This window comes from Megalops cyprinoides, chromosome 11, assembly GCF_013368585.1.
Source record: "Megalops cyprinoides isolate fMegCyp1 chromosome 11, fMegCyp1.pri, whole genome shotgun sequence".
NCBI classification, from domain to species: domain Eukaryota; kingdom Metazoa; phylum Chordata; class Actinopteri; order Elopiformes; family Megalopidae; genus Megalops; species Megalops cyprinoides.
Window position 1 is genome coordinate 1,385,563 of NC_050593.1, and position 231,265 is coordinate 1,616,827.

The 231,265-nt window shown below is 42.0% G+C and overlaps 6 protein-coding genes across 8 annotated transcripts; all 6 read right to left on the minus strand.

Annotated features, from left to right (window-relative positions):
• Positions 1-16,245: 16,245 nt before the first annotated feature.
• On the minus strand, positions 16,246-18,026 carry tmsb4x (thymosin beta 4 X-linked). Its single transcript, XM_036540995.1, has 3 exons — positions 17,921-18,026; positions 16,855-16,967; positions 16,246-16,632 (listed from the first exon to the last, which is right to left on the minus strand). The coding sequence occupies exons 2-3, from the start codon at positions 16,952-16,954 to the stop codon at positions 16,598-16,600; spliced, it is 135 nt and encodes a 44-aa protein (XP_036396888.1). The 5' UTR covers positions 16,955-16,967; positions 17,921-18,026; the 3' UTR covers positions 16,246-16,597.
• A 15,005-nt stretch (positions 18,027-33,031) lies between these two features.
• LOC118785977 (toll-like receptor 8) lies at positions 33,032-39,426 on the minus strand. The gene is made up of 2 exons (XM_036540953.1): positions 39,294-39,426; positions 33,032-36,115 (listed from the first exon to the last, which is right to left on the minus strand). Exons 1-2 carry the CDS (start codon positions 39,303-39,305, stop codon positions 33,035-33,037), a joined length of 3,093 nt encoding a protein of 1,030 aa, XP_036396846.1. The 5' UTR covers positions 39,306-39,426; the 3' UTR covers positions 33,032-33,034.
• Positions 39,427-42,565: 3,139 nt separating this feature from the next.
• tlr7 (toll-like receptor 7) lies at positions 42,566-47,325 on the minus strand. Its single transcript, XM_036540719.1, has 2 exons — positions 47,320-47,325; positions 42,566-45,730 (listed from the first exon to the last, which is right to left on the minus strand). The coding sequence occupies exons 1-2, from the start codon at positions 47,323-47,325 to the stop codon at positions 42,566-42,568; spliced, it is 3,171 nt and encodes a 1,056-aa protein (XP_036396612.1).
• A 7,171-nt stretch (positions 47,326-54,496) lies between these two features.
• On the minus strand, positions 54,497-73,860 carry LOC118786006 (ribose-phosphate pyrophosphokinase 2). 2 transcript variants are annotated; one of them, XM_036541000.1, is made up of 8 exons: positions 73,593-73,633; positions 70,079-70,139; positions 62,718-62,901; positions 59,253-59,351; positions 58,300-58,424; positions 56,530-56,703; positions 56,055-56,214; positions 54,497-55,602 (listed from the first exon to the last, which is right to left on the minus strand). In XM_036541000.1, the coding sequence occupies exons 3-8, from the start codon at positions 62,820-62,822 to the stop codon at positions 55,510-55,512; spliced, it is 756 nt and encodes a 251-aa protein (XP_036396893.1). In that variant the 5' UTR covers positions 62,823-62,901; positions 70,079-70,139; positions 73,593-73,633; the 3' UTR covers positions 54,497-55,509. The 2 variants fall into 2 exon arrangements, with proteins under 2 accessions (XP_036396893.1, XP_036396892.1); XM_036540999.1 differs by lacking the exon at positions 70,079-70,139 and having other exon boundaries at positions 73,593-73,860.
• A 10,741-nt stretch (positions 73,861-84,601) lies between these two features.
• LOC118786060 (FERM and PDZ domain-containing protein 4-like) lies at positions 84,602-166,573 on the minus strand. The gene is made up of 15 exons (XM_036541091.1): positions 166,522-166,573; positions 112,648-112,764; positions 101,876-102,036; positions 101,104-101,206; positions 97,914-97,959; positions 94,627-94,731; positions 94,195-94,302; positions 93,450-93,581; positions 93,098-93,217; positions 91,746-91,882; positions 90,581-90,707; positions 87,818-87,907; positions 87,393-87,575; positions 86,806-86,944; positions 84,602-85,635 (listed from the first exon to the last, which is right to left on the minus strand). The coding sequence occupies exons 1-15, from the start codon at positions 166,563-166,565 to the stop codon at positions 84,614-84,616; spliced, it is 2,634 nt and encodes an 877-aa protein (XP_036396984.1). The 5' UTR covers positions 166,566-166,573; the 3' UTR covers positions 84,602-84,613.
• A 28,691-nt stretch (positions 166,574-195,264) lies between these two features.
• Positions 195,265-216,726, minus strand: LOC118786309 (male-specific lethal 3 homolog). 2 transcript variants are annotated; one of them, XM_036541446.1, is made up of 13 exons: positions 216,461-216,726; positions 215,535-215,617; positions 212,773-212,868; positions 212,112-212,209; positions 208,349-208,437; positions 207,536-207,658; positions 207,035-207,195; positions 205,251-205,409; positions 204,215-204,477; positions 203,695-203,804; positions 203,269-203,368; positions 203,058-203,142; positions 195,265-195,956 (listed from the first exon to the last, which is right to left on the minus strand). In XM_036541446.1, exons 1-13 carry the CDS (start codon positions 216,557-216,559, stop codon positions 195,857-195,859), a joined length of 1,566 nt encoding a protein of 521 aa, XP_036397339.1. In that variant the 5' UTR covers positions 216,560-216,726; the 3' UTR covers positions 195,265-195,856. The 2 variants fall into 2 exon arrangements, with proteins under 2 accessions (XP_036397339.1, XP_036397338.1); XM_036541445.1 differs by having other exon boundaries at positions 204,215-204,480; positions 216,461-216,723.
• Positions 216,727-231,265: the final 14,539 nt, after the last annotated feature.

Sequence of the window (231,265 nt, forward strand, 5' to 3'; positions counted from 1 at the left end):
GCTTTTGTGAGATCAAGTTTAATGGACGCCTTTCCATGGTTCATGAATTTGAGTGCTGTAACTGCCCATTTCACATTACAATTTTAAAGTGTTCTGTATTGACAACATCTTACATGAAGACTAATTTAGAATGTATGTCTAACTTCAACTTGTCATACCTCATGCTATTGTGAATTTTTCATGATAAATGCATAATAAAATCTCTGAATAGGTGAATTCCACCCTCACCTATTTCCTGCAATTGTTTTGCAATTGTTCAAAACACCATAAGATGATTGTTTACTGCAAACAGGATCTAATTATAGTCTCACCAGCATCAGTGCTGAAACTGCTGGCAACATTTGCCTTCCCTTGTGTAGAACAATTCAGTGCTCACAGTGCATTGTAGTATATACTAGGATACTCTGCATTGATGCATTATACTTTGGGAAGCAATCATGATTTTCCTAGGATAAGATGTGGTCCAGAACAACAAATGAAATTGTACTGGGACACTTGGGAACTGTCAGAACTCAGGCAGGGACTCAGGTGCAGACAGGGAAGACTGGTACATGAAAGGCTTATTAAATCCAAAGCGTAATTCAAAAACGTGGTCAAAACAGGCAAAGTCCAAAACCAGAAAAGCTCAACTATCAAAACCAAAAAGCAGATCTGAGAAACGAAGTTGAGGTAAACAGGCAAGGCAACAGTACTGGCAGGCAGAAACCAAACAAACAGCAAGTAGCGTAACAGAAGACAAACTGGCAATGAGACAAGCAACAAGCAGGGATGATATAGAGCTAGGCTGATGAGGAGATGGGATGCAGGTGCACAGGCAGGCAGGTGGAGACAATCAGGTAATCAGGTGGGCGGAGACAGGGTGGAGAGCAGGGCAGGGCTGGAACACAGGGAAATGGTAAACAAGAGCACATGGACGGGGAAAACAAAAACAAACCGGCTTAAGATGCCGCAGTCCTGACAGGAACTTTCATTATCAATGTTATTGATTGAATCAATTCTTAAAAGTGTGTTACACATGGACACACATGTTGCAATCAACATTTATAGCTGGAGTCCTGCTCCAGCTTCAACAAAGAATGCAGGAATGCAATGTTTTGGAAAGAAGAACTTTTGTTTGGGCTGTCATTTTCAATTTAATTAACTGCTACTCTCTTTCATATTTCTACTGGGTCTAGGATACTGATTTGGCCATAAGTATTAACCCCACCCCACCTCTGTTTGTATTAAAAGAATATTTGAGAAAATAGTGATCCAGAACGTTTCATGTAATGTTTAATTAAATTCTTTCACCATTCGTTTGCCATAGTGGCAAAGAAATTATTATTATTTATTATAGAAATTATTGCATTGGTGCAGGCTTCTTTTTTCTCCAATTTATTGTTAGTTCAGACAAAACATCTTCAAAACCACATATAAGACAGCCTGCCATGGTCTTTAGCACTGTGGGTTAACACTGCAACTCTGCATCAAGTCAATCAAACCCTTGAGATGTCATACATGTTCTCTGTTTACAGCCATCAAAGTCTGCTCAATACTCCCATAATGCCTAGCTCAACATAAACCAGTCCACAGTGTGTCCTGCTTTGTGCGTCTTCCTAGATTTACAAATTTATGTTGTGCAAGTTGTTGAGAAATACATGGTCAGACCAGCATGTCTGTGTAGAATGTGCCCAGCACTGAAAGTTAATCAGTTTGACTAGCTATTCACAGCTGATCATGCCCTCACCAGCGTTACCCCTCATTGAAACTCAGGCAAAGGAAATTGTTTTGAGAACAGGAGAGTGGAATCAGGGTGCTGGCAGGCTGCCAAGAATGTCACACAAACAGGAAGTGTAATCAGTATAAAGAGACAGCTTCCTGAAATTGAAACGATCCAAGTTACGTGGCTCACACAGCAAACATGTCCCTACATGGTTTTCACAACAAGGCAGTGGATTTCTGTATTCACATAGATCTTCTGTAGATACCATATACCTTAAACCTGCTAATGAGATCACAATTACAGAATAAGAGCCACATGACCGTATATCATACTCCCAGACAACACAGGGAAGCAACATGACAATCATATTGCGTTTTTGCTGTCGACTGCATAACTCTATTGGCATTTATGCTCGGTATTTAATGTGGAATTCTCTGTGCATTCAATTTTCATCTCATACCCTACATCTTCCTTCAGTCTCTTTCAGTTCAACCACCCTACAAACCCATCTTATACACCAGCAAAACAAAATAACTTTAACAGCTCATCTTTGCTGATCTGTAATCTTGATAAATATACATGACACATGATGTCCTTCTAGCCTTGGCAGTGCTTAGTAATGCAAACACACACACGTGGTTCAGTATGAATGAAATGTACTTCCTAATTGTCATGCGCTTCCATATTAACATATCTATTTGAGTTTGTTAATGTTTATCAGTTGGATATAGCCTACTTCTTTTTATGATACAAAGGTCTCAATTATTTTCTTTGATATTTAGAGTAATGCATTCTGTGATAGGTTTTGTGAAAAGCCATAACTGAGTAGTGAGTTTAAGATACAATACCCACTAATTACTCTTTACTAAGACTCTTCAGCTGAAATGTTCTACAGGAGAAAAGGGGAGGACCCTTAATAGGACAGAGGAGGAGACCTACAGGGGGGAAGGGCCATAGAGGACACAGGATCCAGTGAATGTGGAGCTCTGGAACAGTAGTGTGCCTGATGGCAGAGCTCTTCTGCTGCCAAATAAACAGAGGGAGTCGGCTGGACCAAGCATGGGTCTCAAAGACAGCATAGATGGGTAATAGAGGCAGACCACTGCACCATTTATACAGAGATCAGCTGCTCTAGTTGGCCTGGTGGCTTCCTCCTTCCACTCAGATGAGAGTAACATCTTAGTGAAGTCCAACCTAGCCCCTTTTAACCCTTTTCTCTCCTCAGGGACATGAGATGACAAGCATGTCAGGAGCTCATCATATTGCTTGCCCCTGTGAGAAATACCCACTGTAGCGACACTGTCACTCAGTCACTGTGGAGACATGGAATCCATGGCAATACCTAATAAAACAATGCACAGGTCCTTTATGACTCAAAGTCACATTCATACCAACACAAATGCACCTAAAGAGGTAGTGAAAGTGCTCTTCTGCATTTCAGAGAACAGAGCAAGAATACAAACACAAGCACCAAAGCTGCCTCAAAGAGGCAAACAGCATTAGCCAACAGCCATAGCACTTTGCAAACATCCTTTGTAACCTGCAGAGTCACAACTTCCCTGAGCTCTGATGGGAACACTGTACTGTTGGAAGTCCTTCAGATGCAATGTCAAAGTGATCATTAATAAAGCAGTAAAAATGAAAATTTGTTGTCACACTAATGCATTGTAAAACGTGTGGTATTTTTCAATTAACCACTGTGGAATCCTGAATTGTTTACTAAAATATATACCCTTTCCAAAACAACACCACTCTGAACCCTAAAAATATTCTCTGATCAGGAGTACACAGTAGAAAACCCATTACAAATGTTATTCTTTGCATATGAAATTTCAGTATATGGATTAAGAGCTTCCTCTGTGTTACAAGACCAGATATTTTCATCTAGCAATTTATTTGTTTGTCTTGCACAATATGTGCTAAATATGCAGCTTTAAAACTAAATAAAGATAAAGCATGTAGATAAAGCATAGTTTTTGCCTTGTATGTGTTTCAGGGCACAAAGATCATAAATGTACATCTAAATTTCATTCACTCCACAGTATGATCAATTCTCTGGTATTTACCCCAAAACGCTGCTCCTACACACTACCCCAAAGAACCCACACTGATAACCCAACACACCATCCCAAAATACCCCTCACTGTGTAATCCCATACGTCGCCACTTTACTACACACTCCATGCAGATGAATTGATAGAATTACGCTTAAAAGAAGCATATCAAAACACAGGCATGTCTCACAGTATGCCCAAAAATAATTTAGAGAATTCATTAAAAATTCTTGCAGTTGGACAAACAAAGGATTAGCCAATACTGTAGGTGACTCAGGGTGCACATTGGTAACAGTTAAAGTTGTTCTCTGGAGCAGAGATTTTCAACCTTTTTGGGGCTAAGGTACATCAAAGGTCAAACCAGAACGTCAAGGCACACCAACTTGGTTATCAATTATGAAGAATGTCACACACATTATGATAATGATAATTTATTAAAAATGCATTGAAGTGCATCGGAGCAAGAACTTGTCCGACATAATGCGGCATCATGAACAGCAACATGCTAAAATAAAATAAAAAACAGAACATTACTCCATTAACCCTTTCGCACGTATGGTCACACTGGTGTGATTTGCTGTTTAGAGCGTATGCTAAAAACCGGTGGGATTAGAACACTAGATTGGAAAATTCTAGCTAATTTTAGCTTTGAGGAAACAGCGATCCAATGCTAACCGAAAACTATGAGAAGCTATAATAATAACGCTAATGAAAACATAACGAATCATGTAACGTAACACGCACGCTACATAGCATAAAAACAAGTTATGTGGGTTAATAGCATAATACAAAACATCAGTCTTTTCACAGAGTACAAGTGCACACACACACACACACCTGTTTAAAAACGCATCGGGTTCCTCAATATACCACGGCACACTTCACTTTGCCTCACGGCACACCAGTGTGTCGAGGCACACCGGTTGAGAACCACTGCTCTGGAGGACTGAAATGATTCTTGCATAGAATGACGACCTCACATCAGACAGCACTAACCCGCAGCATCTGTCTGCATGAATGCAAAGATTCATGCCATTTCGGTTGCTCCAGATAAAACTCCCTTTGTTTTAATTCCCTCAGATGCTGAGAAACCAGTAAAAAGGAACTCATGCCTGCAGAAAGACAGACAAAGTGACATAGCTGTAGAGTGTGTGTGTGTGTAGTCAGCAGGATGACTGCCAATGAAAACCTCAATGTTCAGATAAGCCTTCACTAAATTAATGTTGTCTTGAGTTTTGAGCCCTCACTAAATTAATGTAGGCCTGAGTGTTGAATTATCATGATACTAATGTAAACCTGAGTGCTGAGTCTTCAGTCACTTAATGCGAGTGCTGAATATTCGCTAAATTAATGTAAGCTTAAGAGCTGAGCCCTCACTAAATTAATGTAAGCCTCAGTGTTAAGTCCACACTGAATTAATGCCCTGTGGAATAAACAAAATGGTGAAATCACACACTCCCTGTGTGCAGTTTACTTGCACACCAACTGCTTCAGCAGGTTCAGTATAGAGTGAACGTTGCTCAAATTCCTGATGCCATTACAATGTCATAATGTCAAGTCATTATCATGACACCTTCCTTTTAAGACATATATCAAAATTAATTACATAATTGCATGTTTACATCCACATCACTAATGAGATATTACAAAAACATGTCTGTTCCTCCACCAGTACTCTGCTTAAAGAAATTGGATCTTTTCTTCTGCTTTGTGTCAGGCTATCTACCTATGAGGAAATGCCTTATTGTGGCTGGTTCTCACAGGGTTTCTACGAGTGATTCCTGTCCTAGCCAGCAGTAAGCTTGAAGCGCTTACTGGATGAGGCCATTTGTTTACTATATTGCATCTGTGTGACCTCTTACTCAACTTTTAATTGTTGCCCAAATGCCTTTTGGCAAAATTCAGCATTCTTCCTTTAACCTCTAATACAGTACTTTGTCTGGATTGTCAATGTCAAAACGGGCTGCACTTCAACTATGTTAAAATTCATCAGAAGCTGCTTTGGATTTGCGTGACACATTCCATTTCTTTGCAGCATTGATTTCCTGACTCCATATTAGTTTCATATCAGGAAGTACCGTCAGTCTTGATCAAAGTCAATGAAAGTTTACTGATCTCAGGTCAGGTAGTGCAAATGCTGGGAGGTAAAGGCTGTTGTGAACAATGATCTTAGGTCAGGTTTCGCCAACAACATAACTGTTCTTAGAAGTGCATAGACTGGAGGTAGACCTGTTATATACATGTGTTATGTCTTATAATAAATTGTACTTTATGAGATTCTTTGCCATGGAAACGTTTGCAGTATCCATCTAACACCTTCAAAGGGATGACTGGATTTGGATGCCAGTTAGATCTGATGGTATACTTTTGCTGAAAGGCCTTGAAATACACCTCCCTTGTAACAGTTATGCAAGAGAAACTGTATTAGGCATGGCCATTTTATCTGTTCAGCTCTTAGAACTGTATTTTGATGGTTATGGGTAGATTCACAAACATGGACTTGGTGACGCATACAAATTGAATGTTCGCTCAAAAGACCTGTAATCTCAGGCCAACAAAGCTATGAAAACATATGACCTCTGATGGGCTTCTGCCTTGATCCAAAGAAGATAAATCAATGAATAGAACAATAAATCAATAAACCTTAAATCTTGTCATCCATTATGCTTCTTTTTAAACCAAACAGATTTTTATTTAGTCCCACTGAGTGATGTCATAGTTCACTGTTGGTTCACAAATGCAGACATGTATTAACAAAATTAAAATGCTAGATGCACCCCAGGAAACAGTAACCTTTACAGATCAGATTTTTTTGAGTAAAATGGCATTGTACACACTAACGGTTAACGTGGAACAAAATAAGCCATTATGACCACGCTGTTTAATACTTTCACTGAGCAGTAGTATTTTAATGTGAGCTGGATACAAGGGATAGTATGGACAGAGCTGTTTCAAGGAGGAGAATGTCTGAAAAAGTGTGTTCAATCCACCTGTTCAGGTATGTTTCCCTATACAGAATGCACTTCTCCACAGTAATGGGTTTTTCTGACCATTAATAACTAACTAAACACAAAACCCCCTGCTGCCTGTTGCCTGCAGTTTGAGAATGTCTATACATTAAACTAGTGTTTCCCAAAGATTGGGTCGCAGGAGATTTTATTTGGGTCGCCAAATAAAGTTGTAGAATTTCTTCCATGGCCCACCCATCACACCCTTTCGTGTGTATGATCGCACTGGTGTGATTAGCCATTGAGCGCGCATGCTAAAACCGGTGCGATTAGAAAACTAGACTGAAATTTTAGCTTTGAGGAAACAGCAATTTAACATTAAAAAATATAGCAAATGCGGCGGTAAAAACTATATCCCCGTTTACACTTGGTTTTAAAATGCGTCTTGGGCGATCAGATCACAAGTGGACAGTGCTAAATACAAGTGTAAACGACCACCAAGATGCATTGTGGTCCGATCACTCATACACTTGCCGAGTGGTCTGGGACGCATTTGACCACATATCTTTTGTAATGTAAACGCTAATGCATCCTGATGCGTCCCCGACAAGTACGTAACAGGAGAATACGTCATCAATGCAGGACGTGGTGGTTGTTTTGGGGACAGCGTGCCAACGCTCGAAAAAATGCTTTTCTAACATTCTTCCTTTTTCGTCTTGTCCTTTGCTCTTTAGCAAGTCGCAAATAACTTTGTCCTGCCAATCTCAACAGTTGGAATGGCCCGTACATGTATATTAGTTCTTGAAACACTTTTGTTTTCTTAGCTAGCCTGTGCTAAAAAAAATCTGGCGCTTGTTTGGCGACAGAGACAGGCGTCAGCGAGCAGACGTAGGCAGTAACGAAATCTGAGCACAAGTGGTCAGCTGGACACCTTGGAGATGCGTGTTAGACACAAGTGTAAACGGCAATGTGTCTCGGCTGTGTCTCACTTGTGATCTGGACACCTTGGAGACGCATTTTAAAAGCAAGTGTAAACAGGCCTATGAGAAGCTTAATAACGCTAATGAAAAATAACAAACCATGTAACATAACACGCGCGCTACACAGCATAAAATAAGTTACATGCGAAAGGGTTAGCCATAATGTGCCTAATGAGATTTGACATGGAATAGACCTGATGTCGTTAACGAATTGATTGTTGACTGTTCGAATTGATTGATTGACTGATAACAATAGCTGCACTTAAATGCAAGCCTACTTGTTCTGATAATAGGCATGAGCATTTCAAAAAAATTTCAAAAACAAGAAGCATGTTTTTGAATGTTCGTTTTGTTCTGATAATTGTACTTATAACATTGAATCTAGTATGAAACGCTAGCGTACATTCTGTTTCTTTTACTGATGAGAGGAAATAAAAACAATGAGATAGCCTGTTAACTCCGCGTAAATATATTTATTTGGTCTCATTTATAAAGTATTTAAAATGTGTATATGTTTTCAATAATACGTGCATAAAACGAAGTTGTGATTTATCATGTCTTCGAAATGGCTGGTTTACCTATTCAAGATAATATAAGGTGATGCGGAAATGGCGGGAAAATGGTCAGGAATGTTCATTTATGCACAAATCTGCTCTTCTCACGATTTATAGATAAGGCCTATTGTGAATTGGGTTGCGATGGTTTGTCATTTTTAAAAAGTGGGTCCTCAGAAAAAAAGTTTGGGAAACACTGCATTAAACCACCTATGGCTTGCCACTACCTGTCACCATCCATTACGACTTTGAGGGACAACTGTACTCCTGCCACCCTACATTAGTCACTTATCCCTCAACACAGTGGTATTAGCACTTCCACATCAGCCACACTGCCAGGTGGAATTACCTGTGTGCCCTTTACCTGGATACAAGAGCAGCATACAATCTACATCAACTTGCTTGGTTCATTTATTAACTTACATGGTTTCTCCTATCACTGCTATGCCGATGACACACAACTAATCTTCTCTTTTCCTCCCTCCACCCCCCAGGTCAATGAAAAGATCTCCGCATGCCTGGCCGATATCTCCAAATGGATGGCCTCCAACCACCTAAAGCTAAACCTGGATAAGACTGATCTATTGTTTATTCCGGCCAAGCTCTCTCCTCTTCAAGAGTTCTCAGTTATTGTTGACGGCACCACAGTAACTTCCTCTACATCTGCTCCTGTCAATTCCTTCTCTTCAACATCAGGAGGATTCGCCCTTTTCTGACCACCTACTCCACCCAGCTGCTTGTCCAGGCCACCGTGCCTCCCAGCCCGCACTATTCAGCCGCTGCAGCTCATCCAAAATACAGGTTATGCTAGGCTGATCTACAACCTCCCAATGCTCTCCCGCGTCACCCCTTTACTGAGATTCCTCCACTGGCTCCCGGTCACAGCCAGGATCCTCATCCTACCCTACACACCTGCTAGACAACTTCTGGATCTGCTACATCTGGATGCCTCGCTGAACTCTCCACCCCCCTGAGAACAACTCCTTCACTCCAACCTTTCAGATGTGGGCTGAAGACACACTTTTCAGACCCTACCTGGACTGACACCCTTGCCATCTGACCTTTTAAATCTAAGATTCTTGGCTCGTACTTGTAGCATTATCTCTTACGTTGTATTTGTAGCACATTTTTGTCTAGGTAGTATAGCAGCACTTTATTGTCCCAGTGACTGTATTTGATATATGTAACCTTAGATCAGATTCGTTCTGTCTCACTAGACTGACCTTATGCTCAGCTTCAGCACTATCTGCATTGTTTGACCTGTACACATCTTGCCCTTGTGCCTGTTGTTTGCCCACGATATGCATTTTTGTATGTTGCTTTGGATAAAAGCGTCTGCTAAATGAATAAATGTAAATGTAAATGGATGAAGGAGTGCCACTTGTTTAAGATGAAGCTCCTCATCATTCCAGCCAGCCCGTCGATTCAGCATGACATCACCGTACAGCTTGGCCCAATAATGCTAATTCCATTAAGGTCTGCAAGGAACCTGGGGGTAGTGTTTGATGACTAGCTAAACTTTACCAACCACATCGCGATGACTGCCAGGTCATGCAGATTTGTGCTGTCCAACATCAGGAAAATCAGGCCCTACCTGAGTATGCTGCACAGGTCCTTGTACAGGCTCTCATCATCTCAAGACTGGAATACTGCAAAGCTCCCTTGGCTGGCCTGCCTGCCTGCACTATTAAGCCTCTGCAGTTGATACAGAATGTGGCTGCACATGTGGTTTTCAACCAACAAAATGGGACCCACATTACAGCTCCCTTTGTCTTGCTCCACTGGCTCCCTGTAGCTGCCCACATCAAGTTCAAGGTCTTGATGCTTGCATTTAGAACAACCAAAAAAACTGCACCTACCTACCTGCACACACTACTACAAGCCTACCAACTACTACGCTCTGCTACAGAACAGCATCTGGTGATCCCGTCACATCGCAGCACAAAATTGCTATATACTTTCCTCGCCATTGTCCCCTGATGGTGGAATGAACTTCCACACTTCATCCATTCTGCTGAGTCCCTCGCTATCTTCAAGAAACATCTGAAGACACAGCTCTTCTGTGCTCACCTGAAACACTATCACCGAAATCAATTTCTTATGTCTTAAAGTTTGTTTTGCTTAAAAAAATCTAATGGTAAGACTTTGCTTGTTAATTTGCTTAGAGTAGCTGTGCGTTCTGTTTACTCTGTTGTTTGGTTAGGGTTCATTGTCAATTTATAACCTTGTGTCTTGTTTGGTAGTGTTGCTAGTTTATGTTAATTGGTAGTCTTAGTTACTGTTGCATTAGCTGTTGAGTTGCTAATTTGCATTTGTTTGTTGGTTTGGTAGTTTTTTGCCACGGCCGATTTCCGGTTTGTTCTGGTTCCTGAGGGGGTGGGACTGTAGCCAGCCCGTAAGTTGCGAGTGTGCCAGTGTGCGAGCCATTAGGCTTTTTAGTTGTGTTTCCACTAAGCGGCAGCTGGAGTGGTCTCGTCTTCCTTGTCTCGTCGTACGAAGACTCGGTCAGACTAAGACAAGGGAGTCTACCTGCGGGAGTCCACTGAGGAAGGACGACGAGGGGCACTACTACGGGCTGCTCGCTAGCTACCCTGTGGTTGGTTTTTCTCTCAGTCTTCATACTCTAGTTGTTGTGTTGCTGTTCTGGTTCATTCATCCATTTTGTTTGTCTCCTGAGTTTGTGCTACTAACACCTGTTGTTCTGCATTGTCTTGTCCCTCTCCCACACATACACTAATCATGTGCCATCCTGTCCGAATCTCCCCTGCCAATCTTCGCAGACGGCAACATCGCAGTCATAACCTGTCTAACCTTATTCATCCACCTCTACTGCTATTACTGTTGTCATTTCCGGTGGCCTCTGGAACTGCTATTCGGCAGTACAGAAGGCCAACTTCATCTCTGCTCAGGCTTCACTTCCTAGCCCTCACTAAGACGTGGATCACTTCGGGAACCTGGCAGCTGTTCCACTCTACCACGACTTTTTTCTGCACCCAAGCAGAACTGCAGAATCACTCACCATCTCCCGCAGGAGCCTGAAAACCCACCTTTTCAGAATCCACCTGTCCCCTATTGTGTAACCTTTCCTGTTAGGTTTCTATTAAAAATGTTGCAGGTTTTGTTTGCAGATTTCTGTTGTATTGGTGCAGGATACAGGAGCATGGTACTGTAAATAATTAATTTGCATTCCTACTGCAATCTTTTGCCTATGAGGAAGTCAAACCTGATTGATGCACTAATTTTAAGTCGCTTTGGTTTAAAAGCATCTGCGAAATGCCAAATTGTAAATTGTAAATTGTAAATGTAGATGCTCATTAACTGCATTCTCCCTACAAAAATATCCGCCCAGTGAACCAGCACAGAAAAGTCATCTCTAGTGGATCATTTCGATGTAGTGACACACCCAGTTCTTTCTGTCACCCAGCCTCAGCCTTGGGCCCATCCCCACAGTATCGGCTTACTTGCCTCACCTCATCTCCTCTCAAGTCCTTGCCTTGTTCCCAAAAAAAACACATTTGCAGGTGAGCAGAAATAGGGCCAAGCGTTCACTGCATGTACTCTGATATTTCCTGGAGTTGTCGTGGAACCCTTTAGCCAGTGCGCTATGATACATATCCAATACATCAGAAAAGCAGCACTACATATGTGATGCTTGGATGTCACTATTTATGTGGAAAGCTGAGGCAGATTTAGATGGTATTTGTAGCAAAGGGCAAGAGCAGTCACCCCACCTGGCTTTGAACCCAGGTCTACGGGGTACCAACCATGCGACTTTGACTGCGACGCCAAAGAGCCAGGCTCGTTAGTATGGCAGTCAGAGCGCATACCCAACCGTAGTGACGGCACTCCGTCACAGTATTGTTTTAAGATTTTCACTGTGGTTATGCCAAGCAAGCCAAGAAGAGATATAACAGCTGAAATCCTAAAAGATTTATTCCAAGCCCAAGTTCTCTGTAACTTTGCAGTGTACTAATATAAAACAAGATGTCATTAAAAGGCACATTATGATGTGGTGAATGGATTTTATCTTGCTTGTCGGAGGTGATCAGCTATGTCTGTAGCCCAGCAGGATATTGAGTGATGTATGTGTTGAGTGATGATAATACCATTAAGCTCTGTAGGGCAACAGTGTAGTGTAGTGGGTAAGGAGCAGGGCTCATAACCGAAAAGTTGCTGGTTCAGTTCCCTGTTGGGGCACTGCCGTTGCATCCTTGCACAAGTTACTTCACCCACAATAGCCTCAGTACATACCCAGCTATATAAATGGATAATATGTCAAAAAATATGTCAAAAAAAGAAATTGTAACCCATGTAAGTCACTCTGGATAAATGACAATAATGTAATGTAATTAAATCTTGGAAATCCTTAGAAAATCCTTGTCTTAGAAATCTAAGGCCCTGTTCACACCTGGTATTAACACGCGTATTGGGTGATCCGATCAAGTGGACAGCGCTAAGTAGAGGTGTGAACGCACCAAAGACGCATTTAGGACACATTGAGATCTGAGATCTCTCAGACCACATTCGGAGGTGATCTGGGCTGCATATAGCCACATTCTTTTAGCAGTATGAACGCAAATGCGTCCTGGGCCACATTGAAGGACTGCCTACTCAACTGACGTCTTCTGCTTAAGCGGAAGAAAGTAGTACATACTCATTCGCGCGCCAAGCATCGGCATCATGAACAGCAACATACTAAAATAAAATAAAAAACAGAACATTACTCCATTAACCCTTTCGCACGTACGGTCACACTGGTGTCATTAACTGTTTAGCGTGTAACTAAAACCACTGCGATTAGAAGACGAGATTGGAAAAATTCTAGCCAATTTTAGCTTTGAGGTAACAGCGATTTAACGTTAAAAAATAGCAAATGCTAACTGAAAACTATGAGAAGCTAAATAACGCTAATGAAAACATAACGAACCATGTGCGCTACATAGCATGAAAAATAAGTTATGTGCGAAAGGGTTTTAAAGTACGATAACAGGCAACAACAACAACTACAGTTCGCAAGCTACCTCAAATGCTTCCAAGCCCCAAAGGTGTAATGCAATATATTACATGAAAAATGGTAATGGTATAATGAATAATACGTGAAGTGTTGTAGTTCTACAAATAAATGTTAGATTATTGTGGGAGTCAAGATTTACAATATCATGAATATCAAGGGGACATTTCTAAAACGCTTAACGTGGCTTAATGTTCAAAAACTGTGATCAATGATCACCAAATTTCTCTCGGACATCTCTTGTCAGAAACACTTCCTCCTGTCAAAAATCAAAACCGAAATCCTAGGGAGTATGGTCGTTATCTCACTACGTTTTCCTCTCCATTGACACCCATTATGAGGAAAAGGCTTAACGTGGCTTAGTGTCACAAAACAGCGTCAATGATCACCAAATTTGTCTGACATCTCACATGTCATAAACACTATCTCCTATCAAAAAGCGTCCATATTTCAATTTTGATTTTTGACAGGTGGAAGTGTTTATTGACAGGAGATGTCCCAGAGAAATTTGGTGATCATTGTTCGCTGTTTTGGAACATTATGCCACGTTAAGCCCTTTCACGTTAAGCGTTTTAGAATGTCCTTTCTTCCATAACGAGCACTTCGGCTTTAGAAAAGTAATTCATAGATGTATTCACAATACTAGCAAACCAGCAAACACTGATACTAAACTACATTATGAAACATTTTCATTGCAGTGAATAACATAAGAAACTTTGGAAACATAACATCTTGCTTAGCCTATTTAATTTAACCATACTGGCAAGATGCCAGCCAAATATGGTGAAGCTGAAAATGTTCTAATCTAGCATTTATGCTTTTTCCAACGATAAACAGAATTTAACAAAAGATCAGCTGCGGCTGAGTTAAGGGTATTTAACTTCAGTGATGAACGGAATCTAGCTTGCTAGTCAACTAGGTTTGCATTTACAGATACAACACGCATTATTTCATAGTGACAGTCATAAGATTCGTTCAAACAGACCTGATGATGCGTAAACTTACATTTGCTAACGGAAATGATGTACGTGTTTTTTGCATATAGAGCAGGGAGATCCGATCACAAGTGGTCACTCGAGACGCATGTGGGGACGCATTTTAATGCCAGGTGTGAACAGATGTACACTATATGGACAAAAGTATTTGGCCACACCTGTTTTTCAGGGTTTGGGCTAGGCCCCTTATCTCCAGTGAAAGGCAATCTTAATGCTTCAGCATACCAAGACATTTTGGACAATGCTATGCTTCCAACTTTGTGGCAACAGTTTGGGGAAGGCCCTTTTCTATTCCAATATGACTGTGACCAAGTATACAAAGCAAGGACTATAAAGACATGATTTGATGAGTTTGGTGTGGAAGAACTTGACTGGCCCGCACAGAGCCCTGACCTCAACCCCATCGAGCACCTTTGGGATGAGCTGGAACGGAGATTGCGAGCCAGGTCTTCTCGTCAATCATCAGTGCCTGACCTCATAAATGCTCTACAGAATGAACAGGCACAAATTCCCACAGAAACACTCCAAAATCTTGTGGAAGCTGTTATAGCTGCAAAAGGGGGACCAACTCCATATTAAAGTATATGTATTTGAATACAATGTCATTACAATGTAATGGTCAGGCGTCCGAATACTTTTGTCCATATAGTGTATTTAGAGCTGTCCATTTGTGACCGGATCTCCCAAGACACATGTTAATACCAGGTGTGAACAAGGCTTAATTGTGTGTAACAATATAAAAAAAACATTGTAAATGGAGTAGATGGAATAGATAGCCTTCCATAAACAAATTGTAAAATCCTTTTGGCTTCAAAGGCCTCCAACATGAACACTGGAAAACCAGTCATTCCTGATCATGCCTGAAACACCTAATATAAAACATGCACTCACAGCTAGAGCTAGGACTTTACAAATGGCCTTAGCTTCCTTATTAACACCCACAGCAGAGTTTCTGGGAACTTCCTAGATCATGCTTGCTTGTATCACCATCAATCCCACTGCAAATGCCTGCATTGTCTGCAGAAATTCCCTAAGCCTTCAAAGTGCAACCCTCCATCTGTGGTTTTCTAGGTCAGCTGGAAAGGCATGCATGTAGCTGTACGAGGTGCAATCTGCAAGCGTGATTAGATCTCATGCACTACCACCCGGTCTGCTGAACCCATATTTTAAGGTGACAGCAGACAAGCAGCATTGCTGTCTCTTTCAGAACCATCAGCATTCTTAATACATATTCCCCCATTATGTCACAGTGCAACAGTGCTCCTTAACTGCTTCTTACACTTTGTAGTTTTTTTTTTTAAACATGACATATGTTAATTGTTTTTTTTTTAGTTTTTATAATGTTTGATAAAATCAGTTAGAGTAGATTCTTAAGTCATCATTCCAGTACTTTCTCCCTTTCATGACTTATTCTCTAAAGTTATCATGAAGGACCACTTCAATGCTGATACAGAAGGATATAGGAAAAGACACACATTTAAATTATAAATTGGCATATGCAAATCCTTATGATCTACACACACTGTATGGAAGTCAGTAGCCTCTAAGGTTAGTGAGCGTTAAAGATAAGATTACACAGCTGCAAACAACAAAATATTTTATTATAATATTTTTGGTTTCCACTTTTCTTGATAGGGTATACCAGAATAGTACAACAGTTGACTCTTAACTCACACTTAAGTCTGTAAAACTACCTGGTAGTATCCAGTAATGCCTTGCTACACCCAGGCAATTCTAAGCAGTTGGCTCCAGCACAAAGGCTATCCCAAACCCAGCATGATGGAAAAAAAACAAAACAGTTAAAACAGTTTAAAAGCCTTACAGGTTCCTTTAGATATCCATGCTGCTCCTGGGATTTTTTTTGGAGTAAGTAAAAAAGAATTACGTTCACAGAACCACAAATAACAGTTTAACATTTTATTTGTGTATCAAAATAAAATATTGTGCAAGGTCTGAAATAATAAAAAAATGCTGCTTGATCTGAAAGCATCTTTTTTGGGGGGGGGGGGGGGGGGGGGGTGTCACAGGAAGCCACGCTAGGGTTGGCTGATCCCTGGGCCTGTGGGCCACACCCTTGCTCTCCCCCCACTGTTGCCATGCAGAGTTGTACAGAGATGAGGCAGAATGGGTGAATGGGTGGACGAGTGATGGGCTCTCTGCACAGACCACCACTCAGTCTTCTTTCATCACTGCAGTAAAAAGGGGTTCGGGGAAAGGAGGGGGGGGGGATTCACAGTCATCTGCTTCCATCCAATCACAATACAAATTAGGTTTTGATGTTCAAAGTTATAGAGCTAAAAGTGAAAAAGGCAATGCTTGTGGAATGTACAGTGCATGATGGAGGACCCCATCTTCATGACGACCCTGCTTGCTTCTCCTGTTCAATGGCTGCAAGGAAAGGAAGACTGTCTCAGACTCACAGATTTAACCCTTCAGTGCTGTTTAATCACTCATGCTGTTTAAATGTTGAAAATGAATGCATTATCACAAATCATTATCTGCAGTGACAACATCACCGCAACAACAGCAAAGTGTGGCTATGTCAATGAGAAAAACGTGCTAGATATTGATTATGCCTATCGGCAATTTGCATGGGTATTCTCATCTTACTTTCTTTTGATGGCAGGGGATTTTTCTCCTGAGTCAACGTCTTCTTCAGCTTGCTCTTGTCGAAGCTGGTGACCTCATCCAGGTTTGGCTTGTCAGACATGTTTGTGGGTTTTCTAGTCAAAAATCAAAACAGTAATAATTAATAAGTATACAATAAATTACTAGACATGTTTCAGTGCACATTTCGCCCGCCCTTGCGGTCCGAAACGCTACTCTTTAAATTCCCATTCGTTCAGATGGAGCTCTGTTTGAACAATGTTCATCATTCGCACTTATAAATTTGCAGACCGCAAACAAAATGGCTCCCCTTGCTGAGGAGTTATTTTTTGCAGTAAGAATGTCAGAATTCACAAAAGAAGTTTACATTTGGAAAAACATGCGGGGGGGGGGGGGTGACTGCATGAAAATCCATTCTAATCAACATAAAGCAAAAAATATATATGATGGAAAATGGCAACATATCGACGAAACCTACAATATGTGGGTATATCTTTTTTTCCTACAATAGGTCTAGTACTATTCGACGTGCAAGTGTTGTGAGACTGACAAAGTCTGACTTCTGAAGTCGCGTATTGTTCCGTTATCACAAAAACAACCGTCTGCGGTCTCTGGAACCACCGCCCTTCTCATCTCAGACAGCACGTTTCCAACGGGACTTCCACCACACCCCTTTCATGTCTGAAAACCTCCATAGGATGGTTTATACAGTTCTTATTGAATCATGTAATCATATATACTACTGATATTGATTAGAATAATGCATGATTGAACTTAAAATACGACCTTCACAAAAAAAAAATAAATAAATAAAAAAAAATGCAAAAGCTACGCATTCGACGCATCCTCTCTAATCAGATATAGGACATGTATAATTTAATTTTTTCCATAAATGCATAAATCATGATTTATCATTTTCTGTACAACCAGCAGCATCTTTTGTCCTTGGTGTTTCAAAGAAAATACTGATAGGTTTTAATAGGCACAATACAATTCAGTAAAATTCATTCTAGGACACGACAGTATTTTAAAAAGTCCAAAAATACCAAAAAAGCATTTTACCACTCACCCGAGTTCGACCGCTTTGAGATTTCCGCGTCTTTGCAGTGGCGCAACCCTTGATTAGAAGCCGAAACGGTCAGGCGGAGAAAATATATATCCTGAAATATGCAAATCACAGTTCATGACGTAACACCACATTCCTCACTAAGAAGACTCATTGAAACAGCTTTAGTGTATTGATTTGGGGGAAAGTAGGCGGGAGCGTTGTTTGAACTCTTTCCCCCCAAACACCATTTGTTAAAATACATATTTACAGATAATTACTGAATACAAACTGTTTTTAGTCGATCGATAATGGTGGCGGACCAAACATGAAATTTTAGACCATCTCAAAGATGACACCTTGTGGTTAGTTATAGCAAAGCAATTAAAACTTCTCACTCCCAAAGCTTTTACAAAAATGTTAAATTGCTCACATGTATAAATAATGTATCCTCCAACTTAGGTTTTGATTTTCAAAGTTATAGAGCTAAAAGTGAAAAAGAAGGCAATGCTCGTGGAATGTACACTGCATGGTGGAGGACCCCATCTTCATGACGACCCTGCTTGCTTCTCCTGTTCAATAGCTGCAAGGAAAGGAAGACTGTCTCAGACTCACAGATTTAACCCTTCAGTGCTGTTTAATCACTCATGCTGTATAAATGTTGAAAATGAATGCATTATCACAAATCATTATCTGCAGTGACAACGTTGGCCACTGCAACAACAGCAACATGTGGCTATATCAATGAGAAAAAACGTGCTAAATATTGATTATGGTTATTAGCAGTTTGCATCCTTATCCTCATCTTACTTTCTTTTGATTACTCAGCATATTCATTTTTGTGAGAATACAGTACTTTTGCCACTCAAACTGGCAAATTACAACTTGGGCCACCTCCCATAAAATAAATAGTCATAATTCCAGATGCATGCCTACTGAATCCTCAATGATTTCCAGTGATTTTATCATTCTTTCCTGTCACTTGGCATCTTTGTTTTCATCTCACCATGTGAAGATAGAGTAGCCATTAATTAGAGGCCAAGCACCTTCGGTGCTAGGCACCTATTGTAATTGTTAGAATTCTTCACTATTATTAGGGGCCAAGCACCAAAGGTGCTGGAACCCTGTTGTTTTTGTTAGTTTTCTTATTAGGGGCCAAGCACCAAAGGTGCTAGGCATCTATTGTAATTGTTAGAATTTTTCGCTATTATTATGAGGGGTCAAGCACCAAAGGTGCTAGGCAACTATTGTAATTGTTAGAATTTTTAACTATTATTATTATTATGAGGGGCCAAGCACCAAAGTTGCTAGGCACCTATTGTAATTGTTAGAATTTTTCACTATTATTATACTTTCCACAAAGGGAGTCTATGGCAGCCCATAGAACCCCTTGGTAGATTTTTATGAAATTTGGCACATTGATAGAGGACAGTCCAAAGTATGGAGGCCTCAAATTTGGGGTCAATCCACCCATCTCTGTAGTGCCACTACCAGGCCAAATTTCAAGGTACATTTTTGCTTATAACTTTTGAACTGTTTGTCCTAGGGTTGTGATCTTTGTTTGCCCTGAATCCTTGAATTATTCCAGTTTGAATGCACCCATTGGTGTTAAAGTCTTCCATATTGGATTTACTGCCATTTTGAATTTTTCGAAAAACCTACTTTTGCGAACTAGTCCTAGACCGTTGATCCTATCACCACCAAATTTGGTAAGTATCATCTACAGGGTTCTGACCAAAAGTTATTCAAAGAATTTTGCTAGGGCAAACGGTATGGCTGCTGTCGTCCACCGAAAATCCACGGCAAAGACACCAAAACAAGAAGAGAGCCATATGTCAGAAATGCTTGGTTGGAGTCATGCCAAAGTTGGTACACTTTATTGCCAGGGGGAATATTCAGTACCCACCAAGCTTCATAAAATATGGCCACATGGGGGGCATTCCAGAAAAACAGAGAAAAAAATTGAAATGCTTATCACTTTGGAACCAAAGCAGATGTTTCAACCGAACTTCTTGTGCATCACCACAGTAAAGGATCGTAGCTGGGAAATTATGTACCCTCTGTGTTAGCCATTTTGTTTTTTTGGTATTTGGTATTATCTTGGTATTATCACTTTTTCAATGTTTTTCAATGGCAGGCCATAGAAGCCCTAGGTGGATGTTTGTGGAATCTGGCACCCTCATAGAGCACAGTCCAAGGTATCCAGGCACCAAATTTGGAGTCAATCCATCAATCCCTGTAGTGCCACCAACAGGCCATTTTTCAGAGTACATTTTTGCTTATAACTTTTGAACTGTTTGTCCTAGAGTTGTGAGCCTTATTTCCCCTGAATCCTTGGGTCACGATGGATGGAATTAGACCACTGTATTGGATTTTTGAAAAAAAAAATCATTTGAATTTTTCAAAAAACCTACTTTTGCAAACTAGTCCTAGAACGATGATCCCATCACCACCAAATTTGGTACGTATCATCTACAGAGGAGTCTGACCAAAAGTTATTCAAAGAATTTTGCTAGGGCAAACGATGCAGCTGCTGTTGTCCAATGATATTCCATGGTGAAGACACCAAAACAGGAAGTGAGTCATATCTCAGCAATGCTTTGTTGGAGTGATGCCAAACTTGGTACACTTGGTTAATACTTGGTATTAACAACACTGGGTATGCACCAGTTTCATGAAATTTGGCCACTTGTGGCCCTATACCATTAAAAATCATTAGAATACCCATTACTCTGGCAGAAAAACAGATATCAACTAAATTTCTTGTGCTTCTTCAAAGTTAAGGATCCTATCTGGGAACTTATGAAACCTCCGTGTCCACCATTTTGTGTTTTATCCATCTTTGATTTTGTCAAAAACACATTTAAGCACCTCCTCCTAGAGTTATGGCACAATGAGGTTTTGGGTATTACCTCTTTGGACCATTGTCTTTAACAGTTGTTAAAGGATAGTTGCCAGGTTGAACAATGTGGCCGCAGTGTACCCACAAATTTGCCCGTGAAGTTGCCATAAAGGAAGAGTGGCCATATCTCTGCAATCCTTTTGTTCATTGGCATAAAAGTCGATACACATGCTTATAATTAGGCCTGGGTGCCACACAGCAAGTTTAGTGAAATTTGGCCACTTTGGGGTGGTATACTGAAAAACAGGTTTAAACACCCATGTGTCCATGTTCTTAGATTTTAATGACATTTTGCCCTAATGGACATCACAAGGCACAGACCACACAAAGAAAAGCAGATATTGCCAACAGTTTTTTGTAGGTCATTACATCATGACATATCAGGTCCTAACTGGAAAAAGAACACATAGTTCGATGTTCAAATGCCATGGCTGCTAAGATACAGTTTGTAGCACTTAAAATAGGCACATCTCCTGCACCTTTTGACCTATTGCCACAACTAATACACTAAATTCTCTTGAAGAAACACTTGGACTTTCCATATTGGCCTGAATGTCAGACAGCATTTTTTTTTTCTACTTCAGAAATTACATCTGAAAAGTGGAGTTGTCTTACAAGGGAGGACTAGACTTTTTAATGTCATTATACATTAAGAACAGCCGATGGCGCCATTTATCTGAAATTGTTGAGTGGCATTAGAAATCCCAGTAGACTAGTTTATTTTAATTTTTATTTAAATGTGGTAATTTCATCTAAGAGATGTAGAAAATATATCAGAGTACCTTGTTTTATTGTTGTGTGTTTTATTAAATTGATTTCAGATTGAGAGTTCCTTTATTGTAATTTTATCATGCACTTGCGTACAATCAAGAATGCGGTTTCTCCTATATGAACAGTGTATATAAATTACAAAGGGAATTAAAACAACATACATCCATAAACAATACACTCAGTTTTGTAAACATTTGGAGGGGAATAGCAGCATGACTCTATGGCGGCATGTCTTTATGGTATAGTTGGAGGGGAATAGCATCATGTACTGTCAATAAATGATCTTTTTTTGTCTATACAAAAAGTGCCAGGTGCAGCATGAAATGGATTACACTAGTGCAAAATAGTGTCTGTCTGGTCCTATGGGGGATTAATTAATTTTTCCCACGATTTTGGATTTTTTCAAATACCCAAAAATTGCACTCCTCCAACAGCGTTGGCACTTCTCATTGCAATGTCCCAAGAAGGCACACTACATTTTATGGCACTGTTTATGTTTAAGCTTGACATATATGTAGCAGGGGGCAGTGTGGTGGTGCAAATGGGTAGCAGTACTGCCTAACATTATGGAGGTTTCAAGTTTGGGGTGCGTCTGCATTCAGTTTGTACCTTGTCCCTGTGTTCATGTGGGTTTCTTCTGGGTATTCTGCTCTTCTACCACAGTCCAAACACATTCAGTTAATGTCAATTGGACATGCTATATTGCCCATAGGTGTGAATGTAAGAGTGGGTGTCAATGTGTCTGTTCACCCTGTGATCGACTGGTGTCTTGTTCAGGGGTTGTTCTGATCAGTTGTCTACCTGGTGGCTCTGTGGTGCTTGGCCCCTTCATTGCTGCTTGCAGCTATATATATTTTTTTGTTTTGCATGAAAGTATCAATTCCGTAAAGTGTCAGCAGGCAGTGTGTGTGTGTGTGCATGTGATTCTGCATAGCTACACTGATGCAGGCCATTTATATTCATGCAAAACATTGTGTACATGTGGCAGAGAACATTTTTTTATCACACCATGCCTGACTATCCATCTCTATCCTCCACTGTAGCAGATTTGACTGTGTCATCTTTGTAGTCTCCATCTTCTGGTCTGTCAAATTTCACTTATTCTAGCAAACCAAATGTACCAACATGCATTTTCAAAAATGGCTATTGACAAAGGTTATGAGGGGTAAAATAAGAAGAGGAAAATGAGTATTAAAACTAATTTTGTTTCAGTTATACTAGCAGCAACTGCATCCCTGTAGAACAGTCATTTCTGTGTTTATAACACTGATGTCTTTGATTTAATGTTTGCTCCTTGGGAGATGATGGTGTATATCACATGTACTGTCTATAGCAATCATGCACTACATAGCTTCTCCATATATATGTCCTCATATGAGTGTTGTTTTTAATTTATCTGTTACAATAGAGGAGCTTCAAAGGTTGCTGTGTTGATTTCAAAGAAATTAATAGCTAGCAGAAACATTCTTGGTGGATTGTTACATGAATTTCATACCATATCATAAAACCCTGAATTATCTATCCATTAGTCATATTTCACTCCCATATGTTATTAATATGGTAATTGTTCAAAGTAAACAAAATTATTTGTATTTCACAGAAGAGTTTTTATAAAAATGGATGGAACAACCTGGGTATTCATACTAAATCTCATCAATAGGAGTTCTCACTGTTTTATGCTATTGGTCAACATTACATGTTGAAGCGCAAGGCATAATCGGTGCATGAGTATTGTGATCCAGTTGAAAGGTGTGAGCTTTAAAAAAATCATTACCATTCTGGCAAAGTGGTGTATGTCTCTTGAATAACATTGACATATACACTGCGACCACACATAAAATATACGCTTTCTATTACATCCTTGCTGCTTGAAAATATTTTCTTCAATGACATCTAACACATACTAGCAACAACAAATAAAGCAACCCACTCTCTTACACCTGTTTGAATCAACATCCTCTTCACTCTGGTGATCTTCATTGTATGAGAGGACAAGTATTTTCTGCAGAATTTGTTATTGAAGTGAGGTACCTAGACCACGCTGGATTGTCTTTAAATTGATGTCACACTCCCACCTCAAAATATACTTTACTGATAGTTCATAAGCCAGACCCTCCATTTGCAAGATACAGAATACAGGACCAAATAACAGGGACAGGATACCCTACTCAGTGTCTTACAGTTTTTTACAATCATTTTCACACGTGTCTCAATACCATGTCCACTTTTTCAAAACACTTAACACATCCACCATATCAGTAGACTATGTGAACTAAACTGTGTATACTTTTGCATTGCTTTGACACAAAATGCATTCAATCACCACTTCTTCCGAAATTCATGAATACCTTTCTCAGTCAATGTTCACCACCAGTAAAATTCTGTACAACTACAGCAAATTTTGCAGACATTAAGATACTCTGTTCAAAACAGTTAACTTTCAGTTCAAAACCTAATGAAATTTAGATCACTGTAGATGGAAATATGCTGCATTTTGACAGACAAATGAAACTATATGCTTGAAATAAGACAGATTATTCTGATTTTATCAGAAAGTTTATTCAGTTTTTTTGTTCGCAGCCTTGTTACCACTTTTGTAAGTGGTCATATTTGCATTGAAATTTGCATGTATATAGGCAAAATATAGATGTAGTTGTCGCTGAAGAGATTTTTCCACTATTACTGCTGTATATGTAAGTCATGGGCTATCAGTGAGAGAAAGTGACCCAAGAATGCAACTACAGTAAATTTACCACACTCAATAGTGTATCTAAAGTATTGTGACAGGCAAAACAACAGATCAAAAAGTGCTGTTGGTGTCATGATAGCTGCTTGGCTTCAAATATTTATGGGGTGTGGGGGATTGTAGGGGTGAATAAGATATGCTAAAGATTTTTTTCTAAAGGTTCAAGGCAAGGGAGAATGTTGCAGTAAATGTGAAAATCATAAAAATTTGACCCAAAATACAGAGTACACCATGGATCAGCATTAGGTCTACAGCAGACTTCTAGTGGTAGTATCATGTGTTGTTTCACTTACTGTACTAGAAATGAAAAGCATCTGTAGACTTTTTGTTGTACTATAGTATCCTCAGAAATTGTAGCGTAGAGCTGCCATGAGGCATATTGCAGCATTTCAGATTTGTTTGGTATTACAATATGTACTGTAAACTTTACTTTACTTTTTTGCAACGCAGCACTAATCTATTCAAAAACAGAGGATACGGCAACACATAATATATGCATTTTGCAATGCTTCAAGTTGTTTCTGTTTTTGAGTCCATTGTACTTTGAGTGACAAAGTAGTCTGCTGGTAGAGAGCATTTGCTATAGTTATGGCAACATGAGTCACTTTTGGGTGAATTTTGAAGTGTTTTGGTGGTTATAGTGCATTTTGCACAAAAGATTAACTGATGTGCTCATATGCATGGTGTTAAGCACACAGTGTTAAGAGTTTTGAAAAAGTGGCCATGGTATTGACCTAAGTGTGAAAACAGTTGTAAAAAACTGTAAGTAAAAGGCTACCACACTTAATAAATAGGCACAACACAGCAAAACCACTGCAAAGTCACAGCCAATATAAGGCACTCCTTCAAATTACAGCCCACCCCACACAACATAACCGCCCGTCTAGATGCACCTCCCCCCCCACCAATAATATCCAGCCACAGAGAATAGTCTGGGGAAAGTTACACAACAAGCACTGACAAAGACAATACAAAACATTTAAGGAATAGTTAAAAAGGGAACTCCCCTATACCCGTTCAGACCATCCCTCGGGTCGTGGCGTTTATGGATTGCACCTCAGAGACGGGAGCTTTGTCAGGTGTATGAACAGGGGGAGAGAACGCTAAACTTATACCACAGCAAGCCGAAGCGGGGCGAGTAATCACTTAGCAGTGCGGCGCTCCTATCCCGATCCCACTACCTAAACTACGCTCACATTTACTGTCCCTACTCTAACTAACTAACTATCTTCATCAGCAGTGGCTCTAGCAACCGCGACCGACTTAGAAACAACTCCAAAACCCCTCCAGCGCCACACACTCATCCTGACACACCTGCCGTTCCCTTACCTCTCCCCCCTTAAAACCACCTCTCAGGTATGCCTCCTTACTCTGATTGCTCCCCTGCCACTGCTCAGCACTCCCCATACCACGCCCACAATCAGTCGGCTTGTTCACAGTTCATCACAATATTTTCGCTGCCATATGAAATATCAGTCCACACAGATACTGAACTTGACTCTGGCCGTTTATGTTTAGTATAAACAAAAACGAAGGTATAGCATAAATGTGCTTTGTATCCATAAATGCGCATATGATCCCAGCCTTCATTACTATCCTACTGTCCTCCATTAGACAACTCGGTGTCCTGCTGCTACAACTTAACATCATTCTATCTAGTATATAATATATGTTGATAATTGTGATACCATTTATCAATGTAAATGAAACCAACATGTGAACAGGATTTACTTACACAGGCACAGATGCATTGATAGCATTGATTGTTCATACAAAATTGTTATTTTTAAAGGCATGCAATTTGTCAGGGTTAAATTCTTTATTTCTACAGTAACATCTCATTTTAATGTGGAAGGGGTGGCCTGGCTGACAATTTTCTACACCCAGTCTCTACAAGAACATGCTGTTGATACAGAGTCATACCCACATTACGACTCACACATACACAGTAATGCAGTCAGAGTCATGCACACAATGACTTGTGATCATTTTAGATAACATGGCACTGAATGAAAGAATAGGCATTTCCTGGGCCAGGTTATTTGGCTTGCGGGCTAAATAAAGGTTAAATAATGATAAATAATGGTTAAATGACTCTTGACTGCTGTTGCAATTACTGGCTGCTTTGGTACTGTGTTTATTATTATCACAGAGCAATACTATCTGCAGTTTTGAACCAAATGCAGTTGACATAGCTCTATAGTTATTCTTATGTTTTATTTTAATTGTCACACTATCCTGACATATTTTCTGCAAATGGAATGGCATGTGAAGTAAATTATAGAGATCTGTATGCAGTTCTTACAACTCCCTGATCCAGGGTTTGGTCTTGAATATTTGTTGGCACTGCATTAAAACTGAAAATATATTGTGTTTCAAGAAAGGAGCTACAGCACGGAATCATTGGAAAATGTGGAATGCTCCCAGGGTGAGTGTAATGTGAGTGTAAAGCTCAGCATCAGTATCAATGTTAAGAGTGAAAATCAGATCATTCAAGCATAAAAATCAGGATTATTATGAGACTTTGGTGCTCGCATTTAACCAATTCAGTGTCAGAGGTTTGTATGTTCTTTAATGATATTCATAATTTAACATACTGTCTAAAGAGTTTTGGTAGTGTTAATTCAGAACATACTTCCAAAAACATTGTATTTTTAAATTTCAAAACAAAATAAATTCTTAAATACCACAATCATAGTTATCAGTTCCTTAGAAAATTGTATTAATGGTAATAATCATAATCCTAACCTTTGGAAAAAATACTTTGTATTGTTTTGTAAATTAAACAAAGCACTATGAAGTGCTGCTCATAAGACAATTATCTGGAAAATACTGGTATACATATGATAGAGGATATATATAGACAATAAATGATATTCCACTTTCTTTCTTAATAGAATGAACATGAAGGACCTTCAGAGAAAATGTGGAAAGTATTTTCAAGTATACATTCAGAATATAAATCCTGAGTTTTACTACAAGCAGTGTAAAACAATTACACTTCTAATATAAAAAATACTGATTAATTACTTTGACTTAACTGACATCTGCTGGCAATGTTTATGAACTACATATGGAATATACGATTTATAATACATTTCCAGCACATTTCCCCCTTTGTGAATTATAAGTCACATCAGCCAACTATCCCTGTCGTCTGTTGTCAGACTCCGTCTAGCCAGGCAGCAAGACACACGGTGTGGAAAACATCCCCTTCCTGCTTTGCAGGAAGTGGGTAAAAGCCACCCCATACTCCTGTCACTATACACATCAGCACCATTAGTACAGGCTGAATCATGGAGAATTAATAAAGGGATGAAACATAGTCAGTCAGCCCCTATGGACTCACCGATGGTTATAAATGGACTTTCTGCCACTTACATATGCCACCAGTTAACAGATTTTCCCAACCGTCATCATCCAGGATTTCTCCTCAGTATCGTGGCCAGGTGCGAGCTCCATCACAGACCGCCACCAGGGCACACCCCCCAGAGTCTGCAAGACATATGATGTGCTATGCCATGTGGCCCCCTTCCACATGAATGTAGGCTGTAGTTATAGTGGTCTGTAATCCCTTTTCACCCGCCAGCTGGGCCTTGGCTGCCTTTCACCAGAGGTTCCCGGAACAACGTCAACTGGGCAAATCATGACCATCAGCTTCACTCAACGAGGCTCGATGTGGGTTGCCTTCTGATTCTTCTTACATACTGTAAGTACAGCAGTTAAAATTTGCCTGCTAAACATGGTTACATTGATAATGACACCAGCCACGGTATAATCAACGTCATTATGGATTCACACAAGCAATTAAGCAGATTAATGTCTTCTCATCTTCCAAGGTCTTGAGCCGGAGTTGTTGGACCAGTGGACAGAGGAGAGGTTGCTAGCACTTCACTCAGCTGTTGCTGGTCATAATTGCAGAGGTGTAGGAGATAATTATGTGTGAGTGTTTAACTTTCTGCCCTGGGTTAGAGAGGGTTTGGCGCCTTTGAATGTACACTATATGGACAAAAGTATTCGGACGCCTGACCATTACACCAACAGGGACTGTAATGACATTGTATTCAAATACATATACTTTAATATGGAGTTGGTCCCCCCTTTGCAGCTATAACAGCTTCCACTCTTCTTCTAAGGCTTTCCACAAGATTCTGGAGTGTTTCTGTGGGAATTTGTGCCCATTCATTCTGTAGAGCATTTATGAGGTCAGGCACTGATGTTGGACAAGAAGGCCTGGCTCGCAATCTCCGTTCCAGTTCATCCCAAAGGTGCAAGATTCTTAAAACAGCTGCTACCTGAAATTGGCACTCCGTTATTAAATCTTATCAATGTCTTCCTTACGTTTGGACATGTACCTTAGTCCTTCAAATTAGCAGTCATCAAGCCTATTTTGAAGAAGCCCACTCTAGACCTGAATGACCTGTCGAACTACATCTCAACTCTCTCATTCCTTAGAAAATCTTAGAAAAAGTTGTAACAGAGCAACTTTGCTCATTTTTACAGTCCAATAATATTCTGGAAGTCTTTCAGTCTGGATTTAGACCACATCACAGCACAGAAACCGCTCTCCTAAAAGTACTTAATGACCTACTTCTATCCTCTGATAATGGCTGTATCTCCCTATTTGTGCTCATAGACCTAAGTGCAGGCTTCAATACCATCGATCATCTTATTCTATTAGACCGAATTGAGAACCTGATTGGCATTAGTGAAAAGGCTCTATCCTGGTTCAGGTCTTATCTTTCAGAGTGGCATCACTTTGTCTTCATTAACAATAAGTCTTCCAAACTCTCCAGAGTAAGACATGGAAAACCACAAGGATCCGTGCTTGGACCTTTGCTCTTCCATCAATACACAATGCTGAAAAGCTAATCCATGCTTTCGTTACATCCAGATTAGACCACTGTAATGCCCTCTTGTCAGGATGTGCATATGCCTCCCTAAAGCCCCTTCAGTTGGTTCAAAATGCAGCTGCTCGTATTCTAACCAGAACAAAGCGCTTTGAGCACATCACCCCAGTATTAGCCTCCCTCCACTGGCTACCTATCAAATACCACATTGACTTCAAAATACTTCTCCTTACATTTAACGCTTTAAATGGGCTTGTTCCTCCCTACTCTTTGCCCATATTCTCCAAAACGAACTCTATGTTCCCAAAGTGTGGGACTTCTCATTGTTCCAAGAGTGGGCAAAAGTACTATAGGCGGTAGAACCTTTTCGTACCGAGCCCCTCTTTTGTGGAACAATTTACCCACGAAAGTTCGGGGAGCAGACTCTTTCTCTGCCTGTAAATCTAGGCTAAAAACTTTGAAAACTTGAAATCTTTATTTCAAATCTTTTAGTTGAGAGACACAGCACGGTGCTGACATTGATCGTAGAGTCTCTGGTGGACTAAGTGGTCATTGCTGTCACTACACCATCGCCTGGTTTCTCTGTTTTCAGCTGATCTGGCTGTGGTCTGGCTTCCTTGAGCCTCTCCTGACTGGCTCGCCAATTCAATGTGATGGCTGCTCCCATTTTTATGGATTATTGTATATGATTCAAAAGACATACAGTAAACCGGGCTGGTCTGCGCAACTCTGAAGCACCTTCTGAATGCACTCTCTATTTATACTTTCCTCTGGCTCCTTCTGTTGTGGAGCTTAAACTCAGACTCCTCCTTCAGTTTCATACCACATTCCCCTGTACACCATTGTTTCTCATTCTGGCATTGTTCCCACTCCATATCCTGCCTTTGGTTTACACCATTATTTCCACAGTTCACACACTTAAAAAATATAAAAAATACTGATAACCTACTTTGACTTAACTGACATCTACTGGCAATGTTGATATGAACTACATGTGGAATATATGATATGATATATTGTAATACTTCTCCACCACACTGTCTTGACCTGCATTCATCTTTTTGTTGTTCACTCATCCCTCCATCCTGCCATTCACCACATTTCATTTTTAAGGTCTTACCGCTCGGTCACCTTTGGCTCGACAGCGACCGTACCACGTACGCTGCCTCAGGTCAAATCACCCAACGCTCATTGAAAGCCATACTGATCCACACTCGTCTTTTGCTTGTTCACTCATCCCTCCATCCTCCCATTGACTTCATTTCATTTTTAAGGTCTTAGTGCTAGGTTACCTTTCGGCTTAGGGTCATAGTACCTCATATGCTGCCTCAGGTCAAATCATCTGACACTCATTGATACTCATACTGACCCGCACTTGTCTTTTTGTTGTTTATTCATCCCACTTAACAACACTTTGGCAACCATCCAACAACACCCTGGCAGCCACCTAACAACCACTTAGCAACTTCCTGGCAACCACCCAACAATGCACTAGCAACCAACTATTAACCACTTAACAACACCCTGGCAACCACCTAACAACGCCCAAGCAACCACGTCATATAACTTAGTAACCACCTAGCAACCACCTAGCAACACCCTGGCAACCACCTAGCAACACCCTGGCAACCACCTTATATACCTTAGCAACCACCTAGCAACATTCTAGCAACCATCTAGTAACGCCCTGGCAACCACCTTGCAACAGCCTAGCAATCACATTGTACAATCCAACTGTAATCCATCTGGTCTGACTCTGATCGGTGTGCTTGTATACAGCTAAGCTGTACCCGCACTCGTCTTTTGCTTGTTATTCATCCCTCCATCCTCCCATTCACTTCAATTCATTTTTCAAAGTCTTACCACTCGGTCACCTTTTAGCCTACGGTCACAGTACCTCATATGCTGGCTCAGGTCATGCCACCCAACACTCATTGAAACCCATACTGACCCGCACTCATCTTCTATTAATTGATTCATCCCTCCATCCTCCCATTCACTTCAGTTCAGTTTTGAAAGTCTTACCACTCAGTCATTGTTTGACCAATAGCCACGGGATCTGATGTGCTGCTCTGGGTCATGTGACCCAACACTCACCAAAGGTGGGTGTGTCCATAGCAATCATATTGTTTACCCTAGCAACTGCTTAGCAACCACTTAGTAACACCAAAGCAACTCCCTAGCAACCACTTAGCATCACTTTTGCAACCACCGAGCAATGCCCGAGCAACACCCAGCGACCATATTGTTTACCCTAGCAACCACTTAGCAACACCCTGGCAACCACCCAGCAACACCCTGGCAATGCCCCAGCGACCACCTAGCAACACCCTAGCAACCACCTAGCAACACCCTAGCAACCACTTAGCCACATCCTAGTGATCGTCTCATATAGTTTAGCACGTTTTCGCTGCCGGGTCATAATCACACTCTGCATTTTCTTCAGAAAAATTTTGAGGGGGTGGTGTAATAGTGGGTCAAGTGCAATACTGAATTGTGGTGCATTATTCTTGCTTGTGTGTAGCTGTTAATTGTACTTGCATATGAGTGGTTACTAGCTAACCTTCAGGGGTGATAGTGCAATAGTGGCCAGTGCAATATTCTACTGCAGTGCAATTGGTGTGGCTATTGGTAAAATATAGTGTTGTGGAAACTGACCATTTCTACTGTTTTCATTCCTACGGGTTAAGCGCAATATAACAGGTGGAGGGCAATTAAGTACCTTAGAGGGTGTACTAGTTGGATCCATTCCTATCGGGCAAGTCGCACACTGCCCCCCCTTGCGCTGACATCTAGAGTGGCATTGTATGCTTTTTTTTTTTGTTTTTTTTGTTTTAATCTTTTGAATTTGTGTTGTGTTGTTGTTTGTTTGGGAAAGTGTGCCACAAACTAGTGTGTAATTGTGTGAAGGGGGAGTGCAACGTGTGTGTCCATTGTGGGGTTTTTTTGAAAGGGGGGATTCTTCTAGATATACTCCTGCATACTTGTTCTGCCTCTTATACCTGGACTTTGACTGTGTTTTATATGCCCTGATCTGTGACCACGTTAGTATCTGCACTCTGTGTTGCTTTTTATGAACTTTCCTATCTTCTGTTTGCATTCAGTTTTTTTTTAACTTCCATAATAAAATGCATACTTTGTACATCAGTCTGAGTACTCTGTCCAATTCTGTACTGGTGAGCTTGCGCAGGGAAGGTTTCAAACCTGGGCAGGGCAGGGTTCTCCCACCCATCGACGGGAGTGGCATAGTCCATTATATCTAGACAGCATTAACAGTACTCTTTGGTGACGTATTAGAGGCTACATATATTTAATCAAAGCAGCATGTTATGCTCCACTGCATTTCTTTACATACAAAATGTGAAGTTTGGATGCAAAACAAATAGCTATATAATTGTCACAATCAAAATACATAATCTGATACAGCTTCATTGTATTTGCGCATTAGCTGAAGCACATTCATACCTTTGATATCTTCATAAGGCTGTGGTTGGGCTCTGACTCTGATCATTTAGATTGGTGATGCAGGGTTAAGTTTAGGGGTAGTGAACTCTGTAAAGATTACTGTTGGATTTAAATGGAGAAATCTGCAGTCAGGTGTTGAGAACGGCATCACAAGAATGTCACAGGCAAAACGAGTTGACAAGTTTCTCTGTTTTGAAGGTGTTGACTTTACCCTGGAGGACACCAGCCTGTGACGGAGGCCATTTCTGGGATCCTGCCATTCACCCATGTTTGTGAAGGTCTAGTGAGAGTCAGTATCACTAATGGCTGCAGGGGTCTACTTGATGGTATAGTAGCTGCAATAGACCTTGCTGTACATAGTCTGGCTCTTCATGCTGATGGTTACAGCCGTAGATGTTGTGCTTTCACTTTGCGGTGAAGTATCTGGAGTAGAGTTTGCTGTACATGGTCTGGTTGTCCACCCTGATGGCATTCCGCAGGCACTGCCAGAACCACTGCTCGGCAGAGGGGTTCTTGGGCCACTCTAGGATGCTGCGCCCGCACATCCACCTGCGCAGACGCAGGAAGTGGGAGTGGCGCAGCACAGGCTCCAGCAGCAGCAGCACGATCACGTCAGCATTGTCATCCAGCAGCCGCTGGTGAGCCAGGTACACAGCCATCTTGAAGGTCCCGCTCTGGACATACCTCTCAGTCAGCACAAAGACGGTCTTGCGGCTCTGCCTGATGCTCTGTGAGAGGTTGTCAATCATGGGAATCCCCGGCGCCCAGTCACGCTCCTCCAGACAGATGGGCGACAGCTTGTCCCCACCTTCCTCCAGCTCCACACGCAGATGGTTCAGAACCCAGTCCGACACCAGTGGGTCTTTGGTGTCATATGTAATAAACGCATCGTAGATGCTGTCTGCAGAGTTCAGATAATGATACCCCTTCATCCTGGCCCACCAGTAGTGCATAATGTAGGAGGCGTCCCAGTAGAATAGGTGCATTGTGATGGCTGTGGCCATGGTGCAAATGATAGAAAGCATGGACAAGAAGTAGACAAGGAATGCCACATTATCATTTATACATTCTCCAATGTCAAAGAGTATCACCCCTTTGCCTTTCCTCTCAGTGGGAATGTCACATGTTACTCCTGTGGCCAGCTGAGGGATCCTCACATCATTGTGGTTGATCCACAGGATGAACTCTAATATGTCACATGTACAGTGGAATGGGTTCCCCTCCAGGGACAGCATCTGGAGAGAATTTTCTCTCCCAGACTCAAATGTGGACTGGTTGATTAGGTTCAGCTTGTTGTGACTTAGATCGAGAACCTGCAGGCTCTCAGTTCCCCGGAGAAATCCTTTGCACAGCTGTGTGATTCGGTTGTGACTGAGATCGAGCCACTCCAGCGTTTTGGTGAAGTCTGACAGGTTTACAGACAACACTGATATGAAATTGTGTCTTAGATCCAAAACCTGAAGGTCCTGGAACCTTTTAAGCTTCTCCCACTGAAAACTCGTTATTGAATTGTGGCTCAAACGTAGCTTACGTATGTTCTGCGGTAAATTGTCGTAGACTTTACATGGGATCTTTCCGATGTTGTTGTGAGAAATATCTAGGTATATCAAATTCACCAGGTTCTTGAAAAGCTCGTTGTAGGAGCTGTCCCTCTCCTTCCATAGCCTGCCCAGCTGGTTGTATTGGAACTGCAGCTCTCTGAGGGAGCTGCTGTTCATCTCCTTACTGGTTAAAGTGAAAATCTCGTTGCAGCTCAGGTTCAGCACTTTTAAAGCAGGGAGGTTTTTCAAAAAATTTAAATTGTGCGTCACTCCAGCCACTCTGAAATAATGGGGGTTGTAGCTTAGGTCCAATACTTCCAGTCTTTGTAATTCTTTGAAGGCGTTATCATAGGCTAAGTCTATCTTGTTATAGGACAGGTCTAAGTACTTCAAGTCTGGCAATGAAGCAAATTCAGTTCCATTCAAAGCGGCTGCAAAGCCATTTTTGGAAAGGTTCAGACAGGAGATATTCCCAAAGCCCTCAAATTGCTCTGGGGAAATGAAGAAGAGGTTATTAGAACTGAGATCCAGAACTCGACCGGTGATAAAGCACTCGTGCTGCACAAGAACATGTGTCATTTCATACAAAATGTCTTTCTTATTTAAGTCATATCCTGTCAGAGGGGATGTGTAGGAAATATTATTGAGAAATTGGTTTCCTGTGATACCATATGCATTTACGGACTTGGGATAAAGCCTGTTTTCTGACAGATATATGAGTTTCACATTGGAAAACTTTGCAAACTCTGAGTGATCTGCACTTACAATGAAATTTGTCCCCAGGTTCAACACAGAGAGATTTTTCAGACCTGAGAGAGGCATTAAAGTATTGCTGCAAATTTGTCTAAAAACGTAACCCTCTATATGCAATGTCTCAAGGGACTTAAGTTTTGAAAAGTGTGTGGACAGGTTAAGTGTCAGAGGGTAGGACTTCAATTCGTAGTTAAAGGACAAGTCAATTTTCTGCAGATTTGGTAAATACCTCAAAAAGCTGCCCTCAGCAATAGCACTGACTAAAAAGTTATAAGACAAGAAAAGGACTTTTAGATTTGACAGAGTTTCAAACCAAGAGCTCTTTATGGTGTTGAGGCTATTCCCTGCAAGGTGCAGCATCTCTAAATTGGTGAGACTGCAGAAGGCCAGAGGGTGTATCTGAAGGGATACATTTGGGCAGGGGATGCACGGGTATGGAGCATTGTGGCATCGGGGACAGTTTCCCTGCAGCTTGAGAACTTTCAGGTTGGTCAGCTCTCTGAAATCCTCCTCCCTGAACTGCTGTATTTTGTTGGAGCCTAACTCCAGTGTTTCCAAAGACTGTGGGAGTCCTTTTGGAACATGAGTTAAGTTATTGTAGGACAATGTCAAAATGCGCAAATGAGTCAAGTGTGAGAAGCTCCTATTTCCAGCATCAAAGAATTTATTGCAAGGGTTCTGGTAATAGCAGTTGTTGGACAGGTAGAGTTCAGTGATGTTTCGCACCTCAGAGAAGCTTTTTGGGCTGAGGGATGTAATTTTGTTGTTTTCCAGCATTAGTATTTTCAGTCCACTTGGGAGTTTTTCCGGAACCTCCAGAAGAGCATTACCACACAGCTTCAATTCCTTAAGGTTTGTCAGATTGTAGAAGGTCCCTCTGGAGATTTGCACCTCATGGTTTTTGTTGGCCCAGTTGAGGTCTAGGTCTGTCAGGTTCCACAGACTATGGAAAGCGTTGACAGAAATGTTTTTAATTTTGTTTTCTGAGAGTGTAAGCACAGTGGCGTTCCCCGTGATTCCGGCAGGCACCTCTTTCAGTCCACGGCGCTCACAATTGAACACAATGGCATTGGTGTCATTGTCCACAGTGACGTCACATGGTAGTGTCCGGGAGACCCATCTGCATGCAGCATGCCTGAGCAGAGAGCACAGTAGAAGGATGTGCACATTAGTCCAGCAGCGCATGAGTACCTGCAAAGACAGCAGTGTGTCACTTGCATACCAGAACACAGCTTTGTGTCCAAGGTCTAAATATGCTGGGGTGATATTAACACATACTAAAATGGAATCACTGTGGAGGCACAATTCTGTGCACACCCAGCACCCAGTTTTGGTTATATGTACATTTTATACACATTATTCATTATTATATGTTATTAATATTAATATAACATTAAGCTGGGTCCCATAAACTGACTTTGCTCTGCCAGCGTCAAAGATGGGAAGGTTGTTCTTGTCTTGTCCCTTACAAGTACCTGGCAATTTATCAGGTGCCTGTGAGTTGTTTAGATGAAGTCAGTGGAGTAACACCTATCCTCCAATGAGCACCCACTCAACTGTAGTGTATTGTGTGACTTGTGAAAAATAGCTGTTGGCTGCATGCAAGTGTGATGGAGGATTATGTTCATCTTACCACTGCTATCCTGTGCAAGCGCTGAAGTTGTCTTGGTGAAAATCTACCAATATTGAAATACTGACTTTGAATAGGAAAGTCACCCTGGGCTCAGCCTTAAATCTGCTATCACATGTAACACGTTATTTACCTCTTTCACTTTATTCAACTCTTTAGAAAGGACAGATCAAACTAATCAGCAGCAGGAGTAGCCCTGCACCTTGAAGAAAGGATGAAGTATTTCTGTAAATCCCAGCAAGAAAATTTTGATTGGAAAACAAGAAAGTGATCATTGGATCCAATGAAGACTACAACACTAAAAAGAATTAAACTATAAAGAAAGCTTATATTGAAAGGGGGATATTGTTACGAGCCCAAAAACCCCACAGGCACAGTGAACGCCTGGTCTACCCCCCTGTCTAGCTATACCGCAAACCTAGACCTGGGGAAAAAATGAAGCTAAACCATTTATCTGATGGTTTGGGCCCTAACCTAGTGTGTGTTGTGGGTGCATGTTAGGTGCGGGTCTAACCCGAACAAGGAGCAAGAAAAGAAAACAAAACACGGCACATCTGTCAAGTCTGCCCTCCCTCTTATCAGTTGAGAGGAAGATGACCGATGACGGGTGGTTCAGTTCTGCTTCCAGGTCTCCTGCCTGGCACCTTTGCTCCATCTTCTTTGTTCAATTATTTTATAAAGGTTGGAAAACACAAAAAAAAGGAAAGCAAAAAAACCCACACACACTGCCATGTGATGAGGCAAAATAAACGTGATGCATCCACAGGTAGAAGGGCAGGTGTTCCTTCAAAAGCCTCTTTATGCACCCAAAAATATGGTATATAATCTCGCAGCTATATACTTAGCTAGGCTGCGGGAAGCGACCCCATTCAAAAAGTGCCGAACGACACCAAAAACACAACCCATCTGCAGGAAAGCTTTTTCCCAATGAAAGAACACAAGTGCCCTCAAACAGCCCCTGCCAAACCAACTTCTACCACTTCTTCTTCTTTTCCTGCCACCTGCTATCACCTCTCTTTCTTGTCAAGTGGTCTTTAAAATTTACTGCCCTGGAAGGGAAGGGAAGGTACTGCCCTGCTGCGCTTTGGTAACGACGCAGTGCGTGCCAAATCAAAGGAATAAAATATAACAACCTGTGTCAGTGTTTGGAGTGAGCCAAACCTAACAATATGAATAAGGGCCACTTAAACTATCCCTCAAAAAAGAAACCAGATTTAAACTGTGAATATATATCCAGAAATGTAAAACTGAACCACTGAAGTTGTCAATGTTTCAATGGAGTTTTTCTGTTTGCTTTCAGGAGGGAATGAGTGTCTCACTGCGGTTGTTTTGTATTGTTTTGATACATTCACATTTCCAAGCTGTTAAAGTACATCAGTTCTGACAAGGCTGTCATCTCACATTCAGTAAAAACAGGATGTGGAGAAATACAGCAAAATATATAGATTATTAGTCAAAACATGTTGCGCTAAAATTACAGTATAGATAGTCTGCAGGAGAGTATTGTGTTCAGTTCTCTGGGGCGCCAAATGACCTTTTTTCGTGGACAGAATGCCTTCTGTGCTACGAAACGCATAAATTCATGACGAAACCATATAACACCGTAACGACTTTTTTCCACGAAAAGCACAAACGCGTTAGCATTGTGTCCACGAAATACTGAAGCTGCTTTAACTTTCGTAGACATCAGTATTTCATGGACACAATGCTAACGCGTTTGTGTTTTTCGTGGACAAAAGGCGTTACGGTGTTATATGGTTTCGTCATGAATTTATGCGTTTCGTAGCACAGAAGGCATTCTGTCCACGAAAAAAGGTCTGTTACATTTGGCGCCCCATACAGTTCTGGTCACCACACAGTATAGTGGACATGGAAGCTCTCGGAAAAGCACAGAGAAAAGCTACAAGATTAGGTAAAAGTCTTGTAGATGAAAAAATGACTTACTTTCATGAACCTCAATTAAAAGAGGCTCAACGTAGTTTATGTGATTAAACATGTAAAAGGGATTCATAAGGTGTAACACTAGGGATATATCAAGCAAAGTTCCATTGAACCAGAAGATGGGCACAGTTAGAAATGAGCTAAAGTACATTTCTGTCCAACCAGTGCAGCAGTGTAGCCTAGTGGTAAAGAGCAGGACTCGTAACTGAAAGTTTGCTGGTTCAGTTCTCTCCTAGGCACTGCTGTTGTACCCTTGTTACTTAACCCAAAATTGACTCTGTAAATATCCAGCTGTGTAAATGGGTAACATGTAAAAAATTGTAACCTATGGCAGTTGCTCTGCTAAATGGCAATAATGTAATGTAACCAAACCAAATCCAGCACAATGATATTTTCACTGATATCTGCTGTTGTGTCTAGTTTTTGTGTTTTGTTTGGTTATTACAGTTATTTAAATATTTATTTCAGTTGTATTTATTTTATTTTTACAACTGTATTTGATGCTCTCATTTTTGATGCAGGACCAGAGACACAGAAAAAAAGGCTGCCATCATAATTACAATAATTACGACCCAATCCAAGCCTTTCCTGTCATTATAACGTTCTTATGTTCCTTATTCTTGTCTTAATATATATATATATATATTTTGCATGAGGACACATTCTTCAGTTAATGAAACAAATGCCCTTGTTCAGACTTCACTGTGTTTCAGCTGATATCCTCAATACTGAAGGTTAAGCACAGCAAAATTCTATTGACTGTGGGATGTGATAATGTACAAAATATTGCAAACTTACCATTTTATACATTTTCTTTAGTCAGTCCCTGGAGACCCTGTCCAGCAAGCACATCTAAGAGAATGAAATAGAAACTTTCTGAAAATGCTGTCTGTGGTTCTCATAGCGTATTACTGAAAAAGAGGAAGTTGTATTAAGAGTGCTGGGGGGGTAGTTCTGCATTAAGCAGTGCCCATGCTGCTGTGCGGAGACATGCTCTGTCTGTCTACTCTAAAGCTTTGTGCAGATCTTCATGTACTGGTATTAACAAAGCATTAAGCTTAAGCTTCCTTCCATATTTAATCAACTGTATGTAGGAGCCACACGAGGAGGAGCCAACAGGGGGAACTGAAACCAAGAGGACTTTACCAGTCCTGCTAACAGCAGAGCTCCTCTTCTGGTTCAGGCAGGGACCAGCATTATTATTGTCTGTGCTCATGTACTTACAGGTAGAATTTCAGGGCACAGTAACTTTATGGGGAAGTTCTGCTGATTCACTTCCCATATTCTCAGGGAAGGGGTTTTGTTCTGTGTGCCCTGTACAGTATAATTAGTAGTCTTTGGACCAGAGCCTTGGTTTCTAATCTGCAAACAATGCAGATGTAAGTCTGACAGACAGATTTAGACAGACCGATCTTAACTGTTTGTACAATGTATTTAGCTGCATAGCCGTTACATAGCATAACATTCATATCAAACCAAACTTCCTCATTTCTATCAGCGTCAGTTGAAACAAAGTCCATTTTTACACTTAAATTCCACATGTTGCAATATGCTTTTATACCAATGAAAATCCTCTCTTTTTAAATTTCTATTTTTATAGCACTATTAATTCTGTGGTTGAGTTTTCTAAAACAATAAATAGGCCTACTATAAATGCATGGTGTAGTGACATTTGTGAAAATAAACTATGTTTAATGTTACCTTTGCACACATGTGTGCGTAGTCTGAGGCAGGTAGAAGGGATTCTTTCAGTATTCAAGACAACAAACACAGTTTTTGTGGGTGTGCATGGTCACTGAGAATAAACATGTGTCCTGCATGTAAAGCCTGAAGATGAAGTACTTCACAGAGACTTTCTGTACACATGTTCACTCATTTCATTCTATTATCTGTCCCAAAAATACAATAGAATGTATTCCTGTCCAAAGAGCAAATCAGGAAGTAGCTGTTTGGGTTCTTACGCAATGCGAGAAGCTCACTGTTTGAAGGAAATCTTAACTCTAGCAGTAAAAAAAATTGGCCTCTTTTGGACTCTTTGAGTCAAGGCACCAACCTGTCTATTATAGGAATCCATGACTTGCATAGTAATACTGAGTTTAACCCTTCAAGTTAGATGCAATGTGTCCTACACATGTTCATATATATAAGTGCCATGGGAATACGCCACAATAGGCATTTCTATATCCCCCACAACATCGAAAAGTTAAAGTTTATAAACTGGAAAAAAAGGGATCAACCTGCACTTCATTGAAGACTCAAAATGTCTAAAGACCACCATCTATAGTTTGACAGCCATACAACATTTGTTACCTCTTAAAGAAATGGAGCACTATTACATGCAGTGTTGTTTTTTCCAAGGTTGTTTGTTTTTCTTGTTTTTTTGCTGTACCTTTGGGCAAAGTACCTAACCTAGCCTAAGTAACTATCCAGCTGTATAAATGGATGCAAAAAAACATGCAAAACTGCAGCCTGTGTAAGTCACTCTGGGTAAGAGTGTCTGTTAAATGATAATAATGTAATGTAATGTAAGGAACATTGTGTTCAGATGGTTTTACATGAGAAATTTTAGTAATAGTTACATTAATGTTGCTGTATTTCCCATGTATAGAAAAAATGTGCTAAAGCTAAGTTGAGAAAATTTAACTCCAAAATAATAATTTAAAACAGTTTACGAAACAACTGGGTCATACAATGCTTGTGCAGACGTCTTAGAAGCCTGAACATCATATAAATGTGGCATCAAAGCTGGCAGGTATTGAATTTGGACTTTTCAAATGAATATCAAAAGCCAATGCACCTTTTCATGTAATGTTTTAAAATATGAAATACACTTGTTCTGTCATTAAACCTTCTCTTTAAAGAGAGTTTCTGTGAGAAAAATAACCTGATTGCTACATCATTATGTCCTTTGATGAAGATGGACACGGTAATGATATGCCAGAGCAAGTGTTAACTCCAGTCACAGTTCCCCATAAAGACTGTACTTTTTTATCATCTTTAACACATGGTCAGTTATATAATCATAGACATTATATTTGAATAATCTGATTCATATCATTTTAATAATCTCATTCTCAAGATGATATCTACAGTACTCCTTCACTATAATGTCCTTTGATGACCTGGGTTTTTTCATGCTTTGATCAATACATTTGAAAGATGTGGGTAGATAGTTTTCACTAGCTGCAAAATTTTGCACAATGATGATAATTGATAAATAAAGTGTTTTACTTTACAAAATTACAAAAAATCATGAAAATCTTTCTTCATTAATGAAAATGTTATATTTGATAGCATAAGTGTGAAAATATGCAACAAAAGGATTGAAAACACTGAAATTTATTTCAAGAAATTCCCGTGCTTATTTTTTCTCAAGAAAGTAAAACAATGTAACAACATTTAGGAATTGGAAAAAGGCAATCTGGAAATTATTAAAAAGAAAAGTATGGAACATGCCATAGTGATGTATGGAAACACCATGTATCACACAGAGCCCTGTATTTCCACTTGGACCTGGGCATGCTGTTCTGGATTAATATAGTGGGTTTTAACCATAAAACCACACAGCCGTAGATTTAAGCCCACAATAATCAACGAATAAGTTCTGTATATGTAAGTTAATCAGAATATAAACTTAAAAATGAACCATTTTTATATTTTCGCCATGTATCCCCCTTACATTTCAGAGTATTAATTGCAGTACAGACTTTCTCATAACTCATTATCAAAATTAGGTTATTTAGAATAAAATCCAGGAGTATTAGAACCTGCAAACATGTATTTCAACACTAGACAGATTAATAAAATATAAACATGATCCATAGGGGCCATCCATCAGCATTTCAAAATGATACCTATGCTAAAGGCAAATGTCTTATACTTCTGTTTTTAAGACAAAATACAAACTTAGGATGCCCCATTTTTCCCCACCTGTAGAGGCTGTTGGACAAGCTAAGCAATAGCCCATAAATAGATACAAGTTCCATCCGATGTGATCCGTCTTCACATATTACAATGACATGTTCTGTAAATGGGAATCAGGTTTCATTACTATACAATGGGGAGGGGTGCTAAAGAGTCTCTTGGAAGAGTTTACTGTATTGCCTATGGCTGTCCATGGCCATTGCATTCCTGAGACTGAACCAGAAATATGGTTGTGCTTGGGGATTTGTTGGCCATTCTAATACAGACCTCCTGTACAGCCTCTTCCGCAGCCGGAGGTACTTAGAGCTTCGAGGAAGCTTCTCCAGGAAGATCAGAAGAATGACATCTGCCTTCTCATCCATGAGGCGCTGGTGGGCCAGGTAAAATGCTGTCTTGAAGTTCCCACTCTGGATGTACTTGTTGGTGAGAATGAATATGGTCTTCTTGCTCTGTTGAATGCTCTGGGAGAGGTTGTCGATCAGTGGCCATCCTGGAATCCAGTCTCTCTCCTCCAGGCATAACTGCAGCGGAGGATCTCCTTTCTCCTCCAGATAGACCTGCAGTTCCTGCAGCACCCATTCTGACACTGCCGGGTCTTTCGTATCATAAGCTATAAAAGCATCGTACATGGTGGTCTGTGAGGAAAGGCGGCTGTAGCCTTTGATCTTAGCCCAGCAGAAGTGGTAGATGTACCATACATCCCAGAGGAAGAGATGGGTGGAGATCGAGAGAGTGAGAAACCCTAGGGTCAGTGAGGTTAGGAAGACGTACAGGATGATGGAGAGTGAACTGTGCTGGCATGTCTGGAGGTCCAGGAAGATGACTTTTTTGCCTGCCTGTGCACCGGGGTCTGCACAAGTGACATCAGTTGCCAATCTTGGAATATTCACCATTGTATGGTTGAGCCAGATGGCAAACCACATGGCATTGCAGGTGCACATAAACTTGTTGCCATGTAGAAGCAGGATATCTAGGCCATTGACAACATTTTCTGGGAAGCTGGACTGCTCGATGTACTGGATTTCATTGAAACTGAGGTCCAGGTATTTCAGACTAAAAGCATCCCTCAAAAAATTCTGGGTAAGTTTTGTTAACAGATTTTTCTGTAAGATTAGCTTTCTAAGTGTTTTTGTGCAGTTGGAAAGCTCTGGGGGAACTGTCTTTAATAGGTTGCCACTGAGGTCTAAAACCTGTAACTCTGAGAGAGACTCCAGCTTCTCCCAACTGAAGGATTTCAACTTGTTGTTATTTAAGTAGAGCTCTGACAGATTTTCAGGAAGGCCATCGAACACCTGCAGAGGAATGAAATTAAGGTTGTTTTCAGAAATATCAAGCACCTTCAGGTGGATTATTCCTTTAAAGTAGTTTACATATCTTAAATCTCCATCTCTCCATAGCATGTCAAGACGGTTACCTTTAAATTCTAATGTCTGAAGAGAGAGACTCTCCATCTCTGCATTTGTCGAGGTGGAGATTTCATTATAGTTCATTAGCAATACTTCAAGTTTTGGTAAGTTCTTTGTAAAGTTCAACATGTGAGTCAGACCTTCAGATGTAAAGTAATGATTATTATTGCTAATATCTAGAACAGTTAGATTGATCAGCTCCTGGAATGCAGTGGAATACAGCAAATCCAGACGATTAAATGAAAAGTCAAGATACTGTAACTCGGTCAGATGAATAAATTCCGTGCCATTTAAACTTTGGCTCATAGCATTTCCTGAGAGATTGAGGCATTTGAGCTCAACGAGATTTAAGAATTTGGGATCAAGGAAGAATATATTATTCCTGCTGAGATCCAGTGTTTTCCCAAATTCACTACATTGTTTATTAATGACTGGGTTCCAAGGGCCAGCCTCCTTCCTCTTGTATTTGCAGCTACGTGCATATTCATCATACCTAAAGTAGTGAATCTCTTCCCCAGTATAAAACTGGCCAGCACTGGCCATGGGTGAAGTAAGTAAAGGCTCTTGCTTATTGCCGCATTCAGCTGGATGTTTGCTATCAGAGGGAGAGGATATTTTGTTGTCTGAAAGGTTTATTATGTGAAAACTTTTCAGCTCAGTCAGAATGCTAAGATTGGCCATTTTAATAAAGTTAGTCCCAAGATCAATGATTTCTAGCTGTCTGAGATGGGTTAATGGGCTGATGTCGCTGCTTTTCAGTTGCTGGAAAACAAAGCCTCTGATTCGAATCACGCGGAGGGACGTTAAAGAGGAGAAGTGCGGGCTCAGACTGAGAGAATCTGGGTACCGCTGCAGCTCATAATTAAAAGAAAGGTCCAGCTCAACCAGTTTAGGCAAATACTTTGGAAAGGATGTGACCGTTATGTCTCTCGCCAAAAAATTACTTGAGAGGTCAAGCACCTGCAGCTCCTCTAAATCTTGAAACCATTCTGATTTGACTATCCTGAGAGAATTGCTGTGAAGGCGTAGTATTTTCAATCTTTTCAGGTTCTGAAAGGTGTTAGTGTCAATCTGGAAGGGAGCATAGTTAGCACAAGGAGTACAGGGAAATGGTGCATTGTAGCAACGTGGGCAATTCCCACTCAGATCCAGTATCTCCAGATTAGTTAGATTCTGGAAATCACCTTTAGTTACTCCTTCAATGTTGTTATTATAAAGAATCAACTCTTTGAGGCCTGGTGGTAATTTGAGGGGGACATATGATAGGTTGTTGGACTTTAAAGATAGCAAAGAGAGCTTTTTCAACTGAAAGAATGCACCCTCCTGTATTTCATAGGAGACATTGCATGGATTGCGGTAGTAGCAGTTTTGGCCGAAATAGAGGGACTCTATGTTGCCCAGGTGGGAGACGTTCTCCTTCAGGATGGTGTGGATATTGTTTACCTCCAAGCTGAGGAGAGTCAGACTGGGTGGAAGGCCTGTGGGAATGCTGGAGAGCTGGTTCCCATCCAGGTACAGAGACTTGAGGTTCCTCAGGTGCCTGAAGCTGCCATCCTCAATAGTCACGCTCTTGGAGCACATGCGGTCTTTGGGACCAATTTTAATGGGCACACAGTTGCAGCGTAGGTCGATCTCAATGAGGCTGTCCAGCCCCTGGAAGCTGCTCTGCTTTATCTCAGGGATGTGGTTGATGGTGAGCGTCACGTTGGTAGCGTTGGCTGGGATACCACTTGGCACACTTGTCAGTCCTCGCTCGGTGCAGTCCACGTTGACCACATTCTCATTCTCATTCTCCTTCTGTGTGACATCACAGGGCAGGGTCTTGGGGTACCAAGCAGCTGCTTCCACGGTGGAGAGAGAGAGGACAAGGATGACAAGGACCTCACAGATTTGTGGATCCCCTATCTGTAAGTGGAGAAAAAGCCTTGTGTTATGACTTCAGTCATGTGTTTCTAATCATTAATTGTTCATGACTAATCTTTAAGCACTGACCTATAATCAATATTCTCCAATCTTTAATCACTCAGCTGTATTAATCTCTGTCCTATTCTTTAATCTCTATTCACTATTTTTCATATTGCTAATCTTTAATAATTAACACACATCCGTACACAAGTATTTCTCAATGTCAATTTACTTTTGTTGGGATTTTTATCCTGTTCTTTTAGTTGTGTATTAGGATGCAATTCAACCATTTGGCAATAATGTGAAAAGCTGGATATATTCTTTTAAGAAAATTAGGCAAATGAATCATTACAATCTCTATATTATATATCACTGTAATATTAAACCTCATTACATCTAATTTTACAACAGAACATTATCAAGCTATAAATGTGCAAATGAAAGGACAGTCCCTTGAAAAAACATATGTTTCTTACCTTAGGAACAGTTAGTGTAAATAATTTCAAGTGACAAATCCAGTACCGCAGACCAGAACCAAAGTACTTCACCCTGGTTCCTTACTATGGTAAGGGAAACTTTATGGGCCTCAAGGTATAGAAGATGGGGAGATAGTTGCAACAAATAATGCATTGTTCTGGCTTGGTAACCACAAACCGTTTTACTCACTAATAACTGTGAGAGCTAGCCAGGTAGTTAGGTGATGGATTGAAACTATTTAGTAGCCAGACAGCTAGCTACCTAGACATTAAATTCAGTAATATTACATTCAATAATATTTCTTCAGTTATGGGCCATATAGAATTGGATTTGTAACTTGCATCAACTAAAACAACACATACATTTTGAATTTTTGGGTGCAATTCCCCTTAAAGAGAAACAAAAGAGAAACAGTTCAAGGTGCACTTGAAAGTTCTACTGTGTGGCAATAGAAACAGAAAAACAGGTGGTTGTCAACCAATGGTGCTTGACTAACAGAAAAGACCAAGAGAAAAGCAGTCAGGATGTGAAAAGAAAGACAGAAAAAAAGGTGGTTCTCCTCTAAGGGGTTCAAGGTGTTCTTGAAAGGAGACAGTTGGTATTTTAAAGCCTTTCAAATGTTGACAAATCCTATAAGGAAACTGAAACAAAGCAAAACAACACTATGATCTACCACAATTCCATATCTCATATAGCACCTGTTACACCTATGAACTAATTAGGATAATTCATTACTGGTTGGTGAGCACTGTTTTTTTTTTCCAAAATAGATCATGACTATCATAGCTACTTTTCCATTTGCTCTCTACATGTCAAATGTTATTTTTGCCTTTTTAACAATGGACCTGTCCAACCTCTGTGCTACTGCTTTTTAGATAGGCAAGTTGGTGCTTATTTAAAGTAATCAGTAGTTCCGTAAACTCTCCTTTACTGTGAACTCACTTTAAACGGAGTTCTGTTTCTCCCAGAGAAGATACAAGAGAATAAAACAAATAGATAATTGGAATAAACCCTACTTTTCAGTAATCCAGGTGTCTGTCAGTATTCAGCTTCTACCATAGCAAAAATAAAAAAATAAAAAACTATCAAGTAAATGTGGAAGTGATACTCACCAACATCTCTGATAAAAAATACAAAAGTAGTAAGATAAGATGCTGTCCAAATTTGTTTAGATTATTTTCTCAATGTGGTGTTATTCACCGAACAGGCTTCAGGACTAATGGATATACCTTTGAGTGACACACATATCATGTATCTGAGAATTAGTCATGTGCGAGGGCTGGACCATGGAATGAGTGAAAGATAGTCTTAGTCTATAAATAGTCTTCTTACTTCCTCATTGCCAAGCACCTTTCAGATATGCAAAACCACCATGTAGATCTTATATTTTATTATGAAATCATATCAATATAAGAAATATACATATTAATATATAGACATATCCCACAAACTCTTGGTGGTGTTTAAGTACAGTATAGATATGTCTGTCATCACAATATTCAACATTAGTGAATATTATCAGATATACTTTGACAATTTAAAAAAAAATAAATAAAAAAAAAATAACTTGAATTTTGTCTGCAAGTGAGAGCACCTTTCATAGAATGACAGTGACATTGAAAGTATGGTACTGGTTGTAAAAATATACCACAGAAATTCAGTATGTTAGTGTCCAGTATGCGGTATTACAGAAGCAACAGTCTGGCATATTTGGGATTTTTAAATGTGAAAATCATAAAATGGGGATGGTTGGGGGTGGGACTTGAAACTCTGTGTGAGACTCACCTGCACTTCTGATAAATATTAAGAATCATAAGCAGAACCCTGCTGACACATAACCATTTTTTTTCATAAAAGTCTCTTCTCTGTGTCAAGGCATCTGTGTCAAGTTGTATTTGGTTTTCTAAAGTTCACTCTGACTAACTCGTTTAAATTATCACACGCTGTAAACTGAGAATTAAGCTCCCCTTCATGAAAGTAGGGGTTTTGCTTATGGCTTCCCCGTAAACGAAAGTGAACACTGAAGCTATGGCCCTGTGGCTCAGTTGTTTCCACCTGCTCAATCATGCAGTAATTACCACACTTTGAGTTAAACTAGGCCATTCAGCATCTTAATATCCCCTCACACCAGTGCTGTTTGAACTGTACATTCTTAAGAGTTGACCACTGCAAACACATTTTCAGAAGTGGGTTGTTCCTGTAGGTTAAAGTGTTCAGAAACACCTTGTGACCATTTTTCGCATATTGTTCAACAGTCTCAAAGTCAAATTACTATATCATATAACTACTACAGGATGTTTTCAGAGCACACGCAATGCACTTTTTATACATTCCAGTTACATTTTAATACCTGCCTACCTTCAAATGTAGCCTTAAATACATATTTTAAAATACCTTTAAATATTAACATACACCTAAGTGTTAAATAATCTGATTTAACTTTAAATACTGATACTGAACATGACCAAGGTGATAACATGAACCAGTGATCACATTACCTCAGCCATTATGAAAAATTTTTGGGCAATTCACTGACCCTAAACTGAACCTTGACTGGTCAGGTCAAACTATAAACACAGTCTTACATGATATCCCAGCAGGTAACACTATAAACTGCCTCCTACTAATATGAATTCCACCACAGGTACGTAGGAAGCTACATTGAGGCCTAGAGCATGTGAACTGACTGGTGGCTTGCTGGGCCTGTGTTACGACCATGGTCGTTACTGTGTGTGTTTGTGTGTGTTCGTTTTCCCCGATGTATGTGTTTTGCTCCGGCTGCGTGCGTGCGTCGTTTTACATTTTCCCCAGGTCCGTCTCATCCCTTCCCCGAGGTGTGTCCTTCGCTGGGTGTCTCCTCCCCTCGCCCGTGATTGGAGCCTTCCCTCATTTCCTGGCCGGCCCGCTCCCTTCAAAGAGGCTCAGTCCGTGCAAGGGAAGAGACCACTTGTTTCTGCATTGTGTTATTATTGATTGTTCATCGTTGTGCGTATGTTTAGGTTCTCGTCCTTATGTTTCTGTGAGTATTGTTTTTGGTCTTCGTAACACTGTGGTTGGGTCTGGGAAGTAGGGAGTCGATGCCATTTTCTTTTCCATCTCTTTTTCACGTTGGTTTCGTTAGGAAGGGAGATAGGGAAGTTTTACTGTATCTTTTGTTTTGAGATTTATTTTGTTAGGTCAGTTAGTTTCCCTCTCTCGTTAGTTAGTTAGTTGTTTTGTTTGTTATTTTGGCTTGTCGACTCCTGAGTTTGTGTTCCCGGTTACCCACTTGATTTATGTTATATGTTTTATTTGTCTTTAAATGTTAAGTGTAATAAATTCTGTTACACTTTCCCCAGTGTTCGTGACCGTGGTCTCCCCTCTTTTTCCCTGTTACGGTCTGACCCTAGACCGGGCCGTAACAGATTTGGGGGCTCGTCCGCTTTTTTTTTCTTTTCCCGCGCTTGTTCTTGCGGTGGGGGGGGTGTAGGTGCTTGTATTTGTTGGACTGTGGCTTACAGTTGGCTTGTGGTGATGGCCTCAAGATTTAACTTTGAGCAGTTTGTTCTTTGCCCTTCCCTGGAACAATTCGAGCTGTGCCGAAAAGAGGATTTGCTCCTAGTAGCGGACTTCTTTGATGTTTCGGTGCCTCGTACTGCGAGGAAGCAGGAGATTAAGGCCGCGTTGTACGTGGAGCTGGTGTTGCAGCAGATCCTCCCTGAGGGAGATGAGGTCTCGGGTGTTGCTTCTCAGGCCCGGACACTACAGGCTGCGGCAACAGCTGAAGCCGAAGCGCGCGCCCGCATAGATCCCGATGATCCGCACTCGCCTCGGGGTGATCAAATGCTTGCGCTGCGCATGAAGGAACTCGAATTGGAGTTGTGTAGGCAGGAGTACCAGAACCGACTTCTGCAACTTCGGGCATTTGAGCTTGAAACTGACCGGGAAATCAAGCTTAAAGAGCTAGAGTTAGCGATCGAGGACAGACCTCATCCCGCTCCTACTCCTTTCCCGCGATGGTCAAAGACCGGCACATCTCCATCGGCGGCTGGCTCTGCAGTGTCTGCACCTTCTCCGATACCTGCCTCTCCCGCTGCACCTGTGCCCATCCGCGCCTCTTCTCCTGTGCCTGTGTCCGGTGGTGCTTCTATTGACTCCCCTGATTTTGACGTGACTAAACACATTCGACTGGTACCCCTGTTCCGGGAAAGTGAGGTGGATACCTACTTCTCGGTGTTTGAACGAATCGCCGCAACTTTACGTTGGCCATAGGATGTATGGTCTTTACTCCTTCAGAGTAAACTCACTGGGAAAGCGCAGGAAGTGTGCTCCGCTTTGTCTCTGGAGCAAAGCTTAGAGTACAATGTTGTGAAAGCTACTGTATTACGAGCTTACGAACTAGTTCCAGAAGCGTATCGGCAAAAATTTAGGAACACTTCTAAGGCTGCTAATCAAACATTTGTTGAATTTGCTCGTGTGAAAACTACCTTGTTTGATAAGTGGTGCTCTGCCAGCAAAGTGTCAAATTTCGAGCAGTTGAAAGAATTATTGTTGTTAGAAGAGTTTAAAAGTTGCCTTCCCGAAAAGATCGTCCTCTACCTAAATGAGCAAAAGGTCTCTTCGCTATCTGAAGCAGCTGTAATGGCGGATGAGTTTGTGCTCACGCATAAGGGTACGTTCTCGTCTCTGAGGCGAGAGGCTACGGAACGTAATATCAGTTCAAAATCATCACCTAGTGTACCCAAGTCTTCCAAGCCCCCTGATCCCTCTGGGGAAACCCGTGAATGTTTTTATTGCCATGAAGTTGGACATCTCATTGCTGTTTGCCCAGCTTTGAAACGTAAAACTCAGCTACGGAAAGCACAAGGCCCTGCGAAGAGTGTAGGTGTTATTCACACTCCGTCTCTCCCTGTCGACAGCAGGTTAGTTATGTCATCTGTTGACCCCTCATTTGAACCGTTTCTTTTAGATGGGGTTGTTTCGCTTTCCGATACAGACACTGTACGTTGCCCTGTGCGCATCCTTAGAGATACTGGAGCAGCCCAGTCCCTCATTTTGGCAAGTGCTTTGCCATTTTCGGAGAGATCGTCCTGTGGATCGGACGTGCTCGTGCAAGGCATCAAGCTAGGGATTGTGAGGATCCCTTTGCACACTGTTTACCTACAGTCAGATGTCGTATCTGGGTTCGTGAAGGTCGCCGTGTGTCTAAAGTTGCCGGTTAAAGGAGTCGCCTTCATCCTTGGTAACGACTTAGCGGGAGGGAAGGTGTTTTCTTTGCCCGAAGTCACTGGCGACCCTGAAGTGAACGTCCGCACCGATGAGTTGGGGCGTGAGTTTCCCTCTGTGTTTACAGCGTGCGTGGTCACGCGCGCTCAAGCTCGTAAATTCGAGGATGTGGTGGATCTCTCTGACACTTTTCTGTTTGACGAGGACTCGAAACATGGGTCTAAATGTACTGTGGATCCTCCTGTAACTAACGGTGTGTCTGAGATGGAGTCACCTGTTACAGATGACACTGAACCTCTTCCGCCTTTGGGAAGAGCGCAACTCGCTGCTGCCCAGCGAGCTGACGCGTCTCTGTCCCACTGTTTCGCTGCAGTCGTAAGCAAGGCGGACTTGTCACTACATCCTGTAGCTTATTTCTTTGATGGTGAGGTACTCATGCGAAAATGGACACTGCCTGGGTCCGCACATGAGTGGACTTCTGTGTTTCAGGTAGTCGTTCCAAGGTCCTCCAGAAGTCACGTTCTGGCGGTAGCTCACGACCACGAGTCTGGACACCTTGGAGCGAAGAAAACATATCATCGTATTTTGAAACATTTCTTTTGGCCAGCTCTGAAATCTGACGTTACTAAATATTGCCGTTCCTGCCACTCCTGTCAAATTTCGGGAAAGCCCAACCAGGTCATTCCCCCTGCTCCGCTAAGGCCAATTCCTGTGATGGGTGAACCGTTCGAGAGGATCATTATTGATTGTGTTGGACCGCTGCCCAGGACTAGGGCAGGAAATGTGTATCTTTTAACTTTGATGTGCGCGGCCACCAGGTACCCTGAGGCCATACCTCTGCGCACCCTTAAAGCAAAAACTGTGATTAAAGCCCTAGTGAAATTCTGTTCGACATTTGGATTACCAAAATTTATTCAGACAGATCAGGGATCAAATTTCACTTCCAAACTCTTCGCCAATGTGATTAAACAATTACACATTAAACACCAGGTTTCTAGTGCTTACCACCCAGAATCCCAGGGCGCCTTGGAAAGGTTCCATCAAACCTTGAAGACAATGCTGCGTACATGCTGCCTCGCTGAGGGAAAAGAATGGGATGAAGCAGTTCCCCTTCTTCTGTTTGCCATTCGCGACACAGTGCAAGAATCCCTTGGATTTAGTCCAGCTGAATTAGTGTTCGGTCACACGGTTCGTGGTCCACTGAAGGTTCTGCAAGAGCAGTGGTTATCCTCCGATCAGGTGCAGTCTGGTCCTAGAAATGTGCTGGATTACGTATCCACCTTCCGTGAGCGGTTACACACAATGTGCGACTTAGCCAGACGCTCTCTAGCTTCCTCTCAGTTTCGTATGAAAACTCGCTTCGACCGAAAGTCGGTTCAGCGCTCATTCCAAGTTGGAGATGAGGTGTTGGTGTTGCTGCCCATACCAGGTTCTGCTCTCCAAGCAAAGTTTTCTGGCCCCTACATAGTCGTGTCAAAAATCAGTGACACTGACTACGTGATTAAGACGCCCGACCGAAAGAAAAAGACTCGTGTGTGCCATGTAAACATGCTCAAGCATTATGTGTCTCGTTCCAGGCTTGAGGTTCCTACCTCGCCCGCGCCTATTGTTACAGTTGCTGCTTCAACGGAGGTAGTGTCCCCATCAGAATATTCGCCCGAGATTGACGAACTCCTTCAAGGTAGCGCCAGCGTCCCGTGTGCAAGATTGCCAAACTCCGAAACCCTCCAAGCGCTTCCCTCGAAGATATCCCATTTGTCAGAGTCTGCGTAGGTGGATATCAGGCAGCTTGTTGAGAAGTACCCATCGTTGTTCTCTGATACCCCTTCTCGAACCAATGTCCTGAAGCATGACATTGATGTTTGTGGTCATAGCCCTGTAAAGCAAAATGCATATCGCATTAATCCGGCTAAGCGGGCAATTATGAAGAGTGAAGCCGCTTACCTGCTTGACAACGGGTTGGCTGTCCCGACCTCGAGTCCTTGGTGTTCCCCCTGTATACTTGTCCCTAAACCCGATGGAACGCACCGGTTTTGCACGGATTACCGAAAGGTAAATGCGTTAACCAAGCCAGACTCATTTCCTCTTCCGAGAATGGAAGACTGTATAGACCGCATAGGACATGCAAAATTTGTTACCAAGCTCGACCTATTGAAAGGCTACTGGCAAGTGCCTCTCACTGATCGTGCCTCCGAGATCTCAGCCTTTACCACCCCAGACCATTTTCTGCAATATAAGGTCATGGCGTTCGGGTTGCGAAACGCACCTGCTACATTCCAGCGGCTAATGACCAAAGTTCTCGCCAATCTCGAAAACTGCGAAGCGTATCTCGATGACGTGGTTGTGTATTCCCCTGACTGGGATAGTCACCTCCACACCTTAGACCATGTGTTTTCCCGCCTCCAAGATGCTTCGCTTACCTTAAACTTGGCTAAATGCGACTTTGGGCATGCAACTGTTACGTATTTGGGTAAGCAGTTTGGCCAAGGTACAGTTTGCCCCTTGGATGCAAAAATCCAAGCTATTAGTTCCTTCCCAACCCCCAAGTGTAAACGGGAGCTCAGACGCTTTCTGGGGATGACCGGCTACTACCAGAGTTTCTGTAGGAATTTCTCCGATGTAGTCTCACCCCTGACAAACCTGCTTCGAGACTCTCAGAGTTTTGTCTGGACCCCTAAGTGTCAGTGTGCTTTTGAGGCTGTAAAAAGTCTTCTGTGTAGTGCCCCAGTGTTGTCAGCCCCTAACTTTGTGAAGCCGTTCAAATTGGAAATCGATGCTAGCGCTATTGGAGCTGGTGCTGTGTTGCTCCAGGAGGATGAGCATGGTATCGATCATCCTATCTGCTTCTTTTCAAAAAAATTCAACAAGCACCAACTCAACTATAGCATAATTGAAAAGGAAACTCTCGCGCTGTTGCTGGCACTACAGCACTTTGAGGTGTACATCGGGTCCTCTTCCAACTAAAGACATGACCACCCCTCTCCCCCAATTAACACACTGAAAGAAATGAACTTCAGTCATTCTCAAAACTTTACTGCAAAAGAAAAACACTGGAAACATGCTGAAAAACCCTCCTCTTGGGAGATAAGGGGTCCGCCATCCTCTGATAAACAGAATGATCTCTAACAAGTAGAAACAGTATAGAAACCTTTACTGTTGAACCTTAACTATAATGCCCCCCATACATATACTTCAAGGGACATCAAACAATTCAAATATGACCTTTTAACAAAGACTGTGCATATATCGTGCTCTATTTGTATCTGACATATAATTTTGAAATGGACTGGGAATCTCAATTGGTTTTTAAAGCTTAGAAAAACACTTCAGAAAGTTTGTTACAAGATCAAATGTTTAAAGCAGAAGAGCATCCACACATATAGAGCTACTCTGGAGAAGAAAACACTGCAGCACTCCTTAATGTGTTAAATTGTTCAAGACCTTTTAATCACATAACAGAGCCTGAGGTTAATTTACTACATTAGTACTGTGCTCATGTGCACTATGGTGCATCCTGTGGTTTCTTTCCTGGCTCTCAGACTGCTTTTAACATAGGGTACATTGTTTCTGAGCCTCTGTTTCCCAAAGAGAACCAAAGACAATGATACAGACCCTGCACAACATCCAAAAGTAACACCCCTCAGCCAAAACCTTGTTTTGAACTTTTAATTTCACTATTATTATTAAAATGACAAACACTTTTGGAGCTGATGTAGTGTGCAGGTACTATGTCATCTCTGCAGACACGCCCAAACGCAGAGAGACAACCAAAGCTTATCAAAACTATGTATCATCAGCACTTTCAAAAAACAATCATTTCATCACGGAATTCATCATTTATAGTAACTTCAATCCAATATGGTACAGTACAAATAATTGATTAAAACCCTTGATTAGGGCCACTTTCGAAAATGTATGGGTCTCTGAACTAATCAGCACATTTCTAAGAAGCGAAAAAAAGCCTGGATATAAATACAACATGGTAGTCTGCCAGGGAAAATTGCCAGTGGAAACAATCAGTCACATGGGATGGTCCCACCAAAGGGCTTGCAGTCATCCAAGAGGTATGAAAATGTGCACCGCCCACATTCCCTCCTTCACAATGGCACATGACTGAAGAGATAGGACACCGACTCTCCATTGTGAGTTCTTCTGATAGCTTCAGCCAGGATCATGGATATATCAATGACCTAGAGGGCAACCAAACATACCAGGATATCAACAATGGCAATCTATTCCACAGACTGAGTGAAAGGCCATTTTTGATTCTTTAGGACATACAAAGCCATCAAAGAAAAGCTTTCCATTTGTATGTGACACAGATATTGAAGACTCCAGAACACTGACCATCTCAACTCTTTTCCTTGTCTGCTGGGAAAAACCAAGTACTGAATTTAGGCTCCCTGCTTTCATGTGGATATCACAGAGATTGGGAGGGGGCACTTGACTATACCCCAGTGGCACATTCAGTCCAATGTGTGGTGTCAAGTATATCTTGGAAGTGCCTGTTGGCTAAATGTTTGCAGCACTCCTGAAACCCCCTTTGCCTTCCCAATCCTTGCTGGAGCACAACTGCACCATTGGGTAATGAGGCTGCTGGCTCTCTCCATGATCTGAATCCTCCCACACTTGGAGCCCCTACCTGGATCTTTGGACACTGCTTCATCTTATCCTCCTGGGGGATGGTGTTGGTGACAACCACAGCCTCAAAGGGGGCATTGTTGATGCGGGAGATTGCAGGGCCGGAGAATATGCCGTGGGTGAGGATGGCATAGACTTTAGTGGCTCCAGCAGAAATGAGTCTGCACAGACAAACAGAGATCCCTGAAAATCTGGCTCTTGTATGCCTACAGATGCCATCACTGGTATCAGGTTTGACAAGATGATTGTTGCTGTTTATACAATACCATGTTATCTGCATGTAAAGACTAAAAATTTGCCAAGGTGGCAGATTGTGGGTGGAATTCTAATGGGTTACCGGTGGGGTTCCAGCAGATTGACAGCAGTGCTCTTGTCAGAGGTGGGCCTCTTGTGTTGTGGGTGGGGACATTACGGGTAATGGATAGGGCCCTACAGACCATGAGAACGATTTTAGCAGGTCATGAATGGGCTCTTACTTGTCAGCAGCATGGCAGATGGTTCCACAAGTATCGGCCATGTCATCAACCAAGATTGCAACACGGTCCTTCACATCACCGACCAGTACCATGCGATCCACCTCATTTGCCTTCTTCCTCTCTTTGTGGATCAGGGCGAACTCTACATTTAGACGGTCAGCGATTGATGTCACACTGGGAAACACAGGAGAAGACAAAACAAAAATCTACAGACAGCCTATTGGACGGCAGCATATTAACAGAGTAGGTCAGTAAGCACTATATTTATTAAACTGATTCATCCAATTCTCAGGTACCATGTGTTCCCTGTAGTGACAAATACAACCAATGCAAGAGGATGCTTATACAGCAAATCAAATGCTATGCTCTGAATTAAGTAAAATATGTACTCTGTGCTCTTACTGAGTCAAATGAACTACTCTGTGCAGAGCTGGATTCACAATAACATGACATGGATTTTTTTCACACACACAAACAACCTCATCAGCACTGAGGGGATTTATGTCAGTCAAGACACTAGCAATGATCAATCAGCCCATGTAAAACATGCAGACTCAAAAGAGTGCAACACTGAGTAACCAGTTACTGACCCCTTGTGGATGAATACTGGCATGGCCATGAAACTGTAGGGATGGACTAAAATCTACAATCTCATGTTCAAGCTGAGAGATACTGTCATATGCCACAGATTAAGCAGGAAGTATCAACTTTAACTGTTGCACTACTGATAAACTCCACTCTGTACAAATAATTAGATCGCTTGAATTTCAGCCTCACTTTATTTCATACTCGCATGTAAGTCCAACCCTTGAGGCAATTAAAGGGGAGACATCTATAAGGTACATTAAAATAGAAGTGTTTTAGAACTGGATCTAACAGCAGAAAGGAAATTCGGAAATTCTGAAAGGAATTATTATTCTTCAGACAAAATCAGTTAATTATTTGAAATTTGTGTGGAGAATGATTAGGGACTTGGAAGTGGAATTATAACTGACCTTTTACAGGAAATGTAGTTCACCAGTGTCAGTTCCACCCGTATTTAGCTTCAAATATTTCAATGAATTAAAGAAAAAAGAGCACCACTGTAGAGCTCAACTGGATGTGTGTCATTTCATAATATAATATTTGACATCAAATATTTTGTTGTAATGTACAATGTAATTTTGGTAATGTAAAGTAAGATGTAATGTAAAGCGCAATATAATGTTTCAGAGAAAGAGTATTATCACTAGTTGAGACATCTGCATGTACCAAATAAAATCACCAGAAGCCACATATACTAAAGATTTCAGTTTGTATTGAGACAGTCTCTTATCACTTTTATCACTTCCACAAAACTATATTACCCACAAGCCTGCATGGGTTATCAAGGTATGAGGTTTTTTCCCCAAATTTTTTCACTGACTGAAAATGGAATGGTCCAAATTTACCTGAAGGGAAGCTAGAATTGGAATGTTTCAAATAAATGAGGGGAGCTGGGATGGAATGAGTCAGATCAACTGAGCAGGAACTGGAATAGACGGCATTAACTCGAAGCAGAAATGGGGAGGGGAATAAACAATATCAAGTTGTCAAGGGCAGCCAGGATTGTAACTGATTAATGGAACTGAGACCAGCTCTGAAGGCAACAAAGCAAAAGAGTAAAATGTCAACCTATAGACATGGGTAAGTTTCAGTACCTGCAACTCCCGAACTCAACTTTTTCAGTAATGTTGAGGTTATTAGCTCCTCACGCCAAGATTCCCATAATTCTAAGAGCCCCTGACATACCGCTTGGCTCCGCCTGCATCTGGTGACACGATGATGCAGTTCTTCCATTCTGGAATCTTCTCTCTGATCCACTGCAAAACTGCTGGCTCAGCATACAGGTTGTCCACAGCAATGTCAAAAAAACCCTGGGGACATAAAGACAGCCCAAAGCCTCACTGTTCAGCCTAAACGTGGCTCAAGGGTAAAATCAAGTCAGGCTCTATGGATTACATGACCATTCATAATCCCTCAATCTCCATTTTTTTAAATAAGTGTATTGATTTTACTGTTGTATTTCATTCACATACAGAAACACCCAGTTAGCCATCGAGAGAGGTTTGGGAGAAAGTTGAGACTTCAGGAAACTTTGTCCAAGACAATTTTTACTACAATTAGAGCAGCTATCACAGGGACAAACCAGGCACCATTTCACCTTTTGACTCTGTTTCTTCGGTGTTCTAAAGGTGCATGTTTAAAAGGCATGGCTGGTCCTACTGCAAAAATAACCAGCCTTTCTCAGGATTATATATTATCTGAATTATATACTAATGAATCAAATATCAAACCTGTCATATAATCATATCATTTCAAAGTGTTTTAAATATGTGGCGAGATTGCAGTAGAAGGAGTTGAAGGAGATGAACCAGATTCAGAATATAATGTAATTTAGTTTGTGTTATGCAATGTGTGTGATATTTAGTGTGTGAGCCACAGTGATACTTCTATAAAAAGAGTCAATAACTGATATAAATCTATCACATCTTGCATAATTCTACGCCATGACATAATTTTTCTCTCCATGTAATTTCACTGGATGGAAGAGAACTAAGGGAAAATGAACCGAGGACGGGGAATAATGCACTGCACATTTATACCGATTTGAAAACCAGCACTGACAACACCACTGTGTACTCTGGGGTGGCCCACATGTGCATACCAGTGGAAACAGATGCCACTTCTGTGGATGAGCTTACCTGGATTTGGGAGGCATGAAGGTCCATGGTGATGATGTGATCAGCTCCTGCCACAGATAGCATATTGGCCACCAGCTTGGCTGAGATGGGAGCACGACTCTGGAACAACAAACAGCTCCGTGAGGATCAGCACTGGCCTATAAGCATGACTGTGCCAACACTGTCTTTTACTTATTCCTGTAGTCAGTGTGGTGTAGTCCACACTGTTTCTGGTCAAGTATGGTGAGGGCTAAAAAGCTTCTGTAGTCAATCATGGCCTTGTGTAGATTGACAGGAAGTGAATTCTAATTTTCTGTTTGCTCCCTGATTTCCATGCTCTGCTATATTGCCAACGCAACATTATTTTTAACATCCCACTGTTGATACAGCAAAAAATTACATTTTAACTGCACTTTTTTAAAGCAGCAAACTTTTGTGAAAGATTAAAAGAATAATCATTGGTTCCACCCATAAGTAACCTGCCTTTGATAATTTATATGTTATTAATATAAATAGCAATGTTAATAAAATAAAGGGAGACAGGGAAAAAAAAGAAACATGGTTGCACTGCACCATCAATGCAAAATACTGTGCCTTTGTGCAGAGCTACAGAGACACATCACTACACCATTACATCACTGTAAACACAACTCTGTTGAGAAGTGGCACACAATGCAGTATAACTGTTTTGAACACACAAGAGTCCAGGCAGCTGCTGCAGACCAGGAAGAGGCTTCTGCACTTTATTCCTTCTTAATACTTGTACCATTACATCCTGTAATTCTAAGGATGTGAAAATGTGATGTGACATATTTTGAAGTAACTGTAACACAGGTGCAATAAGCAATGGATGTAACACACTGGCTGCCCTGACAGTGGTCTTTAACCTGGTTTTGAATTCTGCTCTAAAGGTGTGTATGTTTAAGGACATCTTTTGTAATACTGTAAACAGAGAGCTGTGCAGATAAGTGTTGCCACAATCAAGAGTAACTGCCCAGGTAAGGACTGACGTAATTTAAACTCTGTAACCCTCAAAATACACTGTGGGACTTTGACCAAGCACATAGTTGCGAAACAGTTAGTAGTTGACATTGTACATGTTGCACAATTCAGCAGGGTAACATTCTCATGAATGGCAGAGACAATGCTACAGAAATAACACCTCACCTTTCCGTTTTAAATTCTGACTTGGAAAAAGCCTAAAAAAAAGAAAAGTCTATCCGAAGACATATAAAGAACAAGGTCATGAATGTTACGGGAGTTAGAATGTGAAGCTTTTGAAAGGGTACATACGTGCAAGGGTAACAGGCTGTCTGTCGCCAATGAAAAAATACATCTGAATCACTTGGGGGGGTTTGGAAATTCTGAGGTCAGAAATCATATCCATGTTTTCTTCCCACCATTTCCCTTTAAATACTGACCTTGACTTGGCAAAAAAAAAAAAAAAAACAACAACTCTGGGCTCAATTTTAACTACCTCTGTTGCCCCTTTTCCACCAAGGTTTGAGGGCCGGTTCGGAGCCAGTGCCTAATCTCAAACCTGTTCTTGGCATTTCAACAGCCAAAGAACCGGCTCTCGGCCAGGAAAACTGGTTTGAGAATGGCACCAACTCTTTGCTGGTCTAGAACAAAGAACCGATACGGCAGAGGCTGGGGGTGGGATTAACGTATCCAACTAAAACATTGTGACCGCCATTTTTTTAAAAAACCAGAGCTAGTGTACCATCTAGTCTGCCTAAAAAGAAGAATAACCAGTTTTATTTTTCAAATGTTTCACCTTTCAGCCAGCTATGTATTTCTTAGCTGTTTAGCGAGCTACTAATTCCTCACATCAATGTTACGAACGTAACATTGATGGCTAGCTAGCTAGCTGTTGGTCAGCTAACATTAACCAAGCAAGTATAGCCACTAATTTCTCACATCAATGTTACGTTTGACGTTCATATCATTGATGTGAGAAATTAGTAGCTACGCTTGCTCGGGGAATGTTAGCTGACCAACAGCTAGCTAGCCAGCTACCGTAACCTTGGTAACAGTAGCTAACATTAGCATGCTACTTTCGAACATTGCCATTAACTCACCTACCAATGTCACTTAACATTTGGCTTCACAAAAAGCTAACATTGTATAAAGTGTAGTGGACAAGTTTTTTTTTTTAAAGCACTGTTCTTTTGTTTTTATTGTTGTTTATTCCCGCTAGCTTGCAGTGGCGGCTGTAAGATAGCGAAACATTATGGTCACGAAACATGACAGATCTGAAATTTGTGTGCTATTGCGAAAGCTACAGCATGAGATTGTTTAATTAACAAGGATGGCAATTTGAATAATTAAGTGGCAAGTAATCCCAAAGCTTTCTCTTAAATGTGTCACATTATAGCTTTCTTGTGTTACAAAATTAAAATTACAGAATGGAGCTAAATTTAGTTAAATAAATTTAAATTACTGAGAATAAACTTTTAGGTTAGGTTGAGTGCAATGAACAATAATGTTTAGAACACAGACCTCACAAAAGCTGCGATGTATCATGAGCATTTAACGTAATTTAAATCGATAAATGCCATCCTTGTTAATTAATTTCACGTTCATCATCATTTACTCTATTTACGTGATTGGCGTCGACTATTCTGTGAATTATTTGTTTTATTCTTAATCAAGGAGGATAAAGGGGAACAGGTTGAAAGTAATAATAGATTTAAAGGTAGTTTTTGGGCTTCCCCTGTTTCCAGCTCGCCAGCTACCACTGCTAGCTTGGTTGGTGCTAGCGGGAAAGTGGAGACGTATACAGATGTATACAGTGACGTAATGATGTGGCTCTCTAACCCGTGGAAAAGCAAACCCGTTCTTAGAAGGTTTGCAAGTTGAAACAACTCCAAACTGGCACTAGTACCAGCCCAGAACTAGCACGTAGTTCACGTTGGTGGAAAAGGGGTATGTGTGTTGCACCTCAATTAACTTGTAATGGCTCTTGCTCTCCAGAAAAAAAATACAATCTGGAATTCTTTGTTGACTTTAAGAGCTTCTAAGGCAGCAGTTCAACTGTTAATTTTACTCCAACCTCAGCTCTAACCTTTACCGTGCTGGGGGTTTATGTGGAAGTCTTACTGAACCAAACACTTGAAACATGAAATTGTACATTTTTACCAAAATTTTGTCAAATTTGAAACTCAAAATATCACTTACTTGTTTCTGTAACAATTCATGCCGAAAACACCACTTTTGGAACAGCTAAATAAGCGTGGCTTGGAAGAAACAACTGGATTGGCTACACAATTAAGAGTTTTATTATTCCATACTTCACTTATTTGAAGCTGTTACTGCTGCATTTTACTACAATTCAAGCAAAACGTCCGGTTTCAGATCATGTTTTCTGGTGGCCGGCCTGAGTAATGATATTCATAAGTGGTTCTGTTTTGCCATCTAGATTTGTTTGTGGAAATATAAGGAGCTGACATTCTACAGTGCTGCACATTGGCAAAGGAGTGGTACCTTGTCCTTCTTATCCTGGCGTGCGTAGGGAAAGCAGGGAATGACAGCGGTGACGCGAGATGCCGAGGCGATTTTACAGGCATTTATCATAATCAGCAGCTCCATCAGGTTATCGTTGATCTCGCCACAACCGCTCTGTACGATGTAGACATCCTCCCCACGAACACTCTCTCCAATCTCTACACTGAGAGAGGATGGAAACATAGACCGTCATCATGACTGCATGTCACAACCATTGTTCACATCATAATTGTCTCATATCACTAATATCACACACATCATTACCACACATATAAGCACCACTACACACCTCATTACCACATCATCATTATCACATACATCACTACCATTGCACACATGATCACCACTGCCACAAATATCACCCCCCTAAGGCTAGGCTATGTAGCCGTTGTGATATATCAAATAGTTATTTTTATCACAACAACAGCTATCCCCGGTATGCCGCGTTGTGTTTTTTTTCCCTTTAGTCATACGTGATGCAGGAGCTCACCTCCAGTTTTCCTAGGCCATGTGAAATGCTTCCGGGGGAAAAAAACGCTACTTGTATCTATTCAATGCTGATATCACAGCAACAGCACTATGCTGCTTCCATGTGGTAGACAGAAACACATGGCTACAAAGATTAAGAGTGAAAACTACCCTGTAAACAATTTGCGTTGGCCCAACATTGGCCCACTGTCATTTTCCAACGTTGGGCAACCATTGTTTTCGCTCATGGGTTCGACATTGGCCCAACCATGATGGCCCAACGTCGCACTCTTTTGTTCTTACAATAGTGGCCCAACGATTTTTCTGCACGGATGGCCCAACGTCGGCAGCCAAAAATAATGCATGATATTCTGCACAGAGCAATATTTGGTTCTAGAACGTTACGCTAACACCGGTGGTCCAAAGTCACCAGCCAACTGATTAGCCTATAGGCTACCATTTGGTTTCAATTTCATTTTTTTTTTCTACAGCAAAGAGGCATTTGTCAGCAGACATGGTACTAGGATAAATACAATGTTTTGGTCTTCTGAAGTCGGCAGAAACAATTATGTGCCTTTTATATCCAACATGTCACATTTGCAGAAATATACTGCACTACACAGAGAAGAAATTTACATTCAGAATTTAAGGTTGGAGAAGTGTTTATCTGTATCACACGTAATTGGAGATATCAAAGAGAGGAAGTAGCCTATAACCAATTTGCCAAAGTTAAGATGAAGAAATGACAAAAAAAATAATTACTAAAACTGATTTATTAACAACATTTTAATAAAATATTACAAGGATTTTAAAATGGAATAAATATCTAAAATCAAACTTAAAAAGAAATGTATTTGGAACAATTTAACAGGCTAAACCATGACAAAATACAAACACAAAAAACACAAATGACAGAACATGTTACATTTTTTAAAATTATTTAGAATACGATTGCATTTAACAGTAGGCTACTTTTAGAAACTTAATTAAAACTTGCGTTCCTCGCCTTCCTCTTTCCATCACAGTCTTTAGCATACCGCAGCCAATTTTCACTGATGTACAGATGTCGGCATCTGTGGCATCTTTGACGTCTGCCGGCACAGCTCCTTAAAGACAAAAACAAAACAATGACTCAATAATGTTCTGTGTCAGTTAACCGCGCAACCCTGCTTAAGGGTTTCTAAATGCCATTTTAACAGTGAAGGTGGATCAAGTTATCCGTCGTTAAAGTGGACATGAAATAGCCTAATTTTGACGTCGACCAAGGAAGACAGCAGTTGCAGCGGTGCTACGTAGAATTTCAAGAGAAACCTGCTTGTTGTTCGAGAGAAAAGTAAAAAAAAAAAAAATCAATAAAATCATTTTTAAATCAATATTTTGTGTCAAATTATTGATTTCTTTAGTAAGTAGCCGTGTAATAAGCAGATAATGTATAGCTTCGCGTCAGGGTCCTGCATCACCCCGTCGGAGTTTATTTCGCAATTATGACCGGCTCGCTGTACATTATCCTATCTTACATATTATCTAATTATTATCTGGTACACTAGACGCCTGTGCTTTGACGAGAAAAGATGTGACATAACCCATGACGTCGCATTTACGCTAAAACAAGATGGCGCTACACTTGTTTGAAAAATGTAACTTAGATTACTTATTTTTAATCCAGTTTCACTGACAGTGTTAAACCTATATGGATTTTTAGAGTGGGAATCCATCTTGTAAATTATGCTAACTACAGCTAGTGTTTCATGTCCACTTCAACCCTAAAACAGGCACAATGTAAAAACAAAAATAATATTTTCTTTAAAAAAATATTACAATAGTATTATTGTATTTTAAAGTTTGTCTGGCCTAAAATAAATCATTACAACTTTCACCCACATCCAGTCTCTTGTTTTTATCCAGCGCTGCAATCTACTGGCTAAATAGGCTATTGTACCGGTGGTTAATGTGTGTGTGTGTGTTTAACTGCAGTTGCTCTTTCTTTGCTAGTTAGCTAGATAGGTCAAGTAGCCACATTAAGAGTAATGAATGCAGCTATGTTTATTGTGTGAGTTTTCTATAGTGTTTTCTGTTACCTTTATGTTAAAATGATGTATGAACGTGCCCGTCTTTCACTTGCACCACTGTGGGAGGCTACCTCAAGGTAACCGTGAAGTGTGGCTACGGTTGATGTCTGGATTGAAACAGTCATGGGTGGTAACAAAACTCAAAATTAAAGTTATAGCCTATCATCCGTTTGTATGAAATAAAAAATGTAGCCTTAGCTAACCAAGCAGTGTGGGATTAGCTAAAATATCTAAATACGTAGCTACCTACGCTAGGTAATTTACCTCAGAAACAGGTAACGTTATGTAAATCCATCTCACTAAAATTGGCTAGAACTACCAACATACGACAAATAAATATATAAATACCATAGCCCTATATTAAAGCAACCATTCCAATTCAAACTGTACATAATTAGACATGATATATTTGGTAAAATAAATAAAAGTAAGACAATTGTTATAAGGTACCTACCCAGATGCGGCTTTACTTCTCTCTTCAGAGTGAGACTGAGAGGCTCTCTCACACACTTTCAGTTGAACTTCAAAAATGTCCTCGCGATCGTCCTGAGCTACTGTCCGAACTGGCACAGAAACCAATTAAGAACATTAATTGCAAAAATGCGATGGTTGGGTAAAAGTCACAATGCCAACAGAGTGCCAACGTTGGTTCATGACGGTTATGCGATGGTTGGGGTAGAGTGGTAATCCAACGTTGTACCAATATTAGCTCATGATGATTACGTGACCGTTGGGCTAAAGTGGCATCCCAAGTGTGCCAACGTTGGCAGCAGACGGTGACTGTCACCAAGCATAATGACCATGAGCCAATGTTAGCCCAACCAACACATGTTTACTGGGTAGGGATGCACGGATTGTAAAATTCTGGGCCGATACCTATGTTTAAAGAAAGACCTGGCGCACTTAGCTAACTATAATGTTAATTTGGTAGCTGGCTAGCTAACAGTACTAAAGTTGTCAGAACTGGTTGCTTGCAGTGTCTGTCGTAAAATTAACTATTTGGTCAGAAGAGACGTGATGAGGCTTTATTAGTTTGATAACTAGCAAGCTCTTAATGTGACAAGCTCTGTAATATGACAGCTGAGCAAAGTGCGTGAAAGCCAAATTACCTAGCAAACTATCTATCTTTCTATGTTGTTTTTATTGCAGCTAGCTAGCTATGTGTTTGTTTGAAAGGTGATATTTGTATTTGTCAGCGGAATGTGATAGTAACTAGCTAGATTTGTCTTTGTAAGGTGGTATTTGTACTTTTCAGCTTATTTCGGCCGATCTGTGTTCCGGAAGTTTACGCTCCATGCACACAAGCTGCATTGGAATCATTTCCCAAAATGTCATTTGTGTGGAAATATTACAAAGTCTGTAAACAGGACATTAAGATTGCAATCTGTAATGTCTGAAAAGGAAAAGCTAATCACGGAGGAACTACAGCGAAGACGTTCGGCACGTCAATTTTGATCCGACATTTGAAGGTGCATCACCCGAAAGAACACGATGAGTATCTTAAATGCTTTGATGATGCTAAACAGGCAAAAGCTTCACCCCTCACTCAACCATCGGTACAGGCGATGTTTCAGAAAACCCTGAGCTACGGCCAAGATAGTCTAATAGTACCAGCCATTACAAAGAAAGAAATGGAATTTATTGCATTAGATGACCAGCCATTTTCCGTCAAGAGTCGCTTTCCTGTGCTTGCTGAAGTTGCGCGAGCTTTCCCGTCTGCACCCTGCACGAGTGTAGATAGTGAACGTTTGTTCAGCTCAGCTTCTCATGTGGCGTACTTGAAAAGAAACCGACTAGGTTGTGACAAAGCTGAAATGCTTCTTTTTGTAAAGAACTTACACACACTGTTGAAAGAGAAACCACAAATAAAGTAATGACCTGTGCCAATAAATGCAATATAGTTCTGTGTAGGATTGTCATTTTATCTTAAAATTACATTTACATAATTTAATAATAAAAAAAAAAACAACTGCTGTAGCATCTTTATGTTTTACTCGTTGCACTAAACTTGATTTGATGTAATATTTTGAAATGTTTTAAATTATTTTATTTATTTTGCTTTTATGTAATTTCACAAGGCTGAAGGTTTTTTTTTTTTTTTTTTTTGCTTTAAATCTTGAAATTACACAATGTAATTTAAAACAATAACTGCTGATGCTACATGTATGTAGCATCTTTGTTTTGCTTGTTGTGCTTAATATGCAGTTGTTGCCTCCAATTTCACATGGCTACAGATATTTTTTCCGTTTAAGGCCAGTTCAGCCTGTTAAAGAGAAAATAAACATTCTATTCATGTATTCTCTCTCTTTCTTTCTTATCTGTTGCTTAAAAAAAGAAAAAAATCGGCAATCGGTAACGGAATTGGCCCATTTGCTTGTAAAAAAAAACCGGCAATCAGAATCTGCCATGAAAAATCAGGATTGGTGCATCCCTACATGGAACTTTTGCCCATGGTCTTAAATGAAAACAACAGTCAAGATGTCAAGATGACAACATTCAATGTTTAAATAAAATCTTAAAATAAAATATTCAATACTCAATTGTTCAATTAAAGTGCAATATGAGCACTTGTTCTGCTGTTCTTCGGCTGTGTCCGAAATCGCGCCCTATTGACTATATAGTGCATATATATACATTTTACACTTGATCGTTGGACTTAACTGCCAGCTAGCTAGCTAATGTTAGTTTCAACTAATTTGAACAGATGAAACTGGGGGCTAGTTCTTTCATTAAGTTATCTAGTGATAGCTAGATAGATAGTGGTATTATCTAGATAGCAGGTTAATGTCAGTTTCAACTAGCTAGTCAATTAGCTAGCTAGCTAGCACAGTTAGACACAAAGATGTTCACACAAATGTTCGAATAAACTTGCAAACATAAATCTATATCCACAATATTATTAATTTATTGTATGACTGTGAATAGTGAGTGAGTGAATGAGTGAGCGATTTCAGATGCAGCCTTCGTCTTCGCAACGCTTCTGCTAAGTAAGGTTGCTGTTTTTTTTAAATGGTACTTGTATCTTTTCACTGCAGCTCTGCGTCGAGAGTTAGGGAAATATTACTTTAAAAAGTAACAGCAGCAGTAAAACTGTATTTCACACTCACAGGGGGGATCCGTACGGATCACGGATCAACTAAGGTCCATACCACCACTAGTATTGACTTCTGGTCTTAAGCACCATTTGCTTGCTAGCTAGCAACTTAACGTTAGTTAGCTAACTAGCTGGTGTTAAGTGCGCCAGGTCATTCATTCATTAGTGGATATAACTTTAAATCCAGCAACTGTATCTCTTTTGAATTCTTTTAGGGATCTTTGCTGACCCATCTGGCCATTTTTGTTTTATTTCTTCAAAAGGTAGATGCAGACAAATGTCAAACTTTTGGTCCACTATGCCATAGATGCTGACTGAAGAGTTACCCTGCTCCCACCCTGAGCGTGACATAAGAGCAAACTTGCCACCATGTGAATAAGGCTAATTATAGTACCACCTATTGGATCTTCTCTGAAAATGCAGCTGGGTAGGCTACTGTTGTCCGAGTCAGACCGCAAATAACCAACACAACATTTAGCCAGCGCAACATTGATGCGACACAACAGATAAACATCGGCCACTGCCATCGATGAATGTCATCTTATTTGCCGATAGGCCGATGGCAGTCAACAAGGCGATATATCAGTGCATCCCTAGTGAAAACATATGCTATCTGTTTTTCAAAGCTAATGGGTACGTTAACCAACATAGATACAAGTGATATTTTTTCTGCCCCAGAAGAATTTCACTGAACTTTGGAGGTGTGCTTCCGCATCAGGAAAAAACATACAGGAAGAAACCTAACGCCGCATACCGGGGATAGCTGTTATTGAGCTAAAAATAGCTATTCGATATATCCTAACGGCTATATCGCCCAGCCCTATCACCACCATAACACAACTCACCATGATTACCAAATATATCACCATTACACACATCTTTACCAAATATATGATAGTACTCAATCATCATACCCTCTGGTCCTACTGTACCACCATGGCAGAATCACCAGTGAAATTACAAACAGAATTCCTGTTTCTGAATGGAATTTGGATACTCAAATTGTAATCACTTCTAAAAATGAAATCACACAATTGCATACACACACAGCAACTGGTGTAGTATGTCTCATACAAAAAAAAACCCTAATCGTTTTTTACCCAGAAAATAAGGAGGGTGGGGTTCTCTGTATTTGGTTGGTCTAACCTATCCTTCACAAAGTGAGCACTGAGAGTTTTATGTATGCAAATCTATGGTAATGTAGTTGTCTCACTGGTAATACTGCATAATAAGTAGCATTAAGTTTTTATAATAAAGTCATTTCAATTTAACCATTTATTAGAGCATGTATATCTCTTGTTTCATATAGTTTCAAAAAACGTTTGTTTAGAAACACTTAAACAAATGGGGGCTGTGAGGGGGGGGGGGGGGGGGGTATTAGTGAGCAATAGAAAACAGCAAAAATTATGAAAAGAAAAAATATGGCAAACCAGAATCTGCCCTCTTTAAAAGCAGTAATGGCTCTGATGCACGTTTAAGCCCAAAATTCCTTCTGCTGGTGATAAAGAATTCTTGCGTTTCAAAACACTCTGGACTGAGGCACATACCTAGAAAATCCAACTGATTAAGGGACTGATTCATATTGTGACAAATGAAAACCTGTGTTCCACTCTTCAGTATACAGATAAGGCCACTTGTCATACCATCACAATCTTCAAATATTATATATTTAAGAGTATTTAAATAGATTCACAGAAAGCTTGGTTTACCTTGACAAAATAAGCTGGTGTCCATGTAAACACCCTGTCACAGTTCACTCCAGTATCATTCCTGAACAATTCAATACAGAAGGAAACCACAGTTTGGTTAGAAATATTGCTGCATTTTGATTGCACCATGAGCAATGCTTTAATGTGTTAATGTGTTAAATTCAACCTCTTCATTATATTAAAAAATGGAGACACCCCTAATGCTTTTATGTGACTCTTAAAGCTAGTTAAAAGAAAAGATTTACTGCCCAATTTGGGGACCGGAGCTAAAAGCAAGCTGAGCAATAGAAACTGGGCTGGTGCTAAATGACATCAATTATTGAATACAAAAGACTATGTAGCAAGCTTATTCAAACCACTGCTACCTATACAAATAGCATGCAGCTCCTGTTTCTGAAACTGTTTTTTGCAATGTTATGACTTCGTACAGATGGATATTTACTGAGGCAATTGTGAGTTAAGTACCTTGCCCAAGGGTATAGCAGCAGTGCTGCTGTACGAACTGGCAGCCTTTCGGTTATGAGTCCTGCTAGGGCTGTTGCGAACTGCAATATTGCAATACCGTGGTATTGACAAGCCAACCACAGAGGATGGCAAGCAACTGCACAACCACACCTGTGCACGAGAACCTATTTCGGTTGAGCAAAAAAAAAAAAAAAAGAATTTAAATAATTTTTCGTGCGCATGAGAAACTACTTTTTTTTGCTCATGTCCCTTTAGGGGCTCCGTAGATTTGCACTTAAGATTTAGCCTAAGTAGCCTAAACAATTTGCTTTATTTATTTTCGTTTGACAGTTTATATCTAGCCTAGGCTTTAGGTTAGGCTTAATCCTTTTTTTCCCCATAAAGGAGAAAAGGCATGTAGCCTACCTTGCGTTCTTATTGTGCCTCATTACCCTTCTGTGTTCTGCATTTAACAATAAACAAGTACTGTAAAACTTCCAATAATAGCATAGTCTCCAATAAACGCAGGCTGCGTAAAACTGCAGGTATGCACGACCCTTTCCATGAAATAAACGCCTGCCTCAAATAAATGCCGGGGAAATTATATTTATTTTTCGTGACTATAAAACAATAGAGCAGTGGGTTAAAATGCTTACAGCAGTCCTATTTATTTTTTGTGGCTAAAAAACAAAATATATATATATATATATATATATTTTACATTAGGCTAAATGAGGTTGTTTTAGTGAATTCAATTTGCCTTATGCCTGTTCATCTGATCACGAATTAGATTAACATAATCAAAGCCGCCTTTCGGATCATGGCAGCCTTAATTCACAGTGATACTGCTATTCTTACAGACTGTGCTCTCCCATCATAGGTTGCAATGACAATGTCTACCAAAGAGCGCTGTATAATGTTTATTAAGTAAGCTACTTGAGGGGAAAAAACATGGTGAATTTCCTGGTCAGTTCAGCTACCAATAAAAGCAATATTTACTCACTCACATTCAGGGACTGATAGAGGGGAAAAAAAACAATGTTTCCCATATTTTTTAATGGAGTAAGCAAGTAAAGTATGTCAAAATTACATTTTTCTCCAAATACTGTTGATTGAGAAGTGTTATGTGTGGTGCCGAGGTGACAAACGCTGTGCCATCACCGACATTCTGCAGCATGGGTGACAAGTAAATGACAATAATGCAAATGCTTTAAAGTAGATCTATATCAAATTTGAATGCAAAAATAACAATGCAAGGACACTGGCTAAATAACAGTTTGATAGATTCCAACTACCTGGAGCAGAAAGCCATTACAAAACTACAGGAAAAACCATACCCAAAATGCCTTCTTTTCCTGCTTAAAGCAGCATTGTGTGAGCCTTTTAATACACCTGGATGAGTTTAAGTTCATTTAAATTCCAGTCCCAAGATGCATTGCTATTTTAGAAGAAGATGTTTCAGAAGAATCAGAAATTACTTAACATTAATAAAAACTTGATACATTGTTATGTCTTCAATTATTTCATCAGATTTAGTCTGACAAGCTATGAACGACATCTGAACTTCGCCATGGATATCCCCTTGTCTAATGTTCATATGGACTTACATGGAAAATGACAACCGATGATTTAACCGTGAAGCGGTGTTTATTATTTTTTGTGAGTTTTTCATGATCACTATGATTTTTCACCATCATTACTGAAATCTTAATTCCCCCATCACCTTTCTTGTCATACTGGACAGAAAATATGTCCTAACAATACGAGTTTTCTGTGTTCTGTCTATGCAATGCGTTGCTGATTTATGTGTAAACTGACCTGACGCACAGCAGTCGGAGCCTCATGGTATGTGTGTAAAAACTGCAGGTATTGCAGCTGAATACTGGTAATAGGGAAATCCTCACCTTTTCGCCCTTTCGACTTCATTGTCGAAATATTATTTCGCCTTCTGTATATGTGAGAATGCGCGAGGTTTTCAGATGTGTGTGCGAGCGTTCATACGAATGTGCAAGGCTTTCGCTACTGTGTGAACATTTCATATGAATGTGCGAAGGTTTCATGACTGTGTGCGGACATTTCATGTAAATGTGCGAGGATTTCATATGCGTGTGCGTGCGAGTCTTTCATACGAGTGAGTGCAACGTAAAGTTTGCATTATGCACCAGAGCGCTTCATTATGTTTCATATCCAGTTTAGCCTCGTACAGCGTATTAACGAGTGCGCTCAAAAGCGCCAAGTAAACGACATCCGATTTGACGTCGCTCACTTCGCAGTAAGATCAGCTGAAACAAATCAGCATGGCCGGACTCGACATCAGCTAGCGATTCTGTTTGTAATTACTGCTCAAAGTCGCGGTGACTGACGTCCCCTAAACAGGTCTGACTTTCCTATAACATGAATATACATGGCACGACCAAATGCTGCCCGCTGTTGGTTCCAAATTGAGCAACAAAAAAAAAAAAAATCTTGACAACACGAACTGGTTCCACCCCCGGTCGAGATCCTGCCGGCCCGCTCACGGCTACAGCTACACAGGCGACTCAAAAGCGACGCAAAAAATATGGATACCCTTAATATGGTTGCTCCGTACACCAGACCTTGGCGTTGGCATGTCGAAAATACAATGGACAACGAAGTTCCTTAAAATCATTTAAAATGATTAACATACCGATTCATGAAGTTAGCCAGCTAGCTAGCTAGCGTTAGGTCAGGATTCAGATCACGTGCTTTCCCAAGGCTTTTACCTCTAGTTAAGATAAAACGGACAGTGGTGAGACATACATGCAGCAGTGCAGCTAGCCTGCTAGCTTGCGTTTTGTAGCAAACCTGATAGCAAACCATACCATTTAAAATTACGAGCAAATTGTAAAACCAAAAGACTGATGACCCATCTTTAATACCGAACGTCCAGCTAACGTTAACGACAGTGTTTTAAGCCGTTTATGCATTCGCGTGCATGTGTGCATTCATGCTACGGCTAGCTACACAACATTACGACAACAGGGTACTTTGGCCTGCTATGTATCTGAATTGCATACTGTCACATATGCATCGTATATCAGCTACTTACCATGTTTCTTGGTTGCTGAATTTCTTCGTAATCACTTTTCCTAATTCCAGACCAAGTCTGTCAGCCACTTTCTGTGACAGATCATGGTGAGAACTTCCACTGAACAGAACAATATTTGGCATGACCACGGTAACTGTTTTACTGAAATATCTCCGTTGCAAGTGGGTTTGAAATACTTCTTAGTTGAAACGTTATGTACGCAAGCACGCGCTGCTGCTTTCTCATACTCGTTTCCGAAGAAAGAGGTGAGGTGCTCTAAAGGAAATGATGCTGCGGACCTGCCCAGTCCCCTCCCCTTGACGTTGCAAGTGTGTCGTATGAGTGAAAGCCGCTTCAGATTAAATCTACCGTGCAGGACCTGCGCATGGGTTCATGAAGTGTTGGTAATGGAAAGCTGTAGCACCTTGAGCACGCCTGAGTTTGTGTGTGAGACATGCTTATATCATAAACTGTTGTGTATGATAATCCTGAGAGGACCTGTAAAAGTAACACGAGTTCAGCTATTTGCTGGAAGAAAGAACGTGCCCATTTTATACATTTCTTCTGAATTTAGCATCAGAAAACTGAACAACGTTATTTAGCAACATAATTGTACATAATAATTGTACAACAGATAATGACAAAGTAACTGATTTGATTTGTGTTTTTTGCAGTTTTCTCTTCTGCACATGCATCTCAAGTCCAGGAGCTCTAGGGTCCAGGGTGAAAGGTCACAATTATATAATTGTTGAGGGGTAATAATTTCACTGATATCAGGCATGAAGTATGCAGTACTGTATGCTGTTACACATGGGAGAAAATGCGGCACATGCTCCACAATGTTACCCATAATTATATATTATATATAATTATAATATAATTATAATTGTATATATTTCTGCTAAAGACAGCTCCCACACCATTGCCATTTACAGACTTGGGGCTTTGCTGTCTGTGTAGAAATTGTAGAAGAAGGCAAAGATGAATTTGAAAAAAATAAAAGGTGTGTTTCAAGGACTGGCCTTATGATGATGCCTCATTTGGCTCCTTTATTTGTGAACCAATGCTCATGCAAGGCTGCTATCCTCCTTTGAAATATGGAAAAAAAACATATAACTAAATTTCCTCAGTCTGCAGTCAGCTGAGGTCTTGTGCTTCACATAATCTAGTAGACTGTGGGGCCTTTGTGAGGACAGCAGAACATGCTTTAGTCACTGCTGCAATTTCACTGGCATTACTTGAAAAATGCCATTATTGTTGGTATTGACTGTTTGGCTTGTTCGATTAAATGTCCCCTTCATGGAGGCTGATAATCATGAGAGACCATTGAAATCTAGCTAAGTTGATGAGAGAAACACATTGTTATGCCATTAGCACTGCATCTATTTTATGCATATTCTTTTTCCTCAGTGTTGTGTCTATGATAACCAAAGCGAAATAAAACATACAAACAAACAAACAAACAAAAATTAATTGCAGAAAATGAAATCGAGCCTATCAGAAACTGAGGGTTAAATAATTGGACTGTTGGATGCTGAGCCACGGGGGCAGTTAGTTGTATCATCTATCAGTATAATATAACCATTTGTTCAACTCCAGGTCACAGAAGTAATTTGTTTATTCATCTCAAATGAATAAACAAATCTCTCATGGACAGATAAATCTATTAAATACATATCGCTTTTTTAAAAGCACCTATTACGAATGTTCCAGAGATGTGAAGTTCTATTGCATCATCACGCACCATCTCATAATCCACAAAGTGGGACAGAGTGTCAGGTCAGGTTGGATCCTGAAATAAGACAAAGTATTAGAACTCGCTAATGTCATATTTGTATTACCGATTAAATACGATTTATCAGTGCATTAATGCAGGGATTTAAAAAAGGGTGATGTTCTTTAACACTACATGAAAACAGGTGGTTTCAGCATGACTGTGTAGAGTCAGACAACTGTAGTGTCTGTGTACAATGTAGTGCTATCCATTTTTATCTATCTATCTATCTATCTATCTATCTACCTATATATATATATATATATATATATATATGTACACACTATATGGACAAAAGTATTTGGCCACACCTGTTTTTCAGGGTTTGGGCTAGGCCCTTTATCTCCAGTGAAGGGCAATCTTAATGCTTCAGCATACCAAGACATTTTGGACAATGCTATGCTTCCAACTTTGTGGCAACAGTTTGGGGAAGGCCCTTTTCTATTCCAACATGACTGTGCCCCAGTGCACAAAGCAAGGACTATAAAGACATGGTTTGATAAGTTTGGTGTGGAAGAACTTGACTGGCCCACACAGAGCCCTGACCTCAACCCCATCAAACACCTTTGGGATGAACTGGAACGAAGATTGCGAGCCAGGCCTTTTCGTCCAACATCAGTGCCTGACCTCATAAATGCTCTACAGAAACACTCCAAAATCTTGTGGAAAGCCTTCCAAGAAGAGTGGAAGCTGTTATAGCTGCATAAGGGGGTATATATACTTTATATACATTAAAGTATATGTATTTGAATACATATGTCATTACAATGTAATGGTCAGGCATCTGAATACTTTTGGCCATATAGTGTGTGTGTGTATATATATATATATATATATACATAGATGGGGAGCGAAAGATGGACAGGTGAGGCTGTTCTGAAAGAGTGATGAAGAGGATGACAGAAAGAAGTGAAGGGGGAAGACATAGAGGAGAAACAAAAAACATGTTACTGAGTTTCTGTACTGATGGACCAGACATTAAAATGTGGGTGACATTAATACAGGAACAGAATTATGGATTAGATGTGCACACTCTTAAGTATTTTGCATTTGCAGATGAAAGGGGAGAAGATAAATGCTATCTAATAATACAGATAAAGATCTATAATATGCTAGTTTGTGTGAAATTTTAAGCTTGAGTGGACTGAGCCTCTGAATATGCTTGGTCAATATCACCTAATCTTTTAATGCCCTCAGATGACTTCCTCAATTGCAATTAAACTTGGACAGATGAGCCTTAAAACAGCATGGGTTACATAACAGTTATTTCCGACAACCATTTAATCATTGGGCTTTATCTTTTCATCTTACATTGTACAAGATGAAACCTAGAATGGACATACTTGTCTATATTTGCACAGAAAATGTCAGAAATACATGTTACACAGTAAATTGATTCAGACTACCAAACTGCGAACTAGAACACAACAATGAATAGCCACAGGAGGAGGGTAGCATTGCAGTAGATGCATTTTGTCTGTTGATCAGTTGATCAGTTGAACTGCTGATCAGTTTGTGGAAGCAATGGTCACAAGTAAATGAGGTTGTTGTAGCAAAGCCTTGTATCAAAGCTTTAGTTTGTAAACAAAGATCACATTTGTAAGTGGCTGTCTGGCATACACTTCTGTCAAAAGAGGCATGCATGGGTAGTATTATTAAATTAATTAGCATTAATGAACATAAAAGAATAAGCCAAAGCTGTAAGCCTAAGAATTTGTCAATGAGACATCCAGCAACAGTAACTCAAACTTGTGTGTATGTCAGAGTTCTTAGTCATATTCAGAAAGTTGTTGTTTTTAGTATACACACGTCAATATGCATATTTTATAACCCCATGGTCTTGCATATTACCTGTTACAGAGCTTTTACTGAAAGATAGATATAGATATAGTCCATTTGTAAACGTACAACAATTTCAGAGTAGAGTTGAGACAATTTTGGAATTAGAAATGGAAAGAAATGAGGATCAAACATACTTCGATAAAGTATTACAGCTGATGGTGTAAGGACTCAGGCAGGGACTCAGTCGCAGACCAAGAGAGCTTCAGGTTGCAGGCGGGTTTATAATGACCGCAGGAAAGTAGCGAAACCAAAAGCAGGCAGGGTCGAAAACCGGAAGGCAGTCCGTGGACAAAAACAGGGTCAGTAACAGAAGCAGGCAGGATCAGGAACCGGGCAGGCAAACAATCAGGCAAAGGGACAAAACGGCAGGCAGGAAACGAAGACGAAGGGGAGGCAGAGTCAGGCACGGAGAATACAGAAATCCAAAAAACTGCGGGAACGAAACAGGTACGAAAACACTGAGACGAACTGGCAAACAAGACAGGAACAAGCAGGGTAGAAATAGGGCTGGGCTGATGAGGAGATGAGATGCAGGTGAGCAGGCAGGCAGGTGAAGGTAATGGGGCAATCAGGTGGGCGGGGCCCAGGCGGGGAGCGGGGCGGGGCTGGAACACAAGGAAAAACAAAAGCACATGGACAGGGAAAAACAAAAACACCACAGTTAGGAGGGCGGAGCCCTGACAGTACCCCCCCCCCTACGGACGCCCCCAGGCGTCACAGCGGGTTCGCCAGGGTGCCGGCAGTGGAAGTCCCGGATGAGGTCGGGGTCCAAGATGTCCCTGGCAGGGACCCAGCACCTCTCTTCAGGACCGTAGCCCTCCCAATCAACCAGGTACTGGAGTCCGCGCCCCAGTCGTCGAACTTTAAGCAGGCGGCGCACGGTGTACGCCTCCGATCCGTCGATCAGGCGGGGTGGCGGGGGCGCCCGGGGTGCAGGACAGAGCGGGCTGCGGAAGACGGGCTTGATCCTCGAGACGTGGAAGGTGGGATGTATGCGGCGGAGCGAGAGCGGCAGCTTCAACCGGACCGCTGCGGGACTGATCACCTTAGCAATGGGGAACGGCCCGATGAAGCGGGGGGCGAGCTTGCGGGAGTCTGTTCTGAGGGGAAGGTCTCTGGTGGAGAGCCACACTCGCTGGCCCTGGCGATAACGAGGGGCTTAGGAGCGGTGGCGGTCGGCGAAACGCTTAGCCTGGGCTGAGGCTCGCAGCAGGGCGAGCCGTGCACGCCTCCAGGTGCGGCGACATCGCCGGATGAATGCAGCTGCCGAGGGGACGCCGACTTCCTCCTCCTGGGCAGGAAACAGTGGGGGCTGGTAGCCCAGGCAACAATGGAAAGGGGACAGCCCCGACGACGAAGATGGCAGGGAATTTACGGCGTACTCCACCCAGGGCAGGTGCTGGCTCCACGCCGACGGCTCCTGGGACGTAAGACATCGCAGCACCGTCTCCAGTTGTTGGTTCGCCCGCTCGGTCTGGCCGTTGGACTGGGGGTGGAACCCCGACGACAAGCTGACTGATGCGCCCAGCAATCTGCAAAATGCCCTCCAGAAGTGGGAGGTGAACTGGGGACCCCGGTCAGACACCACGTCAGAGGGCAGGCCGTGCAGCCGGAAAACGTGAAGAATAAGCAGCTGCGCTGTTTCTTTGGCGGAGGGAAGTTTGGGCAACGGAATGAAGTGGACAGACTTGGAAAAACGGTCGACAACGGTGAGAATGGTGGTGTTACCATCTGACGAGGGCAAGCCAGTGACGAAGTCCAATGCGATGTGGGACCAGGGTCGTCGGGGAACTGGCAGGGGTTGCAGCAGACCGGCAGGTGGCTGGTTGGACGTCTTATCCCGGGCGCAGACCGAGCAGGCGGAAACGAAGTGGGGAATGTCCTCCCTCATGGTGGGCCACCAGAACCGCTGACCGATGAACGCCGCAGTACGTCGGGCGCCAGGGTGGCAGGCAAGTCTAGACGAGTGCCCCCATTGCAGGACCTGGGATCGGACAGACTGAGGGACAAAGAGGCAGTTAAGGGGGCAGGAGCTAGGACCCGGCTCGGTCCGGAGGGCAGCGCGGACGGTGGTCTCGATGTCCCACTGTGCTGCCGCAACCACGCACCGGGTAGGCAGGATGGTGCTGGGTTCTGGGGTCTCGCCTGCTGACGCGAACTGGCGAGAGAGAGCGTCAGGTTTCCCGTTCATGGTACCCGGTCGGTAGGACAGGGCGAAGTCGAACCGGGAAAAGAACAGGGACCAGCGGGCCTGTCGGGGGTTCAGACGTTTAGTCGACCTGATATATTCCAGATTTTTATGGTCGGTCCACACCAGGAACGGCGTCTTTGCCCCCTCCAGCCAATGCCTCCACTCCTCTAGTGCGAGCTTCACCGCCAGCAGCTCCCGGTCGCCGATGTCGTAATTGCGCTCGGTGGGCGTGAGGCGGTGGGAGAAGAACGCACAGGGATGGAGTTTGTTGTCTGCAGCCAAACGCTGAGACAGGACGGCCCCCACTCCTATGTCCGAAGCGTCCACTTCCACAATGAACTGACGGGCAGGATCAGGCTGTGTCAGGATGGGCGCAGAAGTGAAGCGGCCTTTTAGGTTGCGAAATGCTGCCTCGGCTGCCGGGGTCCAGGAGAATGCCCTGTTGGTAGATGTCAGGGCCGTGAGGGGAGCTGCTACAGTGCCGTAGTCCCGGATGAAGCGGCGGTAAAAATTGGCAAACCCAAGGAAGCGCTGCAGCTCCCGACGGGAGGTGGGGCGGGGCCACTCCTCCACTGCACGGACCTTCCGCCGGTCCATTTGTATGCTACCCGCTGTGATAACAAAACCCAGGAAGGAGATGGTGTCTCGGTGGAACTCGCTCTTCTCAGCCTTGACGTAGAGGTGATTCTCCAGCAGGCGCTGGAGAACGCAACGGACATGCCAGACGTGTTCGGACAGGGAGCGAGAAAAAATGAGGATGTCGTCGAGGTAGACGAAAACAAACCGGTTCAGCATATCCCGCAGGACATCGTTCACCAGTGACTGAAACACAGCAGGGGCATTAGTTAACCCGAATGGCATAACCAAATATTCATAGTGACCGGTGGAGGTGTTGAAGGCTGTCTTCCACTCATCTCCCTCCCGGATACGGACTAGGTGGTAGGCGTTGCGGAGGTCGAGTTTGGTGAAGATGGTGGCCCCCTGCAGCGACTCAAAAGCAGAGGACAGGAGCGGAAGGGGGTAGCGGTTTTTCACAGTAATGGCATTGAGACCCCGGTAATCAATGCACGGACGAAGAGAGCCGTCCTTCTTCCCAACAAAGAAGAAGCCAGCCCCGGCAGGTGAGGAAGACGGGCGAATAATTCCAGCTGCTAGGGACTCCTGGATGTAGCGATTCATGGCCTCAGTCTCCGGCGGGGATAGGGAGTACAGACGCCCCCTAGGTGGTGAGGAGCCGGGCAGGAGGTCGATCGCACAATCATAAGGACGATGAGGGGGAAGCGAGGCTGCACGGGACTTACTGAACACAGGCTTCAGGTCCAGATACTCCGGCGGCACTGCCGAGAGGTCCGGAAACTCCTCTGGTGCGCAAGCGACAGCTGACACAGGAGCTAGGGCCTCATGCAGACAGTGGGAGTGGCAGAACGGACTCCAGCCCAGGATCTTGTTGCCCTGCCAGTCGATGTGGGGGTTATGTCGCGCCAGCCAGGGATGACCCAGGACTATGGAAGCTTGCGGGGTATCAATGACGTGCAGTACTATCTCCTCGCGATGGTTGCCGGAGATGAGGAAGCCCACGGGGGGAGTGGCGTGGGTGATGCGGAACCAGCGGGGCCCCGGTGATGGCATGGGCCTCCAGAGGCGAGTGCAGCGGGACCCGGGGCAGTTGCAGCTGGGCCGCCAGGTTGGCATCGATGAAGCTCCCATTGGCCCCCGAGTCAATCAGGACGGAGACCGGGTGAGGCTGATCCTCGACGAGCAACGTGGCAGAAAACAGAGGGCGGACTTCAGAGGACTGGCTTAAGGGGGTGATGCTCACCTGTAGTCCCCTTGCTACAGGTGACCGCTGGCTTTTTGCTGGGCAGGTTGCCACGAAATGCCCAGGTTGACCACAGTACAGGCACGCCCCGGCGCTGATCCTCCTCTGACGCTCAGCCGGGGACAGGCGAGTCAGGCGAGTGCGGTCGACTTGCATCAGCTCCAGGAAAACAGGCGGCGGTGTAGCAGGGTTGTGCGTTGCTGGAGTGGGTAGGGGCTCACGGGAGGGGCTCCGCGGTTCACTGGCTCCTCTCTCCTGCTGCCGCTGTGACAGGCGCTGGTCAACGCGGATAGCCAGATCCACCAAGGCGTCAAAGCTGACCGGCAACTCCCGGGTGGTCAGCTCGTCCTTGATGGTCTCCGAAAGGCCGTGGAGAAAGGTGTCATACTGTGCCTCCGTGTTCCACCCACTGGAGGCAGCGAGGGTGCGGAAATCGATCGCGTAGCCAGACACCGACTGGCGCCCCTGGCGGATCAGGAGCATCTCCCTCGCGGCTTCACGACCGTGTTTGGAGCGGTCGAAGACCTTCCTCATCTCCTCGGCGAAGGTGGCGAAGGAGTGGCAGAAAGGGGCGTCGGCATCCCAGACCGCAGTGCCCCACTCCCTGGCACGTCCCGTCAACAGGGTAATCACGTAGGTGATCCTCGCCCGGTCCGTGGGAAACGTGGAGGGTTGGAGTTCGAAAACCAGGGAGCACTGGGAGAGGAACGACCGACAGGTTCCGGGATTCCCCGCGTAACATTCGGGAGGTGGCAATCAGGGCTCCCGGCACGGGAGAGCTGGCGGGGCAGACGGGGGAGCTGCCACAGGCGGTGCGGGGCAGTTCTCCTGGCTCAGCTGCTGCAGTTGCAGCAGCTGGGACGCGACGCCGGCAAGGTTGGTGGCGAAACTCTCCAAGGACCGGCCTATGGCTTCCAGCTGGCTTTGATGGTCCCCCAGTAATGCGCCTTGCAGCTCCAGCGCAGTCCTCAGCTGGGGCAGGTCTGCTGAGTCCATCGTGGCCAGTTCGTACTGTAAGGACTCAGGCAGGGACTCAGTCGCAGACCAAGAGAGCTTCAGGTTGCAGGCGGGTTTATAATGACCGCAGGAAAGTAGCGAAACCAAAAGCAGGCAGGGTCGAAAACCGGAAGGCAGTCCGTGGACAAAAACAGGGTCAGTAACAGAAGCAGGCAGGATCAGGAACCGGGCAGGCAAACAATCAGGCAAAGGGACAAAACGGCAGGCAGGAAACGAAGACGAAGGGCAGGCAGAGTCAGGCACGGAGAATACAGAAATCCAAAAAACTGCGGGAACGAAACAGGTACGAAAACACTGAGACGAACTGGCAAACAAGACAGGAACAAGCAGGGTAGAAATAGGGCTGGGCTGATGAGGAGATGAGATGCAGGTGAGCAGGCAGGCAGGTGAAGGTAATGGGGCAATCAGGTGGGCGGGGCCCAGGCGGGGAGCGGGGCGGGGCTGGAACACAAGGAAAAACAAAAGCACATGGACAGGGAAAAACAAAAACACCACAGTTAGGAGGGCGGAGCCCTGACAGATGGGTTCTTCAAGGTGCCTGGTGGTATTTTTAAAAAGGACAACATGAACTTTTCATTGGAGTCCTTTGTATATTTTAATGTGTGAAAAAGCAAAAATGATTTCAGAAACTTGGGACTTTACTGTAGCTTTTGGATCAGGTGCAAGATAATCACAATAAATGTGGAATTTAGTTAAATGCAGTTTACTTTAGTCTTAGGTAATGTATACAAAACAAAAATTATTTGTCTTTTTAGATTTAGCTGGGATTTTTTTTAATTAATGCTGAAAAAAATAATTTTTAACTATCTATATTTTCTAAATTAAGCTTCAGTTCCATATGCGTACATGTGTATGTATATATTTATATATTCATATTAAGTTTCCTTAAAAAGCCATGATTTATTATTATTTTTAATCATTGTAAAATTTACAGCACAGAGCAGAGTCATTAGAGTCATGTAGAATTCTGTAGGATTATCTGTTCAATAATCTACAGTAGTTCTGGCTTGTTTTTTCTACACTACATTAGCTAATAGTTTTGTGATGAGGCAATATACAGTACAAGGGCAGCTTATTTAGTTTTTTTACTGCTGATCCTCCTCTCTAGAGGAAGAGAAAATCTTTTTAAATACTGTTGTGCTGTGTAGAATTCATTCCTTATTTATAAAACAAAACATTTTACAGCAGAGGTAAGGTAACCCCACACACAATATCAGTATTTCCAAAGCTTTGATTTGGAAAGAGCAGTGTTTACTTCCTGAGAAATGTTGTGAGTGAGTGAGTGAGTCAATGAGTTCACAATGGGGCTCATGCCGGTGGAGCGCCATTCCAGTGCTTTAACGCTGTGGTCACTGGGGGCAGGGGCAGATGCCGCCTTTGCTGTCTTCAGCAAGTACATGTAGTTCATGACAACCTCGTCCACTTTGCCTATGACCTCACATCTCCGGCTGGCTGTGGCCATGCCCCACACCAGGCACAGGCACAGCACCTGAAAGCTGCAGGTAAGGGCCAGGAGCATCTCCTATGGGTTCTTGTGAGCCTGGGCCATCCTCCTGCAGGTGCTGCCCAGCTCCCAGGATTGGACGGAGAGCAGCCGCTCGCACTGGCTGAGGTCCTCCTCGGAGGCCTGTGCGTGGTTGTGGTTGTGGCTGGAGCGCACCAGGGCGATCAGCTCGCCAGCATCACACTTTGCAGCTGAGAAGCAGGCAGGGAGGGTGTATGCCCTGTCCTTCAGCACGTCAATGCGGGCCAGCCTGGCACCAAAACCTCTGGTGTTCAGGCTGATGTCCATGTAGTGCTGGCTGCAGTCCAGGTTGGAGGGGTGATCGTCTGGAGGAGCCAACCTCTTCACCTCCCTGCCAAACCTGCTGTGGGGGAATGACTGTGTTGCCCTCCGCAGCCCAGAGGGTGAGCCTGACACCTGCCGGGGCGAGCCCCTGCCCTCTTCCACTTCCTCCTCCTATGCCCCTGCCCTATTCCACTTCCTCCTCCTGCTATGCTATAGCAGCGTCAGGCACTGGTATCCGCTTTGGGCAGCACTCTCAGTTGCAAATAACTCATTAATAAACCCATCTGCATTCATATACACACAAACACACACCTAAGGCACGCTGCACACACACATCTTTTTAAAATAATACACATTTTATTAATAAAAAAATAATGAGACTATGAATTGAAATGCATAATTTGTACATGAAAAAACAATCAAACAAAAACAAACATATGAAGAAGTGATCCACAGATTAAAAACATTTTCTAGCAAAACGTTAAAAAAGTGAGTTACAAGTTATGTTAATAACAGAAAAATGCACACAGAACAAAAAATGGAACACAGAACAACAGCGGCTTTCTGTTGCAAACTAAATGAATGACGATGGGTGGAGCGCTGCGCAGTGCTAATGGATAAATGTTACGATGGTGTAAGAACCTGAACTATTGTCTGACTGCAGATGGGGCTGATCTCGGTCTTCAGATGCTGCTAGAGCCTCCAAAGCCTGCAGGGTGGAAACCACTGCATGGTCCAGGGCTGTGTCACCACCACCATCCCCCTGTGTGGGGATGGTGTCAATCAGAGACACGGGGATGTCATTGTGCATGCCAGGGCCTTTCCCCTCTGAGCCCCGTGAGCTGTGCTGCTCCTCCTCATCAGAGCTGTCCCTAAACCCGGGAGGGGGAGCTGCAATGGCCATGTTGAGGGAGTGCAGGAGGACATCATTGTCCTCCTCGTCATCACCCTCTGGTGGTGGGAGCGACGTCAGGTCAATGATGTCATCACTGGAGCTGGACAATGCGAGGGAGGTGGCCTTGTCCACCTCACCGACCATACTGTCCTCGTCGCAGCTACCCTCGTCATCATCCTCAGCCTCATCCGTCGTCTCCGCATAGCATATGTCGTGTAGCAGGGGCTCCTCAATACCCTCAGCGTTCCCAAAGATTTTCATGTCACCAATGTTGCTGTAGACGGGGTGGGAATTGTAATGAAACACTTCCCCATCTACAGAGGAATCGAAAGTCTTAAAGTCCTCTAAAATATCTGGGCTCTCATCCATTAACCTTTCATACCCTAGGTTCTGGGGGTTGACGGTATCTAAAGGTGGGTCTCCAAAGATGAATGACACCTTGGCGCTTCTGGGAGAGTCCTGGGACTTGTGTCTTGGTACAGTCAGAAAAGAGTGTGTGTTTTTGTTCCCTCTATCCGTCCTCTCTCCCACTTGCAGGGCATGCTGGGGCTGCTGAGGTGCGTGCTGGTACTGCTGTACCTCTGTGATACAAATAGGGGTGACTTCATTCTTGCCTCTCATGTGCTCCTTGTAGGGTTCTATCCTGCTTGTTTGAATATCATCTCCACTCCAGCTAAAGGAGGTACCGTATGTCCACTCAATTGCTTGGACGTTACATTTGTCAGGAGGATCCTGGCCTAAGACAGTAAAATTAAAAAAGAGATTAAGATAGTCCATACACAGAAAACATTAAGACAAGATGCAGTAAACTGTACTCCATGTAAACGAATAAAGACTGAGATAGAGACAGAATGTTATTTAATTTGGTTCTTAAGTATCAGAAGGCATCCTAAGCCATCTACTACATGAATCATCTACTACATCCATAAATCTGCTGCTGTAAAAACTATACACCACACACATTAGATTACATTACATTTATTTAGCAGATGCTCTTTTCTAGAGTGACTTCCAGCACAACAGAACATAAGTGTGTCCATTCAAGTTGAATGAGCAAGTGTCAGACCAGGCTAGCAACACTCCCAGATTAGTGTGTGTGAGCATAACGCCATTCAAGCCCTACCACAAATTAACTTGTGCAATCTGACAAGGTAACAGAAGCCAAGTATGCTACGATACATCAGTCACTATATCACAGATCCCAAAACACATCACAATACTACACAAAATAAACAGCAAGTACTACAAGTAGCAGGTGTTAGTAGGCAGGGATTGAGGTGGAACTGAGATGCAGTCTGAAGAGGTGGGTCTTCAGTGTGTGTCAGAAAATGGCCAGTTCTTCTGCTGTCCTAACCTCTGTGGGGAGTTCATTCCACCACTGAGGGACCAGAACAGACTGGAACAGAAGGATCGTGTCTGAGAGGAGCGACTCTTTGGGATGGGACAGTCAGTTACCCCCTAGTTGCAGAGTGTAGTGATCTTGACAGAACATATGGTTTGAAGACCAATCATAGGTATGAGGGGGCTGTCCCACTGTCCTGTACGCCAGCACCGAGGTTTTGAACTTGATGTGAGTGATAACTGTTGACTATATTTGGGGAGATTGTGTACAAGTTGTGCAGCTGCATTCTGGAGTAGTTGTAGAAGTTGGTGGCACAGACAGGAAGACAGACAAAGAGCGAGCTACAGTAGTCCAGGCGTAAGAGGGTCAGGGCATGAACTAGGAGTTGCATAGAATACATAGTGAGGTAGGGACGAATCCTTCGTATTGTACAAAAAGAATCTACACGGCTTACCTCTGAAATCTGAGAGGAGAAGGACAGTTGGCTATCAAGCATTACACACACAAACATGTGCACACACACTCTATCTCTGTCATATCTCTGCATCTGAGAGCTCATTCTCACCTGTGTCCACACTGCCTGTGTTGGTGCTATTGGACATGTTGAATATGGAGCGGTGTGAATCCACCAGCAGCCTGTAGTAACCTGCTGTCAGGCAGGCCAGATTCATGGCATCACAGGACTCCATCAGGAGGGTGATGGGCTACAAGTATAAATACAGTGTCAGTCATCTAGTCATTTCCCAGTTTAACTGGCTACATATCAACATGACAATAGATTAATGAGTGCATGGGGAGGGGAGCGTGGAGTAATGAGTGTGTAGTGATTAGCAAGAATGTGTAGCAATGGGTATGTTGTCACCAGAAGGCGGGTGGTATAATGAGTGTGTATTGATTAGCAAGAGAGTGTAGTAATGACTATAGTGTTATCATTAGGAGGGTGGTGTAATGATGGTGTAGTCATTAGCAGCAGTGTGTAGTAATGAGTATGTTGTTAACAGGAGTAGGGTGGAGTAATAAGGGTGTATCGATTAGCAAGAATGTGGAGTAATGGGTACGTTGTCACCAGGAGGGTGGTATAATGAGTATGTAGTGATTAGCAGGAGTGTGTAGTAATGACTAAATGACTGTTACTAGAAGGGGTCCGCTCACCTTGACATCAAAGATGTGCAGCTCCACCCGGACATTTTTCTCATCCTCTGTGAACATCTCGATGCGATTGACATGGCTGAAGTCAGCCAGTAGGGCCACCAGGTTGGTTTTGGTGTTGATGACATGACTGATGCCATATCGGGGCCCCACAAGCATCGTCACCTCTGTGTGCTTTTCTCCCTGCTGTGACAAACAGAGATATACCATCATTTCTCTCTGTTGGGACAGAGAAGCAGAGAGAAACACCATCATCTCCCTCTTCTGGGATAGACGGACAGAGAGAAACATTAGAGCCCCCATCAGATACTCTATCATTTATACAACACCTGGATTTCATTTGAAGTTTGAGAGTAGCGCAAGCCTAAATATTTCAAACGTTATAGGTTAAATGGTGTTGTTTGTGATTAAAAACCAGAGACATTTACCAGCAGTGTTGATTTGAACACTCTTCCACCATATAACCGCAAATCACTGAGGTACTTCAGGTAGTGCACCTTGGCTTGTAAAGCAGACAACTGAAAGAGAATGGACAATCAGAAATGTGAGTATTGGCAGTACATGTCACTGATGCCAACCATCACTACTGCATGATACATCCATGATATATCCAGTGACCTTTTGAAATATACATTCAGCTTTTAAATACATGAATCAAATCTCAGTTTAACAGGGTTTATTAAAGACACAGACATTTTAAGTGATTGTGATATTAAGGGAGATTTGTGGGATTTACACTGTTTTTTCAGTGCATTTTGGCTGTGCTCACACATGAAGATGGTTCTATGCGTTGTTGTGCCCCTGGCCATGAGAGAAATAGCACCTTTACTGCAGCTTTCACCCAATAGCTAACAGGCTCTTAATTTTCTCCTTTCTTATCCAGTCCTGTAGCTAAGGTATAGCAATGAAGCTGCAAAAGCATGTGGCAGGGGGAGCTCAGGGAATAAAGGGACTCCTCTGGAATCAGTAATTTAGGCTTGTGGTTCACACCACTATAGGCAGAGAGTGCTGTATCTGCTTGTCTCTACATGCATGTGTTCTAATAAATTGTTGACTGTTAAGTCTGTCTCTGGCTGTATTCCTGACTCTCATAATTTGCCAAAGCTCTTAGGGTGAAGTTTTCCCCAGCACTCTCTCTCCTCAGTCACTCTTGCCATGCGACAAACATGGGCATACACACACCCACCAGCAATGGGATTTCCAAAATTCTATGCCTACTTCAGACACACGGTCACTTCTACTAGGGACATGCCAAGTCTGCTCTGGGATTTTAGCACTGAAGCTAAAAAGAGGCCCAGAAAGGAAACAAGTTGACATAATTTCAAGCAAAAACAGGACCAGCTGAATGGATCAAAGAAATCTGAATAAATCAGAGATCTGGAGAGCCACAAGGCAATTTATGAGAAACTTAAGCATTGCATTCACATTTTTGCACCAGTGACTAATCCTCCAATGGCTTTAACAATTCCTAAACTAAGAAGCAGAAAAATCTTAAAAATACAGGATCCTAAAATGACCTGCAGCTTCAATCAACAATATGAGCAATGAAGCAGAGATGTTGCTCTGCTGTTCATAGCAGCAGAGATCCTGGCTCATGTTATGTCAAGTCCCCTGGAGAGGCAGCATACGCCAGTGTAGCCTGCACCAGGCACAAGCTTTCTCTGCCAGCCTACCACAGGCTTTATCTCTCCCCTTCCCACTTTCTCCATTCAAGTCTGCAAACAAGTGGCTGCCAGAACATCCAAAGCCAGTCAGTCACTGAGATGCTGAGACTGCATGTAAAACAAATGCACTTGTCATGCTGTCGGCTGTGATGATTGTGCAGAATGCAACTGTCCTCATGGTCTTTTGTATGAATGCCAAACATGGACAGCAAAGAAGACTCACATCAAGAAGTTGGAGTGGGTCTTCTCACATCCTATCAGATCTATCATGAGCACAGCAAAATAAACCCACAAACCATGTCTTTGAAAAAGAAACTTGCATGTTTTCCCAGTCTTTGAACTATTGAAACTGTGTTCATCACTGGTAAGCAAAAAAATTCTCATTGAATTGGCATAGTATGACATATTGTGAATGAATTTAAAATGAATTTAAAAACATTTTGTAACTAACTTTCTTTTTTAAAACTTTCCATTGCACAACCCCCACTGCCAATCCGGGAGAGCATGGACAAGCACGTGCCTTCCACCAAGACACACGATGTCAGCCGCTGCTTCTTTTCTCACTGCAGTCCACAAGCTAAGTTAGCACAGAGATGAGTTGGAGGAAGACATTTCATATGCAGCTTTGGCACGTGGACCACAGGTGCCCGATCGACCAGTAGGGGTCACTGTTGCTAATGGGACCGAAGCCCCTGCCGACGTGGCCACCCCTATGCCAATGTGCTCCGCCTGTGAGCTCCCGGTCACTGTCGGCTAGTGACATGACTGGGATCAAACCCGGGCTGTAGCGTTCAGTCTACACTCGGAACGAGTGCTTTTACCGACTGAGCCACTCGGGAGCCCTGTAACTAACTGATGCACCAAACCTCTTCTTTAACTTTTCGTTCTCTACAACAATATTGAAAAAGTGCTGACAGTTACTTCATGCTTCCTCAGAAAGGTCCTTCTGAAAGGGTTTTTGGATATCCTGATTTCTTTAACTCTCACTCATATTTTACAATGTGGTATTATTGCACTCTCTGGAATATCTTTTTTATACACACCATAGAGTTGTTTTTTCAGTTCTTCTTCAGCTTCATCTGTGTTTTGAGCACTGTGTAGACTGAGTATTGAACTTATTTTCTGGTCAAGGCATACTCTCATTATGATAAAAAAATTGATTCCAGCAATGTGCAATTCAATCCTAAATGACAAATATTACATGTGATATGGTAAATATATGATATTTGGATGAAATATGTGAAAGAGGTGCATCTTTTGACTGGAGAAAAGAGGATCCCCTTGGCGGATGTGTCACTGTTGGTATCAGATACGCAAAAACACAGTTCCCTCTGCATGACATGTTCAATATTTTAATTCATGTTGAAAATACCAACATAATGCAAAACATTTTGAGGCTGAAAATATTTAAATGTACTCATACTGAGTATGAAGCACATTTGAACATATCTAACATATAGATGATGAGCGAGGAGGACACATGTTTTAATTTGTAAGCACACAGATCTGAGAGGAGACAGTGTGTACCTTCTTGCCTGAGGGCATGAGGTTCTGGTTAGTTTTCAGAATATGGTTGAGGGCTTTCTTAATATTCTTCTCTTTCATGCTGGACAGCACAGATGGGGGTAGGAAAAGTGCCAAACCCCATTCTTTCCTGTGGACAGAGCCCCACCCCCTCTGTTACTCAACAATGCTCATCCAAAGTCAGCCTTTATATAGACAAATATATGTATGGCTGTAGACAGTTACTGTGCATTTGTGACTGTATCAGAACAGGTGTCAAATTACAGGTCACACCCTCCAATTTACTACTGAATGATTGGTATTTGCCACTGGATGGAAGAAAATCTATATACTATTTATTTCACAGTAAGTTATTACAATGAAATAATGGATTTACATACATTGGATGCACTTGAACAATACATCACATTAACAAGAGATTATGTATGATTGTAATGGTCAGCAAAGGCCCCCATAACTCTGGGCTTGAAGATGATGGCTGGAAGAAAAATGGTGCTGGAGAAAGGACACATCATTGGCAAATGGCACATCTGCAAACCCTCACCAGGAGCTCCACCCCACCTGTCTGGGAGTGTCACTTTTCCAAAAATTGCCCCAACTTAACAAAAACATGCACATTGCATTACAATAGTGACTTGTTTCTGGGCAGAAACAGTAATATTCGTGCCTCCATGGTGATAGTATATAGTAAGAAGCCAGTTGGCCATTTGGTCTTTTTTTTTCCTTTTCCAAAGGGAGCATTGTTGAGAGTTTGGCTTTTATTTAGGCTGTGGAATGCCAGATGATTTCACCTTGGTTTGCGATTTTGAAAGCAGGCTGGCAGCCCGGCTCTATGGCAGTTTCCCAATAGGTTTAGGATTCACATCATTGTACCTTGTTCAGTAAAAACCTCATGTCATTTCATGTCATTCTATTGCATTGTCTCTAATTATCCTGCAAAACTCTCCTCCTGATAATGGGCCAGCCATGGCCTGTTTTTATTACACAGCAGTAACCACGACCAAGACAAAACTTGAGCATCTAACAATGTTAGATGATACTCTGAGTGGAAGGATTGTAAACTGTGCTAGTGTAGAGCAACATATGTTACTCCTCTAGGCTTTGAGATTAGCTGATGACAATACTTTGGTCCAATGAGTGGGCAGGACAAAGAGGAGGAAGGACTTACTCAATGTACTTGAGTGACACCTTCTGTGTCTGCTTGGTAGTGACCATCAGCACGTACATCTGCAGAGCCGCAAGGCGCAGAGCTGTGTCATACTTCAGTTCTGACCCAAACCGTTCCAGAACCACATCATTACAGCTCTAGGGGGTGAAAAAAGGGGATGAATAATGGCTGGGGGGACCCCAGTGGAGTCATCCTGTCAGTACTCCGGCCCCCTAGCTGTTGTGTTTATGTTCTCCCCATCTGTCATTTTGGTCCATGTGCTTTTGTTTGTTTTTCCTTGTGTTTCAGCCCTGCCCCGCTTTCCGCCCTGTCTCCACCCACCTGATCACCGAGATCGTGTTCACCTGCCTGCCTGCACACCTGTTTCCCATCTCCTCGTCAGCCCTGCCCTATATCTTCCCTGCTTGTCTGTCTTGTTTGCCAGTTCGTTGCAGTGTCTTGTGCCTGTTTTGTTCCCGCTGTGGTTTCTGCCTGTGAGTACTACCGGTTATGATCCTGCCTGTACCTTGACCTGGTTCCTGCTTGCTGCCCTGCCCTGATTGCCTGGTTCCTGACCCTGCCTGTTCCTGTTTTCGACCCTGGTTTTGGCCTCAGACTGCCTGCCTGTTACCGACACTGCCTGTTCTGGTTTTTGCTATTTCGCCTGACACTATCAATAAAGCCCCTCGGAACCTGAAGCTCTCGTGTCTGCATTTGAGTCCTTGCCTGAGGCCCGACACATCCACTGTGGTGCAGGTGTCAGTACTTCAGCCCCCTAGCTGATTTTGTGATTCTCCCTGTCTGTCAGTACCGTCCATGTGCTTTTGTTTACAGTTCCCATGTGTTCCAGCCCTGCCCCGCTCTCTGCCCTGTCCATGCCGACCTCATCGTCTCCGCCTGCCTACCCACCTACATCCCATCTCCTCGCCAGCCTAGCCCTTTATATACCCTGCTTGTATGTCTTGTTGCCAGGTCGTCTCAGTTTTTCTCTGTTGTGTACCTGCCTGTTTACTCGTGTTGATCCCATGCTGACTTCTGCCTGAGTTTTGACTTTGTCCATGCCCGCCAGCCTGCCTTGGTTGCCTGATCTGCCTGCCTGCCTGTTTTTTGACCCTGCCTGTTCTGCCACCACGAACTTGCCCTGGAATTCTAATAAAGCCGTCTGTGCCTGTCCCCTGAGAGCAGGGTAGATATGTTGCTGTGAAGAATGGGCCTGTTGCTATCTGTGTTCCAGTGAAAGCTGCCATTTTAGTACAAGTTGTTATTGTGTCTTGTTTCATTGTTTATAATCAATTTATTCATTAAAAAACACAATTATTTAGACTCTTTTGCAACATCACTGGCTACCTACAGCTTCCTGTTGACAGACATACCTGAACATACAGGTACTCGAAAGCCACAGCATCTCTCTTGAGCAGGTCCACGGGATCCTTTGGGACAAAGCTGATTCGGAAAAAACACTTCATTTTGTGCGCTCCAGGCATCTGAGTCACCTGCTCCAGACACATCCCACACAGCACAACATTTTAGTGAAGGATATGTTCTTAAATATCATAGCATTTTAACGAGACCTACATTCCTAAATATTTCACAGCATTTTAATAAGATGGGTGTGTGGTGGGTGTGTAACTTGGTATTAGCAGTTTCAGTCAGGATTTTTAGGGTTTTATTTTGGTAAAGATTATGGGTTTGGATTATGGAAGGGACTGGCTCAGACAGGCTCACCTGAGACAGCATCTCCTGCTCGTGGAGGAGCTGCAGCTTGCTGGAAGAGCCCTCAGTGTACTGCTCCAGCAGCAGGGAGAAGTGCTCTATGCTTTTGATGGACAGTTTCTCTTGCAGGGTCAAGATCACGTCCTGTCAGAGACAGAGCATCCTGTCAGACATTTCATTAGCACAACATGCATGGCAGTATGGGAATCAGTCTGCATGGCCTCTGCACAAGTGCTTGGCTAACTGATGCTGGTTTAACATACATACAATACATAAACCCCCCTTTAAGACCACATATAACCACATCCATAGATAAGTCAATATAACACCCATTCCATCAGTGTACACCAGCCATCATCTGACCCATGCAGATGGTAGTTTCTAGTAAAGTGTTCTCACCCCATTTGTATATTTCTGCATAACTGAATGATTGCCCCTCTTCAGATTTACATGATTTTAAACACACAACACTTCCCAAGAGGGGGGAGCTGTGCATTTTGTGAGTAAATATTTTCATAACGACATAAGCATAATTTCATAATATTTTCATCCCTGAGGTTTGGCCAGGCTTGTTACTCCCCACAGCCTAATTAAACTTTAGCTGGGTCACGGTGCCAAGCAGTGTGGCACACACTTCATTATACTGCTAATTAATTCAAACATCAAAGGAACCAAGTCCTCTGTGTGGAAGATGCAATCAATACCAGCAATGCCTCCATTTCCCTTCTGACGACTTCAGCCAAAAAGTCACACCCACCTTGATGGAGGTGTTGCTGTCAAAACGAAAAGACTTTGTTTGCCCGTTTTCCAGATACACCTTCAGTACGTTTGGCATGAAAAGAAGGGAATTATCCTTTATGGTTTCCTGTGAGAGGGAAAGAATAACAGCTTTGAAGCACTGATAGTCTATTTTACATGCTTAATTCCTGGGAAAATATTTTTAACTGTTTACAATTCTGAACAGGTGCTGAAATACACTGCGAATCACTTTTCAAGTAGCAATTCAATTCCCTGTATGAGCTCCTTGCATTGAATTCAAATACTCAAAACACTGCGTTACATAAGTTATGCTGCAGGGACCTCACAGATGTAATGGCAGTATGTGTTCCTGATCTTCTGAGAACACAAAAGACTTTCTTTATAAACATTTCCACACATGCTATCAGATGTATTATAACTTGCTACTTACTGGGACCTGACCATTTACAATGACCTCTTCGGCAAAGCGCACTTTCACTGGATTGGACTTTAACTTGGCCTTTTTTGCAGCGCTGATGAATGCAGATTTAGGAGACTGAAAAGAACACAGAGAAAAGTGAGTCTGAATCTGCTCTGTAACATAAAAGAGGCCATGCCTTTTTCTGTGCTTCCCTGCAAAAGGAGTCACAGATGGCTTGCACTAAAAGGGATGCATATTACACTAACCAGGCTCAGCTCTGCATTAAAAAGGGTGCTTTCAGTCCTGACACATGGCACGTAGACGCTGTATACCTGTATACCATATTGAGCAATCATTACCATTTCAAGTCTCAAATGATGCTCTACAGTTTTAAAATAAGAATCCAAATGTCAAATCAACCATTCTCTAAACATACACACACATGAATATATCTGTGACATTGGCAGGGACAATTGCACTTGCAGTTAAAGTTCTGTTCACAGAAGGAGCCAGCCTTGTCTCAGACAAGACAGTGACAAGACAATTTTCATTCAGAAAATCTGAAAAAAAAACTACACTGCTCCAAGACATCACTTTGTGGGATTCCAAATGCCCAAAATCTAACAGCAATGTTAAAAAAAAACATCCTGGCCAGCCAGCATAATTTTAAAGCAAGGCAATGAAAAATGTTCTTGTTAGTTCTGCTTCATTTACCTCATACAACAGAAATATCTACACTATAAAGCCAAAAATATGTGGACACCCCTCCTAATTATTGAGTTCAGGTGTTTCAGCCACACCGATTGTTAACAGGTGCATAAAATCGAGCACATATCCATGCAATCTCCATAGACAAACCTTGGAAATAGAATGGGTCGTACTGGAGAGCTCAGTGACTTTAAACGTAGCACTGCCATAGGATGCCATCTTTGCCACAAGTCAGTTCATGAAATTTCTGCCCTGATAAATCTGCCCAGGTCAACTGTAAGTGCTATTACTGTCAAGTGAAAGCGTCTAGGAGCAACGAAACAGTAGACTACACAAACTTCGCTGAGTGCTGAAGCGCATTGCATATAAAAACCGCCTATCCTCTGTTGAATCACTACAGAGTTCCAAACTGTCTCTGGCTGCAACATCAGCACAAGAACTGTGCATCGGGAGCTTCATGAAATGGGTTTCCATGGCTGAGCAGTTGCACACAAGCCCAACATCACTATTCGCAATGCCAGCTGTGACAGCTGGAGTGGTGCAAAGCACGCTGTCACTGGACTCTGGAGCAGTGGAAATGTGTTCTCTGGAGTGATGAATCACGCTTCACTATCTGTCAGTCTGATGGATGAATCTGGCTTTGGCAGATGCCAGGAGAGCGCTACCTATCAGAATGCACAGTGCCTACTGTAAAGTTTGGCTGAGGAAGGATAATGGTCTGGGGCTGTTTGGGTTAGGTGCCTTAGTTCCAGTGAAGGGTAACGTTAATGCTACAGCATACAAAGACATTTTAGACAATTCTATGCTTCCAACTTTGTGGGAACGGTTTGGGGAAGGCCCTTTCCTGTTCCAGCATGACTGTGCCCCTGTGCACAAAGCAACGTCCATAAAGACATGGTTTGACAAGTTTGGTGTGGAGGAACTCCAGTGGCCTGTAAAGAGCCCTGACCTCAACCCCATTGAACACCTTTGGGATGAATTAGAATGCTGATTGCGAGCCAGGCCTTCTCGTCCAACATCAGTGCCTTACTTCACAAATGCTCTTTTGGCTGAATGGTCACAAATTCCCACAGACACTCCAAAATCTTGTGGAAAGCCTTCCCAGAAGCGTGGAGGCTGTTACAGCTGCAAAGGTGTGTGTGTGTGTGTGTGTGTGTGGGGGGGGGGGGGGGCAACTCCATATTTATGCCCATGGTTTTGGAATAAGCTCATATAGGTGTGATGGTGTCCACATACTTTTGGCCATATAGTGTATGTCATTTTCTCCATTACCAGTTGGAGTTTCAAAGACTTCTCACTGGCATGTTTTAAATGCAGGCAATACTGTGCAGCAGAAGAACAGGACTCGGTTACAAATACTGGTGAAATCACACCTGTCTTAAAGAGTCCATATTTAAAATATACTGTGAAAGTCTTTATGTGTGTGGATGGGTTCCTGCCTCCAAAATGATTTGATTTTAGGTTCCTAATGATAGGTTTGAACCAGTTGCATTGTATTTAAATTGCATTTTGTTTGCATTACATTTTGTATTTGCGTTCCCACACATACACTCTGCAATAGCCCTCTGACTGTTCGAGACAGCCAACCACATGTAGGGTTCAAAGGGATGTCCCCGGTAGCTGACCCAGTGGGTGTCCCCAGGACATCCAGGTGTGATATGCACTTCCCGATGGGAATGTTCACACCTGCCATTTGGTATACTGCGGACAAGGTACTTAAACCCTCACTTGGGGCCACTATGTTGAAGATCTCGATTGGAATGCATGTCGCTGCTCCCATGCAAGTCTCTGTTTGTGCATCAAAATAGATCTTTTCAATAGAAAAGTGGTGTGTTATTTCGCCGGTCCCGACTTGGTTCCACAAAGGAAGAAAATTCCTAACATTCTGATTGCACCGCATTTATCAGAATCTCCTTTTTGTGGATCTGTAGTTGATTTGACTACAGACCAATATGCACCAGAGAGAGGAAACACCCACTGGTATGATTAACAGTCAAACGTATTGAGTCAGCACTGGCTACATCTCATGAATTGGGCTGATCAGAGCCCATTACTGTCTTTTAGGGAAGGCTTCTGAGGCTGTGTTTATCTGCAAGATGCCTATTCTCTGATTTGCATTCTTCATTTCCGGAGAACTTGCAGGATCAGAATAATTCCACCCACCTGATACTCCCAGGATAGTGGAAAAATTACAGCAATTGGATGCTGCTAAAAGATGCTAATGTGTATCTACAATAAGGGCTATGAAGAATTAATTTAGAATGCAGGCTAGTTTTTGCATGGTATTTTAATTTTTGCACGGTATTTGTGCTTCGTGCACAGAGAAAGCTTACTGTTATATGTCATAAATTGAAATCACAATTCAATGCAATACAGAACTCAAATGCTACACCTGAAATGCAACTGAAAAAAAACCACAGTATTCAGCTACTCCTTAGATACTCCTCAAATAATATCTATATTTCTCAATTGTTTTTCTTTCTGTCTTTATTATTTATTTATTTATATTGATGAACAACCTCGGCCCATGGTGCTGAAGAGGACAGTTTCTGGCCCATAGTTTTTTTACTGAAGTCTTTGTGTGAAAGCTTGAAGAAAGGCATACTTACCGGGTACGGCTTAACAACAGTCAACACAATGGATTCCTTGCAACTTCTACAGGGAAAAAATGAAGAAAAAAAAAAACGACACAGTTTGACTATACATGAAATTAATAAATCATATATGAGTGTTTACCCATCCAAACATTCTTGTGAATTGCAAGAAACAAGAAATCCCAGAACCAACAGGGAAAAAGTAATTTATTCCCTCAGATGAACTAGTATTACATTATTGTTATTTAACAGACACTCTTATCCAGAGAGACTTTACATAAATTTCTGTTCTTGCATATTCTGTTTATACAGCTGGATATTTACTGAGGCAATTGTGGGGTAACAGTGGAATAAAACTACACAAAAGCAACAGTAAAAGAGATGAAACGTGGAAACCAACATTAAATAAAAACAACAGTAAAAATAGCAGTGATGCAGACCACAGTAAGACAAAAAAGCCATTTATGTCTGGCCACTGAAGGCTACATGATAGGCCAGTTAAATGTATTACATGCAATTCCAACAATTTGTCAGTACTCCAGCCCCCTAGCTGTTGTTGTTGTGTTCACCCTGTCTGTTAATGTGGTCCATGTGCTTTTGTTTTCCCTTGTGTTCCAGCCCTGCCCCGCTCTTCACCCTGTCCCCGCCCACCTGATTTCCAGATCGCCTCCACCTGCCTGCCTGCTCACCTGCATCCCATTGCCTCATCAGCCCAGCCCTATTTATATCCTGCTTGTCTCTGTCTTGTTGTTAGTTCGTTCCAGTGTTTTTCCACTGTTTCATACCCCTTTTTTGTGCTGATTTATCCTGTTTTGACTCCTGCCCGACCTTGTACATTGTCTCTGCCTGCCGCTCCTGCTTTGATCACCTGACCTGACTGACCACCCGGTTCCAACCCTGCCTGTTCCCGTTCCCGATCCCCGCTCCCAGGTTGTGTTGGACTGTCTGTCCGGTTTTGACCCTGCCTGTACTGCTACCTCGAGCCTGCCCAGTGATTTCATTAAAGCCTGTGAAACCTGTACTTGCCTGGTCTGCGTCTGGAGGAGTTGAATTTTTAAAATGTCGGTTGTTAAAAAAAATCAGCACGAGGGATGCTTCCAAATAAAGAAAGCACAAACACATGCATACACATTACATTTAGAATAAAGCAATTACTTCCAGGTTGGACACACAGTCAGTGAGAGTGTGTCAGCACTTAAGTAAAATCATTGTGCATCCATCACCAATATTTTGTGAATCTTGGAGAAAATAATAATAATAAATATATAACAATAAATAAATACCACGCAGTGAAGCAGTTGTATGTAATATCTTTATCTGTGCTTCACTATTTCCCTCTCTGTACCACTGCGCTCAAATGAAAGGTCACACTTGTGATGGAAGACTCCAAGTGAGACTGTGACAACCTCTGTCCAGCAGTCCAGTTCTAGTTTTAGTAGGAAATTAAGTTAGAGAGACTTGTAAGGAACCATCGCTCAAGTAGAGGATCTCATAGCTAATTCAGACTCAGAGCATTGCCTCTTAGTCTAGCCAAAAAGACCACAAACATCAATAGGAGAAAAACCTGGCCCCCTCCTCAATAAATGGACAAAGGTCAAGGGATCCAGCTATATCCTGCTCTAGCCCACACAGAAGAGCCAAGCCAGATATCCAGCTCTACCCAGCGTGCAGAGACGGCAAGCAATATATATAGCTTCTTGCTGTGCCTAGCCGAGGAAGAAGCCTGACAAAGATTGAGTATAACAAGCTAATCTGAAACTCCGTTAACTCCTTCTCTCTGATCTTTAAGAATGCATATTCATCACACTACCATTTACATTATATTTCTTAAATATTGTGTTTGCTAATAAATGTTGTTTGTGTTTATGAAATGTGTTGTCTCATTACTTAGTAAATTGACTCTACAAATGTAAAATCCTTTCTTTTCAGATTAATTCCTCATTTAAATAAATTCTTTCAATGCTTAAGTGAAATTTCTAAGATGTTGCCCTGATAATTTATAATTAACAATTTATATTTATAAAAGGAAAACTATATTTATATTTAATCTGTGCCCCACATGAGGACAGTAATATGCACTATGTGAAATGGTGTCCCATATGAAGGTAGCCATATCCACTATAGTCACATGTTGGCAGATAGAAATCACTTAAAGGCACATTGAAGACATGGGGAGAGCACAGGGAAACCAACACTCATCATATACTTGATTAAAACTACAACTGCACTACTACTGCAGACAAATTTAATGAAAAGAATTGAAGTAATATTACATTATTGGCATTTAGGGTGTAGTGTAGCATAGTGGTTAAGGAGCAGGACTCGTAACCAAAAGGTTGCCGCTTTGATCCCCGCTGGGACACTGCAGCTGTACCCTTGGGCAAGGTACTTAACCCACAATTGCCTCAGTAAATATCCAGCTATATAAATGGATAACATTGTAAAGAACCGTAACCTATGTAAGTCGCTTTGGATAAAAGTGTCTGCCAAATGAATACATGTAAATTTAGCAGAGGATCCTATCCCGAGCAACTTACATAGGTTACAGTTTTTTTTTTGTTTTTTTTTTTTAAACATGGTATACATTTACTGAGGTAAGCATGGGTTAAGTATCTTTCCCAAGGGTACAGCAGCAGTGCCCCAGTGGGGAATTGAACCAGCAACTTTTAGGTTACAAGCCCAGCTCCTTAACCACTATACTACACTGCTGTCTCATGCTGCTAATGTAAGTAGCAAACACTTCTGAAAATGACAGATACTGATAATTTGAATTGTTTTGAGCACTGTTTTGTGTGATATCAGACAAATCACAAATCCTCCAAGATGTTGTGGGAAATTATTTGGTTAGAATTTACATCATCACTGACAATCCTTTATAAGCATTCAGTTAAAAATAGTCAAAGTCAAAAAATTACTAAAACAATTTCAAAGAGAGATGTTGTACAAGAGATGTTTTATTGCAGGGCAGATTAATCTAATTTAGACACTGCTCAAGACTAACCAGATTGTTTAGGACAGGTTTCCATTCTGTCAGCCTATCCACAAAATCAAAGTGTCACTGGTACTGAACAGAAACACAGGTGAGAAACCTGACCAGGTGGGCACACAGGTGAGTTATCTGACCAGGTGGGCAAGCAGGCAAATTACCTGGCCAAGTGGACACACAAGTGAGTTACGTGATCAGGTAGGCACCCAGGTGAGTTACCTGACAAGGTCGATGACCCGCTCTCGCGATGCAGAATTGACTGGTTCATCGTTGATCATGATTATCTGGTCCCCTGGGATGAGCATGCCCTCTGAAGGACCCCCTGCACACATGCACAATCATAGTTTTAGACACATTGAGTACAGACTGACATACACACACATCACATCATATACCTTGGTCTCTGGCTTCTTCCCTTGCCATGTTCATCAGCTTACGTCAGCCTAGCTAGTTATCTACTAATTGAAATAATATAGCTATATTATTTTGAGTTAGCCCAGCTGCCTACCTAGCTAATATCATTGCAAAGAAGAACAAGTGGTACTTATATATATCAGTATGAAAGAAGAGGAAAAGAGAGTTGTCTTTCTTCCTCCAGTGTGTGAATGTCTTTATTCTTCTCTCTTATGACTCATGCCAGTATTGACTTATTTAATTATTTCTCTTGTGGTTTAAGATTAGAAAAGAAAAGAAAATTAAGCTTCCTGCCTTAACATCAGCTTTAGAAAATAATGGTGCAAATGATATCTGACATAAACGTTCAGCTGTAGCATGCATTAATATTATGAATTAGGTTGTCCAACAATTATACAGATTGATCCTCAATTTAATCCCTCAGTTTAGTTGCATAAATGAATTGCTCCATATCCATCCTTCCTGATGTGTGATGTATGCTGTTGCGTGTCACCTAGATGAGGCTCTGAGGCCGAGTTGAGTAAACCCTGATCCCCCAACACTGTAAGGTGACTATGTTCAGTGACAGAAAGGTTACCTGGTGTGACAGAGCGGACAACCACTGGTTTTTCGCTGCCCGCTACAAAGCCAAACCCCAAGACAGGGTCCCGTCTCATGTCCACCTTTCGAGGCGTGGGTGGAGCAACTTGACCCCCATCCACTCCCACCTCCTCCAGCGAGTTGCTCTGGGCCACGTGACTGGCAGAGGGAAACAAAAACATGGCATCAGAGAGGTGCGACTAAAAAATGCACCTGTGTAAGAAACATCTGTGATGCCCACCAGGAAAACTCAGATGAACAACTTTTTTGTTTGACTCACATAACTTCATTTGCACGTCCAGCTCCTCATTTCCTCAGTTATTGATATTTGGAAACAAATAACAGAGACTTGCATTGGCTTTGGAAAGTATACAGATCCCTTCTCTTTTTTGCACACTATTGTGTCACAGGCTTAATCTAAGAAGCATTAAATGTATTATTTTGGCAGTCATCTATACACAAAAACCCATAATGACAAAGCAACAACATTTTATAAAATTTTGCGAACTTATTAAAAATCAAAAACTGAAATCTCTCATTTACAGTGGATATAAAAAGTTTACACACCCTTATGAAATTGCAGGTTTTTGAAATGTAAAGACAGAAACAACAATGTAAACGTCAGACTTTTTCCATCTGTAATGTGATCTTCCAACAAACAAAAATCCAGAGAAAGAAAGAAGAGATAATTATTAGGAACAACAAGTAAAAAAAAAAAAAAAAACACCCTGATGTCTGCACACCCCACCCAACTAATACTTTGTAGAAGCACCTTTTGCATTTATTACAGCAGCAAATCTTTGTGAATAAGTCTCTATTAACTTTGTACATCTAGACTTTTATCCCACTCTTCTTTGCAAAAAAGTTCAAGTTCCTTCAAATTGCGAGGGAATCTCCTATGTACAGCTCTCTTTAGGTCATTCCACAGGTTTTCAATGGGATTGAGGTCTGGGCTCTGACTGGGCCATTCCAAGACTTTGATTTTCCTTTTCTGAAGCCGAGTCTTGGTCAACTTGGATGTGTGCTTTGGGTCATTGTCATGTTGGAATGTGAAATTCCTCATCTTCAGCTTTCTGACAGAGGCCAGCAGGTTTTTTGCCAAAATATCTTGATATTTGGAGCTATTCATTATCCCATCTATCTTGACAAGAGCCCCTGACCCAGCTGAAGAGAAGCAGCCCCAAAGCATGATGCTACCACCACCATGCTTCAAAGTCAGTATGTTGTTCCTTGGATAATGGGCTTTATTGGCTTTGTGCCAAACATATGTTTTACAATTCAAGTCGAAAAGTTTACCCTTTGTCTCGTCATACCCTTTCCCCAGCACATTTTCCCACATGGTTTGGGGTGACTGAATGAATCTTTTGGCATAATTTAGATGGGCTTGGATGGTACTTTTTGTGAGAAAGAGTTTCCGTCCTGCCACCCTACCCCATAGCCCAGACATGTGCAGAATACGAGAGATGGTGGTCACATGCAAGAAGTGGGCGGTACCTGCCAGAAATTCCTGTAGCTCCTTCAGTGTTGCTGTTGGCCTCTTGGTAGCCTCCCTGATAAGTTTTCCCCTTGACCTCTCATCAACTTTAGAGGGTCGTCCTGATCTTTGCAGTGTCTCTGTGGTGCCACATTTTCTCCACTTATTGATGATGGTTTTGACAGTGCTCCATGGTACATCCAGTGCCTTCAATATTCTTTTATATCCCTCTCCTGATTTATACTTTTCAACAATTAGCTCTCACATTTTCTTTGGCAGCTCTTTGCGGACCATGGCTCTCCCAGTAGTATGCAACCCCAAACATTCAAGCAAATCCTACAGCAACAGCTGACTTTAATCTAGGTTTAATTAGAACCACTTTCATTGATGGCCGGTGTATGCTATTTACCTACAGGCATGATTTTGAATGTGATTGGTTAACTTTGAACACAGCTAGAGCCCCCATTATGAAAGGGTGTGTAGACTTATGCAATCAGAGTGTTGTAGTTTTTTTTAATTTAAAATGTTCCTAATAAGTAACTATTTGTTTTTTCTCTGGATTTTTGTTTGTTGGAAGATCACATTACAGATGGAAAAAGTCTGACATTTACATTGTTGTTATTTCTGTCTTTACATTTCAAAAACCTGCAATTTCATAAGGGTGTGTAGACTTTTTATATCCACTGTATATGGGTATTCAGACCAGGGTTTCTGTTAGGCGGTAATTGCCGGTTTTTGCCTGGCAAAATTTATAAAAAACCGATAAATTAAAAACTTGTCTGTCAAAATGTCTGGTAATAATGCTCATACAAACATAGCTATAACAAAGGCTATCCCTAAACAGAACATTTGTGTTTTGACAGCAAAACAGCCTATTAACAGCCTACCCCCATAAGGGTGTGCTTTTTTATTGCACGATACTTGCTACTAGGCCCACTACTATTCAACTTTGAAATGCTGTCGTCTGGAGGAGGAGAGAGTAACGCAGTTTATACGGATTACAAGCTGCAAAGACACATTGGACACGTTTGATTTCAAGTCGGCAGCAGAGGAATTTGCTGCAATGAAGAAAAGGAGAAAATAAAATGTTACCTGGTAGCCTATAGGCTACATTTGATGCCATGTAGGCCTAGCCTTTATTTTAAACAGGCTACAGACGTTTCGTAATAGCCTACATTTTAGCGGCTAATGTTAAGGTTTTGCTGAATCGTTACTGTTTGTTTTGTTTAATTGTTACTGTTCATTAAATAGTTGAACTGATTTGAGGTCGTTGTCATTCTTTCATCAACCTAGGTGTACATTATATTTGCGTTTGTAACATAGACTGTTATTGAAATGTGACCAGTAAGTTTCAAATTTGTCCGGTAAAATGAATTCTTTCCGGACACCGGACCGGCAAGAAAAAATCCTAGTGGAAACCCTGGTTCAGACCCTTTATTCAGTACTTTGTAGAAACACCTTTGGCAGCAATCACAGCTTCGAGCCTTCTTGGGTAAATACTGTATCTACAAGCTTTGTGCAGCTGGATTTGGGCAACTCCCCAAGTCTGGACTTTGCCTGAGCCACTCAAAAACATTCATTTTCCTGATGCCACTCCAGAGTTGTCTTACCTGTAAGATGAGCTGAAAGGTGAACCTTTGCCCCAGTCTGAGGTTGTGTGTGCTCTGGAGCAGATTTTGTTTAAGGATGTCTCTGTATTTATTAGAATTGAACCTTCTCTCAATTTTGACCAGTCTCCTTCTGCTGAGAAGGAGCAGCCCAATGCTTCACCAATGGATGGATTAGCCAGGTGATGAGCAGTATCTGGTTTTCACCAGACACAGCACCTGGAGTTCAATTTTTGTATCATCAGACCAGAGAATCGTTTTCCTCATGCCCTCAGAGTCGTTTAAGTGCCATTTGGAAAACTCCAGGAGGGCTATCATCCACCTTTCAGTCAGGAGTGGCATCCGTCTAGCCCAGGGGTCTCCAACCTTTTTTCATCTGAGAGTTACTTTGTAACTGAGAGCTACTCATGTCTTATATTACTCACACTTCACGTAACATATCAAAACACTCACATTAACCAGCTGAAGTAGGCTACTGTTTGTATATACATGTATCAAATGTCAATATCTAAAGCTCACATTTTGGATCAAAAACATCAAATTCACATCAATAGCATGTCAAATGTATGTTCTGTATCCATATGTTTCAAATTTCAATGTGTCAAGCTCACATAATATATCGAAACATTTTAAATTCACATCAAAGTCATAGAAAACATAGAAAACATTACTATGTGTTTATGACATGAGATGTCAGACACATTTGGTGATTGTTGGACGCTATTTTGGAACAGTAAGCTACGTTAAGCCTTTTCCTTATAATGGGCGTCAATGGAGAGGAAAACTCCATTAATGTAAGATAACGACCATACTTATAGGATTTCGGTTTTGATTTTTTGACAGGTGGAAGTGTTTATGACAAGACATGTCCAAGAGAGATTTGGTGATCATTGATTGCTGTTTTGGAACATTAAGCCACGTTAAGCCTTTTCATGTTAAGAGTTTCAGAATGTCCCTGAAGTGGCGCTGAACGTTGCATCTTTTACCAACTGAAACACTGGTACCGCAGATGAGGCACACTTGTCCTTCACATTCGTGGGAAAAAAAAAAACTCGCGTTCTCATTCCTCATGGAAATAGTATGTTTTCTGCTTTTTTCCTAACTCATCCTAACTCTGGCTATTTTATAAGCTAAACTAGCTTGCTAACACCACGAACTTCTTGCTTTAGCTCAGTAGCTACCTCAGTAACTAGCCTACAGCGTAACTGATGTGACGACGTGTTGACAAACTTGACAGTAGCGTAACTTATTAGATTGACAGCTGATATCATTTTGTGTTGGAGGTGGTGAGACATCTGGGTATTTGATTGGATTGAAATGAGAAGAGGTTTCCAGGGTGCATTTATTTGTTGTCAGATTTTTTTGTACATAATAATACCTTTTTGGCGAGCCTCTCAGAAACAGGCAGAGGTAGCTCACGAGCGACGTGTTGGAGACCCCTGGTCTAGCCACTCTACCATAAAGGCTGGATTGACGGAGTGCTTCTGAGATGGCTGTTTTTCCAGCAGGTTCTAGGAAGAGTCCTTCTTCCCTTTCAGAATGGAGCCCACAGTGCTCCATACAAGTTCTACTTATGTAAATGAGATATTTCAGTTTTGTAATAAAAAATAAATAAATAATGAAAAAAAAAACATCTTGCCATTTTCCTTATACTTCTCCACACTGGTCTTTTCACCTTTTCTCCACTGGGCAACCTATCTGGCCATGCTGTTGGTTAATTAGCTATGCTGGTAGTGCAGGCAGTGGTGGCAGTGAAGGAAGTGCTTAACTGCCCATCACTCCTGGCACACATCTCACAAGAAAAGCTGTAATTAGCCCCTGGAGTCCCAGTGAGTGAGTGTTGGGCTCTGGGTCTGTACATTTTTATTATTAAAAACAGCACGTTTCAGCTAAAATGCTTCATCGGGACAATCTATATCAGACAACAACGCAGCTTACAGGACAGAGGTGTTACAGAGGTGTTTTTCTCCACACACTGTTCTCCTAAGAGTTCAGAGGTGAGGAGATTAATAAATGAAACAATGACCTTGTGCGGTGCTCCCAATCACAGAGTGATGCAGTAACCAGTACTGTCCAAATGCATGCTGGTGCTGGCCTTTCAATATAGTTAGACAGGGCAGCAGGGCGAAGCTAATACAAATCCAATGGGGCACCTCTGAGAGCACTGCCAATGGCCCCTTGCTTCCATTTAGGCTCTAACTGGATTTACAAATTAACAAATAACTTAACAAATTGTAGGGAGTGAGAATCATAAGGGCATCCATGTGGACCACCCAGGGGGTCTCCTGTGCATGGCACCTGCTATGAATGGCTAATGGACCATGCTTAATGACTCCAAACTGTAGCATTAGCTATTAACTGCTCTTAAAAACACGATTAGTTATTGATGGAACCCAGTAAAAGAGCACCATTAGCTATTAATGGGTCCCCGTTTTGAACAGGTGGCCCAATTACCCGTCTCAGCTAAAGGCCAACATCCCCAGCCCAGGGAAGTAATCAAACTCTCTTGGCCAGCTCTAGGGGGCGATGTTACTCAATGCTGATGTGACAACATACTACATAACTCCACTTCGCTAACCCAAAAAGCGATTTTTTAACCTGACAAATAGCAAACCCTGCTGGGAAGCATTTGAAAAACACCTTCCTTTGAGCTGCACCACATAATGAGGGCTAAGCAAACAGATCTATCTGCCCTACTGGACTCCCGTCATCATGGCTACTGCTGCGCTGTGCATCTGATCCTTATGCAAGCCTGACCATGCCTGCAGCAATAGAACTCCCAGTTTGAAATCTGCTAACTAGGTCAGACAGCAACCTAAACCCTCTTATCCAGGACCACTTGCAAAATATTTAATAATGACAGTATATTCAATACCAAGCACAAAAAATCACAAATAAGTCATTTGACCACATCAAGAACAAATTACAGGTTAAATGTTAAACACCATTTGTAGGGAAGGTGCAGAAAACTTGAACAATACATATGATAAGAAATTTCATCTTCTTAATTAAGTATGAGAAGAGGAAACCTTGGAGAATAACACAGTGGTTTAAGAAGCTGTGTGTTTAGCAGATATTAAGTGTCTGTGCAGTCCTAATGTTGGCACGCAGTTCACTCCACCAACAGAGAGACAGAGAAGAGAAAGGAAGAAGCAAACTGAGAGGTATGAGGACCAGGAGAAGGAGCATATGAACAGGAGTGAGTTGAAGAAACTTTTATTCTGAAAAAATCTCAGGAACTGCAAGAGAGTATCAACAATCTGTCCTAAGTAGCTTTGGGAAAAAACAATAATAACAATAAGTGAACACTAAAATGATTATGGCTGCATGAAATTGTACGTTGAAACGTTTTTTTTTTTTTTCATTTTGAAATGCCAACACCTTCCTACAATAAACACAGCAAATCCATTATGCAACTGTTCAGTTTTGCAAAAAATAACATTTATATTACATGTGCTGAAAACAGAATTGTCTGGCATTCATTTTAAGACTTTTCCTCAGGGCTGCAAATGGCTACTTTTGAGAGTAAACAACACAAGAATAGGCAGACTGATCGAGGAGTGCATTCTGTCACGTGAATTCTCTCACATGCACTCTCACGTGTACTCTTGCATCTTTCCCTCCATCTAGTAACAGGTCATTTCATTCCAGGTGCTTTTGTTTATATGTTAAGCAAATGAACACCCAAACTGCATTTTGCAGATGTGCAGATTATTTGGCTAAGGGCTGCTTATGTGTGAGAAACATAAAGCAGAGCTGTGGTCCAGAAGAGCTGTGTTACTTTTGTATGACTGGTCATGCATTGCTCTTGCAGCTTTGATAAATATACCTGGGAGTCACACTGCATGTTGGTCTCTGCCCCTCTGCATTCTTGTAGCCTATATACCGCCTTCTACATCTTTATTCCCTCATAGTCAGAGCGTCATTACTTTAGTTCTGCTATGGTGCAATATGGAGAGCCAAAACTGCCTTTCTCCTGGTACTGTTTCCCAGAGTATACAGCTCAAAAACCCTTACAGCCTGCCTATCTTCTGGTACTATTTTACAGAGTCTTTAGCTTTAAACCCTTACTTGCTGCCTTTCTCCTGGTGTTATTTTACAGAGTCTTTGGTTCTAAAGCCCTTACATGCCTTTTATTCCATGGTGCTATTTAGCTCATACTGCATCATTTCATTCTTGTATCCTTCAAAGGGAGATTGACAACAGCATCCCTCTAAAATCTCAGTATATGATATACACTATATGGACAAAAGTATTTGGCCACACCTGTTTTTCAGGGTTTGGGCTAGGCCCCTTATCTCCAGTGAAGGGCAATCTTAATGCTTCAGCACACCAAGACATTTTGGACAATTGTATGCTTCCAACTTTGTGGCAACAGTTTGGGGAAGGCCCTTTCTATTCCAACATGACTGTGCCCCAGTGCACAAAGCAAGGACTATAAAGACATGGTTTGATGAATTCGGTGTGGAAGAACTTGACTGGCCCGCACAGAGCCCTGACCTCAATTCCATCCAGCAACTTTGGAATGAACTGGAACGGAGATTGCGAGCCAGGCCTTCTCATCCAACATCAGTGCCTGACCTTGTAAATGCTCAACAGAATGAATGGGCGCAAATTCCCCACAAACACTCCAAAATCTTGTGGATCTTGTGGAAAGCCTTCCAAGAAGAGTGGAAGCTATTATAGTTGCAAAAGGGGGACCAACTCCATTTTAAAGTATATGTATTTGAATACAATGTGATTACAGTCCCTGTTGGTAATGGTCAGGCGTCCGAATACTTTTGTCCATATAGTGTACATATTTTCACAATTACATGTAAAACACCATTCTTTCACACAGTTACCCTGTTGAGTTCGGAAGGATGTTCCTATAAAAAAGAGCAGGTTATTTTAGGGCTGTTGCTTTTGCAGTCAGCCTGTGGTTTTAATCACATGGCTGACAAATTCTGATCACTTTTACTGTAGTTTACTTTGTAGATGTAAATACAACTCCTTCAAACAGAAGCAAAAACATGTACCTTGTATCTACTTCCTCTGTCATCAATAATTAATCCTTTGAACTCGGCTGATGTCCAAAAGACATCTGTGATCCACTTACTTCTGTTCTGTTCCTGTAAACATTTGTACATTTTGCAGAGCAAACATTTATGGGTATAATATAAATTTCATAGCTCCCTCTGTTGACTAACAGATATGGACAGACTTACAACAGGTGATGTCACTGTCTATTCAATTACTTTGAATAGTTAGATCTCTCAGGACAACATGAAAAAATAAAAGAGAAAATACAAGAAAATGAAAAATTAAAACCTAAACACTATAATCACGATGGTGATGGGAAAACAGATGGTATTTGGAACTCAGAACTACAAACCAAAAGCTGGCAGGACTCCCATTATTATTGATCAAACTGCATTTCCTTTAACTGAGTCATTCCTAGCCACTCATGCCCACCACTAGAATCTGCCAGTCAGGGAAGACTGAAAAGTATCTTTATAAACGTGGTGGAAAATCACCTGCTAGCCAGACAAAATGTCTGCTTTTACTAAGAGAATGAAATATCCAGCCTAAGAGTAGCCAGTTAAATTATATGCTTACTGCTTTCTAGAATAGTTAAACAGTCGTAGCTCCATTTGTCATTACTTAAATGAGCTTTGGGATAAGCATTTTTGCCTTTCTGGCCAAACTGAACACTGGCTAAGCAGCTGTAGTTTCTGGTAAGCTGGCACTTACTGTGTTTTGCAAGAAATGACAAAAGTGCTTAGTCACCAGTCAGGCAACTGAAGACAGTTTAAACACTGGCATTGGGAAGGCTAACTTTGGAATCTATAGCAAGCATTAACAAACTCTTGAACAAATGCCACTTGTAAGATTATAGCAAGCTATGTGAAAATATTTAAATTTATTTAGATGAGAACCCAAGGAGCTGGTCTTCAGTACTTTATCCCTTTAACTGTATCTCCATGTGCTTGATAGAGCATGCTTTAACAGCTGAAGAAAAGGGAAAGTTTTAAAAACTTTTTTTCAGCTATGATTAATCAATCCTTCAAAGATGTCTGTTAAAGTTTGAGGGCACTAAAGTTTGATATATTTGAGGGTGAAACTTTCTCATATTACAGACACAGTTTTTTTTTCATTTCATTTCCTCCCCAACTTGGAATGGCCAATTCCCCGAATTTTTGGAATGCGATGTTCGGTCCCATTGCACAACCCCCACTGTCAATCCGGGAGAGTGTGGACAAGCACGTGCCCTCCTCCGAAATAAGTGAAGTCAGCCGCTGCTTCTTTTCACACTGCGGTCCACAAGCCAAGCTAGCACAGAGATGAGTCAGAGGAAGACATTTCATATGCCACTTTGGCACAACCAGCAGGGGTCGCTGTTGCTAATGGGACCGAAGCCCCTGGCGACGTACCCACCCCTATCCCCAGCGGAACAAAGCCAATGTGTTCCGCCTGTGAGCTCCCGGTCACTGTCGCTAGTGACACGGCCAGGATCCAAAGTGTTCAGTCGGAAGCGTTCAGTTGGAACGAGTGCTTTTACTGACTGAGCCACTCGGGAGCCCATACAGAAACAGTTTTTGTCAGGCACAGAATATTTAAGGGTATATTGTAGCATCATTCCCATTGTAGATTTATAAAAGAGTATGGAAATGTTAACAAATAGTAAAAATGTAGAGAAAAAATATGCTCATCTGGATGGTATGTAGGTCAGTCATGGGGAGTGCACAAGAAGGAGCACTACTACTTTAGCTAGCATATGTAGTGAAATTGTGAATTACTAAATACAATGAATTTGTAAAGTAGCAATGCTGAATTCTTCATCTGGTAAATGAATGAGATAAATAAATAAATAAATAAATATATTTTTTATGGGGAATGAACCGAAAGCCCCAACTGTAGTGCCTGACAGTGTAGCAAATTCTGAAACACAGGATTTGAGTAACAATGAAGACCATGATCCTGATTCTGTACCCAGCCCAGCAGATGTATTTTTTTAATATTGTGAGGCAGCGGGTACACCCTCAAGCCAACACCCCCCCCCCCCCCCCCCCCCTTAAATCACAATTAATTCATGGTATATGAAGTGTGCAGTTTGCAATTTTGTACCTCATACTGACATCTCAGCTGGCTGGTAAAGGTCTGTAATTTTAAGAGTAAAGTTTAAGTTGGAAAAAATGTCAGTCATTTTTATTTCACATTTCATTCAACAATGTCATTGAATGCCAGTTGAAGAGCTGAAATTTATCCAAAAACAGCAGACATTCAAAACTGCACATATCAGACATTTTATATCTGACTGGTGGGATTACCAACACGTTTTCAAAGAAATGTGATGCCTCTTACTCTCACCTGATAAGCTGCTGTTGATAGCAGGCTGGATTGCTCCAACTACAACCCCATTCTACGTCTGCACAGTGCCGCCTACAAATGTGCATCCAATTTCAGCTAGCCCAAAGCAGACCTTATGCCTGTGCCATCTCCAGCTGTGGCTGCAGTCTAGAGCAGAACTAGGTGTGTGCTTATGGAGATGTGTCTGCTCCCAGCAGCAGAGGCAAAGAGAATCAGTATTCTGTCAGCATACATTAGGACGGTGGATAGAGTGGTGTTGTGTCTGGAATAATTGTACTTGGAGGTGGCAGGAAACCTTGAAAGACTGTCCACGAGACTGTCTGTAACACACGCACTTACTCAGTAAAGCCCTCTCTGCTCTCCCTATTGCCAGCCATGTCCCAGCTGTAGGGGAGTCCCTGTGACGTGCCCCAGGTCCCAGCAGGGGGTGTCAAGCCTGACGATTTGGTCCTGTGGCTGTGGAGAGATTAGGGTTTTGGGGGGGTTGGGTGGTAGGGAGAGAGAGGGAGAGAAAGAGAAGTATTAAGAAACTGTTCCTACAAAGCTGCTGAAGCTTCCCATTACCCCCACCCCCCATGCGCTCCCCCACCCGCGCTCCTCAACCGCACCCCTCACCCCTCCATGAAAAAGTAATATTTGAAGTATTTATGTGCTTCCACTGGAAATGCTTAAATTGTTGGATTATGTGGAAAGTGCTTCCCATGTGTGCGTACTAGATGAGTGCTGGGATTTACAGCACTCAGTATAGAAGAAGGAAATAATTTAAAACTTTCTGCATTGCCCTTATGCCTCATTTAACTTGGATAACTTGGAAAACATGGATACACATGCACATTTACATGGATGCATGCTGTTATTAAGCAATTTAACTGGGTAAAATGAATAAAAAACATTTATTTGATTAATACATATACTTAATCACTGCCAGTTGTCTTGATTTTGTGGTCAGCTGTCTTTACTGCTCCATTCATTGAAGAAGATGATGGTTTTTAATTTACTCAAGAACACTGGAAAGTTGTAGTAAGTAATAAAACTGTTACATGGTCTAGTGCTGTCCAAAATTAAAGCCTTAAAGCTTAATGTCTAGGCCATAAACCAGGCTCCGAGCCATGGCTTAATCACTGGATGTAAATGAAATGAATGATGTAATCTTGAGCACCAAGGACGCAAACTCTTCCCTCCAGTAATATCAGACCCATGAAATTAGATTTGTACTCAGCTGTCACAATGTTTTTTAGAAAGCTGACTGTCCTAAGGGATGATTTGAATAAAACAATGTCAAGAAGAGTTTGTAACACAATGAAGACATGCCTGTGAAACAGAAAAGTAACAGTGATTAATGTACTTTTTATTATGAATGCTTGTGGCCACTGTTCTGCCTCTTTAGAAGAGAATTGGATATTTAATCAAATGGTGCTCCACACCATTATCCATACATTGAGAGGTTGACCATAATATTTAAACTACTTGCAAACTGAGAGGAAAATGAGTTTTATTAAAGTATATCATGGATCATCTCCAGAGTAAGACATGGAAAACCACAAGCATCCGTGCTTGACCTTTGCTCTTTTTGTTATACATGGTCCCTCTTGGAAATATCAGCCCAAAGTCTATCAAGAGGAAACTCACCAATATTACATTAGACATTACAAGAGCTCTATTCAAACATCCGACTGAGTAAAACTCTCCGGGAGGGGGAGAGTAGTGTGTAAAAGATATCTGAGTTTTCTAGTGAGAGAACTAGCACTGGTGTGACAACAGCCTGAGATTAATCATGATGGCTGACGCTCAGGGAAAGTCTGAGCCCGGTGCTGACAAAGCGGGGCAGATTCCTACCACTGAGAAGGGTGGGAGAGCTGCGCCCAATGTTGATTTTGAAACAATGGTGGCGATGAGTACGGCGTATTTGCGGTTCACTTTTAGTATGGGATTGAGCTTGAACATGGTGGCGTGTGGCCAATTGATGATGTTAAAAAGGCTTGGGGTAAATCACAACGTGTGCCTGAAAAAGAGAGAGTGCCATTAATTTTGATGGTGTTGGGTCAATTGCGGAAAAGACTCGAAAAGCAAGTAAATTCGGAGTCCGAGAGGCAATTGAATCACGAGAAAGAGAATGTCAGGGCGTTGGCTGAGGAGATAAGAGATAAGAATGTGAAATGCAAGAGGCTAGAAGAGGAGCTGTCGGAGCTCAGAGGCAAACTGAGAGAAAATGGGAAGGAACAGGAGCCCTACTGGAGGGGCGGAGCTACAGTTGAAAGGGGAGCTCACTCCTATCCCACCGCTCTTCCCTACAGTGTCTACCCGCATAAGGAAATGGAGGAAGCAGCTCAGTTTGAAAGACGGCATGCGTTCAGAACAATGGCGATGGGCGCCTCTAGCGAAGATGATGAGGAAAGCACAACTGTTGCAGATGAAACTGAGCCCAACAGTGAAATGCGCTTAAGGCCCTTGGTAGTGAGAAGGCATGGGGATCAGATGATATATGCTCACAAGGCATGTAAACCAGAAGAAATTGATAAGTGGTCCAAAGGCCTGCAGCATCCATGCAAGACAGGGATGGAGACTTGGACAACAATTGAGTGTTTGTGTCACATCTATCACTTGCATCCTAATGATGGCCTTCAGTTACTGTGTACAGTGCTTAACACTGCTGAAATTAACAGAGTTACCCATGAAGTTGAAGCAGCACTGGGAGATGAGAGACAGAATTTGGGTAATGCTTGGGACGCAATTCGTTTGTGGATCCAACGAGCTACAAGAGCAACAACAGATTGGGGAAAGATTTCTGCCTGCATCCAGAAAGCAGGAGAAGCAATTGATGATTACTCAGACTGATTCACCAAGCTCTTCCTGAGACATTCTGGATTGGAAGGTCTCAATGAACGGAACATCGGAGGGAATGCGAATGGCCCACTGAAGGTGACATTTATGCAAGGCCTGTTACCTGAAGTGCGGAAGGCGGTCAAGCTTAGCACGCCTGGTTGGAAGGATAACCGCACAACATTTGAGGACCTGGTGACAGCAGCAAGAAGAGTAGAAACAGATCTCAAATGCAAGATTCGTAATGTGGCTGCACAGAAACAAGAGGCTGAATTCAAAAAGTATAGACATTAGGCTAATGATTGCCGTATGGAAATTGGAAGGAATGACTACAGTCCGCGATGTGACAGTGCTGAAGAAGACTTGGTTCGGGAATTCAAGAACCTGAGTGAAGAGAGGCAGAAGGAACTCCTGGAGTTGTTTCTGGGACATGAGTAGTCCCTTCCATGCAACCCCTCGCAGCAGCAATTGAACAACGGAACGACAGACTTTATGTGTGTGCGACAATGAATTGGAAAATTGGAATCGACTTTTTTGGATACTGCACTGAATTGGCTGAAGCAGTTCGAACAGCTGCCCAGCAGGTGGTGGAGGCGTGGAGACAGCCACCTGACGGGAGACATTCTTTAGTACCTGGTCAATGGGTCATGATTCACAAGCCCCAAAGGTTGGCGTTGGAGGCGAAATGGGAGGGACCCTATCAGGTGTTATTGGTTACAGATGCTGCAGTCAAGGTGCAGGGAAAGCAGAAATGGATTCATGCGAGTCATTGTAAATTAGCTGAGCCCCCAAGAGAATAGGGAGAGCAAACAGCAGCGCTATGGGAAGAGTCGGAGGGTTGAACTGGAGGCAGTAGGTTCCAGGGGTTATCCAAAGACGAAGAAAACATGAAATGACATGTTTCATGCTGTTTCATGTTAACAGTTCTCATTGTGTTATGACCCTGCTGGAGGGCCAGACGGGGGAAAATTAATGGAATTACTGGAATTGACAATTAGCTAGGACACTTAAAAAGCCATTATAGCTATGATGTGTTGTTCGTTTTCCTGTGTGTTTGTGTGTTTGTGTATCTTTCAGGGTTCCGAGTCCTGAGCATCCAGAGGTTACAGGAGCTGGCCTGGATCAACCTGTGGATCGAGTGAGCCTCCTTCTGCACTGCAACATCGCCTCGTCTGTCATCGCGAGTGCCTGAGGGACGATGACAGAATCCCTGGGAACATCATTCAAGATCATCTATGAACTGATATATTGACATTCTGTGTGATAATATCCATGATGAATATGTGGTTTGTTTTGGTGTTTGTGATGCCTTTGAGAGTTCAAGCACATTATGACAGTCATCATGATGCACACAGAGATAACACATTTCTAGCCATGGCACACAGCTATGCTAGGGCAAAAGGTCAAGATTCATGTTGGGTGCGTGGGTTATTGCCAACATCTTCTAACACATATCCATACGTATCAGTTCCATTTACATTAGCAGATTATGCTACAGCATATAACGACACAAACAGCCCCTTCTTTGAGGAAAACGTGACTTTCTATACACGACCAATTCCATCAAGCCCCCCAGATCAAGTGAAATTGAGTTATGCGCCTAAGGGTATGTTATGTTGGGAAAACAATGGTACAGGTATGTTTTTGGGACGTAGTTCATGTAACTATAGTCTTTCTACTTTAAGACCATGGGAAGCGATGCATTGGCAAGGACATTTTGCTGTAATATCTTTGTTTGTTTTAATGCCAAAATTTAGGAGTTGTAGTTGTAGAGCCGCTCCAAATGGGACAATGTATGTTTGCGGGAAACACGCTTATTCATATTTACCTGCTGAATGGTCAGGATCTTGTTATACAGCATATATAGTACCAGCTATGCGTGTGGGTAACATCAAACATAGAGGTAAGAGGGACTTGTTTCACAGCACAGAAACTGTTGCTACTCCAACTCAATGTTTCTTTGCTTCATTAGTTCCAACTTACGGTAACACTGTCGTGTTAGATGAGATTAGACAGATGGCTTTTGCCTTAGACAAAATTGCTAATGATACAGCAGGAGCATTGACACTGATAAATCAGGAATTACATTCAGTGCGTTAAATGACGCTGCAAAACCGCATAGCCTTAGACATTATTCTGGCAGATAAAGGCGGGACGTGCAGTTTTGAAACAAGAATGTTGCACGTATGTACCAGATGCATTTGTTAATGTCACCGCATATGTACAAGACATACAACGTACGAGCAAGTGGCCCACTTAAAGGAATCTCAGAAGCGGAGCTGGGAGTCATGGTTAGGATCTTGGACAGGAGAATTGTTACCCCAGATTATTCAAATTGTGACACCTTTTATTGTTTTGATTTTGGGCATGTGTTTGCTTTAAGGGTGTAGCCTGTGTGGTCAGCAGAGCTATGACACCTGCACGTGTGGCCCAGATAACAGCGATGTTGAACCTAACTGAGACTTCGTTTTTCTATTAATGCTAGTACGCAAGATGCCTATGCTCTTGAGAGTATAAGATTTGCTTGCTCATACATATATATCCACATATATATATATATATATATATATATATATATATATATATATATATTAACCTGTGTATCTAATCATTTGTGTTACACTTGTATATATCACACATAATCACTTTCCTTTATTGTGATCATTGATGAGTTTGGGAATGATCAGACAGGGGACTGAAGAATAGTGGTGATTATTTAGTGATCATTATATCAATAGACTGATTAGTTTGGTAGAATTAGTATGCACAGTGTATAATGTGACTGTGTCTGCGTAGTTTTGGGCTGATCACAGAGTTGTGACCTGTGGCCTACATTCCAAGAGATGCTGCTATGTTGAACTAATCATGCACACAGGCATACTGAAAGTGTGTACGTGGCACAAGGCCGTCCCAACGGAGAGGCCTATGATTTCGAGCACTCATATAGCTGTAGTTCAGTACTAGGTCAGTTACTTCATATTTAACCATTTGGGATGATCAGATATATCAATGCATATATCACAACCAAGATATCTTAGATCTTTGAGGCTTCTTATATTAAAGGTTTTATTCTTGGGTGATATAGTGATTCTCTACCCGACTGAACTTTCTCCCACTCTACCTCCCTTGTCAATGTTTGTGACAAAGAGGAGTTGGGTCAGTGTGTACTCCTTTATCAATCCAAAGATACCTTTTAAAGCAATGTTTTTCCAATTAGGCGCCAGACTCTAGGCGATGTTATAATTAAATATTCTGGACAGTTTAGGGATGGTATAAGATGTTCTTTGTGCAGGAGAGTTTCAGTGCAAGTGCGAGGGCAAGTGTGAGAGTCACCCACCTGCAGCAGAGACAGACTGGATTGTGAGAGGTTGATGAGTGTGTAAGGCGTGAGACTCTAAGTGAGACTTAGTGCGTGTGTGATGGGATGTAGAGTTAGTATTATTTTCCCCGTCCCCTTTTTAAGTTCTGCTTAGTTGTTGATTCAGAACTGGTTTTTAGGACCCTGAAGGAGCCTTTTGCTGCCTTCCCCCTTTTCCTTCCTGTTGCTACCCACGTAATATTGAGTGAGCGGAAGAGGAAGCAGCATAAGAGAAGCAGCGTTGAATTGTTGGTTTGCCATTGTTGTACGCTAGCCTCAAGTGAAAGGTGGATGTTTCCTAATTATTTGCTGCATGTTAAGCACACGATTTAATTAAAGCAGACGCTGAGAATATTTGTTGCTACGCGAAGTAGGTGAGTTTAAGTCAAAATGCCGCTAGCGGTACATTGTAGTTTATTATCTTGTTGCCAAAGTGTGCTTGATTATATTGCCAAATGGCCAAATTTAAAGGTCATGTTGCATCCCAAACAGTGTCAGCGTGCTACATTTGCAGCCGGGGTACAACGGGATAGATGACCATGGATTAGAGTGGGAAATTTTATACGAAGGTAGCCATATACTGATTAATTATAATAAGATGTGTTCTGGGTATTTGTATGTAATTGTTTTATTCTGTTTGTTGGCTCGTATGTCCAAATCTGGGGGTCCCATAGGCCTATGAAGGAGGGCATGTGTGCAATATGGGGTTGGTTATTTATGCACTTGTACTGTGTGCTTTTAAAAGTATTTTATATTGCATGTTTGCACTATTTTGTCACATGGGGGAGTGAAAAAGGGAACCATTGTACATATGGGCCTATGCCGGCCTGTGCTTATGGTACTCTTTTGTTTGGTTACAGGATTCAGGTGCCCCCAAGTGTAATTGCCGTTTTTCCCCACTGTCAATTATTGTGTGCCTCTACCGCAGGTGTAAACGTAGTGTTTTTATTTTTTTTTTTTTTTGTGTTTTCTTTGTTTTGTGTTTGGTCTGTTTAAAGGTCTGGGCAATGTGGAATTCCTTGGCATAGCCAACTAGCCTTTAGCACCTCAACCTGGCATGGGCATTCCCTTATTTATTTATCTATTTATTGGCGTGGTTTGCTGTGCTAACAACTATCATACTTAGTTGACAGTACATATATAGAGTGGTGTCTTATTTTGAGTGCTTGCCTATGGTTGTTCCTTTTTATGGGATTTTTTTTGGCCCTGTACCAGGAGGCCCTGCCACTTGATAGCTGCTGCGCTAGTTGACTGTAGACTTATTGCCAGCTTTAAGTAGCTATATTTTTAATCCCCTTTTTGAATCATGACACAATAAAGTATATATTCTTATATCTTTGTAGCATCAGCCTCTTGTCTGGGTCATTGGAGACAGCTACTGCAGGGAGCCTAGCCGTCACAATGGGTCCCTCGCCCCGTTAATGCGAGGGTGGCGTGGTCTAATCTATGTGTAGTTGGCATTATACTACACGTGTAACATCTGAGCCAACCATCGTGTGTGAAGCCTTGCTGTATTGAAGACCATCAATAAACCTGTTTCTACCTCTCCTTCAACCACGGTCCAGACTGAAGTTCTTTGTGTAACAGTTTATTAGTTAGCCTGCGAGTGCATCAATTTCACCAAAAGCCAACACCTTGCTGTACTTCTCCCATCCCAGGGTGCCCCACTCACTAGTGCTTCACCCATCTCTGGGGTCTCTCACATGGCGTCAACCAAACCTGGAGGTCCCTCATACAGCTCACACACTGGGCACGCCTCTGATGGCCTCGCAGCCAGCCATCCCACTTCTCACACCATTTGTAGCAAAGGGCAAGAGCAGACACCCCACCCCAGCCTCAAACCCAGGTCTAGGGGGTACCAACGATGCAACTTTGACTGCGACGCCAAAGAGTCAGGCTTGTTGGTATGGCAGTCAGAACACATACTCAGCTGTAGTGACAGCACTCCATCACAGTATCCAACCTCTCCAACACCCCAACAAGTCCTCCCTCTCCATATATCTCTGTGCTGTCTACCAGTTACATACATCAAATCTGAGACGTCTGTGCTCGACTAAAGCTCTTCCAGTCCATCATCTGGCTCCGCACACTGACATGAGCTTTGCACTTCCAACGGCCTCAAAGTTTCTACCTATTGAAGTTCTGCATCCCAAACTAGCCTCATTTTCTGACTGCCTTCCCACACGCCCTGAGGTGTGGAAAGAGCTACATGCATCCATGTGACCTGCAGAATCATTCACAATCTTGTGCTGCTGCTCAGAAATACCGTACCTTTTTTTCTCCAGGAGACTAGGAAAAATATTCCCTAAGGTTTAAACACAGCATACAGAATACAGTATCCTTATATACAGTATAATTAGCTGTATGCATATCTTGTCACAGTTTTTAGCTTGATGTTCTTACAATACATACTATGTGCTTCTTCCATGGACACCTTCATAAAATCAGTTTGGATGACAACGTTCGATAAATAATTAACAAGCATCTCAAAAGGTTGGATTAGCAACCACAAACAAATCAGAGTGTAAACATAATGTAACAGATCTCTCTTATTGCTAACCACATATGGGAATGAACCCCACAGCATCAAAGCTTCCTGGAAGATGTGTGGAAATGTGATCCTGCACGCAGATACATGTGAACACATCTGACGCTGCTCTCCGCTTGACTGCATACTTAAGGACCAAGCATTTACAAAGCCCCCTCTGTATGGCTGCATTGTCAGTGTGATGCTGCTGCTCTGTAAATACATGTCTGAATGGACAGGGCCAAGTGTGAGCAGTAAGCCTGGGCTGGCAAGTGCCTTTTGAAGTACAATTGGTTATGCTGGTCTCTGTGCTTGTGACAATGGGATCATTGTGTTGTGACTCTTTAAAGGTCCATCAATCTACTTATGAGGCTAATTCTGTCCATTATTCAATTCTCTCCATCTTTTAACAAATACAGGAGGCCATAGTTATCTGCATGGTTATGGTGTGTGGGTGCGTGTCTGCATGTGAGTGTGTGTGATCTATTCTTTAGCATTGAATTACCTGGTTTTAAGGTCAGCATACTGACAAACAAAACAGCATACACACAACATGCATGCGCAGAATGGGCTGGTAGTATTGGGACTCCTAAAAACATCATCCGAGAAATATTCCTCTGTCACTTGGACTCAGGGAGACATAAGAAAAGATAGTGACTGCAAAACCTTAGCACAAAATTACCCTTGATACCCTGAGAAGCAAGTGCGGGTGGAGTTTAGTAGTGTGTGGGGCAGGGCTGAGCAACCAGTGAGGGGTTAGGGCTGGCTGTAGGAGCACAGAACCCATCAATCTATTAATTATCAATATGATGAAAATAAAATTCATTCAAAAATGTGTTTACACATATCACCCAACAATGAATACCCAATACTGTTTGTAATGGATACAGCATGTAATTCATGCAGCACATATCCTAAGATTATTTCCCTGGAACAGTTTTCATCAGAGTCCACTTCATTTCTTTATTCACACCCCACATCAGAATATTGACTACAATAAGCCTGATCTGGGTTTCCTTAGTAGTTTCCTCAAAAAAGTCTAGGTGACTTGTTAAACATGAGCTTCCCCTGTGAAAACCATGATGACTATCCATAATGACACTATCATTTTCCAGCAGCAATGTGGCATAGTAGTTAAGGAGCAGGACTTGTAACTGAAATGTTGCTGGTTCGATTCCCCATGGGCTTACTGCTGCTGTACCCTTGGGCAAGGTACTTAACCCACAATTGCCTCAGTAAATATCCAGCTGTGTACATGAATAACATTGTAAAATCGATGTAAATTGCTCTGGATAAGAGCATCTCCTGAATGTCAATAATGAAATGTAATGTAACCTGCCTGCTGACCTGTCCCTTAGCATTAATCTTGTGAATAAAATTACTGACAAAAATGTTAATTGACATATGACCATATTGAAATATGATGAGACAAAACACTACCAGATATCATCAACATATTAACTATGTTTTTAGAAGAAGAGGAAAAATCAACAAAGACTGTGGTTGATTCAAATAATCCAATTACAGTAACGTCTAAAAATTAGTTAATAATTCAGTATACTTGTTATAAGGCTATTATTTCAAGTATGAGCAACAGGAATTATGTCTCATGTCATTACGGGGTGCTCAAGGCTATCACCTACAGGCTGCATAGTATGCTATTAGTTCACAATGGCATCACACAGGCATGAAAACATTGCATCAGGTCCCAACAACAATACATGATGACTTCTCCTCTCTCTGTAACACAATATAACCCTACAGCAAAGGATCAGTGTGCAAGAGAAGAAGCCCAGGCATGTGCTTCTGTCACTACAACAAACTGGACATCCCCACAGGGGTGAGTCCATCAAGGCATGTGTCAACCGCTGCCTTGCTGAGTGGACGATCCCAAAAAAATAAGTTCTGACAGTTATAAATGTCAATGGAAGCAATATGGTTGCAGCTTTAAAAAGACAAGTGGAAAGGGAACACCAGAGTACCTCATCAAGTGATGCTGAAAGTGAACTGGATTCAGAAATAGAAACAATTTAGGTAGAAGAAGAGGACGCCGGCATTGCTTTCTGTAGCGATGTGTTTCCAATCCTCAGGCCCTTTGCGCTAGACATATTCTCAGTGCTAGCATCTACAAGCTTTTGTAGACAGAGTGTTCAATATTACAGGAGACCTCACCAGAGGGAAGTGGAACCAAGCCAGGACTTGCCTTGAACTAAATGCCTTCATGAAAATGAATAAATAAGACAATTACCCAGTTATCTTCCAGTCAATCCATTTTTATTTGTATAATGACCTTAGGGTTTCCCACACAGCAGAGACAATCTCTGCTCCATAAAGTTGATATGGCTGGGCACTCAGGCTGCCTCCTAGTCTCCTGATGGCTGCTTGAATCTTGTTTTACTTTTTTTTGATCCATCAATCAGGCATTATATGTAGAAGTCTTGTGTTGTGAATGAATAGCTTGTTAAGGTGGGCTCCATTGGCTGTGTATTGTGAAAAACCTTAAGAAGAAAAGGAATTATTTTTTCAACAGTATTTTGTTTATTGGAAATGTCTACTAATGTTTGATTTACTCTTATCTAAGGACAATGCCAGACACACTGTGTGCACTTTATTAGTGATATTGGTGTAATGTTACCGTAGCATCAGTTTTGAGGTGTGTGTGTTTTATCGTTTTTAAACTTAAGGCTGCGCACTAGCATCAACACCCCAAAGTCCTTTTAAGTCTGTGAGATGAGCTCCATGAACTATTTTCTGTTCTTGTCTCTCACCAGTTCTCAGCAGAGTCATAAATAACAGCACACAATATGTCTGCCAATTGACATAATTCTGCTGTATGGCATTCTGCTATTGAGGTTGTTGGATGGCTGGGGACTCAAGCTGGGCAGGATTTCTTTTGACATTTTACAAATGGTCAGTTTTCCCGTTTCCTATTTACCTTAAAAAGAGAAGGAAAATACTGTTTGCAAGTATTTTGTTTATATGCTGATAAATGTTTTAAGTAAGAAATATTGATATGTTTTTGAAAATGGTTGGTTACAGTTTGGTATGTCACAGTTTGACATGCACATTTTCGTTGACTAAAATTGTATGCCATTTTAAATGAATTCACATGACATGACAAAAGATTGACTAAATTTAAAGGACATTTTTGTCAAAAGACAAAAACTATGACTAAAATAAAAGACTGTAAAAATAAACACTGCTGTCACTAATAATAACTAATGCTAGTTTCTTCGATGAGGTAAAGTTTAATTAACTGCCCAGTAACTTACCAGATTAGTGTGATTCACTTTCTTAAACTTTGGTATTATGCTGCCCTATTTCCAGTCATGAAGATTTCTCTATTAATTCAATTTCTTCATTTGCGACCCCTTCTCTAGTCACATTCTCAACACAACAATGCTTTGAGGATATCAGTAATGTATTTGTTATCATAAAGATAAAAAATCTGATATTTATCTTTGATACAAAATAGAAAGCATAACTCAAGGTTACTTTTCATATTTCATGCTTTTTTGGACATCTTTGTTTTCTTTGTTATCACCTATTCATATTTTATAGTGTCCTGATGTAACACCCTCCGAGCTGATGTGTTTTGTACATCTGTTGTACTCCATGTTGTTTAACATCATCAACTAATTATACGTTATATATGTTGCCTCTTGGCAATATCATCCGTAAACATGGCATTAGCTTCCACTGTCATGCAGATGGCACTCAGTTATACATATCAGTCAAACCTGATGTCCCTCTGAATATATCAAACATGGAGGCCTACCTAACAGATGTAAACAATTGGCCCGAAATTTTCTCCTCCTTAACAATTTTCTCCTCCTTGACCAAAATATTGGTTGTTGGCCAAAATTCAATCAGAAGCAAATTCACTCATTTTACACTAGACCTTGATGGCGTCTCCCTTGCCTCAAGTGCAGCTATCAAATACCTTGGTGTCGTTATTGATCCTGAGCTCTTGTTTGAAACTCATATATCTAACACCTTTAGGACAGCCTTCTTTCATTTGAGAAACATCATAAGAAATTATTGCTTGCAGTGGAAGAACTGCCAGCAGGCAACATGGGACTGATTTTAATCAGCTGAATTAAAACTGTGTGCAAAGCGCAACCACCACTATGTGCAAAATAAATAATCTTCTCCAAGAAGGAAAAAAGAAAAAATGTGGGTGCACCTCTGGATTTTGCATAACCAGTTGATAAACTGGCGGCAATCATTTATTGTTAATTGGCTTCTTCACAAGCACTTCACAAGAACTAAAATCCTTTTGCTTCATCTCTTGACCCTGATCATTAAGGAGGAAACAAATTGGAGGATGAGAGGATTTGCAAACAGAACACCTAAAAATGAGGGTTGGATGGATTTTTGTGTCATCATTCTGTGAAAGGAGGTAGAGTTCTCTCTCAGCTCCTGCTGCACCACAGAGACCTGCTCTCATAAAGGTCTTTAGCAAAGAGAATATAAAATGATTTTTTTTTTTTCATTGACATAACAGTCTTGTTAAAGGTCTGTGCTCCATTAATCATCCAGAAATCAATATATGCTTATTATTATTATTATTATTGTCAATAGAGTACACTTACAATAGCATCAGTGCTTTAAAAAGGGCAAAAGAATTCTCACAGCACTGTGATGATAATTAGATATATTATAAAAAAAGAAAGTCACTGAAATTATTATTCATTATATATACATTTCTGTCATTGTTTTGTGATGCTGATATTGTTATTGAGGTTTCCAGCTGTTGTGTGTTGGATTTCCTTGAAGATGAAATACTAAATTATGTCTTTTTGGACTTGTAATCAAGTGAGTCTTTGTGCTCTAGTTGGGCAAAACAAAACGGTAATCTTACTATAATTCACTAATTCTACTCAACTGTGCTGCACATATGGTATGTGCTACAGATCTTGTGATGCTAATGACTGTAGTTATTGGCTTCAGTATGGATGACTTAGTATTATACAGTTAAACAAAAAGTTAATTCACCTCACCCAGTTTTACAGTAATCCAGGACACAAAGTTCTCCAGCTGGAATGCATCAGTGGCCGCTTTATCAGTAATTGTGGCTCATGGCTCATTGTGTGCTGCTCCATGCAGCAGTTAAAGTAGCTGAAATCAGCCATTGATTTTGCTGTCTATTTTCTATACCCAGCAGTCAAAGACAGATTGAGGTTAATACTCACATGCTTGGGTGGTTGGCTTTCAAAACCCCAGTCTGAATTGACAAACTGTGGAAAATCCATTTTCTTTCTCTTGGTGGGCAGCTATTTTTCAGTGCTTTTGGCTGGTTTTCCAGTGACTCTCCAGGGCATCCTGCCTGGCCCAGGAGGTTTGTCCCAGGATAAGAGTGAGAGAAATTCAGCCCTCTCTTGGACATTGAAATCTAACCTCTCCAGCAGGCATTAATAAGTGATGACAGCACAGTCATCCGAAGATCTAAATAATGGAGACCCAGACAAGACTGAACAATTCATGAGCAGGGCACTGTAGTGTGAGAGGGTTTGTGAGGGCATATCAGTGTTTGCTTTCTTCTATTTCAAATAGTCTCTCTTTGAATGTGAATCATTTTGAATGTGGATCAGTTTAAACGTGAATTTTTCTGAACACAGATAAAGATTGAAAGTGTATACTTTTGAACCTGGACCACACTGGATGCAAATCTTAATGAACTAGCATTAGGCTGAAACTCCAACTTATGAAATGAGGATAAAGGAGGATGTGAATCCCAATGAATGTAGACTAGTCAAAGCTGGACATGAATCCTACTGAACCTAGGCCAGCCTGGAACAGGAAGCATTGGAAAGAATGTACACAGGACAAAATACACTGTAACAGTGAAGTCTTACATATTGAAATGTAAGTGAGGCATAAAATTTTTACTGGGATGTTTGCCACTGGCTTTGGCATTCGCTGTCAGTGACAATAACCCTGACAAAAAACACACTATTCCTGAGTTACATGTCATTTAAAGTTATGTATAAAAGGACATCACTGACATACTGCTGTTACATTGTAAAACCCAATTACCAACAGTAGCACACCACTCTCATATCAAAGTAAAATTCATACAGTCTAATTGCATTTGCAAAATTATTATAGAGGCATCTTAATACAGTAGTCTGAAATTAGTGACTTAAATTTTAAAAACATACACAATTATAGCCAGTATTTATTTTCTGCAGTCGAGTGTCATGATTCATTGCTATGGTAGCTGTCAAAGCCGGCAGTCACAGTGTCTTACACACAGACACATTTCTCACCCGTAACACCTTCTGCTTCCCCAAGCACTTCACTACGCCCACAAGGATCAAGCAGAGGAAAATGATCTTTCTATAGCAGGTCTTCAATATGTGGTTAACACAAGTTCAGAAGTTATCAAGGTGGAGGGTTTAGATGGCCATGAGTATAAAGACACTGAAGCAGCAAATACAAACACAGATAGGTTTGAGAGTATGCATGAGATGCGCTGCATGATTGGCTGATTTTAGTGTGTGTTGCCCTTTGTAATGGCATCTTCAGATCAGAGATGTGTTATATGAATAACAGTATTGCAGCTGGCCTTTATGTATTATTCTTAGGGATGCCCCCCACCAGCATACACACATGAGGCCACAGTGTGCAAATGCTGGAGTGATGCAGTTCTTTGCATCCAGAGAAGCTACAAGGGCGGGCTTATGTCCACAGAGATGCCAGCACTTTGTGGTTGTACCATCACGTCCAGGCCTGCTAGAACCTTTTGAAGAAGTAATTTTCAGAGAGGGCTTGGGGCCCACTAATGTCTGTCTCAGGGGATGGCTGTGCACAACTGGACAGGGCACTACTGATGCAAAACACTACTGAAGGTTCTACCCCAATGCCTTCAGTCAGCCAGTGGAAATTCAATAGCAAGTCTGCTGTCTCTGAAATGCTCTATTGTCCCTTGGAAATGTCAGCGTATGTTTGTCTCAGCTGTATTTGACAGTCTTTTTATGCTTTTCCCCCCTTTTACATGCTAACTGCATGTTGGACTCCTCTCACCATGACAACTGCATTTGCACAGCAGCACTAGGGAACGGCTCATGATAACTGATATACATATTCTCTTGCAGCAACTATTTTTCACACTCTGAGTCCCAGACTGCACCACAATGATGCAAACACTGACTGGAAGATCTCCACTTATGCCATCTGAATAGCTCATAGGTGCCTGATGGGTTGCAGGGTGCCTGAGAGAGGTGAGATGATGAAGCCCTGTCAATAAACCTGACAATAAAATGATGATGAAGCCCTGTCAATAAAAACTTTTTGCAAAAAACCCATTGCGAAAAAAGCCAACTTGTTGTGAGCTGCCAGTCATTGTCGGCTAATGGCACAGATGGGATTGAACTGGAATTGTAGGGCTTTGAACGAGCCCCTTGGCTGACTGAGCCACTCAAGAGCCTGCACTCAGGAGCCTTAATACCAGAGAAGTCTTTTATTTCTGCCTTGTTCTTCCTGTGAGCAAACGAACAGGCTCTCTAGACAGAGGCTCACATTACCCTTAAACATGATCCAAGTTCCATCACCACTAATAAGCATCCTTCATTCCAACTACTAATGCCTCCATGATGGACAGACAGATGAATGCAAACCAGTCCAACACATTAAGTGCCAAATATTTACTGTTTCTGAGGTTGCCCCTGATTTTAAATTGTTTTAGAAAAGCACAGTCAGACAAAAAACCTGAACTTGAAATTCAAGTCTCTCAGGGCACTGCTGCTGTACCCTTGGGCAAGGTTATTAATCCACAATTGCCTCTGTAAATATCAGGCTGCATAAATGGATAAAATTGTAAAAACCTGTAACTGATGTAAGTTGCTCTGGATAAGAGCATCTGCTAAATGCCAATATTGTAATGTAATAATATAAAAATGATAATAACTATAAATATGCCAAAACATCTGAAACCTGAAAAGTGCCTCTCCATGCCCCAACCCAATATGTAAAGGTTAATACTGTTTGCTACACCTTCCATGCAGTCCAGTAAAAATGGTACTTGAATGCGTGAGAGTGAGATTGAGAGACTTATTGAGAAAAAGTATTAGACAGAGAGAGACAGAAAGTGTTAGACAGTGGCAGAAAGAAAGAAAGTGTTAGAAAGCAACAAAGGGAGACAAATAGAGACAGAGAATGATATGCTGGGAGATATTAAAGAGCAGCATTTTTTCCCTCTGGTCCAGTATTGAACATTCTCTCCTGCTTCTTAAGAACACAACAGCATTTATTGGATTTCCTAATTAGCATGGCAGTGTTCTAATGAAATGGAAATAAGCAATGACTGCTTGAACACAAAAATATCCACAATGTCAAGGTGAAATCCTTCTCCAATGATTTATATGACATGCGAATGTAACACTATGTAATGCTAATGTAATGCTATGGAGTATTGGATTAGGCTAAACAAAACAATGGATGTTGCAGAAGAATGCTTGAAAAGACAAGGTCGTAGCATTGAAGACCCAGGCCATGAGGTCAGCACGATGTTTATTAAACACTGTCCAGACCAGTCACTTGCAGGTGTGTTCAAGTTTAAGTCTGCAGAGAAATGGCTGGCCTGTGAAATCCAGGAGCAGTTTGACGAGCACATGCAAGAGAAGAGGACCCAAGCTGCAGTTAAGTCACATAAGCCAAGCACAGTGACGTGCAAAGCCTATTCACAGTGCCATGTGCCTATTGTTGATAGCGTGCTGACAATGACTACATTAGGAGCTTAGTGAGCTTGTTAGACAGGCTAGTGTCACAGCAGGCTCAAGTGCCAGTTAACCTTAGTACCCAAGCTGTAGCATCTCCGTCTTTCCGCAAGGCGTGCACGGTGTGCGGCGCATTTGATCATTCCACAGTATCACACTGCCGACGGAAGAACAGATGTTTGAATTGCTTATCTCCTGATAATTGGAAGAAGCATTGCCCTCAGCGCTTTAGCCAGCACCACTCTCAGCCTGGGAGCAGCACGGAAGGACAGAACCAACAGTTAAACTAGCAAGCCCACACCTGAAGAGGGCCGGTGTGGGTAATGTGTTTGAATCCCTCTCTGAAGATTGTGACTTAGTTCATTTGTTTGCGAAGAGCTGCACCAATGCAACTAGGGGGTCAAGGGTAGTTATTCAAGCCAGTCACAACATCAAAGCTTACAGTGAGCTTTTCTATGCCCCTGTCATCATCAACCAGCAGGTACAGCTTAAAGGCATGTTAGACTCTGGCTCCATGGTGTGCACCATCAATGAACATGCAGTAGAGAAACTCAGGTATGCTGGTGTCTTACCTGAAAAGCAGCACCCTGAAGAAGACATTGTCAATTGGTTGCAGGGGTCGGTGGACTCAAAAGCCAGAGGGCTTTTATGAATTGGAGATTCAGCTCTATGGCGTATGCTGTGTAGTACCCACCTTAGTTGTCCCTGGTCAGCCAGACAATCTCATATTAGGTTCAAATGGCATCAAACATCTAATGCACGATTTGAAGAGTAGCAGCAGCTACTGGGACATGGCATCCAGATATGAACATCAGTCTAACCCCACAGTTGATTGTTTCCTGTCGATGTTCACCAGCGTTGAGCGATGGAAGGGGAGTGAGGTTCCTGATAAGATTGGCACTGTTAAGCTCACCCAAGCAGTCACACTCCTACCCAGGCATGAACATCTAGTCTGGGGCAGACTCCCTCCCAATGGGCCTATGTCACCTGGCAGCACCGTTATGGTGGGGCCAACCGCTTCCAAAGTTCAGCCACGGGGTGTTCTTGTAAGCTGTCTTGTCACGCCTCTCTGGGGTGATAGGCGGGTGCCCGTGACAGTTGTAAACCCCTCAGAAACGCCTGTCACGCTGAAAAGGAATTGTAAGATGCCTGACGTGTTTCCATGTCTGGCAATATAAGATTTTAATGTCTTTCAGGGCCTACATGTTGCTTCAGGGACGCGACAACCCAGTGCCTCTTCCAGCACCTGCCCTGGTGCCCAGCCAGCTGGAAGCCTGTCAGAGCTCGGCTTAGCTGACATCAAGATTGATTCTTCTCTTATTAGCGAAGCTTGTAAGATTGAGCTTACCCAGCTGCTTACTGAATTTCAAGACATCTTTTCTAAACACCCATTGGACTGTGGTGAAGCCAAGGGGTACACCCACCGCATTTGTCTTACTGATGACCGGCCATTCTGTTTACTGTATAGGAGGGTTCCTCCCACGCATTATCAAAAGCTGAGGCAAGTGCTCACCGACATGGAGGAAAGAGGTATTATTCAGAAGTCCACAAGCGAGTACGCATCACCTTTGGTAATGGTGTGGAAGAAGGATGGTGGATTACGGACCTGTGTCGATTTCAGATGGCTAAATGCGTGAACTTTAAAAGACGCCCATCCTTTGTCACACCAGTCCGACTGCTTGGCTGCTCTTGGTGGCAACTGCCTCTTCGGTACAATGGATCTCACTTCAGGCTTTTATAATATCCTGATGCATGAAGATGACAAGAAGTACACAGCTTTCACAACGCTCCTTGGACACGAATACAATCGGATGCCACAGGGGTTGTATAATAGCCCAGAGTCCTTTATGAGGATGATAATGGGAATCTTTGGGGACATGAACTTCACCATGCTCCTATGTTATCTTCTTGTTTTTGCACCATCAGAGAGTGAGACCCTGTCCAGACTGCATACTGTATTTCAGAGGTTAAGGGAAAACAATTTGAAATTAGCCCCCAAGAAGTGCCATCTGCTACAAAAGGAAGTTAGGTTCCATGTCATTAATGGTGGGGGTGTGTCTGTAGATCCAGCAAAGGTGGAAGTGATCACTAACATGAAGGTGCAGCACCTTACGGAAGATGATAAGTGTACACCCTCCATCCAGAAAATTAAGTGCTTCCTAGGCATGGTATTTTATTATCAACATTTCATCCCCAACTGTTCGTCCATAGCAAAGCCCATGTTTGCACTCACCGATGGGCAAAAGAGAAGAGGCAGATTAGCTAAGGACAGAAAGACTGAGGATGTTTATCGAACTTACCCCTGCAGATTGGACAGAGGAATGTGGCAAAGCTTTTGACCAGCTGAAGGCGATGTTGCTCGAATGTGTCATCCTTGCCCATCCAGACTTCGAGCAGCCGTTTATCCTGTCAATTGACGCCTCATTGGATGGACTTGGTGCTGTCCTTTCCCAAGTGCCCCAGGGAGAATGCAAGGCCAGACCAATTGCTTTTGCAACAGTGCATCACAGCAGAAATATCCAGTTCATAGACTGGAGTTCATGGCTCTGAAATGGAGTATATGTGAAAAGTTTAGTCATCGGCTGAGGAGCCATAGCTTTACTGTCTGGACGGATAATAATCCACTCACTTACCCTCTGATAAAACCGAGGCTGGACGCATGTGAGCTCTGTTGGGTGTCTAAACTTGCATCTTACTCCTTTAACCTGAAACACCTACCAGGTAAAAGAAATGAGGTGGCAGATGCACTGAGCCGAGATGTTTTTGCCAAGCCCATTAGCCAAAGGTTGCTGAAGGAGCCATATGCGACTCTCATTCAGGAAGCTAATGGGGTGGAAGAGGATTCTGTGCAGGATGTTTTTAGGGTCAGCTGCCAGTCTCAAACCTTCAGATCAGTTAACCATCCCCTGTCTAAAACTGTATGTGATGCATCCAAATTCAGAGCTCTTTGTCAGGCCCACTGTGACTGGATTGACGCAGCAGAGTCTTGAGCAATGTGCTTAACACAACACATCCAACAGCTTTCAAGCAGTCAGGATACATTGCCTATGTTCTCTGCTCAGGAGCGCCAAATAAGACAGGAGCAAGACCCCAGCATCTCTAAGGTGTTGCCCTCTGTTACTGCTAGGAGGCACCCAGGTCGGCGAGAAAAGCATGGTGCTCATACAAAAGCCCTCAGGTTGTTCAAGCAGTGGGACAAGCTGGAAGTCCGTGACGGTGATTTATACAGGGTATCAAGAGATCCTGTGTCCAAGCAGAAGAGGTTCCAATATGTGTTACTGAGAGTCTTAAGGATAGGGCATTAACAGGCCTCCATGATCTTGCAGGTCACCAGGGACAGGACCGTACTCTGTCACTCGCAAGACAGCGGTTTTATTGGCTGAATATGGAGAGCGACATTAGGGAATGTCAAATGCTGTCAGAGATGTGTCTTGATGTCTGTGGTGGATGTCCTTGTAGTCACCGACCACTTCACTAAGCTTGCTCACACTTTTCCCTGTGCTAACCAGTCAGCAAAACAGGTTGGCAAGAAGCTCTGGGACCACGTGTTTTGTGTTTATGGTTTCCCAGAAAGGATACATTCTGACCAGGGCACAAATTTTGAGAGCAATTTGATAGCAGAGCTCCTCCACTTGGCCGGGGTTGCAAAGTCCCACACAACAGCCTACCACCCAATGGGAAATGGCACCACTGAGCAATTTAATTGTACCTTGGGTAACATGCTCTGTGCCATCCCTCATCAATGGCCACAGCAAATTCAGACCCGCACATTTGCTTACAATGCCACTGTCCATGAGACTACAGGCTATGCACCCTTCTTTCTTATGTTTGGGCGTGTCCCTAGACTGCCAGTAGACATCATGTTCAAACAGGTCTTCAATGACCCTGGAGTTGCTGACTATGATTCCTATGCAAAGTCCCTGCTCTCTTGACTGAGAAGTGCTATGGAGATTGCTCAGAAGCATTCTTCTGCTGAGCAGCAGCACCAGGCTCAGCAATATAACAAGCGTGTTAAAGGCACTTACCTGTGTGTGGGAGATTGTGTTCTTGTGGCAAATAAGGGAGAGAGAGGGAAAAGGAAATTGGCTGACAAGTGGAAGGATAGAGTATACACAGTCATTGGAGCAAATCCTAGCCTTCATGTCTATAAGATACAGGATGCAGCGGGACGCACAAGAGTCATGCACAGAAATCTGTTACTGGAGGTCAACCTTTTGCCTCTCTGGGATGTGTCTGGACGAGGATGCCCATGAACATGATCAGTCACTTGTCAGTAATAAGGCCCAATCCCATTTCTATTTTATACCCCTTCGCCTACCCCTACCCCTACCCCTTGTCCCTCCAAACGGAGTGGTAAGGGGTAGGGGTGAAAATATTCCCTTAAGAAATGAGATACTCTATACCGGTAGACGTCATCATACATTGTCACTCTAGCTGCTACGCAAACAGATGCGACGAGTATTTCCGTCAGCCTTGATCATTTCAATTGCCTGGTTTATAGGCATATTTTTTGCATTTGTCTGCAGCAAGGTGCAGAAATCAAAGGATGCATCTTCGATAACCAGGACTTCTGGTGGACCAATATACAGTATGTATAATTGACTGCAAAGATGTTTTTTTGTATTTAACGTTGACCGAGCTAACTCGACACCAAAGCTAAGCTGAGGTGAGTTTCCCAAAAGCATAGTTGCTAACTACGTTACCTACCAACTACACAGGTCCAATCACAGTAGTTGCTAACATAGTTGCTAACATAGTTAGCAACTATGCTTTTATGAAACCCACCCCTGGACATGTATAACTTCTGTGGACTTGTATTCTGTTAGAACTGTATGAACCCATTTGAGGTACAGAACTATTTTTGTACTTATTTGTGTATTGAGTGTGTGATCTGTTTTCAGGATTTATATTACTGAGTGAACACGTTGCTTGTGTGATATTTATGTGTTTGCACCATAGCCTGTGTGCTTTGGGGGAAGGTGAGACATCCACAGGTTTAGGTTGTTTTTTTTTTGCACTTTATTGAAGTAAAAACTTAGAACAATCTTCAAATATCTAGCACTCAGGGTAAACAACAATACTTACATGTCTGTAAAATGTTACAAATAACCATGAAAAATAAAATATACAAAATAAAAAGGTATATTTAACAACAGTTGTGCAATGCAACCTGTAAACAAGGAGAAGAACTTGTAAACAAAGAAGTTGAAATGACCAAAAACACCTACAACTTCTCAATCAATTTTTCAAAGAGCCCCAAGAACCTCTCTGTCATATATCAACCAATATGAACAGTAATGAAGTTAATATAGGTTATGTAACAAAAGCAAGCACAAGAACAGGGACATTTTAACAATGGACTCACTCCCAAAGTTGTTTCGCCGAATATTTCGACTTAAGGAAATGCTCTTCGTTTTCTGCTTGGAACCGTATGAGCCTTCAGGTTTCCTCTGGCGTCCCTGGTTACAAGACATGAGACAGGGGAATCATGTTGCACTAAGCACGAAAATGAAAAGCACAGTTCGTTTACAACATCAACTAACATATCAATAGATGTCACCGAAAGAAAACAGAGATAGTGGGATTTTTCATTCATATCAGACGAGCGGGAAAAAGTTCAGCAAATGCGTGAGACTGTGTACTGAGGTAACGTTAACGTTAGGCTGCTAACAGTGATTTTTCAAAAACTTTTCTATGAAGAAAAGACCAGTGAATTTATGAGCACAAGATGAAAGTAACATAAAACAATGACATCATTTTAAAATCTTTATTAATGCCGAAAATACTTACATTTATGGATGTGTTTGGTAGCTTGCGTAGTCATGTTGCCGGTGAACACGGTGTATTTGGGGAAATTTCTTTTACCCCTTCGTTTGAAGTGTGGTCCTGGAAAATCTTTGCTGGAAGGGGTGTGTAGCCCTTCCCCTTACCCCTTCCCCTCGATCCAAAGGTGAATCGGGATACCCCACCCCTCACGTGAATGTGCAAAATGGAGGGGTAGGGGAAAGGGGAAGGGGAAAGGGGTAGAAATGGGATTGGGCCTAAGTCTGATCAGGAAGACTGTGACATTGGCAAGGAGACAGCTTCAATACCTGGGGCAAAAACTGAGGATGACAACACACGGGATCTGTTATTGGAACCTTCTGTTTTACCATTCGGAGACTCAACTGTATCCAAGTTGATTGATTCAGAAGCACTGCTTGAATCTAGTTCATCTTTCAGTCCTGCCAAAGTTATTGCTAAATATTCATCCACATCAGCTGTTCCACCTGCAGATACACTACACGCATTACACACTGACACCACACATTACCCTGATCCACCACACACATCTACTGAGGCTGATGGCCATGTTAGGACACGTACAGGGAGAATGTTTATACGATGGGTACTTAAGGCCAAGTGTGTGGTGTAACAGGCGTCACATTTATCTAGGGGAATTTTGAGACCTGATCAACCTCTTTCTTCCCTTAACCTTGTATGTGAGGTAACTTTTTAAGTTAATTATGTGGACTAGGTCTACTTTTCTCTTGTGCCAGATTTTGTCAATGTTGGACATTTTTTCCAGACCTTCCCAGGGAGTAATCCTAGCATCAGGATGTTAGTGAATTTCAGGAGGGGTGTATGTAACCAGGTTTAAAAATGCACCGTTATTTTTTTATTGTATGAAACTTCACTTTATGTTTAACACAATTAATATTAACAATGAGGGGTTAAATCCTGTACTGTTTCTTTAAGAGGCCGCGGTTTGTTGTCGTAATCACTGCGTCACTCAGTCTGCAGTTGCTGAAATGAGGAGAGGCTGGCGGTGCTCAGACTGTGTGGAAGCTGCGTGCCACGGTTTTTCATTTTATGTCAATTTGTACAGGTATGTTGTGCTCAGTGTTTGTCCAGTGTTATGTAGTGTTTATTCTGGTTGCATCTTCAGCCGTAATAAATTTTATGTATTTAATTTCGTTTAGACCTAGCGTGTGCTAGGCCACGTGCAGGTTAGGCATCACTCACAGTCTGCAGTTGCTGAAATGCGGAGAGGCTACCGATGCTCAGACTGTGTGGAAGCTGCGTGCCAGACTTTTTCATTTTATGTCAATTTGTACAGGCAGCATCGCTTCACTACCCCTGAATAAAGAAAGAAAGAGCAATCGGAACCATCAGTGTGGTCATCATTCCTCAGAGTGAAGCAGACACGAACACAACGCATCGTACAAAGGCTAACGGAGGCGCAGCTAGCAGCTAGCACAATGTACCTGTTACACGAACAAACGTAATATTCTATAGTCGCAACAATAGCACACCCACGTCTGCAGCCACTTCGACATGCAATGAATGCAACATTGCAAAAATATCATTGCAGAAAGAACATGATGATTCGGGCATGCAGACTCTGACCCTCTGCTAATGAGCCTATGAGTGGTTTTAGGGAGGGTCTTGGGATGGAGAGTTACATAAGCGTCTCGGCTCTGTCCCCCATCGGATTGCAGTCATCTCTTGCCTTAGTGCACATGACAAGCATTAAATGCACTCTGCTGTGATAGTGCCATGCAGCCTCTGGGCATTCAGACAAACACTCCTGCATCTCAATATACTAAGGCACTTTCGAGAAAGAGCTTAAGAGGAGGACAAGAAATGCACTAGTTTCAGATCCCTCACTTTCTTTTCTTTCTTCCCTTCCAATGACCACCTGGGTCCCCCGAAAAAGCCTTGTTTCATCTTCACAATGGAAGTCCCTGGCTGACCTGTCCCTTTGGGAGCACAATGTTAAAAACATCACAGATTTTAGTTTTTTTATTTAGCAGAGAAGGTACAACCTTGTTTGTAGAGCCAGTCTTTAAAACCTTTTTATTGAACATCGTTAATTTGCTTCATGCCCTCTCTTTCAGGACAACTTCACGGTCGGTTTTTATACATCCTGAAACACAATTAATCATCAAGGCTTTCACTGGAGTCACTGAGGACCCCTTTAATTACTACAGTCATATAAACATCCTCTGAGCATCAGACAGAAGGGCTCTAGAGACTCACACATCAGTGTGGCTGCTAACCAGATCTATTATAAATCAAATCGGACACGCTGTTTTCAGCTGGAGCTGCAGCCACTTTCATAATGCTAAACTGCAGGCCTGCTATGCCATTAGCCACCTCCAGTCCAGGCAGAAGGGAATTATGACTTAAATATGTTATTCTCCATTTAACCATACATATGTTATTCTCCACTTTAAACCTCTTCTTCAGAGTGTTGCTTTTTATATTCAGCTTTCAAAGACAAAGTGCTTTTAACTGTTTGGGTGCTCCCAAATATTGAGGGTGTTCAGAGTTACATAATCTAAGACTTCAGTATATGTCACAGACAGGGAGCAGACAGAGTAATAAAACATGGAAGTATATGTACACTACAGTTTTGTCTACGAATCTTGTTTCACACCGAGAGTGGCCCAGGTACAGTATTTTGAGCAGAAGATCTCAGCTTGATTATAATGTGTACCAAAACAAACAGTATCCAATTGCTTGAAATTCTGGATAAAATAATAAAATGTGAGCTCTTACAGAAGTAGGTTTGCTTGCCACAATGGAAATAAGTTGCTGATATGCAGTAAGTTGCTGATAAGTTCTTGCATTTTTAGAAATACTCAAGCTTACCAAGTGCATTTGGAAATGTTTCTTTTGTTTGTGTTCCATGTCCACTTTTGCATTTGCACTTGCACAGCTTGTTCTCTTTGAGTTTGTGATGCCACGATCGCTTTCACCAGCTTAGTTGACAACCCCACAAGCGAATAATTACAAACATAGAAACAGGGACGGCAGACAGGCGAGTGTTTGTGAAGAAGGACTTCAAATAACACTGCTGAATGAGTGTATCATTCTTTTAATGCACAGTACTTTTCATATTTGTAGAAGAATTTAAATGTAATCATGTTGGCACAGATGACAACATGTTGCAGAGTCTACAGTGTAGTGCAGTCTACTGGAAAAACAAAACCACAGCTACATAGTTGCTGTAGCTGCCCCACTGTTGTTTACAAATACAACAGGGAATCACAAGTTACAAAGGAGATCACTAAAAAGTGTACAATCAAAGCTAGCCTCTTCATGTACAGTTGTAAAGATATGTTTCAAATTGCATGCACAAATGCAGCCTCCAACAGATTTGATATCAGCTGCATAGAAGCAGAGCCTAGTGCTGATTTTGAGAATCTTCTGGACATGACTTCATGGGCATATTTCACTAGCAGTTTGTTTATTCATTGTGTTTAATTGTTTATCCACATACTAATTAGATTCATGTAGTAGTTTTTAGAGGTAAAAGTATGCATTTGAATCCCAGTATATCTTGCTGCCACACAGTGGTAGAAACGGTAATAATTATTCTGGTGTTCAATTCCTGCTTTATTCCATCGTCTTGTGATACAGTATAAGCTTGCCTTAGGGTGCTGAGCCATAGTGTAAGAAATCATTCTCTCCAGGGTACAGAGCCAGATGAGACCTTTAAAACTCAACAGACAGCTGTAAGCTACTGAGCAGCACACTGGAGGTGAGTTTCCTTGTGGAAAGACACAAGCATTGAAACATTTCGTTTCTTATCTAGGGAGCTTCTTGCAACTTTTTTCTGCCATGTTCAAACTAAGAAATTGTATTCTTCACAGGGCAGGTTTTTGTTTTTCATAGCATAGTTTTTCAGAACTTTTACACTTGCATGCACAAACACCCAGGGCTATGCAAATTACACATTCTGAATACCATTAAATTACCCCCACCCCCCACATACCCACATTGAAAATTACACAGGCCACACTTTCACAGAGATGTGAAAGTGAAAGGCTGTATGTAAAACTGCAAAATTGAGGCTTTGATTTTGGTTGATATATTTGTCTATATTTCTCTGTAATCCTCTCTGTGAATCAATCTATGATAAGACATTTGCTACAAGTGATATGTTTAAACATGTTCAAAAATATTAATGTTAAAAACATAAAAATATATATATTTATATTTTATTTTCTTATCTTTTATTATCTTGGTCACACATCTGTCACTTGTATTTTGAGTGATGGCATCTCCATGATCGCAGCGAGTTTTGAATTTTCCAAAGTGACACTAGGGAGATTATTTAAGGATGAAGTTTCAGTTTTAATCCTATTTGTGTCCCTGTGTGTAGCCCTATGGTTGTCCCTGTATATAGCTGTATGTATGGCCCAGTATATGGCCGTATGTGTAGTCCTATGTGCATCCATGTGTAGCCTTGTAGATGGCCAGTATATAGCTCTATGTGTGGCCCTGTGTATACCTCTGTGCACACCATGTGATCTCCTCATCTTAATATGGCATGGGCATATGACACCAGATTCAGTATAAATATTACTGTTGCTCACTTGCTTGAGGTGTGTTGTTCATTCTGATTTTATCATAATAGGTCAAAGTAGGTGCTCATTTAGTACCTAAATGTATATACATTAAATAACACTGTGAAAATACAAATAAAACAAATGCTTCATCCCCAGAACTGGGCTTGGTGTGAGTCACTTCTTAAAAACTAATTACAAAACTTCTACTAACATATGAGGCTGGGTGGGGTAACTGCTCTCGCCCTTCACTACATACGTATAAATATATATAAGAGGTAGTGGTTGAGTGGATTTAATCTGACTATATTTAGTCCCACCCAAACAACTTGTTTAATTCATATAGATCAGTCTCACAACATCTGTTTATCTGTGGCATCTGTGTTTATTTGCAGTTTTGTGTTCATTCACAATTTCTGTAGATAGATTTGTAATGTCTGTGTTTATTTACAGAGTTTGTGTTTATTTACAATAACCTTTGATTTGCAGTGTCTGTGTTTATTCACAGGCTGAAGAGTGCACAGTCCTCCCAAAACTGACTCGCATACGCTTACATACAAGAGTTACCTTCTACACAGAGGTTTTTTTTTTATGAGATGTGTTTGAATAGGGGAAAAATGAAATTTTTCATATGTCATTTTCATTGGAAGTTTTTCTAAAAGAAAAGTCACAAAAATAGATTTCAGCAATGAGAGACAAGCAGATAGGGACAGAGCTTTAACACAACTAAATGTGTTGAAAGAATCCATGTGAAGACAGCTTATTTGCCTACACTGAGTGGGGTAAAGAGTTTTTTTTCTGATATTCAGGTTTATTCTGTGAAATAAGATTGAGAATATAAGTTAAGAGAAGCATTTTGTATCAAATGATCTTAATATCTTCTGAAAAGTAATAAATCCATACAGAAGTTGTACTTAAGCACATCATTTTAAGTAATCTAGTGAAGATTTAGGTTATAAACATTTGTTAAAAATGTAACATTGAATCTTTTTCAGCCAGTCATTGAACAATATGATTCTTTTACAAAACATAATCTGTACTGACAGTAATTGAAAATCTGTAATTCGCACTCTCTTTTTTTCTAATTGTTATTTGGAATTTCTATTTAGAATTTTCTAATTTTAGAGAGTGTCTACTAAATGGTGTAATGTAATGTGATGCAAATTAGTTTTCCAGGTTCACATGTAATCTAATTTCAAGGACCACAGCTAACTTTTTGTAAAATGAAATTAGACAGATTTAGCAGTTCCCCATCAATTTGACTACCCCTTTCCAAAAACAGCTCTTAATTGTAAATATTTTCTACTCTCTTGAGTAGAAATGACAGAACCAGAATGTTCTTGTGCTCCTGTTCTTTATGAGAGAAAATCATCCCTGTTTCAGAAGATTGAGTGACATGCAGAGAACAGCCAACAGAGAGGGGAATGTGCTATCTATCACAACATCAAAAGTGATAAAGTAATTGAGATACATCACAAGTGACAGTATTAACCAGGAGCCAGTGTGCACAAATCTGGTGCCCAGCAGGAGTCACATCAGTGAAGGTAATCAAACTTTTCTATGAGTATTCTCAGAAAGGTTTCCACTGCTTTCCTAAACATATTGATATCCTGTATGCACTGCCCAGGGTAACTGATTTTGTGTCAGACAAAAGGAAATTGAACACATATACACATATGCACACAGAGTAATATGCTAACATAGACATATAGTTACACACACACAGACCTTACACATTAACCTGGTAATGTCAAACATTTTGTCTCACGTGTGCACACACACACGCACACACACACAAACACCAACATATTACTGCATATAGTGCAACTCTTCCATTAAAGATTTAGAATGAATTTAAATTGGCTACTGTTTTAATTTAGAAGGATTGGTCAGATTGGCCTACTACTGGTCCTAACTGCCAATGTAATGTTCTGGGCCAATTTATTCACCAGTGTCATATGTCTATGTTACAGGTGTGTGGCAAGTGTTTGGTAAAAGGAGATACGTCTTACTCACTGTTTCTCCAGACATGGGTTCCAAACAGGTAATGAGGCCTGCTGTCTGTGATTCGTCAAGCAACACAAACTCAAAACAGAACTGACAATTCAAAATTGACTTATCAAGTTGACTTATCAAACCTAGCTATCAGGTTAAATTCTGGAACAACCTGCAGGAACTACTGTACTTAAGCAGGAAATAGGTAAACATCCTTCTCAGTAAAGAAGAAAGGCAACATTTTCTCAGTGCAATGCATGAGATGCTGATGTAAATTTACTGTATATGAATCTACCTTTCATGTTTTTACACTCCCTGTAGAGGAGATTTCATTGTTGGTGACATGTAGAAAAGAGCCAGTTGTCAATTTTTTATTTGTTTTTCAAGATGGGCTGTTTGAGTGAGTCAGATGACTGACTCCACTTTGCTGTTCCATGCATTTATAACTCTACAGACAGTTAGCGACCCATAAGAGGGAACCCTGTTTTTTAAAGTATGCTGCACATAACAAATGTTCATTCATTCACCAAAACACTGTGACATGCAATGGAAGCACCTGTCAGCCTACAGAATTCTGCCCTAGTGAAATCCTAGAATGACTAACAGATAATCATCAAACAGTGCCCTACACTAGTACATTGAATCATCATGTCACACACTAAATTTTAAATTGGATACAACGTCAAAGCTAGAGCCACAAACTGCTGCAGGCTCTTGTCTCATTGCTCTGCTATAGTCTCACTTCTCTCTCTCTCGCTACATACTACACACATGCTACATACAAATACATTATGAGTCTGTCACACTCTCAGAATCACAAAAATAGACTTTACAACTCATAAGCATTCCCAAATCCCTGCACACCACACACACTTCTTAATCCCTCTGGCTGCTGAAATATCCCCAGGTTCTAAGGCTGCTCCATCAGTTCTGTATTCTGCCTTCTCCACAGTGTGCAGAACACTTACCCTGAAAGCTTTGCCATTTCCACTAGGCTGAACATGTCCATGCATGCAGAAGACTGTGGCCAGAGAAGGGCAGCAGAGGCAAGACTGGCTACTGATGCTCCATAATGCTGATCAACTCTGCAAGTGCACTCACAGTGAAACCACTCAGAATAAAAAAAACACGGTGTCCAGAGGTCAGGTGAGAGGTCACAACAGCGACTCTGCTTGGCTCAGCAGGCACCATGTCTGTACCTTGACAGATCCTGCAACAGAAGCTCCTCTGACTGCATCGACAGTCTCTGTCGGCTGCATCCAACCACCACTCAGCTCATTTCTATAATAGTGCACTGGTGTACTGAGGCCATACAGGAACAACAGCTTTGAAAGAGAGAGAGTGAGACAGAGAGAGAGAGACAGAGAGAGAGGGAGGAGGAGTAGGAGGGGAGGGACTGAGGAAGGGAGGGACTGGGGAAGGGAGGGAGGAGGGGAGATGCCAGTCATTGCAGATGGATTCTTCCCACTCCTATATTTTCTCCTGCTCTGAAGCACCGGACAAAATGATCAGTTTCTAGGCTGTGGATTCAGCTTTCCTACAGCGGGGAGGGAGCCCTAGGCAGGTTTTAGAGAGGGAGGAGGCAAAGAGATGCAATGCACAGAATGGATGGTGGTGTGAAGCTGCAGTCTGGAAGCAGAAAGACCTGGTCATTGCTTTTAACTGTTTGTCATAAAAAGCTAAGACTCTCTCTCTCTCTCTCTCTCTCACACACACACACACACACACACACACACACACACCTGCAGATAAGCAATGTGTCAGACCTGATGAACACATGATGATGCCAAAGCTAGCGAAGAGAAAATGGTTGGAGGAAGCGGGGTTGGCCTATGTCATACAAAGCTGAACTGTACAGACTGCAATTAATTGTGAACATTCTGTTCTTCAGCTGAGCAGGAGATACTTAATATGTTCAAATAAAGGAGCCTGACTGGTGGTGCTAGACAACAGTTCAGACATGAGTGTAGGGGATGTTGGACTTCCTCACATGGACCACCAATTATGTAGGACACATGCCTATCCCCACAGTGGCACCAGCCATTTGGCAAGGATAGTTAACATTCCTCAACGAACATAATAATTAATAAAATGAGTTGTTTTAAACCTGTTAGAGCCCGTGTTGTCAATACAAACTACAGAAGAGGTGACGATGCAATTAATTCATTAACAACACAGACAAAAACTGACAAAAACGAAATGACATAAACTAGAATATATGAACAAACAGATGACGAACAGAAAATGAATTAATGACTGAATCAGGAAAACTGTTTTTTTTTTTTTTTCAAAGAACATAAGAACATATGATGACGAGAACAGGCCATTCGGCCCAACTAAGCTCGCCATTTCTTAATTAAAGAGTATCCAAAACTGCATCAAGTCTAGACTTGAACACAGCAAGGGTCTCTGCCTCAACTACATGACCTGGAAACCTATTCCATGTATTGATAACTCTTTGTGTAAAATAATATTTCCTTACATCAGTGCGGAACTTACTCTTAACTAGTTTCCATTTATGTCCTCTTGTTTTACAGACTGAACTCACCCTAAAGAATCTATTATAGTTAACCTTATTGATTCCTTTTATAAATTTAAATACCTCAATTAAATCACCCCTAAGCCTCCTCTCGCTTAATCTAAATAGGTTAAGTAACTTGAGTCTTTCCTCATAGCATTTATATTTCATGCCAGGAACCAATTTAGTTGTCCTTCTTTGAACCTTTTCTAAAGCTTCGGTATCTTTTTTATAGTGCGGTGCCCAGAACTGCACACAGTATTCCATGTGTGGTCTGACTAAGGCATTGTATAATTTCAATATAACCTCTTTAGATTTATACTCAATACTTTTGGCTATATATCCCAGCATCCTGTTGGCCTTTTTTACTGCTACAGCACACTGCCTAGATCCTGTTAAGCTTGGGTCAACCATTACTCCCAAGTCCTTTTCAAATTGAGCACATTCTAGTTTTTTTCCACGCATGAAGTAGTCTTGTCTAAGGTTCTTATTTCCTACATGCAAGATTTTACATTTATCTAAATTGAAAGTCATCTGCCAGGTATCTGCCCACTTTTGGATGCTGTTTAGGTCTTCCTGTATTACCTTAGTTGATTCTATACTGTTGGCTAGACCCCCTAGTTTTGTGTCATCTGCAAATTTTACTATTTTGCTTCTAACCTCTGCATCAAGATCATTTATGTATATAAGAAATAGCAAAGGGCCCCAACACCGATCCCTGCGGGACTCCACTTCGTACAGGACCCTGCTCTGATACAATTCCTCCCACAGTTACAGTCTGCTTTCTATTAGACAGCCAACTTCGAACCCACTCGGTGATAGCTCCTGTAATTCCCGCAGATGTCATTTTCAATATGAGTCTCTCGTGCGGAACTTTGTCAAATGCCTTTTGAAAGTCCAAATAGACAATATCATAAGCCTGGTTTGAGTCCAGACATGCTGTAGCTTCCTCAAAGAAGTCCAGGAGGTTTGTTAAGCACGACCTCCCTCTGCGAAAACCGTGTTGGCTATCATTTAGAACACCATTTCGTTCCAGGAATAATTCCAAATTATCCCTAATGATAGATTCCAGTATTTTGCATGTGATACAAGTTAAGATGACAGGCCTATAATTTCCTGGTTCAGTCCGGTCTCCTTTCTTGTAGATAGGTACTACACTGCCATGTTTCCAGTCATCTGGTATTTCTCCAGTTTTAAGGGATTGCTTAAAAATAACTGTCAGAGGCTTGTAAACCACCTCTGCCAGTTCTCTGAGAACTCTTGGATATATTCCATCAGGGCCTGCTGCCTTATTTGTTTTAAGTTTTTGAAGTTTATCTAGTACTTCTGCATCATTTAAATCAATTTCCTCTATAAGTTTCTGAGAACTGACTGCACCTGAAGGCATATGCAAAAACACTTCACTAGTGAAACTCTCCACAAAGTAACTGTTTAGTGTATCAGCAATAGCTTTGTTATCGTAAACCATAACCCCATCCTTATTTTTTATACCTCTTATTTCATTTTATTATATATATTTAACTATCCTTTTTTGACCATAATATTGAAAAAAACGTTTAGAGTTGCTCTTTGCATCTAGTGCAATTTGTCTTTCATAACACCTTTTGGCTTCCCTTATTTTTTTCTTAACTTGAGCTCGCATATTACTGTATTCAATCTTATTACTCTCTGAACTCTCCAACTTGTATTTTCTAAATAATTTCCTTTTTTGTTTCAAACTGTTCCGCAGTGACTTATTCATCCACTGTGGATGCTTCTTTTTCAGTTTTCCTTTTCTCACTTGCGGAATGAATTTACGCTGTACATCCAGAATAATCGTTTTAAATATGCACCACATTTCTTTGACAGTTTTACCACCTAAAAGAGGTACCCAGTTTATATTCCTTGTATAATCACGCATCTTAATAAAGTCAGCTTGCCTAAAGTTGAATACTCTAGCATTGGAGAATGCAGACTTAACTTGCCAAAAAACTTCAAATGTAATTGAACTACGGTCACTTGTACTGAGTGGTTCCCCTACCTCAATACTGCCGATTCTATCAGGATTATTACACAGAACCAGATCTAGGATTGTGTTCTCTCTCGTGGGTTGAGTAACAGACTGTATCAAAATGCAGTCATTTACAACATCCAAAAACTCTTCCTCACATTTACCTTGACCTGACACAGCTTCCCAATTAATTGAAGGGTAACTGAAGTCCCCCATTACTATTGTCTCACCCTCCTGACATGCTAGTTTAATGTTATCAAAGAGCATACTACTGACATTTACATTTACATTTACTGACATTGCTATCTGAGGCTGGTGGCCTATAACATACTCCAACATTCAGGCCTTTTTCATTTTCCCCCAATATCTTAATCCACATGTCTTCACTAACACCAAGGGGCTCCATTCCTGGTATTTCCTGAGTATTAAGATTATCCTTTACATAGAGCGCTACGCCTCCTCCTCTTCTATTGATTCTATCTTTTCTTAGCAGCTTGTATCCCTCTACGTTGTACTCATCCCCATCCCCTGGACCAAGCCACGTCTCTGTAATCCCAACAACATCAAAGTTACTATTACTCATAACGGTTTCCAGATCGAGAATTTTATTTTTTATGCTTCTAGCATTTAAACAGAAATTTCAGGGTACCACGTGTGCCTCTCCACCCCCGCCCCCAACTGCCCAGAACCACCTCTATTACAGTGCTGCTCTGACTGATTTACAAGCATCGTTTCCTCTCTACTAATAAGATATTTAGCCATGGTGTGTTCTATTCCGGCAGTCTGTCTATCCCTACCCATCTCACTGTATAAACTCCCTGCCCCCCCAGACCCTAGTTTAAATAACCCTCTGCTACCCTAAGCATACGCTGGCCCAGTGCAGCTGTACCCCTCCGGTTCAGGTGCAACCCGTCCCGCTTGTACAGGTCACCCCTGTTCCAAAAGGAGTCCCAGTGCCCCATAAACCTGTACACCACTTTCCTACACCAGGTTTGTAACCACGTGTTAAACCTCCATATAAAGGCTTGCTTCCCTTTGCTTGCACGTGGTACTGGTAGAATTCCAGAGAAGACTACCGTGGAGGTTCTGCTCCTAATCTTCCCCGCTAGCTCAATAAATTTTTCTTGCAGAAACCCGAACCTACCCTTTCCTATGTCATTGGTTCCAACATGGACCATGACCACCGGATCCTCCCCCGCTCTGGCCAGGAGCTTGTCCGCGCTCTCCAGGAGGTCTCCAACCTGGGCACCAGGCAGGCAACAGACCATGCGAGACTCCTTGTCGCGCGAACACACTATGCCAGCGTTTCCCAACCCTGCTCCTGAAGGCACACCGTCCTGCATATCTTCTATCTATCCCTGCTCTACCTACCTGACTGAACTCATCAGTGGCACTTTTGATTAGCTGAGCACACCTGATTTAGTCAAGCAGGAAGGATACATAGAAGATATGCAGGACAGTGTGCCTCCAGGAGCAGGGTTGGGAAACACGGCACTATGCTATCTACCCCTCTAATGACTGAATCCCCCACTATCACCAACTCCCTTTTCTTGGAGGATGAGGCCACCTGGGTGCCCTGGGGCTCTTCAGTCCTCCCACTCTCAGGATCGTGGGTCAACTCGTCCTGCAGTGGCGCGAAACGGTTGGTCACCACAATCTCTGGAGATACTGCCCCTCTTGGAATTTTGTGCCCCTTTCTACGTTTATGCCCTACTGTAACCCAGCTCTCTCGCCCCATCTGATCTGTATCTTCCCCCCTACCCGGCTTGGGTGAGCACACTATCTCTCTATAGGGCGTACTAATCAGTTCCTGGAACTCTAACAATTCAGGATTACTGTGGAGTCCAGCTAGTTGGGCCTCGAGATCAAGAATCTTGTTCTCCAAGTGCTCAACAAGTCGGCAACGGTCGCAGATGAACTCATTCTGGAGGTCTCCCTCCAGAAATCCGATCACCCGGCAACTCTCGCACAGTTTTGGACACATTTTTTCCCCTAACTGTAAACGCTTTCCCTAAATAAGGATTTACTGCCGAGACAGAATTACCAACTAAAAAAGTGCTAAAAGCACCGAGGTGGCTCAGAACAGTTAGAAGGCAGAAATCAAGCGCAAGAAATGCCACTTAGCCTAATACAATAAAACTACGTTTACAGTTCAGCAGACGCGCTAACACAACCAGAATCAGAATATCCTAAAATCTGACGCTGAAAAATAGTAGAAAAAGGTAAAAAAGTGAACCGGCTAGTTAGCTAAACTACCCGAACTGCTAGCTAAAGTGTGCTGCTTAATTATTTAGAGATTTGCTCCTGAGAGGGCGAAAAACCACAAAAACCTCTCATCGGCTAGAGCCGAATTAGCTGCGACGGAGGAAAAAAAGAGGAAAATTCCCTCTCTCTCCCTAATGGCAACAAAAGATTCAACTTTAAGAGCAGATCAGACCTACCTTATGTAATAGCAAGGTAAATAGCACCAATTTTTATTTTTATCCGATTGAATGTAATAACACAGAAACCACTCCACAAACACAACACCAACAAACACAGCAGGAACTCGTCCAAGATGGAGCAATCGAGCAAGAACAATCGAGCAAGAGCCAGAGCAATCCTAGCAAGAGTCAGCTTTGGTAGGGATTTGGTACCAAAATCCCAGTCTGATTGTCAGACAGGACAACACGGAAGGGCGAAACGTAATGATAATGTTAAGTGTGTTTTTCGGAGTGGCTTTCAGTGACTGAGTCAAAGTTAGGGTTGCCACCTGTCCCAGTTTTGCCGGGATTGTCCTTTTTTTGAGCAACTGTCCCAGAAGATTAATAATCTTTCCCGGGACATGAATTGTCCCGGTTTTTTGTGAAAATGTACTTCTAATTTAGAATGTCATAGTTTCAAATAAAACCTCATTTGGTTTCCTTCTACTGATATTCTGTTTTCTTCCTGGTTATGTTTACACACCCAATCCTGTGCCCGTAAACGGGTAAAAGCGGGTAAAACACAGCGACGATTGGCCATGCCTATACTTTTATTGCATTGGTAGCGGAAAGACGAAAGCTTACCTTATTGCCTAGCAACTGGCTGTCGGTCTGCCGCGCGCATCCACATCCATGACCCCACCGTGAGTTCCCACCCAAGGGGGAAGGCCCATAAGGCCCACCCAAGGACACCCGGGGGGGTGTTTCAGAAAGCAGGTTTAACAAACTCTGAGTTCAAACCTGAACTCTGGGTTGACTAACCCTGAGCTGTCAAACTCAGAATTTTCAGTTTCAGAACAGGTGATAACATTTAGTTCTATCAACTCTGAGTTAAGTTAACCCTGAGTAAAGCACGTGCACGAGGAGATAAAAAGCCCTCATCAATGGAATTCAGATAACATGATTCATCATGACAACAGGAGAAAAAAGGGCTCGATCCTCCTAGTGGAGTTAGAAATATTAATGAATGCATAATGCAGAATATGAGTATATATAGCATAGTATATACTATAGTAGCAGCAGAAAATTTCTGACCGAGTCAATGCGTGGGTATTAATTGAAAAAAAAAAAGCTTTATCTCGAGTGTTCCACTTATTATTTCAAAATGTGTGTGTGTGTGTATATATATACGACGGAGTATTAGGGCCACATTGAGGGAAAAAATTCTGAGATTTCGAGAACAAAGTCGTAAAATTGGTTTTTCACAAACCAAAGGTGGCAACCCTAGCAAACCGTAGTTTGATGTGTGTGGTGGAGAATGTGAGGCCTTATGTGAGGCCTAAAGCACTAGTATGCACTAAAGCACTGTTATTAATGAAAGGCATTATATTAAGCACTACAATTAATAAGCATTTAATGATAGTATTGATTAAAGTGCCGCTATTGGAAAAGCATTAAGTACTGTTATTAATATGCTGTGATTCTGTATGATTATGGGTTTGGGTAAGGCCAGGGGTTATTCTAGGTTATAAGTATTTGAAAGCTATTGCAGGACAGTTGATGCCAGGATATGCAACCTTGAAGAAGGAACACTACCTTCAGCATTGCCCCTCCTTGGACGTCAGCCCAGAACCTTTGTGCGCTATGTTGTTGTTTCATAGTCATGCCATCCTCTCCTATTGGTTCCTAGTCTACGCTTATTGTATCTTCTCTCCCTTCATGTCTATTGGTTCATAGTCTACGCTTATTGTATCTTCTCTCCCTTCTCTTCTCCTATTGGTTCATAGTCTACGCTAATTGTATCTTCTCTCCCTTCTCTTCTCCTATTGGTTCATGGTCTACGCTTATTGTATCTTCTCTCCCTTCACGTCTATTGGTTCATAGTCTACGCTTATTGTATCTTCTCTCCCTTCTCTTCTCCTATTGGTTTACGGTCTACGCTTATTGTATCTTTTTCCTCTGACTCATAGTCATGCCACCTTCGCTTATTCTATCTCCTCCCCTTGACATGCCCCTACAGCACGTCAGCCTGTTTTTGCCCCTTTTAACATATGCATCCCATTTTAGTTTTATATTTTCTTTTATGAGTTATACAGCTAGAAAATAACAGCTGATTGCCTGCATTGGCCTAGCTGACATCTACTGACAAATGCTTGCAAACTGTATGTGGATTTACTGCAATTTGTCATAGTTGCCCATCATAGTAGTGCTGAGCTAATGGCCCCACTTTGCAGGGTTTAGTTCTTCTGGCCCATCTCCTGGGCCGTGTCCAGACAGGGCCTAGTTCTTACATTAACCCTTTGTTTTAAGGCCTAACCTTGTAGCTTATGGCACATAGATATCTGTGTGCCTTCTTACAGTCTGCAGCACCACTGTCTGGCTAACTGAGTTATTTGACCCTTTTTATTATTTAAACATGGGCCTGGAAATAATGGTGATATTCCAGGCATATATGCTTAAAAATAAAATGAACTCTGTATTATTTAATTATGTTTAAAAATCATATAGGTGTGGAGTGGAATTAATGGGAAATTTCAAAAGTGTTATGTTTAAGAATAATATACAATTGATGACTATGGTGTTTATGGGATTTTCTAGGCGGGGTAAATGTAACAGTTTAAAAATTAAATAATGGTGTATCAAATGGAAAATGGGGTGATCTTGAAGGGGGAGCCTGGGAGGAGTTGGAAGTTGGGGTCTGAGATAGGAGGAGTGAGAAAAGGCATAAAGGATGGATGCAGGATGAGGGGAGGGCAGAATGCTTGGGGATATGCTTGCGAATGCATTGTAACCAACCCGGTTTGCTGTATATGACTGATCACCATATGCAATAAACCAAAAGCTTAATTACATCAGACTCTGTAAGAACTCTTATTTATTTCCAGAAGGCACCGAAGTGTGGAGGAAGGCCCTTGGTCCCTCTGGCCCAAACCCGGAGGATAGGCACCACATGTGCGTTAGCAAAACATTAATTAGACGTGTCTAAGCGTACAAGGTATCTTTTTTGACAAGCTTAGCTCAACTATTTGTAAGTCAATCTAACCAGTCTTGTAATGGTAAGTATAACGGGGGAAAATTTTTCATTGTACGAATCACGGATATGTCTAATCACATCTCGTACAAGATCAAATCAGCTAAGCTACAAACGATACCAGTATTAAACAACAATACTCATCGAGTTCTTGAGGAGGGCCAGTCCATCAGACTTGAGGGGATGGAAGCTCATTTATGGTAGGTCTACTGGGTGGCCGCACTCCATTTTCCACCGGAGTCTTCTGGGTTTGTCACGGAAGACAGAGAGCTGCACAGGAGAGATCCTTGCCCAACCATTGCCTGGGAACAAATGCAGCTTCCAGGTCCGTCATTGGAGGTCCACTTCATCTGGCTTTCCTTGCCAGACACACATCATTGACGTGGGGATGTCAAAGAGATTCTTTGCACCCGTAGTAGCTGTCTTTGCTGACAGCCTCCAACTTCTATGACCTTTGGGTCATACTCATGGGAAAAGAGAAGCACTACAAATTACCCACAGCTAGGTCTTCTGGCGTTGCATCTCTTTGCATGTGTAACACACCATTACATTTTCATTGCACGAGAATGTCAAATTGTACCAAACTGTATTTTAGTAGTTTTATTGCTTTTCTGCACTCTGTTTGCTAATATGATACTTCACCAAACAAGTCCACTCAAACAGCTATCAGCTAAACCTGGTGTTATTAAGTGACTCCCTCGCATCTGATGGCTTCAAATCGGTTGTACAAGAAATGGCCAGGAGTGCCACATTGAAAAACTGTAATGTCAATAAACAAGGCTTTTAAAGAATATATTCTTTAACCTAGGCTACACTAGACACTAGTTCCTGTCAAATAGCTTTTCTACAATGTAAAGATTAATGTCAGACATGTGAGGGACTGACATGCATGTGGCAACCAGGGCTTTAAATGTGTGTCGCACACATGAAGGACACAACAGGTCATTCAACAGGAGCCAAGTACTACTACTAATATTACTTTTAAAAATACTACTGAAGTTAACTGTCACCTTGCATTTGTCCAGCTTCAGAAAAAGCACAAAGTTTAGTATAGGGCACATTGTAACAGGACTGGACCAAAAGCCTCTGTGCACAGTGTCATTATGAGGTGGTGTGACCATTTAAAAGCTTCATTAGCCATATGTGACAGTTAGAGAGGAAAGGTTATAGTGCCTGATCTGGGATCAGTCTGCTCTCCTGCCCCCAGATCTGACACTGCATCAGAATAATCAGTATATGAAAGCACCTCATTAATGGCTAATATATTAGTCATTAGTTATCTAATATTAACTAATATTAGATAACAGGGGGAACGTGAGGCACAAAACAGTTTTATAAAAATGAGTTCTAATGGCCTCTCCAGACACCATGGCCTGGATGCCTTTTTCAAGGCTGAATCAAAGAGTCTTGGTCAAGGTGAAGCCAGTGATGAAAAAAGCTGACCCTATCTCTGCTAGCTTGCCTGAGATCAGCACATGTTGCGCATTTGGCAGGCTGCTGCCACAGCAGGTACATCATGAACTCTGATCTCAGGTCAACATTCATATCTTAAAATTCTTATATAAAGTAATGGATAAAATGATGTAACCAGTCCTTCATTTCAATCAGCTTTTATGGTTGAAAGGCTCTGTTGAACTCGTAAACAGAAGAAATTCTGAATCTCAATCAGTTTAAAATCAGCAAAGTGAAAAGACAACATATATCAAATTGAAATCATAGCTCACCAGTTGTATATACAAATGGCAACTTACGCAAAGATTAAATTCAATACAACTGAAAATACAATTCAATAAATATATAGATTAATAAAAACAAATTAGACTATTCAGAAAATAGTTCATTACATACATCTGTGACCTTCCTGTAGTGGAGTAAGGCTGTGGAGTCAGCCATCCCACTAGCCAGGTCAGACAGGAAACCCTCTATAAACCAAGCCCTTTCTTGGTGGGAGCTGTGAATGATTCCATACACTTGGCCAATACATTTTTAGTACAATGTTTCTAGAGTCTTTCTGGTTAACTGGGCAGTTTACCTAGAAAGCTAAGCTAAGCTAAGCCTGTTCTATACATACATAAAAAAGGTTCTGTCTTAGTGTTAATGATTTACTATGATTAGTGGGAAACAAAGCAAACTGAACTGCTGAATCTTGAAACAGAAGCAGAGCAAACTCAGCTGAAGCTCCACAAATAAGGCTCTAAGAGCAAATGGATCACAGCATAAGATGAAAATAAAAGCTGGCTCAGCCAAAAGCAGGAGAAAAGGGCAGGTCTGAGTGGCAGGCAGGGTTGGGAGGGTTACTTTTCCGCTACAGATTACAGAATACTTGCCCTAAAATGTAATTTGTAACGTATTCTGTTAGATTACTCGAGGTAAGTAACGTAATCTAAATACTTTGGATTACTTTCTGAACACTATGTTTTTAATTTTTAAAGTTTATGTTCATCCGGCTAAGGTTCTGAACGGTTATTTTTAGAATGTTCACTTAGCATTGTTGTGGCAAGCATTTTGGCACCCCCATGTTAAATGTTAAGTCTGTGGGCATGTCATCACAGTTTCTTCAGAATTGTAAATGTTAATTCAAAAACTGTACAAAACCGCACATTACACGAAAACATGAGTTTTCCTGCTCGCCAGTCAGCTGTTTCCTGCTTCGCACTAGAGATGGTTGATTCCTGAATCACCCGGGTTATTAACTCAAATTCTCGTACTAACTCAGGATTCATGAGTCTGAGGTCTCCATTACCCCGGATCCGATAGTCCTATGGCTGCTGCTAACACCAGGCAACGCACATTGAAACAATAATCTGTATCACTCTTATTATGACCTGTATAACATACTCTGCCCATCTACCTAGCGTTTAGAAGGTAACCCAACTGTTCGACGTTCAAATAACTAAAATAACTAAATGATCAAATATGCGCCTCTGAATGTAGTTGAGTTGACTGAGAACGGATCAGAGTAACTTCCTACATAGTCGGAAGCACAGCGGACCCAGAAGACTCAGATTCACCGACTTGAGTTGAGTAGATCCTACTTCCACCGCACTCGGAAACACAGCGGACCCAGAAGACTCAGATTCACTGACTTGAGTTGAGTAGATCCTCCCTCCACTAGAGTTGACTGAAACATCAAGGACTCAGCCTCGCACAGTTAACCGAGTTGAGTGGATCCTGTTTCCTCCACAACTCAAAAGCAGACTCATGGGTCACACTAGGGGATTTTAGGAATGACTCTCAGGCACAGTTTATGATAATCTAGCATATAGCCTACAGTTTACAGATACATTTTACGAATTAACTCAAGTCAAATATTGTCATAAACAAGCATCTACATAAACGCTGTTAGGTCGTTTTGTGACGTGTATTTCATGCACATTTATAACGCAGAGCTGACTGAATGGAAAACATCACAGACTCAGCCTCATTGCTTAGCTGAGTGAATCCTTTTTCCTACCAGACTCACATGTTTAAGCTGAGTCTGAATAGATCCTTTACCCTCCACAATGCATAGCAGACTCGTGGGTCAGACTGGAGGATTTTGGGAAATAATCTCAGGCACTTGTGATAATTTAAGCCTATATCTTAAAGTTTAGTAGCCTAGATGTTTTTACGAATTCACTCAAGTCAAATATTGCTATAAACAAGCAACTACACATATGTTGTTAGATCGTTTGGAGCTGATGATCTATTCATGTTTATACAAGGTTAGAGAAGAGCATCTGCAGCATGTGCAGACATAGGCTATATGGCAAATATTCGCTTTGTTTTAATGGAGTGTAGCCTACTATCTAAAAAGAAAAATCAGTTTTGCCGCATAGACAGTTTAAAACAAACAGGAGGAGCAGCCTCAGCACGTCTAAAGTGCGCGAGCTGGTATTTTTAAATGCCAACATATAGGTGAAGCACTTGCATCATTTATGTATATAGTTATAGCCTATACTTTTTGCACATTTTGCATTTTTGTTCAATTTGGTTGTTTTTGTTTATATATTTAAGATATTTAATTTTTAGTCTATACTGTAAGTAATTTGCACACTTTGCATTTTTTGTTGCATATGTTGCTATTTTTATATGTATATTTTATTTTTGGTCAATTTATAACTGATTTGCACATTTTGCATTTTTTAGTTCCATTTGGTTGTTGTTTTACATTTAATATATTTTATTTTTGGTTAACTTATAACAGATTTGCACAGTTTACATTTTGTTCCATTTGTTGACATTTGTGTTTTGTGTGTTTTTTTGGTGTGTGGCACTTTAAAATAAACGTTTGTCACACTGGTATCCTAAGTCTTGATTCTTTGTCATTTAAACATACAGGACTCAAAATCGTGAGATCCAAACTACTGCGTATGTGGATCCTTACCGGTAAATCCACAGAACCCCCTACTGGTGGTAAGAGACAGTGTTTTTTTTTGCAATGGGCAACACTGACTCAAGTGACTCAAAGGACTCGACACACCCGGATCAGTTTAGTGAGTGACTCAGAGGAACCCGAGTCTACCACCACTATTTCTTCCTGTTGCTCGCCTCCTGAACGCCAGATGCAAGACGCCGATCGGCTAGGACCCAGCCAGGACTCAAACCCAGAGTATTTGCGGATTCCAACACCTTCATAAAGTAAAGACTGTAAATGTAAGTAGTCAGCTAGTTATCTCTCGATTGCTTCTCGCAGCTCCCGTTTCTCCTATCCTTAATTCTCCCCCCTCTCGCTGTCTCCCCTGCTCAGTGTGCAACATAGTTACTCCTTCTACGCCAGTACTGCTAACTTTGTGATAAATGTGAGCTAAATGTAACGGAGTGCCTGCACCTTTAAGCAGAAGCAACAGCACCAGTGCGGTGTCGCATCGACTGACGTCACTGTATACGACGCTAGTCATGCCAATTGTTTGTCGTGGGATTCCTTTAAAAGCCCGGCACTGCGCCAGCCAGGTAGCCGATTTGAATTCTGCTCGATTTGGCATTTTGCGTCCTCTGCTTCAGTCGCTATCGCTGTCGAGCAGTAGTTGGGTGCCCACGTCTCGACCGTGAAGGTATGTTGGTCAACGCTTGCTTTGACGCTGTGATTTTATGTATGCCAGATCAGGGTTGCTAACCTCTGCCTTTGTTTTAGGGCAAAACATTTGGAATATTACCCCTATTGCGATTCGCAGTGTGCCGTATTTGGGGTACAACTTAATTGGTGTGTGCGCGTCCTTGTTTAAGTTACCGGTACGTAGCCATTCTGTGTTTTAGAATTATCGTCAGCGATTCTTAACCCGCTTGTATAAATTACTGCTATCTGCTTTTACTTAGGCTGCTTTGCTGTGTCGCTGTGTCAGTACCTCGCAACGGGAGTTCATCTCTTCTCGTCTTTGGCCGTGATGAGTCGCTTACCAGAAGTGCACATGATCAAGGCTGCATTCTGTTCACCGGCTGCTGTTTTGTCTTTAATGATTCTTTTCATTTACATTTATTTATTTAGCAGACGCTTTTATCCAAAGCGACTTTTCGATTTATGACTCCTATTCAGTGAATGCTTTACCACGGCGGCACCGTACGAGGGTGGCCAGAGCATCCGAGTGGTAACGTGTGATTGTTTGTGTTGGTGCGTGTGTGCGTGCAGGTGATTGTGTGAGTTATTGTTGAGAGTGCTGGGTGTGTGTAGACGTGCTCAGTGTTGGTGCAGGGTGCATGCTTGTGCGTGTGTGTGGACAGTGGGTATGGGGTTCCCTGGTGGGTAGCATGAGGAATGGTCTACTGTTGTGTTGGATTGTAAAACATAATTTTCCTTGTTAGCTGTCCTGGTTGTTGTTGTTGTTGTTGTTGTTGTTGTTGTTTTCTTTTGTTTGTTATTTTCGGTTTGGGTGTCTTGCGTCTGTTGCTAGGCCCCATCTGTGACTAGTCTGCCCTCCTGGGCCCGTGTGTGTTTCACCTTCAGTTTTCACACGTTCCAGGCTTGGTTAAGGTGCCTTGTTGTGTCCATTGGGGATGCATTATTTGTCGTGATCTGTATGTGTGTTATCACCTCTGTCCATAATTGCTAATTGGTTAGCCCTGTGGGCTCAGACCTAACTGGTGGGGCCCTTCTATGTTGTCTCATTATTGTCTTTCTTTTCTTTTCTGGCAGAACTGGGGACATCCAGCAGGGAGGCTTGACACCTGATGGTGGGCATTTGTGTCTCTGTTCCACCCTCATTTGCAGTGTAGTGTCACCGGGGTGTGCAGTGTGTGTGTAGCCACGTGTGGTCCTTCTGACCCTCCTTCCAGACAAGGTCTCCCTCTGGTAAGCTCCGCTCCTGCTCATTTTAGTTTATTTTGTGTCCATGTTGGTGTTTGTGTTGTCTTCAGTATCTGTTATCAGTACAATATTCCTCTGTGTCCAACTGGGTGTTTAGCCCCACTAATTAAAGTGTAACCTATAATACAAATAAAATAAAGAGTATATACAATTTTAATAGAACCCTGTCTCTGCTTCATCCTTGCACGAACCTGTGTGCCTTGGTGTGTATTATACGGGAAGCTGGTTGTATTTGGTTGTATCTGGGTTTTAGTTCCAACCCAGGCTAATTTCCTACATAGAGATCAGACCTCCAGTAGGTGGCGTAGTCGACACAAAGCTCCAATCATTACCCTGGCTCCTCTACATAAACATTAGGTTGACGGAGAAGGTAGCAGAGTTAGAAGCACGCATCCACACCTTATGAGATTAAAGCTAGTGAAAGGTTTATCGAGTCTTTTTCGGTACCGGGTGCGTCAGTTAGCCTTTCCCCTAACTCAACCCCGATAGAGCCTTCGCAGCAAGGCGAGTGGGATACGGTTAGGGAAAACAGACGTAAGCGTAAGCCCCCGGTGCACCTCCAACCCTCGGTTCACGTTTCAAACAGCTTCTCCTCAGTAACGCGAAGAGCCGTGATTATTAGCGATTCTGTTCTTAGAAACATGAAAGTAGAGACGCCAACGACCGTAGTCAATTGCATTCCTGGAGCCAGAGCGACCCACATAGAAGCCAATTTGAGAGTGCTGGCAAAAAATAAAGGTAAAAGTAAATACTCTAAACTTGTCATTCACGTCGGCGCTAATGATGTCCGCAAGAGACATTCAGAAATAACAATTAACAAGTTAACAATTAAGTCGGTGTGCAGGATCGCAAAACAAATGTTGGAGTCAGTAATTTTCTCTGGCCCCATCCCCATGCGGCGCGGTGATGAGATCTATAGCAGATTAACGTCACTTAATCGTTGGTTGTCTGAGTGGTGCCCCTCTAACAACGTGGGTTTTATAGATAATTGGCACAAGTTTTGGGGGAGGCCTGGTCTTTTAAAACGAGATGGCATCCACCCCTCAAGGGAGGGTGCAGCTATCATCTCTAGAAACCTGGATCATAGTCTGAATTCCTCTAAACCTTGATTTATCAGGGCCGAGGCCAGGCAGCAGACTTTCTGTCCTACTCAGATGTCTGCTTTTTCCCTTGAACCACCACTTAAACCCATTCCCATAGAGACAGTCTCTGTTCCCTGACTCTCAGTCCCAAACTTCTTTAAAACATCTAGTATGGGCATTTGGGCTTATAATCTGATAAAAATTAAATTCGACAAGCCTGAAAGTAGTATTACCAGACAAATGGTCCTTAAGATTGGGTTAATAAATATTAGGTTGTTACAACCTAAAGCTGTGTTAGTAAATGAATTGATTACTGATCACCAATTTGATATCTTATGCCTGACTGAAACTTGGTTTACACCTAATAACTTTATTGCTCTTAATGAATCAACTCCTCCCAGTTACAGTAATCGCCAGGTCCCTCAACCTACTGGCAGAGGTGGCGGTGTTGCTGCTGTACACAGCTCCAAACCCTGCCACTTTTAAACCACATATGGAGCAGACGTTAACCAGGTAGAAATTATGCCACACAATCCCGTGTTATTAGACCACTATCTCATCTCTTTCAATTTACCGTATAATAATATGTGCTTCACATACTCGGAGCCCAAATTTTCTTCTAGACGCACATTTTCATCTTTTACAGCTAATGCCTTTATAGCTCCCTACATCATACAGCCTGTACAATAAACTCTCCTCTAGCCTATGTTCAAACCCTAGTTTAACTGAAATTAATCAATTCGCAGACAGCATCGACTCTGCTTTACATAAAACTCGTTGCTCGGATGCCGTTGCTCCCATTAAAAGGAAGAAAATCAGACAAAAAGCTAGCGCCTTGGTACAATGACCATACCCACGCTCTCAAACAAGATACGCGAAAACTCGAAAGAAAATGGCGCTCCACCAAATTACAAATTTTTTCCTGGCGTGGAAGGAAAGTCTCCTAACCTATAAGCATGCCCTCATAAGCTGCCAGATCCAAATATTTCTCTACCCTTATTGAGAAAAATAAGGACAGTCCTAGGTATCTCTTTAGCACTATAGCCAGATTAGCTAAGAGTCCTGCATCAGTTGATCCTAAGATGCCAGCAATTTGTAGTAGCGGTGAACTTCTTTGATAGTAAAATCATAAAGATAAGAGACACAATACAAAAATCCTCATCAACTTCTGGTTCCTGCCTGGCCAGTCCCGTTCCAGATTATGTAGGCATGTCTATTAGGCCCGCCTCGCGCTTTGACTCTTTTATATTTGGCGACTTTTCTTCTCTTCTCAATTCATCTAATAACTCTACCAGCCAACTTGACCCCATACCAACTGGCTTCCTAAAACAGCTACTACCTGCAATTGGCACACCGCTATTAAATCTTATCAACACCTCCCTTATGTCTGGACACGTACCTCAGTCGTTCAAAGTAGCAGTTATCAAGCCTATTCTGAAGAAGCCTAATCTTGATCCCAATGACTTGTCAAACTACAGGCCCGTTTTGAATCTTCCATTTCTCTCAAAAATCCTGGAAAAAGCAGTATCAAAGCCACTCTGTGCATTTTTACACTCTAACAACATTTTGGAAGTTTTATCAGTCTGGGTTTAGACAATATCAGTTTGTGTCCATTAACAATGAATCTTCTGCTCATTCCAGAGTAAAATATGGTATACTTCAAGGATCCCTGCTTGGACCTCTGCTCTTCTCGTTATACATGTTGTCTCTCGGCGTTATCATCCATAAACATGACATTAGCTTCCACTGTTACGGGGATGATACTCAGCTATACATATCTGTCAAACCTGATGTCCCTCTGAATATATCAAACATGGAGGCCTGTCTAACAGATGTAAACAATTGGACGGCCCGAAATGTTCTCCTCCTTAACAATTTTCTCCTCCTTAACTGAATTATTGGTTGTTGGCCAAAATTCAATCAGGAGCAAATTCACTCATTTTACACTAGACCTTGATGGTGTCATAGCTGCACTTGAGGCCTCAAGTGCAGCTATCAAAGACCTTGGTGTTATTGATCCTGAGCTCTCTTTTGAAACTCATATAACTCTATAACTATATAACACCTCTAGGACAGCCTTCTTTCATTTGAGAAATATAGCCAAAATCAGGAAAATTATATCAATTAATGACGCTGAAAAGCTAATCCACGCCTTACATCCAACTTAGACTACTGTAATGCCCTCTTGTCGAGATGTGCAAATGTCTCATTAAAACCCCTTCACTGGTACAAAATGCAGCTGCTCGTATCTAAACTAGAACTAAACGCTTTGAGCACGTTACCCCAGTTCTAGTTTCTCTCCATTGGCTAATTGGCTAAATAATTACTATAATCTAAATTACAGTAATAAAACAAAGGGTAAAGAACATTGCATTGTGCTAACCTGTGCTGAGTTACATAATGTCCTGTATTGCCCTTTTGTCAGGATGCACATACGCTTCCCTAAAGCCCCTTCAATAGGTTCAAAATGCAGCTGCTCATATTCTACCCAGAACAAATCACTCTGAGCACATCACCCCAGTATTAGCCTCTCTCTATTGGCTACCTATCAAATACCGCATTGATTTCAAAATACTTCTCCGTATATTTAAAGCTTTAAATGGGCTTTCCCCTCCGTACCTTAAGGACCTTCTTCGCCCATATACTCCAAAACAAACTCTACATTCCCAAAGCGCAGGACTTCTCATTGTTCCAAGAGTGGGTAAAAGTACTATAGGCGATAGAGCCTTTTCCTATCGAGCCCCTCTATTGTGGAACAATTTACCCACCTGCCTTTAAGTCTAGGCTAAAAACTTTGAAAATTTGAAATCTTTATTTCAAATCTTTTAGTTGGGGGACACGGCACGGTGCTGGAATTGATCATATAGTCTCTGGTGGCCTAAGTGGTCATTGCTGTCACTACATCATCACCTGGTTTCTCTGTGTTCAGCTGATCTGGCTGTGGTCTAGTGTTGACTGCCTTAGGGTCACCCTCATGATCGTACTGGCCCCTTGCCTCTCGTCCCCTAGGTATGCTGCCATTGTGCTTATCTGCTGGGATTTTTCCTTATTGCACACATTCCCCCCTCTGTTCCCCCCTTGCCTTTATGCCTTTATGTTTCCATTCCTGCAATTAACATTCACTAATCACTGTTCTCGACTTGTTTGCTGTCCCTGCTCCAGGCTCCTGCCTGGAGCTGTAGCTCAAGTGTCACATCTCGATTTCCAGTCCAACTACCTCGCCACCCCGCCTATCAAGCCAAGAGTGTGCCAAGAACCAGACATTCTAGGATACATTTTATAATTACTGTGTTGTTAATTACTACTGTCTATCAAATTCAAATGTCTTAAAGTACATTGTACAACTCTCTGTAATCTCTATTCTCTGTAATTCTATCTGCCCAGTGCCGGCCAGAAGCAGATGGGCTCCTCCTCTGAGTCAGGTTCTGCTCAAGGTTTCTTCCTGTAAATTAGGGAGCTTTTCTATGCCACTGTTGCCTTAGGCTTGCTCTCAGGGGGTCTCAGGCCTGGGAACAATGTAAAGCTGCTTTGTGACAACTTGTGTTGTACAAAGCGCTATACAAATAAAATTGAATTGAATTTAGGGGACACGTGACCACTAGCCTGCACATACAATCTGTCTGAGTCATTGGTGCATGTGAGACAGCCCCGCTGAGCAAGACACATTAGCCTACAGTACAATATGGTATTTTTCTTAATAATAATGCTGTGTATGTGTTCTTACTGAATATTTAATACTCCCAGCTGATGCCTTGTTGTCAAATGAACGTAGGGGATGGAACCAGAGCTCTTCTTCCCATCTTTCAAAGCCACCCTCCTTGCACTTTGCAGACTGTAATAATACCCCCTCCCCCCACTCACCACCACCAGGAAAATGAAGTCATATCCAAGACAGATTCCTGTTGGCCCTGACCCCTTGTGCCCGGTCTGACAATATTAGATCGGACATACACTGAATTGTGCAAGCAGCATGTTGCATTAAAGCATTATGAAATGGGAATTGGGTGCTGGGAATCAAACTGTGGTATTCATCACCAGGGGCGGTGATATTACCATATCAGTAAAATATTCAGACCTCTTTACCAGGTTGCGGTGTTCAAAGACTTCTGTCCTAACCTCATCAGACAAAATATATCCACTGTGTATTCAGGACTGCCTAGGCCATGAAACTCAGATCAGATCTTATAGAAAACCAACTGAAAAAAAAAAACTGAATGAAGTTTAGCCTGTGGGGCTGTTACAGTGCCAATTTTCCCTCTGGCAAAATCAATTTCAAAGATGTTGACAGAGAAATGCCAGCTCTTAGCTCTACTCTTTAGGTGTTGTTTTATAACATTCTGAAAGCAACATTATTGTCCATGTCTGACTGATATGAATAACCAAATTAAAAATAAACCATTTACCAAAGGTAGCTAGCTCCCTTTGATGATGGATTTATTTATTTATGGAAAGACCTGTAACCAACCTTACCTTCTGGGCTGTAATTTGCTGAACACATGTGACAGATGCCATATTTTCAAAACTGCATAATATCCTGGTAATACATGAAAACTGAGTATTATGAGATTCATCAACTAAATGTAAAAGACGAGATAGCTGCAAAAGCATACCATGCTAAATGCACCATCCACCTGCACTATCACACAGAGCTAACTACACCAGCACACAGTGCCAGCTGCACAAGTAGCTAGCAGTTAGCATTACCACCAGTACTATCCCCACTATCACGCAGATCAAACAACTCCATCATATGAGATACAGCACCAGTCAAAACTTTAGACACACCTAATGATAATGGGAAACATGCATTCAAAGACATTTGATCTAAAGACTTATGCATAAATGCTTGAAATTAGTCTCTTTGACAAATATAAATAGTGAAGTTGACGCCTATGTATGAATTTCTTTCTGAAAAAAAAAAGTGTAAGAAATATTTTTGGCTGCTTTGAAGAATCTAAAATATAAGATAGTTTTGAGTTGTTTAACACTTTTTTGGTCATTGCATAATTCCAATTGTGTTAATGCATAGTTTCAATGTCTTACTATTTTCCACATTTTAGAATAATAGTTAAGTAAAGCAAAACCCTTCTATGAGTAGTTGTGTCCAAACTTTTAACTGGTACTATATCTGCACTAATACAGAGAGCTAACCACTAAATATTTGGAAATAAAGGTGGAGTCCCTAAAGGTGAAAGGTCAGGGGTGAATGACCATTAGGATAAGCAGGAAAGAGTAGGCTGCAAGTCCAAGGAGACCATCAATGAGATGCTGAACAAAACCAGCAATGTAGGTTTTTGTACTGCACTGGACTGATACTGTACTACACTGTATTCCATTGATGCTGTGTTGACACTATATTGCACTACACTGATACTGCAATATACTGTAATCATACTGCACTCTACTATACAGATACTGTGTTGCACTTTACTGATACTATACTGATACCTCACTGCTGTGTTGATACTGATGTAATTCATATGTATATGAGTGTAATAATAAGCTGGAAATAGCAGTGCCTAAGGCAAGCTCTCTAAACATATCTACAAATGGCAAGGCTCTCTTCTACTTTGTATGAAATAATTGTATACTGTGTTCCTGTGCATTTTCAGGGCCTGGAGCTATGATGCTCCTGATGTAAGATTAAAGGCAATGTTTGACCCCCAGACTAATCCCAGCAAGCTTCTTTGTGTAGAAAGATCAGTTTAGGGTTGAACTAGTTGCCATCTGAATGGAAGCTTTCATCTGGCACCAGTGTGTAATCTCTGTCAGGTCAAAGTTTGAACTAAATTCCAGCCTTAATCTTCAGTCCTATGGAAAAGATGCAGAGTAACACTAACATGCTGTATTGTTGCAAAGGATTCCAGCATGTGTGTGGCTGTGTGTGCAGTATGTGTGTGTGTGTGTGTGTGTGTGTGTGTGTGTGTGTGTGTGTGTGTGTGTGTGTGTGTGTGTGTGTGTGTGTGTGTATGTGAGAATGTGAGCATGTGTGCATGCAAGCGAGAATGCATATGTGCATGAGGAGGGTGGACAGTTTGCAGGCTGCTCAATTTCACAAAGATCCAGTTTTCTTTTTCTTCCTCTTCTTCTTATAATCCTTTGTCTACTCTAATGTTAAGCAGGATAATTAAGATTGTATACTTGAGGTTATGGCTCATTGTGTCCCTGTCATTGGTGCATAGGCTGGTTTCCTTTGTTTTGTTTTTTTGTATTTTTAAATAAATTATTGTTTTAACCTTTTGTTCCTTTTGGGCTCATTAATGAGATAAGTGTCAGCCAGCTTCTCTGCATGAATACTGTGTGGCAGTTTGATGGTACATAAAAACAGAGATCATCTTTATAATGTGACTGAGGAAACAGTCTGATGTGGTGGATTCATGTCTCATTTAATTTTTTACAATAGTTTATCTTTCACAGAAAACTCTGCATTCACATTACATCCCAACTTTCCAAGCATACCTCATTTCTCACATTACAGCTAATCTTTCATAATATACCTTATCTTTCCCAAACTATTTGATCTTTCACAGTGTACCTAAACTTTGTCACATTTACCCCATTTTTTCACAGTATACTTCAAAATCCACATACAGCTGATGACTCACACAGTACTCTGTGAAAATGACCACTGAATCTATATATGGGAACCCTTAAGAGTAAATTTCCAAGTCATAATAATCTCAGAATTTATCTGAGCCTGAAACAGAATGCACTGGAGAGAAATAATTAAACCATTATGTAAGTTTTCATATTCCACATCATACTGCTGTCTGTTCAGCAACAGCACAAATATGGATGATCAAACATTTACAGAAAGCCACTAAAATATAACGGCTTGATTGATGTCCATAAATAATCTTTTTAAGGTCATTCACAACGGCTTGTCAATATCATATTCCTAAATCCCTGGGGACTATATTTACCATGCCAGAAACCCATCACAAATTCCACAACCGTCACAGCTTCTGTATCATGAAAACCTTATATTCATGTCAGAACACATTAAATTAAGATTTGCCATTCATTTCACAGACATGCAGAAGCATCTGAAGACATGCAGAAGCATCTGATGAGTGAAAATATTGACTGTGTAAACAGTATTAATAAGTCAAGAGACAAGATCATGACAGTAACATGACCGCATTTTACTCACTGAATAACTGTGAAGACTCCGAGTTCACTGTCACAAAGAGCCATCTCTGGCCTGTGCTTTGGTCTCTGGAACTCTGCTGACCAGTCCCACAGGTGAAAGCGTTTCACTTATTCTACTGTTGATCCTGCGTTTTTTTGGGCTCAGTGCTCTTTGCTAGGACAGGGTGCTTGCTGCTGGTCAGAACTGCTCTGGATGAACTGCTGTCAGCAGCTGAGGCAGCCAGGACAAGCGCCCGCGGGGGTGAGAGCTTGACTAATGAAACATCACATTCCAGGCCAATGCCTCTGCAGACAAGAAAGGGATCAATGCTGCACAGCTGCGCTCCAAAGCCTGCTAAATCCAGCACTCCGACCAGCACAGAGTGCAGGGGAGAAGTAAAAACACAGAATCCACTCAGTCAGCAGTTTCCCCGCAACTCCACATTCAGCCACTTCAGACACGTGGCTAAATCCCAAAGGAAATGTATGAACAGCCCTCTCAAGCACACTTGGATCACCCTCTAGAAACCATGTACCTGTCAGTGCTTGGCACACCATTGAGGGTCTTTTTTCGAAGTTTTCATCCAGACAGCTCACAGAGTGTTAGTTGTAGGAGGCCAGTGATGATGACTTTGTATCCTGTGACTGGCAGAGTGTGGGTATCACCAAATTTCCATCATGCTGATGGGATAGTCAAAGTCCTGAAGACCAGAAAATATCATTTTAAGACTGTAAACACAGCCATTATCATTCTAGAAATCTGTATTGATACTGTATACATTTTATCCCCTGAGTACTGTCCCAAAGATGTATGACTTCCTTTGCATCTCTCAGATGAACTCTACACTTCAATAGTCAACCTGTCAGCCATTTTGCTACGACTGTGTGGTGGAACATATCTTTCTGTACAAAAAACTACAAGTACGTTACCAATATATGTATGACACAAACACTTCCTTAAGTTTGGCCAGTAGACACACTAGCCTGGAACTCTCCCCTGCCTGATGGGTAAAGCTAAGCAGAGCTGGGTTTGGTTAGCTCTTAAATGTGAAAACTGGAAAAACCAGGTTGCTGCTGGATATGTTGTTGGTGGGCCAGAAGGAGGCAGTCTTTCCTAGGAACCTGATAGGGGAACTACCACTCAGTACAGTCATGCGATGTGCTACAGGAGATGCCTACTTTTGTAAGAAATGTTAAGGTCATGACTCTCCCTGGTCACTAAAAATCCCGTAACACTTGGGACTAGGTGGTTCCCTGGTGTCCCAGTTAAATTCCCAGTCAGTGTCCTTCAATGTGGCCATCTAATAATTCCCCACTTTAATAGCTAAATAAATCACTCCACCTCAGCTTATGTGGAGTGAGTGTTCTGGTGCAAAATGGCTGCTGTACATCACCCAGGAGGGGCTACACATAAAGGTAATCCATTATTTTTAATGAGAAATTAGGTCATGTAGGACAAATATGGCAAGTCACAATGTATGTGTGTGTGTGTGTGACAGAGAGATTCTATATGTATGAGATGCTTTACATCCCCCTTTACATACCCTTCAGGACCTCTCCTTCAACCTCTCCTACAGTGTAGATTCTACAGGCTTTTTCACCAATAGCACTACTACTGTCAAATGCCTTAGTGTAATGTTTGAAAACCAACTGTCCTTCCCTCAGGTTGCAGCAGTGAGTCAGATGTGCACATTCTCTTTGTACAACATCCAAAGGATCCACCCCTACCTCACTATTTATTCTGTGTAGCTCCCCAGTTCAGGCCCTGGTTCTGTCACGCCTGCACTACTGTAACTCCCTCCTTGCTTGTCTTCCTGCCTATGCCATCAAACCCCTGCAACTAATCCAGAATGTAACTGTAGTCATCACACCCTTCCTCACCTCACTTCACTTCACACAGTGAATGGGACAGCCCCCTCATATCTATCGGTCTTGAAACCTTATGTACTGCCAAGATCACAACGCTCTGCAACCATGCAACAACGGACTGTCTCATCCCATCCTTCCTCTCAGACACAATGTCTGTCTGTGCTGGTCCCCCAGTAGTGGAATGAACTTCCCACTGGGGTCAGGATTGAGGAATCACTGGCCATATTCTGACACAGACTGAACACTCACCTCTACAGACTGCATTTCAGTTCCACCTCAATCCCCTCCTAACACCTGCTTTTTGGGTTCTGCGTTCTAGTGACTGATGTGTCATATATTTGGCTTCTGTTGCCTAGTCAGAAGTTAACTTGTGGTAGGGCTTGAATGCTGTTATGCTCACATTCACTGGTCTGGGATTCACTGGTATTGTTAGCCTGGTCTGACAATGTTACTCATTCAACTTGAATGGATATACCTCTGTTCTTTCATCTTGGAAGTCGCTCTGGACAAGAGTGTCTGCTAAATGAATGTAATGTAATGTAAGGGTGAGAGAGGGTGTGTGAGTGTATGAGTGGACATGTGTCTGTGATTTTTTGTGTGAGGGTGGGTGTGAGAAAGTGAGTGAGTGTGTGTGTTTGAGAGTGCAGTAGGCTGATTGCCTCACCACATCATGTTGAGGTGACAGCAGCATGAAGCAGTGCCTTAGGCTGCAGTTTTAATTGTGTTTTAATCAGAAGGTTCCAAAGCATTCCTGTTACTGTGAAATGCCTCACCAGAAAGAGCGAAGAGAGGAGCTGGAGACACTGCTTTAACTTGTATGGAATTTTTCTGCTTTGACGGTCCAGTAACAATGAGCACTAGCTCATCTTTCATTGAGTCTCTTTTTGTACCATTTTTGTCCTGGTGAAAAGCAAGCAGTATTACATTTAATTTCTCATAATTCATAATAATAAGCACTACATGATGGTTTGTGTATGCTCCAAAGCATGAAGTAGTGTTCCTCTGAACTAGTGTTGTCAGAGTGACAGGGCAAGTTCACCTCAGTGGATTCTGCAGTAGAACTCAGTCCCAGCCGAATGCAAATTTTTAATTGCTGCAGCTTATGTGTTGCTACCAGGAGTGACGAAGGGAGACTGCCAGATGTTGAAGGCCAAGATGCCAGAGCATAAGCTGCCATCGTCGGGCCGCCGATTCATTTGGAGGGGGTGGATTGTAGCCTGTGAGACTAATTGGTGCAGAGCTTCCTTAATGTCTGTTTCTCTCTCTTTCTCTCTCGCTATGGTACGTCACTAATTGGGCGGGGAATGGGAATCGATTAAGACAACGGGGGTCATAGGAGCAGGCATATGTATAGACATCTGGGGTCCTAAGACCGGAAGCGTTTCACTGCTGCCAGCTCAGTGTGTGTGTGTGTAGCAGCGTCTTGGGTGATGAGTCCGGTGTTGGGCATTTGTTGTGGAACGCGTGTGGGTGAACAGATGCCAGCTAAGCTGCTTTGAGTCGTCTTCACCAGTGGCGTTTTGAGCGGTGCAAGTGAGCTACGGCAGAGTGGTACGAAGTTCATTCAATGTGTAATAAGGTACGCTATCAGACACACCAGTTGTATTAATTTGTTTCTGTTTGTTTTGTTTATAATGTGGTGTGCTTGTCTTCCATCAGCATTTTGCTGGGTAATGTGGCTGCCGGTGGAGGTGTAAATATCTTTGAGCATATCCTTTAACCATACACTGTTAACTTTACACTGCAACAAGTATGCTTTGAACTATGCAGACAGTTATTTGTGGTATATTGTTGGGTGTAGAGTTTTTTTTGCTGCCTACGTCTTATAAACTTTGTATATTATGTTTTGCTGGTGTGTTAGGCCTACTAGCACTTAAAACTATTCATCCTATTTCTAGTGAAACCTTATTGCCACTTTGTGCCTGTGAGTTTATGCTAAGCCTAAGACTGCTTTATTATGAGATCATGTCAAGTTCTGAATTGATGTATGTATCATGTGTGGTGAACTGCAAGAACTTAATGTTTTGTTTATTTGTTTTATAGACTGATGCAGCTACACTGTGCCGCTAGCTGCTGTTCTCTATAGCTTATCAATTACTCTGAGAGGTTTTTATGTCTTGCGTGGCTGCTGCTCTTAATAGTGTGAACCGTAATTTTGTATTCAGTTTCCGTCTAGCCTGTTGGCTGTATGTTGTATGTGTAATGTGGTACTGAATGTATTGTGAGCAACAGGTTAGAGGGTTTTTCCTTTTTTTCTCTCTTTTCTTGGTTTTCTTCTCCCTTTTCTCCTGTAGCCAGCCTCGGTATTGGTCGAGCCATGGTAGTGTGTGGGAGACTACTGGATAGCGGGTTTCCTTAAAAACATATTCACCGAGTGACAGGGGTTTGCAGAGCTGTGTAGTTTGAACTCTTGGCGTGTATTGCTTAAAGGGTTGTCTGACTTTATTCAGGCATGGTATCGAGACCTTAGCCTTTTGTTAGTGTTTCATCTCTCGGTGGCTTGACTAGTACAAGCACCAATGGCTTAGTAATTCCTTTTTCTTATTTATTTATTGACCAACCAAAGCCACTCAACTTCTAAGCTATTTAATACAGATTGTATTTTTATACTTTTCTAAAACCTGTTCTTGTACAATTCTTTGGGACAGAGCTCCCCTTGCTCTGACAATCACACCACACTAATCTATCTTAAGGGGTGGCGTAGTCCGTTGTACACTAGAGGGCGCTACACTCCTCTTTGGCATCATGGTCAAAGTTGCAGTTTGGTACCCCGTAGACCCGGGTTCAAGGCCGGGTGGGGTGACTGCTCTCGCCCTTCGCTACAAATGGTGTCAGCAGTGGGATGGCTTGCCGCGAGGCCATTGGAGACGTGCCCAGTGTATGAGCCGTATGAGGGACCCCCAGGTTAGGTTGACCCCTGGTGTGAGGGACCCCAGAGATGGGTGAAGCACAGTGTGAAGGACCCCAGAGATGGGTGAAGCACTGGTGAGTGGGGCACCCTGGGATGGGAGAAATACGGCATGGGAATGCATGAGGGACGCCTCAGTGCATGAAGCGCATGGGCGCACTTCCCAAAGGGGAGAGCAGTGTAACAGAGTGCTGTCACTACGGTTGAGTATGTGCTCTGACTACCATACCAATGAGCCTGGCTCTTTGGCATCGTGGTCAAAGTTACATTTTGGTACCCCATAGACCCGGGTTTGAGGCCGGGTGTGGTGACTGCTCTCGCCCTTCGCTACATATGTAATATGCTCTTTGAAAACTCTCAGAAAAACAAAATTCAGATTTCTCATAAAAAGCTAACCACTCAACATGTTTATGAGACTTTATTATAGAATAGCAGGAGTATCTTTAGAATATATGGGATTTTGTCATTCTTTAGGGCTACATTCTAATGAAAGAACCCTCAACTAATGGTATTGCCCTGGCCCAAGACAGATTATGCTGAACAGATGTTATGCATGAAAAGAAACTGAAGTCTTCTATTAGTCATGAAGTTAAACATGGAAATTAGGATAAATGTCCTGTTATCTCACCTAATTGAGACTCTGGAATGAGAGCGAGGTCACCATCATTAGACAGAGATGTCAAAGAAAGAGGAAAGGGCTGAAGATTTGTTTTTTCCTGAAATGATCAAACTTTAATTTCAGTGTTTATTTATATCAAACAATTTTCAAATACAGCCCAAAATAATCTCTGAGCTCTCAGATCAGTTAAGTAGTGAAGTCAGTAAACCCAAGCACTTCCTTCTTTATGTCAGAAATATTTAACAGGACCAAATTCAGTCATGTGGACGTGACACAAGTCCTGGGGCTAAAGACCACAGTGGCCTGGTTTCTTCACATGGCAGAGAGATAGAGAAAATCAGAGAGATATAAACATCATCAAAACTCACTAGATGCTCAAGTCATCTTACTAAAACTGATAGAGAAACTGCAGACCTTTAAATCAAAGGAAATTGTGGGCCTGACAGCAAGAGCACAGAGATGCCGAAATACAACAGCCTTAAGATACAGGAGGCCCCCTTCAACCTTGTCCTTAAAGCTGCATGCTTTCCTGTGATCTGGGGTGAATGTTATGGTACACCAGTGTAAAAAGTGGAGACAAATTTTACCCCAACAAATACTGAGGCATTTCTATGAGCATTAATCTGCAAAAAAAAACATGGCTACTTGGTAGATTATACAGCATTTGACACAAGCTTGAAGGATTACCTCTACACCAAAACAGAATTAATAGTGGTGTATGGGGTAAAGTCTAGCCTTTACATCTTAAAGGTGTACAGAAAATGATTGTGGTGTGAATTTGAAACAAAATAATACAGTTCTTCACTCAGGGGCATGGCCCAAATCAGGGATTCAGTCCTACATTTCAGTTCAACATCTACATGGATATGGAGCAGTCTGCAGCCCGAGGATTCATGCCACATCACAAAGAAATTCAATTCCTCAATGACCCGATTTTTTATCATCCCACAGAGCAGAGCCTGCAGCAAAGCCTAGCAGTGCTAGAGCAGTACTGTTATACCTGGGCACTGGCAGTTAATCTGGATTGGACCAGCGTGATAGTTCTTCTTCCTTGTCTCCAGACCGCCAGATGGCGCAGTTTAGACTGTGTGAAACCCCTTGTGTATAGCCACATCTCTTGCCAAGAACTTATACCCAAGTTGTCTCCTTGTGACTCATGACGTGACATAGATGATATATTGCAGCGTTCATGTCAATCAGTGCCTTTCGCTTTCTCACCTTTGCTCAGAATGGATCATTGCTAGTGCTACTCTACTGTGGTTGTGAAACAGCTACCTTCGGAGGATATCTCCAACAGCTGGCTACCACAGCTAACTTTCGCTTCGACATTGAACTGCTTCGAATTCTTATGGACTTGCTAGTTTGCTGTGAGACTTAACGGGTAAGTATACTCGAGTGCTGCAGACCCACCTCTCCGGTCTAGCACTAAGTGAGCTAGTATGCCTGAACTACGGGCGATGCCCAGCCCCCGGCATCGTTACCTTGTCTAAACACTCCACTGCACACCGCATGTGCTAGCACCCAGCCCCCGACACAGCATGGCACAAGTTTTAATCATCGCCCTTTCCCTGGCGTGAGTACAACAGCTGAGTGTTAAATAAAATAGAATGCTGTAGACCCACCACACCGGTCTAACGCTATTACCACTAGGTGAACTTACTAGCACCCAGCCCCCGGTGCAGCACAATAGTTTCAAACCAACGTCCTTCCCCCAGCGTGGCTACACTACGCTATAACTGCGCCCTTTCCCCAGCGCTGCTCAACAATAAACCGGAGCGTTTTTCTCGCAGGACACAAACACTGAGTGTGAGACGCTCAGTTCCCAGCACTGAAGCACTCGGTTTACATCACATACGCTCGCGTTAATTATATTATACAATTTCTGTATTATATAGCCTAACGTGGATTGCCAGACAGTGTTGCGTGCTCATCCCCCAGCACCACACTTATAGTACATTGCATAACGTATTGTTACGCTGCGGTTTACACAAGAATGGCCTGGTGTGTTCTGTGCGGTGCACCCATGGAGTTGGATGACCCACATGACCACTGCCCCAGTTGCTTGGGGATTGATCACCTCAGACAAGCTATGTCTGACCCCTGTGTGCATTGTAGTCAGCTCACTATACAACAGCGGCAGGCACGACTAGCAGGGCTTGGTGGAAATGAGGACTGCCTCCTTTCCTCTCCACCTGTTCAGGAGCATGGAACTAAATGCCCAGCGGCATCACAGCCCCCCTTGAAGACAAAAAAGCCCAAACGCTCACACGATCTGACACATAGGGTGGATGAGCTTATTGAGAGTGTCACACAGATAAAAGAGTTACTTCTGAATATGCAGCCGCAATTTTTGTTGCAACTGGGTTCTCAGAGAAGTGATGAGATCTCCCTGCCTGTATCACAGCCAGACCCACCTACCTCCCTCCTGGACAGGGAGGCGGATGTTGTTTCTCTTGCTGCTACTGATACGCTGTTTCCCCTGGACACAGATGACCCTTCACTTCCAGAGGATCATGCAGCTTTTGACTCTTCTGCAACAGAGAGTGGCAGGGAGTCAGAGGATGAAGTGGAGCTTTCAGCGGTCAGCACCACTCTTGACAGGAGCCATTCGGATGGCTCTAGTAAAGCTTAATCTGGAACCTCTGCCCCAGGCAATGGTACAGACAAACCGCCTCTGCTGCCTATCCACACGCAGCAGTGATCTGTTTGTTCCTGACTGTGAGGACTTCATAAAGATGTTCACTGAGGCATTAAAGGAGGCGAATACTAGCAGAATGGACCACCCAACTAGGCTGTTGGCATCCATGGCTGAACCAGGCTCTGCAGGCTTGGGCCCTATGCCACCGGTGGAATCAGCGGTGGTTTCCCTCATTGTCTCACCTGACGAGGCTCTTCACGCTGACCTGCGGTGCCCCAGCCCTGAATGCAGGCATACTGACAACCTAGTGTGCAGAGCTTATAATACACAGGCAATGATGGGACAGGTCCTGAACACCATGGCCCATGTCCTACTTGCTCTGCAGACATTGCTGCAGCTGTCATCAGACATGAAAGCTTCTGAGTTGGTTGACACAGCACTTCAAGGCGTGAGAGCGCTGGCTAAACAATATGGAAAATCTATGGGATGTCTAATTCAAGCCCGCAGACAGATTTGGGTCGCACAGTCCCCCCTTCCAGACGCTGCTAGGAATGTGTTGCGCCAGCTTCCTTTGGCCCCTGGCCAGGTGTTTGGCCCAACAGCGCAGGAGGCTCTAAATTGCCACCAGCTTGCTTCGGAAACACGCTCTCAGCATGTGAAACCACGAGTTGTTTTCAAGCGTCCCCATCCACTGCCACCACCTACGTTCATGGCGTCCCCTCCTACTGCCGCCATACACCGGCAGCCAGCCAACAACCGCAGAGGAGACAGGCGGAGCATGGGTTTGCTCCACGTGTAGTGCGTGGCAGGCCCACCCCCTCCTTTCCTAGGGCCGAGCAAGCTGCCCAGGGCCGCCCCCCCAAGGCTACACACCACACACAGATGTGAGACTGATGGTGCATGGCCGGCGGCAGGGTGATTCACTCCTCAATAGCTGGAGTATTGGGCCTCTGCAACATCAAATCCATGGGTCCTTGACACCCTGGCAAATGGCTGTCGCCTCCAATTTCGCCGCCGGCCCCCTCTGAACTCCGGGCTATGCCCCACACGTGCGTCAAGCCCGGAAATGCGCTCCGTGCTTCTCTCAGAGATACAGTCACTCTTACACAAGGATGCTATCGAGGAGATAGACCCTCAGACACAACGAGGCGTGTTCTCCACTTACTTCGTTGTGCCCAAGAAAGATGACGGGCTTCGACCTATAGTAGACCTGCATTGTCTGAACAGTTACTTCAAGCAGCTGCCCTTTCGTATGCTGCGCACATCAGACGTCCTCCATTCAGTGGAACCAGGAAACTGGTTCATTACAGTAGACCTGAGGGATGCTTACTTTCATATACCCATTGCCCCCCAGCACCGTCTCTTTCTTCATTTTCATTTCAAAGGCCAATCATTCCAGTTCAAGGTGCTACCCTTTGGGCTATCCCTGGCCCCCCGGGTATTTATCAAATGCATACGCGAGGCCCTGGCCCCCTTACACTGCAAGGGCATCCGTGTTCTCCCCTATCTGGACGACTGGTTGCTTTGCGCAGAGTCCCCAGATCAGGTGAGGATACATGCTCAGACACTACTCCACCACGTCTCTGCCCTTGGCCTGGCGGTGAATTTCGAGAAAAGCAGACTGGAACCCACCCAGTCTATAGACTTCATAGGTACCCAGTTAGATTCAACCACCGAGCGAGCGTGCCTTACTCAGGGAAGAATTTGCAATATATTGGGACTGGTGATGCATGTCAGGTCAAGCCAGACTGTTCGGTATGGCATGCTGCTACGCCTTGCAGGCATGTTGGCCACTGCAACACCTGTTGTGACACTGGGGAGGCTACATCTCTGACCCTTCCAATGCTGGCTGAGAACCAGGAGGCTGCCTCCCTGGACAAGTGGGCACTGAGGTCTTTTCTCCTCAGAGGGGTTCCGCTGGGACCAGGAGAGAGGTCATCACTACAGATGCCAGCCAGCACGGCTGGGGCAGAATGTGGAATCACCTGGGAGAACATGGTGTGTGGCATGCCACGTCTCAGACCTACCACATCAATTACCTGGAGCTGCGTGCGGTCTGGCTTACGCTGCAGCACTTCAAAGAACAATTGGAACATAAACATGTTCTGGTTCGGTCGGACAACACATCATTAGCCTATCATATCAACCATCAAGGGGGAACGAGGTCCCCGATGCTGAACAGTCTCACCAGACAGATCTGGTTGTGGGCGGATGTGCACCTGCTATCTTTGAGGGCAATACATGTGCCCGGGAAAGAGAACTGTGTGCTGTGTGGCAGATGTCTTGTCCCAGGGGGGCCCCTCATGAGGGAGTGGCGTCTGAACGAGGAGGTTGTTCAGATGATCTGGAACACCTACGGGCAGGCAGAGATGGATCTGTTTGCCACCAGCGACACAACCCACTGTCCGAGGTGGTTTTCACTGCAAGACGAACCAGGGTCCGTGGGACAAGATGCATTAGCCCACCATTGGCCAAATCTGAGACTATATGCATTCCCACTGTTTCCATTACTTTGGCAAACACTTCAGCGAATACGGATGACCAACCAGCCAGTGCTTCTGATTGCACCGTACCGTGTCCACAGCCCTTGGTTTTACCTTCTCAAGGCGCTCTTGATGGGACTGCCCAGCCCATTAGCGGTCAGGGCGGATTTGCTGACCCAGTTGAATGGCCGTCTGTGGCATCATCAACCGCAGAAACTGAAACTCTGGGCCGAGGGCTCATGCAGCATACTGGACTGTTCACAGGGAGTCAGGGACACTATTTTAAATGCCTGTGCCCCGTCTACATGCTTGCTGTATAGTAACAGATGGGGGTATTTCTCAACTTGGTGTTCTGAGCGTAACATTGAACTACTAACATGCTCATTGGGAGACATCCAGAATTTTCTGCAGGGCCTATTGGAGGCTGGTCGCTCTGCATCCACCCTGAGAGGCTATGTGGCAACAATGTCGGTCTACAGGGGCTCAATTGAGGGGTCTCTAGTGGGGGCACATCGGATGATTGTGGCCTTCTTGAAAGGTGCAAGGCGATTGAACCCACCTCGTAAATGTTTAGTTCCTCAGTGGGATCTTAATATTGTATTGGACAGCCTTTGCATCTCCCCCTATGAGCCTCTGGGGGAGGCAGACATTAAGTGGCTTTCAATGAAGACAGCCTTTCTGATTGCAATTGCTTCAGCATTAAGGGTTAGTGAGTTGCATGCCCTCTCTGTCAGCCCACAGTGCCTGCAGTGGGGGCCAGATTTCTCACGAATAACAATGTGGCCAAACCCTGCATTTCTCCCTAAAGTCTTGGGTCCAGATTATGAAAACCGGCCCATTATAATTCCTGCTTGGAGCTGTTTTGACAATGCACGAAACATGGACCTTTGCCCTGTCAGGGCGCTTAAACAATATGTGGCAGCTACAGGAGATTGGTGGACCACTGACCAGTTGTTTGTGTGCTTCAGTGACAGATGTAAAGGAGCAGCCTTATCAAAGGATAGGTTAGCTCACTGGATTACGGATACTATTACTCATGCGTATTCTTCTTCCAGCTGTGATATACTGAGGCCTATAAAATGTCATTCCACTCGCTCTGTGTCTACCTCTTGGGCTGCCCTGCGGGGTGTAAACCTACTGGATATTTGTACTGGATGTCATCTTGCACATTTTCCAGATTCTACAGGATAAATGTTGCTTCAGGTTCCCCGTCTTGTATGCAGGCAGTGTTGAGCACTGCTCCACCTGTTCATGTGGCTTCTGCTGTGGGCACAGTGAGTCCTGTTCGTGAGTGTGTGTGAGCTTTAAAGCCTCCGCGTGTTGAAAAAAAAAACAACTAAACTTTGTTGTTGTTTCTGTGCCCTATGCCATGTGAATAATAGCACCGTACATGTGTTTGGGCCCTCGTGACAGCTTGGACATAAGTCTTCCACACAGTCTAAACTGCGCCATCTGGTGGTCTCGAGACAAGGAAGTAGATCGCTGGTTACGTATGTAACTGTGGTTCTACGACTGGTGGAAGACCAGTGAGAGAAAGGCTCCAGGCGATGATTGACGTGAACACTGCAATATATCATCTATGTCACGTCATGAGTCACGAGGTGACAACTTGGGTATACTGTAAGTTCTCGGCAAAAGATGCGGCTATGCGCAAGGGGTTTCACACAGTCTAAACTGCACCATCTGGCGGTCTTCCACCAGTTGTAGAACCATGGTTACATACGTAACCAGTGTTTTCCATAGTAAAGCCAGATCACAAGGAACCAGACACTGCTTGACTCAAAGAGGTTCCACTCAGATACACTGTTGTACTTATATAAGATTTGTCTACAGATGTGTGTTAGTGTTCTCCAGCCAAATGTATATGACATATACAAGGTATACCTATAAACTTCAACAAACGCTGGGCAAAAAGGAAATTAAAGGTTCCATTTGTAAATTTGTTTAATATGCACAAGCTCCTCTAAACACATGCAGTGCCAAATTAACACACTTGTGTTTATGGCACCAAAAGAATACCTGTAATGAGCAAATCTACCTGAACATGTCAACCCACACTGCTACCAGCACATGACACTTCACTGCAGCCAGCTACATCCAGTAGAGACCCCACGTAATGTGTAGCTGTATGTAGAATTGCTATCGCAGCCTGAACAGAGCTTCAACCCTGGCACAATATTTTGTTAGAGTAAAAGATCCTAGACAAACACAGACCTTAACAAAGCACAGATTCTGTGACCACAGCCTCACCACAGAAACAGCCCCTCACTAAGCAGAGAAATGTGCTCCATAGCCATTGAGAATGAGAGGGAAAAATAAGGGCATTTCCTGTTGTCTTCCTCTAAATGTGACCAGATAGGGTATAGATCTTCATCAAATTCTTGAGACTGAATCCTAATCAGTTAAATGCACAGACAAACTGAGAGGTGAAGTGAGATGAAGAAAGTGAGAGAGTCATTCAGACAGATGAGAAAGCTATGGGTTAAAAGAGAGAGAGAGATGGAATGGTGGTGAGAAGAGAGAGACAGACAGAAAAAGATGAAGAGGGAGACAGCTGGAGAGAAAAATGAAGAAAGTCAATACAGCAAGACACACTGCAGGTCATGTTTCTGTATTTAGGGACCATTTATAAAGCAAATATCATTTTTTCAGGCCCAATGGTATTTAATCATGTCACTAGGGTTAATGTTGAAACCTTATATAATTAAGTGAGTACATTAGAATTAGAATTAGAAAAGATGAGACAGATTTTTTGTTGACAATAGGCTTTGTACTGTATGCAACACATATGGCTGATTCTCAACTAAATTACAGTAACAACTGTAGTTTTAGCAGGGTAGCCATCATTACATAAAACACTGACAAAATACTAATGGAAAAGATGAATACATCTAATATGTTGTATATTAATGTCGGGGAAGTGAGAATTTAATAAAAATTAAATGGTCTGAACCCAGGGGTCTTAGAAATGAATGCCCTTGTTTATCGTCCAGCATTCTGAATACCAAACACACACCAATTACTAAAACTCCTCGCTTAAATAACAGGTAAAATAGTTAAAAGAATTGATTTAATTTAATAATTATTATTAAAGATATTAATTATCAATTAATCGCCCAATTGGTTGATAGGAAATGAGCAGTCTAGTAGATCAACCTTTTTCAGAATTATACAAGCACAACTGGAATAAATTAAAAAGGTTTATTGAGAAGTTACAGTAAGACAAAAACAAAATTAAGAGTCTGGGCTACAGACCTGGTCCACGACCTTAACAGACACTAAATTACATAAAGACATTAACAAAACAAGAACATGGATGGATCACGGAATGGATGAATGAATGTGTGAAAAGAAAATGACCCAATTACCTCTCCTAAGGAAGAACACAGGAACCACTCACAATAGCAGCAAAACTCAAAAAGGAAAAATCCAAAAAGTTGCAGGAGAAACTGAGCCATGGACTGTATGACTGAATGGATGATTGAGCGTCTATCTGAGCACAAGGCTGAACGTCAAGGCTGAGCATAGGCAAAAACTGAGCCAAGAGGCCTGTTCTAGGCCTGACTTAAGAAGAAGTTCTCTCCACCCTCCCTGACCCACACATAATTAATTTTATGGTGGGGGAGTGCCTGGAAGTTTCTTCAGGACTTAATTTTGTGCTTTCAATGCAAACACCTGGAAATACCAGGTATATTTTTGAGATTATCATTTTTGCATTCAGCTCTTCATGAGCATCACAATTACACCAAACATTAATAGGCATGGGTTGGGAGGAGAGAGTTGGCTGAGAGGAACTGGTAAAATGGTGGTTTTGCTGCTATATCGGGAAATACATGTTATCACACGGCATTGGATTTTCCAACATTTTTCCCATGACATGAGGGTACAATTAACTGTGGGGTGTAAAAGGGTAAGTGGTCTGAACATGTAGATACACACAAACCCACACACACAGACACACACTGATTGTGCTCAGGAAGGGGAGAAGGGGGAGAAGGCCTCTGCAGTTGGGGGGGGGGGGGGAACCCTCTGCAGTTGTGGTCTAGCTGGATGTTACTGTTTTAAGAAGTAACTTTAAGATTGGCCAAAAGGCAAAGTTCTTTAAGATTATATTAGAAGTATCTGGCACCTGAACCTCTTTCAGATTAAACCAGACATGACTGTGGCCACCATTTAGCCAAGGATTCTACATCTGAGGAGCAGATTAATGCTTACCAATACACAAAGCGGGCGTACCACGCCCTACTTCCAAAATCAGTCAGTCAATCATTAGTTTGGGGTTTTAAGTATCTGACTGCGTTTTAGGGGACTTCTTGCAATCTTAAAGCAATGGCTGCTTATTTTAAGTAGGTATGTGACCTGAGGTCACTGATTTAGGGGTATATATGGTGGTAGGCCATTCTCCCTCTTGCCTGCCATGTGTGTGCATTTGTTGACTGATCTTATCTGCCCTTGGTCTGGTCCTAAGTGGAGACAGGAATCATAACCCAGACCAGACAAAGAACCATAAAATGCATGATACAGTACTCTCCCAACATTAATAGCGAAGAAATTTTTTACTCTCCATTCAAAAAATAAGCAGAAGAGAAATGCTGATAGTTACATTTACATTTATTCATTTGGCAGGCAGTTTTATCCAAAGCGACTTACAAGTGAGTACAGCACAGTACAACACAAGCTAAAAGCCATATAATGTCAGGGAGCTCAGGCAAGGACTCAATCGCAGACCAAAAGTGCGTCGGTTTCCGGGCAGATTTAATGAAATCACAAGGCAGATCGTAAACCAGTTCACAGGCAGGGTCTAAACCAGAGAGGCAGTCCAAGGGAAAATCCAGGTACGGGAAAGTCGAAACAGGCAGGGTCGGACAACGGGCAGGCAGAGAGATCAGGCGAACAAAACAGAGCGGCAGGCAAAAACAGATCAAAAACAGGCAGGTCGAAATCGGGAAACAGCAATAGACGAATAACGGCGGGGACGAAGCAGTTGGAAAATACTGCTACGAACTAGCAACAATTACACAACAAACAGGGTATATATATGGAGAGTCTGATGAGGGGATGAGATGCAGGTGTGCAGGTAATCAGGCGGAGACAGGGCGGAGAGCAGGGCAGGGCTGAAACACAAGGGGAAAAACAAAAGCACATGGGAAAAAACCAAAACACAACGGCTAGGGGGCGGGAGCACTGACATATAAGGAGTCAACATTAGAGGGACTGCATAACCAAGTTTCAATAGTTGGTCAAAGTACAAGCTGGCTCGTAAAGACACAAGTGCATTAATCTGTAAAATTAAACGATAAAATTAAATTTTTGAAGGAAAATGTTTAAGACAAGAAATTGCTTTAGGTTGTAGTGTAGTGAAGGTTAAAGCATTCTCTCTTGCTGCATTAAAATACATTTAGTTTACAACCGTCAGAACAGCAGATCAAAGGTATGATATATTTTACTTTAAACAACTTCCAAAACAAAAAGAAATGGCTACACATAATATAACATCCAACTTTTCTAGACAAAAACAAATCAAAACAAATAACTTGTTCATTTTAAAAAGTTGTTCATTCAAAATGTCTATACTGACCATGACAGGTGTAATTCCTGTCACATTTCAAGACAAAAGCATAAAAGCTCTTCAACTGCTGCACTCCACAACAGCCTGACACAGCCAGATTTAAATGCAGACCTGTCTGCTGCAACCTCCCCCCTTAAACAAAACCACACCTTGACCACTGCAACCTCACCACTTAAACATAACTGCTTCAGGCTTCCTCTTAAATGCAACCACAAACTGACTGCTGCGGGCTTTCTCTTAAACATAATCACAAATTGACCACTGCAGGCTTCCTCTAACACATAACCACAAACAGAACACTGCAGGCTTTGCCTTAAACACTATAACAGCTTTAACTACTGCAGTGAAGGGACTTCTTTCTATGTGCTAAGCTGATCGTTTCTCCTATTCCTTTTCCTCTCCGCTCCTCTTCATGGTGATACTATGTTATATTGATAATGACACATAATATTAATTATTATGGTCATGGCTTATGGTGATTAAGTCCAAAGCACAGTATATAGGGTTTTCATAACTTCATGTCTTATACATTTGTTTTGCATTTTGACTGGTATTGCAGGGGTTAAAACTGCATGTGACATTAACATACATGTTATATATGATGCTAGAATATATGCTGTCACACATCACTTAAATTTATGTACTGTAGGCCAGCAAGGCTCAGCTCTTGCCTCTGCCTTAGAGATCAGCAGAGAAAGTCACACTACCATGTGATTCACAGGGGGTGGAATGTTGTAATATGAGATTTAATGTAATAATTTCAGTGAGTTGCAACCCTACAAGCAATCTGGAAATGCATTTGTAGCTTTAGAAAAAGATAATGGATTCTGGAAAGTTTGCATCACATTACAAAAGGAGACACTGCCACATGATGAACGCTTAATGCATTTACACTTCATATTCCTGTAAATCCAAGAAAAACAGTAACTGCAGCTAATATCAGAAAAGGTAGATGATGTATACAATAGAGAATCACAATGACACAGACTGACACTGTTTTTGCCTGTTTCGTTCTAGCCTTTTGTATCTGTGTGCCTTTTGATTACGACCTCGGTCTGCCTTTTGGATTTCCGTTTTAGCCTGCCAATTTGGATTATTCTCTGCTTGATTGCTGACCATCCTTCCTTAGGTCAGACATTGTTTGTGTGCGTAACTTTGGCTCCTGGAGAAAAAACCTTGTCTCAGCAAGACCAGTCTCATCTCATATATCAGACTGTCCCTTCCAGAAAGTAAAACATTGCACACTCATTTAAGATCTGATAAGGAATGTGTTTTTACTGTCTAAATATGTTTATATGACAGATTTTTCAATTTCTTTGTATATTAAGTCTGAATAAAAAAATTATCAGGTATAGCTTTCGCTGATGCAAACTTAATTTTTGTAGTTTAGTACATTTGCACTTCAAGGTTTATATATAGAAGGCTGATTACATGTAAAACAATGTATTGTTAGAATTTCCCAGAGCAAAGTATTTTTAGCATGGGTTCTGTTCAACTCAGGAATGAATACTCTCATGGACAAAGTAAGTTATTGATGGTACATGTGGTGATAATGTGTGTAAAATCATCTAAATATGTGATATTTATCAAAAGTCTACTGCAGTAAAGCTGCAATAGTATAAGCTGTAAACATACAATTTTTTGTTTTAATATGACAGAAGGGTGCAAATTATAGAGAATGGCTAGTCATCAAACAGTTTGTAATTAAGAAGTGCAGGGACTGGTGGCTATCCAGGCAAATCCAAAACTTTGAGCTACGTGCAGAGGAGACCAGCAGACAACTAGACATTCTTCAGTGTTAGAGTGTCAAGAGCGCAACTGAATTTGGAACAATTATGAATAAGCTGCAGCTGCCCAGATGTTGATCTTTATTATTATTTATCTTAATTTCATTTCAAATGTTTTCATTTTGATGTACAATTTAGTGACGATTTTTACCTCATAACAAAAGTGAAAGAATATAGAGCAAGTGAAGGAATACTCAAGCAATGTTAGAAAGTTAAAATTTCACTTCATAATTCAAAGCTATTGCCTAAAATTAGTTCAAATGTCAAAAGCAGGCGCACATTTTTTGTTCAGTGAACAGATCAGTATTTCACTTTATAATGACAAGCTAGTCAAGAGTGAATGACTAAAACGGGAAAAAAACCTTTACGTGACACTATTCATGTTTTTTGCAATTACTGTTTAAATGGCAGTTGCTTAGTTTTGTTTATGTAAACCCATGCTGATACTAAAGAGTTTAACTGATTCTTTTATCATTTAAATATGTCCTCTGATAGATACATTGATTAAAAGTAAGATTTATTCAGGAAAATAAGAGCTACATCAAACAAAAACCTTTTTTAGTGAAGGGCGAGAGCAGTCACACCACCCAGCCGCGAACCCGGGTCTATAGGGAACCAACCATGTGACTTTGACCATGTCGCCAAAGAGCATGGCTACAAATGGTTTCAAAAGTGAGATTAAGCAAACTGCCCATTCTTCTTTTGGCCACTGGTAGATAACAGCCAGGCTCTCAAAACTCGTTAAAAAATGTTCAGTATCATCAGAGTCCTCTAATTTAGCCAGTCTTGGCTCCTTGGTCAACCCTCCTCTGGACGACGGTGCAGCACTGGTTTCTTTGGCCCTTGCCTGCTCCACGTCCAGCTGCAGTTGGTTGACCTGATGACTGAGGACCTTGTACTTTTGTTCCTGTCGCACTGCTTCTCATCTCTCTCCCTTTGGAAATGGATGAAGGACTCAAAAATCTTGGCATGCTGCGCCAGGGCCTGTTCACTTCCTTCTGGTGAGGCCGCTGGTTGCCCTGAGTCCTCTGCTGGGCCCCCTGTAGCTCCTTCAGTTGCGCCATCATCTGGCTCCTCCACTGCTTGGTCTCTCCTTCAACCCGACATCTCTGCTCCACCTGATGCTTGAGCCGATGAATCCCACTGCTGACACCAAATGTTGGGATGCCGGCAGTTGGCATAATAAAAGCGTCAGAGAGACGAGGGAGTTCCAAACCCAGTGGTTTATTTACAGGTGCCCCAATTACTAATGTGAGATATTTACAGTGCAACATCTACATGAATTAACAAACAACAAAAACTTGGCAAAGCAAAAACAAGAAAAGAAAGAAAAAGATTACACTAGAATTTACTTGTGCTAGTAGGCTATGCCCAACTGGGCCCTACAGCACACTCCAGGAGAGTTAGCGCACTCTCCCGGCGCTTCACTTTCTGGAAAAAGACACCCGAGGGTGCTCTACCCAGGCCTTATAAACCTGAAGCCCCTCCCCCTGGGATACAGCAAACACTCACATACTTTGCATTCCATGATTTACCATTTCCTATTACTTCACAAAAAGAAAGACAACTGCTAATCAAGAGTAACATCTTGTAACATATTGTAACAGCATACAATAAGGGGTACTGTAATACACTTAAAACAACCATAGAAGCCGTATATTCACATATATTCCCCCCGCTGTTTACTGTTTGGTTCGCCCCGGGTGAAACCCCCCTCTTTTTAAGTGCATGGTTTCATCTGCGCCCCCCCTTTACAACCAAACCATGGCAAACTGGTGCGTAAGTACTTTTTCCTTTTTCTTATTTACCAATTACAATTACCATAAAGAAACATTTAACAATAAACAAAATGCTTTTCACACACTTTCCCTTTCAATTTTTACAACCATTCACCTACAGCTAAACATTTTTATTTTTAAACTTGCCAATCCCGCTGATGTTCTGCCGGCACCAGGAATTTTCACAAAATTTCACAGAAATGTCTTTAGTGAGGTGAAATGGAATCGATCGCATCTTTCACAAAGGGCACGGCGTTCAGTCCGTGACACCTTTGATTACATTAAAGCCTAAAAACTATTGCACTTGCCTCAGGTGGTCATCACACGAATATCTTCACCTGAAATATATTTTTGCAGTGTGATTATTAAACTAATTAAACTAATTAAAACTTCAACAAAGAGACATTCCTATTCACTGAGTGGTAATGGCCAACAGTGACATCAATTAGAACTTCCCAGTTCATCAGTGGAGGTCCCACAGTAAAGATTTGATCAGTTGAGGGTGTGTGGGGGTCAGTTATCATTTCTGGTGTCCAGCATATGGCCCAATTTGCTCCGATGGACTGCTGGGAGAAGGAAGCCTCAGGGTAGAATAGCAGTAAAGCACAGAGAGTGGGGATTGTACACAGAGAGTGTCATGTTGCAGTTATGTGAGAACAGTAGTGCACCAGATGCATTCTGCCAAAGCCTTAGGCAGGATCTCATTTAAAGTAATCAGCTTCACCCCCCACTGTTTACTGCAACAGTGATGTCAGGCTTGCAAATCAGAATGAGAGTCATTGTGTGGAATTCAGTCAACACTCCTGCAAATCTAACACTAAAAATCTGGTTATATTTTAATCTCTGCAGAACCCATGTGAGACTCGTGAACAAAATGTTTTTGGTATAAATGTTTCTAAGCATAACCATAGCCACAACCACCATGTGACAAAGCAACAAAGGTTCAGATACGGACATATTTGCTCAGAAATAAAATCACACTGAATCTGTCACTATAAAAAGTGCCTGTTTGTCCTACAATGGATGAATTTCACACCCATAGTGGAGGAAAGACCTGTAGCTGTAAGCAGGGTAGATGTGCTGGGTACTCACTGTAACTCCCATGCTGCCATCAATACTGGAAGATTACTGCCTAATTCCTGCCAAGTCTTACCACTCTCTATCGCAGACTCAACCCGCAGTCCTCCAACAGAAAGAAGCAGCACTACTGTCTGCCACTACAGGAACCTTCCTCTTCTTGTATGGATCTTACCCCTGCCCCTGCTAAGTGGACATTCTGATCAATAAACTCTGGTTAGTTGTGTCTGGTTAGTCATCCTGCTGGATATCTGACCCTGTGAGGCTACTGCTTTGGAACCATAGTTGCTCTCAGAAGTGCTTCATTAGGGTGCTAACTGACACCTAGACTGCATTAGCCCCGTCCCCCATCAGAAATAACCACACTCACACCTGAGTGCTCACGGTCCCCATGTGGGAATAAAAAAAATACACCTGATAGTTTCTGAAAAGATTCCATCACCCCAATTCTGCCCCAGCAGGGAATGGGAGGGTATTGATTCCTGATGTCTTCATTCACTTTATATATTTATACATATATGCTCCCCAATGGTGGAATGAACTCCCTGTCTCGCTACGGACAGCTTCTTCACCCCATTCCTTCAGACGGGGCCTGAAGATGCACCTCTTCAGACTCTACCTGGACTGACCCAGCACACAATTGCTGCCCCCCCCCCCCCCCCCCAAATCAGTCCTGTCGTAAATTGCTGTTTGCTCTTTAAATTGTGCTTTTTAAATCGTTTCTTGTTGCCGCCTTTACCCTGACGCTCATTGCGCCGTTTGAAGTTGTTGAAGTTTGCTGTTTGAAGGTGTATCGTATTAGTTGCCCTATAGGCTGTAATTGTACAAATCTAATAGTACTGTGTCCTCAAACAGACCTTGCTCTCAGCTGAGAACTGTCTCATTGTGGAACTGTACACATCCTGTCCCCGTACTGTCGCTATACTTGCTGTATGCACTTTTGTAAGTCGCTTTGGATAAAAGCGTCTGCTAAATAAATACATGTAAATGTAAATGTAAATACAAATATAAAAGCTAGAATACATATGACTTGTTCTATGTGATAGAAATACCTACATTAATATGAACATACGTTTCAAAGTTGAACCAGAAAATTTTTCACATACAGCAAGTAGGTAATAACACTGCTAATACACGTATGGTACAGTAAGATAACTGTTGATAACGTCCCTCACACGTCCCCCTCACACATCTGTGGCAAAAAGCTCTGGAATCTGTGGAATTATGTGCTACATGTCAACATTATTCAAAACATAAAAGCCATACAAACGAAACACAATGTATATTAGTCAAGAGGTCCATACAAACAAAGGATTTCATCCTGTATATACTGAGAATACGTATAACTGTTACCCCATATTGCCATTACATGTTACAGACTTAAACACTTGCATTGGCATCTGAAAGTAGAGTTCTGTAACTGGAAGTGTGTAAACTGATACAGAGGGTGATGGGGTAAAATGGAACAGAACAAACACCCAAAGAGTCCAGGAACAAACACCCAACCCTCCCCACTATTCTAGTCAGAGGTGAAGGACTCATGTTGCTGGATCTCAGTTGCAGCTTTGGTCTTTTCACTTTTCCATCAATAAATTAATATTCCTCTATTAACCACACCTAGATGGTATGTCTGATTTCCACCACAGTCAAACAGATAGATATGCACCAAGCGCACATGCAGCCGCAGCGCCTTGCAAAGGTATTCAGACCTTTCACCATCTGCTCCTCAAATACCATGCACTATCAAAGTCAAAGTCAAATTTATTGTCAATTCTCCAATATGCACAGGTCACACAGAGGATTGAAACTGCGTTTCTCTCAGGCCCACGGTAACAATACAACAGTTAGCCGTAACACAGTGACACTGAGAGACAAGAACAAGAATTTTCACAGATATACACACAAATGGCTCAATAACAGACAAATAAAAATGTGTGACATCTGTGACAGAAACAAGCTACATATTTACAACAAGGGCATCAAGGCACATAGTAGCTTATAAAAATATAAAAATATAAATATAAATTCCACAGGATGGTGTAAGAAAGTGCAGAGTGGTTCATAGTGCAACAGATTGTAGCAGCTGATGTAGACTGTTATGTAAGTAAAGTGACTGCAGATCTGTGTGAGTTTGTGCATGATTAATGTTGGGAGTAGGAATGAGTGGAGAATAGTTCAGACTTCAGTATGGGGGGGGGGGGGGGGGGGGGGTCAAAGTTCAGTTCTGTGTTGGAGCAGATGGCTGAGGGAGGGAAGAGAGTTCAACTTCCTAACAGCCTGGTGGATGAAGCTGTCCCTCAACCTTGAGGTACGGGCCTGAATCGGCTTCTGAATCTCCTCCCAGATGGGAGGGGACTGAAGAGCGTGTGCGATGGGTGAGTGGGGTCACCAGCAATGCTCTGTGCTTTACAGGCTAGGCGTGTGTTGTAGATGTCCAGGAGGGAGGGGAGTGAGGCACCAGAGATCTTTTCTGCTGCATCCACTATGCGCTGCAGGGTTCTCCTGTTGGCAGTGGTGCAGCTTCCAAACCACACAGTAATGCAGTTGGTAAGGATGCTCTCAACGGTGCCACAGTAGAAGGAGCACATGATGGGAACTGGGGCTCTGGCTCTCCTCAGTTTGCGGAGGAAGCAGAGGCGTTGCTGAGCTTTCTTGGCCAATGATGTGGTGTTGTTTGACCAAGAGAGGTCCTCTGTTATGTGCACACCCAGGAACTTGGTGTTGCTCACCCTCTCCACAGCTGCACCATTGATGGTCAGAGGATGATGCTGGGTGTGCTCTCTCCTGAAGTCAACGACCATCTCCTTTGTTTTCTTCACATTCAGGGAGAGATCGTTGTCGCCACACCACTTGGCAAGTTGGCTCACCTCTGTCCTGTAGTTAGCCTCATCTTTGTTGGTGATGAGACCCACCACAGTTGTGTCATCCGCAAACTTGAAGAGGTTGGAGCTGTACTTTGTTGTGCAGTCATGGGTCAGCAGCGTAAAGAGAAGGGGGCTAAGCACACATCCCTGAGGGGCCCCAGTGTTCAGTATGATGTTGCTGGATGTGTGGTTGCCGACCCAAATTGCCTGTGGTCTTCCAGTGAGGAAGTCCAGTAACCAGTTGCATAGTGAAGTGCTAAGACCCAGGTGATCCATTTTCTGAATTAACTGCATGGGGATGATTGTGTTGAATGCTGAGCTGAAGTCTATGAACAGCATTTTCACATATGAGTCCTTCTTTTCCAGATGGGTGAGGACTGAGCGGGTAGCTGTGGAGATTGCGTCATCTGTGGACCAGTTGGCTCGATATGCAAACTGGAATGGGTCCAGGGAGGGAGGAAGGATGGATTTGATGTGCTGCATGACTAACCGCTCGAAGCACTTCATTAGGATGGGCGTCAGTGCAACAGGGCGGTAGTCATTGAAGCTGGATGGCTTCTTTGGCACAGGTATTATTGTGGTTGCTTTGAAGCAGGTAGGGACAACTGCCTTGCTCAGGGAGGTGTTGAAGATGTCTGAAAAGACATCATACCCGTACATTCACAATGGTTATAGTTTATAATAGCAATATATTTAATCATGTGTATATCCATCACTGTTGGACAAATTTGAGGTAGTATCCAAATTAGGATATCCTTCAAGGAGAGTAGGAGAGTAACTTGCCTATGTTTAGGGAGATTGTAAAAATTGTGCAGCTGTATTCTGGATTATTTGTTGGAGTTTGATTGTGCTGGCAGGACGACAAGCAAAGAGGGAGTTACAGTAGTCCAAACATGAGAGGACCAGGGCCTGACATGGTGGCAGGACGTCCACACACATACAATAAAAACACAATAACATACAAACAAGAGGTCATTGAAACAAGATAGAAAATGACTGCACATGGGATTCCGAAATGAATCTGATCTTAAGTACAGTATTGTCATTGGTTCAAAATCATAGTTGTTGAATGATTACCCTAAATTTCTGAAACAATAATTTCATGATGAACAGATTTGCAGTCAGACTACATCAGCACCCTGTAACAAAAGTACCACAGGGAAATGCCCACTCATCACTGATGCTGTTCTAGAAGACCATAAAATACCTACCAGAATGCTCAAAGTCCCCAGGTGTTTCTATCCAGCCAAAGACTACCTTTAATCTTTCTGCTGACCAAACCAATGTCACCACAAAATTACTTTTGTTTGTTCCTTTCACAGCTACAAACCTTTTATTCAACCTTGAATACAGAATTCTTATGGTTATTATTATTTTAATTGGACTAACTTTCCTTGGTCAAAGACAAAATAATCAATTTTGCTTTTCCTACCTGTAAGTATATTCATATGTGTTGTGACAAATCATTCAGGAAATATTTTTAGACTTGCTGAGAATAACAAGCCCCATTAAAGAGCCCTTTTCAAACTAAAATACTATGAAGGCATACCAAATTAACCTGCCGATAAAGATGAGCAAGTTATTCAAAACATAGAAAAGTACATTGATTAAATCAGCAGACACCCAGCCGTGAGAATAAAAATTCAAAATAGCCCTTCACCCTCCCACCCATTCTGTCTCCCAGTGATCAGGATTAAACTCTCTGGTCAGGTGACCTGAAAATATCCCCATTCCCAAAGGTTTGGATGATCTGTAGCTGCTCTTGGTGAGAAATCAGAGAATTTTAAGGGTTTGATGATAGTGCAGTGTAGCAAAGGGCAAGAGCAATCATCCCACCCGGCATTGAACCCGGGTCTATAGGGTACCAAACATGCGACTTTGACCGCGACGCCGAAGAGCCAGGCTCATTGGTATGGCAGTCACAGCACATACTCAACCGTAGTGACAGCACTCTGTCACATGCACATATCTCAATCCAAGAACAACTCTTGTGTTTACAGAAATTCTATATGTTTGTAACAAGAATTCAATAACATGTTCAATAGCTACCTGAAAAAAAGGAAACTTCAAATGTTAATCTAATTACACCACTTTCAACAACATTTTCTACACAAATCAATGACAATACAGTCCAAAGTCCTTAAATGCACCATTTAAAACGTGTGTGTAAAAAAGTGTGTAAATGAAAGGTTGACAATGAGAGCTGAGGGACACTGACATTCAACAGTTCTAAAAGTCAACTAGGCTAAAACTGCCCACCGAGATAAAATTACCCATTTGTTAGCATTTACGCCTGTTAATGCTAACAAGATGTGTTAATGAACATTGCATATATCAAATAGCCACACACATGCAGAAAATTAAAGTCGTGTAAAAATCGGTTCAGGTAACATAGGAGGTCTGCCAACAACTGTTATCCTGGTTACTTCCCTGCTCTGATAAGGCCGAATTCATGCAGGAAAATGGATTCTGTTAAAGCCCACTGACATAAGGTCACAGTCAAAATCAGCAGTGACCCATGAAATCAGATGGAACAAGACTGTCAAGCTCTTCTCATTATTCCTTGCTACTTATATGACCTGTATTTGGGGGGGAAGCTGAAGTTGCACCCAGAAGGAAAAAACGCCAAGACACCAACATTCTTTAATTTCAATGCTGACTGACATGCACATTGATATATGTCTTATTTTGAAATAGGACTCTCTGAAATACTTAATGGTAAAGGATTTGTGGTTGTAACAACTTATTGTCAAAAGGAAATCTTGCATTTTCTAATATATTATGAAATTTTGTGTATTAAAAAATGAATTTGTAATAATTTCAATAAAATTAACTGTACTGTGGTTACATTATATAACACTGCATGACCTCAAAGCTCAGTACTTCTTTTCAACCTGAAGCATATAGATAATATCTCAAAGTACTATAATCTCTTTACATTGTGGTCTAATGAAAAGGAACACATATCTACCAACGTGAATGTTAATGACAAATCACAAAGGAGGATGAAGACATAAGCTTTTAGAATTTAGGCTTTTAGGCTTTACAAAGCAATACAGATTTGCACTCTTGTGTGTACTTCATTTTGTGGTCTGAAACAAAAATAAAGCACACATTCACTATTTCTACACATACACTCAATTTCTAAAGCATTAAAAAAATCACTCATCTTAAAGCAATTACATTACAGTGTGAAATCCATATTTTCAAGAATGACAAAACAAGGTTTCTTTCATGAAAATTCAAATATTTTGTGACTTAACTCAAATATAATAAATACAGGTTATTAGGGAAGATAACAGGATTAAAAGCTTATGAAACATTTTTACTGAAAATGCCATGAGTCTGTGCATAACTGTTATTCCAGTTCATGAATCAAAGCATCATCAAATAATTTTGATAAAAACAAAAGCACCCATGTCAGAGCTCTGAACTTTACCTCAAAGTCTTTTCAACAGATCATTTCAGATGCAATGCAATTTGTCCTTTAGCCCCATTAAAATATGAACATACATGTTTACATGTCAGCAACATAGCATGCATACATATCACATTTATTTAAAAATTAGAAACAATGTGTTAAGATTAGAAACAAAATATAAAATGGATCGACAACCAAATGTTTAATAATAAAATGTAAGCAGACTTAAGCATATGTGGTTGAAAGTCACAATTTTTTCCACTTAAATATACCGACCCATTTACTGACAGTGATAAACCAATGTTTCTGTGGTAGAATCATGTACTTTCACATTGCCTGGTTATTTACTTTTAACAGGTGCAGCTGTTGGGCTGATTACTGTATTGGGCTGCACCAGCACAACAGCAGATCTGCAAGGGACTAGGGCAAATGTTAAGACTTGTACACTGGATAGATGTAGCCTTGAGTAATGATGGATGAATGAGACAGACTTGAAGAAGCAACCAAAGACAGCTGTACAATTTTTGGAACACAGAGTAGTAGTCGTCATCAAAGAGAGTGGCTGTAATGATGAGGACAAAGTTCAGGAGGAGCAATCTGAAACACATAACAGGAATCTAAGGCAGTGACCGGAGTGAAGATGATGGATTACATTATCATATTTTGAGAGGGGAGTCCATGAGATTCACACTAAAAGATTCCTTTCTCAGAGTTCCACCACTGGCATCCATTACGTGGCAACTATCAGGAAAACTTAAATATGCACCTGCATATGCACTTTATCCCATCCAAACACAAACATAAGCCTGAGATGTACAGCAGAAACACTGGCTGCTGTAAAAGACAAAGTAAAATCTGTGCTGTGACCAAAAGGTGACCAGTCTCTGCACTGATCTTGTGAGGGGACTATACTCGCTTGTCTTTTACATAAAAGCCTCTGAATCTGGATGAGTAGCATGTCTTCTCCATTCAAGGAGACTGATCTACACTTCCTCCTGACAACAGACTACAACTAGAACAGAGCAAAATTAACACAGCCTTGCAATTATATATATACACACACACACACACACACACACACAACTGCTTTTCAATTGCTCCAAGTTATCTATACATGATAATTGGTTGGCGATTCTGTTTTGAATTCATTTAAATCACATTTTTTGTAGCTTCTGGGACACTGTAAGGGCTGTGAGCCTCTCTGCCAAAATGAATGAAGCTTACAAGTGCCATTTCAGTTTCAGAATTAAAGTCCTAAAAAATACATATATTACACATACACATATATATTTTATATATATATATATATATATATATATATATATATATATATATATATATATATAAAAGACTATGCAAGACAGACTTCTCCCAGGGAAAGAGCTTCACATAAAGGTGGCAGGGTCACAGTTAATAGGGGGTTTTTAGCGGAGAGCCCTTTCACCCATTTCCTCAATCTGCCCTGTAGTCTTCACCAGCACATACAGAGCTCAACTACATGCTCCTCTTTACACAAGTTTACTGCAAAAGCAGAACATAATAATGCAATAGCAGAATTGCATCATTTTTCCATGAAGAGCCATTACAGTCCTTAAAAAAAATGAAACATCTGATTACTGAAGTTCAACAAACTATGTTAAGTATAAAAAAACAACTTTCCTTGTTAAAATGCAGAAAATATAAACAGGGAAAATACCAAGCTCTGTGGATACAGTAAGGCAGAGCAAAATGAACACCATTATGAAAACTAACTTTGATTCAGCGTGAACGTTGTCGATATATTTTACGCTTAGCAACACAAAAATTACAACTAAAGAAAGCTGCAACAAACAAAGCAACAGCCTGCCAACAACCTGCTGAGAGGCCATTTCTAAAACATGTACTTTACAAACTGGAAGGAATCCATCCACAGTCAAGCACACAGTCTAAAGTCTTGCTTGCAGAAACAGGAGTGAAAGTCATCAGGGGCGGTAGGAAACCCCAATAGAGGGATGAGTGATATTTACACAATGTTCAGCTTTATTAACCCTCCCCCTTTTTTCATGTGACAAAGCAGAGTGGAAAGGAAGTGACACAGGCAGGGCGTTGCAAGGTAGGACTGAAGTCAGTGTGTGTCAAAAGTTTTGCAAGCAAACTGGAAATCTAGAGGCTTTCCTGTCTAATAAGCATAAACAGGAAGTGAGTGGATATCTATTCTCAGACAATGCGGTCCATGTGTATGTCTGGAGAAACAGCTCAGTTTCTCTCTGGCTCTATTGAGATCAGTCACTGCCTTCAGAGACAGTACTGGGGTACAGACAGCCACAGTGTGGCCACTGAGCATGCCCCTCTCTCTGGCCACGCCTCAATATACAGGCCGCGGTTGTTTCATGGAGTAATGAGCTTCAGATGCTGAAACATATGCAGACTCTGGGAAGAAATCCTCATGGTACTCCGCCAAGAACCTAAAGGACAAAACAAAAGGCACAGATGTCGAGTTAGGAGGGGAAAGCAAATGATGCTGGACTTGGACTGTTATCTACATATGACCTGACACATGTCTATGCATGAAAAAAATGCTGAATCTGGATTTCAGCCTAAAGCAATAGAATTTTCTGAGCCTGATTTTTTTTTTTTTTTTTTTTTTGGGTGGCAGGAGGGGGTAACAAAATAGGACACACGTACATTTAACATTACCACAAAATTGTAAAACAAAAATAAATACAATTAATACAATTTTGTATTACAGTGCTCAAATTGTTTCTTTATTTCTTAAATGCAATTAAAGAAAACTGCAACTTCAATAAAAAAAGACATTTCAATGATGAGCAAAACAGTAACAGCATTTGTGTGGCGACACATGCATCATCACTCAGAATGAATGAAGATGCAAAATAACCCTAATGTGTTCAGTGAAAAGGAACGTTCAGTGAAAAAAGCTGTTTTGACAGCTTGCGCGCTAAGCATTGCGTACAGTCACAGGCAATGCCATGAGTGGATGGGTAGCTGGCCTGTGTATTTGACACGCTAAGTTTGGAGATCTGGCCTGTGATAATGTTTTGCACAGGTCAACTAGCGTTGGTGCTATCCTAAAAGACAGGTCATGTTCCGCTATAAATGTACAAATGCTGACTTTATTATTGCACATGCGGTTTTGGATGGATGAAGCGGCAGCAGCTACGGTGGCCACAGTTCCTGGCAATGTTGATATATAACAAAGAGCCTGAACAGCTGCTTTGTGTGAGGGATCTGTATCATGCCAAGACAATGCCGCTTGTCCCATAGTGTATTTTTTTTTTTCAAACACATGGTGCAAAAGTAGGTCCCATGTTTGTTATATCTGTGACACCATGAGCCAAACATTTGTCTGTGATTAACGTTTTCATTTAACCAAATCCATCGCCATTTATTTTTCACCCCGTGTTCTATTGTGCTTGTGTCTGCGCCTACCTTCACAAATTTCGATTCCATGCTCCATCTACTTCAACGTATGCTAGCCTATTGTGCAGAAATCAACTGATACAGTCCCTGCTAGGGCTGCAACTAATGACTATTTTGATAGTCGAACAATCTATTGATTATTGAAACAAATAATCGTTATTTGGATTATGAATCACACATTTACTCAATGACTTATTTATCTATCGGCTTTTAAATTTAGCTTGAGGTTGTTTTAGGCATATGCTGACTAAGAATAAAGACAATAAAGATGAGAACTTCATTCAAAAATACACTATATGGACAAAAGTATTCGGACGCCTGACCTTATTACACCTGTAATGACATTGTATTCAAATACATATACTTTAATATGGAGTTGGTCCCCCTTTTGCAGCTATAACAGCTTCCACTCTTCTTGGAAGGCTTTCCACAAGATTTTCTGTGGGAAATTGTGCCCATTCATTCTGTAGAGCATTTATGAGGTCAGGCACTGATGTTGGATGAGAAGGCCTGGCTCGCAATCTCCGTTCCAGTTCATCCCAAAGGTGCTCGATGGGGTTGAGGTCAGGGCTCTGTGCGGGCAAGTCAAGTTCTTCCACACCGAACTCATCAAACCATGTCTTTATAGTCCTTGCTTTGCGCACTGGGGCACAGTCATGTTGGAATAGAAAAGGGCCTTCCCCAAACTGTTGCCACAAAGTTGGAAGCATAGCATTGTCCAAAATGTCTCAGTATGCTGAAGCATTAAGTTTGACCTTCACTGGAGATAAGGGGCCTAGCCCAAACCCTGAAAAACAGGTGTGGCCAAATACTTTTGTCCATATAGTGAACATATTTTAATGAATGGTTACAAGGACTAATTCAGTGAGGGCAGTTGCTTGCTGAGGAGTACAAGTCTGCTGCCTTTGAAGAAAGCCAACCATGGTAGCATTACGAGATCCAACAAACCCATAACTCGTACCAATTAATCTGAATGCAACCCACATTGGGCATGCATGCATAGACACGACTTGTACAAATCTTTCGCGATTTAGAAAGCATCAAATTCTCCGGCAGCACTAGACAGCAACACTATCTCCAGCCATAAATGTCGCCATGACAACGATGTAACATTTAAGCAGAGAATTTCTAAACAGCAGACGGGCTCTGGTTTAACATTGTTAAGTTAGGGCACATTTGGAAAGTGAACACTATGTTCAACGTCATTAATAATTTATTGATCAAGAGAAAACGTATTTCAAAATAGAAAAGCTCAATGTGAAGTAACATGGCTTTTAACATTAACATTAGCTATGCTAGCTAGCTAACTAACTTAACGAGACAAGTCTTCATCATTCAGAGAGCCAACGTGCCACCTCTTCAGATGCTCGAGCATAACTGATGTGCTCCCATGCCACGCAAGGTCAGGTTTGCAAATGTTGCAGTTCACAACCTTCTTGGCAGAGTTAAGAGTGAAATGCTGCCACACTTTTGAGGTCTTTGGTCATGGAGCATGGTTTCCATTAGCCAGTAATTACTGGTTTTTGCCTGGTAAAATTTATAAAAAATAAAAGGATAAATTAAAAACTTGCCAGTCAAAATGTCTGATAATAATGCTCATACAAAACATACCCTACACTTTAGTGGCTAATGTTGAGGTTTTGCTCAATCGTTACTGTTTGTTTTGCTTAACTGTTACTGTTAATTAAATAGTCAAACTGATTTGAGGTCGTCATTCTTTCATCAACCTAGGTGTTATATTTGCGTTTGTAACATAGACTGTTACTGAAATGTGACTGGTAATTTTCAAATTTGTCCAGTAAAATAAATTCTTTCCAGACACTGGACAGGCAAGAAAAAATCCTACCGGAAACCCTGTCGTGAAGGTGTTGCCATCTCTATTGTTCACTCCAGTAAAGCAACATAGCTTAGACTACACGTCTGTATTCAGAGTCAGCATGCAAAACACATGCGATGACGTCACCAACTAATCGACAAACTCCTGGGCAACTAATCTGGTCATCGATTTTCGCCGACTACGTTGATTATTCGTTGCACCCATAGTCCCCACAAATACTTCCTGGCACCACCTCACAGGAAGTAAAAACTAGTTGCCGACTGGATAAGAACAGTGCTTTCGCGCCAGTATGTTGCCTATACAGGCTACTACTTGTTAAAACTCACCTGAAAAACCACGTCAGTGAATGTTTTTTGCGTTCTGGTCAGGTAATGTCAGAGCCCGTATACACTAGTAATAATTCATTGCCTGATCTAAAATCTCTGCATGCCAGTTTTCCGGCGTGGGGCCAGAGATCTTCAACCCATGGGATTTACTCTGCACAATGACACCACAGATTAAATTTTGAAAAGAGCCAGAGTAAAGCGTATGCACTGTGTGAAAAAGGCTCGCATGTAAGACGTGAATGCTGCCAAGTTTTCAGCTAGCTACGTCGGACAGCCCACCAGCAATTTGTCATCACGAGCCTGGACTTTCTGCCAATCAGGGCGAATTATTCAACTTCCGCAGCAGAACTTCGCCAGCAGCAGAGTGCAGAAGACGTGTACCATCAGCAGCTGCATCGAGTTACGAAACTCATGTCCAGTTGTTTAGTTAATGTGGGGAGTTTTCTTTGAGTGTTGTGTGTGCGTTCATCTACAAGTGATTATGGTTATATATATATATTTTAGGGATGTAAAGGTACAGTGGGCCCATGGTTCAGTATGTATCACGGTTTTTTGGTCACGGTAACGGTACGGTTTCAGTATCTTTATATTTAAGAAAAAAATAAAAACATCACCCTTTAAACAATGAACTCTTCATTTAGCCAACAGACAAATAAAACTTTCCGCTCAGAAAAATGGCAGCATGACTGACTAGTAGGGCTGCTCGATTATGGCAAATATAATAATCACAATTATTTTGGTCAATATTGAGATCACAATTATGTAACATGATTACTTATTGACTTTGGAAAGATCGTGCATTTATTGAACTTTTAACCCTTTCGCATAGTAACGTATGTTTATGCTATGTAGTGCGACTTAAGTTACATGGTTTATGTTTTCATTAGCGTTATTAAGCTTCTCATTGTTTTCAGTTAGCATGTGCTATATTTTTAACGTTAAATCGCTGTTCCCGCAAAGATAAAATTAGCTAGAATTTTTCCAATCTAGTGTTGTAATCGCACTAGAGATGAAACGGTATGAAAATGTATACCGTTGAAAAGTCTCCGGAGCGCTATCACTGCCTTCCGCCATGTTTTCACTGACGCAAAACAAACCCATGTTGCATGCTGTACCTGCGCACCTGCGTCTGGGAGACTTGTTAACTTTGGTTGATGCTAGGCAGTATTTAACGTGAGGTTTTCAAGGCGTGGTAATCAACCACGGTTTTAATGGTAATTAAAATTTGAAACGGTAATACTAACCGTCCGGAATTTTACCGGCAACCGTTTCATCCCCAAATCGCACCGGTTTTAGCATACGCACTAAACGGCAAAACACACCCGTGTGACCGAACGCGAGAATGTTTGTTTTTAGTTTCCCCTCTCTTCCAGCTCGTATTTGCATACAGACCACTGATAGGCTCCGGGGAAATTCTGACAGGCTCCAGAGATGTTCTGTGGATCTGAACGTACAACGTGCGTGTAGTCTGCAGCGCAATAAGCAAGTTTTGGAAATTGTAGGAAAATGACAGGCATATCGTATTTCCGCGGTTCATGTGTGCGTATTGAACCGTAGGGGGCGTACCGAACGGTTCGACAAAACACCGTGTACCGTTGCATCCCTAATACATTTATATCATTAGTTATTTTGCATCTGTTCTAGCTAGCTATGTTGCGCCATTTGTTTTATGATCGCTGTAGCGTTGTAGCCGCATAGAATATTAAGGCGATAACACGCCAATCGCGTTTATATTAACCGGAGATGAATCACCGGTAGTTTCGCGCATGCTTGTATTGATTTGTAATTGAAACTTTTCAGTTTTCAGTTTGTTACAAGTTACTGCCGTGATATCGCCACAGTAAATTAACTAGCCAGTTAGCCGCTAGTCAGAGTGAGAGGCAGAAAGCTTACACCGTTCTTGTTAGGCGCGCATGCGCACTGAATGTTTGGCGGTGACATTTTGAAAGCAGCTGCTGTGTATACAACGGTAAATACGCCTAGTAGTTCAATTCTTTATGCACAATTGCAATGTTTATTGTTTGTTAGTGTAAAAAGGTTTGTTGACATTTAATTTAGAATGTTCTAATTCAGTAGATAAACTCCTTGTTGTTGTGATTTATTTATGCATCAAGACCAATGTTGTATTTTCGTTGTTATTGCAGAACCACATATCCACAATTACTCAATAACGAACATTTAAGAGAAGATCACGTTGTGGTGTTTGGCAACCCCTCACAAGGAAACAGACATCACGTTCTGTCCGGACACCCTTCAGCGATTCAAACGATCCAAACCCAGCAACTCCACATAACTTACACACTGATTATTATGATGGAGCGTGATAAACTGCCTCATAGGAACATGATTATACTTTGTTAAACACCGGCAGACACAATGGAGGGGTGAAGAAGAATTAGTGAGCAAACGTATGCAAACGTGTGCACGACACATGCATCCACACAATCACACACACAGAGCAAAGACAACCATGCAACTATACTTTGGTACTGTTTAAGTGTCTGAGGGGAGGAGCTGCACTTCTTTGATTAATGAAAAAAGTAAATCTCTTGGGCTGGGGCCAGCTGCAGATCATTGTGCAGGATTTAAAGATTACTCTCTGAACCAATGCTGCTTGCATAACCATAACCCCAGCTGCATTCATAAAAAAGGCAAACAAAACACTCTTGGGTGACAGGAAATGAAGTTCAATGCTCAATCTACCATCTGATCCCACCACTCATACCAGAGCCACACCCTCTGTTCCTCCTGTCACTTATTCTTTAACCCTGGCATGCATGCCTTGTATTCAGCCTTGTATCTGTGGATGCTTTAATGCTGAAGCATCTCTGCAACCAATCCGATCCAACATCTGATCCCAGTTTTCCAAGATTAATCCATTTGCAATAACCCAGCTAACTGTCCCAGACTGCACAGCAGTAAGAAAACTCTATACATCCTGCAGATCAGTTCAGGGGCCATTCCTCGAGCAGTGTAAAATTCTCATTATGCCACCCACACACCAATTCAACTGACAATAATGCCTGCTGATTTCCAAAGCAAAAGGCACCCTTCAACACTCACACTACGTGCTACGATACCATCCAGGAAGTAAAATGACAGAAGCAAACAGATGCAGACTGTGTCGGCAGCGTGTCATACACCACAGAGAGGCTGGCAGATCCCCTGCAGCATTTTCATTCGAGGCCATTTCTTAATATGTGCCTTCTAAATGTGTGAACAGCATGTATATCTCTGCTAAACATCACAGGAAGTTTTTCTTGCTCCAGCAATCTAGTGCCTGAGGGTGGGTTACAGTTTCACAGTATCAACGCACTCTGTTCAAAAGCACATCTTTATTCTCAGGTGCTGACCACACCCAAGCATCACCTCAAACCCCTCCATTTACTGCATGCTAACCCAACACTGTGCCAGGACCTTAACCATCCATGCCAAACCAAAAAGTGTTCCACCTTAAACAGTTTCCATTTAAAGGAGCATGGGCAGAGAATGCATTCATTTTCACATCATTGTGCACATATGCCAATATGTCAGCGGTGTCCTCATTAATGGCTGCCACATGTGCTGCTCTAAGCTCAATCAGTCAGCTAGAAGGTTTAATTGTAGACTTTCGTTCCTGCTCAATTTCTGCATGTGTCATGCTGGCAGTTACACAACAGTGATGAATCTGATTTGACAGTTACACACCAATGACAAATTTTTTCAATCAGAGTTCAGATACTGAACCCTGGACAGACAAAATGAAGTTATGTAATCAGAAAACTAAAACCATTTTCACAGGAAATCAAATTACATTATCCACAGCTGACACAAACCCTGTCAAAGCAAGCGTGTTACGCTGATGTCATTTTTACTGTATTTAGACAGCTGCAAAGACAAATCAATTCCATGTTGGGAGGGTTCACAGTGCTCAGTGGCCCTTGGAGGGCAGACACATGCACATGCATCTAAGAGACGTGTACCTCAGGAACAGCTCCAAGTGTTTGACCAGGGCCTTCAGGTTCCTGTCAGGAATGTGCATCTTTCCCAAGATCTCCGGTAGCTTCACTGTACACGGCACAAAAACACAGCGTGAGTACAAGTTTGCACATGAGTATCAGGTGTGGCAGTGTACGTGTGGAATGTGTTAGTATGAGGTGTGGAGGCAGTGTGCAGGCTCGGGGACACACTCACCAAAAAGACGTAGGAGGTGCTGGGAGCCATACATGTAGGATGGAGGCAGGGGCTGGTCACTCTGGGGGTAGTTATCAGGTGTCAGCTTCCAGCTCAGGACCTGGAGAGCAGAGACACAGGGAGCGGTCAGGGCAGGGCCAGGAATGCCATATGGATGCCAGGGATGTCCTGTCAGTCTGTAAACTCAAAAGATCTCATAGCTATCTGCTTTTCAGGAGATTATCTAACTGTCCATTTCTAAACGGGTCGAATGGCTTTTTAAAATCTGATGAAACAAAAAAACAGTCATTTGTGATTGGTCCAATGGTGAGACACAGACCAATCAGAGGGGACTACAAATCTAAGTAGAGGCACTGCCCTGGAAATGGACGTAATTAGCACAATGAATGCTCTTGAGGCCAGAGGGTAAAATTGAAATAGACTCACCTCATTGAGCTCATTGTTTCTCCTGCTTTCCAGGCCAGCGAAGACACAGCTGCCTTCTTTGCTGGGGGTCAGAGGCAGGGGAGAGGAAGAGCCACTGTCAGCAGAGTTTTCTGAGTAAAGAGAGAAGACAGCAGCCATGAGTCAGATGAGGTCAGAGACACTTTAAAGCACTCACATGACAGATGACCTTTGAATGTGAAAATTTTGATGGCACATTTACTGTAATTACATTTCCAAACATCTTTGTGACAGATAAAAATTACAGATAACAGACTAATCAGATTACTGAATGTATACTACTGCCATACCTAATGCCTAGGGGAACAGACAGAAAACAGTTTTTTTCTGCCCTGAGGCATTATATCAAATAATAAACTGAAACAATAATCACTGTGCACTTTTTATTTGCTTGAATATTTAGTATATATGCAGTCTCTTACTGAAATCACATGACGTCACATTAACGTAAAACAGTTAATATTACTTAAGGAACAGAGATCCTTGTGGTAGGAGGACATACTCTTGTCCAGGCTGAGGAAAAACTTGGGCAGAGGGGCAGGGGTGTCGGTGTGACGCCGTTTGGGCTGAGGTGAGGCGCCACTCTCAGACAGCCTCTCGCTGCCAGAGGTGTTGCGTGTGGAGCGCCGCAGGGACTGCGGGGCATCGGCATCAGCGCGGCGCCGTTTGGGTGTGGATGGCTCACTGAGGGCAGGCTGGCTATCAGAGGACTGTGGCGTTGGGGGGTTGAGTCCTGGGGGGCTAGGGGAGCGCTCTCCCTGTGACCTGCTGTGACATCACAAGGGGGGTAGAGGAAGAAGGGTGGGAGCACTCACAGGTAAGGAGTTCAAATACACACATCTGAAAAGGCCATTCTAACCTGTCTGCAGATGGACAAGCATCTGAAAGGGCCATTCTAACCTGTCTGCTGACGGACGAGCATCTGAAAGGGCCATTCTAACCCATCTGCTGACAGACAAGCATCTAAAAGGGCCATTCTAAATTTTAAAATCTTCCATGCAATATAAAAATACCTTTTTGATATAATGACACCTGTTGGCTATGCTGTGTGTCAGTTCAGTATATTTCACCACATGCACATTGCGAGGACCAGCTTTAGCCTCCCACGTGGAACCATGGCAATGCACATTGATGCCTCCCCTTATGACATCACTTAAACATAGCTTTAATTGGTGTAAACCATTTCGGAAAACACCAGATCTGAAACTGTGCTGGGCCTTCACCCTCAAACATTTCACATGCAGCCAAAGAAAGACAAACAAACACTGCCCACACCTCAATCAAAATGTGCCAGCTGACTGCAAGCAAAATATTGTTCTCATACTTCAAAGTCACAATTAACAATGAAAAATTAAAATCAAACACAATGAATTAATCATAAATGCAACAACAAAGTGCCAAAAACATCAGCATCCAAACACCCTGAGAAGATGACCACAGGTCAGGAAACAGAGAAGCTGATATTAAAAAGAGAATCACTGACAGCCTCTCCAATCATTGGCTAATCACTGAAACTGCTCCTGTTATTGGATCCTTACCAGTAGGAACCTGCAGCTGAGTCACTGATGGGCAAGAAGAGTTTGGAGGAGCTGACCTTCTTGAATTGAGCGTGCTCATAGGGGTAAAGGAGAATCATAGGCAGGGTGAAATCAAAGGTGATCCGCAGACCATCTACCATCTCCTTACAGAGGTCCTCACTGCCAGGAGAATACACAAAGTCATCAGGGGGAGGAAATGACAAGAGGTGCGAATGTTTACTGGTCTCACGATTTGATTACGATTCAAAGGGTAGCGATTCGATTAGAAAAAGATTCTCGATGCATCTTGTCCTCCATGGTTTTTTTTTTAATACAAGAATACAAGCCCTCAGATTTGAACTGTTTTTAGTTTTCAACTTTTTGTTTAACAGCTGTTTTCAAAAATAGTGGTTGTAAATTAGCGATTACAGTTATTTGTTTTTCAGTTGAATTATATTTAAAGTTCAAGAAAATCCACTGTTTAAAAGACAAGTTTTTTTCCCCCAACCTTTTCACGCGTACGTTCACACCGGTGTGGTTTGCCGTTTAACGCGTATGCTAAAACCGGTGCAATTAGAACACTAGATTGGAAAAATTCTAGCTAATTTTAGCTTTGAGGAAACAGGGATTTAACATTAAAAAATATAGCAAATGCTAACTGAAAATTATGAGAAGCTTAACAATGCTAAAAATCAGCAAGAGTTTCCTCTAGTCATGACAATATTAATAATTCATTGATTATATTTTTCCTAAACATGAAATATAGTTAAATGTGCAGGGCGAGACATGGTGAAAAAGGTTTGGAATAAGACAGGTATAGTAGAGAACGGGAGAGTTCGCTCTGTAGGTAAGTTTTAATCCTCGGTTTTGAGATAGTAATAAAGACTCTCCCCCTGATTTACTGAAGTATTTGCAAACCAGGTAGATTTAAAAATATTTTTTTGTGTGTGCCTAAATTAAAACATGCTTTCACTGGGCAGTATAGTGTGATTAAATAAGCTGTTTTTCCTTTACATCAGGCGCAAGGAGCTAATATAATATTTAGAATAAACCCATCCTTTATTTTTGCGCTCTCTGGCTGACACTCCTTGAAATACATATTCATCAGTTGTACGGTTCAAGCTGATCCCCTGGGAAATCCCCGCAAATAAGTAATAAATATATATTTTTACGTTATAGCAGAGACACTGAAATTATAGTGTGTGTGTGTGTGTGTGTCAGGATGCGCCCAGCTGTCTGTGTCGGGGGGCGGTTTAAATCATGATGCCGGCTCAACATCGTGATGTCTGTTAGCCATCGGCCAACCCTAGTTCTTAGAACTAGTCCAGTTTTAGCATACATGCTAAACGGCTAATCACACCAGTGTAACCGTACGCTCGAAAGGGTTAATTACAGTTTTTAAGAATCGATTATTTTCTTTTCCTGCACCGATGCAGAATCTTTCACTTTCGCAACGTGATGCATCGTAAAAACGATTATTTTCCCCAGCTCTAGAAATGACATCACAGTTCTACATTCAAAGATGACATCACACATTTATATGTAATTTACTGGTCATTAAACAAGGAACATTAAATTAATGAAGGAAAGAAATTTAGCATTTTGACAATTTAGCAGTAACACAGGCAATACATTAGTACAGATAATACTGTATACATGTTTGAAAGTATTTGTTGATTTTGTGGTTTCAAAGTGGTCTGTATCCATGTATGGAAAAATGATCAAGAGTAAAAAGTAAAAAGCACGTGGTCTGTGAGAGTTTCATGTTCAGATGGAAAGCTGCACAGGCATTGAGGAAGACTCACTTCTTCTCCGGAGGGACATAGTTGGGATTGTGGCTGGGGTGCGTGTTGCTCTGCTGGTGTCGGTACCGCTCATTGGCTGAAAAGGCAGCATTGATGGCAAAGTGTTTGACGTAGGACTCCAGGATATTCACAATGTTCATCTGGCAGGGCAGTTTCACCAGCTGGAAGAGACAAAATAGAGCTTTACTTCAGCGGGAGTGTGTGAGATACTGCATGGTTTAAGCAGGCTTACACGCAGGAGTGTGTGAGGTACTGCATAAGTAGTACTGATACTGCATTGAAATGTTACACAGCACACCTACACACCCACCCACACACACACACACACACACACACACACACACACCTTCTGTACTGGACAGAAAGCAGTGGGGTCAGATCAATTTTCTCACATTTAACTGCTATTCACAAAACAGGTGAATTAAAGCCTACGGTAGGACTGTGGTCAGAGTAATCTGCTGGGGGTTCTCATCACACAGGCCCAATTGCATGGAACAATACCTTCTTCCTCTTGTTGATATAGTAACAGTCATCCTCCAGCTTCTTCTTCAGGATCTCTGGGATCTCAATGTTGATGGCTTTATCCTCATTCTCCCTTTTGCTGTGACCTTCCTGTTCTGCCCTCTGTTGGACAAAGAGTCCTTAGCTCTCTGCCACATTTCACACCACCCCAATCTGATGGCCATCACCCCCAACTTAAAATACTCACAACACCCCACCCTTCTGCAATGTAACACTATAAATCAGCATTTCCCAAACCTCTCCTAGAGGACCCCTTGTCCTGCGTGTTTTAGATCTCTCCCTGCTCCAACACAGCTGATTTAAATGATCAGTTTGTTATTAAGCAGCTTCAGGAGTTCATAACAAGCTGACAATTTAAATCAGCTATGTTGGAGCAGGGAGAGATCTAAAACATGCAGGACAAGGGGTCCTCCGGGAGAGGTTTGGCAAACGCTGCTATAAATCAATGCCAATGACCCAAGAAAAATGGACTTAACTCTCTGCAATCATCTAATAACAATCACCATTACCGTTATCATTTTCAACAGTGTCTTATTCACCGAAAAAACGATTTCCAGCAGTTTTCTTTTCCCACCAAAACATTACAATTTGCATTTACTGTCAATGTCATTTATAAATTATCTGTATTAGGCCTACTTAGTCTGCTTTAATGAGTGCAGCAACATTCCTTCGACATATTTGTGTCTTTAAGCAATGTGTGCATTGTCTGCATGATGTGAATTTATGCCTACTGAATTTCCCCATGTGGGGATAATGATTTAATAACCAAATAATTAATCACCAAAACATTACCATTTCCTCTGATGAGTCGCTTGCTGCACTCTTTAATGACTCAACTTCAGAGTCCTCTTCGTCACTCTCGTCCGTAGACGATATTAAAGCTAAAGAAAAGGATGAAAAACCAAGGTCAGCATTTTCAAATTAGAGGCTTTGGCACAGTCGGATTCTGAAAAATGGCAGAGGACAGTAACTTCCCAGGGGTTGCACTTGGGAGTGACCTGAGCTCATGCTGCAAGCAGTTTTACCAGACCACCATAGAACACCACCCCCATTAATCAGCAACCTTGCTATAAAAACACGTTTCTTCCTTTCAGTGCACTGTATGCATTTGATATAGTACTCCGATTCTCCCATTTACATTCACTGATGGACCAAAGGCAAATTTAAATATTTTATCTGCATACTTTCAAGTTTCTCTCAAGTTTCTCTGTCTCTCTCTCACAGACACAGACACATACACACACCTCCCAAGTGTGCTTCTGTTCCATCCAGCACTCCTCCAACCTTGTGTCATGACATGTATCATATGTGAGCATTCCCACCTCTTCAAACAGTCAGAGCCATTTTTACAGGTGGCTGAGTGTCTCAGTGATGAAGTGCTGTGCAGCATGTCTACTTTCCCAGTCTAGAGGGATACTGAAGCAATGGAGATGAGGTCACTGGCATCAGTAAAGAATCAAATTTACCACTGCCAAGACCACTCTGCCCATGCACCCTGCGCCACCTCTAATCCAGGCATCTCTACCCCTGCACCTCCTTTTAACCCAGGCAACTCTACCCATCCGCCCTAAGAATTCTCTAAAGCCGTTTTCACATATGAACTCCAGACAAAGTGTGGAGAATCAAGTCCGGAAATTGGCTGGAATTGCCCTTTCACACGTGTAGCACACAACAGGAGATTGTCCGTGACAGACGTGTTCTCACCTACAGGAAATATTCCGGTTTGGTTTAGGTGAGGGGCAGCGCCTGGGTTGAGAGTGCAGGAGGCAGGACATGACACAAAAAGTACGCTGCAGAAATCGCAGTGGCTGTGTTCGAACCCGCCTACTGCATACGGTGTACTGCGTACTATACAAGTATATACTGCATGCTATTTTTCAGCGTAATACCCAGTATGCAACCATTAATAATTACATTTGTAGTATGTTACATTGTCGATTGAAATCATTGCGAGTTTAGAAATGTCCAGATTTCCTTGTGGTATTTTCCAGTTAGACGCCACTTGCATTCTCACGAGTGAAAAGTGTTGACGAGTTCACGAAAAGCATTCGCGAGTTGAAGTGTTTTCTTTTCAATATCTTACCTTTCGGTGGTACAGGCACATAATGTGGCACGGAGGAGGAGAAGGTGAACATAGCTATTCTACTTTTGGGTAGCCTATAAAAAAAATCACACACAGCCATCCAAGTGGTGCTACCAGTACACATAATTTATTATTAATTATACATTTATTATAACAAGAAGGTAAGTTTTTGTTGTTCGCTATGTAATGTTAAGTATAATGAGATGGGTGAACTGGTGACCTATCACTATTACTTAGCTACAGCTTAGCTAGCTACTAGCCAGATAATAAACTACTAACCAACATTGATCATCGCAAGAGACAACTTTTGGCAGTATCGCTATAGCGAACTATCTCTAATGGACTCAATCATTGAGTCAAATCATTGGACTCAAAACTGCAGATACGTTCAAATACATGCTATGTCAACGAAACAGTGGAAACAATGTACAGGCACGCAGAAAAGAATACGAGGCAGATGTTTGTAATCTTCTGGTTTCGCGCCAGTCGCATGATAGAAAGATAGAAACGTCATCAACATGCCCACTTGCTTGCGGTGGATTCTCCGGAACGTTACCTGCTCTATTCACACATGGGCTCACTCCGACATGAGCCAGAATTTGCACTAGGGAGCTAGCAGAACGAAGTCCGTCACATGTCCGGTGCGACTGATTTGGACATTTGCTTTCTCACATACAGCTCCTCCGGCTAAGGGCCGGATACGTTCCGGTGTCCAGTGCATGTGTGAAAGGGGCTACAGACTACCAGTGCATGACAGGAGCACATGAATGTTCTGCACCAGATACTGCAGGCTTTCAAGGAGACTTGCTTTTTATGCTATAATATGACACACTCCACTGGCAAGACACCACCTTTCCCACATGTCATCTTACTCATAACACTCTACTCAGAAAAGGATTTTTACTACACCACATCAATTCTGTACATTATACACACATGCTCATTAAATATTTGCGTAACCATTGAAACAGTATCATTTCCCACATTTTCAGTGTGCCGTGGTTCTGCAGTTCCATCCCTCCCCACGTCAACAATTTTCCTGTTGTTAAAAAAAAAAAATACTCCCTGTATATTATTTTTGTATGTACAGGTGAACCTCACTTTCACAAAAGCCAAGAATTTCTTACTCTGACCTCTCAAGAACAGCAACACACCACAGCCCACCATCCTGAGACTCCAACTTCTCCAATTCTTTTTATCTTAAATTCTGAAAACAGAACTTCCTTGACTCTTCAGTATTAACGTCTTCACTGCATCTAAAAAAACTGATGGGATGCTTCACCAGACATCCATGATCCATCTGAAAGCAGAGGTTAGATAGACATCTTGGTCTACTATTAGACCCTGGTCTTTCTCTGGAATCTCATGCAAGAAAACACCAAGAATGGATACTTTCCTTAGAAATGCTGCAGCTAAGATGTTTTGTGACACTCACAGATGCAGAAAGGCTCATCCAAGATCAGTCCCTTACAGCTTTATTAATGCACCACCTCATGGTCTAGGAGCCTGCTCTACAAATAGTTAAAACACTGCTGTGAGCACTTAAAATTAAGAGGAAAAAGCCACATATCACCTGTCCTCTCTCACTCTCCCTTAAATACAACAGACTTCTATACCTTGTGTTACCTACAATATGCTGAACGGATAAGGTCTGTCCTGTGCGAGCACTTTACTCCATACAGTCCATCCTCCATAAGCTCCTTACCACTGACACAGTGTCAATGATGCTGTGACACTAAACCGCACCTGCACCATCAAGCACTTTCCTCACAAGCACTGACAGAGTCTTCTCTGGTTTTTATCCTCATGCCTCTCACAGCTAGTTTTAGCAAATCTCACCTTTGATTTTTTTTTTGTTGAAAACTGATCCAATATTTGATTAACTGTTCTCCAAGTTATAATCAAGAGGCTGCTTGGTCTTATCAGAAGAAATGAAAGACATGTCATTAACACGAATGTAATTGATAAATACTGCAATTTCTTCTGCCAGTTACATAGGCAAGTACAGAATGTCAGTTGACACATGATCTGTGTCACAGCTTTCTGACACTCTTTTGTACCCCTGCCAAACAGAATTGAAAAGCCTGAGGCAACAGACAAGAAGGATGTACATTTTATTTAAAAAGACATTTGTATATATAGGCACAACATCAAACAATAAAATAATATAACGGTGCTTGTTTCACCCAAATGCTGTGTGAAACATTATTTACACAGAAAACCCTGATGACTCACTGCAGACATCTGCATTCACTCACACTTTCAGGAATAGAAATCTGTAACATTGATGAATTAGCTGCTGTTTTAAACAGGGATTTTAGGCTCTCCCTCATGAATCCCAAATAATATAATAAAACTGTCTTCCTTTAGTTTTTTGTTTGTTGACACAACACATCATTGATCCAAGTCATCTATGGCTGATTACAAGGTGACACATATGCAGTCCCACCCATGTCAGAGAGAAATACTTACAGGACGCATCACTGTCCCCCTTCTCTTCAGGTAAGGTTTTTAACACTGAGTCAACACCTGGCAGACGACAGCGTCGCTTCTTCCATCCCTTTCTCCTCCTGAATGAGACAAGAGTACCATCAGGCCAGCCACCCAAACTACTCTTGCACTACTCTGTCTAGCACTGTGGTACCAGACCAAGAGTGGGTGGGAGTTTGAGGAGGCATCCATAGCCACCGGCTGCATTTCCAGTGCCAAGCCTGACCAAAGTGTACCAAAACATGTTCCTGGACTTTCTGGCCCTCATGGACACTGCAGACCTGGCTAACTCAGTACTTCAACCCTTGAGAGCTAACAGAATTTTTGCCTCCAATGTTTAGCCCCCAATGGGGCTTGATCAGGCCTAGGTGTGATGTGGTCTGGCACTGCAGTGAAAATGTGCCATACATGGAATTGCCATGGGTTCTGTACCAGCGTTCTTCTACGTTCTACAGATTCTACAAACATCACAATAACTATAAAAATGACTACAAACAAAATATACAGCATTAATACATTTCACCTTTATGAGATGAAATATATGTTACAGAACAATTACAGGGAGCACTGCATATTTACAAATTCATTGGCCTTTTTTAAGAATGACCAACTTCAGTCATTCAACACTTCCAAATACACTTACATGCGAGCCACTGCTTTGCGTGCCAGTCTACGCTGTAATCGGCGATTTCCGTCCGTATCGCGGAGAACATGGTCCTCGGCAGCCCAGCGATCCCAGCTGAAACAGACAACACTGTATCGACCAGCGGTAGGTTCACACCAGATCCTACTCCTCCAAGCAATTTCCTAGTCCGATCCGTTTTAATTTATCAAGACAAATACACATTAGACCATTTGCAATGTATCGCGGAGGATAATACAATCACACTCTTAATGACACGCTTCAGAATTCTAACAGGTTTGAGGTTTCCCCATCAAGCCTGTAATGTTGGGATTTTCCAGTCCCCATGAGTTACGATTATTAATTGTGCTGTAAAAGGGTTAAAAAATATTTGGAGCCCTATTTCGCCTTCCACTGAGCACGACAGGCAAGTATCAGCTATACTGTAGACCGCAGAAACGTTCGTTGGATAGTGCCTATGGCGTCAGATTTATGTCAAACGTCGCAGCGCACAAAGCAGCCACCACGCGCGAGAGAATTTCTGCTTGGCAAGCGCTGGAGGGCATACACGCTCGTGCGGGTTAACTGCTCTCGAAATTGAGTTCTGCTCGCGCGAATCGACCTGAGCCTTGACAAATTGGGGGCGGGAACTAAGGGAGGCACTGGCTCTCTTATGATTGGTCACTTTCAACGCAATCACACCCACACGACCTCCTTGAACCTTGATTGTCAGCTTCCGTTAACTGTCTTGTTTAAATCAGGTGTACCCAGCTAATCAAAAGTGCCACTGATGAGTTCAGTTAGGTAGGTAGAGCAGGGAAAGATGGAAAACGTGCAGAGCAGGGGGGCCCTAGGAGCAGGATTGAGAATCAGTGCGTTAACTGAACGACAGGCAGACTGTTTGGCCAGAGGCTTGCTATTTCGAACAACTGAGACCTGACAACAAGTTCTGAGTCGAAGACACAGTGGACGGAACAATGGCGGTAACACCTGAATATTTACATGTAAGTGATACTGATAGATGGCTTCGTCTAACAACCCACTTTACTACTACTACTTTACTTACTTTAACGTTACTCAACGTTTGGTCTATTGCATGCAATCGGGGAATCATAGCTAACGTTAGCTATGTACATGTTCCAACCAAATTTCAGAGTAAGTAAATTGCTGGGTTGTTAGACGAAGCCATCTATCAATATCACTTACATATAAATCTCCAGGTGTCGCCGCCATTGTTCCGTCCATTGTCTTCAACTCCGAACTTGTTGTCAGTACTGTTTGAAATTTCTCAGTTGTTAGAAATTTCAGATGTGGGCTGAAGACACACGTTGGCTCGTACTTGTAGCACTCTAACGTATTTGTCGCACGTTTTGCCTAGGTAGTATAGCAGCACTTTATTGTCCCAGTGACTATTTTATATATGTAACTTAAGATCGGACTAGTTCTATCTCACTACACTGAGATGTATGATGTAAGATGTATGACCTGTACACATCTTGCCCTTGTGCCTTGTGTGTGTTGTTCGGCCACTATGTGCACGTTTGTACGTCGCTTTGGATAAAAACGTCTGCTAAATGAATAAATGTAAATGTGAAATAAGCCTCTGGCCAAACACTGCCTGCCGTTCAGTTAACGGAAGCTGTCAATCAAGGTTCAAGGAGGTCGTGTGGGTGTGGTTGCGTTGAAAGCGACCAATCATAAGAGGGCCGGTGTCTCCCTTGGTTTCCGCCCCCAAATTGTCAAGACTCGGGTCGATAGAGACAGAGCGCAACGCGTCATCGTAGGGAAAACCACGCACCCAGTGGGGAAAACATTCCGTGAAGTTGAACGGGAGTGAATGGGAAATTGCGGGACACAGTGTCTTGAAACAGCTTTAACAAAATATGTCAAAGCCAGCCTATTCCAATACCCTTCTGCCCCCGTATATATATATATATATATATATATATATATATATATATCCACCAGATATATAGAGAAACTAAGTCTGACTGGACTCCCTCAGTGTGCCTTTTCTATCCCAAAATCAGTGTTATATGCATCTGTTAATATGTTTGTATGTTTTTATGTTTTTTAGTTACACACACACACATACATACATATATATATATATATATATATATAGCTAGCTAGCTAACCTAGAGCAAGCTACCGTAGCTAGATAGCTAGCTAACTAACTAGCTAAACTGATATATCTGGAGAATTGGGATCAATCATATACAACATTTTAACAACAAATTCTCAGATAAAGAATTAACTTTTTGAGCAACCTGAAAAAATGTCTCCTGCACACAGACGTGAATAATATCGGGATCCCATAAGGTCCCCGCGGCTAGGGAGCCCTCCTGTCTGATAGCTTTAAGCCAACTATGACGTCTTTTGGCTCCGTTTTGCGTCTTGGAATCCTGTCAAAGCTTAAATCGGGGTTAGTTATCTTATTTGCGGTGCAACCCACCACGCAACAGCTTTCTGGCATGGTTGCGATTTTAGTTTTAAGACAAGAAAGAGAACTGTGCAATTCAAATCAATGGAAAGTGCAGCGTTGTTTTCCCGCACGGCGTGGGCGTGGCCTAAATGCGCTCTCTATTCGCGCGAGCAGTTTTCCCACGCGAGCGCGTACGGCCTCCAGCGCTCGCGAAGCAGAAATTCTCTCGCGCGTGGTGGCTGCTTTCTTTGCGAGAATGTTTTCAGCGCTCGCGACTTTTGACATAAATCTGAAGCCATAAGTGCCAACTTTGCATTGTGTGATTGGATCGGAGACGTGTTGCTGTACAGACTCTTACCTTCGGTTCCAACCATTGAAGTGGATCAAGTACTGTGGGACATTCCTACCCCGCTCATCTTTTCCAACTACAACATCAACAACCTGAAACACGACAAATTAAAATGAACTCACGTATTCAAAGCAGCTGCTTAACTTGCTTGTCGGCAAACAAAAACAAAAGTATGGTAACTTTACGGCGCATTATTTAGCAATATCTGACTAGCTTGTGATGTTGCACGCTAATTAACCGTTTATCCATAACCCCACTGAAGCTAGGTCGCTACCCACAATTTGGGAAAAATCATGAGCTAAACGGTTTGGCCAGTTTATAAAGCATTAAACTAGGCAGCTAATATTACTACTCCCCACAGTTACCCAGTTGATTGTGAAAACGCTATATCGGCTGATACGGATATGCAGCTAACTACATTTTACCTTCGCTATCCAGGCTAAGTAAATAACATATGCCGTATCTAGCCATCTTACGCGAGAACATTGCCTTTGTAATAAAAAGGACCCGAGCAGCAGGAAGCAGAGACGGTGTTTTGGACCGAAGGAACGGGCTTGGACCGAAGTTAAAGAACGACCACCTGCTAGTAGTGTTAGTTACTCTAATAAAAGCAAACGATTAGCTAGCTAACATAATACACAAAGTAACCTGTATACCAACTAACCGTTTGGTCGTCAGAAAATCGACTACGGATTTAACAAACGTTGAAATATAGTATGGTTATTAGCGGACTAGCTAAAAAGATAAGCAACAGTGTTGTGGTTGGCCATAGTAGAATTGCGCGTAGTCTTGGCCTAGCGCAGGCCTTTCTGCATAATTTGATTTGGCGCTTAAAGCTATGGATGGCCAGCTAGCCACATCAACCACGCCACAGTTAGCACACAGTGTCGTGGATTCTGGGCCATTTATCTTACTAGCGAAGATTTATTGCTTACCTTTGCATCATAGAGCACTTTAGCCTTTGTAGGATCTGGTTCAAAACAGAGAACTTTTTCTCCTTTGTGAAATTTAAATTTCATTCCCCGAGAGTTCATTTGTTCATCATGGCTAGCAGGAGAGGAGGAATCTAAACCCCCACTCCTTAACCCGTTCAGCGCCGGCCTTTAATCCCGATCCTGAAAAAAAACACTGGAGATGGAGGTAGCTAGGACACAAACCACCAAATGGAAACGCGGCGAGGAAGCATTCTCATGATCCTTCAAGGACACCGTAGGACCCTGTTCGGAAGTTGTGATGTAGTCCCCATCAGAGCCATGTAGAGAGAGAGTCGCGTCAACGGAAGTCCAAAATGCTTGATCATCGCGTGATTCACATCGACTTCAGAAAGTTCCAGGAAGTTCTTGGCGGGCAATTTGAATGCGTAAATACAGAGAGACAGAACTGCGATTTTTGGTAATTAGTAGTCAATAAATGCATTGATTTACAATATTTATATAGCACACCGACATGTGTATGTAGTTACATCAATATGTTTTTTGTTTTTTTTTTTTTTAAGTAAAATTCGGTACTATTTGAGGATTAGTGTGAACAGATAGCGTTACTTGCCTTGTTGACATATTTTAGGATATCGTGTTGCTGTTTATTGCTTTGAATTGTTTTATTATTATTATTATTATTATTATTATTGTGTTCTTAAACTTGTATGGTAGTCAAGAGCAATCATATCCTAATGTTTATTGCTATATTTAGAGGGAGGGGAAGGGAGGGAATGTTTCAAAATTCAGATCAGATTAATTTTCTAACATTTCTGTAATTCGTGGTGGTTTCTGTAATCCCATGGTAACTGAGGGCCTAAGTAATCTTAATGACTAATGTAATCTTCATGACTTCATTAAATACATGTCTAATAAACTCAGAAACATGAATAGCATGTCAAGCAGTTTGTCTTTGCCCTTTTTGCCGTGTTGTCCTTGCATTGTCTCCACCATGGTTTGCTGGGCTGCATGGGGCTGCTCCAATCGCTCGGAGAAAGGAGTACGAATGTAGTTTCCCCACTGACAAAAAACATGTGAGGTAATCATATTAATAGGCTGTTCGTGATTAATATTACTTGTTGCTAACTTTGTATAGCCTAATCTTTTATCTAACATTCCCTAAATCTAATTTAGTGGGGGATAATCAGTGGCGGCTGGTGAGCTGGAAACAGGGGAACCTGAAACATTACCTTTAAATCTATCATTACTTTCAACCTGTTCCCCTTTATCTTCCTCGATTAACAATAAAACAAATAATTCACAGAATAATTGACACCAATCGCGTAATTGCAGTAAATGAGTGTGCTCGCGAAACTTTGCAGATTGTCTGTATGCATATTGTCTATATGTCTTTGTATGCTTGCGAAAGCTACAACGTCAGATTGTTTAATTAACAAGGATGGCATTTATCGATTTAAATTACGTTAAATGCTCACGACACATCACAGCTTTTGTGAGGTCTGTGTTCTAAACGTTATTGTTCATTGCGCTCAACCTAACCTAAAAGTTTATTCTCAGTAATTTAAATCGATCTAACTAAATTTAGCTCCGTTTTGTAATTTGAATTTTGTAACACGAGAAAGCTATAACGTGAAACATTTAAGAGAACGCTTTGGGATTACTTGCCACTTAATTGTTCAAATTGCCATCCTCGTTAATTAAACAACCTCATGCTGTAGTTTTCGGAATAGCGCACAAACTACAGACAATCTGCGCTGTTTCGCGAGCGAGCATAATCATTTACTCTATTTACGCATTGGTGTTTATTATTGTGTGAATTATTTGTTTTATTGTTAATCAAGGAAGTGGAACAGGTTGAAAGTAATGATAGATTTAAAGGTAAAGTTTCAGCTTCCCCTGTTTCCAGCTCACCAGCCGCCACTGGGGATAATCCACTAACATGCTTTGGTGCACATGTTAATTTGATTCAAATGTGCTGATCTGATTCTTTAAACGTCTTTCCCTTTAAAAGTGCATCACAAACGCTCTATTCTGCTGCAACTCTACTGCGCTGCTAGTATTTGCTGCTAGCTTCCGGGAACTATTGAGAGGCTCCCCGATCTGCCATTGCTGTAAAAAAAAAAAAAAGGTCCATTGGAGCGAACGAAGTTGACGCGACTCTATCTCTGCATAGCTCTGGTCCCCATGTGTGGAGCGTAAGAACCTATGATGAAGTCCCAAAAATTCGCTTTGTAATTGGTCTTCCTAGTCAGTTCTGCGTGTTCATTGGCCGCCGGTGTGAAATGGCGGTACTGTGGGGTAGGTAATGACGTACAGTACCAAAAATTCGATTGGAGGCTTTCAAAACTTGGAATTCAACTAAAGACCAAAGTTTTGTCGATTTTATATTTTCTGGTTCGTTTGTTTTTCATTTCATGCTTGTGGATCGTCCTTGATTCAACATGTCAAGGGCCAGTGAAACTGCACAGATTTCTGTATTATAACCAATTAAATTAAGTGGTCTGCGTCTTCAAACGGAAGTTTAGGCTGTGCTTTTACTAATGACCATAACGTGTGGACCAAACTGCTACGGTGCCAGGGACTACAATAGGTGACAGAACTTTTCAAAATGCCCCTTTTCACTCCGAGGTCATATCGCCTAACACCGACAGAGGCATACCTACATGATCACTGTTGTAAGCATTTCATTGTTTCAAATCGTTGTCAGATAGTCAGAGAAGGTGAATTGACAATGACAAGTTTTGGCAATCTTTTTCCAGTAATGGAAATTAATCCATGGATACATTTGTAAATGTAAGTTTATCAATCAAGAAATCAAAACCATCATCTCTTTAAAGGACCTCAAAGCTGGAAAAGTGTGACAATCATAAATTATTTAAGATAACTAAGATACTTTGCCGGACTGTTAATGCCGTCTTTTTCGTCTTCTGTTATCTTTGTTAATCCCGAATCACAAAAAAAAAATAAAATAAAATAATTCCAGAATTGTGTGGGTAGGACGCAGCACTGACCGGTAGATGTCGCTCTTAGTACCTAATTCTTAATGTCATAATTTCGGCTGCGCTTTGAAACTGATGCATTCTAGAGTAACATTCGGAACGGTGAATTGAAATCAATGGCAAAACTCGAACAATTCATCCAATTAGATTGAGATAATAAGAATGTGCCAATTCTGAGTCAGCAACTAAATGGTTACGGCCAGTTTTTGTTTCACCCAAATATTGTGCGCCAATTCCACTTAGTAATGAGTATTAACGCAGAAATGGCTAGGCGTGAAACGCATTTAAACAGAAAATCACGATGCTTCTGACATAGATTACTTTTACACATCTATGTCTGTCATTATCTGACGAGCCGATTGAACACATTATGAATGATAATGCTAGAAATTGTCTATTCAAAAATTAACTATAGAAAAAAATGAGCCATGACTCCAATATGTGTAACCTGGAGAATAACAGAACTGTACACTGATTCTGTTATGTGTATGCTTAAGTGTTTAATCTGGAAAGGTTTGTGTTTGGAAAGTGTGTTTATTATGCAATATGTACAACAGAACATCTTAAATCTGTTTATATATTTGAAATAAAACAAAATTTGCTTTTATATATTTCACACTATAAGTTGTTAGATCAATGTTTTTCATTCTTTCTTTAAACAGGATGGCTTTGGCTCCACTAAATGTTTATTTTCATTTGAAAATATTTTCCTCTGTTTATTAAAAGAGACTTTTGAAGTGTAGGATTTGTTTCACTTGTAGTTTCAGAATGCTTCTCATTGCAGATTGTTGTTAGTGTTTAGAGTACGTGGAGCTGTCCTACATAAAATCATGGATCACTGAGAAGGCCAACTAACACTAACCTTAGAAATCAAAGCCAGGCTTTCCTGTTGTAAGCAGTGAGTATTGTAGTTCTCTCTCTGTGGTATAGACCTCTCACAGTGTGGGTTATAGTCTACCCTCTATGTGGGGTATATACCACTCTGACTCTGTCTGGTATGGACCTCTTGCTGCATGTATAGCGTGCATGCGTAGACCTCTCAATATGTGTAGTATATACCACACTGACTGCATGTGGTATGGACCTCTCATGATGTATGTATTATAGACCCCCTGCTTTGGGTATTATAGACTTAATATTATGCATGGTATAGATCTCTTACTATGTGTATTATGGACCTTTCATTGTGTGTATCATAGACATCTGGCTGTGTGAGGTGCAGACATGTCAAGAGGAGCTTACAATGCTGTACTCCTGCACAACGAGTCACCTAAATTACCCCAGTACAGACCTACAGAATAGTTGTTAAACAGAAACACTATACATCACTTATAATTGACCGATTGATTGATTGATCATTCAGTCAGTCAAGCAGTTATTCCAATCCTCCAGGTTCACAACAAAGTTTCAGCCTGTTGAGAAAGGAATTGTCACTGGGTGCACAATTTCCCCCATCCTTTTCATCATGGGGATGAACTTGATCATTTCAGCTGCCAGCAAAAAGGCGAGAGGACCAAAGACTGCGGCAGGAGGTCAACAGCTGGTGATCAGGGGATTCATGGACGATCATACCGTAACAACACCAACCCACGTGCAAGCAAGATGGGTGTTTAGAGGAACTGGACAGGATGGAAACCTGGGCGATAATGTCCTTTAAGAAAGCCCAAGAAATCAAGGTGTCTGGTGATCCAAAAAGGTAAACCAACCGAAAGGTTCAAGCTCCTCGTTCAGGGGGAAGTGATCCCAAGCATCAAAGGAAACCCAATCAAGTACCTCTGGAAATTGGTATGATAACACCCTGACAGATAAAAACAACACCTCCAACACAGTACATCAAGCTGAAGAGTGGCTGAAGAAAATCAAGAGATCTGGCTGGGAAATATAAATGCTGGATATACGAACATGGTCTGCTGCCAAGACTGATGTGGCTTCTCACTGTGTATGAAGTGCCGATAACAACTGTTGAAGGACTGGAAAGGAAATTCAGCAAGCACCTTCGTAGATGGTTTGGAATACCCCCGAGCTTTACATCTGTCGGGCTCTACATAAGGTCTGGACAGCTCCAGCTCCCCCTGTCCTCTGTTGTAGAGGAATTTAATGTGGCCAAATGCAGACTTTCCTTAACATTCTGGGACTCTAGAGACCAGCTCATCCATGAAGCGGGGATAAGGACAAGGTCTGGCAGGAAGTGGGCTGCCAGCTCTGCGATCAGTCAGGCAGAATGTTCTCTCAAAATGAAAGACATCATTGGCAACTTCTGTGTCGGAAGGCAGGGAATAGGAACATCACGCTTCCAGCAGTGGTCAAAGTCCACCCCTGCGGAAAAGAGAACCCTGATCCAGGGGGAAGTCTGAAACCTTGAGGAGGAGAGCAGAAGAGCTAAAGCCATCGAGCTTGGGACACAAGGCTCCTGGACAAGGTGGAAGCTTCCCAAGAGGAAAATCACATGGTCTGAACTGTGGCGGCTGGAGCCCTTCCGGATTTCCTTCTTGCTTAGAGCAGTGTACGACACTCTCCCAACCCCGGTGAACCTACACAGGTGGGGCATGAGGGAAGACCCCCTATGCAGGCTCTGTGGAGAGAGGGGAACCATGGCCCTTATTCTAGCAGGGTGCAAGGTGGCGCTTACCCAGGGGAGATTTCGGTGGCACCATGACAAGGTGTTATCAACACTTGCTGACATCTTGGAGCAAGAAAGAAGAAGGAAGCATCCGGCCACCCAGCTAGCCAAGACAAAGCCACAGCTGAGACCCATCAACTTTGTCAATGAGAGGCAGAAGCCAGTCGTCTTGGGCGGAGCAAAACAAAAGCTTCTGCAGACCACTCAGGAATGGGAACTGAGGGCAGACCTTGGGAGAGAATTCCACTTCCCAGAGGAGATCCTATCCACAACCCTGCGTCCAGATATTGTGATGTGGTCTAAGGAGGGAAAGAAAGCCATGTTGGTGGAACTGACAGTCCCATGGGAGAAGGGCTGCGAGGAAGCAGCAGAGAGAAAGAAAGCTAAGTACCAGCAGCTGGTTCAAGACTGCCGGGACAAAGGCTGGACAACATGGCTGTTCACTGTCAAAGTGGGATGTCGAGGATTCCCCGCACAGTCAGTATGGAATCTGATGACAAAAGTTGGAATAAGAGGACTGAAGAGAAAAGCGGCTCTTCGAAGGTTGGGAGAAGCGGCAAAGAGAGCCTCCTGCTAGCTCTGGCATAAGAGGGACGACACTAGCTGGAGGCCTGGAGGAGGGGGGCAGTGACTTGGCCACCACTGCCGACCCACCAACTGGAGAATGTCGTGGTTGGGTCGAAACACCCGATGATGGTTGGGAACTATCTGATGACCCCTCCCCCAGGCTAAAGGCTACATCCATTAGAAATGGCTGTGTAACATTCATTCAATTGTTGATGAATGTTCAATCATTCAGTCAATCCCTCAAACAAGTCTTTCTGGAAAGCTGTATTGCTGAAGTTAGCAGAGAATGTGAAAGACATTGGCTGGTTCTGTATAGTGTCTGTATACTGATGGGAGATTTTTTTCTACTTTACCACTGCCTGGATGCATGGCAGAAACTAATAACATACAACACACAATCCCCTGTGGATTTGTTCCGAAGGCTGGAGGAAATAATAGAACAGATTGTTTAAAAGTTTCCATTCCATCTGCTGTCTGTTCTCTCTCTTTATCCCTCTCTCTGTTTCTCAGTCTCTCATTCCTTTTCTCTTTCTGTCTTTCTCTCTCCCCTGATAAAGATACTGAACCTGTAACAACCTTCAAGATTTAAGTAAGCTTGCAAATCAGCAGCTGATTTCTATATCTTTACTTACTTTTTTAATGTGGTTGCATTACCTTTCAGATATAACATGGGGTTACATTAAATCTATTTCAAAAAAGTGATGAGAGATCAGGATTTAACTGAAAACCATTTTTGTCATTACTAAAATGATTCATCTGAAGAGCAGAAACTCAAGGTATGACCATTAGACATAATTAAACATTAGACACAAAAGGTGTCAGATGAAATGTTTGATAATAATGCAAAGTAATGAGAGACATTGCATTGATAATCAGATAAAGCTGAGCAAATTGGAGCACCAACTGTTTCTGCACCTTGACCTCACTCCCAATCTGAGTGCAACAAAGACCTCTGTGACAGAGGGAACCTCAACCTGGTTTATGAACTGAAAGTAAATCTTTGCTCATGTGTATTTCGCTGTTGGCATAACTGAATATGACTGAAATCCCTCAGATATTGTTTTGAATTCCAGGGATTACAGATGAAGCATGTTCTCATCCCACCTGGTGAGACTCACAGGCCCTGGATATCCACATTACTGCTGGCCCCGCCCCTACAGCGATATGTAGAACAGACTGGCCCATGCCTACGGAGAGATATACGCACAAGATAGATTGGCCCCACCCATGAAGAGAGGTGCACACACACACACAAACATACTCACACACTGGCCAAATGGGCCCACCTCTACAGACACACACACACACACACACACGTACACACACAGGATAAGCTCAGTTGTTTTGCACTATGAAAACCAATTCTGTAGACAGTCAATGAGTTCTAAGCAGACAGAATTAAAACCCCTGGTTTAGGGGGCTGTTTGTGTTTGAATGATACTTTGGAGTTTTGGCCCCAGATTTATAAACGTTCCAGACGTTCCATCACTGTTCCACACAGTGATGACCTGTTAGAGGTCAGGCATCAGACTTTTCCCAATGCTTTTATAGCATTACCAGTGCTTCTCGCCCTCCCCGTTTCAGGAGAACGCAGTTTCTCAAAGTTGAAACTAATAATAAAAAAAACTACCTCCGCAGTACAATGAAAAAAGACAGACTTAATGGACTGGCAACGATCTCCATAGAACATGGACTGGCACAGAGAATCGAACTAGAGGATGCAGTTAAGACCTTTGCTGCGATGAAGGCCCGCCGTGTACTCTTCTGAAAGGTAAGTTAAGCTTTATTTGCTCTCTAGTCGTTGTTTAGGTTGCTGAATCTGCTGATGATATAATGTGCTTGCGCGCATTTCATGTGTGTGCTTTACGCACATGAGAAAGTGGTGTATAGGAGAGATTTGCACTGGTATTATTTAGTGTGAGGATTGGATTATTTGGAAAATAGCTGTGCTGTTGTGACTCTGCTGTAAAGAATTTGGAACCAGGTTATTGGAGGTATTACGCAGACCTGTTTGGTGCGTTATTTGGATATGGATCCGCAAAATGCCCGCATATTGCGTCATGCATACTTTAATATTTTCGACACTTTGAGCACACTAGCGTTGCACTAGACTATTTGCGTTATGTGTATGGCATATTGGCCTTTGTGTGTTCTTGCTGGTTTTTGCTTTATGTGTATGGCATATTGGCCTTTGTGTGTTTTGCTGGTATGGTACGTTGCAAATAGAGGGGCGGCATAATTGTTTTTCGCCAAGAGCGACAGAAGTGCATGCGCCGGTCCTGCATGTGATTGTTAATAAATCCTCGCGGATTATGTTTAAGAGAGGGCAGGCGGGTATTAGTGACCGGACGAGAGGAAAGATGTGTGATAAATCCGAAAAGACGGGGCCCCGAACGACCTGGAGCTGTTATCGATATTAGCTGTGGAGGGGCGAAGCGGAGTGACGCGCGAGGGGCAGCAGTTGTGAAATTCCACTTCCATCCTGCACTTGCGCCGCCTCACTTGGATTCGAGGATGAATATCACGCTACATGGGCAGTGCAAGACAGTAGGAAACCGAGGATCATTTTAAGTCCCAATAATCTTCTGCACTTCACCTGTCATTCGGAGTAAAGAGCCATGTTTCCATCGATAGAGTGGACTGGAGATTGATTTGTCAGGTGTCAGACAATTCTGATGTCATGGATGGGTTAGCACAGAATTAGAAAGCGCAACGTTAATACTAAAACAATTACAGAGGGAAACGGAGATGTCCGCTCAAGGGTTACTGAACAGCGTCTTCTCCTGTTCCGCTCCCGCATCCAAAACTATTTCCAAAAGAAAACTGCGACAGACACGAAGCTTGGACCTAGCTATTATCAGAAACTATGGGACCGATTCAGAAAGGGCACGAGAGGAGTTGGACATCGTAACGCCGGGTGTGGGTTCTAGAGAGGCAGGCGGTGGTTCGTCTCTGCAAAAATCATCTGATTGTCTGGCCGCCTCAAAGTTGGACCAGCGCTCCAAAACGCCGAGGTTAAAACAACCTCTGTCGTCGTCCTCCAGCCCGTCCACACCCTCAGAGACCTCTCCGTCCTCTAACTTTAAGTTCGATTACGATGTGAAGGGCGCGAAGAGGAATACAGCATGGGACCTGCCGTTTCTTGCGCGGAACCCCGCGCTCACTCCCACGAGCAGCACGAGCACCATCTTTTCCCCACGAAAGTGGCTTCAGAGGAAGCTGCAGCATTCCAGCTCTCACACCTACATCGTATGGAGGTCTGAGGTAGGACAGACACCCTAACACGCAAACGGGCCCAAAACATCCTAGATAAATACCAATTACTGCTGGGGGTAAGCAAATACAATTCAGTGTTGAATTCTAGTGGGTTGACATTGATTGCTTCAATAGTTGTTAGCTCAACATAATTCTGTAGTTGATTCAGGGTGTTTGTGCCCACGTGTCCTTTTTGTTCTTAAAAAAAATAATCTGGAATCTTTTTCAGATAGATATTTGTAGATTCCATGATTAAAATAAGATGCACACAGATTAATGCTTGGTTATGTTAATGTATGTTTACTACTGAAAGTTTCACTTTAATGTTGCTGGTTTAATGCTAGTCCAGTGCATCGTCAAGCTTTCTGAGCAAAGAAAGTAGTTTGCATTTCTATTCAGAAGCCTTGCTGATAATGAACTCCCTACAAATACATACTTGGGATTTATTTTTAGTAGGAGTTTTAATGGCCAAATATTTGGCAGCATGCCACATGGACTGGATCTAAGGTATGCACTTTTTTCTTGCAGTAATAGAATGCACTTGAGTCCATGATTTCATGTTCTGAAGGTTAAAGTGGAAGTGTTAACCAAACTTGTTGATGTTGCTGTCCAGTCTGTTCCCATGAGTGTGAACTTTCATAGGGTCAAATACAGCAACATAAAACTGCTTTCTCACGCTTTGTAAACCCTGGCAACATGAGTAATTGCTTCAAGTTGTTCCTAAACAAAACCACCAAAGTGACTTATGTGTCAGTGGGGGCCAATTATGGCTGTGTAGCTTGGTTTCAGGATGAATAACTATACACACCTGTGGGTTTGAGATGCCAATGTAGATATAATTTATGTTATCTCATAATAACATAATAAATAAACTTAATGTGCATGAGCCATTGGTTGCAGTATACATATACTGTATATCATCCGAATGTTATAAGGAGTTACAGGATGGTCCAGAGCCTCTGGATGATCCCCCCAGGATTGGGATCTCTGCCTAATATTTAGGAAGGGGACAGATGCAATGCATACTTTATCTGCTAAGAGAAAGGCAATGTGGAGAAGTATAGAGCAACCCCCATGTTTTTAGCTGAGGGGGAGGGAGTCAGCATGACAGACTCCAGAGATAAACAGGTGGGGGCAGGAAGACATAAGAGTTCAGGGGCTGGAGGAGGAATATCATGAGATTCCCTAAAAATGGATTGAACCACGGAAAGAAAAAGAACTCATCTAAAAGTTACAATCGGATGGGTGGCTAAAAATAAAGCTGTGGGATCTGTCTAGAGAAAGTTGTCAGCATTATATGTGTCTTGTCAATGGAACCACATATTTCAACTCTTATTCTATTTAGGGGCGAAGCACCGAAGGTGCGTAGGCACCTATTGTTTTCGTTAGGTTTCTTATTATTAGTGGCCAAGCACTGAAAGTGCTAGGCACCTATTGTAATTGTTAGAATTTTTCACTATTATACTTTCTGCAATGGGAGTCTATGGCAGCCCATAGAACCCCTTGGTGGATTTTTATTAAATTTGGCACACTCATAGAGGACAGTCCCAGCTGTCCACTCACCAAATTTGGTCAGCAAATCAAGCCCTTTAGTGCCACCATCAGGTCAAAGTTCATTTAATGTTTTTGGCCATAACTCCTGGCCCTGTTGGAATTTTTCAAAATTCTTTTTTTCATAGATTCCTTAGGTCAAGCCGAGTCCAATGCATCCATTGCCGTCAAAGTCCGCCATATTGGATTTTCCGCCATTTTGAATTTTTGCGAAAACATCCTGAGACCATGCCTCACAAAAGTTATCCAAAACATTTTTCCAAAACATTCGCCCATAACGTGCAAACGAGTTTGACAGTGAAGACACCAAACAGGAAGTGAGGTCATATCTTGGCAATGCTTTTGTGTCTTCACACCAAACTTCGTATATGGACATACTACACAGTCTTGAAAGTGTTCAAGAAGTTTTGTGTCATTTCACCCCTAGATGGCGCTACAACTACAAAAATTGAATTTCTGCTCATAACTTTTGATGTCTTTAGCTTAGAATTATAATTCGTTTTTCTTTTGACTCATTGGATCATGTCACGTTGAACAGACATAAAATTTTCATTACCATCATATTTGGTTGCCCGCCATTTTGAATTTTAATGAAAACAGTGTTTTCGCTACTCCTCCCACAAACTTTTGCCAATCTTCACAAAAATTGAGTCAGAGCATATTGAGAGCATGCCACACAAACGTTATCCATGATTTCTTGTTTATGGAAAGCATTTGCTAGTAATGTGCTAACAAAGTCAACAGCGAAGACGCCAAATGGGTAGTGAGGCCATATCTACACAATGCTTGTGTGTACTGACACCAAATTTGGTGCCTGTGTTTGCGACTATGCCCTGAGGGTGCCCAAGCTTTTTAGTGTCATTTGACCACTAGGTGGTGATATAACAGATATTGCATATAACATATTATACTTATATTTTAACATATCTTTTCAATTTTTTGTAATTCTTTCTTCTTCTGATTCCTTCAGTCATGCAAAGTTCAAAAACAGGCCCTCATTGTGCTTGGCCCCTGTATCGCTGCTTGCAGCTATATTTCATATATTTTTGCATATTTTTATTTCATGTGATCTCTGTGTATGAAAATGATTGTGTGTGATATATTTGTTACACACTGTTATTAATGCTATTATTTTGCCATATAAAGTTGACATAAAAAGTTGAGGACAAGTTTATTAAGTTCTGTTTTCATGAGTTATTTGCACATTTTTACAAGTACATTTAGTGTATTTGCTGATTGGTGACATCTAACAATATAATATGTTCTACAGATTATAAACTGTATTGAAACAGAGCCTACAGTATTACATTTACAGCATTACATTTACCTTTTATTGACCATCTAATTACTGTGATAAGTTTGCTAAAGTATCAAGGATCAGTTCTCCTTCCTTCCTGGGTTACACTGTTTGTGTTCTGCTTTAAGAGTTCTGTTACTGATGCCTACAAAAGACATCACTGTATACATCGCTTTCAGACAAACTCATAAACTGAAGAGAAACTCAAATTATACTGCCAAAAGGGCTACCTTCCAGGTGAAGTATATATCAGTCAGGATTTTCAAGGGTTGGGTGGTGAAAATGTATCTAGAATGATTAGATCAGAAATACTGTTTCCTGTTTTGTTTCATTTTATTTGGCAGAGGGGAAGGGGGTTATTTCTAGAGAGCCACAGGGGCTTGTACTTGTTGCAGAGATAGCTATCAAGTTCAGCAAAGTGCAACATAGTACTCTCTCTAGTTAGCAATGCCAGCTTTACATCAAATAAATGAAACTTTCACATGGAGATAAATTAGAAAATTAGATATGATAAAAGAAATCATTCAGATGCCTGAGACTTTGACTTTTGAGAGTGAGAGTATGAGGTGCTCAGTGCATGAGATTTGAGGTTTGTAATTTTCAGTAGATTTCAGTTGCAGCTTCAGCAACTCTTATCCTTGTTAATGAAGGAGTTTCCGTTAAAGCAGCCCCTTACCTACAGTTAGAATACTGGTAGGGAACTCCACCCCTGGAAAGATTTTGTTGTTTACTAATCCAAACAACCTGCTGCACTGCGACACAGTGCTGCCTGCCTTGGGTAAGGGTGGAACTACGGGGAAATTTTTTGTGACGGCAACTAGTTTCATGAGTTTTTCTGTTTTTCTCACTTGCATTTTCATCCTCCATCCACATGAAGCTTTTCAGTCCATATGCTGACTAATTAGTTGATTTCCATTTGATTTCAGCAGTTTAGTTCAGTGTGTTAGTTAGCCAGTATATTTCAAGAGAAAAATAGACTACATTCAGACCGCAACTAAAAAGTCTGAATGCAAAAATATTCCCACACATGTGACCCAGTTTGGATGTTTTAAGAACAGTATGAACAGATAAAATACATGTAGTCGGAGCTATTCAAATTTCCGCTTAATATGTGGAAATAAATGGGATAACCAGCCATTCGACTTTGACTTGAATGTGATCTGTGTGTGGGTACTGAGCATATTTAGCGTGGCCCAGGTGATTTCAGTGTCACTCTTCATGTGACAGGTTACCCTCATTATAATTCTGCATGGCTAGGCAGTTGTCTTTTGTTGTTGTGTTGTTTATATGCGCATGTGGGACATTTCTTGATGGACGTCTGTTCACACTGATATTTTGATATGGGCCACTTTCAAAAATGAGTATAAACAGATAGAAAAAATGTGAGCAAAAAATTTGAGCAACAGTTTGGAATTGAGCATTAACGCCTACAGTCTGAATGTAGCCTTTGATAGATAGATAGATAGATAGATAGATAGATAGACTCATTTCAAAAGCTTCTATAATGCCAGGGTCCAGAAAACAGTTTATAAAAATATACACTGGAAACATGTACAGTATCCCTAAATTACTTGTATTTTTAACTAGTCAGTTTATACAGACAATGTTGTGTTTCTGATCAAATAATGAAGACAAAACCAGCTTCTCCGATGCATAATCAAAAAAAGAAAAAGTTTATTGAAATAGCAAGGGTAGCTAAATAGAACTTTTGAACTGAAAGTATGCGGTGAGGAAGGGCATGCTTTCATAACTAGTCATATGTTCATTTAAGAATGCTAGTTTAAGACACTTGATTGGGGATATTCATGTCTAACAGGTCATCTTAACATTTTTACTCTACATGGGTCTTCATCAGAACACCTATTCAGGGTTCAAACTGTGACCAGACTTCACATATTATTCAATGAATCAGGTCAGCAGGGAGCAACAGTAGGTGTTCCAGTTTTCTTTGTCACATTAAGCGTGAATAAAATGATCGGTACGAGACTGCATGCTTTCAATTCAACACATCCTTTGACAGAGCCATAATTAACTTGCCCAAAACATTTATGATTCAATGAAGCAGATGCAGTGAATGCTGGGATTTTTCTTTTCCTAGTAAGGTGGAATGCCTTTCCCTTTTCTGCATTATAGAAATATTTGACCTTTTGTTCTGTGATGATATATTTCTCTAATTTACAGCCATGTCATCAAAGGCAGGTTTATGGTGCTCCTTTGTTACTTCATTTACATTTATTCATCTGACAGGAGCTCTTATCCTGAGCAATTTTAAAGGCTAGCACTATGATGTGTATTTAATTACTTCCTAATGAACATGTACATGCTACACTATCCATGAAGGCATTTTGTATAGCAGTATAGAGTATAGTGTGTTTCTTCTAATGTCAAATTGTTTTGTTTACTGATTGGACGGAAGACAGGAATGATGAACTGACATGCCTCTTAACTTATCCAAATTAGGAAATATTGGCATTCTCTTTTTACTATTTAGTGTTTTACTTATTTTCTTTGACAAA

Excerpts from the sequence above, each read along its gene's own strand:
- tmsb4x (XM_036540995.1), bottom strand. The coding sequence starts at position 16,954 with ATGTCTGACAAGCCAAACCTGGATGAGGTCACCAGCTTCGACAAGAGC. Across the intron at positions 16,633-16,854 it reads TCCCCTGCCATCAAAAGAAA|CCATTGAACAGGAGAAGCAA; the intron begins GTAAGATGAGAA and ends CTTTCCTTGCAG.
- LOC118786006 (XM_036540999.1), bottom strand. The coding sequence starts at position 73,714 with ATGCCAAATATTGTTCTGTTCAGTGGAAGTTCTCACCATGATCTGTCA. Across the intron at positions 58,425-59,252 it reads TTCATGCCTCCCAAATCCAG|GGTTTTTTTGACATTGCTGT; the intron begins GTAAGCTCATCC and ends TTATGTCCCCAG. Across the intron at positions 55,603-56,054 it reads AGCAGTGTCCAAAGATCCAG|GTCATTGATATATCCATGAT; the intron begins GTAGGGGCTCCA and ends GTTGCCCTCTAG.
- LOC118786060 (XM_036541091.1), bottom strand. The coding sequence starts at position 166,565 with ATGGCTCTTTGTGACAGTGAACTCGGAGTCTTCACAGTTATTCA. Across the intron at positions 90,708-91,745 it reads GTGTCACTCAAGTACATTGA|GAAAGAATGGGGTTTGGCAC; the intron begins GTAAGTCCTTCC and ends CTCTGTCCACAG. Across the intron at positions 85,636-86,805 it reads CACAGGCAGTGTGGACACAG|GCCAGGATCCTCCTGACAAA; the intron begins GTGAGAATGAGC and ends TTACTGTCTTAG.
- LOC118786309 (XM_036541445.1), bottom strand. The coding sequence starts at position 216,559 with ATGAACTCTCGGGGAATGAAATTTAAATTTCACAAAGGAGAAAAAGTT. Across the intron at positions 204,481-205,250 it reads TCAGCTGCAGGTTCCTACTG|CAGGTCACAGGGAGAGCGCT; the intron begins GTAAGGATCCAA and ends GTGATGTCACAG. Across the intron at positions 203,805-204,214 it reads TTTCCTCAGCCTGGACAAGA|AAAACTCTGCTGACAGTGGC; the intron begins GTATGTCCTCCT and ends CTCTTTACTCAG.